Source organism: Pleurodeles waltl, chromosome 2_2, assembly GCF_031143425.1.
Source record: "Pleurodeles waltl isolate 20211129_DDA chromosome 2_2, aPleWal1.hap1.20221129, whole genome shotgun sequence".
Classification (NCBI taxonomy): domain Eukaryota; kingdom Metazoa; phylum Chordata; class Amphibia; order Caudata; family Salamandridae; genus Pleurodeles; species Pleurodeles waltl.
The window spans coordinates 885,201,436-885,489,793 of NC_090439.1; the positions used below are offsets into that span (position 1 = coordinate 885,201,436).

The 288,358-nt window shown below is 44.7% G+C and overlaps 1 protein-coding gene across 4 annotated transcripts; it reads right to left on the minus strand.

The window, feature by feature from the left end:
* Nucleotides 1–11,915: 11,915 nt before the first annotated feature.
* On the minus strand, nt 11,916–197,971 carry NCALD (neurocalcin delta). Of its 4 annotated transcripts, XM_069220570.1 has the most exons (5): nt 197,744–197,971; nt 140,560–140,703; nt 58,674–59,070; nt 44,926–45,031; nt 11,916–19,431 (listed from the first exon to the last, which is right to left on the minus strand). In XM_069220570.1, exons 3-5 carry the CDS (start codon nt 59,049–59,051, stop codon nt 19,334–19,336), a joined length of 582 nt encoding a protein of 193 aa, XP_069076671.1. In that variant the 5' UTR covers nt 59,052–59,070; nt 140,560–140,703; nt 197,744–197,971; the 3' UTR covers nt 11,916–19,333. The 4 variants fall into 4 exon arrangements, with proteins under 4 accessions (XP_069076671.1, XP_069076670.1, XP_069076672.1 ...); XM_069220569.1 differs by lacking the exon at nt 140,560–140,703 and having other exon boundaries at nt 197,744–197,953; XM_069220571.1 differs by lacking the exons at nt 140,560–140,703; nt 197,744–197,971 and adding an exon at nt 196,745–196,872.
* Between the last annotated feature and the right edge of the window lie 90,387 nt (nt 197,972–288,358).

Genomic DNA, 288,358 nt, shown 5'->3' on the forward strand with positions numbered 1-288,358 from the left:
GCAAGAAGACGTCTATTTGGCCCTCCCAAGATTAGGAGGGCATCATCAGCAAACATGGATAATTTATGAATATCTCGCTCAAAAACATAGGTCCTGGATATCTTGAGACTACCTAGCATGCCAATGGTTTGATGTAAATGGCAAACAGGAATAGAGACAAAGGCACCCATATCTGGTCTCCATCGTCAGCTGTTACATGCCTAATACTTGGCATTTGAGGACAACTCTAGCTGTAGGACTATGATGATTAGCTATTTCCCTTCATAGGGGACTTGGTAAATGTGTGGTCTTAAAGCCTTCAGGTCATATATATATATGCCAAGGGGTGGTTAACCAATGGAAGAACAAGACCATTTAATCACAAACAAAAAATGTTAAATCTGCCTTAAAGACAGAATGGGCTGGTCATCCCACCATTTGAAATATCGACCATTCAGTATTCCCGCTTACCTTAGAACTCCTCTGTGCTGTGACTCTAAGTCAGGAGTCTTCCAACTGGGGGGGGAGGGGGGTAGGGGGGAAGGAGGGATCAAGTGATCCCTGGGTGGGGGCGCAAGGCCCTGGACAAAAGAAGCCTTAAGTTAATAAAATGGCTTTATTTTAAACTGAAAAAATGAGCCGCAGTAAACCACTTTATAATGGGCCATCACTAGCATGTTTTGTCATTTATATGCAAGCTGGGTTGTTGATTGCATTTTTAAAACAGTAACCGAACTTAACTGCAATGCTTAGATAAGTGTAGACATATTTAAACATTGCCAATTTAATAGAATAAATGTGAAAAATCTGGATGATTTTTGTTTTCACTGGGGTGGGGGTGGGGAGGGGTCGCAGCATTAAAAAGTTTGAAGACCATTGTTCTAGGCCAAGGCCCTTTGTCGCTCAGTGATCCAACTCGGCCATAGAATCTTTGACTGACTTCTCCATGGAGGGATCTCTGAATGTCAGTTCAGCTTTAGCCCAGTCTGTGAAGTGAAATTTGTGTCATTGTGAATATAATTTCACAAGGGAAAATCCATCTGTAGCATGTGCCATAATTTCAAAGTTTGTCCATAATCAGCTTAAAAGAATATGCTTCTTTCAAGTGCGGCTACTTAAACATCTTAGGAGAGCTGACATGAGTAGCCTTGAAAAGAACTTTCCTCTTTATGTTTAGCTAGAACATCTCTTGGTTTCTGATCATGAATCTGCTTACCCTCTGGGACGTTGTCTAATTATTTTCCTCATTCGTGTGTCTTCCTTTCACTAAAAGTGGCAACTCGCTGCCTCCTACAAAGTTAGGTCTTATCTTTTAAATAAATAATTAAAAAAAAAAAAAAAAAAAAAACTAAATATAAGATAAGAGTATACTGGGCTCTCACTACACAGTAAATGAGTGCTGGTGCACCCTGTGGGCTACAGCATTGCCGCCAGCTCGATTACAAGCCGGAGACAATGCTGTGGCCTGCTTCCCGCTAGGCTGGCTGGCGGAAACTGAGGTTTCCGACCGTCGACCTAGCGGCGAAACTTAAAAACTCCAGCGGGGTGGTCGCCACAAAGGCAGCGGCTACCCTGTTGGGAGTTTGGAGGACGGGCTTTCCCGTCTGCAAAACTCTTAACTAAGCCCTTCGTTTTTCTTGACAAAAAAATATATGCATCACATTTATAATGCTATGATCTTTATGTAGCATGTATGAAAATATATTTAAAAGGTTAAAGATGGCCAGGCCTGGTGAATTGTTTCCTCTCTGTCATCATTCACATATTCTGGAACATCTGAGAGTTTTCAAAAGTAGGAAAACCATTTGATAATTGGCAGAAACACCATTATTACTTTCCTTTTTACAGAGCAAGTACTGCTTAGTAAAACGCTGTGGTTTCGATTGATATTCATAGTGGAGAAGCTACTTGGGGAGCCTTTTTATGAACTAGATGAGTGGTGGGGGCATTTGTTGGTCAGAGTTTTTGACAGTTAATGGACAGGGACCTTATTGCTCATGTTTTTCAGTGTTTGAAACAAAACTTAGATCCGATACTAAAAGATTTTAAAGACCAGGCATCAATAAACAGTGTTTGAAATTTCCATATCTAATAAAAAAAATAGTACTTAAGAAATTAACCCTGCCCTTGTAGGTTTCAACATATTGAGTGCTTTCTCCCACTATTATGTACATACATTTTCAAAAGAATATACCTAAAGGGGTGTTTCAAATGTCATGACACTCTCGGAAACTGTGGACACATGCTCTGGGTATGACCAAACCCAAATGTGTAATAGGGATATATTAAACTTTTAGCAGCTCATTTAGGATTTGTGCTACCATAGATAGGTTAAGCTGTGAATCAGCCACTGCAATCAGACTTTTTCTAAAGTAATGCTTTTTGAAATATTGTGTGTCTCAGCTTCTGACTGCTTAGGAATGCAATGAAAGTGTAGCAGCCTTAGGGTCACAATCAACTACAAAAACGAAATATTTAATGTATTGGAAAATGCAATTATCACTATAAAGGCTGACATGCTGAACTTAATGATATTTGGGGATATTTACATAATTATCTTCAAACAATTGAATAACTTAATAATATATTGTGTTTCTTTCCCTCTCAAGAGTTGATTGCGCAAGCTAATACTAGACCTTATGTAATTCTAATACTAGGTATCAAATGTCCTTCCTCTTTTGGTTTTCGTTTTTTTCTCTATCTTCAAGAAATGTACTTAAATTGTTACCCTATAGCTGACATGTTTATTTTTTAATGTATGTACATGTATTTTCCCAATTAAAAAAATTGCAATAAATTCTAGCACTTCAAATCCGCTACACACTTAAGATATCCTGCATAGTATTTTGTTATTTAATTTTTTTAATAGAAAGGAAAGAAGAATACGTTAAGAGTCCCCTGAATGGTATCATCCAGCTATTGATGGAGTAGTATGCGAGAAGAGTAAACGAGCAGCTTCTTTAGGGAAAATATGTTCTTACCATTTGAAAGGGAAAGTTCGAATTCAAAGAGATGCATGTAATGTCCTTATCACACACAACTGAGACCAAAGTGCAACCTGAGACTTGCTGCATGCACAGCATTTCAAGTAAGAATTTTGTTGATAACAAATGATGATGAAATTGACATACAATGTTATCAACATATAAAGGAGGTTGTACCTGCCTTCATTCAATTGCCTTGAGATGACACTGACAAAACTGCCACTCTAATTGATTTGGAAATGGAAATAATAACTAGTCCCCCAACTAACTTATGTTTGGTGACGATATTAATGGTGAATACACAGGAGCCTATTCACAAAGGCATTTTGGTCTATCCAAATTTCTACTACCGTAACACTTTATTATGCAGGGGTGTTGAATTTATTAAAATACCTACTCTCCTTGCCTATGGGACATGTTGTTTCATAAATCTACTTGTCCTGAAAAAATAACAACACAAAAACACTTGTCCCTTTGGTGCCATGTGGCAATAAATTATTACAGCAATCTCACAGAAGAGCTCTGATAATAGAGTCTCTGGTTATGTCAGGCCTCACACTATAGTAGGGCTTGAATTCAAGCAATTGCCTCATTTTGTCACCAATCCCCAGAACTACATACTGAGACGGGAGGTAGTGGTAAGTAATAACTCCCGGGTTGGAATGCACGTTTGAGTCTGCACAAGTCTACTAACTTGCATATTTTAGGGATTTTTTACAAGCCCTTCTCTAATCTGTTCCAGTACTGGGAAAGGTTGGAAATTTACTCCCGACAAGGGCAGAAGTAAAACTTCGTCCACGGTTGGGTTGGGGGAAAAAAGTGGGTGGAGGTAAAGTGAACTTGTAAATGCTCAACAGATTTTCGCATAATGAAATTTACACATGCATAGCTGCTCATGCTAAAATGAAGGTCATAAATGTTTTCTAGGAGTACCATTTCCTGACCTACTTTTGTAAATTATTGTGAAAGCTGTAAATCTGCACTAATGCAAGGGCATATACCAGGGGTGCATTTTTGTGACTATTTAAGAATTGCTTACCTAATTAGGCCTTGAGTTAATCGAGACCTATTGTTTTTATTTAAATTCTGTCTCTAGACTGGCTTCACTGAGTGATAGCATTTGCTCTTTCACAATGAGCATATTGGTACACAAAGTAGTTATGTTCAGTGCCAGGTACTACTAGAGCAATATGTGTTTTTGCAACAAAAACATGTTATGGATTTTGGCCAATGTTTGTTATAAAGGTGAGGGTCTGGAAGCTCCCAAAACAATACAGTTTTAGAAAAAACATGTCAAAACAAGACACTCAGACAAAACCAAAAGCCTGGCCACCAATGTCAGACCTATTGGTTTTGCAACTGATTGTTTATTTTCTGTTTCCCCATAATCGTGTTGGAACTGGTTGCGCTGATTTTTCATTATGTGTATTTTTGGGGAGTACTAGCATACATCAACACGTGTTAATAAATGATGCTTTAAAGAAGTGGTACTTAAAGTTTCACTGTAGTTTAACAAAACTTTTTTTCCTCATTGCATTTTTGAGAACATTTAATTTTAAACTAAAAACTCCTCAATATTGCTTTTAATCTTCTGCAAATACTTATATAATCAGAGAACATTCTGTGGGCATTATATAAAGCCTCACATTGCTAAACTTTGCAAATGTGCGCTCACATGTTTATACTAGGATCACTGTCAGTAGTGTACTCTGACCTTACCATACCTCCTTAAAGCCCTCACCCTAATAATAAAGGCTTTGCATTAATGAACCATAAATACATGTTCAAACAGCAGTAACATAAGGTCCCCAAAATTACCTTAACTGCGGACAATGTCCTTCCCTGATCCATAATGAGGTAATGTAAACTGGCACGTAAAGGGTTTTTTACTGCAGGGGGTTCGGCCTACTTGTCCAAAGGACAAAACAAATGTGAAAATCTGTTGTCCTTATCCCCAAACAATGTCCTGGGAGTGCACTATAGGAATTCCACATCCCTGATTACATATTGTTACCTTTGTAAACTTGCCCCAGAACATCTAAAGTGGGAATATTCAAGCAATATCCATATGCAATTAGTATAAACAGATAGCATTGTGGCCTGTTTGCACCTTTGGGGCTGATTTGGATCTCTGCAGTACTACTTACTATGCTCAAATGCTTTTTTGTGAATCAACACCATACTCTTCTTGCAGATTCTTCACCTTATGAGAACTCCGTCTAGATTCTGGCGCTGGCCATGACATTACGTGGGTAAGGTAAGCACCAATCGGCACGCTGGCATCAGTTCCTGAGATTCATTCTGTCCCCCATCAAGGTGAGCGGGGAAAAACTAAGAAAGGCATGACAGTGACAAATGCATCACATGACATGTTTGCATACCGTGGGATCTTATTCACCTTGGCCGCAGCACATCAGGGAGGAGAAAGGACCGGAATCAACAAGAAATGTTCAGGGAGAATTTAATTAAAAACCCAGTGAGCCTTTGTGGATTGTCCCAAAAACATTTAAGATCACACGGCCATGAGAATATTCAGGGAATAGGGTACTGCACCTTCTTTGCACTTTAACTAAAAAGGGAGCTGGATGTTTCAGGCAAATTCACAAAGGCATGCAAGAGTGTGTTAGATTAGCCTCATAGTTATACTTCCCAGATCCATGATGCTTTTGTGAATCATCCTTATTGTATCCACCTGAAATATCGTTACCGAACATATGCACCTTTTCTTCTAATGGATATATCTTCCTGTCAATTTCCCAACTTGCGAATGAGTCCCAAAGCAGTACCTCTGTGGGAGGTAGGATTGAGTAATACAGGTTATGGTTAGGAAATCATGCAACACTGCTCAGGCATCACTGTGTGCCTGACATGTGACACAGTAGTTCTTTGAAAAATCATGCAATGACCAGTATGTAGCTGCCCAGCAGATGTCAATAACCAGAACCCCAAAGACCCATTGTCACAGTCATGGACATGGGCGGAATGAACTCCAAAGTGTCTCTCTTGGCCAGGGCATAGCAGATCTTGACACAAAGGATGACCCAATGTGAAATAGTGGGTTGTCGCCCCTCTACCCTTTTTAGCTCCAGCAACGTTCACAACAAGCTGGCCATCAACTGTTCTCCCCTGTCATAGATGGATGATGTAATGAAACAACATATGTGGTATCGCGCCTATGCAGATGTTCCTCCTCCTTGGTTGGATATTAATCATGCAGACAAATGAAATAATCCAGAGCCACTATATACCCCTTAACTATAGCTACCACCAGCCCCTGCTGAGTAAAGCACAACGCAAATCAGAAGATGACACAAAGGCAAGATTTAAAGAGGTTAATGCCTCCTGACTCACACCGCTGACCGAAGGCAATGGACTAACAGGAACCGCTCAATCTCAATCAACTTGCAGCCAGTGTTTGGAGACTGGGGTGGAGGACCTGTGCAAGAGCATCTCCACTCGGTGCAGGGCAGGAAGGTGCAGCCAAATACTGACTGCCAATATAAACGCATAGCAGATTCTCATCAACCAGTCTATGAGCCAGCAGAATCAGCTGTGCTCAGGCCTCCTAGAACTTCCACAGTATTTCTGACAAAAGGAAGACTAGTGGATGTATGTACAGCACGTCCTATGAGTAGTTGAATGTGAATACATCCCCTAGAGAACCATTCATATGGAGGAGTCATCCAAAAAGAGGCTACTTCCTGTTCTGGGCCATAGCAAAAAGATCCATGAAAGGAAACCCCAACCTAAAGGGTGCAGTTCCTACTCCAGATCCTTAAGCAAGAGGCAACAGAGCATCTGCCAAGTTAACTGAGCCTGGTAAGTGAGCTGCTAGTGACAAGATTCCCCAACGGCACAACACTTCCACAGGCAAACTGCTTACCACCATATAGTCTATGACCCCACACTGCCTATTGCTTTTATGGATACTGGTAGTGTTGTCTGATAGGATGTGTGTGGCTTTTGAGATTTAACGGTGAAAAGCTTTTTATTAGAAACTGATCTTTAATCAGATGTGCAGCTAGACAGAATCCAACCAACCTTTTCTAGAACCTTTCCAAGCTATTTTTCATGCCAGAATGAGTACAGAGCTAGTCATAGTGTCTGCTTTGGATGATATACATAGATATGTGCCGCCTTTGGCGAAGCTCTTCCATCAACTTGGCATGCGATTTTACATTTCTGTCCATGGCACATGGCTTGTGTTCGGTTTCTCCTCTATGGGTACAAACCACATAAACTTCTGTACGATAGCCTAACCCTAATTTGCTGGTGAATGTCATAAAACTATTTGAAACTAAACCACAGCGAAACCAAAGTGCTCTTAACTTCTTCCAAAATCCAACTTCATGATCTTTTCTGGGCAATACCTGTGGGTAAATCTACGATGACAGCTTAAAAGGTTAAACAAAAATCTAGGCTGCTATATCAATTCAGAAAAGAAATCTGGAATCCTACATAGCCAAAGTTTGCTTTTTCATCTGAAACTTCTTAGTAAATGCTTGTCATTTCTAGACCCAGATCTGAGAACACTGGCTACCAATGGCAGGCCCACCTGCACCCAGAGCCAGGACCCTTGGTCCATCTCTCACCCATAGAATCCCAAGACACTACACCACCACAACCCTCTACCCTCCTCAACTCCGGATGACATAGAATATGCATCCTCCTGCACTGCCTGCCTCTTCTCCTGTACTACTTCCCACCTGCCCACCTTCTTGCCCCCACACCCTCCTCTCTTTCCAACACACACAACTGACAATCCACCACCCCGCCCCCCCCCCACACACACACACACACACCTCCCAACCTTCCCTGTTCTGACTTCTCCACAACACCTAGTCACTCATTAGATATGCCACCAAAGCCTGGGACCTCCTGCATTACCTCTCACTTGACCTGATCCTCCTGATCGAAACCTGGTTGATACCCGTTGTTGTCTCCAAACATCCACCATGGCAATCCTCCGAGTTACAAGACCATAAAACGGGTCAGGGCAGGCAGACCAAGAGGAGAGCTCCCCACCATCTTCAAAGGGGGCATCCGCTGCTCCCAAACATCTGCAGACACCAACTTCAGCATAGAACACCTGGCAATTAAACTATATAGCTGTAGTAAATCCATCCTGTGCAGCGCTCTCATCTACCAACCTCCCAGACGCTTCACCAATTTCAACAACGCCACTGCAGACTATGTAGCCCCTCTGGCGCTCCACTCCAGCTCCTTTATCCTCTTCTGTAACCTCAGCTACCCCCTGAAGGGCCTCATCAACCTAAACACAAACAACCTTCTGGAGGAACTGTCTACCCTTGGACTAACCTAGTGAGTGAATGACTCACCCACACCATCTGTCATCTCCTGGACCCCATCTTCATAACTTCAATTGAATCATGGTGGACAAGCCTACACTCCTCATCTGAATTGATTACACCCTCGTCCATTATCACCTACCCACTCCACACCATCACAGAGCTGCATCCACCAGATAAATCAGATGAAACTGGAATAAGATACCAGAAAACACTATACTCCTCTGAATTCGCAGTCCACCGGCCTCAAGACCACAAAAACCTTTCATGGTCCATCACCAACTTCAACACCTGGATGAGCTCTTGCACAGACACCCAAGACCACCTCTAGGACAATGCAGCAAGCAAGCTGGTGTACAGGAGAACTCAGACTTGTCAATCGCCACTTCAAACAACTCAAATACAGATGGAGACAGACACTACTAAAAGCATCTCAGATTTTCCCATCAGCACATCAGGTCTACCAAGTGTTCAGTTCTTGGCGATCGCATCAAAAACAGCACCAACATCGTCAAAGAAGTCTTTGCCATTATGAAGGATTTCACACCTGCAGCAAGGTCCACAAACATCACCCTCTTGCATCTAGTTCTCTGACTTTTTCAGCAGCAAGATGCTATCCCTTTTGAAGAATCCTTCAGCGGACTCCAAGATGCTGACAAACTACAGCTGAATCCACTTGCTGCCCTACCCTGCAAAGGTACATGATAAGATCACCGACATCCATCTCCTCGACCCCACTCGATCTGGATTCAGGCCAAACCTCAGCATCAATAACACCCTCATTGCCACTACATGTCATCCCACAGATCTGACAGAGGAGACACCGCAGCCCTCATCCTACTTGACCTATCTGCTACCTTTGACACCACCTCTCATCCTATCCTCATTAGATGACTTCACAAACCTGGCATGTAAGGACCCAGGCTCCGCTGGATGTGCTCCTTGCTCATGGACCAACCCAGTCATCTTGGTCCCCTACACCTCGTATTCTGCCAAACTCATCTGCTGAGTTCCCCAAGAATCATATCTCGGCCCCATACCTTTCAACACATACATAGCCTCACTGCCAAACATCATCCAAGCCAAAGGAATCTGCATTATCTCCTATGCTGACAACATCTAGCTCATCCTTCCCCCCTCCGACGGAACTCCTAGGACCCGGGCCAGCTTCACCACCTACTTGTCGGAAATAGCCCGATTTGAGGAAAAGCAAAATTTTTGAAGTTAACACAGACAAAATAGAAGTATTACTCTTTGGCAGAGACACCTCACTATCGAACTCCACCTGGTGGACAGCTGACCTCAGCCTTACACCCTGCCCAAATGCCCAGCCCAAGAACCTTGGAGCAGTAGTTGAAAATCGTCTCCCAATGACCACACCCTCAAACCCTCAAGAAAAACTTCAAGTGGCTCCCGATCAACACATGCAGAACTATCACCTCCGTCCTCATCACCAGCAAGATGTATTACGGCAATACAGTATACATCGATATCACCACCCGACTGGCCAGAAGACTTCAAACCATCCAAAACAATGCAGCTAAACTCACAAACAGATTTCTGTCCCATACACAAATTTGCCCACACCTCAAAAGATCTTCACTGGCTCCCCATTTACAAATACACAAATACCAAGCCCTACACAACTCAGGCACCGTCTACCTCTACAGCCACACCAACTTTCAGACACCTCTGATCAGCTGGACTCCTCCTTGCACACATACCCTGTGTACAAGGAGCCAGAGTTCGTGCTAATCACCTACCTCACTCTCCAAGACTGAAACAACCTTTCTTTCACCTAAGAGATACCACTTCAGTACTTGATTTATGCAGGAAACTGAAGATGTGGCTCTTTACCTAATCAGTCTTCTCAGACTCTGCTTATCAGTGCTAAGATACCCTCCAAGGCAAGTTGTGCACTCTATAAGTAACCATACCATACGGGGGCGGGGTGGAAGATGATGCTGTGAGGGTGAAAGGTCAGAGAGTTGTTAAGGTGGCAGAGCCCACATAGAATTATGGGGACTGGATCTGCGGCGGGCTAGATTCACTCCTTCGTTAAAAGACCAAGTACACTTGCTGTGGCATTTGAATGGGCTGAGATGGCCACCACTGCTGGAAGTGCACAGCACTGGATTAATAACAGTGTTACTGATACTTTTGGTGAAACTGCTGTGTAAGGTAGGCCAGGCCTAGGGTAGGTGGATGTGGTCCTGCTGTTCATGAAATGTTTCATGGAGGAATCTGCCTTCGCTCCAACTAGCTGCTTGTCTTCAAACAGCAAGAAAGGAATATTATTTACACAATTACAAGTGAAGTAATTGCACCTCAGATATTTCATAAAATGACAAAGATTCTTCGGATGTGTTTGCCTTGAAATAATGACCCTGATGTGACGTTTAACAAAATAATAACTGACAGGACGGTGTGCACACATGTAGAGCGAGAAATGAGCAAATGGATCTGAGGAACTTATGAAAGCATCTAGATGCATTCTTCTCCAGCCCATACATCTTTAAACTAGGAATTAGGGTGAAAATACACCTTTTCCTCAGGGAGTGCCATGTTACCATATTAAGGTAGCTCTGAAGTGGATGATGGGAAGCAAAAGGGGAGGGGTTGGGACTTCAATACAGAAATACATTCCTGTGACTGCTGCCCTCCCATCTGCACTGCTGTCAGAGAGGAACAACAATGGCAGGTGTTTGACCCGAAGGGCACCAGGCCAAGGGCGCTTCATAATACCTTGACTTGATAAAGAGCCCTGGTTCAAACTATGTAAATGTGTGAAACACCGAACTTGCACAGACAGTGACATTTACGGCTCGTGTCCATCTTTCAAGGTTGAAACAGTGGTAGATAGCTTCTAACTCTAGGGGGTCACTGTTCTCACGAACCCTTGGGTAGGTGTGAATAAGAAAAAGGTAACGCTGGAGATGGAAACGTACAAAAAAAAAAAAATAATAATAATAATCGACCAGCCCAAACTCCATTATCAAAACTCCAAAAGTCTTAGAATCTGCACTGAACACTGAAGTGTCTGCTAGCACTTTGCCCTGAACTTTTACCAAGCGGATTACTATTACTTAAATATGCATGCTGTGTATGGGCTACATCAAATGTTTACCTTCACTGGTCTTTAGATTATAAAGGCTTCTGGTTCCAGAATGATTATTTTGCATACTTCTGCTATGTAAATAGATATTAGATTAAAGTGTTATTCCATATGGAAATTCACAAGTTTACTTAGAAAACTTCATAGGCTACCAATTGTTAATCTAAGGCATGTTAACACCTGAGATTGTAAATGTAAGAACTAAGACCGGTTGGTTAATTTAGTTATGCATAATCAGGTCAAAAATAACTGCACTAATATGATGTTTAAAGGGAATTTTAAAAAAAACAGTGTAAAAAGAGAACGTATAGATAACTTGTTCGTCATTTTTTAAATGTTGGCTTTTATCTCAGTTGTAAAACTAGGTCTACGCACACTAAAGCTTTGTTGAACATTGGTTATGTTAAAAACTAAAACTAGGGGCAAAACCTCGCTCATAGCTCAAAATAAAAATCACAAAGTTACCCGGCCAAGCAACCGCAATTCATTATTGACACACAACAGACTATAGGAAAAACAGACAAATGCTGATAATAAAGATATATCTTTTATTTCACAAACAAAAAAATCACATTTGAATTAAGAATCGTGGCTGAGGGTACTGAATGAGGTTACAAATTCTTTGTGAATTCAGAGGAAGAAGACAATCTTTGCCATACAGTCCTCTCCCTGAAATGGTATTTAGCCACATCGATCTGGGTCCGCTCTTGTGGTTGAGTCCGGGCTGTGTAAAAAATGTGCTTCGAGTAGGCGAGTCCAAAGGTGACTGAGCAGAGGAACTAGAGGGCCTCAAAATGCCTAGTGAGGACCCCGCTGTTCAGCACAAAATTTGTGGAGGAAGGAACTCAAAATGAGCAGCAGGTAATTCTGAGACATCCTAAGATGTCCATATGTCAGACAAGTCTACAGGAGTGTGATATCCTGTCAGTGCAGGACCCCCTCAGTCAGAACAACAGTGATTCAGTACAGGCAAGCTTTATGTCCCTTTGATCAACACCACTAAAACAGGCATTGTGAGGGTACAAAAAAAAAAAAAAAAACACTTATACTAACCTAGTAAGATCCCGCCCGACCTGAAGCACACAATACTGACCACGAACCACTTACTGCACAAATCTTTTCCTCTGTACTATAAATCAGGGAAAGGTGCCCAGTGCCTTCACAAGCACGCGTTGAGAGCTACATTTTGTACAAAGAACATAATACTTCAGAGTTGGGTGCAATGAGAAATCCTCATAGGGAAAAAAAGCACCAAGTCACTAAACAGTTGACACTGAAAAATTGTCAAAGGCTAACACTGAAAAACAATATTTGTTCAACATTAAGTAACAACACCACAGTCAGAAGATGCATAATTTCCCTTCGCCCAACACTGCTCTTTTGTTTGGCACTGAAAAAGGAACAGCAGCAACAGGATCTTTAGCCGCATGGTATGGTTGAAGTTCATGACCAGGAAAGCCATTTCACACCCGTCAATACAACCTTTTCCAATGTGTCTGCTTGCCTGCTCCATTTACTGGGGCCAGGTACCAAAGAAAGAACACCTGACAGCATCAGTTGCAGGTTACTGATCCATTCCCATGCCTCCCACTTCAAATGTAGTTCCATGCTTCATAGCAGAAGGAAAACAGAGAGAAAAAGCACAAAAAGTACTGAATATTTTTGGGACATGGCAAATAGCCCAAAAGTATATCAGCACACATGCAAGCCTAGCCAAGCTCATGCAGCCCTGGACCAAGGCACACAAGAGGAGAAAAATTTGGATCTTTGAGATGAACACAAAAATGCAGAACTTCCAGCAATATTATGGTAAAACCAAGGGCCTACCTTAGCGAACATTTTTTTCTCTACTATATAGGTTGTTTATACAACAAAACAATATAATGTTGCCTATGATTAAATAATGTTTTGATTCTAGCAGCGAACAAGCATTTTGTGTTACAATTCTTAATGATAACATGTTATTTTAAAGATTTTATTTTTAACATCTTTAGACAATTCAGTTGTTACTTAAAAATGAAAACATGAAACTAATTATTCAGTGGTTAAAAAAAGAGAAATCAAGGTTGGTAAGACTTTCTTTGAATCAGCAGATGCAGTATGTACACGCATATTAAAAGACATAAATTACAAAATATTAGTTACTTTAGAAATACTCATTCTCTTAGGAATAATACTTAAGCAACACCAGTATAAGAAAAGATGCCCCCTTTTTAGAATTCACAAAATACCCAAGAGAGTAGCGACATTCCCCAATTACAAATCTTATAAAAAGGGCAGAAAAGATGGATAGTGTTTAATTGTGGACAATGCATGCACACTGGTCCTGGCCAACTGATCGTCACACGACTTGGCAGGACAGTCGCTGTGTGAACAGATGCAGGTACAAATAGGAGGTAACCAAGTGCTCATTTTCTGAGTTACAGAAAAAAATGCAGATTATGACCCACATGTCATGCATATTACAAACACATTATCTCTCTTCCGTACACTAAATTCCGACATGAAAATATACTTGAAAATACACTTCACAGCTCACATTTGCAGACCATCTTCATGCATTTATTAATAATCCCTGTAGGTTAGTCAACAGACCCTGTAAGGAAGGACAGTGCCAAGACATCCTAAACATTTTACTATGTCAATGCACTTAAACTGCTATTCATTGTACACCAAAGAAACACACCAAAGAAACAGAACATGCTCCTAATTATGAACTGTTTTCTAACTACGTGAGGTAACTTGTCAGTCTTATGTCGGCTATCAAGTCTATGATCCACCATTTTTTTTGTACTAAGTGCATACGGGTATATATTCCTTGGGCTAAAAAGGGCAGGATAAAATTCTAGTAATGCGTGGTTGCCCCCCCCCAAAAAAAAAAAACACACTTTTAAGTGAACTTGATTAAGAGATACAGAGACGATTGGGAAGCACTTTGTGAAAGAACCAGCCTCTACAGCACTAAGCAGCTAAAAAAGTCAGAATGGAGTCACAAGAGCCTCCTTTCCAAACCTTGCATTAAAATGACAGTAAACTTGAATGGTAAAATTAAACAGCTGTGCAGGAACTACTGACACGTAATACCACAGTTGACCTCACAATAATATTTTAACCAAGAAAATGGTTTGATTTCCATAATAAAAAATTAGCCTGACAAAGCACATATAAAAAAAATGTAGGATGAGATACTAAACATGCATGTGGTACAGTTGGAAACAAGCCGGGTGTTTCTTGTAGGGATCCTCTCCCTAAAGGACTAGACATCTACTTGAGTTGTTTTCCATTTCAAAGCCAATGGAAACACAGGGTAAAAGAGGGAATACAGCCCTTACAGAGATGGCTGTCGGCCAAAGGATTTGTATTAAATTGGTGAAGATGACCCAACAGTGTAAGTCGCTGAGAAAAGAAGACCATGTTACAAAGGCAATGATGACATACTCTGCCATTGTAGTCTTGTTGGACGTGAAGGTGAGTTATGCAGATTCCCTTACATTCTCTACGCCAAATATTCTTCTCTACATCTTTTATTTCTCCTACCTCATCACACACAGGCAGATTTCTTGGTTTCTTTGTGGAGTTTATGATACATTAAGGGTCTATTTTTACAAAACACACACGCCCTTTAATTCTATACCTAAACCTCACCAGTTGTCGTTTGATCATTTCATCTTTTCAATGATCCTTCCTTTTTCTAACATCCGTTTTCGTATAGCCATTGCATCTTCCTGCTGGTTCTCCTTTTGCCCTTGTAATGTTATTTTAAGTGTCAGTCTCCAGTACGTAGAATAGTAAGTTGTCGTTTGACTGAGCAAGGGCACGTACAGAGACGTGTGCGGTATCATAATGCAGGCCACCACACTTTCCATGGAACTAGACCAATGCCACAGGACAAAACAGTCAGAAGTGCAATTCACATTATGATGATGCTTGGGATTTCTCAAAGAAGGGTTCTCACAGCAGACTACAGACTAGAACTTTTTCTTTTACGACACAGGACACGCGATACATTAATGAACTCTTAATATTACGTCAACCACTTAAGTTAAACAGGGAAACTCGCATGTATAAAATTCTTTTTTCAAAGTAGTGACCAAAAGAAGTTTGCAATTATGAAATGGTGCACGGAAATAGTCAATTTCTTTGTGTAGCTTCTGGTGCAGCAATACATCATAAGCGTTTAATACAGCAAGTGGAAATATGAATTATTACATGTATGATTGTTTGCAATTATTCATGCAAAGATCGATCTGTGTGGCATACTTTGCCGGCATGTACGTTTGCATCATGGGAAGTGTATCTGTAACACATTAAGTTAACTGACTTCTGTCTACTTTTTCCATAGCTTCTTTCAGATGTATTTCTTTGTCCCCATTACGTGGCTCTCTGACCATTGTATAAGCAGACGGTTCTAGTTATTTTGATTGTTCGAAGGTAAGATGTAGCGAAAACCCATTGTACAGTGTGAAACTTCATGCAGCAGCTGGTGAGATAGTCTATGGCCTACAGTAGGCCAAAATGTAATGTGAAACATGCTGTACGGTACAGATGTGTGTCATGCACTGAAATCATATATATGACTCGGGCAAAGACCTAGCGTGCGCATTTTTTATGTGTTCGATGTTTTAAACAATCTCAAACAGGCAAGTATAGAAGCAGAAGAAATAATTGTGTGAATATGTGTTTTACTGTAGGTTGCACTACAATTGAATGGGGTAGAACGATTCGAAAAACGCAATGGACGCTGTAAAGATTAGAAAGATGGGTTGCAAAGATGATATATTCAACAGCAGCATTCTGAAATCAAGTCGGGTGTCAAAAAGCTGTACTGAACCCTTTTTTAATTTAAGTAAGCAGAGATAGTTTGTGTTATAAAGGCGGGTGGCTAGGGTGCCTGGAAGCCACGACACTCTTTTCCTACAAATACAGTATCCGAATTAAAGAGAAGAAAAGATTGGCATGGAAGATCTATTGGCGTCCGAGAAAAACTGTAATGGACCACATCAAATAACACCGGCAAAGTCCTGGCCTAAAAATGAACGCTGCAGTTCTTATACGTGCTGTCACCAAGGGATACCATGGCTGGTAGGGGGGCATTACTGTAGGCCAAGTCCGATGAGACACATAGGGCTATATGTTCCACTTCAGATGTGCTAGATAATTCTAGACTGAAGGAGAACTCTAACTGCCGAAATGCCAAAAAAAAACATAACTCCTAATCGTGCAAGCCAACTTAAAGTTATTTTTTGTGGAAGGTGCTGACGAACAGCTGCTTCAGGGCATGTTGTCATGAGCACGGAACTGTGTCCCTGCTCCTGAAGTGCCGCAGCTGTGGGAGATGGCTGAGGCCATCATGAGAGCACTGCCTCAATGGGAAACAGCCTAGATTTGCATGAGAGAATGGATACATTTCACATTTGTTAACAGAAGCTCCTCCGTAGTAAAGGTGCAGTCACTGTTCAATCATAGAATATGGGTGATCAAGCACACTCTCTTATACTATCACAACAAAGTTACATTTGCTGTGATGGCCATTTTGCAATCAGTTTTATCATGTCAAGTTCAGAAAATAGCTTGTACCCGACTGCATCCTGACAATTTCGTATCCTGCAATTTCTTTATGACAAAAAGTAGTAGTGTATACTGCCATGTATGATAGACTTTTGTTTTCTTCCTGTATGCAGTTCCAAAAGGGTGAGTTCAGAAAAGGTAATTGTTTACTTCAATTTTCACTTGGAACACAAAATACTCGCCATATTCTCTTCTTCGACATAGCATGGAATAGCTATGATGATTGACTACCCAGAAATAAGTCAGCCTTGTTTCCAAGTTGCGTGGCATTCTAATGGTCTCTACGAAGGACAACATTTGCCACTAACTTTGCCACAATGCATGTCCCAATGAAGATAGCTTTATTACAAGGTCCAGCATACATACCGACGGCCCTCACTTGCACACCCTGTACAGCATTTATGCATTATCGTCTTCTATGAACACAACCGTGTGCGTGCTCCAGTTTGGGAATATCCTCTCTGACACAGCCAACACCAACAGAGGCAAACTACTCAGCTTGCTGCCACGAAACGGTGATTGGGGGGTGTATCTAGCAAACATTACACTTTATTTTGCTCACTCACTGAAATAGGAGTCAGAAATGAGACAGCAGAGGCTATTGCTTTTTTCCTGGGGCAAGATCGTGTAAAAATATTTGCTGGTTTGAGACAAAAGGGACAGAAGCTTCCTGGGAATCTTCTGTGTCAATTCCCCCATGCTTCCCAAGAGAGTACTGGGAGAACATTTGGGAGCTCTGCATCACTCATTTGATTTTTATGCTGCCACAATGTCTTGCTCCTGTGTTTCTTCTCTCTAGACACACTGGACTCCACAAAATCCATTTACTGTAGAAATTCTCCAGGCTAAAACTCTATTCTCAACATGTGAGTAATGACGAATTGCAGGCAAGCTATCATCACTGTCCAATCAGAATCTTGCCTTTGTCTTTGTTCTTGAGGTACAATGTTCACTGTTATCACAACTGTCCCTCAGGCTGAAAGTAGAGATAACACATTTCATGAACATCCAGTGCAATGGAATTCAGAGGGCTAAGCATTGACAATACCAACTTATATTAGCAGGTGCACGCTCTGTTAAAAATCTTCCACTGATTCTTCCTTGGAACAGGAGCAATGATCACATCTCCGGTTACCTTTGTAGATGAATGACACACTGGTGTGTTGCTTCCCAGAAGACTACAAGAGATCTGCTTTCTCTTGTATGTGCTACGGTTATGCAATGTGCAAGTGAGGAGGATCATCTCCATTTCATATTACAACTAAGATTTTGTGCATTTGTGTGGTTTAGGCATCTCTAAAGTTCTCTAAGATGTCACTAAAAGGATTCCTCTATTCTGAAATATCTTCCTGTAGGTATTGTTCTCGGTAAGAGCAGTAAGCTCACTACTAGGAACACATACAGCGGCCGAATAAGTCAGTAACATTACCAGTTGTTAGATCTATGCACAGCTCGATGCCAATAACCTGGTGTGTTAGGCTTGCATTTAGTGCCTTCAAGGAAAGCTTGACTGGTAAGCATAATAGCACAAATAAGCATAAGCAACAGCAAGTTAATTCATCAACTAAGAACTGTTACAAGTGCAACAATGGTTTCAGAAAATATGCAGCAATATTCCCCATGCCCTCTTGTATGATGAAACCAGCAGCTTTGATGCAGGATACGGATCAGCATCATTTCCAAGAAGTTCACCTGCCCTAAACAACCAAAGTGTTTGTCGCTTTTCATATAATCCAGTCTTGTTCATCTACAATAACCTCCTTTGTTCCAAATGCGCACCTATTTTGCACTTTACGATTTAAATGTCATATTAAGGAACATAATTCCAGACAAAACATTTTAATTCTACTATAACTCATGAAGAGAGAAAAATGAAAAACTGATATAAATCACTGTTTAGGAAAGTAGAATGGCAATGTGTTAACAAATTCTCACTGTATACAACCACTTTACAATATGTCAGTTTGATGCAACTGATTCAAGCGGATGAATGTTCAGCCTGTAAGACTGCTCCTTAAGCCCTGCTGGAAGATCCCCTACTGGTATGAGGATTATTTTTAAGTAGTTACTTAAATCTGTCAGTTATTTTCAAGACTATAATTTATTTTTATCTCCATGCTGACGAGGTTTGAGTAATGACACCCACTGCTAACAATACATCTTTAAAACAGAGAATACAAAAATGTTCATTTAAAATAGGACGGTCAGTGTTCTTGACAAACTTAACAGCATTCCGCTTTCTTCTAATTTATTCACATCGAAAGAACCTAAAAGATGCCACAAAAAAAGGCATTTTTGGCCATACAGAGTAAACGCCACCATCCATGTTAGTTTGGCAAAAAAAAAAAAAAAAAGTACAATTCATCGAATCAATGGGTCTAGAACTGTCCGGCACTACTTGGATCGCACTGGAGGAGACGGACTATGGATGGATCACTCTTCGCCCCCTTGATGAACTCTTCGAGAGAAAGTTTTCCTGATGGGAGAAAAAAAGACACTGCATGAACAATGTGGCGTTTGAAAATGTTAGCAGCCTCATATGCAGGCACATTAGCATACCATGGTGCACAGATATATTATATTATAACACACTGGTGTGATATACATGGCTGGAGGTTTAGACCATGTGCCCTCCAAGCGCCTGGACCGCCTCCCCCCACCGTAGGACTGATAGTCACTTTCCACATTGCAGTGGCCACATAACATCACTTATTAAACTCAGTAAAATTCAGAAAATGAACCCGGGCCTCTTCGCCATACAGAGCAGCTCCACTTTCCAGTGGTGAAACGGAGCTGGAGTGTAGACTTCTGCACCATTTTTTAGTTTTGTTAAATTATTAGGACAAGTATTTAACTGGTATTCACGTGTCTTGTAGCATGCTTTGCTTGCTTGATCTCAGTTACAATTCCTTGTTGAGATGCTCTCCAGACCAAATAAAGATCAACTCCAGTGAGTGCTGGGGGGCGCTCAGCAGTCATTTCCGCCGCAGCACAAGGGAGAATCCCCGTTTCTAAAGCACGCCTATGGCTTATAAAACCCCAGACGGAGCAAAGCTATATAATCGTGATTAATATAAGGTATTAGCTGACTGATTATTTTTTTTTATGTATAATGACGGGCATCTTCTCGAATTGGAAAATCAATTTTAAAAAATCACAATTAACTTTTTGAAGCTGATGATCTTTGAAGGGATGGTATAATTTCGACCTCAATGAAGAAATAAACGGAGATTAAGGAGCAGCGCCCACCTTGGGACTCAGAAGAAATCATCCAAACACTGGCATGATTCCTTCCAAAAAGAGTACGTTACATTTACTCCCACACTCGGAGTAAGTGCAAAAGCCGAAGTGCTGGCAATCAAAGTCGACAGATCTGGCTCCGATAAACACTGGAGCAGTGAAACATCTCTCCACCACCAATGTCTGAATCACATTACATTTCCTGATCGATTGGTAACACTTGAAAATATAAAAGAAAATGTTAACACCATTCCAGCGTGCCAGTACTTTTCAATTCAGTGCTAACCAGGGATGACAACTAGTTGAATATGTGTCAGAAATTGGTTACAAGAATGTATTTCACATCCCTGCATGCAAATGATTAAATCCCTGAGTAAATTAAAATAGGAAAGGGAATGATTTAAAGGCACCACTCCAAAAATATGCTTAAGAAACTAAATGAAGGCTTCACGTGTGGCTTTTGTAAATAGCAAATGTAAGCAGTAATATAACATTTTCTGTGATTAAGTATAGGAACTGTTGTGAAACATTAGCACAAACTAAATGCAGGAGCCACTCCGCCTGCACAGTCTGATTCTGTGAGATCAAGGTCGGACACATCAATCATTACTTCAGGAAAGGGGTACAGCAGGTTAATAAGAACATTAGCCCACCGTGAGCTGCCTTCCATGGTAAAAAAAAACAAAACTCAAAGATTGCTTTAAAAGGAGAAATACGATCCTTGGCTTATCAGGCAATCATCCCACTGTAAGTATACTACACCTCCATTACAAAACAGTCCAGAAGAACACGAGCATCTAGAAATCCTTTGTTTCTATGGAGACTATGGTATGGTCTTTGGGTTGTGAACCCACCTCTGACTGAAGAATGGGGACATAGAATAAAATCACTGCAACCAGAGAAAATGACAGCCTGTACCACAGGAAGCAATACAATAGTATCACCCAAAGGCCCCAGCCCAGCTGCCCCAGCAGGCGTCCCTCTTGCAAATCTTGTGCAAGGTTTTAAGCAACACTCCAGAACTTCTGAGGTGGTGCCAGGGGAACCTACAAAGAACCATTAAGTATCCTCCTCAACGATAGGAGCACTGGCTTGGTAGCTAGTCTCATCTTTGAAGGGGGAAAAGTCTAAGGATGTTCATAAATTATGTTTTTGTTTTATTTTTCCCTGTGCCACCAGCACCCTGGCCTCTATACAGAGTGGAACGCTCAGGTAAACACGAGATGGCCATCTGCTGGTATATTAGAAGTCTAGGGTCGGGATCCCTGTCGCATCATTATTTGAGCACTTCATTTAGTAGTTGAGGGACCATCTAGCGAGTAAAGAATAGAACAAAGCAGCAATTTTCCTGAAACCAAACAATTTGTTTAGTTGGTACATGTTGTGAATAAACAAAGTAGATCCATTTAGAGCACCTTGTTGATCTCATTGCATTGTTTGTGATGCTCTCTTTAGGTCACTGTCGCATCACCTGTTCTATGAATGAATGTAAAACTCAGGTGAGCTACGGAGTGCCCAGGAATGGTGTTGCGTAAGTGTTGCACATACTTAAGCTGAATTCAAGAGGACACACATTCTGGCATTAGCTGTACTTTCTAAAAGTTAGCTTCAACTGAAATACGTGAATCAACGTGATTCAGTTATGAACTGATGGGAGAAGGCTGCTGTAAAGCAGAGAAGCCAGGATTGTGAACTTCTGGACTGACTGTACTTCTGCAAAGCGTAAAACACACAGAGCCTATCATCATTATCTGCTGGTGGAAAATAAGTAACTGAGATGTGGCAGCTACCTGTGCGATGATGGAGTCACGCCCCCACAAGGTGGCCACAGGTTTTTGCAATTAAGAACCCGCAGACAGGATTTCTAAGCAGCTCCTGTTGTCTGACACTGGTAGCGCAGGTGTATGTAAACAGACTAACGAGAGGGAATCAGTAGCATATGGAATGAATTTCATATTAGTTTTCCGAATATGCTGCCATCTTTTCTAAAATAATACACTGCGGGCATCTCTAGAAAGACACACTAATATCTAGCTCCGTTTACTACTGGGCTGCTTTCATGTTGCCATGTTCAACAACAGTTATTTGATGCTTTCGAAGGCAGAGACTGCTGACAGCCCTGTGCCCCTGTGTTACATATCGACGGGAGTCCGCAGAGAATACGAGAAAACCAAGATGTAAACAGTACGAGAGGGGCCTGTACAGCATCCACAGGGCGGGGGAGATTCTGCAGACGAGCACAGGAGAGCAGAGGAAAGCACGGCAGGTAAAGTGTTTATGCAGCATAGTTCATAGCGAGGGACAAGCAGTGAGCTGATTATGTTAGGCCTACATATCCAATACCCAACTCAATACAGCAAGGATGCCTTGTAAACAAATGCATAGGAAGCGGTGGACGAGGAACCAGCATAAGAGGCCACAGGGTACTGCAGCTTCACCTTGAAGACAAGAGATGCTTTGAAGGTCGAGAAGGGATGACTGACCAGTAGTAACGTTCTTTTTCTAATATCGTCTATCAGGCAGTCGGTGCAGCTCATGGAGAAGGGAGTCCCATGTTATGGGTCACACCTTTGAGAAATATTGGGTTAGAGAGAGTTGTTTCTGAAAACCAGGAGTCTCTAGGCACATAATATCTGTGCTGCTCCTTAGAAGTGGCGAGTTTCTAAGAGCCGGAAGGTGGTGATTCAGTCTACCAAGTAGGTGGTTTTGAAGATACATCTGACATCAAATGTCAATCCAACGAATGGAGAAGAAGACCAGATGTGATCAAAGTGGCAGGTGCCAGACATCAGGTGGGCTGCTGTATGGGGGGGAAGCTTCAAGAAGGCTAGTTGGACCTTGGGTATGCCATGTGATCATCATCCACTCAATCCTTATATAGAGAGAACTAGCTCTTAGTCTGGCAACTTGAAAATAGTCTCAGGGTGAAAGTGTTTTCTTTTTAACACGATGGAGTTTGGGGTTTAAAAAAATAAAATAAAAAAATATATATAAAAAGCAAAACTCAAGTATTTTACGCTAGCAGTAACAGTTTGGGGATGGAAAGTGCCTTTAGGGTGGTCAGAAAAATTGAGCCACTAGGTCATTTGCTGCTGAGAAGCAGGAACTGGTGTTTGGAGTGCTTAGCCATTGATGGTGTGGTGCCATCCAGAGTTTGTATTTTTTTTATGACTAACAAAAGCACAGTAGACATAATACAGCTTCAAATTGGCAAATTTGTAGTAGGTTTTAATCCAGTCTCAAAGCAGCTCCCCTTGTGGTCCCAGATATACACTCATCAAGTGGGTCCTATAAAGAAAACTTGGGAGCATTGGGGGGCAACACCAGGACAGGACAGGGAGTTGTACACTTTTTGGGAGTTGTTGTCCAGGAACAAGAGGAGAACCACTTCAGCACTTGTTCCTCAAAACCCAGGATTCATAACTGATAGTAATCTGTCTTGATACCTATCTGTCTTTGCATCTCCAGGTGTCTAAGGTGGTCTTCATTTGCGTCTAATTTCTGAAGAGTTTGAAACAGATTCTCTCCTTCATTCTTGACTTGTCTCACAAGCAAGCTGTCACTTCCATAGTCCAATCTAGTTTGGATTATGGACATGCCACCTGCCTGCCCCTCCTAAAGAGCCTCCTAAAGGGCCTGCAAGTAACACAAAATGTGGTGGTGCGTCTTATGACCAACTATTCCAGAAAGGCCCATATTACCCTCAGATTTTTTTAATCTGCACTGGCGGCCGATGGCCCAACCAATATATTTAAAGCCCTTTTGATAGTCCAGAAGGTAATCCATGACTTCACTCCTCTTTTCTTTTGGACAATGGGTCACGTATCATTCAACTGGGCAGTAGTTTCCTCAGGATAATGGCTGGAAGAAAGTGGGGTTCAAGATCAGAGATTATATTTCAAACTTTTTCCACAACCTCTTTAAACTTGGCAGATGGGTCAGCAAGTGGAACATTGCGGGTGGCATTAGTGGTGTGTTTGATAATGTTGAACTGTTGCTTAGATTGTTTCTCGTGCCTAAAACTTCAGTGAATGTCGCAGTAAATAAAATGTTGGAATCCATGACAAATACTGCTCATTCAACTTGACTAGTATAGTACTTGGCCATTTCCTTAAAAACTGAGGATTTCATTTCAGGCACACAAATGATGCAACAATTCCTTCCAGAAGCTTACAAGTAATTGCATTCCCTGAAGTATGGCCTCTGTTTAATTTTTATATTTATTAGTTGCACACCACAAAAAATTGTCTTGAGCCACTAGGAATCTAAAAAACATTCTTAAGATGTGATTGGTCCTACTCAGGAACTAACTTCAGGCCTGGGATGTCCTGCCAGATCGTGGAAGAGGCCTCTAGCCTTGTCCTGTCAGGAAAGAAATCCAATGCACATAAAGAACGGATCGGTCTGCCTAAGTACCAAGGGTATAGAAGTTACTCAAGTGAGCATAATACTCATATTTGTCTGAATCGCTGTCCAGCATCTGCAGCTTTCTTTGATAAATAATTTTTCCAACTTTTACTATTGCGAGTATGAGAGATCTTGTCAATGTTAAAACAGCAGTATCGCTCCACAACCCAGCCATTCATCCATCCAGTTACTTACGCAGTTAAAAAAACATATCAAACAGCGCAGACCAATCACTACCTGCGGCACCAACATCAGGTCTGACTAAAGATCACTAAAGCTGCTAACCTTAAGCTCAGTTACTCTCGGACATTGGACTCTGTACTGAGTCCGCGCGCTGTGAACGTCACTGCATGCCGGTGACGCAGGGTGGTGAAGGGGTTCCTTTTACCTGAACAGGTTTTTCTACCACATGGTTCCCTTGGTTTACTGGACACCTATTGACATCTAGGCAATGAAGTCTATTCAATGAGTGCAAGGACATGGATGAAGCTTCCACTGAAGGCCACAGTTTGCATTCCACTTTCAATCAATGTGCCCTGAGCCTGCCCCAGTAACGGGGCATTTAACTGGACATAACTTGTGAAACTTGGTAAATCAGTGAAACTTGGTAATCAGAGGTCGCTCTTGCCAATAGCCAAAGAAGCGCTCGGTGTATATTTTTGTATCTAGACAGAAATGCAGCCAATGGAAACAAGTATTTTGTAAACTTCTTGTATGCCCACCAGAGCCAATCAGAAGTGCTGCAAATTGGAAAAATGAACTTATCACTACAGATCTAAGAATTTTCTGTACTTCGCATGAACAAAGATGTGAAAATAAAAAAGTCGGTTTAATTAGGAAGCTATCCCTGCCATCCTGACATGTGACTGCCTCTATACCAGTCCCTCTAGCCTGACAAATAAATGGCTCTACCTCAGAACCACTGGCAGGTGCGTCACATGGCTCTGCCCCAGCCCGACCCACCCGACATATTCCAGGCCCGGCTCTGACCTGCTGGCCTACCATGCAACTGACCCTACAACAGCCGCCCCCCTGACACGCAAATAATCCCTGCATAGTCCTGTTGTGCTGTAAGGCTAAATAAACCGAGCAGCCCAAGGGTAGGACTGACGGACAGACAGACACGTACACAGCCCATGAGAGGACAGATATAGAAGCACAATGTGTGTGTTATTTTTTTTTTTTTTAATTGATGAAATGATCGTGCAATAGAAGTCTATACCGATCAATAAATCTTCAGCAAGACAGGATGCCACAAAGACGGCCATTGTCCGTCAGTCGCTTTGGTGACAGCACTTCTACTTGAAGTTTTGGACAAGATGGGGGGTGGGGGATGTGGGAAAGCCCTCTTAGCTATCAGTTGTTAAAGCGGTAAACAAGAAACAGATTTCACATTTGAAAAGATAAAACGGCGCGATGGTTTGGGGAGTTCGTATTGTAGGCAATTCAAAGCCCAAAATGCGCTGGGTGAAACGTGTCCTTTAACGATGGGAACAAAATCGGGTATAACCTACCCACAAATATATATTGCCAGAAAATACCGCGGAGGCTCGCCATCGTGTCACATAACAGAAGGCACAGTATGATTATCAGTATGTGTAGCCCGAGATTTAACGTATAAGCGGGATCCTGGAAGGATGACTCGGTGAGTTAAACGTTCGCATCACCCATCTGCTGTGACCCGCAGGTGGTGAATGGTAATTCTTGGAAGGGAGATGGTAACCCGTGTCTAACTACTCGGAGGGAGATCGAGTCACTGGTTCCAAACCTGGCATCCCCGCTTCAAGTTGCGTGACCCTCGGCACATCGTGTAACCGTGAGCCAATCACATCACCTCCCTGAGTCAGAGTCGTTTATTTGCCACAAAGGGAGAGGGGTACCCTCCAAACAAGCATTCATCTTCTCAGCAGTCTCTATGTAACCCCTCAGTCTCTCTGGAGTTACTGCGTTAACTCCTGAGAACCGAGGACCTAGCCGCATTTCCAGTGACAGCTCCGACTGCGCGCTGCGAGTTGTAAATGCGGTCTTAAGTATGTTAGGAACTTCAAAGAGGCCTGCTCATTAGGAGACACTGATGACCCCATAGCGCCCCCCACAATGAAGGATAAAGGACATCGGAGAGCAGCCCATTACAACAGCGCACACACACCCTTCCATTAAGCCTGTGGCAATAACAAACCCCGCTTCTGATAGGACGCTCAACGAGCAGCCCTCATGTAACTCATTACTGCCCGTCCGGTGCAATGATCTTCCTCCCGACCTCAAGTCACTGCCCCAGGGACCACATTAAGGTATTAGAAATAATGTATCAATCCCACTGGAAAAATGCTTTAGCATTATCAATACCCTCTGCATAATTATTCAATGTAATGTTCCTATAGATAGCAGTTTACAACAGATACAGGCAGGTAAACATCACTTGTAAGACGTACACTGTGAATAGTAATTAATTAATGGATATCTTCTAATACAAACTGGCAGAAGATATGGCAGGGCCTCTACGAGTAAGTCCAAGAGGGCCAAACAGGTTCTCAAACTGCTCACTATGTGAATTATTTCCATTCATATTCACGGAGATTAAACATCATGGGGGGGGATCCTGAAAATGTGGCATGTGCCTGCGCTTACAGGCCTACACTGGACAAATGTGAGAGCAGAGTGTTACAAAAAGGTTATTACTAAAGTACAAGTAAATTCCCCCTCCACAATTAAATGCAACTAAATAAAAAATAATGTGTACACAATATCCAGCACCAGGAAACAGTGGGAGATGGAGATGTGATGGGATGTACCCTCAAGGTCATAATTTTTGGTGATCCGGAGTCAGTTGGGGACATTTCTAGAGGGAGGTTTGGATAAGCAAATAAAGTCTAAAAGTTGTATTCAGAACGCACAAAATCCCATCAAGTTTCAATCAATCAATCAACCAACATTTGTAAAGCGCGCTACTCACCCGATAGGGTCTCAAGGCGCTGAAAAGGAGGGGGAAGGACTGCTACTGCTCGAATAACCAGGTCTTGAGGCGTTTCCTGAAGGTCAGGAGGTCCTGGGTCTGTCGTAGGTGAGTGGGGAGGTGTAGGAAGTTGGCTCTGTATGTGCTATTTCAAAGTAAGGAATAGCATGCACAGAGTCCAAGGGTTCCCCTTAGAGGTAAAATAGTGGTAAAAAGAGATAATACTAATGCTCTATTTTTGTGGTAGTGTGGTCGAGCAGTAGGCTTATCCAAGGAGTAGTGTTAAGCATTTGTTGTACATACACATAGACAATAAATGAGGTACACACACTCAGAGACAAATCCAGCCAATAGGTTTTGTTATAGAAAAAAATATCTTTTCTTAGTTTATTTTAAGAACCACAGGTTCAAATTTTACATGTAATAGCTCTTTTGAAAGGTATTGCAGGTAAGTACTCTAGGAACTTTGAATCATTACTTTAGCATGTATACATTTCACATAAAACACAATAAGCTGTTTTAAAAGTGGACACAGTGCAATTCTCACAGTTCCTGGGGGAGGTAAGTTATTGTTAGTTTCAACAGGTAAGTAAGGCACTTACAGGTTTCAGTTTTTGGTCCAAGGTAGCCCACCGTTGGGGGTTCAGAGCAACCCCAAAGTTATCACACCAGCAGCTCAGGGCCGGTCAGGTGCAAAGGTCAAAGAGGTGCCCAAAACACATAGGCTATAATGGAGAGAAGGGGGTGCCCCGGTTCCAGTCTGCCAGCAGGTAAGTACCCGCGTCTTCGGAGGGCAGACCAGGGGGGTTTTGTAGGGCACCGGGGGGGACACAAAGTAGCACAGAAAGTACACCCTCAGCAGCGCGGGGGCGGCCGGGTGCAGTGTGCAAACACGCGTCGGGTTTCCTTCAGTTTTCAATGGGAGACCAAGGGGTCTCTTCAGCGATGCAGGCAGGCAAGGGGGGGGGGGGGCTCCTCGGGGTAGCCACCACCTGGGCAAGGGAGAGGGCCTCCTGGGGGTCACTCCTGCACAGAAGTTCCGTTTCTTTAGGGGCTGGGGGCTGCGGGTGCAGGGTCTTTTCCAGCCGTCGGGAAATGGAGTTCAGACATTCGCGGTCAGGGGGAGCCTGGGGATTCCCTCTGCAGGTGTCGCTGTGGGGACTCAGGGGGGGCAACTTTGGTTACTCACAGTCGTAGAGTCGCCGGAGGGTCCTCCCTGAGTTGGTTGTTCTCCACCAGTCGAGTCGGGGTCGCCGGGTGCAGTGTTGCAAGACTCACGCTTCTTGCGGGGAGTTGCAGGGGTCTTTAAATCTGCTCCTTGTAACAAAGTTGCAGTTCTTTTGGAGCAGTGCCGCTGTCCTCGGTAGTTTCTTGTCTTTTTCGAAGCAGGACAGTCCTTGGAGGATTCAGAGGTCGCTGGTCCCTTGGAAAGCGTCGCTGGAGCAGGGTTCTTTGGAAGGCAGGAGACAGGCCGGTAAGTCTGGGGCCAAGGCAGTTGGTGTCTTCTGGTCTTCCTCTGCAGGGGTCTTTCAGCTCAGCAGTCCTTCTTCTTGTACAGGGAGTGCAGAATTATTAGGCAAATGAGTATTTTGACCACATCATCCTCTTTATGCATGTTGTCTTACTCCAAGCTGTATAGGCTCGAAAGCCTACTACCAATTAAGCATATTAGGTGATGTGCATCTCTGTAATGAGAACGGGTGTGGTCTAATGACATCAACACCCTATATCAGGTGTGCATAATTATTAGGCAACTTCCTTTCCTTTGGCAAAATGGGTCAAAAGAAGGACTTGACAGGCTCAGAAAAGTCAAAAATAGTGAGATATCTTGCAGAGGGATGCAGCACTCTTAAAATTGCAAAGCTTCTGAAGCGTGATCATCGAACAATCAAGCGTTTCATTCAAAATAGTCAACAGGGTCGCAAGAAGCGTGTGGAAAAACCAAGGCGCAAAATAACTTCCCAAGAACTGAGAAAAGTCAAGCGTGCAGCTGCCACAATGCCACTTGCCACCAGCTTGGCCATATTTCAGAGCTGCAACATCACTGGAGTGCCCAAAAGCACAAGGTGTGCAATACTCAGAGACATGGCCAAGGTAAGAAAGGCTGAAAGACGACCACCACTGAACAAGACACACAAGCTGAAACGTCAAGACTGGGCCAATAAATATCTCAAGACTGATTTTTCTAAGGTTTTATGTACTGATGAAATGAGAGTGAGTCTTGATGGGCCAGATGGATGGGCCCGTGGCTGGATTGGTAAAGGGCAGAGAGCTTCAGTCCGACTCAGACGCCAGCAAGGTGGAGGTGGAGTACTGGTTTGGGCTGGTATCATCAAAGATGAGCTTGTGGGGCCTTTTCGGGTTGAGGATGGAGTCAAGCTCAACTCCCAGTCCTACTGCCAGTTCCTGGAAGACACCTTCTTCAAGCAGTGGTACAGGAAGAAGTCTGCATCCTTCAAGAAAAACATGATTTTCATGCAGGACAATGCTCCATCACACGCGTCCAAGTACTCCACAGCGTGGCTGGCAAGAAAGGGTATAAAAGAAGGAAATCTAATGACATGGCCTCCTTGTTCACCTGATCTGAACCCCATTGAGAACCTGTGGTCCATCATCAAATGTGAGATTTACAAGGAGGGAAAACAGTACACCTCTCTGAACAGTGTCTGGGAGGCTGTGGTTGCTGCTGCACGCAATGTTGATGGTGAACAGATCAAAACACTGACAGAATCCATGGATGGCAGGCTTTTGAGTGTCCTTGCAAAGAAAGGTGGCTATATTGGTCACTGATTTGTTTTTGTTTTGTTTTTGAATGTCAGAAATGTATATTTGTGAATGTTGAGATGTTATATTGGTTTCACTGGTAATAATAAATAATTGAAATGGGTATATATTTTTTTTTGTTAAGTTGCCTAATAATTATGCACAGTAATAGTCACCTGCACACACAGATATCCCCCTAACATAGCTAAAACTAAAAACAAACTAAAAACTACTTCCAAAAATATTCAGCTTTGATATTAATGAGTTTTTTGGGTTCATTGAGAACATGGTTGTTGTTCAATAATAAAATTAATCCTCAAAAATACAACTTGCCTAATAATTCTGCACTCCCTGTAGTTGCAGGAATCTAAATCTTTAGGTTCAGGGAAGCCCTTAAATACTAAATTTAAGGGCGTGTTTAGGTCTGGGGGGTTAGTAGCCAATGGCTACTAGCCCTGAGGGTGGGTACACCCTCTTTGTGCCTCCTCCCAAGGGGAGGGGGTCACATCCCTAATCCTATTGGGGGAATCCTCCATCTGCAAGATGGAGGATTTCTAAAAGTTAGAGTCACCTCAGCTCAGGACACCTTAGGGGCTGTGCTGACTGGCCAGTGACTCCTCCTTGTTATTCTCATTATTTTCTCCGGCCTTGCCGCCAAAAGTGGGGGCCGGGGCCGGAGGGGCGGGCAACTCCACTAGCTGGAGTGTCCTGCGGTGCTGTGACAAAGGGGTGAGCCTTTGAGGCTCACCGCCAGGTGTTACAGCTCCTGCCTGGGGGAGGTGTTAGCATCTCCACCCAGTGCAGGCTTTGTTACTGGCCTCAGAGTGACAAAGGCACTCTCCCAATGGGGCCAGCAACCTGTCTCTAGTGTGGCAGGCTGCTGGAACCAGTCAGCCTACACAGATAGTCGGTTAAGTTTCAGGGGGCACCTCTAAGGTGCCCTCTGTGGTGTATTTTACAATAAAATGTACACTGGCATCAGTGTGCATTTATTGTGCTGAGAAGTTTGATACCAAACTTCCCAGTTTTCAGTGTAGCCATTATGGTGCTGTGGAGTTCGTGTTTGACAGACTCCCAGACCATATACTCTTATGGCTACCCTGCACTTACAATGTCTAAGGTTTTGCTTAGACACTGTAGGGGCACAGTGCTCATGCACTGGTGCCCTCACCTATGGTATAGTGCACCCTGCCTTAGGGCTGTAAGGCCTGCTAGAGGGGTGTCTTACCCATACTGCATAGGCAGTGAGAGGCTGGCATGGCACCCTGAGGGGAGTGCCATGTCGACTTACTCAGTTTGTTCTCACTAGCACACACAAGCTGGTAAGCAGTGTGTCTGTGCTGAGTGAGGGGTCTCTAGGGTGGCATAATACATGCTGCAGCCCTTAGAGACCTTCCCTGGCATCAGGGCCCTTGGTACCAGAGGTACCAGTTACAAGGGACTTATCTGGAGGCCAGGGTGTGTCAATTGTGGAATCAAAAAGTACAGGTTAGGGAAAGAACACTGGTGCTGGGGCCTGGTTAGCAGGCCTCAGCACACTTTCAATTCAAAACATAGCATCAGCAAAGGCAAAAAGTCAGGGGGTAACCATGCCAAGGAGGCATTTCCTTACACAACCCCCCCCCCCAAACGAAAGAGGATGAGACTAACCTTTCCCAAAAGAGTCTTCATTTTCTAAGTGGAAGAACCTGGAAAGGCCATCTGCATTGGCATGGGCAGTCCCAGGTCTGTGTTCCACTATAAAGTCCATTCCCTGTAGGGAGATGGACCACCTCAACAGTTTTGGATTTTCACCTTTCATTTGCATCAGCCATCTGAGAGGTCTGTGGTCAGTCTGAACTAGGAAGTGAGTACCAAAGAGGTATGGTCTCAGCTTCTTCAGGGACCAAACCACAGCAAAGGCCTCCCTCTCAATGGCACTCCAACGCTGCTCCCTGGGGAGTAACCTCCTGCTAATGAAAGCAACAGGCTGGTCAAGGCCATCATCATTTGTTTGGGACAAAACTGCCCCTATCCCATGTTCAGAGGCATCTGTTTGCACAATGAATTGCTTGGAGTAATCTGGAGTTTTTAGAACTGGTGCTGTGCACATAGCTTGTCTCAGGGTGTCAAAGGCCTGTTGGCACTCTACAGTCCAGTTTACTTTCTTGGGCATTTTCTTGGAGGTCAATTCTGTGAGGGCTGTCACTATTGATCCATATCCCTTCACAAACCTCCTATAGTACCCAGTCAAGCCAAGGAATGCCCTGACTTGAGTCTGGGTTTTTGGAGCTACCCAGTCCAGAATAGTCTGGATCTTGGGTTGGAGTGGCTGAACTTGGCCTCCACCTACAAGGTGTCCCAAGTAAACCACAGTTCCCTGCCCTATCTGGCATTTGGATGCCTTGATAGAGAGGCCTGCAGATTGCAGAGCCTTCAAACCCTTCTTCAGGTGGACCAGGTGATCCTGCCAGGTGGAGCTGAAGACAGCAATATCATCAAGATAAGCTGCACTAAAGGATTCCAGCCCAGCAAGGACTTGATTCACCAACCTTTGGAAGGTGGCAGGGGCATTCTTTAAACCAAAGGGCATAACAGTGAACTGATAATGCCCATCAGGTGTGGAGAATGCTGTCTTTTCTTTTGCTCCAGGGGCCATTCTGATTTGCCAGTACCCTGCTGTTAAGTCAAAGGTACTTAAGAATTTGGCAGCCCCTAATTTGTCTATGAGCTCATCAGCTCTAGGAATGGGATGGGCATCTGTCTTGGTGACAGAGTTGAGACCTCTGTAGTCCACACAAAACCTAATTTCTCTCTTTCCATCTTTGGTGTGAGGTTTGGGGACTAAGACCACTGGGCTAGCCCAGGGGCTGTCAGAGTGCTCTATTACTCCCAATTCCAGCATCTTGTGGACTTCCACCTTGATGCTTTCCTTAACTTGATCAGACTGTCTAAATATTTTGTTTTTGACAGGCATGCTGTCTCCTGTGTCCACATCATGGGTACACAGGTGTGTCTGACCAGGGGTTAGGGAAAAGAGTTCAGAAAACTGTTGCAGGACCTTCCTACAGTCAGCTTGCTGTTGGCCAGAGAGGGTGTCTGAGTAGATCACTCCATCCACTGAGCCATCTTTAGGGTCTGATGAGAGGAGATCAGGGAGAGGCTCACTCTCAGCTTCCTGGTCCTCATCTGTTACCATCAACAGATTTACATCAGCCCTGTCATGGAAGAGCTTAAGGCGGTTTACATGGATCACCCTCTTGGGGCTCCTGCTTGTGCCCAGGTCTACCAGGTAGGTGACCTGACTCTTCCTTTCTAGTACTGGGTAAGGGCCACTCCATTTGTACTGAAGTGCCCTGGGAGCCACAGGTTCCAGAACCCAGACTTTCTGCCCTGGTTGAAATTCAACCAGTGCAGCCTTTTGGTCATACCACAACTTCTGGAGTTGTTGGCTGGCCTCAAGGTTTTTACTTGCCTTTTCCATGTACTCTGCCATTCTTGAGCGAAGGCCAAGTACATAGTCCACTATGTCTTGTTTAGGCTCATGAAGAGGTCTCTCCCAGCCTTCTTTAACAAGAGCAAGTGGTCCCCTTACAGGGTGGCCAAATAGAAGTTCAAAGGGTGAGAATCCTACTCCCTTCTGAGGCACCTCTCTGTAAGCGAAAAGCAGACATGGCAGGAGGACATCCCATCTCCTTTTGAGTTTTTCTGGGAGCCCCATGATCATGCCCTTTAATGTCTTGTTGAATCTCTCAACAAGGCCATTAGTTTGTGGATGATATGGTGTAGTGAACTTATAAGTCACTCCACACTCATTCCACATGTGTTTTAGGTATGCTGACATGAAGTTGGTACCTCTGTCAGACACCACCTCCTTAGGGAAGCCCACTCTGGTAAAGATACCAATGAGGGCCTTGGCTACTGCAGGGGCAGTAGTCGACCTAAGGGGAATAGCTTCAGGATACCTAGTAGCATGATCCACTACTACTAGGATATACATATTTCCTGAGGCTGTGGGAGGTTCTAGTGGACCAACTATGTCCACACCCACTCTTTCAAAGGGGACCCCCACCACTGGAAGTGGAATGAGGGGGGCCTTTGGATGCCCACCTGTCTTACCACTGGCTTGACAGGTGGGGCAAGAGAGGCAAAACTCCTTAACCTTCTGGGACATATTGGGCCAGTAGAAGTGGTTGACTAACCTCTCCCACGTCTTGGTTTGTCCCAAATGCCCAGCAAGGGGAATATCATGGGCTAAGGTCAGAATAAACTCTCTGAAACCCTGAGGCACTACCACTCTCCTAGTGGCACCAGGTTTGGGATCTCTTGCCTCAGTGTACAGGAGTCCATCTTCCCAATAGACCCTATGTGTTCCATTTTTCTTGCCATTGGACTCTTCAGCAGCTTGCTGCCTAAGGCCTTCAAGAGAGGGACAGGTTTCTTGTCCCTTACACAACTCTTCCCTTGAGGGTCCCCCTGGGCCTAAGAGCTCAACCTGATAAGGTTCCAGTTCCATAGGCTCAGTTCCCTCAGAGGGCAGAACTTCTTCCTGAGAAGAGAGGTTCTCTTTTTGGTGTTGTGTTGCAGCTGGTTTCCCAGCTGACTTTCCTTTCCTCTTGGTAGGCTGGGCCATTCTTCCAGACTCCAGCTCTACTTTTTCACCCTGTGCCTTGCACTGTGCCCTAGTCTTGACACACACCAGTTCAGGGATACCCAGCATGGCTGCATGGGTTTTTAGTTCTACCTCAGCCCATGCCGAGGACTCCAGGTCGTTTCCAAGCAAACAGTCTACTGGGATATTTGAGGAGACCACCACCTGTTTCAGGCCATTGACCCCTCCCCTCTCTAAAGTTACCATTGCCATGGGATGTACTTTAGTTTGATTGTCAGCATTGGTGACTGGATAAGTTTGTCCAGTCAGGTATTGGCCAGGGGAAACCGGTTTCTCGGTCACCATGGTGACACTGGCACCTGTATCCCTCAGGCCCTCTACACTTGTCCCATTAATTAAGAGCTGCTGCCTGTATTTTTGCATGTTAGGGGGCCAGGCAGCCAGTGTGGCTAAATCCACCCCACCCTCAGAGACTAAGGTAGCTTCAGTGTGACACCTGATTTGCTCTGGGCACACTGTTGATCCCACTTGGAGACTGGCCATTCCAGTTTTAGCTGGATGGGAGTTAGAAGTGGTATCTTACTTGGGACAGGCCTTGTCTCCAGTTTGGTGTCCAGACGGACTACAGTTACGACACCAGGCCTTTTTGGGATCAAAGTTTTTACCCTTGTACCCAGAATTGTTTTGTGAAGAGGCTCTGGGCCCACCCTCCTGTGCAGGTTTTTGGGGGCCTGTAGAAGACTCTTTACTATCTTTGTTTTTGGCTGTCTCACCACCTTTCCCCTGGGGAGGTTTTGTGACCCATTTCTTTTGGTCACCCCCTGTGGAAGTTTTGGACACCCTAGTCTTGACCCAATGGTCCGCCTTCTTTCCCAATTCTTGGGAAGAAATTGGTCCTAGGTCCACCAGATGCTGATGCAGTTTATCATTGAAACAATTACTTAATAGGTGTTCTTTCACAAATAAATTGTACAGCCCATCATAATCATTTACACCATTGCCTTGAATCCAACCATCTAGTGTTTTTACTGAGTAGTCTACAAAGTCAACCCAGGTCTGGCTCGAGGATTTTTGAGCCCCCCTGAATCTAATCCTATACTCCTCAGTGGAGAATCCAAAGCCCTCAATCAGGGTACCCTTCATGAGGTCATAAGATTCTGCATCTTTTTTAGAGAGTGTGAGGAGTCTATCCCTACACTTTCCTGTGAACATTTCCCAAAGGAGAGCACCCCAGTGAGATTTGTTCACTTTTCTGGTTTCACAAGCCCTCTCAAAAGCTGTGAACCATTTGGTGATGTCATCACCATCTTCATATTTTGTTACAATCCCTTTGGTGATTTTCAACATGTCAGGAGAATCTCTGACCCTATTTATGTTGCTGCCACCATTGATGGGTCCTAGGCCCATCTCTTGTCTTTCCCTTTCTATGGCTAGGATCTGTTTTTCCAAAGCCAATCTTTTGGCCATCCGGGCTAACTGGATGTCCTCTTCACTGGAGTTATCCTCAGTGATTTCAGAGAGGCTGGACCCTCCTGTGAGGGAGCCAGCATCTCTGACTATTATTTTTGGAGTCAGGGCTTGAGAAGCCCTGTTCTCCCTAGATAGGACTGGTGGAGGGGATTCTTCCTCCAGTTCACTATCATCCTCCTCTGTGTTATCCACAGAGGGGTTGGCTCTATCATACTCTGCCAACAGCTCCTGGAGCTGTACTTTGGTAGGTCTGGAGCCCATTGTTATTTTTCTTATGTTACAGAGTGACCTTAGCTCTTTCATCTGGAGATGGAGGTAAGGTGTGGTGTCGAGTTCCACCACATTCATCTCTGTACTAGACATTATTCTTCTAAAAGTTGGAATGCTTTTAAGAATCTAAAACTAGTTCTAGAATCTAATTCAAACTTTTAAAAACTTTTAAACTCTAAAAGAAATGCTAACAGGGACTAACACAAGGCCCTAGCAGGACTTTAAAGAATTTAGAAAACTTTTCAAATTGCAAAAATCAATTTCTAATGACAATTTTGGAATTTGTCGTGTGATCAGGTATTGGCTGAGTAGTCCAGCAAATGCAAAGTCTTGTACCCCACCGCTGATCCACCAATGTAGGAAGTTGGCTCTGTATGTGCTATTTCAAAGTAAGGAATAGCATGCACAGAGTCCAAGGGTTCCCCTTAGAGGTAAAATAGTGGTAAAAAGAGATAATACTAATGCTCTATTTTTGTGGTAGTGTGGTCGAGCAGTAGGCTTATCCAAGGAGTAGTGTTAAGCATTTGTTGTACATACACAGACAATAAATGAGGTACACACACTCAGAGACAAATCCAGCCAATAGGTTTTGTTATAGAAAAAAATATATTTTCTTAGTTTATTTTAAGAACCACAGGTTCAAATTTTACATGTAATAGCTCTTTTGAAAGGTATTGCAGGTAAGTACTCTAGGAACTTTGAATCATTACTTTAGCATGTATACTTTTCACATAAAACACAATAAGCTGTTTTAAAAGTGGACACTTAGTGCAATTCTCACAGTTCCTGGGGGAGGTAAGTTATTGTTAGTTTCAACAGGTAAGTAAGGCACTTACAGGTTTCAGTTTTTGGTCCAAGGTAGCCCACCGTTGGGGGTTCAGAGCAACCCCAAAGTTATCACACCAGCAGCTCAGGGCCGGTCAGGTGCAAAGGTCAAAGAGGTGCCCAAAACACCTAGGCTATAATGGAGAGAAGGGGGTGCCCCGGTTCCAGTCTGCCAGCAGGTAAGTACCCGCGTCTTCGGAGGGCAGACCAGGGGGGTTTTGTAGGGCACCGGGGGGGACACAAAGTAGCACAGAAAGTACACCCTCAGCAGCGCGGGGCTGCCGGGTGCAGTGTGCAAACACGGGTCGGGTTTCCTTCAGTTTTCAATGGGAGACCAAGGGGTCTCTTCAGCGATGCAGGCAGGCAAGGGGGGGGGGGCTCCTCGGGGTAGCCACCACCTGGGCAAGGGAGAGGGCCTTCTGGGGGTCACTCCTGCACAGAAGTTCCGTTTCTTTAGGGGCTGGGGGCTGCGGGTGCAGGGTCTTTTCCAGCCGTCGGGAAATGGAGTTCAGACAGTCGCGGTCAGGGGGAGCCTGGGGATTCCCTCTGCAGGCGTCGCTGTGGGGCCTCAGGGGGGGCAACTTTGGTTACTCACAGTCGTAGAGTCGCCGGAGGGTCCTCCCTGAGTTGGTTGTTCTCCACCAGTCGAGTCGGGGTCGCCGGGTGCAGTGTTGCAAGTCTCACGCTTCTTGCGGGGAGTTGCAGGGGTCTTTAAATCTGCTCCTTGTAACGAAGTTGCAGTTCTTTTGGAGCAGTGCCGCTGTCCTCGGGAGTTTCTTGTCTTTTTCGAAGCAGGACAGTCCTCGGAGGATTCAGAGGTCGCTGGTCCCTTGGAAAGCGTCGCTGGAGCAGGGTTCTTTGGAAGGCAGGAGACAGGCCGGTAAGTCTGGGGCCAAGGCAGTTGGTGTCTTCTGGTCTTCCTCTGCAGGGGTCTTTCAGCTCAGCAGTCCTTCTTCTTGTAGTTGCAGGAATCTAAATCTTTAGGTTCAGGGAAGCCCTTTAATACTAAATATAGGGCGTGTTTAGGTCTGGGGGGTTAGTAGCCAATGGCTACTAGCCCTGAGGGTGGGTACACCCTCTTTGTGCCTCCTCCCAAGGGGAGGGGGCCACATCCCTAATCCTATTGGGGGAATCCTCCATCTGCAAGATGGAGGATTTCTAAAAGTTAGAGTCACCTCAGCTCAGGACACCTTAGGGGCTGTCCTGACTGGCCAGTGACTCCTCCTTGTTATTCTCATTATTTTCTCCGGCCTTGCCGCCAAAAGTGGGGGCCGGGGCCGGAGGGGCGGGCAACTCCACTAGCTGGAGTGTCCTGCGGTGCTGTGACAAAGGGGTGAGCCTTTGAGGCTCACCGCCAGGTGTTACAGCTCCTGCCTGGGGGAGGTGTTAGCATCTCCACCCAGTGCAGGCTTTGTTACTGGCCTCAGAGTGACAGAGGCACTCTCCCCATGGGGCCAGCAACATGTCTCTAGTGTGGCAGGCTGCTGGAACCAGTCAGCCTACACAGATAGTCTGTTAAGTTTCAGGGGGCACCTCTAAGGTGCCCTCTGTGGTGTATTTTACAATAAAATGTACACTGGCATCAGTGTGCATTTATTGTGCTGAGAAGTTTGATACCAAACTTCCCAGTTTTCAGTGTAGCCATTATGGTGCTGTGGAGTTCGTGTTTGACAGACTCCCAGACCATATACTCTTATGGCTACCCTGCACTTACAATGTCTAAGGTTTTGCTTAGACACTGTAGGGGCACAGTGCTCATGCACTGGTGCCCTCACCTATGGTATAGTGCACCCTGCCTTAGGGCTGTAAGGCCTGCTAGAGGGGTGTCTTACCCATACTGCATAGGCAGTGAGAGGCTGGCATGACACCCTGAGGGGAGTGCCATGTCGACTTACTCAGTTTGTTCTCACTAGCACACACAAGCTGGTAAGCAGTGTGTCTGTGCTGAGTGAGGGGTCTCTAGGGTGGCATAATACATGCTGCAGCCCTTAGAGACCTTCCCTGGCATCAGGGCCCTTGGTACCAGAGGTACCAGTTACAAGGGACTTATTTGGAGGCCAGGGTGTGTCAATTGTGGAATCAAAAAGTACAGGTTAGGGAAAGAACACTGGTGCTGGGGCCTGGTTAGCAGGCCTCAGCACACTTTCAATTCAAAACATAGCATCAGCAAAGGCAAAAAGTCAGGGGGTAACCATGCCAAGGAGGCATTTCCTTACAGGAGGGTGTTCCAGGTCTTGGCGGCGAGGTGAGAGAAGGATCTGCCGCCGGCTGTAGTTCGATGGATGCGAGGGACGGCGGCGAGGGCAAGGTTGGTGGAGCGGTGTTGGCGGGTGGGAGTGGGAAGTTTATTGAAGTTGTTTCAGGAATGTAGAAATTAATTGCACTCCAGATTTATTCATGTAACATGAGACTAGTCTATGCGCTTTGGCACTAACCCAAATGTTTTAAACTCTAAACGGATGACTCCATTTTTACAGAAACAACACCTCAGTATTAGGCCTCCTTTGCACATGGTTTGTATGCCAGCAACTCTAAAGTTTATGTGATATATCTGCACTTACCATTCACCAGATTTAAATATATTGAGAAACAAAGAATGGGTGAATCCCATTTGCCCTAGATTGAATCAGTCATTGTACAATTAATCAAATCCCCAATGCCCAAATGAATAAAACAATGGGTGGACTAAAAAGGCTGTTCTAAAATGGGCATCATTTGTTGTATGGCTAGTTTTTGTGAAAAACACAGTTGATATTATGCAGCTCAAGGCTGAATAGCAGAGATAATGTAAAATGCAAGATGGGAATACATACATATATTTATATATATTTATATATAAATATATGTATGTATTCCCATCTTGCATTTTACATTATCTCTTAGCTATATATATATATATATATATATATATATATATATATATATATATATATATATATATTTTAAGGGTGGGCAGTGAGCTCCAATCTTGCTGGTGGAGTTAACAGGGTTTTTGGCACTCCAGCTTGGTGCGCGGAGTTCGGACAAAAATACCGTTAGCCCGGCAGCGGAGTGGAGCTCACCGGTGTGTGTGCGCACTGCAGCCCACACAGCGCAAGCGCAGTCTGTGCTTGAGCTGAGTGGCCCATAACTGGGCTGCACTTTAAACTCAGCCCAATATGAAGATAACATTTGCCCTAGGACAGGCAAGGAGACCCTTAGCTAAGACTTGGCTTTCTGCCGGTCGGCGGCATGGAGCTGCTGCAAGCGGCTGCTTAGGAAGTGCACCGGCACCAGCTCTGGATCCAAGCCTCCCTCCTTTCACTGCCCTCAGCAGCAGGGGCCAGAGAGACATGCCACTGGTCACAGGGACCCTGAACCTAGCACGTAAGACCCTCGTTTTTTTTGCTTCCTCTTCTATGTGCACATGGGGTCTGGCACTGGGCATACCCACACCCCGGCAATGCAGTTTTTTCGTCAAAGGTTTTACTGCAAATTTTACATTGATATTAGCAATGATGCTATGAAAGATGACATGATTCCCGTCAATATGTGGGATAATTTGCAGTGCATGGTGAGGGTGCAAATTATAGTTACCTTAGGGCGCAAGTTATAGTTACTTGAGGTAACTAACTACAACTGGTGACTTTCTATGGTTTTGTACGTTTAAAACGTGAGCCTAACTACAACTTCCCTGTAGCCTTTGGTTTTTTTAAGTGAATTTCTATGGGGTTTTTTCAATTCTATTTTGTAACTAGAACGTCCCTGTAACCTTTGTTTTTTTCAACATATAGTAATTTTAATTACTATACTTTAAACCAACCACCGGCCCCAAGCCAAAACAATTAAAAGCACCCCAACCTGCACCGTGCACAGTCTTCACCTGTGCGCAGGTGAGTTGCCCACAAGACTTGGCATGGAGCCAGACCCGGAGGCAAAATCCTCCTAACCCAAAACCATGATGTGCACAGCGCTTGGCCATGCACGACGGGAGTTGGTCGCGGCTTCTGTGGGTGTGAGAATATGTGTGAGAAAGTGTATCTGGGGGTGAGAGTGGCTGTCAGATTGTCTGGCTGTGAAAATGCGTACATCAGTGTTTTACTGGGTGTGTCAATGTGTTTGTGGGTCTTTGAGTGGGGGCATCAGGGTGTCAGTGGGTCTGTGAGTGGGTGTGGGACGGTCTGAGTGGGTGTGTGATTGGGTGCATAGTTGTCCGATTGGGTGCTTGAGGTTCTGACATGGCTGTTAGTGAGTGCACGAGGGTGTGAGTGGGTGTGTGAGGGTTTGAGTGGGACTGTGAGTGGGTTCGTAAGTGTCTGAGTGGGTGTGTGAGTGGGAGAATTGATTAAAAGCGACAAAAAGAAAGTGAGAGGGAGAGAGATAGAGTTTTTAGGCTTTGAAGTCTGATATACTTAGAATGAGATATGTGTATCAAATAAAAAATGTATTTTTTTTTAAAATATATTTTTTATTTAAAAAAAAATATATATATATGGTAATGAGTCCAGCTGGACTTGAACCCCCGTAGCTCTGTGTGAATGTCTGTGACCTTCACATTGAGCTGTTTTTTTGTTTTTGTTTTTATTTTATTTTTAATCCCCGAGTCCAGCAGGACTTGAACCCCCATAGCTCAGTTTGAAGGTCTGTGACCTTCACATTGAGCTACGTTTTTTTTTGTTTGTTTTTTATCCCCTTATGGGCTATCTGGGACTGGGAGGCGCTCGCAGTATTGTGTGTGTGTGTGTGTGTGTGTGTATATGTATATATACACATATATATATATATATATATATATACACACACACACACACACACACACACACACACACACACACATATACATACAATTTAAAATAAATAAATAAAACACCCTTTACGGATTAACGTTTGCTGCAAATACAGGGATCCACTGCGAATTTGGAGCAAACATTTTTTTTTTTTTTATACTTTTTTGCCCAGGGCTGGGGGTCCCCTCTGGGACCCCAACAACAGAGCTAAGGGGTCAGGGTGTTCTTACCACCCTGCCCCTTTACTTTTTTTAAATCTTTTTTTGTGGGACTCGGCTGAAGCAGAGTCCCAAGATGGTTGCCAAAACTTCCTGGTTGAAGTGTTGGCAGCCAATCAGAGCTCTGCATTTTCCTGCACAGGCTGATTTTTATTCGCGAATCCGTCAAGCCTCTAGATATCTATATTTCATTTTCTTTTATTATTTCAAAAAGTACTGAATGGATTTACACCAAATAACAAAATGCGCTCTTTCTGGACCAAGAGCTACCTTCCAGCCAAATTTGTGTAATTCCGTCCAGGGGTTTGGGCTGTAGTGGTGTCTAAGATCCCTATGGGAATTCTAATGGGAAAAGCATGTTTTTGACCCCCCCCCCCCCTTTTCAGCCCCCATTTGACGGATCACCCCGAAATGTCCCATGGACAAGATTCACTTGAGCATTTTTTTTGGAATTTTTTTTGAAGATTTGTGAAACTGCGCCAAGGATATAGGCAAGTAAAAAAAATGCTTTTTCAATGGAAACATGGTCCTAACTATAACTACCTATTGGCGACCACCAGTAAGAGATATATTAAAAAAAGCTTACTCCTGCTGAATGTTATAAGGATACTGCAAGTCACTGAGGAGGTCCATGGCCTTTAGAGGAATGGGACCGAAGGCGGAGTTGCTTTATACGGTCCTGAAACTCTGGGGTTATTTGCAATATCCTTTGAACATACAGCAGAAGGTATATTATTCCTTATAATCCATGGTCACACCACTCCTCTACCCACAAACCTCCTACGTCCCTGGGGTCTAGCTCTTTCTTATGAAAGAGCTGGTATGGTTGCAGATGTGAATAGCAGAGTCTGCTGTGCAAATTAAATACAGCAAAAAGTAGTTGGCAATTTGCTGCAAAAATATATTAGAATCAGTTAAACGCAAGTCTGATAAAAAATGCTGCAGATCAGAATGTGTAAAAACATGCTGAGAAATTGTATCTTTCCCGTAATGGGCAACAGGTGCACAAAATAAACATGTTGCCATAAATATTTATTTTCTGATGATCACTCTTTTTTTCTTTTTTTCAGGAAAGGGGAAGCACTTGAACTCCAGCCGTAACTATGTTCTGTGACCTGACTTTCACCTTTGGCTGCTGGCTGTAGGCATTGTGACATCACAACTCAATTGTAATAAATGATTACAGTTTGCAGTAATTTCTTTGGAGATATCACCACGTTAGTGTGATCAGGAAATTAGAGATAGACAATAAAGATGCACTCACGATTGTGCATAATTCGGTTCAATAAAAATGTAAATATCTTGACTGAGCTCTTCTGCCCTCTTTTGAAGTATTTTCCTCAGTAGTACTGTTAACTTACCACTCCCAGAGGTTAATACAGGACTTGCTTTATGGCACAAGTTTCACAGCAAACAAATCAAACAGAGGAAGGAATATTTAAGTCACACTAATTAAGCCCAACCTATGGCTTTGGCCTTCTTTCGTAAGAATGGTCCAAGCATTGCCAGATAGTTATTATTGAAACTAGCACCGCTGTCTTACTCATTCACGTGCCATGGAGGTCATACGATCACTGAGCACAAAAGCCTGGATAGACTCAGGTCTATCCAGAAACTCTGACATTGACTTGGTCCTCATGTTTATACATTTTGCATCCATGAGCTACTACTTTGGCAAATCATTCCTCAGTGTACCTGTGTTTGACTGGCACCCACCATGCTGTTTAGGTCAAAGACCTGTGTTGCTTTTACCTTACTAAAGAGTAGGGCAAGATTGTTTACCTTCTTGGGCTATATACAATTATGCACAGAAAGTGTCTTAACAAGAAGCATTCCTTTACTCAACTATTCCAATAACTCTTCTTTCCTACCCTTTGTTTAATTAATGTTATATACAATACCACACATACCAACAGACACGGTTCAGATGGGCGACTCTGTTTTTAAAGGCAAACATTACTTGAATTTTGTTTTTTCCTGTCCAAATTTAATCCTGCTTCAATGCAAGTCAGTGGGGAAAACAATAACCCCTAATTAAGTTTTCAAAATCTTCCTTTTTCGGTCCAACGCAATATAAGGGACTGACCGATCACAATATCGGATTTTTGTTGTTGACTTTGATTTGATTGAGACTATATTTAGGGTGACTGGTAACTTGATTCTGCGAACCGCATAATTTCCAAAGACCAGCAGCACGTGTTGTCGCACAGTATAAGGCCCTTCGGAAAGGTCGACTGGTCATCTTTCAATTTGCTATTTCCCCTTTTGAGTGTTAAACAGTTGCTGTTAACATGCGTAAAAAATACAAAATAATGCAATAACACAGTCACAAAAATGTGCTGCACCATGCCGCATAATTTGCCTTTTCTTGACACATAATTTAGTCAACTCTGCTGTATAATCTGAATTTCCCGGGTCTCATAATTCCAGTGGCCCTGACTATATTGCAGTTGGTAAAAGACCGTACCATCTCGATTGGTATCCATTTGACGGAATATTTTTTCTGTTCTTTTTTCTGGCGTTGACTCATCTTCGGGCATTTTCATTACTGAAGAGACCATCTTGTAGATTGCCTGAGGGAACAAAAGAACATTAGTGACAGTGTGTGGCAGCTGCACCAGCAAGCAACAATTCTGCGAATTCTGTAAAAATACAATGAAACGCACGTCTCCCCTGACAGGGCTCTACAGCTCCTGCAGTGAAACCACGAATAATTATTAGCAGGCTGTTCTCTCATCATAAAGTACATTTTTGGAAACTTCAAAGTATGAGCCACACATCAATTTAAAGGAGCAATTTGTTGTCCTTGTACGTTGCCTACTTCTGTATAATGAAGGCTTCATTGGTCCAGACACCCAAGTAATGAAAGCTCAAGAGGTGTCTGTCCGCAGAACAGAAGCTGCCACAACCTTCAGCCCTGCCTGGACAGAAAGTAACAAGTAACGTTGCACACACTATCCGAAATAGGCCAATAATGCTCGTTAATACCTGAAATTGAAGACATAAGATTTTATATTGGAGACAACCCAGAAACACCCACCGGAATAAGCAGTGCATTCAAATAAAGATGTGCATGGTGGTGCTAAAGAAAGGAAACCAGAGAAGGAAAGATTAACAGGCTTTGGCAAAGCCAACTGGTTGTGCCTCTTAAACACAATTGTGAGCTGTTGGCTTTGCTAATGCTTGTTTCACTTGATAGCAAAGAAAAAAATAACACGATTACAGCTGTGGTGTGCACATGCGCTGTGACATGACAAATGCACGCTGTGGTGGTTTATTTATTTGTTCGTACAGTTTTATATAGCGTGAACCAGACACAAACGGGTGTCAAAGTACTTTACATAATAGGTACATAATGCCACAGCAGTCTGCAAGAAAGTTTTGCTTGCCAATTTCACAGAGAATGTAGAGCTGTTAACATGCGAACATACACAGAAAACAGATATAGCATAATTGCAGTACCAGTGAATTAACAAGACGATTCATAATAGTGGAGCTCCTTGAAGAAGATCTGTGTTCAGCATTAAGGACCACATTTATAAAAGGGTTTTACCCATTCTGTGTCTATGGGAAAATGCTTTAGTACATATGGCCCCAAATCACTAGTATTCTAGTTACATGCGAAGGTAATCTACGTCAAGATCTTGCAGGGCTTCGGAGAGAGGTAGTGTTTAGCATGGTGAATTCAGCTCAACTTTTGCTTTTTCTTGAAGTGAAACACAAACATGGCCGCTCTCCAGGGTGGGCTGCGTGGCCCGTTAGCAGTCTAGCCAACAAGTTAGTTACTCTTCTCAACCTGGCCACCTCCATGAGCAAAGCCTACGAGCTACACCTGCACCAGTCCTGAGCTCAGGGTCCCTGACCATCTGGTGCCACTGCTCCTCAAGGTGTCATCAAAACGATACAGTGAGTCAATGAAGGGCAGTCACTGCGCTGTGTTCAGCACAGGCCGCAAGCAGGACACTGGCGCTCGCACACCAACCAAGGCTCAGAGCGCAGGCATCTGCCTCCTCAGTGAAGGCCAGCAGAAGGAATCTGGGTCTTAAAGGCCCAATGGGTGGTTTGCCGACTTTCCTCATGACTGGGAGGGTGCTCTACAGAGTGATGTGGTTCACCAGACTCCATGACAAATGCTTAAGTGCCCCCACAGTGTTTAGTAGTAGCATGTTCCTGCCAAACGTGATGCAGAATCTCTGGCAAACCGGGCCACGTGCTCTCCTGAGGAGACTCCTCATCTTCCTCAGTAAGCCAGCAGTGGGGGGTGGGGGGAGAGGGATGGGCGAGCCATCAATGGGAATCTCTATCGGGAGCTCAATGGAGATGTTCCCACCCCACTGCCACCATCCTTGAACCATCTCAAAGAAAACACCATTCACAGACAGGAGTTTTTTTGCCCGCATGTGGAGTGATGTCACTAGCACAGGCACACAACACCGCACCCATTTCAAAAAGGGTTTCATTTGAGAAGACCACATTCCAATGGTATTTTCTCGAAGAACATGCTTTCCGAGAAGGCTGCTGATGCATACGAATGCATCGCGAACCAACCGGTGGCCCTTTTGGAATGAACTCCGACTTGAATTTATCTTTTAAAGATGACTGACGGCCGTTTTCGTACAACAGTTGTAAATAAAAGTGTGCGTGTGTGTGTGGGCAACAGAAAAAAAGTAGGCAGTAGGTTTGATCAAAAAGCTGGGGTGTTGGGATTTGGCTTACAGTTGTTACATTAGGATTTCTTGATACAACAAACTATTTCAGAGTATGTCAAACTGAACCCTCTCTTTCATGACTTCACCGTCACCCTTAATGCAGAGAATACGTTTTGGATCATGTTTGCAACTTTATCTTCGCCGTGGGTCTCGTACTCTATGTGGTGACTATGGCCCGAAGAGTTGATTTTATGACTAAGAGTTGCTTCCCTGATGTGCAGTTTGCTTTGAGGGCAGAACTCTGTAGTATCCTGGATTCTCCTGCATCTGAATATCTCTTTTTCGGAGACTCTAAGCCAGGAGTCCCGTCCAAGAGTACGCTATAGCATTGCAATATGCCCAGGTTAGTAAGCACTGTGCAAGGTCTCAAGAAAATGGGATAGCCAAAGAACCAAAGAACCGTGAAAAGGAGAGTGTCCTTGAAAACGGCATGAGAAGGGTATGGTCCTTTAGATTGACATGTTATACAGGAGATGTATAGTGCCCACAACATCCTACCACCAAAGGTGCATCTGTTAAACGCCGGGGTAATTCGTATTACTGTGCCGTCTGACCTTAAATCTTGCCACAGACTACATTTCCACAGCCTCGTTCAAATTATCTGGACCATCCTCATGACCAGCCCTACAGACAGAGGTGAAGATCCTGAGTTGAATCCTTCCCTCTACACAGAGCCACTGCAAACAAAGCAAAGTGGGAGAGATGTTGCCAATAGCCAGTATTAGCCACCAATCCAGCAGCACGATTGTGGTTTCCTGGGATTTTCTTTGTGGCTCCCAAGAACATTCTGCAACAATAGCGCAACAGTGAGCCAATGACGACTCTGGCGTTCAGTGCTCTGCCCTTGTGCTAGAAGAGGGCGGAGCTTTGCCAGATAGTGAATGCTGAAACTACACCTGCTGTTTCACCGAATCACACGCGCCTCTCAGGCTATTCGCTCACTGAGCGCAACAGCCAGTGGCCTCACTTTCGGAGATAACTTTACCTTAGTGTTCCCTGTCTTCGTGCTCTCATAATCCACTTCACAATACTCAAGGACTGGTTAGCTCTCAAAGCGTTACTGTCCGTATGCAACGGAAGCCATCTGCACTGCACCTTTTCTATGATCCCTTGGAGGAAAATAATGTTATTTTGATGTTACCAATAAATGGAAGCATCGGCCTTTGCTGTCTGAGAATATGTGAGCCCCCCACTTATAAATTAGTAAATTGTGCAATGGTTTAATTTATACATTGACCTTTGAGGAAACCCGCATGTAAGTTCCAAATGCAGTGACGTCACTAACACTGATCACTTAAGTAAATCTGTGCTCCAAAAAAGATCTAAATCTTTTAGATGGGACATCGGAGTTATTGCCTAGGCGATCCATCTATAGCTAATGATCAATGCTAGTGAAGGCGGCAAACAAGTCAGGCGGCGCCCTCAGTGATAAGTACCCTGGCCTGTTGATATCAGAAGTCACCCTCTCACATCCATCGGTGGTGACAGCCCCACCTTCCTCTTCACGCATCCTAGCCCAGACGTCTCTTATTGCTTTTTCTAGTGTACCAAATTGCTTTCACCCTATTTACAAAGTGATCTTAATTTAGCATTTCCAGTATTTCACTCTTTATGAAGAGCTGGCTCATTTCCTGGACTAACTCTAAAGTCTCAAAAATAACTCTCGGGTGCAGTTACCTGCAGAGGGGACTTTATCAGAGAAATACATTTTTGCCTCTTCAATGATATGCCTATGCTCTTACCAAATGCCATCCACTATATTCTTGTCATTTTGTAAATTGGACATACGGCCATTATATTAGTTATTAATTCTCCTCTATTTCGTGTTACTTTTCGGCACTAGTTAATTTATGCAATGAGTTATTTTTCTTTCCTTATATGCTCCTTCTCCCCCCAAAACGCTAAAGGATCACATGCCTTCCTACAGAAAGCATAAAAATCTGGGATTTCCATCATAGACCATGGGGGATTATTCTGATTTAAGGTCATTATCTCGGGATGGATATTATCATATTCCTCCACATCATCATCATCTGTTCTGGCGGTCAGGCTTCCAAGGCCTTCCACACACTTCAAAACAGCACTGAATAAGTGAACGATCATATCATGGAACCGGTTTCAATTTGACTTCTTTGTCATAGGTAGGTCTGGTCACCCCCTGTTTACTGATACACAAACCATTCCAAGATGGCCGCTAGTCCTGCTGCACGCACACTGACATCACGATGCATACATACATGCTGTGATACCACAATACATGCGCCGTAAGTCACAGACGCCAGTGTGGCTTTGTTTTATAACTTTACCATTCCAAGATGGCAGATACCCATTTCTGAAAGGCAGACTGAATTACAAACAAAACGTAAGCTTGCTAATGTAAATATAAAGGAGCAATTGGCACTGCAGCAGTCTGCAGCTGCTGGGCCCTCGGGAACAACAAGCGGGGACTGGCGAGGGTGCAATGACGAGACGTTGGGAGGGCAGAAGCCAATGGAAGAGGGGTGCCAAAGCGACAGAGAAACTGGTAGGGGACAGAAAGCAAAGAAGAAGTGGAGAGGAGTGAGAGCAAAGAAGGAATTCGCTGGGGGACAAAAAGCAACACATGAGCAGGCAGGGGTGGGAGAGCAATGGAGGAAATCGTGGGAGAGGGGTAACGTACAGCATAAAGGGGGGCAAAAATGTAAAACGAACAGGCACCCGAGGAAAAGAAATAAAACAACACAAGGACTCCAAGGGAGTACTTTAAGATAACGATGATGAACACTGGAAAGAAGCAACTCGTCTAACCAGAAACATGTCAAACGGCTGCACTCGGCGGAGGGACTCACAAGAGGAAGGGGGCCATTCACAGGTACACCAACTAATGATAAGCAATAAGCTGACCCAAAGCCCACTGCCAGTACTGGTACTGATCACATCACCGCCAACAGTGAGCAGGCCAGCCCTAAAAGGCTGTACCATGAAACCATAGACTGAAAATAAACCGTGGCCTTGCCCATCCGATGCCATGTTTAAAAATCTGATATTCAAAAGAATACAATAAATATAACACACACATATATATATATAAATATATATAGATAGATAGATAGATAGATAGACACAGAGCGAGAGAGAATATAGTTTACATATACTTACCGGTGAAAAAGTCAGCTAAACGTTTTGGAGTGTACATCTATCTGGTAAATTCAAAATGTATATTTTTGAAAACGTTAGGACAAAGCTCTCCCATCCTTCATAGCCAAAGGTATTTGTCTCACAATAGCATGATATGGATGAAGCTGAAATAAATGTCTGTAGGATCAGAGGGAACGACGGATGCTTTTATGGAAGCAGAGCGCCAGTCGCAGTTTTACAGTGGGGCGCGTCACGCTTGCAGAGCGTGACATCTAATAACGTGCACGACTCACAAGATAATATACATCATGCTGTTTCTACATTAATAGAAATAATGAGTTAACACCGAGCCTTCAATTGTATTATGCTAATAAAATAATTTTCATTTAAAAATCTAAAAGACGTGGGCAGTGGAATGAATGCGTGTCAGCGCGATCGCTCTGCACGTTTTCTGCTGCCGCAGGGCGCTGTGTGTGCAGCTTTCAAGCACTACTCCGCTGACGCCCGCTCCGGATTCATGAATGGCGGCTCCTGCAGCTGGGGCGGTCTCCATTCACAGGGGAACGCACGTGTAAACATGCAGCTGTCCAGCAGAGGGCAGGCCAGCAGCGCGGAACGAAGACACCGTCTGGCCAACGTTAATATAGCCTGCAGCTTGAACCGGAGCATGTTACTGCTCTGAGTTTCAATAATGCTAAAGAAACTGAGAGGCAACACCCAGACAATATTAACAGAGAGGCATTTTCATCAAGAAATGAATCCATACGACCAGAACTACAGACCGCAAGGTGGTACAGAAGGGTGCTGAGAAGTGCCGATGCTCTCGCTTACAAATGTAAGGTGTTTCGGCACTCGAGAACTGGGGCGCCCTCTGGTGCAGCAGGAGCAGTGGCACCGGCGCACAAAGTCTTGTAGGCCACCAAATCCTTATTATTGCTGTATGTCACAACCCAAACAGTAGTCAGATGGCCCATGGTACAGTGGCTACGCACCTATCCCACAGCACCTGCCACTGTAAGCTCGGGTTCAAGCCACAGAAGTGGAGGGTAAAGCCAGCGCGCGCTGGTAGAGGGGCCTCGTGAGGAAGTGATTACTTGTAATCACTACCGATGGGGCCTCCGCGATCTGCGTGCTTGCATGGAGTGTCCCAGCTCTTCTCTTGGTGCGGCGTCGAGGGGTGTGCACCCCACGGATCCATCTGGCACACGGTTTACTCATATTGGGGGTCAGGGAGTTAATGACCGTCCTGTATAGGAGTGACGGGGCCTCAGCGGTGATGCTTCACTCGAGGCATCACCGCTACATAACTGTAATAAATAGCTCGCCACGAATAAGCTGGCACTATAAGTGCCTTAATAGTGTTTGCCTACGAGTATATTACACGGACATTCCAAGTCAATAAGGAGTATCGTAAACATACAGAGTCAAGAGGCCGAAGCACACTTGTAGGGAGATGGTACTCCTCCGGTTGGGGTCGGCGGAGTACTTTACTGATGGCCCCCAGGGAACGTCCCACTGGAGCAGTAACAATACACAGTCAATTATGGCTTCGCCCCTGTTTGCGGGACCTGTCTGGATTCTGACGCTCAGCCGTCCGAGTCCGCTGCCGGAGGGTGGGTGGAGTAGGGTTGTACTCCTGGGGCAGGAGTGCGGCTGAAAGAGGAGAGGAAACAGTTCTAGGTACACATTTATATATGAATGTACATGGATTTATACAGCGCAAACCAAACTACAAAGCAGGAGAGCAGTAGGGTTGGGGCGGGGGCAAGGATTAAAAGGACGGATACAAGGTGGGAGATTACAGGAGACAGGAGGAGGGCGAGATCGGCAGTAACAGTCAGAGGGGACCGAGTCAGGGGAGCTCAGACAGAACTAGGGTTACAGCGGGAGTTGACGGGAGCACTCTCGGTTGTGTTTGGAAACGGAAGGCATCACATGTGAAGCTTAACCTGAGCAATGGACGCTTCTTGAGCCAACATTCCATTCAAGCAGGCCTCCTGGTTTTATAGCATCTGTAAAAGACATTTGCATCTGTATTTTATATAATCATCATTCACTCATGAAATGAAATCTGCTACTTTTACTTTCTCGTTTCTTAAAAATAACACCACAACTAACATTTTTCCATCTGAATCTGTGTATATGTTCATGAAGGAAGACAAAGATAGACTGAGTCACATCCATATCGGTTACTGATATAACATGAAATGTAAATGAGATCTGTGTATTAGAGATGGAAAATACATGCTGATAACGCCAAGCTGTGCCCAGCAGATAGCTGCCTTGACAGGGCATTGTAATTGTACTTATATAGCACTTACTACCCCTGACGAGGCATCTAAGCGCTTTTCAGCGAGTAGCATGCTACTCTGGAACCCAAAGGGATTAATGGTGGACTACTATGGGGAAATACGAGTATAGTATTAGTATAGGGAGGTATGAGTTCATTTGTGCAGAGGACATGCGAGTCTGTTAGTTGGATTGTAATACAACAATAGAAGGATAGAAGAGGAGATCATAGTAGTAAGATGAGGCTTGGGATGAGTAAAAAAGAGATGGAGGAGGGAAGAGTCTGTAGAAAGGGATTAGGGAGATCATAGTACTAAAATGAGCTTTGGGATGAGTCAAAAGGGAGATACACGAGGGAGAATTTAGTAGGGTTGTTCGGGAGATCATAGTAGTAAACTGAGGTTTGGGGTGCAACAGGAGGGGTAGAGGAGGGAGGAGTCTAGGAGAGGTTATTTTGGAGATGAAAGTAGTAGAATGAGGTTTGGGATGAGTCAGAGTGGGGATAGAGGACATAGGTATAGGGTGAGAGAGTAACGCATTGGAGAGAGTGATTTATTTACCTCTTTTTTCTCTTGTACAGTAGGAATTAAGTAATACAAATATAGATACATGATAAGGTAGAAAGGGAATATATGTGGAAGGAAAATAATATACTGATATTTAAAGTTGTATCGCAGAAACAGACTTTCAAGTGTTGCAGTATTTGAAGTTAATTTATTTGTGTACTTTTATAACACTAGCTTTCCTCAATAAGTCAACAGTGAAACGCTTGTAGATAAACAGTTAAGATAATATTGATCTATTGTGATAAAAAAAACAGAGATTCATACGCATCTAATCAACCAACTTGTATGGAAACTATGCAATGACCTATGCACATATTAGGACATTATTCACTTATGGATGCCTGCTCTCAGTGGTTGGACCAAAGAGGATTAGAAGTGTAGAGGGTTATACTGAGAAGGCGCAAGGTCATTTACTTGCTACTCCAGATTTGTCATAAACTATGGAGCCTATAGCTATGGCTTAAAGGACTCTGTGGAAGTCATTCCCATACTGTAGTTTACAACAAATACAATATATTTTGCTTGCCATAACTGCACACTAATCCACAACACTTTCAGTGTATTGTGGTCCAAACACTTCTAAAGCGCTACTTTTCAAATATTTCGCTTTTTTAGACCATCACTGGCTGATAGGCAAGCATATCATAGCATAAGCCTGATATTTTCTCTCAACACTGACATGAGAGCGCCCCTCTAATACCTTGCAACATTTTTTAAACCTGCGTATGTGTATCCTATGTCACTGTCAATTTTGACAGATCACCATAAGAAGCAACCAAAGCATGCGAGTAATAGTTTCACTAGGAAGCTCGGAGTAATGCATACCCATAAACAGCTTTCCCTAGTGTCAAATTGGACTGAAGCATATTTGAAATCAGAAAAAACAATGCCCGAGATCACCAAGGCAGTGAGTGGGTACTCACCTAATGTCTCCATCACTCCCAATGGCATAGCACCTTAGTCAAGGAAGCAGGTGTCACGATGCATGATCCATCGGTCACACTCATCGTTGTATATTGGGCATGCATTGAGACACACTCTTCTGAACTTGAAAAGTGTTCACATCTTCCACTGCAGAAGAGGTCCGCAGTCCATACAGAGTGTGGGTGCCACTTGGTGTGAGGCTTGGCAGCTGTGATGCTTTCAAATGTAAAACATGCAAGTGGAGTCAAGACAAACTACATTTCCCACTCGTCTGAGAGGACCTGCAGACTCAGCAATCACCTTGGATCGAGACAGTATGCATTCTTCGTGTTTAACTGAGCTCCTTGATTCACAATCCCATCCTTAGTTGGTGCAAGAAGAACCTTGTTGCTAGGAGACGAGAACTCATTGCACTTTCACCAAGCACTTGCAGAATTCAGAGAAGGATTCTGGCTAACTCCTGAGGTGAATGATTTAGACTTTGATTTGCACATTAGTACTGAAGTCATCCCACCCAGATTACCAAAACCTACTGCATTTTGTTCACAAGAGTGAATCCAACTTTTACGGAATGCTTACATTATTTAAATCGCGTATGGTAATAAAGAACTGCCAGTGGAAGGGAAATGCATGTTTCCTGCCAGGATTGAAGGCACAACAATAATGTGTATTCATCATATTAAAGCTGATGAATTATGTATATTGACAAGTACTCGGAGCACAGACTTGATTTACATTTCACTCATGGTGCACATCTTCAGAGGACATACTATTACAGTTCAGATTAATTCGTTTATCAATTCGAAAGGTGTATTCTATCTTTCATGTCTAGGAATTCATACAGTTTTCAACAACCATATAGATTGGCTTTTACATAGACTGTCACAAGGCATCTCATATGTCATGACAGAAATATTGAACTGTAACAGTACTAAAAGTTATTTCTTCTTGTAAATATCAACCTCTCTGCAATGCAGATTAAGCCCAGGCGCAAGAACAGGCAGAGTTTGGATATTTAGCGTCTGCATTTCTTTTTCTCCTGTTCCCTTGTCTGCTGCTGACCAGCATAATTATGCTAGTGGGTTCAGTAAAGTCAGGATGCTAGCATCGCTCGGATTAAAAGGATGGACCCAGCCGGACATCGGCAGAGACAAGGAAGCAGCCAACAGCACCACCCTGCCAGAATAATAAAATGTAAAACATAGTGGATGGGATATGTAGATCACTCCTGTGGATGGTGCACAGAGTGTTACCCCCACTGTAAAACGATGAAGAGAACAACTAACAGAGAGAGGGCTTGACAGAGGGCAGTTCACAAGAGGTGGTGCTGTGACAGTGAAAGTCCTGCACAAATGTCAGAACTGCTTTCTCACACTTCTATAAGATGCATTCGAGCCCATGAAGGCTTTCTCAAAGCTTCATTGCCTCTACAGTTAAGGTAAATCAGTAAAGCAGCCCGCCTTCCATCGAAGCACTCTTTAAACCCAGAAGAGCTTGAGCATTCCAGTTCCTGTAACAGAGAATGCCTTGTCTGTGACCTTGCAACACATCAAACTAGAGTAGAAGTTAGTTCTTCATTCAGATATGAAGCCAGACTGCAACCTGCACAGCGAGACCGCTTCTTTGCATGGATATCTGTGGAAGCCTAGTGATTCACACGGTTAGCTATGCTGCTTCTGCTCCATCCCTTAGCGCTTTTCACAAACATGAATGTGATATACTTATTAAAGTCCATCTCGATCACTAGAAATCACGTGTGGCCTCTTCCATGTTGAACCCTTTATAAATGACAGCAAACATCCTGCCCCTCTATCATCAGCCAGGCCACAGCCAAGAGCATTAAGAGGAGTCTTAGGATGAGGGGTTCCTCGGCAACCTGTTCTGTCAGCTTATCTGTACACAGAGTCCCTGCGAGAGCTGCTGGGAAATTCAATCTCTGTTGTTCATTAGCATATTTTGCTGTAAGGTCATCCTTGCACTGTTTGAGGATATTGAGCACTGTACGGCTCTTCCTCAAGCTCATAAATAAACACCTTGTTTCCAAAGAATGGCAAGGGCCGTTGTCAAAACACGACAGTAGCTGGAAATCTTTAAAGGCTCATCCCTAGTTCCATCTCAAGAGTACAGTGTACTCAACCAATGGCAACTGGGATTTCAGTCGGGTCTAGGGACTGAATCTACTCTTCAATTAGCCACTGAAGAGATCCGCGGGATTCAAGACAAGGAGATACAATAATATTCTAGTTAACTGCCTGGCCAATAAAGGGATGCATGGAAAGGTGATCTCTTGGTTCACATCCTTCCTGGCCATTTGTGCACAACTCCTGTCAATACCACCTTTACGGTCAGATCAGATGGCCATTCGATCCAGAGTCCTTCAAGACTCTTCCTTATCATCAGTGCTTTTTAACGCCTATGTATGTCATCTTTCTCAGGTTAGCAGATTCTCTGCATAGAGAACTCTACCTTAGGGGGAATGGTACATTCATAATCATTAGACTAGGTAAGCTAGTGCTGGCACATGCATTTACCCTGATTTTCTGGTTAATCTACAACGGTGGATGAGTCACAATTTCCTAAAACCTAGACCTGAGAAAATGGAAATTTTGCTTTTTGGTAACAAATACAGTGCTGCAACAATATGTTGTGGCCCTCAGAGCTGGGCTGAATACCTACTTCAGCTTCTCCTACTGAGGATCAAGATACTCAGCAAACCATCTGTCTTTCACACGAGCACTAAAATCATTTCTATTTTGTTAACTGTTGTCTTACGTTGTCCTCTATTGCTGCACTCTACCAGTTTTTACTGCCAGGAAACACTATGGGTATTAGAAAAAGTAACAAAATCCCATTCCTTCCTCCAAAAGAAGATCAAACATATTTCTCCCCTCAAAGATTTTAGAATAGTTTTACAAACATTTATTTTGTTATACTTGGGTCACCAGGTGGTCCTATAGATTCCATGTGATCATTTTACTCCTTCTATGAGTATAATGGAACTTGTAATACGGTGGACGGGATATCCGCCACGTTTGTGAAGGTGCATGCGATCCACCAAGGTCGTAATTAGGCCCTAAATCTCTGCACAAAAAAGTGAGTCTTTAAAAGTGAATCTTTCCTCGAGGAACCACCATTTTCTTGACAGGAAACTAATTTTTAACGTTTTTTAATAAAACTGATAAAAGGTGGTACCCACTTTAAGGGGTAGATGAACTCCAATCAAGCTTGGACAGAGTTTAGCCTAAATTCTCATCTACATTAAAGTGAGGGTGACCAACATGTGCCTTCTGCATTTTTTGTCTGAACCTGGGAAGATACTCAAAACAACCGTTGGGGCGAGAAAAGAATAACACGTCTACTGTCAAGTATTAATTTAACGCAGTAGTAATGGTAGCACTATTTATGTTAGGACATCTTTCATACTGTATTTGTATGTTCATTATTTGTTCATATCACATATTGATGCACATAAAGGGTCACACAGATCTCAGCCATGCACACTCATCAGCCGCTTCCACAAGGGTGCACGCTGGTAGCGGAAACTCATGGTAATGAGAAAAATACAAAGCAAGAGTGGCACATCCGTATTAATTGACCAAGTGAAACGAAAGCCCCTTCTATAACTCTAGAAGCACTGGAAAACACAGCAGACTAACTCCCCAACGCTTGCATGAACTCATCTGCACTTGTACAATATTGGCACTTTTGCTGAAGACGACAACATGATCCCAGAAGCCCTACAGCAATACTAGGGGTGCATATAATACATTTCAATCGGTTTTTGGTTTGTTATTGGTGTTTCCTAGTCATCTTGTGAAACGACTTATCTCGGAAGTTGGGCACACTGAAGCGCCTTTGACTTCCCTGGAGGATACTATAGGAAATAGATTGTTACCTTCATGTAGCAGGGTCCATGCAGGAACAAATTAATGGAGCGGAGTTAATAATGGTGTTATTAGAAGGAGTACGCTGTAGCTGGCACTCTCTTACTAAGCACAGAAATATTTAAAGATTATAGAATGAGAAACTGTACCATTAAATGGATATTAAAAAAAATCTTTCCTCTTAAACTTCCTTCTACTTCTTATATATTACATATGATCTTAAAATCTCTTACAGCCAAATGGCTGGAAACCAGTGCGACCCTCTGAACAGTGTAGAGTGACTATATTGATTGACAGAGTTAGTAACATCAGTGAATTAAAATCATTAAATTTCCTTAATGTTAAGTGGGGATAAAATGACAGTTCAGCAAGATATAATCAAAGCCGAGTGCCTTGAAAAGGTTGGTAGGGGTAGTACTCGAAGGTGTATGGAGAGAAAAAAAAGACTGTGTTGTGTGCCACAAGCACATATAGAGTGTGGCGTGGGAAAGGAGAGACAATAAGAAGTGTTAGGAGCGGGTGATACACGCCATTACAAAAATAATAATGTGAAGGAAATAATATACATAAAAACAAAACAAAATCTAAATTGAGTAACATAAAGAGATAAAATCATACAGCAATGTGTCCTTCCACAGTGAGTATTACCAGAGGCCAGAGTGTGTGACCTTGAACCACTCCCTGGTTGCTTCTAGAATAAAGGTAAATAAAAGGTGGAAAACATACCTGAACTATCTCCAGCATTTCTGATTTACTGATGTATCCATTTCCGTCCAGGTCATACATGCTGAACGCCCACTTCAGTTTCTGTTCCAGTTTACCTCTGGAGGTTACACTCAAAGCGATGATAAATTCTCTAAAATCGATTGTCCCATCTCCATTGGCATCAAACGTGCGGAATACATGTTCTGCAAACTTGGAAGCATCCCCGTAAGGGAAAAAGTTCCCATATATCTTTTTAAACTCCTCCATTGATAAATGTCCGCTTGGGCAATCTCTCAGGAATCCCTTGTACCACTCTTGGATTTCATGCTCTGTAAAGTCTGTGCTTTCCAATAAATCCTGCATAACCTCCGGGCGCAGTTTGCTGTTTTGTTTCCCCATCTTGTTCTCCGAATGTTAGCTGCAAGTAGACGAAAAGGAAGAGGAAAATTAACCAAATATGTCTTCATCTGAACCAACCTCAATACCCTGATATATATATATATATATATATATATATATATATATGACATACACAACTTATTTGAAGCATCTCCATGTCCTGCTACACACACACACACACATATATATATATATATATATATACACACACACTGAAGCATGTTCAAAGGTCTGATCTATATACATTTTTTTTTTTTTAAAGGTATAAAGTAAAAAAAAAACTAAAAAAAAAGCAACGTAACTTAATCACGTGATTATGATGCGTCTTGGAGTTTAAGGTAACCAGAAAAACATTTCGAACAGCCTGTGAAAAGGCTTGATTAAAAGAACAAATACATCCCAAATGTGAACTGAGGATGGACTGTTACATGGAAGTAACTCAAACGGTCATGTCTGCCCATTGCTTTTGGGTACTTGTAATTGGTTGCAAAATATAAATGCTGCCCCACAAGGCCAGACTTCAAAGAAAGACAGCACCGGACATGCTACCCGCACCAGCCTTGGAACAAGTCCATCTCTGTAGCTGCTTCTTTAAAAAAAAGATGGCAACAAGCAATGCACGTGCTCGTTTCAACTGCGATGTGAGAAGCTTTCAGCACTGTCCACAGTAACAGGTTGCACACAGGCGCTATGTCAGAGAAGGAAGGAACGAGAGGGGAGGCACCAAGAGCTGGAGCAGGAAGTGCCAAGCAATGAGCAGGGTCTGCAGTAACGTCCTAGGAAAATCCTCTGACACAGCCTTTATTCCTTTAAAAACTAACCACTTGGGTAAAAGGAAAACAAACAGTGGCAAGAAAAAACAAGCGTTTGCAATGCAATGGGTCTCGCGTTTGCTCGAGTTAGAGCTATTAGCGTTGTAAATTGCTCCCTGGACTTTTCTTGCTACATAAATTGAAAATGAAAACAGTTGACATAAGCAAGCCAATTCAAAGCGCCATGGCTGCCATGAGCGCGAAGGAGAGACACAAAAAGGAAAAAGATGTCGCTTGCAGTCAAACATATCAGCAAACTTGCAATTATCCATGTAACAGGTCGATAGTGACGGGGGTGCGTGGGCGTGGTTAAAAGCCCACAGATAGATTACAACACGTCAGAGCGTGCCCACATGGAACCCCTCAAATATGTGTGTGAAAATCACAATGATGATAAACAAACTGGTCTATAGAGCACTACACTTTCACTGGGAACAGTCTAACCGAGGTCTTGATTATCCAGTTCAGCATTATTGACATTTTAAAGGATAAAAGGCCAAGTCAGGGCAGCCAGAATTTGAATCTGTGACCTGTATAGTACTCTGAGATCCCTACTGAATGCATTTTGGTCCAGTGAGCTAACTAAACTGCTCGCTGAAGAAGAGAAGAAGGTGGGGACAGAGCTTGGTAAAAAGAAGAGGCGTTTGAAAAGCAGAGGCAGTCAGTCTCACCTGAATGCGAATGACTGTCACCCAACCCTCGTGCCACGATTAAGTGGCTTGCATCGCAATGAAATATGATCAGCTGCTTAGGTTTCCATTATACTATATGAGAGCTCTCACATGGTATGTAAAGTCTGGCAGGAATGTAGAGGTTAATCGTTAAGTAAATTATCAAGACTACTATATCTGTTTAAGACCTCAAGCCTACATTGTACTTCAAAGGAAATTACCGTTTGTTTAAACCACTAGTCTATTTTTAGAAACATACTTAGGGCCACATGTACTTAACTTTTTTTTTTGTTTGCAAATGGCCGGATTTGCAGAATTGGGCCATTTCCACCCCAAAAAAAAAAAAAGCATTTTCCTATGTACAAAACCCTATTCTGCGATTCGTTAAGCTATTACCGAATCGCAAAATGGGTTTACGACTCGCTATTGCGAAGGGGGTGTGCCAAGGGCTTCCCTTCCTAATAGCGACTCGCAGGGGGATGTCTGATTGCTTTGTGACTGAGAATACTGTCACAAAACAATCGAAGTTACAAATTTCAAATTAGTGGTAACCATTCACAAGCAGAAAGGTGTCCCCCAAGGGACTCCTTCCCCTTTTGTGATTCGGAGCGCCAACATCTAAAAATCAAAAGGAAAATTTTCAGTTTTTTTTTTGTAATACATCCTGTTTTTCTTTTAGGAAAACGGGTTGCATTATTATTATTATTTTTTTTTTTTTTAAACCTGCCCTATTTAAAAAGAAGTCACAGACATGGTGGTCTGCTGCCCCCACAGGCCAGCATACCTGTGAGTGCGGCCATTCCCACATGGGTCGCAAATTGTGACCTGCCTCATAAATATTAATGAGGAAGGTCCCTTGCGACCCCTTTGTGAAACGTAATAGTGTCTGAGACACTGTTGCACATCAGGTTTTGAGATTTGCAAACTGAGAGTTGCAAAACCTGATTTGTGCATGTGGCCCAAATACACTCTGATCATAAACAAACAAGTAGTTTTAAACAAACATTTCATTTAACATACAAATGTAATGTCTGTTTAAAAAGTACTTGTTTGCATGTGAATAACATTTTAATGAATACAATTTTAAGGAATAATTTTGCCGTATTTATTATTATTAATACATTCAAATATGAATTCATCTCTGCCTTTAGCAGGGAGGAGAAACCTCAAATTCTAATTTCCCCTCGCGCTGTTTTTTTTCGCCTGAAAACCTTTTTAACCTCTGTTTTTGCAAGTAGCGGGATTCCTTCGGCTTGCCTGCTCTTGCAGAGATCCTCCTTTTCCTCATTTCAGGACTTCTGGTTGGACCTCTCAGCCCCCGAACCCTGAGCTGCAGGCCATCCAGGCCGAGCAGACATGAGCTCCCTGGCCCGGCGAGGGCCGCGTCTCCGCCTTGCGCTGGCTCGCAGCAGAAGGGTTCCAGCCAGCTCTGGAGGCGTCTCTGTTTCCGGGTCTGTCTGGCAGCCAGCCGGACGGGTCACACTCCGACTTTTGTGAGAAGTTGGCCAGCATTCAACAGAGAGTCCGCTAAGTTGGTTGATGATAATTAAACCAAAAATCCAAGCTAACGCTGAACACCCAGCTACCTCGGTTTACGCAAGAGAGGGAGCCCGGTGAGGGGACAGACTGATCCGGAGCTCTGCTGCCTAAACACAAAACTTCATACAAATCAAGTTAGACAAGAGCAGCAGGGGCACCTTAAGAATTTTGGGGGCCCTGGACCAAGCGCATTTTCGGGACTCTGTGCGGGCCACCTTTGAACTTATGATGCAGTCTCAGCTCTTTGGCGCCCTCTTTCGCCAGGTCACGGACATCGCACAGGCACAAATTCTAAATGTGTTTAGATCGAATATTCGGGGACAGTGAAGTGTGTTGTCAATACTGTAACATTGCAGCAGCTCTCGACCATTACTGCAAATAATCTCTGCGACATACGCCAGGGCCTGTTTTAGTCTAAAGGAAACTTTTATGGATGCTGCATGAAACAAATATAACATTTCTTTAAATAATGGCTGTGATAGACGTCCACATCACGCAAAGTGGAAATATAAAACGTGTTCAAAAGAGGCATCATCCCACCTAAGGAAGAGCAGCAATCACATTCCTTCGACTCAGTCAGCCCTACGGAAGTCCATACTTCTACCTCTTCGCATCAAAAAAAGACCTCAAAAGTTCTTGAAAACCTCAGAGGGCCCGTCTTCTGCCAAGGGAATGGACTCAGTGTGTCTTCTCCAGCCTCGGTAACCCTACAGGGGGTTTGATCAGATAGGCCTTGCCCAACAGCAGATAAATAAAGACGAGGAGGACAAACGAGGCTAGGAACTAACGCTTCGCTGGGCAGCACCGTGTAAACAGAGGCATGCCCATGGTGCACTACTGATACCACTGTGAGGATAGTGATGGATTTCCCTACACTCGCTCCAGGCCAAGTGGTGAGGAGCTCCAGGGTCTTTCACTCCAAAATGTAGTGACGGGATGCTACATCAGGATCTCTCTCTGTGTCAATGGCCAGTGTGGACAAGATGGAGTCAGTGTATATACTCAGCAAACAAAACTGTGGGTTGGGGGGCTGGTGGGCCAGGAACCAAAAAGTGTTGAATCTGATCTTGCCTGACACTCAAAACAAAGGGAAAAGCACTTGAAATCCAGCAAATAATCACTTACAATGGCACACCGTGCAACAAATCAAAACTCTCAATGTTTAATCAGAGAATGGATTTGTGATAGTAATGGCGCTTGAGGCTCATACACAGTAAAATCCAGTCCGGTTGTCAGAGTACTCGCTATGCATACATACACAAGGGCCAAGGGCAATTTACGTACAGTTACATATGATTGTTCGTTGTTTTGTTAAAGTAAAAAAAAGACTAAGGATTGTGATAGGGTAAAAACTATTTTAGATTATTGTTTTACTGCTGTTCATTTGCCCCTATCTGTACATGACATCCTGCTGTGACTACATGTATGTGATTAACTACACCAGTTAGAACACTATGTGGGGCAGCTTTTAGGTCTGTCACCATCTAGGAGCTGATGCTTATATTAGTCTAGTGCTGAAACTAAGACAAGGGATTGTGACTGAACTTGGCCGACAAATCAGAATGAAAAGTAAAGTGAATTCAGACCATTTGCACTTCCATGGGATCTCTGTTCCTGAGAGGCGCAAATCTCCGACAAGGAATTGAGGGAAGCTTGCTCATAAAATCAACACTTTCTTAACTAGCTACGTGGCTTTTGAACGTGCACTTGCTGTCTCGGGGACTAACGGCCTTTGTCAATGTTCAGAAGGAATCTGCCTAAGCAGTTCAAGGGCTGTATTACGAAAAGGGTGCACTGTCCCTCTGTACGCGGAAGTCCTTAAATCCGAGCCCTACTACACTAAATGCACTGTTCCCAAAGCAGGTGCAAGCCCACACCTGGAGTGTGAAAAGCGCATTAATGAAAGGCAGGCCATCTGAAGCCACCAGTCTGCCTTTCTCTGTGTGTGGGGATCCAGTCTGAGGGGGCAGGCATCCCACCGCAGGCTGGTGCAGTGAGTGACTGCACTCACTTTCAGTGGGTATCGCGAGTTCTATGAATGCCAGTTCTCAGTCCCACTGGACATCCATGGAGGGAACATTGACTGTGTTCCACCTTCTAGCACGGTCAGTGAGCCCCCTGGCATATTCTGTGCAACTGCACAACTAATACGTTGCAATGGGACAAGCTTTGCTCATTTGCATTGGATCGTGCTCCGCCGCAATGGAAGAGCGCCCCCCAACATGGGGGGAGCGTGGACCCTTAGGGATCGGGGACGCTGGGGCCGAACCTCGCACTAGTTGTGCGCAGGCTAGACGCGCGAGCGGAAGTCCGACGCTTGGTGGACGGGGGCAGTGCCGGACCGGTTTGGGCCGCCGCGCACTGGTGGGGGGGCATAAAAGCGCCCCTCCCCCCCAGAAGGCTTCGTGCGCGGCGGCCCTGGTCGGACAGACCTGTCGGCGATTGGATCCTTGTGCGAAGAGCGAAAGGAAGGGAGCAGCATCACCAGGATTATTGCCGTGCACGCAGGATCAGGGAGCTGTAGCGCGGTGGCGAGGTCAAGTGCCCTTGAGGCAGCAGGCTATCCTTGTTCAGGGGTTCGAATCCAGCCCATGCCCGGAGGTGCCTGAGGACGGACAGGGGAGCGACCTTGTAGAAGTCGGGTGCATCAAATCGGACGCGTAGTTACAGGAGCAGGGGAGCGACCTCGTCAATCATTCGTGTGGGCAATTAAAGGAAAGCGAGGTGAGTGAGCGCACGGAGGCTAACTCCGTTGTTAGGAGGTTGTTCTGTGCGCGCTCTCACCTGCTAGGGGTTCACCCCAGGTCAATTAGTTAAAGGGTTTCTCCCTGTTTTTAATGGTTTAAAAATTTGGATGCCACGTGGGAGAGGGCTGTGGCGCTAGGGCTAAAGTGTTTGTGACAACAGATATTTATTCTCCTCCCAATTCTCTTCAACTTTGTGGTAAAGCGAAAGGGTGTCATATATCAATTGTTGAAGGTGCTTATTTGCAGGTATAATTGTGGTATTGGTAGGTTGGTAATTTTGTCACTAATTTGAACGTGTTTAATTGTGCATTGCGTGACAGTGTCTTAGGACTGTTATCCACTGTATTTTGCAAAAGTGCTGTTGGCATTGGGCTAACAGATTATTCCTTTTAGGTTAATTAATTTAGAAAGTTTTCTTACCACTGCTTACAACTTGTTTACCTAATATTGGCATTATGGCAGCTAATAGGGTGAGAGGAGGTAAGAGGAAGGGCACAGATCCTGATCTTGCCCAACTATTAAAATTGGTCCTAGCTAAGTTAGGGGGCGGGGATTCAGAAGGGGAGGCTGCTCCTTCAGATGGAGATGACGGTGAGGTAGGCGCTTCCCGCCCACGCCGTGCGAACGTAGCACCACCTGCAGCTTTTCCTCCAGTTAAGCGTAGGAATAAAAAACAGACTGGGGGGACGGTAGGCCAACAACCTACGCCTCAGGCAGTTCTTGCCCCCCCCTCCCCCTGTGATTGAGTTAGTCACAGTGGTGACCCCCAGCAGTGCAGTGGCTGCGACTTCTGAAGAAATTGCTGGGCATCACGCAGGGGTAGGGTCGCCTAGCACGGGTCCGGCAGGAGGCACGACCCCATGGGCTAGTGACCCATTGCAGAACACGGTACTTGAACTTAAGCGCCAGGTGGAGGCATTGGTAGCAGCGCGTAATGTTCCTTCATTGCAGGTGTCGACCTCAGGCCCCTGTGTCAGCCAGGCACCGGGCCCGCTGTCTCAGACTCCTCCAGGTGGAAAAGAACATGGTAAGGTCATAGAACAGGGTGTTAACACCATAGTAACACCGGCTCCAGCTGAAGTCACGGGTGCAGACACATTGCTATCTAGGCCGGGGAAGTTAGCTGCACATGTGGCTTCTGAAATCAAAGAGAAAATATGGAAAGGGGATTTTGTGGACATTTTTAGCCTGGTAAGGGTTAAGAGAAGGGAAATAGAATCAAAGGATAAAGATACTAAATCTTCATCATATACAGATAAAAAACCAAAGATAGAAGAGAATATTACAAATTGGTTATTCAGTTTTAATGTGTTTATGTCCGTCGTAATGGAAAAGAAGCCTGAAATTGGTCTGTCAATGATATTTTATGCAAACAAAATTTAAAAAGCTCACCATATGTACGGTGGGAACGCTTGGCTGGAGTATGACCGTGATTTCAGGTGGGCAAAGGTAGAGGATCCAACAATTGGTTGGGACCAGACTGAAGTAAATGCTTGGCTGGAGTGCGTGAACAACAAATTACCCAGAGAGCAGCCCTTTCGGGCACAGTATACAAGTGACAAAAAAGGGTCTTGCTGGGCGTTTAACAAGAAAGTATGTTCACGCCCCCCTGGGACGTGCAAATTCAGGCACTCCTGTGCATTTTGTGGGCACCCCTCTCAACCCGAATTTAAATGCCTTAAAAAAAGCAAAGGACAGAGCTAAGGAAGGGAGTAAATCCAGTACCTAGTTCTTCCTTGCCTTCTCCCATTCACTTAGAGGTTTTGTTGCCTTGGCTGAAGGTTTACCCAGTCAAGGCTTCAGCTGAACTACTGATTAAAGGTTTTTCGCAGGGTTTTAGAATTCCAGCATCCCAGCACCTTAGGTCATTGCAGAAATCTTATGTCTGCCGTGAAAAACCCCGGCGTGGTGGCTAGGAAAATTGCAAAAGAATGCGCTCTAGGGAGACTGGCTGGCCCCTTCACTTCCCCACCCACAGCTAATTTTGTCTGTTCCCCATTAGGAGTAGTACCCAAAAAAGAGCCGGGACAGTTCAGATTGATCCATAATCTATCAGCCCCACGCGGCGCCTCAGTGAATGAGGCGATAGACCCGACTCTATGTTCAGTGCGTTATGCTACCGTAGACCAGGCACTAGTGTTGCTGAGGGGTCTGGGGCGGGGTGTGCTCTTAGAAAAAACAGATATCGAAGCAGCTTTCCGGCTTTTGCCAGTTCACCTTGAAGATTACCATTTTTGGGGATTCCAATTTAATGGGGAGTATTTTTATGAAAAAAAGTATGCCCATGGGATGCAGTGTGTCCTGCAGTTATTTCGAACAGTTCAGTTCTGCTTTACTTTGCAATGGATTTTCACCAGGCGTACAAGTCATGCGAATGTAATACATTATTTGGATGATTTCCTAGTGTTGGGCCCTCCTGAGTCAAACAAATGCCTTTAGGCCCTGTAGTCTCTGACAACCATGTTCGGGGAATTCGGGGTCCCAATAGCCCAAGAAAAAACAGAAGGTCCCTCCACATGCATCACTTTCCTGGGCATAGAAATTGACACCATAGCTGGGGAGTGTCGCCTTCCTCTGGACAAGCTTCAAGTTTTTAAGGGGTCCATCAGAACTGTCTTATCCCATACCATGGTCACCCTGCACCAATTGCAAGTCCTGGTGGGTCAATTGAATTTCGCCCTGAGGATCATTCCCATGGCCCGCCCCTTTTCCAGATCCATAGCTAGGTCTATGGCAGGGTTGACCGAGAAACACCATCACAACAGACTGTCGGCTGAAGTAAGGGACGATTTGAGAGTGTGGGAAGCATTCCTACAAGACTTTAACGGGCGGTGATCTGGCCTCATCCCCCTGCCGACAGCCCTTCTCTTGGCCTATTTACGGACCCTGCAGGCAGTGTGGGCTTTGGGGCTATACTTGGTTCTGCATGGTGCCGGGCAGATTGGCAAACTGGTTGGGTAGAGTTGGGGCTCACCAAAAATATAGCATTCTTGGAATTATTTCCCATCATTGTAGCGGTTTCTGTTTGGGAGGACACATTGAGAAACAAAACAGTAGTATTTTGGTCAGACAACATGGCAGTCGTGGAGTCAATCAATAGACAAAAAGCTAGCTGCAGATGGGTGCTGAGACTACTTAAGTATCTGGTGCTGCAATGTTTGAAACTCAACATCACATTCCGGGCGAAACATGTTCCTGGGGTAAATAACAATGCGGCTGATGCCTTGTCTCGATCATTAATGCAGGATTTTCAGAGGTTCCACCCACAGGCGTCGGAGAGGATGACAGAGTTTCCAACATCACTGTGGAAGATTGGTGTCCCGCGCTGTCAGCCCTAGTAGGGGCTTCTTTGGCGACACAAACAAAGGGGGCATACGAAAGGGCCTTCTTGCATTATAGACTGTTTTTGAAATCAGTGAACTCCTCAGATTGGTTTTCATCCGAAGCAATCTGTGCCTTTTTGCAACATTTAAAAAGCAATGGTAAACCTGTCTCGTGCGCCAAGGCCAACTTGGCAGCCATCTGTTTTTTCGCCAAGCTAAGAGGGCAAGACTCTAAACTCAACGCCTTTATTATTAAGCAGGCACTGGTGGGGTGGTCAAGAGCGGAGGGCCCCAAAGTAGACTCCAAGCGGCCTATAACCCCTCAGGTATTAGAGAAATTGCTGGGTGCAGTTGCTGTAGTTTCTTCCTCCCCGTTTGAGACTGCCTTATTCACATCAGCTTTTTCGGTGGCCTTCTATGGGGCCTTCCGTATTGGGGAAATGTTAGGTACTTCCAAGAACGTCCATGCAGGGGGTCTCCAGTGGCCACATGTAATAATCAATTATAACTCCGCCACCATACTGCTGCGCAAATCAAAGACTGATCAGTTAGGAAAAGGGACGAGGATTGCTCTTCGGGCAGCGCAGGGGACTCTTATCTGTCCGGTTGCCAACCTAGATGCTTACCTAAAGGTGCGCCCTTTAGAAAAATCAACGGCGTTATTCATTCACTCAAATGGGGACTGTCTGTCGCGCTACCAATTTACAGAGGTAATGAAAATATCATTAAAGGCAGCAGGCATAGAGCCTCTAGGTTACTCCCCTCACTCGTTCAGGATTGGCGCGCCTACATTAGCTGCGGGGGCAGGCTTGCCCATCTCTGAAGTTAAGGCCATTGGCAGATGGTCGTCTAACTGTTATAAGCTTTACGTTAGGCCAGAGCTGGTCTAATTTGGAGTTTGTGTGCATCTTAATATTCTGTATCATTCCTCACACAATTTTCCCTTTATTGCAGTAGATGGCTCCGCGTGTGGTTTGGGTACTGGGGCATTCATTCGTTCGTCGGGCGGCGTACCGGTTGCAGCAGCTCCGTAAACCGAATCCGGCGACAAGCTTAGACATGGCCTTCAGGTGGTGCGGGGTTGGCGGCAAAGGAATTAAACAGCTACAGCAGCTGGTTGATTTGGCTCGCGGATGTGCAGGGCTCCAATCCCCGGACCTCAGCATCATTCACCTTGGGGGCAATGACCTGGTACATCTAGGTCGTAAAGCCCTCAGAGAGGCAATATTCTTAGAAATAACAAAGCTTGCTAAGCAATTTCCTAATGCAGCCATCGCCTGGTCTCACATGGTACCACGGAAAAGATGGGGCCCAGGAATCAAACCAAGAACAATCAATGTGTCAGTTAGGCGGCTTAACGCAGAGATGTCAAAGCTTTGCCCTGGTCCAGGCCGTTTGTGGAACATCCCACATAGACAATTGAAAGGACCTGAAATGTTTCATAGGGATTTGGTTCATTTAGCCGATGCAGGTACTGACCAATTCATGGCAGACATGTGGTTTTTCGCTAAGTGTTTGTTTTCTGGTGGGGGGGGGCATAGGACCCTGGGGCCCTGGTCGCCCTCGTGGCGCAGAAAGAGAGAATAAAGTAACCGGAAGCAACAGAGGGGACCCCAAGGGTGGGGCCCCGGTATAACAACAGAGATAGGATCCTGAAGTCCTGGACCAACCTGCGGATGGACACACCTGTTGGGGGTAGGGAGCCCAGATCACTGGGGTGGTCACGGGGCTCATGCCCTGGGCCGCCCTGGTACACCCCTTGGTTGATTGGTGTTTGGAGAGGGGGCGGAACCCTGAACATGGGGGCAAGGAACAGAGGAAGCAGGGATACCGCCCCCCCCCCAAGGATACAGGTGACGACCAGTCCCTGTGTGGTCCAATGGAGGTTCAGGACAGGAAGGGATCCTGTCAAAATAATCTATGGTTACAAAGTAGCGTCTATAACAGTATATATACATTAAAGTTTGCAGTGAAATGTTTTAGTTGAGTAATGTGCATATGATGACTTGCATAAATTGTGTTTATTAATTTTTATGAAAGTATATATGAAAATAAATACTTCTTTAATCAAACAAAACTGTCTTGTCGGTTGGTGTATGACCGGTGTTGGGGTAAGGGCCCTATGGTGGCCTCCGAGTCCTAATGAGTTTACGCCTCCACATGATCACGCTGAAGCACATCTTGTGCCAGAAGGCTTCACATTGTTATAGAAAGGGTTGTGCAAGCATGTGTGGTTCCTTCTGTAAACAAAAGAACTCCTGCGGCACAAACAGATGCACCCACTTGGTGCACCCGGGGGGTGCTTTATATAGTAGGCGTCGTGTTCTGATCCTCGCATGGCGCACTCTGCTACACTTTGCTCGCACACCCGGTGCCACACAACAACCCACTGCACCCCAATGCAACACCCCAGCCTATTTCTGAGGGGGTTGCTTGATACCTCCTGGCCAAAGGGCAACACAAGACTGGTTAGACTTTCACTAACGGTACACACAACAGTTTAATAGTACATAATGTTCAACTTTATTCTAATCCTTCAGTGATTCTGTACAGTAACTGTTGATTACTGGACCTTTACTGAATCATGCTGATTTTAACTGATCATAAGTTACTTAACTGCCATTTGTGGCATCATGAAGGCGCCGCTCACTCTGCAAACACACGGTGTGAAAAAGTGCCACAGTGCTCTACATCCCATGCCAAAAAATACAACTCCACACCAGCTTTGACTCACACCGACACACACTTCAAATGCATTCGTCTGAATAACCCCCACAAGTCCAATAAAGCCAGGGCAGGCCTCATTACTAGCAGCACATAGCAAACTGGCTTCTATTGTGGCAATGGAACACCAGTCCCTTCGCCTCACCAGACTGTACCCAACACACTCCACAACTGTTCCCTAGTGCGCACATTCCAGTTTAAGATAAGAATCATAAAACGCATCTTTATGCCGTGGGGCCTTGGCTTTCTGTGAAAAAAGAAGCACAAATTGAGACTTCAAGTCAGAGCTTCTTTAATTTGCACAAGTACGTTTTATCAACACCAAATCCATGGGTGGAGAAGTGTGGGCCCAAGGTGCTTTTAGTAAGGAGCAAAGAGGGATCAGGAGAGTACTATTTATAATGAAAACCCAATGTTCCAAACATTTAATAGGGTCTCCATATGATGGCCAATCTTTGAGAGTTAGTGATAACATTTTCGCTAGCTCCTGGAGGTGCTTGGATGAAGTGGAGACGACAAACTCTTCCACTGACAAAATTTCTGCAGAGAAAAGTGAAGATCTTTGATATTTTCACAACACTCTCTTTTGTCTGCGAGTCAGGGTGCTTCATACTAGATCGTGCCATCTTCCTGCAAAGTTGCAATACCGACACAACTCGACTCCGACACCACCGTTGCATGAAAGTTGGTCAACTATCCCTGAGCTCTCAGTAAGGGCAATGTCCTCTGGCTACTTGCCCAGCCTTTTCACACCATCTGAAACACAGAATACATTTAGGGTGCACACCATCAGGAACTCTGTGCCACTTTTATTGTTATTTGATCAGAACTTGAAAACCACGTGCAGAGGTGGCTAAAGAGTGGAGTTTGAGTTTTAGAAGATCGCTGGACATGGGATCAGCAGAGCAGCGAGCACCAGGGACCGTGTTCCACAGATCTGCTCCCTGGGCCAACAATTACTGGCCAAGGTCAACCTTTCTTGGAATCTAGCAGTGGGGCGTGTACTTGAGCTGAGCGTGAAGCGAGGTAGCAACAATTATAGTGCAGGTCCATGAATGGCCTTCGGGAAAAAAGCCGTGGTCAATGAATTTAACAATCTGCATAACTACCAGTCGAGGATGCCTTTTAGCAAAGACAGATGAAACCTTTTTTGGGAAGGGGATGTCTAAGAAGAACTTGTTAGGCAACAGGACACTGAGAATCTTAAACATATGGGTATTTGATTTCTGCATTAAAGTTACAGAAAATCATTCACTCATTACTGAGTAGGTAATAAATTCCAGCAAGTTAGCTCTGCTGCAGATTACAAATATCAAGGAAAGGTGATGAAGTGGTGTAACCCAACAGTCAATGAACTGCGGGCACATAGGTGGCATTTTATTACTCTTCCCTTTACTGTATGAGGGCAAAACCCTCCACGCGTTTAAGAAAGATTTTCAGAAGTAAAAACTTTAAGGCACTGGCCTCAGGTCTGAACTTGAGCAGCTCAACTTTGAAGATTCTATTCCCTACCATTTGGCAAAATAAACCAACATTGACAAGACAACCACTTGGGATTCATCACTCATACACAGGCACATTTGCTTGCATACAGGAAGGACAAATACACACATGATGAAACTGATCCATGGACAGAAGAAGACATCCACACAAAGGCGGACCAGGCACATAAGTACAAATACACGCATTGTCACACAGAGATGTGTACCAAGGTAGAAATTAAGACGAGGTAGTGAGAGGGGGGAAGAGTACATCTATGTGCCCAGCTAATAATTTGTCCATTCGTGTCAGGTGATGTTTTTATTTTTGCTCTTTTTTTGTCCATCCTGCTCTCCTCCCACTTTCTGTAGGTTTATCCGCTCTCTTCAGGATACTGGTTATGGTGCGGTAGGTGCTCGCTTCACATGCAGAAATCTTCTATACTTCCTACTCCCATCATTCTGAAAAGGTTCCACCTCTCTGCTTTACATTCGCCGTTCTGTGTTCCGAATTGAAATATCAAATGTAAAGGTGGGTAGCCCTGAAACTATGGTTCACGCAGAGCGGGTGGCGGAAAACTGCGACTGATGCTACTGCTCTCCCGGCCACCGCTCTCAACATGCTGACACACTGGGAAAGGAGAGGGAGACAGAAGTGCAGCAGGTTGGCAGAGGGAGATCACATAAGGAAGGGATGGAGGGGTCGTGCAAGTGGACAGGAAAGCCAAGGGCCAAGTCCTACCCCAGCACTATCCGCAGCCTGGCCTGCGGTTTACACTGATGACTAGTGCATACTGGCACACCTACTGCAGAAGGACTGCGCTGTGCTTGGGGAAGGGGACTTTGGAAGTGATGCACACCCTAAGATCAGGGCAGGTTGAGGTGGAAACCATGGACACATGCACAGGAGGAGAATGAGAGATCCACCAATGACACGGTAGCCATTCGTCGCCATTGGTCACAACTCATGGATGACTAGCCTGCTGTCACCGCTTGAAACCTTCTCACCTATTATCAAAGAACTGTTACAGATGCTAAAAGTGCTCTTCTGCTAGCTAAAAAGTAGACAGGGGACAGTGCTGTGGGACCACCTATGCAGGAGGGAAGATCGCCACACGCGTCTTAAACCATTTGTGTCCTGCCACGAGGAGGCAGACGTTCCAGTGGCTGGTATCAGGAACAGACTGGCTATAAGAATACGCTTCAACATATCCACACTTCTCAAGCAAGGCCACAGCTGAACGTCTGCTGAAATGGAGAATTAAGTAGTCTGAACCTAAATCTCTTCCTTTACAGTGTCTGCTCGAGGACTACAATTTTGTAACACTCAGTATGCTTCTGCCTAATAATTATCATCCAGAAGGGAAAAAGAGTCAGCCAGCATTGCACAATAGGACATCCTCTTCGACAGGGTGGGATCCAAGCTTTCATAGCATTCAAGTGTTCCACTAAGTGTAGGGCAGTTGCTATGTTTGTAAACACCAGTGTTAAAAGAGCAGCGGGGAAGTTGGCAGAACAGCCCAGTCATTCCTTGGCAGCATCTGACTTTCTTCAAGCCACATTCCTTCACAGAAGGCTTCAAAGAGGTCAGGCTCTTTCTAGAGACTTACTTGCTATCTGCAACAACTACCTGTGTGCCTTTTCCACGAAACAGCTACTGCGCAACACGGCAAAGCCATTTACAGGCGACAATAGGTCTACACGTCCTGTGGTACACGCTGTTAAATCTACAGTTATCTCACACTGCTCCCCTAACACTACACCACTTTCCCATCAGTTCGCTATTAAGATCAGGTCCATAATCTCTACTTCTGCATACTTTACTGTCCAATCTCTTAAATACCTAATTGTTAACTAGTCCTACAATAAGAGCTTCAGTAACACAGCCCCGGAGCTTGAAGAATCCCTCTGCCACTGCCACCAGATCTGTCTGATAGTGATAACCAGCATCAGAACAGAAGTACCTCTTAAGTAAAGCAGAAACTTGATACTCATTATGGACTTTTCAGTCTCTTCATCACCTATCCGGTTGCATTTCCTTGCATTTGCTCCCTATTGTGCTGCAAACTTTGAACAATCAAACTAGTTACGCTAAGCAGAATCTTGTGGCATATAGAACAAAGTAGTGTCTTTTGTGACTTGGCATAACCGAGGACGCATACAAGATGGAGGCTTTTCAATGCTTGCCATAGAGAAAAACCACACATTTTTCCTTCATTTATGAAAGCTTGCTGCAGAGAGCTTTAGTAGTCTGTTGCGGACAGCATTGCAATCAATACTTTAATATATATTCGGACTGGACCTCAGGTCAATCCCGGCTCATGCTTTCATAACCTTGTCTACTTCAATTCCTTGCTCGCATTTCAATGGCTTTCTTCTTTATTTTTGTGTTTGTCCCGCACCAGGAGGATTTAACGTTCATCAGGCTTTTTGAGTGGTTGAGTGTATTGTTCCACTGCCAACCTCAGACAACTATTTTTCTTTTTGTATGTTTGTCCAGCAGTTGTTGCAGGATGAGAGGGGAATTCATGTTCTGCTCCTCCCATCTCCTCATGCCCCAATGCTGAGCACTGCTGTGCTCTCTCGCACCTCCCCTGCTCTCATCACCCCCCACCCTCTTCTATCATTCTCTGACACCCCCAAGATCCTTAGTGCCCACTGCTATTAGCATTGCTACTGCTTATAAAATTGTGTTGCACGCTGGAAAAGTCAATAGTGGTGTGTGGCCATCTTGGAGTGCTATTTTCTATACTTACAAGATGGCCACGATCCGTGCCTTATCCCACCTCCATGGTTCCCCAATCGCTGTCTTACTCCTGCTTTCTTCCTTTACTGGTTTTCTCGCTCTAGCTTTGTGTTAAAGTCAGATGCTGATATATAAATCTCAGTTCCTAGAATGGAGTATGGATGTTCACCGACTGCAACCACAACCACCAAGTAAGCACTGCTCCCACTTCCACTTTACCACATAGAGGTATTAGTGCGTATGTAACCTGAAAAATACATAAATGACCTATTGCTTATCCTGCAACCAAGCACCCCTAGCTCATAGTCCAGTCATAATCAAAAGAGCTCAGCTGCACAAACACAGTCAATAATAATATTTAATGAATGGGAAATATGATATTAGATACAGTCCACCCGTTATAAGATGCAGTTCAGAGGCAGTCATCTAGATAATTTTAATATTTTTGTTGGAAACGTAAAAAAAAACAAATAAATAAATGTACCAAACATACGCTTATGTTTTTGGACATGGATGCTACATCAATTCAAATCACAATTCATAGGCTACCTTTGTGGAAATAAAACATATCCTCTACACACAGTTCATTACACTCAAAAGAGGATATACAAACTACATCTGGGACCCAAAAGAGAACATAAAGTGTTCAGTGGCACTAGGTTTGCAATCTAGTCCATTGGTTGTTAAACCCACTACCGACTCCCTAGTTCACCCATTAACTAGTGACATTCCTGTGATACTTTTTCATTAATCATAATGTATGGTTACATATACCTTGTAGATTTTTTTTCTGTGGATCAGGTTTTAAGAATTGATTTAAGAGGAGTTTTTATTGCTGATGCTGTACCAAGAGAGAACTAACTGGGTGTAAATGCTGCCACTGTCCAAAACAGCAACAATGACTAGTACATGAAGTTGTGCAGCTGCTTCTTAAAGACAGAAGGTCTCTAGACATAAAAAGGTCATGGATCTTCTGCACAAGGGAATACACTGTTCACTGACCACCACACGGTTTATGTGGGAGGGAAATAGACAGTTATGCTACGTGGAGATGGCAATATAAAACTAACCAGTGGTTAATGAGTTTGAGAATTGGAAGTCTTCCATCAATGAGACAGCAGTGTCAACAAAACACGTCTTGCCTGAAGTAGAGCTTCAAAAGATGTGACTCACCACCAGTCTGCAACCAACAGGCAGAGGTTGTGGCCTTCTCACAGAAAAGGACAAATCATGCTTGGATGCACTTTCTCTTCCAGGATAGGGGAGGACCTCTAGCCAGGTTTGTTAAGTGTCTGCCATAAGTCATTGCTGCAACAAGGAAACTTCTTCTGGTTGACTAAGAACCCAGATCAAGGCGGACCTTTACTGTTGATTGAAGCCGGAGATGCACATCCATCACCCCTAACAAGTGTTGCCCACAAACATACCGTAGCCATTTGAAAACAACTGCTCACCGCTGAAGCAGACAGCAAAAAAAAAAAAAAGAAAGAAAAAACACTAAAGCAAGTGCTTGCTGCAAGTCCCACCCACATAATGCAACGTGTATATTTAAGTTGCTACAATGTTGCTGAGGCAACTGGATATTTTCTAGGTCATTGAGAAAGACCAGATCTGTGGGTGCCAACTATGAAAATGCACCACATGGATGATGCAGCCGAACCCAGAATAAGCCACTACATGTCAGAGGACTCCATGCAGGCATTCATTTTTTTTTTTTTTTTTTTTTTTTTTTTTTTAAGTGTGAAGAACCCATAGAAAGTTAGGGTGGTGGTACACAAAGATAACATTATGGTAACACATATACTGTGTGAACCTTGGGTGAATGTAATTTCAACGTCTGTAAGTTTAATTTACTTGCCACTGAAGCACTGAATGGCAATGGCTGCTTAAACAAGGCAGCAGGCAAACAAAGCAGTTATAGTTAGAGCTCTCAAGTAACTATAACTCGCTCCTTCGCCATGCACATCTAATTACATTATTAATGAGCTCTTGTATGGCATCTTTGATATTATCACTGAAACATTTGCAATAAAATTACTGAAAAGAAAAAAGAGCATGGCAAGGGTGCGAGTTATAGTTACCTTAGGGGGCCAAATATCTGCTGAATTTCTATGGCTTTGTATGTGTAAATTGTTTTCAGTGAACACACACACACACACACACACACACACACACACACACGTGTCACCATGTAGCAATAAGCTGAAAGCATGCTCAGTCTTCTGGTGGAAAGCACAGATACTTAAGAGTGATTTTCAATGTTTGAAAGCAGAGTTGCAACAGCTGCAGGGAGGTGACTAAAAGTAATGGCGCTTGGGGGAAATCCCGGATGAGTTTGTAGCAAGTAAATGCTTTTGAAGGCATGCTAAAGGTCTGACTGAAACAAATCAGTGTTTACTTGACACCTCCAGGATTAGTCAGCGTTGTTTGAATTCAGGACAGGGCGCCAAGTGCTCAGAGTCCCTCCTCCTTGTTCCCTCAGCCCCAGTTGAACTTAATTCCATGATGCAGTCTGGTTGAGGGGATAAAAAGGCCTCGTACACTAAAATGCTTTTTAGTGCCAGAAGACATGATATACCTCCAACTGCATGACCGTGGAGGGACTGCACACCGGGATATGATTAGAATACTCAGTAGAACCTTACGGACGGACAATAGTCCCTGATCCTTTGGGTACTTGCTGCTACCTTAACATTGTTTTTTGCAGTTTTTGAGTGCTGCGGGAACTCTAGCAGCAGTATTGGAGCGCTTTGTCATTATATTACGCACATCATAAGTAAACAATCAACTTATCTCAGCAGTCGATCTCCTTTATAACTGCGGCCCGACTCTTTGAAATCCATACTTCACACTGACTGGAGAGCTGAGCAATGTATGCCGGCGGGAAAAGTGAAACTAAAACACCGTGCATCTCAGCTAATAAAAGCACTGCTCTCTTGCGGTTTATAAAAGTAAGCAGCATAACAGCAGTGCGAGGATTAGCTGGGACAGGTGACCACAGCGCTCCATCTGAGACTCACGGGGCTGTGTGTTGCTTTCCCAGCTCCCTGACAGCTATGTCTGGGAGGCATAAACTGCACACGTCGGGTTGGCCATAAGCAAAATACCGGCCAACCTGACATGCGCAGTTTAGTCAAACAGCCCTAGCTGCCAGTCAGCAATAAAGCTACATCTAGTGTCTGCTGGGAGAGGCGGATCCGTGTGGTGGCCTACGTACATAATGTATGTATGTTGTGATGCATCGCTGCATATAAGTACTGGTTGCAGCTAGGGAGTCAATAACCCTGCGCCCCTATATAGAAACCACTCGTTCAAAGAGCACAGCAAAAGTAGGTTGCAACTCCTGCAAGAGTTGGGGTGCTGCCTCTAGGTTGGCTGTGAAATATTAATGGGGGGGGGGGGGGGGGGGTTAAAAACAATATTTATCATGAGGGCACTTTGCATTTTTTAATCTTGTCTATTTCACAGCTTTGTCAGTTTACCAAAAAGTCCCACACAGCTCTGCCTTTTTAACTTTGACAGCTCCGTCAGGTTTTTGAAGATTGCTAAAGATAAAAGATATGTAGGTAAAACACCCCCCAAAAAAGTGGATTTTTGCGGCAGAAAAAAATGCAGTCATACACATTTTGGGCTGGATAACTCTCCCACAGGCATGCGTTTCACAATCAATGCTCAGCAACTTTCTCATGGGAAACAGATTGTGTGCAGCCTACAGAACGAAAAACGTACGTGTCTGATGCTGTGATGTACACAGAAGTAAAAGTGGTGTGTGTGTTTTTCTTTGGAAAACTCTACTCTACAGTGTCCATCTACCCTACTGCATCCAACCTTAAAGGGTCCTTAATATTATATTTAGTGGTGATAACATGACCATACAGGAGAGACTAGACACGAATAGGGCTGATCTGCAGAACGCGTGCCTCCATGACATGTCCCTTTTGTATATTCTTTGCATGTCTTTTCCTGGGGCTTAGATCGCAAACACTGACTTCATCTCAGCTGTCACACAGGTCTTCCTGCACGTGCACCGTCTTCGAAGCCCAGATCCAGCCCCTGCAGTACAAATGGAAGCGGACTGATGCCGTTCCCTTACTTCCATCGCAGTAATGTACTGAGACAGGGAAGTCTAATTGAGGATGTGAGTTACAACCTTAATCGATGTCACCGACAACCATAATTCAGGCCATTGCTCGTATATCAAAGAAGCGCTGTCACCCTTCACGTGTGCAGACCTCAGTTCCAAAGCACAATTAATGCCATTTTAATATGTTGGAGTATGTACCCATACATGCACCGATGCATAAAGAAACGTCACTTGTTAGCACACTCATAGCTGAAGGCTAGCAAACGTGTTCAATAGTAGATCTTTCAATGGACACATTCATTCAAGACGTTTCCCGAGTTGTGAGCTTTAGAGGTATTTGGCAGGCGCAGTCATCTTAAACACCTACATGAATGTCGACTCATTCCGGGGAAAGGGTCCAATGCAACGGTGCTTCGAAGGCAGAAGTAAAATAAACCTGAACTGATCGCCGCGGGCTGCAGGTTTCTGAAGATGAAACAAGTGCCTTGTAACTGGAGAAGCGCTGGTTCAGAGTGCACGGTACGGCAGGCGCACTTGTTGCACGAGAGCAAGGATACATCTGAGGTTTCAGTGCCGTGTGCCCCTGGCGCAAGCATCCTGGGGCGTGAAAGCACATCCTTAGCCAAGGGGCTAAAACCTATGGGGTCATTTAGAGCTTTAGGATAGTAGCTGGTCAAAACCATCCGGTGTGCTCTAGCCCCGGATCATCACCGACACATACAATACATGAGGAATACAATACGAAAATGCACCTACTTGGAATAAATACATGGTTGTCCCTGGTGCACCGTTTGCATCGGGCAGAAGAGGTGTGGGTTTAAAAAAAAAAAAATAGGACACTATAGTTTAGTCTAGCAATGAAAACCACCAGCCTTGTCGCTGATCCACTGGATTTCCATGCTCACGCCAATGCCAAGAGCGAGGAAAGAACCCTGCTCTCCTACCCAGGGGTCAGGAATCCAGAAGAAGAAATCCACTTCTGATACTGAGGCTCTTAATGATTTAAAAGAGGAATTAACGTCACAAAACCCAGGACCTCCTTAAAAATCAGCTTGCTTACACTGGATATTGCAAAGGAGAAAATACTTCAGAATCAATCAAATTAAAGTGGGGAAGAGAATTAAGTGTGTATTATGTAAGAGAACCTATAAAAAAGACCCAGCTTAGGCAAAAACATTGGGCTCTACAACTCGACTCACTTTTAGGGAAGGTACTTTTTTGTTTGTTCTCCCTCTACAGTTCTGGCTGTCGCCAACAGACCGATTTGTTTAATACACCACATATACTTAGAATCGGTTTTGGGTCTGCCCTTTGCCCATGATCGGAGACTGCTCTTGATTTAATCGCTAACTTCCATACTCGTGTGTTTGTACTCGCTATAATCATTTCACTCTCAGCGTTTTGACTGGATGAGATGTATCCTTTCATGGCTGACTGGAGGGGACACTTTCTTTTCCCTCCATCAATCCATGGCAGTGCATTCCTCTTCCTGGTCTCTTCCTCGCGCACTCGTTCCTCCTGACATCCTTTCCACACAGCTCTTTCCTTCTCCTTTTACAGTAGCCAGCCAGATGATTGAAGGGTTCATTGCGGGTCCCGTTATAATCTCCATTTTGGGGAAAGTTGGCATTTCCATCCGAGCAGGGAATAAAAAATGAGGCAAGTACCACTGAGTTAAGAAATAATGACACCTATTACTAAAGTACATATTCATATTAATGTACATTGTGCTGCAAACAAACGGCCAGTTATAACATCAAACTGCAACTAGACTAGTACATTGTCTACTAAGCATTGTGAGGGGAGTAATATAAGTTACTTGAAAAAGAATATATTAAAGTGATTGTTCATGAAATACATTGTGCATGAGGTCCCAACCATGCCTATTTTGAAGGGGTCAACCTCTTTCTGCAAATGGGCACAACCTACTGTGTCATCTTACCGCTGGCCCGAATGCAGCAGTGGAGGATGGCACACCAGTATTTCTTTCCAGCTCCACACCTTGGGGCTCAACTCTCTCAGAGGGCTTACTATAACCTAGTAGTAATGCGGAGTTACGGCCTGATTCTGCCGACCACTGCGTGGCAGAGTTTTTTCTCGTGAGAAGCTCACCAACAGTAGGTTGCCGAGTGCGACTAAGAATTGGCATCCCATAGCGTGATTTTCGGGTGCTAAGAGCGCACCGAGCACAATTTTCCCAATATGGGCGGTCACAGGCATATTTTGACCATTTGCGCTGGGAAAGCTGAAGCTCAGGTAGACAATCTACACGATCGGCAGTATAACTAACTCGAGCAGCAGCACCCTCTGGTGCGTCGCATTGTGCTGGTCACACCGATTTCTCAGCTCAGGATGAGCTTCGGGTGCTGAAAGCACAATGTGCCAATACCCGCCCGCTCGCATACCTCCACGGAATCTTGTGGAGTTTTTATGTAACTCCACGGAATTCCACAGAGTAAAACTCTGAGTTTCACCCAGGCTTACTGTGGAGAAGAAACAACCAAGCCAGAATCTTATTACTGGTTCACGCGTCACAGTAAATGACACAGCCACTTCTAGTTCATAAAGACGGTTACCTTTCACGTTCAATTAGAGCGGTCTGCTTTATGTCATAAATAAACTCAAACTTTTTAAAGAGTGACACATAAAAGTCAGAATCTACTGATTAATTTGTAATCATCTCTTGACCAAAGAATTGAGCGAGCAGTTTATATTTTCATACTTTACCCATACATGAAATTTGGCATAGGAAGAGTATAGATCTAAGGCCTGTCCGAACAGCAGCCAGGTTAGTGCACGACCTAGCCCAGCTCTGGCCACTCGGCTTCTGCCACTACAACAGTACACACGTCTCAACAAAGTGTGGCAGAGCCCAGCAGCTACCTGCACTGCCTGCCTCTTATCACCATGCCTGCAATGCTGCTGGGGGTGCCTACACAGTCACCTCCTCCAGTCTCGTGCGAGCCTCAGCAGTACTCCACCTTGGTGCCTCCACCCTCATAGGATGGCTTGACGGAACACTGCCCATGCCTTAAAACGTCCCTGCAGCTAAATGGGTGCTGTCCCAGGGCCCCAGCTGTTCGGGGGGGGGGGGGGGGGCATGGGCTGACAGAGTCTTGGCCTCACTGATGACCTTGAATAATGGTTCAACAAATTGTTTTAAATGAGGTTTTCCTTTAATTTATTTTCAACGTGGGTGATTTGTGCGAGTCTGTTACCGACAGTTTCTGTACAAATGTTGTATTGATATTTAATGCAACATCCATAAAAAAGTTTTTTGCACAAAACAGGACCTCACATAGCAAAAATAGAAGGGGTCACAGATATTATTTGCAATAATTCTAGTGAGCTGATGCTATGTTACAATATTGAAAACAAACGTCACTATATCTGAATAGTATATGTAAACAAATTCACACTTTGAACCAATGCATCTGTGCACGGTCAGTGACCTGGCCTTTGCGGGTGATACAAAGCAGCTTGAAAGTGCATCTTCTGGCAACGGGTAACCTGTGTAGTGCTCTCAAGGCAGGTGAGATGTGGGCTTGTGGCTTTATATGTAATAGTAGCCTGGCAGCAGAGTTCTGAATACATTTTAGTTTTTTCATATTCGATAGAGATGATCCATGGTAGAGGCCATTGGGATAATCCAGTTTGGATAGTACAAGCGAGATAGTAGCCTATATCTTGTGTGGAAATCAGAGGTAGGGGAAGATGCTTCTTAGAGTCTCCAAGGTGATGAAGCTTGTTCGTGCTAACTTGGAGTTCATGGTAATTCCAAGGTTTTTAACTTCCTCGAATAATTGAGGAACTGGTCCGAGATCATCAGGCCAGGCGCACAGTGGGTCATAATTTTTCCAGTCACCAAATATGAGTATTTCTGTTTTGGAGGCATTTAGTTTGAGATGGCTCCAAGTCATCCACTGATCAACGGCTCTGAAGCAACTGAAGATGTGTGCCTTTTCAATCTTTCTGGGGCATTCTAACTTAAGTAGTATGATTTAAGGGATGAAAGATCTAAATTTGAATCCTAAATTCAAAGCTGGTTCGAACAGGGGTCCCCAAAATATGTTTGACCCAGGGCCCCCAAAATCCTTAAGATATCCCTGTTCAGATGCTAACTGGATCACTAATGCTGCAGTCATGCAATAACAAAGTAACTTAACTCTTGATGAGCAAAACAGCTCATCCTTGCTAGTAATATAGCCTTTAAATTTATTACTAAAATGTGCATAGATTGTAATGCTGCCTGATAACTTCTTGGGACCGGTCTGTCTGTTTTCTTTCCCCCCCCCTATCCAAAACAAAGTGAATACGAGAGCAGTCCTCTGGCAGACACTGGGAAGCAGTCGTAGTGAGCAGCTCATTAAAAGCGAGTTAAGGAAAGACTTGCCATCCCTTGCCTGTGAGCTGTGGTGTCCCTGCACTGGCTGCACCACTGATAGCTACTCCCTTGACTGGCGCATGTGATTTCCCATCATTTCCTGTCAAAATGTGTTCGCGCTTATGGATTTCAATGTGGACTTGTAGCCAGTTCTTTCAGAACTCATTTGTACTCCTCCGGGTCTGATGGTCCAATGACTATAGATCTACTGCAAGAATCTGTGCTCATCCTCATGGTCACAGGTTCAAATCCATGCAGTCCATTTAGCCTTTTATCCTTCAGGGGTGAATAAAACGAGTACTACTGAGATGGGAAGCAATAAACATTGGCTATCCAACTGCAGAATCATTGCCTGCATTGTTACATGTGCTGAAATCTGTGCAATGATTTTACCTAGTGAGCCCTCCACTGAGTTAGAAGGATATCGAGGTTCATCTGTATGCTTGCAATGACACGTAAAGATATGAGAGGGTCGAGCATCAAATTCTCAACCTAGAGCGCATTTTCAAAGGTACCAAATATCTCGGGCATGTCACTTTAAATATTTGTTGGTCCAGTATCATGGTGCACAGAGCATTACCTTTTATGTTTCTGTGCTTCACGGCAGACTTCGGATGTTTGTAAGCACTGTAAATTACATTTGTTACTATCAGCGAATTTAATGGAACTCATCTTAGCAGAGCAGAAGGCTCTCTGGGCTAATGCCGTAGCAAGGATGCCCTGGGCCTTCGGGCAACCAACAAAAATAGGTCTCTTGATTGGGGTGTAGGCACCAATACACAGCCACAACCAGAGTTCAGTGGGCGTCTCAGGACTCTGGGCCCGTTGCTAGAGCATCTTCGGTACCACTTATCTGTAATCCCTGGATCGGGCCTTACCATGACTCCAATTATCACCCACAACCATAGTTCAGCATCACACATCTAAGTAACTAAACCATCCTTCATGAACATCTCTACCTTTTCTATTTTTTTCTCCAACAATGATCATTTACTACAAACGAGAAGGAAATTTTATAAATTCAACTCCATTTCAAAGCCAACAAGAAAATCAGCACTTCAATGCCACATGCTTTCAAATCCTTAATTCAATTTCTGAGATGCCAAAAAATCCAGTATAAGTAAAACACAGAGGCATAGGCCCCGAAATACACCACTTAATGAATAAACATCAAGTATCATCTGGAAAAATGAAAAAAGATCACCGCATTTTTGAAAGAGATAATCTGGAGGGAAGCAGTAAAGGCGGGATCCTGCTCACTGCAGCCCTCAGCAGAGCAAGAGAAACATTCAGCCTGCAATTCTCAGAACTTGCGCCATATTTAGTCAAGGTTGTTTATTGCCAAATACACATGCATGTTAGTATGGAGTAACTATACACAAGGAAAGGATACAACAGTCGGCCGCTGGTGGAGGCCCAAAAATATCAAGCAGTGCGTCATAAATAGTAATGCTATACATTTTGAGACTCATGTCCATTTTTAAGCAGACAGCTTGGACTTCACCCAGCAGCACACATTCTTCGGCATTCGTGAACATCTGGAGGAATGTTTAAAAGAGGCCACTCAACAAAAAAAGACATCTGATCTTCGTCACATATCTTTTTTTTTTTTTCTTCTTTGTGCTTTCATATTGCTAGAGATAATTTTCCAGAATATATTTATTCATATTGCTTTTACTTTATCAAAACACAGCTTTCCATGTCACTGATCCCAGTTCGGCCGTTTCAAATAAATCTCCGCTCCAGGGAAACAGGAAGGAAACAGTTGGGAATGCACATTAAACAAAGCACATCTCGTAGTCAGATAAATGTATAAAACCAAACAAGGCAAGAGTATCCCCCAACTCGAGCCTCCCATCCTACCCGGAGAGAAAGTGGCGCCAGGCTGCGTGATGAGGAAGCACGGAACCGCCACATCTACCGCTGCGACACCATCAATACACCACCCGGCGCTATATATGCAGTAGCACTGAGTGGACTGATCTTTCCTAATCAGACTTTAAACCAGGCAAAGGGAGGAGCCAAGTTACAGGCTTGCAGTATTGCCTTTAACAGAGGTAGAAAAACGTTCTAGGCACATTAAATCCACACACAAAACTGGACGACACATAATTAGACCCTCCCCAACTGCAGCAGTGGTTTCTCCTTGGGAGTTGGGGGGGGGGGGGAGGGGGGTTTGAGCAGAGAGCAGTGCCCCCCAACCCCCCCCCCGCCTTCACTAAGAGCAGCGTTAAACGTGAATACTAAAATGTCAATGAAATGATTTTAATACCATTTTATTTTTCACGAGACGCCCTCACAACAGTACACCCTGCCCCGCAGCCAGGAGAAATTAGGGTCGTGTCCATCTTTGAAGTGAGGAGCAGAACAGCGCTGGCAGATACTGCAAAGTACGCATGTTCATTTGGCTGGCAGACTTGCGCCAGCCAAACTTGACTTGTGCACTTTCAAGCCCTCCACCCGGCTGCCTTGGAGAGCTGGGGGGAGACCAAGCACAGGCCTTAAGAGCCTGAAAGAGCATCTGGCCAGCCCACTCCTACAAATCCTGGTGCTGCTCTCATGCTGGTTGCTAGCATGAGAGCAGCGCCAGGATTGCTTAGGGAAGTTTCTCTCCCACTCATGCTGGTCAGAGATTGTCAAGGACACAGAGGACGACACAGCCCAGGTAAGTACATTTATTTTTAATTTTAATATAATGCATGTGAGTGCTTCAATTGTGCATGCTTTTGTTATGTTTGTTTACTGTTTTCACTGTTTTCTGATGCAGTGGGGCACTTCGCTCGTCCCATCAATTTCATATATTGCCAACTGCTGCTGCCCAACTCGTAAGTGTTGCTGAAAGGCCAGAAAGGCTGATGAAGGAGCCATCACAAATTAGGTAAGAAAGATGCTTGACCGACCTTGAACGTGCTATTTCGGATCCATCAGCATTATCAGGAAGCCTCCTGAATTTGGTCAGGTGTTGTAGTTTTCCTACAGCACGTCTGTCAATTACTTGATCAGCTCTGTCAGTACTCTGTCTGCTTGTGGCTTAGTAGTGGTATAGATAAAGAATACAAAGTCCTGTCTCTCTGTAGGACATGTGCTCTGTTCGGCTATGCAGCTTGATGTAGGGTAGAACACAAATCACTGTTCAAGGAGTTTTAGGAGTGTGCAACATCCTTTGACTGCTGTATGACACAGATATGACCTGGCGACCTGCAATGCTGTGCGAGCACCTTACATTTGCTTCATCTAGGATTGATTAAAGAGGGGCTTGATTGACAATGAACTACATTTCATAATGACCTTGGCTCTGTGGCAGTCATTCTCGACAGTAAGAGGAGTCCATGGCTGCTTTGATTCATGGAAATATGGTTTCTTTAACAGGATGGCAGCGAGAAATGCCATGATGTAGGAAAAGAACTGAGCAGAGTTGCTTTTCTTCCTAATAAGTAGCAGGGCAGATGTTGGATTAATTTTCAGGTCTGGCCTAGAGACAGCCGGAGCTTTTTTGTCAGCCTCACATAATCAAAAACTGTCATTCACAATTTGCTTTCTGCCACCACAACATACAGTATGGCGCAAATGATCAGCCCACTCAGTCACTGGCTCTCTCATGCCAGCATTTTGCCCGATTACTGTGCGCATCCACTTAAAAAGAAATACATTTAATGCCAGGGCTGGTCAATACTTTATTACACCAATGCATTTGTCTTTCCGTTTTTTTTTCCTTTCTACAGTGTCAGGCGTGCATGTTTAAACTGTTTTCAGGTTACGGTGATGCTCATCCCATAGTATCTGCTCCTTGGGCCAATAAGAATCTTTACTTTGTGATGAGCATTTAAACTAACAAGCATTTGAAATGCAACGGGTCTCGCGTTTGCTCATGTTAGAGCTGATAGCGTTGTAAACTCCTAACCTGACTTTTCACCTATCGGCAAATGTGCATTTATGTACGTAACCCAAAAAAGTGCAATTAACTATGTAATGCGCTCGACTTCTGCCAAGCGAAATCGCGCTAGTAAATTAGAGAAAAAGTAGTCCACGAGCCGGACAGAAAACAGCGAGCCTCGCATGTTTTCTGTACTTGGTCGATGCGCTCGAAGAGGGCTAGCCACCAGAAAAGGCAGGACGTATGCATGCCTTTGACTAATGAAAGCAAGCAGATTTTAATAGGCAAGCCCACGAACCAATGAAAAACACTGACGTGACGTCGACAGGGCTCCAAGCCCTTTTCTAAACACTAAAGCGCCTTGCTGCGATACGCATGCGCAAGCGCATGCAACGCAGGCTCGACCCTAAAAAGGGTTTCTCTACCTGTTCTAATGTTTCTCTACCTGTCCTATGTCTGCCAAGAAGGTCCCATAGAATTATTTTAAAAATATACGAAAAGTTGAACTTATTTTTAAATTTACATTTCTTTCTGCAAACACTGGACTGCCACACTTACCTGGTGGCGTGTTTTCCTTTTTCCTTCTTTTTAGATTTATGTCATATCCTATAGGTAAAAAAAAACACGAAACATCGTAACGGCATGCCAAGGCTAGAACTTTTCCAATGCTTACTGCATCATGGGGTTGAATTTGTATTCTGTTGAAAAGCATTGGTAACTTGCCCAGCTCCTCCAAAGCAATTGATAGCATTTAAGACCTGTGCTTGTGATCCTGCGATGATCTACTTTCATTTTATTATTTTTGTCCATTAACTTGTTTGTCATTCCATTCACACAGTCAGTCAATGCAGACTACATCATGGGATAAACAGGTTTGCTTTCCAAACAAACACTACTTCCAACGTAACAGAAAGTCACACCATCATAAACCTGCATTGTGGTCTTGCATGTATTATTTGACATAAATTCAGGAACTGAGGCCTTTTGATACCATTTATTCCTAGACTCATGGTAGAAATGAGGGTGGCCATTAACAGCAGCGCTTGATAGGTCCAGCCTACTAGACAGTTCATGCTCTGTCTGTTGCAAGTCATACTGTGGCTAAACAAGAATAAAGATGGGCTTGGAGCCCACCCATTGCTTACAATTGCTTCCCATTAGTTGGTTTTCAGGGCCCTCAAGGTCTTTGCTTGTTATTCATGTCCTAGCGTGTCAGGCTTGTTGTTGCCTTTACCTTCTCCCCATTCCCCCTCCCCCCCTCCAATGAAGCATTGCCTCTTTCCCATCACTACGACTGGCTGGCATCTCTGCGTGCTCTTCAAGCACCACTTTTTTGTGCTAAGCACTTCATCAGAGTGCATGCCTGTTTGAGCTGTAGCCCTCCTGTACTTCTATGCCCCTGCACTGTGTTGCTCTCTCACCCTATTGTTTATCTCTGCCCTCCTCCGGGCTGCGCTTGCCCATATACATCTCCCCACTGACCCCCCCCATGCCCTCCTCATTGCTCCTCACTCCCCCCCCCCCCCAAACCATGCCCCCCACCCCTGGCCTGCACCCTCCCCTCTCCCAGCCGTACCTTCCTCTACCCGTGCCCTCCGTGTAGCTTTCTGGCTCCTCCTAACCTCCCTGTATTGCTTTCACATTCCCTTGCCCTTCCTTGTGTTGATTCTGTCCCTGCTGGTTCTGTTACATACCCTTCTATTTTAAGTGTTTTTTTGTTTTTTTTTTAATTACCAAGCCAACTCAAACTGGTACCTAAAAAGAAAAAAAACGCCAGACATTTTGTAGAAATGTGCATGTGCAGTGCACATGCCTACAAAATGACGAGGTAACCACATAAAAAAAATCAAAAAAATCTATATATAAACTTTAGCCCAGATGCACAACATTGGCGATGATGCTGTGCAGTGTGACTAAGAAGAGTTATCAAAGCAAATAGGTCCTAAAGGGAACATCTACTGGTTTTGGCAATGTTTCCTACTTTAATGCCTTTAGCAAGGTCTAGTTAGGGCAGGGCCACTGGAATTGTGTGATTCAGCAGCCACAGCATATTTCGCATAATTAAGCATCTGCCACATTTTCCATGTAATCTATCGTCTACTGCATAATATGCAGATTTGAACAAAACAAACTTCGTTGCTACACAGTGAAAGACTCTTTGCAAACCTTGACTGGTCACATTTTTGTTGCATATGGGTATGTTTGGGTGTTAAACTGGTACTAATTAGGTGCAACCTATGCCCAGAAAGGTTTAACAAGTGTAAAATTAAAAAATAATGGAGTAATACCATCAAAAAATGTGCAACATTGTACCGCATAATCCTTTTCGTGACGCGTAATTTAGTCAACCCTGACGCATACTTCAAGTATTTAATAAGAACACAAGTAAGAGAAGCCGCTCGCATTGTGATTTTCAGTTGTGCAATTACATTTATAAGACGTGACACTCTTTATCAAGTTTACTAGAGAGGCACAGAATAGAGCCTTTTGCCCGTTTGACTTCCGTCTCCAGGTCACGCCAGGAGCGCCGGCCCCTCAGTCTAGCAGTAAATAGCACAGGCGGGCTCACCGGAAGGGCACGGTCGCTCGTCGGATGTTTTCAATGGCAACCCGGCGCATAACAGGAAGTGCTTCGACGCTGTAACCCTCGGTGCTCGTGCTTGGCTGTACTAAGCACACAATACCATTTGTGATCACACTAAGGCACGGCCGAGTCAGTCGTTCCTCGTCTAGAAAGTGTGGTACCTCAAGGTTGGTTTGGCGCCCATTGGCCGGTTTCCTCCATTTAATTTTCCATGTATAGCAGCAAGTCACCTCACAGAGGGAACATTACTAGCTAAACAAAGTAGAAAAAAGGCGCACAGCTACAAGGCCATGAAAAATTATTAATTTAATTTCGACTGACTTAATGGCATGAATACGTAATGTTTAACAAGAGATGGGTATCAGGTGTCTTAATGCAAGTGGGACTCCTAGCAGGTTTCCCCTAGTAAAGAATTACCCAGCTACAAAAACATCACGGTATTCTAGAAAGATTTTGGATCATACTGGCCACATCACTGACAACCAATGGCTTACTAGTTATTTTCAATAACCCTCTAACCCAAAATATAAATGTCATACTATTCTCTTATGCAATTTGTTTCCTTCAAAGAGATTGAATATAAAAGCTGTGAGAAAGCCAACAGGTCTGGCGTCGGCTGTTTTTTGTTACGGTGTGACAAAAAATAATTCAAAGGTTGACCATCTTTGTTTGCACATGCACGGCTGGCCATTATTCAAAGGTTTTTAACCCCACTAGAAGATGGGTGCTGCCTGAAAATCACATTTAGGGTGCAGTTTACTGCAAGTGGCAGCAAAGTCCACCTCGTAGCAGCAGCTTTTCTGGTCCTGGGCTTTAACAAGTGATTATTTCCAGGTGTTATTCGTAGTGGTTCAATGGACCTGTGTATTAGGCAAGTTGTAGTCTTGGTTCAGATTTATGGGATCAAAGCCAGGAATTGAAGAGAAGGTATCCCCATAAACAGAGTTATATGGAAATCCTACATATGGCACCAATGAACACCCGAAATTGTCTATAAGTATTATAAATTCCTGATGATGCAGGGCCCAAGGGTCCAGGGCCAGGTTTGACATATATGCTCACTCTCCAAGAACAACACGCTCCAAAGTTAGCTCTGCTAGATGTTTCAATCAACAGGACCAAACAGGACTTTTGGTTGAAGGGTGTTGCAGCTGGCAAGAACTGAGCAAACTCGATAGACCGTATCTGCCTTCAACGTCTATTTCTTAGTACAAGAAAAGCAATATCGCAGACTATTTTGTGTAGGTTTTAGTAGGCTTAAAGAGTTAATCAATTATTGTGTAAAATCAAGTTGACAGGTATAGCATTACCGAGCATAAAATTAGGAATCTGTTTGTATACAACACTGTGTACCACATCTCTTCCATTTCTAAACGCTGTAAACAACAGATGCTACTCTTACCCAACAAGATGGAAAACCTACCCAGCCCTGCGTGATTCGAACTTTTGAAATGATGATCACTGCATGTTTCACTAGGCATTTAGGCATCGTGTTACAATTGGCACTTGAAACCACAACTAGCTCCTATCACCTTTAAAGCTTCAGTTTTCAGAAAAATATCTAAGGACAACATGGGCTAAAGCCTCAAAACTATTTAAAAGGTAATTTAACACCTTGTCACACTGCATTAATCAAAATCGAGCACTGAATGCCTCCCAAATTAGCTTATGAATTGTACACAGCAACAAAATAATCACCAAATATTATGAAAGTGCTCAGATGCCACGGAGCAAAGATCAGCACAGAACATTTGCTTTTTTGGCATCTACATAATCTGCAGAGCTCACAAAACTCACAAGTATCAAATGTTGATCAAATCAGTGCATATCACCTACTACGCTTCCGGACTGCTAACTTATTACTCCCAAAATAAACAAATCATAAAAAATGTTCATACCTCAAAACTAAAACGTAGGGTCCAATTCTAAAAAAAACCACACACAAGTCATCTAGAAGCACAAAAATTCTGTTTTTCTCAGATTTTCGCATACTAAACCTGTTGCGTAACACAAGAAAATAGTAACTTTACAAATGCTATAATGTTACTACTTCTTAAAAGGCAACAAAAAACCCTACAGCTGCACTTAAAAATGCAAAAATATGGGAAACCCAGGATCTTGACTCTCAGAATAGATTTTCACCCACAGATTGGGTTTACTCCTGCGAATAAATAATGTGCTCGTTTTGCGGAATGGTCGTTTGTGCAAATCTCCAGCCATAAACTGGAAAGGAGGCGTTCTTCAGTGGTTCCCCCGAAATAGGTTTGTGATTACTCACAAACTTGTTAGTCTTAGATTTCTCACAAATGTAAATAGGTTCTTTCCCATCCTTTAACGATACTGCTGAAAAAAAAATAAGTCAATTTCCAAAATGCAAAAGAAAGAGATACAACTCCATATTTCTTGTGGATATTATGAAAAGGCTTTTGCTACAGTGAAAATGTTCCCCCCGCCCCCAATGGAGGAAAAAACTTTACCACATTTCCACCGTACGTACAGCTACTGAACATTCAAAAGGCCCAATAAACTCTTTGGGAGCAGACAATGGCACAACAAGTATGATTCTTCATAGATATCAAGCATATCTGAGTCCTGGATATTTATCTGAACTGCACGAGTTGTGAGAAGTTTCTGCTTTAATTACTTCATTGGATTGATAGATCTAAATTGAACAAAAGGTGACAATAAGGGGACCTTGTGGGAAGGTGGGAGGTCAGGGAATGGAAAGGAAGTGGGAAACGATGTGGTAAGGACTGAGGATGCAGCTAACGGTTTTAGTCGAATGGGAAAAAAAACAAATGTCAAAATAACAACTGCTGGAAATAAGTTAAATTATAGCTGGCATTACCAACGTTACCCCATTACGGCATATCCCATAATTTCAGGGAGAAATTTTAACAAGACATACTGCTCTGGTAAATGTTGACGACAAAACTACAAATTCTAAACTGAGCGGCAGTCTGCTGAAGGAAAGCGGCAGTTTCTTTAATGTTGGTGGTCAGCAAACGTTTCCCGAATCATTTACCTGAAAGGACCGTTAGCTTCAAACCCTAAAGCAGGCGGAGATCAACTCGAAATGACATTCTCAGGCTGAATTTTTACCAGAACTGACTTACTGGGTGACTTTTGTGAGTGAGAGATGCATTTCACATAATCCTGCGTAGTCCTGGCCAGGTTCTCGTAACTACGCTACAGCAAACTGCACATGCTTGGCACAGCCCTACTTATTTTCAGTTAAATACAATTATTGAAATATGCAGTCCACGTAATATCAGCGGCAAACCATAATGGCAGCTTCCGGGCAGCCTGTACTCATGGCGTTAAAAGTGCCCAGACCTGGTAGTAATCAAAACCGGACACTAGCAAGCCCTCTATTCATGTCCTTTACTGACAAACTCTAATCCAAATTCTAAACAGTAAATAAAAAAGCACATTAAGGCAACCTATGTCAGCGATTTACCTCCTAGTTATATTTCCCATTTTAGTTATTGTTGCTTTCCCTAAGAGTGTTAGCTGTTTACAGGTTGCTGTGTTTCTACAGTTCTTCTTGTGTAGCCTATTATGCTTGTATAGTGAATACTTTGAACTGAGTTGTCTTGAAGTGTTTATAACAGGCCGCAAGTGACAGCTCTGGGGCGGACTCCGAAGGCAGGGTGAGTTTCTTACAGTACTGTCAGAGAGGTGTTTGGAAAACATGGTCATCCAATCCTTGGCCTCGCTACAAAGCATAGAGCAACATTCATGTATTCCAATTGCGATACTGTACAAATGTGTATGAAGGAGGTACACAGCTGTCAAAATATTGACAAGGTGAAAGTAAAAGAAAATGCAGTGCATAGTGTGTTTGGGCGTAGTGAAGAGAAGAAAATGCAAGAAGTGCTTTAAGGAGATAGTGAAAAGTGAGCTGGAGAGGAAAGAGATGAAGTGTAAGATAACCACATGGTCAAGATGTGGAGAGAAAAATGCATACATATCTAACATGGCCTGGACATAGCAGGAGTGACTGAGACACTCCGAGGACAACTACCCCTTCAACAGGCTTCAGTAATGTTTAATTCATAGACTCTCAATTTCAGAAAGGAAACAGTTTCCATATTATTTACAACTAAGTCATTGCTGTTACTAGGTTACCTTAAAAAGCTAACACCCATTTACAAAGCAACTGTCCTGTCTGGGTTTAGTATATGTCAGTTGTGCTGACTCTAGATAAGAGAAAGCTCAGAGAGGAACCAAAATAACGGCCAGGTAGCACACTCTGGAAAGCACAGAAATTTAGCCGTTACAAATGAGGTCTCTAGTTTGCAGTCAGTTTAAACCCTGTCGAAGTAGGGACCCTCACTCTAGTCAGGGCAAAGGAGTCACACAGCTATGAGAAACCCTGCTCACTCCCTTGGTAGCTTGGCACGAGCAGTCAGGATTGTCTCAGAGGCAATGTGTAAAGTATTTGTTCCCACACACACAGTAACACAGTGAAAACACTACAAATTGACACCACACCAGTTTAGAGGAAGCATTTGCAATGCATTGAGTGTTGCATTTGCTGGAATTAGAGCTATTGGTGCTGTAAATTCATAAATGGGGTTTTCTTGCCACATACATTAGTCAACGCTGCCTCATAATTTGGTCTTTTCCTGCCACATAATTCCAGTGGCCCTACATATAACTAAATCACTTCCATTTACCGTCTTCATCTATCTGTACCCAAAAATGGAAATGTTGCCATTTAGCATCCTAATTTTATTCTGCCATGCTAATTTCAATAGAATACTACTTTCACCACCACACCATCAGAGTTTCTGGCTGGCTAACAAGTCCCAAAACAAGACTGTCACGGAGGAGTAACCTGATAAACTAGAAAGATCACTCAAACAATCATAGTGTATGTAATAAGGATGTTAAGTTGGCCTGAGTCATGGTCATTACTGCAAAAAAGGAGAGATGACTAAACATATACAATTATCATGTAAACCAAATAAAAACCTTTATCAGAAATAAATGTTTCGCATTAGACTGTAATGTTCAGAACAACCCCTAGAGGACACCACAATGAAAACAGCATTTTTAAGAAACAATGTCATGTTACCCTAGAGTTAGCCCCTAGAGTGCATAACCTCATGAAAAGAAAATGACTGAAAGCATTGCAGTGTAACCATATATTTAGCCTATAGAAAGCGTAGTGCATTACACATTTTCAGGGCTAGCAGGCCTACTGCAATGATATTACAAGCAAGACACTTAAAACACAAACTACTCTCAGCTGTAAAACAAAGGTTTCAGCCATGAGAGAGTTTAAAAAAACATTGAATGGAGGGAGGGGTTAACATTTTGGGGGCCCCACAAACCTAGCGTTAGGCTGAGTTATGAGCATAAAGGTTTGTTTAAAAAAAAGTCCTCCAAAGCATTATGGGATGACTGAGTGCGACAAATATTGTAGTATGTTGACTGTAATGCTCAGAACAGCCCCTAGAGGATACCACAATAAAAATATCATTTGTAAGAAACATGGTCATGTAACCATATAATTAACCCCTAGAGGGCATAACCACTTGAAAACAGAATAGCATAAAGTAATGTTGTGCAACCATATATTTAGCCTCTAGAGGACGTAGTGACTTACACATTTTCAGGCTTAGCAGGCCTACTGCAATATTAGGACCCTTAGAACCCAAACTACTCCAAGATGGAAAAGGTCCAGCCATAGGAGAGCTTAAAAAGGGACTGAATGGTGAGAGGGGTTATTATTTTGGGGTCCCCACTAACCTAGAGTCGGGACCCAGAGAGGACCTAAACAGAAAGAGTGTGTCATGCTGAACCTTTTGGTGGTGCTCCCAATGTCCTAGGACCACCACAGGCCGATTTTTGGGCAAAAATGTTTTGAAAAAGATCGCTTGCAAAGCATTATGGGGTGACTTTTTCCAAGTGCAGTGAATATTGTAGTATCGGCTCTGCCGCTGTACCGGGAGAGCTGCGTTGCAGATTTCTGTGTTTTTCAGTAAGCATTTACTAATTATAAGTGTTTTGGGGAAAGCTATGGAGCATGAAGGGGAGAGCCTAAAGAAATGAGACTGATTAGGTAACAATGTGAACAATGTGACCAGCGCTCCAATACTGCCGATGGAGTGTGCACTGTTGGCACTGTGAGGGCCATGGCTTCCAGGGAGCACGAAGGGGAGAAACAAAAGAAAAAAATATTTCAACCACGCTGAAATATATCGGCAATCATGCAATTATCCATGTAACAGGGTCAGTCTGCAAGGCAGTACCAGAAGCATCCCAAGGTGGGACAAATGTAAATCAATTACCAATGAAATCAAGATATTTTTGAAAGGCAAGCCCACAAATTAATTTAAGTGATGGGCATGAGGTGAGTGCGATTAAAAGCCCACAATACTTAGATAAATATTGGTTATTTTTGGGTTGAGTGCGAAAGTGCATTCACCTGTTCTAAGTAAAACAAGATCAAAACAAGAAAAGTCCAACATGCACAGACAAAGATATGACTTTTTAAAGATTAAATCCCAATAAAGTCCTTAGAAACACAAAAGCTCCAACTGGTGCTATCACGGCTTCGTGACGGAGTCGTTCTCATCAGTCCGATGCCACTTGCGAGGGAGTGCGGCGCCAGTCACTGAGTACCACAGACCCCAGGTACAGTACCTTAGAAACGAGTCAAAGACGTGGCACGGAGTCGGGGAGATGAGGTGTCACTGGAGCTGGCACAGCGTCGGTTCTGTACTGCTGCGCAGGAGGTGAGGCATCAGTTCCTTACTGCTATGCAGCGGAGGTGAGGCATCGGTTCCATACAGAGGCAGCGGAGGTGAGGTACAGTTGGTGGTGAGGCACTGGTTCCTTACGATCGGGCAGGGTCGATGAGTCCAATGGGTCAAGATGCAACAAGAAGACTTTGCAGTGTTGCAGTCACACCACAGAGTCACAGCAGAGTCGGCTGTCACAAACGTTGGTGACCCGGCACTCAGGATTCACAATGTTTCAGGGCTTCAGAGGCACTGCGGCAGCAGTGTACTTGCGTCGTCGGTCACAGTCGGTGCACTTCAGTGGGTACCACAGTTTCCAGTGCAAGCAGCGTCGGGGAGAGGAGCCGGTTCTGGGGTTGTCCAGAGTCGATGTGCCAGGTTCTTCTTGTTTTTCTGCCAGACTTCACTCTCAAGGGCCCAGGAGCGAGAGTGGGCACCTCTTGGCAAGTCAGGGTCATCAGCAAGAGAACCCAGAGGCTGGCAGGTGAAGTCTTTGATGTCCAAGAGACTTCTTAACTGGAGGCAAGCTCAGTCCAAAAACCCGGACAAACTTCACAGGAAGGATACACAGCAAAGTCCAATCTTTGTCCTCTCTAAAGCAGCAACTGCAGGTTAATCCAGCAAAGCACACACAGCAAAGGGGGCAGTACTCTTCCTCACAGCTCTTCTCCTCGGCAGACTCTCCTCTTGATCCAGAAGTGTCCTAAAAGTCTGGGGTTTTGGGTCCAATAGTTATACTCCATTTCTGCCTTTGAAGTAGGCAAACTTCAACAGAAAGTTGTTGTAGTGCACAAGACCCTACCTTTCTTGCCCCAGTCCCAGACACACTATAGGGGAGACTGCATTGTGCAAGTACAGACACAGCCCTCTTCAGGTGGAAGTATTCGCTCCTCCCACCACTCTAACCCAGGAAGACCCATCAGGATATGCAGGATACACCTCAGCTACCTTTGTGTGATGGTCTAGAGTAAATCCACAACCAGCCCAACTGTCACCCTGACCCGGGCGTATACTCCACAGCAAGGCTGAGGCACAGAATGGTTAGGCCACAAAATGCCCACTTTCTAAAAGTGGCATTCTCAAACGTGCAATTTAAAAACCACCTTCACTAAAAGAGGTATTAATAAATTGTGAGTTCAGAGATTCCAAACTCCATATCTCCATCTGCTTCCAATTGGAAATTATACTTAAGAGATATTTCAAGGCAATCCCCTTTTAAATCTATGGGAGAGATAGGCCTTGCCATAGTCAAAACCGAATTTGGCAGCATTTCCCTATGAGGACATGTAAAACAATCTAGTAAATGTCCTACCTTTTAAATACACTGCACACTGCCCATGGGGCTACCTTGGGCCTACCTTAGGGATGCCGTACATGTACTGAAAGGGAAGGTTTGGGCCTGGCAAGTGAGTGCACTTGCCAGGTCGACGTGGCAGTTTAAAACTGCACACACACAGTGCAATGGAAGGTCTGAGACATGTTTACAGGGCTTCTCATGTGGGTGGCACAATCAGTGCTGCAGCCCCACTAGTAGCATTTGATTTACAGGTCCTGGGAACACATGGTTCACTATACTAGGGACTTATTAGAAATGGATATATGCCAATCATGGACAGCCAACCATAATCACAATTTACACAGAGAGCATACGCACTTTAGCACTGGTCAGCAGTGGTAATATGCCCAGAGTCCTAGAACCAACAAAAGGAGGGTCAGAAAAATAGGAGGCCAAAAGCAAAATGTCTGGGGATAAACCTGCAAAAAGGGCCAGGTCCAACATTAGCCAATATGTTTAAGGTACACCCTTCACTACATAGGCTAGGCCCCTTTAGGCCCCCTGCCTCCCCCCTCACCTCCCCCCCCCCCCCCCCCACCCCCCCCACACACACACACACACACTTTTTTAATCCAACTTAAACCCTTGGCTCTAATGCATGCCAAGACTATGCCAACACCACTGTGGATTGGGCCATGTCTGGGGGTTCACATCACTTCTATAAGCAGCAATGGCTGTACAGAAGAGGGACACTGAACTACCTCACCCCCTTGCACTGACTACCCAGCTGAACTGCTGTACTAAACACTTACAATTAAAAGGATCTTAACTGTTTCCTGTTAAACACTCTATCCCAGTCAAAAGAAAAGGATACACCAAGAGGGGATTTTCAAAATAGTATCAGTTTGTGGTTCTAATGTGTAGAACTCAAACAATGGACCAAACATACATCCAGCAAAAACAATTCACGTTCACAATCCCAAAAACTAAAACAAGTTCGGCTACTTCTAACCCAAAGGTGTGCACGTTTTGAGCGGTGTTTGCTACACGTGACTCACGACGAGCTACCGGCTCACCCGTTTATAAATACACATTTCTTCTTTGTGAGGCAATGAAAGGGCACTCTAAAAATAAACAGCACATTCTCCTTAGTGTGTCGCAACAAAAACAGCTTTCACAACCCTTCATTCGAGTTACAGTTTTGTAGCCTTCAAGGTAAATCCATCCTTCCTGCGAACTGAGCATACTGGATAAGCAGGTACAATGTCTACTTACTGTTGTGACGGGGAGAGGCTCGTGTGCTGCTTACACCCTGCAGGGTATTCAAGAAGAAGCCTTTCAGATCTGAGGGACTTGGGCCCATATTTATACTTTTTTTGTGCTGCATTTGCATCATTTTTTGACGCAAAAGTGGCGTAAACTTACAAAACACAATTATATTTTGTAAATTTGCGCCGCTTTTGCATCAAAAAGGGATGCAAGTGCGGCGCAAAAAAAGTATAAATATGGGCCTTGGTTTAAAAAACACAGTAATGCACGCCTAGTTATGATAAAATAACCACACATGAAATAAACATCAACGTTGTACAGATACTTTTGCTAGCAAGCACTGGCAAAGGTTAGATGTTTGCCTTGCATTTGCAGTCCGGACTAAAAGGTTTTAAAAAGGTTGCAGCAGTGAAAATATGAAACAGAAAACTATTAATTTTTAATATAAAATACACCAAGGATGTAAATAATTCATTCAATCTGCGAGGTTTTTGAAATGTAAAATAGTTCCTCATGCATTGCAATGCAAACACTCCATAGGAGGAATGATACATGAGAAAGCCAACAGATGAGGTGAGATGGTAAAGCTCAAGTAGGGAGAAGCTAAAACCGATTACATGTATAAAATCACTACTTAGAAAATAGCCCTTTTCATATAAGTACATTGTATACAATAATAGATAAATCAAGCTCTTTCAGCATTTCATGAGATATATATATATATATAGATATATATATATATAGATATATATATATATATATATAGATAGATATATATATAGATAGATAGATAGATATATATATAGATAGATAGATAGATAGATAGATAGATAGATAGATAGATAGATAGATAGATATCTTTGAGGTCCCAGAGCCCTTCCAGTGAATGCACGGAGTACAGTGAGATGGCAGCAGGAAGTACAGGTTGGACAAATGTGTGGGGGTAGAATAGTAACCAGGTCATCAAGAATTTCTTTAGCAGCCAAGGCAGGACTTGTGATCTTGAGGTCTCTGCTATAAAGCTGCCCAGAGAACCTCTTTATATTACTAGGTACCCTAGTGGTTGCAAATATGCACACAGCAATAATGTGCATCTCAGGAGTCACACATCCCCATAGAGAGATACACTGTAGAGTTTGCACGGACACCAATGTGGAATTGCAGTCCAAATGAATTTATGTGCAGAACAGTTCAACACTCAATGGGCCGATGCAGGGGGGGGGGGCTTTGCTGGCAGCAGAAGTACACGAGGACCCTGCATCAGGTCTCACCGGCCCAGTTTTGCAAGGGGATGCAGTCTCTCACCTGTGTCCCAACCAGCACCCTCCGAGTCTTTCAGGTCCGTCATCTTCTCCATTATTGACCACTCTTGTGAGTTGCTTCAGTCCAACACATCTTCCCCAATGTAGATATGCTCATTTGCACCTTCATGCAAATTGAAAGGGGAACACAGCTAATTTAAGCGTATATATATGTTGTAAAGATCCACAAGCAAGTCACTTAATGGTCTCGTCGGACCACACTCTAAAGTGAAAATGTGTTTGAAAGACAAAGCTCTGCCAAAAAGCGGATGCAAGTAGAGCTCAAACAGGAAACTGTGGTGTAGCCGTCAGGTGCCCGGTCAGGTTTTGACCAGGAGTCATGAGTAAGAAGGTGGAAACCATCTCGTATGTCGCTCACAAGCAGTAGTTCAGAGTGGCAGGGCATGTTTGCCATGGGGAAGTGTTATAATGGAGGTCACACCAAGACTTGCTAGGCATTCAAAGCTCGACTGAACCTCTGCAAGTTGTCAACAGCTTCCTCTCCTCTAGTACTTTATCAAACTGTCTCAAATCTGCCTATTCTTCGCATGAAAAAATATTCACCTGGATCTCTATCACTAGTAAATCATTAGCCTATTGTATTTAAGCAAAACTTGGCAAAAGTGATAGCGATTCAAACTCACACAGACTCTTAAAATTGCCTGAACTTTTATGGATACAGCCTACATCCTAGATGCAGTCTACAAACCGTCTGTCTAGCGAGTTGATCCATTTGACAGCGCACACCACACACTCTGCTCTCTTTACGTGGGTGACGTCCGCTGTTATCTGAGGCTCCTACTTTCTATTCTTCTCACCAGTGATGGGTCTAAAATTGAATTTTCCAGATCCTCTCTTCACCCAGCCATTCCTAGTGCTTCTCAGGGTGTCAGAATTTCTTCCATTCTGTTCAATAAACATTGAGCCCTTGGGTGCCCTGCTGTCCACCACGTCATAATTTAAGAATGCCACCTAGCGCCATCACAGTGTGCCACCAGAGTCTAACATTCATTGCTTTGGGTCCTGGCTCTGCCTCAGTCAGTTCTCAATGTTATCGATGTACCTCAAAGTCAATCTCTCAGGTGACACAATTGTTCTACATGGCTGTACTCACAAAGCAGAAACCTGGCTATTTGACATTAACTTGGAAGGACTTGTGACCCTCTCATACATTGCAAGGACACCAGTTGGGCCCATCAAAGCTATTTTTCAGGTTCTAATATTATCATAAATAGACAATGAAAATAACTTGTTAAATAGTGTTCTGGATTCCAGTGCAATCCCCCGAAAAGCCATTCTCCTCCCTGCTGCTCACTGATATCAGCAAAAAATAAAATCTAACCAGCAACATTAGCCTCATTATTAAAGGCTTGCAAACGCTCCTCCTGCCGCAATGGATCAAATTAAAAATATACAGCATAGATGATAAAGCATTCAAATCTTTTACACCAGATTTCGTTAAGAGAAACTTCACTATTTTGAAAGGGGACATTTCTAACCTCAGTCTTTGCTCTGACGAACTTGAAATCCAGAGGTCCCACAAGACAGGACTCAGAAAAACGGCCATCTCTGTCAACAAACCCAAGTTCCAAATGCCTTCCACCTGAAACAGTCTGCCTTTCTGTACCCAAATACAGATTGTTGTTTCACCCATAACCTGCACTAGCTCATTATGAACTCCATCATGCCAATCCTCAAGCATGACTGCAGATTCCTGCAACTACATCATCTCTCCCCATCGGGCCTTTGTTGGTCCATTTGTAACTCAGCAGTGAAAATGAGATTACAAAAATAGGGGATTAAGTTATCCCGGTCCACTGAGTCATTGTTATATGAGCCGCTGTACTGTGAGTGGGAAAGGTCGGGATAAATGCTGACGTGCATGTACATCCAATTTCCTGACTTGTATAATTGAATATGAAGTGTACTATCGCAGGGCGAGTTTAAAGGCCCACTTTGGCTTCAACATGGCAGATAGTAATGTCTACAGACGAGCTAACCAAACACAATAGGTGGGGTTCCATCCTGTGAGTATGATTATCTGTCAGTGTGGTGTTGGGTGGAATAATCACCACCATTTGGGCACGCTTTGGCCTACTCTAAGCAATCCCTGCCAGCAATGCATTTGGTTGAGATGCCAGTGCAGGGATGTACATGAACAGCTGCTTGGGGAAGGTCTGATGTTTGGGTATGGTGTTTGCATCTCCACTGGAAGACTCACCTCAATGGAGAGAGGTTTCTGTGGTGGTATCCGTCACCTCGGATTGCAGAGTAGGTCCTGCTCTTTTTTAATATTGTTCTTAATCTGTTGATCAAATTACACCCAAAAATAATATATAATTATCCAGATACTTTGGGGCTCAAACAGAAAAGATGTCGGAATTTCATTTTCTTCTTTGCTTTCTGAGAGGATTCAGACCTCTGATCGTAGTAGGACATGGCAACAAAATCCAGCCTTGGAGTAAATCCTCCAATCTTTTGTTCAGAAGTGTATGAAATTAAGTGCTGGGTACAGGTCTAAGTGATGGTAAGGCCAATTTGGTACGTTTCTGACAGACTCTCGGCATTCAGGAAAGCAAGGATCCATGTCCTCCACTGAGCTATGGAGCTAAAACCTACATCCAAAGTAAACAGGTTACGAGTTCCTTGAGGCTTGTTGTGAAGTGAAGCCCATTCAAATAATTTCCAGAATTGTTTTGAAAAGGAAATATCACCAGGATGCCGATACTGCAGTACACGAGGTAGGTGCAACAGATACCTCCAGGCTCTGTGGTAAAATCAAACTACTGCATCTTAAAATACAGTGTTTTACAGGATCCTTCTCAAATAACCAATTATTGATTTGTTCAGTCAAAATATAAGAACTCAGACACAAAAACGAAAAATAAACTCAACACATATCCATGTATTTGTTTCTTTTTAAGTTCAATTCTTTTTTTTTTTAAATGTCACATTTAGCTAAAAACACTACTGCAATTCGAGCGGAAAGCCATTCTTCATTAGGGTATTGACAGAGGATAGTTACATCTTGACAAACTTGAAAGTGAGGTAGAAAGGACCAACACCAGTCTGTGAACAGAGAAATTGACTGAAACATAATGCAAGAAAGCTAAAGGCTAGAGAAAAGTTTAATTACAATTGCCCATAGGCAGCCAGGGTACTCGAGCATGTGCATTACCCACACATCTGTCTGTTCATCTAGCCATGAAGCAACTTGCAAAAGAACAATCTTCTAGGTAGTTTTATTTGGAGATAACTACATAGCTATTCTAGTTTAAAGAAGAAAAATGGCAATTGTCTGTGTAGCACATTTTATTTTTATGTTGCCTACGCACTAACCATACCTCTCCTATGCGCTATGATGAAAACATTTGTGCTGCTCCAGTAAACAAGAGGTGTTCTCTCTCATTGCATCACCGTGGAGAGATGGGTGACCCAGGATTGCAACTTATCCGTGCCAGTGTAAATAAATACCAAAGAGGTTATATTTGGCTGGTGTGGGGGCAGGGGTAGGGTCGATAGGGTTGATTGAGGGTGCACACGTTCGCTCACAATTTTAATTTTTGTTAAACTGAATGGGCCCCCACCATCAAAGTTCCTCAGGGATGTTCTGTTAGATAACATCCAGAAATCATAAGCAGTGTGCATTATTGCACTTAGTTTGGCTGAACTTAAACTATTACCATTAGGACTGTTGACTTATAAATAGAAGCAGGAGATTTTAACTAGGGAAGCTCCTTTCCAGGAAAAGAAATGCCGTTAAACTACATTATTCATTTCATAAAGTGCATCAAATATTAGTGCTGAGTGAACCCCGTTAGGTTGGTTTCAATTTTTTCTTTGACGAGGACTGCTGTACTGCAGTGTGAGTGAAACGACGGCTGCACTTTCCTCAAGAAAACTAGACACTAAATGTAAAGCTGGCCCTGAAGATGGCTTACAAAGCGGAAAGGTTTTAGCGATGCCCTTCAAGGACTCTACATGGCACTTCGTATGATTCAGCACGGTTTGGTTACTGGAATCACTTTGTAATGCAAAGACCTGTGGCGCAGGCGGAGTTTCTTTGACCTACATCCTACATCCAGCAACATCACCTTCAGCCGACCAGCCCTTTAGCGCCGCTCGTGGCCAGTCCTTGGAGACGGGTTCCCTTTTACAAAACTGGGCCTGTGAATTTATACCGAGTAACTTTACCATTGACCCCGTGGAGTCTCTTCAACTTTACCACTTCTTGGTACCCTCTCCCGATGCCTAGTGGAGTCCCACCACTTGGTCAGTGTAGCGCTAAACACCAATACTGAGTTCCCACCGGGTCACCTCGCTAACAGCTTTACCATACACAAGATGGGGGACCGTGTGTGCGGGTCTTTTAAATTCCTCACATCCACCTGATCATCCCTGTGACAATCCTCTCCCCCATGCGGCACGTGCATGGCACAGCTTGTAGGATCTACTTACCATTGCCTACGTCAGCAGTGCTGCCAGTTTCCCTGAGGAAGAACTTAGACTTACTCAATATTCCGTCACACCCATGCCAGCCAACAGCCAGCTAGGCGTCTCACAAGGGCAGAAGCGCTTACGTGGATCTGGTATCTCACCAAAAATCCTAAAATTATAGGCTCTGCTCCCCACCCCAGAGAGTTACTGCTTTAAGGCGTGGCTGTTAAGGTTTACGCTTGATAGCAATAGCTTTGAACCTCTCCAATACAAACCATGATATGTCCCGGCTAGCACCTTAAAACCTAGAACTACCCCGAGAACGTTCTGAAAAAAGTCCTGCACACCCCACCTATTCACCTTCTAGACTCCTTTCTCAATCGACCCTCGCATATTGTACTTTGAAATCACAGATGCTGACGTCTGTGGAGGGGCTCACATGAGGAGCACAGACTGAGCATCAATATTCTAATGCACTGACACACAGTGACACTCTCCACACGAGACAAACACATGAGAGGAGATGATGGCATGGACCCAAGTAGTAGCATCCCTGGGTCGCACCTGCACACTGCCGCCTTCTGGCTGCGCCGCTTGCAGGTAGTTCAGAGTGTTTGCGCATGTCAGTGAGCACTTCACATCCATGAAGCCGGAGGTGTATTAACTTCCAGGGGAAATGCCACCTATTTCAAAAGGTGGCTTGCCAAGAGCCAAGCCGCAACAGCCATGCACCCCTCCCCTTGCCCTCTCTACCACCCCCTCATTACCTACCTCTTTCATACCTCTTGTGAGAGCGGACGGACAATCCCGTGGAGGGACGTGCAGCTTAATGAGCCCAGCAGACAAGTCACCATGTTTGCATTTCAAGCACCTTGCACAAAACCCCTGGAGAGCAATGTATGCGCATCCTTCCTCCAAGAAACAATATCACTTGTCAGCTGCCACTGTTTCACTGTGGAGCGACCAGGCGCACACCCAACCCCACCCGTTCCTACCAAAATTACTGAAACATTTAACACACATTCATCATTATCTGTCATTTTTAATATCTGCAGATTTAAGGGACTAGAGTAAAAATAGAATAATGATACACCTGCTCTTTTATTCTTTTTAATGACTGTTTCCATGGCTACCACCTTTAATACTGTTATTCTACAGACACTGCTGTAGCAAGAGGAAGAGCCCAGTTACAACTCAAGGCTACAGCCCAGGCGCCCGGCTTTTAAAGCAAGAAAGGGCGAGCGAAGGGCAGAGAGGGAAACGGAGGGAGAAAAACAGGTCATGAAGAGAGAAGTTTATGGAGGAAAGAGAAGGAAAGCTAGTGAAGGAGGCGGAGATTAAAGGAGGAGGGGGGAGAGAGGACAGAAAATTAGGTACTCCTTTATGCTAAAGTGTCAGCCATTAATCTCAAGAAAAAGTATGGACGTGTGTGGCGACTGCTGCACGGCATTCTGGGGCGAAACTGACGGGAGACTGACGACATCCTTTCAGACGCACCCTGCCCATCTCTCGAGGGTCCAAGCCCTGTAGGCATCTGTTATCCCGAGATGTGCAGAGCTGTGAAGGCCCAACACACTCTTTGTTCATCCACCAGAGCTTTGGGAATCTCACTGAAGCCTCATCTACCAAGAGCAAGGATTCTGAAGAGAGTGAAAGGTGCACACTTCAGTTGATCTTAAACCACTATTTTACGTGGTTAAAGTTTAACAACGTATCCATGACCTGAGTCCCAACCCTGTTCATTAGAATGTGGTGGGCATTTTAATGAGAAACGTTCCGAGCATCGTTTCACGTTGCATACAATGAAACTGGAGTTCACATCTAGCAGAGTTCATACCCTGATTGCCACCGCCACCCTACACCCTCCATTTTAGAGAATACACAAATGTCAAACATACAAACAACACATGGGCAAACCGGTCTTCACAGCACATAATGACGGCCTTCATATTTAGGGTCGAGCCTGTGTTGCATGCGCTCGCGCATGCGTATCGCAGCGAGACGCTTTAGTTATTAGAAAAGGGCTCAGAGCCCTGTCGACGTCACGTCAGTGTGTTTCATTGGTTCGTGGGCTTGCCTAGTAAAATCTGCTTACTTTCATTAGTGGAAGGCATGCACACGTCATGCCTTTTCCGGTGGTTAGGCCTCCTCAAGCGCAGCGACCAAGTACAGAAAACATGCGAGGCTCGCTGTTTTCTGTCGGATCGCGGACTACTTTTTCTCTATTTTCCTAGCGCGATTTCGCTTGGCAGAAGTCGAGCGCTTACACATTTCACTTTTTTACGAATATAAAAGCACTTTTGCCGATAGATGAAAAGTCGGGTTAGGAGTTTACAACGCGATCAGCTCTAACATGAGCAAACGCGAGACCCGTTGCATTGCAAATGCTTGTTACTTTTGTAACGACCAGGTCCCAGAGGGACAGAAAGTCATCCACATAATTTGGAACACGGAACAGAAAAACAACTTGTATGTGAAAACAAGGACGCCAAAAATATTGAACAACATAGAGGTAATTCGAAAAATGTGTTTTGGTCAACATTTTTGTAGTTTAGTTTTTTCTTGCTCTGAATTTTTGACTGGCGCACATTTTTTGATCCCACCGCCCTTTGTGGTATCCCCAAGTTTGCTTTAGGCTCCTGTAATTGAAATGTCTTGTTCTTACGGGAGCAACTAGGCTGGAGAAACATTGCTCATCATGCAGGATTATTTTCTGCTCTTAACAATTAGTACAGACATGCATATGTCCGTTCAAGGTGAGCTTTCACAATAGGATTATGTCACCTCTGTGAAACATGAGTTTACACAATTCCATCTCAAATCAAATGTTCAATGTTTCCACTCGAAATTAATTTGCCCCATTTCTTCTCAAATTAAATTTTCTTCATTTCTTCTCAGAACTAATTTGCATAATTTGTACTAATCATAACCATCATAACTCAAAATCTCTAAATCTGGTCTCAACCGTACTACCACACCATACTGTTTTATGGCTAGCACCCAACGTTTCCTATGTTCTCTGATGCAATAAAACAGTTTTCTATTACAGAAGCTGCTGCCTCGTAAAGCTGATCTTCACTACATCAAATTCTTAAAATACATTTTGTTAAAAACTTTATTTTGACAAAAAAGATGTTTTGCCACATTTTCAAATTCAATTTCCATCGCTGCAAAAAAAACAACAAAAAAAACGGAAAAGGCAATGCATGCTGCTGGTACACACGAGATATAGCAGTCCCGTTGATAAGTGCAGACACTACCCATCATAGGAGTACCAGCTCTGCTGCCAAGATCTGTACAGTCCATTACACTCATAGCAACACTACTGCTAACGGCTGCTACTGTCCTTTGTAGGACGAATAGCCCCGCTAGCAAGAGCGGATGCTGGACCATTACAAATATGGCAGTCTTGCTAGGGGGTATCAGTATTAATGTAGTGGTGAGATGGTGCGCTCCATTTCACCCAAGGCCTTCCTCATTACGATGTATTAGCCCCACCATTATCGCCAACTATTTCACTCATTCAGTAGTGAGGTCTCAGGGGAGCCACAGAGTTACTGTTGCAATGGAAGCACTAAATGTACACAACTTATTCTCTGCTAGACCAGGGTATAGGGATATGCAAGCCCAATCTTGATAAAAAGCCCTCAGTCAGTCGATAGGTAAGGGTTAATTGCCATTAGGCAGCGCCTGACTAAATGTACTGCACTAGACCATGCTCAATCCGATATATTTTTAATTTTTCATCACTTCACATTATGTGCAGATGGCATGGATTCAAAAGATGCAATCTGTCTCGATAAATTAAAGTTGAAGAGTCAAGTACAAACATAATGCTCAACAGCAAAAAAAAGGAGGCGAGAACATTTGTTACTAAACCATAAAACTTGTGGGCTAAATGCTTCTCTGAAAAGCCAGGATAGAAAATATGAAAGCTTATTTAAAAGCACTAATGGTCAGAGAAGACTGAGCGGACACCCAAATGGACTTTATTCTGAATGGAAATTGAAGACCTGAAGGGTGTGTTTTTAGGTCGGAGTTGGCAGTGAAGCCGTCTGCCAGACCCACTGCTTACAGGATGCATACAGGGGCTCTGAGCCTGCCTCTGGCAAACACCGGCTTATCTGGATTATTCTCTTTCAGCCGATGGATTCAGGTATGCTCAATCTTAGATCAGTCGAGAGGAGTGTTTCTCTCTCATGTTTTTGGGCTGCTTGATGCAACATTTCACCTCCCAGGGAATTAATGCATTCAAAACACGGGGGACTATTTTACACTGAAAAACTACACTCAACAATTATCATTTTTCTCATATCAATTTTTTGTTTATCTCTTACATGCTCTGAATGCAGAAAGCATCAACTACGCATACATACTACCATCAATATAAAAATAAAAATACCACCATTAACTATAACCACCAATATCAGCACCAGTACTACCACCAATAACATCACTGGTACCACCAGCATAGACCCATTACATCATTTGCAGAACCACTAGTAATATCACACCACCAAAACTACTACCACCATCAGCACCACCACCACTACCAATAACCACAATAGTACCGCAAATACCGTTAACCCCAATACGACACCAACCAACCACAATAACAACATTATTAGCAATACTACATAAGCCTCATCATTAATACCACACCACTACCACCGCCGCCGCCGCCGCCGCCACCACCACCACCACCACCCACCACCACGCACTGGGTAAGCCATCACAATCCGGCATTAACAAGCGCTTTCATGGAAACACCAGTTCAGGATGGTTGGGTTTGCATGCATGATCACACTGAATTTAGACTTAAGGTTTTTGCTGGTCTGTTTATTTATTTTTTAGCCAACGGTGTATTGCATACAATGGCTGTATGACTGCCCACAGAAGGAAAAACTACAACTCACATAGTGCTAAGCTCAGATGACTGAAAGTTCACATGTGCTGAAGGTGTCACCTGTGACATGGAGCACTATGCTTTACATTTAGTTTGACAGCAGCAATAATATTTCAGTTCTTAGTGAGACCCTAAGTGAGGCAAAACTGCTCTATTTACTTAACTTATTTACAGGTGTTTCCTGAGCGCCAAATGCCACTCAATACCGCTTTAGAGCACTAAGAAGGAAACCAGAACGGGGGCGAGAGGAGTTAGGTGGAGGTGGCACGGGGTTGCATTCATGACGCAATGAACGAGGCATCATTTTACAGCTAGGGTGGTCACAATCCTTTTCCTGTTTATTAGGTCACGAGCCTCTCCTCCCCAGAGTATTTGTGGCACTCCTGCCAATCAAAGCAGAAATCTAACCTGACCGCGTAAGCTCGCAGCTGGACAAGGCTGTATGTTGGGTCGAGAAGGACTGACCAATGAGGGACCTCCTCAATTTTATTCACAATGGTGTTGGTAACAGTTCATTCATGGTCTCCTGTCCTCCTGGGCCCAGGGTGCAGTCTCGAAACATGTTTTAATTAATATTTTTACTGTTGGACTAGTAGACAAGGCAAACGGAGTGTCCAGGCCACATATCATCCCTAGTTATTACACCCAATGACTTAAATCAGCATCATCATTTACCGTTCCTTTCTTACCTCCCCAGATCGGTGAGGAAAGGGAACAAAGTGAAGAAAAAAAACATCTATAGTGTTAGGTGTAAAACTTACTTATCATTGCTAGGATTTGATAAGAATCATTTCATTTTACACAGATCCACATAACGATTGCTTCGTATAAGAGCAATAAGGGGTCTGTGGTTGCAATGTCCGAGGGCATCAACAAGGTGGCATTCCACGTTGATAGCCTATAATGGGTTTCCAAACAGCACTAAATTCGGCCCTCTTGTTTCTTAAATTAGCTCCATAGAATTCTTTTGTGAAAGGTGTTGGAGTTACCTCTTGCCTGTCAAGTGTCTCAGGCTGCTTGCCAGTGAACAGTGGTAGAGCAAGTTGCTGAGGTAACGCAGGACTCATCAATATACTTTTGGGTTTACAGCACATTTTAAGGTTTACTACTTGGTCCATTGGTTAACCAAGCAGAGACATAAATGCCAGTGTTACAAGCTGCTAGCTTTTGTGTTAGTCACAGTTTCAGTGTCGAAGTCTATACACACACCGATGCAGTAGGCTGGGCACAAAAACAGGGCACTTACTAGGACCACTTTATGATGGAACTTGTGCATGGAGATGGGTGCCTAGCATTGTAGGGCACACCACACTCAAGTTGGTCTCAGAAAGGTTACTCAGGAATAGTTGCTGGTTTATCCTCACCTTACCAAAAAGTAATACTCGATTTGTGATCACTTAAGGCACAAGATACTTTGCTTCATTAATCTTTGGCTAATGCAGGTAGAGAAGTCGGAGTGGGAGCATCCCAGGCCACTGAACAGATGAAATATATGATTTGTGCAGAATCCATGTAAATCTGAAAAGGCATCCTGCAACACTTGAAATAAGGAAATTTGCACATTAAGTAGCACTAGCTCCCTCAGAAGCCATTTCCTAGGGTTTTGATGAACAGGCCTAACATTGCTGTTGTGTGATCCCCCTTGTACGAAAGAAGCAATAGACAAAATGTTTGCCCCACTAACACGCATGTACCAGAGAAGGTGAAGAATGTCAGAGTCTACAGTGTTGGGTGTGTGGTATTGTTAGCCGGAACATTAGGAATGCCATCTGATCATCATCCACCACCATGACATAGGGAAAGATTTGTTTAAATGGGGCGGTTTCCAGTATCCAGGTTGCCTTCCAAGGATTTCAGCTTGACACGAATTCCGAAATAGGTAACTAGCTGGCTGGATAAGAAACATCTGTTCTTTTTCTTTTTCTGGGTAGTAAAGGCATGACAAACCGCTCTTAGGCGCCTGGAACCATGTCATGCACGAGGGGTCGGTTATGTATCTCGCAGAGCCTACGGTGCTCAAGCAAATAAGAAAAATCATTAAAGATCCACTGTGCACATTTCTTGCTTAAAAGTACGATCTTCTGCAGAAGCGCAGATAGTGAAAATACTGGAGATCAGCTACAGACCTCCAATGTGTGACTGGGATCTCTCTTCCTGCGTGCAGGGCGTGGCTGAGACGATGCGGATTTTCAGGTTTTTCTTTCAGCTTTGAGCTCTTTGCCTGCTTAAATTTGAAAAACATTCTGGAGATTCGTGCATTTTACGCAGATTGGGATTTGTCTCTACTGATGACGTCATAATGTACCTGTCGTAATATTTAATGTGGGTCCTGTTCAAAAAGATCGGTGTTGAAGTGAAGCAGTCAAATTTGTGCAAAAATGATTAAGTTTGTGGAATGGTACAACCCAACTCTTCATTTGGTCTGGTAGACTTGTACTAAGTCTTCTACTGCCATATGATCTTTTCAAAGCATTACAGCTTTTATTAATTAATTAGGATAAGCAGCATATAGGCCTGTCCTGAACACGGTTAATTGAAGTGTTTATTCCAGGTGTTCAAAAACTACATTCCTGTTAATGGCTCTTAGGGCAGGGTCCTGCCCAGAACCACCACTTGAGTGTGCCCTCACCCTAACTCCAGTAGTAATACAATCAGTAACATTGGCAGGACATCTGGTGGCAATGAAAAGTAGGGCGCTAAACCTAGGAAAAGTAAATGGTGTAAAGAAATAAGCCTTGAAGTCTCGTAAAAATTATAATAAAGCAAGGCCTTTTTTCAACCAGGTCTCAAACTAGCGAGAAACAAGGGTGCCTTCAATAAAAACATGAATAGCCTTTGCCAGTCCCAACACAGAAAGTTAAAGTAATAGAAGTTCGAAATACATCATTTTTAGATTCAAATGAACAAGAAGTTTAAACGTGTTCCTGGTTACGGTATATCATCCAAAGAAAATGTGGGGCTTTGCAGAAAAGTGTCCTGGAAGGTACAGATACAGTGAAGGTGGACACTTGTGAGCCCTCCGATAAGTGGGGCTGTAGAAGAAAAGGTATTTTCTTGTGTATGATGAAAGGTTTAGGTGCCAGATGGATGCAGGAGAAGAAAGTGTTCCACATTTCCAGAGCCTCTAATGTTTACTTATGTGTTTGGATATAAATACACCCTGCCCCCACCTAGGAGTAGGATCTGAGAGCAGTCCTTCTGTGCAATGTCCCTTCAGGGAGTTTAAGGGACAAAATGGCATCAGTTACATGAATCAGCAGTGGGTCAGGCCTCTTGCTCGCAGATTGAAAAAGCAAAGGCCAAATTAGTTGTAGGTTGCACAAGTTTAGTAAGCGACCGCATTAGGATTTATTGTGGCTGAGTGGTGTGAGCAAGCTGTTACGTCAATTTAGATTATGCAAAAACTCTCTGAACAAGTATCCAAAACAGTAAATGTCCACCTTCAAGCACTACAGATCACTAAAATCTGGCTTACTGACAGCTCTTTAATCACCCAGACTTGTTGGTCTCTGACTCACCAAAAATAGCATTGTTTTGTAAAGAGCGGGGTTGGGGTTGTCCAGGTGAAGGCTTTCTATTCTGCACCCCCCAACCCCCCCCCCCAAAAAAAAAAGCATGGTGTGACCAGGCACATGCAAGTTTTCATCCACTGAGAATGTATCTATAGGCTGGCCAATCACTGACCTGAAATTGTTTTCATCTTAGTGAAGGGGCAAAAGCTCATAAATTGAGATTTTAGTGCAAGAACAGATTCAGCCGTGGATTGTGCCGCACAGACATTTCACCATGCTCGATAATGTGGTTTTGAACAGTTCACAGAGGGCCACAATTCTGAAAATGTTACTGTGATGACACCATGTAGTATTGGTCTCAGCAGTACAACTCGGGTCATGGGCTGACCACTCAGCTATGCTGTTTACACTGCCGAATACAGGCCAATAACAAAGAAGAAAGACATACACTTCTAGTACCCCCACGGCTGATGCATAATATGAAGTTACCTACACCCAATGTGTATCAGGCTCACTTCACAAGCCAACAATCCATCACCTTCATAACTGCCTAGAGGGGACGAAATGGCAGATATTGGTCAATTACTTGAAGCATAAGCCATCAAAACTGGAAGTCTTTCTGACAAACTCCACATACTCTCTTTGGCAGTTCATCACCCGGTGTTCCTCCTTAGGAACCCATCTGCCGCGAGATGGCAGCTGCCTAATGTTGCACCCCAGCTCTCTAGTAGACAATAGTTCGTCCGGCCATCCTGGTTGATGCTGGATTCAGTACACGCTGAAACTATTACAAACTTGGTTGCCATTTTCGACTTACAAAATGACAAGTCACGTATGTTAATCCAAATTATCAGTTGCCGCATGCATGCATTTCTGCAGACAGTCAACACACTGTAGTATGAGCTCTGTCTTTGCCCAGTTTAATTTCATTCCACCTAGGATGCCCTGAAGGTCAGGAAAGGTCTTCTTAAACCCGCCTGTTCCATAAGGTATTATACAACGCCATATTTATAGCTAAAGAGAATCATGAGGCATACATACAATTTACGTTTAAACATAACAGACATCTTTAACATGACTGTGTATTAAAAATCAAAATACAGCACCAAATCCAAAACAAGCATTTACAATGTAATGGGTCCATTCCTAACTAGACTTTTCTTGCCACAAATTTTGAAAATGAAAAGTAAAAAAGTTGACAGAAGCAAGTCAGTATAAAGCATCAGGGCCGCCGTGAGTGTTATTGGCTCCCTGTGTGAATGTCCAGAAAGGATTGTGGCTGGGATGAAAGGCAAACCAAAACCGGAGGAGGGACCATCAGACGCTGTAATAGGAGGAAGCGCGACGCAGTGTGAAGGCCAACAAAAATTTTCACTTAGTGAAATCACCTGGGAGGGAACTCAGCACACAAAGGAGGGACATTTCACAAAATGCACCAATAAAAATGAAGCATTCGAAATAAGCACAACAAGGAATGAATAGCAAGAGTGGTGGTGGTTAAAAGCCCACAGAGAGATTACAACAGGCCACAGCGCTTCCACGGTCAACCTAAACATGATGCAGCCTATGCTACAAAGCTTTATTGTACTCTACATTGAACAGTAAGGGCTGTCAGATCATCTAATAGGACGGGAGCACACAATCCGACACTGGCAAGCACCTACATTTCAGAAACAAAGTGCCTGCATAAGAATGAGGATAAAACATGATTACTCTGATAATCGCTACCACGTTTACTACAAATAGTCGGGATATTGTTAACTAACGTCATCAAGGATGAAGCACCCAGAATGGTATGTCATCCTCCCATCCAACATCTGGAAGAGGGACCTTTCACACATGTTTGTATGGTACAGCAGCAAAATGAATTGCCTCTAGCCTTCTTGCCGTACTGAATACACGTCTATTAACAGGAACGTTTAAGTGTCTTCCAGAGATGCCCCAGCTTGGCCTTGGTGTTAATATCCCCTTACAGAGAGATCCATACTCGGGCTCTAATACTGCAAACCTGTGGTTCCCTTCCCTGTGTGGAAGGGTCATCAAAAAGCATCCGACTGCCTGATTAAACGCACACCAGACATTGAAAACTCTACGAAGACATTTTCAAGATTTCTAAACGGGGTACCAAAAACTTCAGAGGTCCAGCCAATTACAACGTGTTTCATTGATGAACTTACTGTTATCATTTACATTAAATAAAAAATAATAAAAATCTGCAATACGTTAAATTTCAGATTTCCCTTTTATTGTTCCAAAGCTATTCCGTATGCCCATTTGTTCACATTACACTATTACTTTCATTCATCTTTCTTACACAAATTTATGGTGTTGACTCCTTTTCAAATCATCAAACTTAAACAAATGCTTAATGTCCATCACGTGCCAGTAAACTATATTTTGATAAGGTTTACTGTTGGAGAACCACCAGCCCAAGTCGCTTTCACCCCTTACTGACTAACTCCAGCAATATTCTCTTATTCTGAATTCTTTAACAACTTGACAGTCATTTCCTCTTGGTTTGACAATCAAGTCCAAACTGCGAGCCCAAAGGCCATCTAGAACTCTTGTGAGCACTACAATGGCACTGATATATGGATGCAGATGCCTTCTCTCCGATCAGGCCACAGTCGCTCGATGCCTTACTTCAACCCAACCAAACACTGTGCTCTTCCACCGCACAACACCTTGCGCCACGAACACCCTCTACAAATCAGAAGTACAGTAAAAGTACCTGGCTTAAACCATAAAACTCAGCAATTCAGGAATCTATGGACTGATAAAAAAATAAAAAAAATCTCCAGAGGAGCCATGGCTCTGAGATGCCACAATATAGAAGGCTAGAATATGACCTAGACCTGCTGTTATACATGTTCTGCCTTCTCTGAAGTAACTAAGAAGGCCCCAAAATGTTTCATGCCACTTACCCTTTAAAGAAGAACTTAATAACAACACTTACCCAGCTATCCCATTTCCCTTTAATCCTTACATATGTTATTATGGTTTACACGAACAAACACATGTACATACACGAGTGTGAACCAGATGATTAGCATGTTATTATGTGTGTTACCTTATTACCTGGAGTGCTTGCCTTTTTTCCAGCTTGGCCGGGTGGAGGTCACAAAACAAAATACTATTTCTTTGAAAGCTTTTTTTGTGTCCTAATCTTGCCCCCAGTATTGGCATCCACACTAATACTCCTTGCGACTTACCCGACGAACACAGATGATCTCACTTCTCAGTTCATGGCCATCACCCTGACATTATTTTTATTCAATTTACCATTGCTAGAGAGACTTAGGGGCCAACAGCACATTCAATGGTTCTCAATAATTTACACAAAAAACACATACAAGGATGGAAGGTCTGGCAAAGAGGTTGTGATGACCTTGCACGGTGTCTAGTAAAGGTGTGCAACTGAGACCATCTATACAGACTGGAAGGCGCCAATATTCTAAACACATTCTCCCAACATACGCTACATTGAGCCCATCAGTAATACTGGCCATAAATCTTTAGGTTTGGATTTTAGCAAAACAGCTGTAGCAGCACAGAGAACACAAAAACAGACCACGAAAAAGCTCACTTTTCATCCAGAGCTTTAAGTTCAACATTTCTAAACAAGACTGAAAAGCACTTGAGAAGATGAATTGTGAGGGCTCTCAGTTTACTGGATGATCAAGGAAAATAAAAAGCCAAAGCAGAAAAGTGTACTTTGACACACAACGTTCCCTACATTATCTAAAAAGATAACAGTGAATGCTTTGGGTCTACTTACATACAGGATACTTACATACAGGACTGCCACATCAACAAAATCTCCTCTATACTACCTATCGAAGCATCCTGTGCCACAGATCTGCTGCTTGGGATGACATCACCCAGGTCGCTTCACCCTGAAGCCAGGGCTGGCGCTACTTAGAGGTGAAGTAAGGCTGCAGCTACACGGTTCCACCCATAGGTGGCATCAGAGTAGTACAAGGTCCAGAAAAGGCCCATTCCAGTCTGTCGTCAGTGCTCCAAGAGGAAACATTCTATTTAACGCAGAGCACTGAAAATCCTCGCACAATTCCATTCTGAAGTCTAAGTTGTCCTTTCTACCAGAGCTTTACACTCTTTGGGGAGGCAGCTGCTCAACTCTCACACCTGCATGGAGTCACAGAGAAAACTAATTGTTAAATCATGCAAATACAAACCTCTAAACATGATACCCCCGTAAATGTTTCCAAGTGACCAATGGATGAATGGACCATTGTTGTTCACAGTAAGCAAAGAATAGCAAAAGGGGATACAGGTATTATGGAAACAAATAGGGTTTAAGTTATTTTCAGAAAATTGTCAGGCATCTGATGAAAGAAGTCGCGAGAGGAGGGAGATTCAAACTTTGGCAGTAATGAATGGGACAGTCCAATCACCTCTTCTGGGCTTAAAATGTTGAGGAATGGTCAAACGACTGGCAGAGATGAAATGAAGTATTCGGGTGGAGGAGGTACACAGAGAGGGAAGAGCGAAAGGAGATGGAGAGGGGGGCTTTATGATAGGCAAAGAGCTTTGAAAGTGCATCTCTTGGAGATGTGCAGCCAAAGAAAGGCTTTGAGAAGACCAGAAATTCGACATATTCGGTTCAGGCCAAGGATTAGGCATGTGGTATTTTTACAGCTGTGATGCAACACATGACACATACAGCTCATGCACAAGATACGCCACCTCAAAAAATCTTCACAGAACCACAATGACCTTGCAAATGCCTCTAAATCTTTTGGTTAGTATTTTAAGTAGTTGGTACAGCATAGACACTGCTCTAAGTAGTGGCAGGAAGTGATTTGCTTTGATGCCTGTGCTTATATAAATAAATATTTAAAAAAATTCTCTGGTTTCTCCTCTCCCTTCAAAAACAAGCATTTGCAGTGCAATAGGTGTCATTGACTTGAGTTGGAGCTATTAGCATTGTAAAGTTATAACTGGACTTCATTTGCCACATTAATTAGTCAACCCTGCCACATATTTTGGTCCTTTCTGCCACATAATTCCAGTGGCCCTGTAAATAACTAATGGGCTGGTAGGCCTTGTGGAATATTTTTTCAAACAAGGACCTTAAAACACAAACTACTCAAAGGTGCAAAACAAAAGTTCCAGCCATAAAAGAGTTTACAAATACACTGAATGGCGGGAAGGGTTATTACAGGGTACCCACTAACTTAGTGTGGGGAACCAGACATGATCTAGTCAGAAAGAGCATGTTGTGGTGAACACATTCTGAAGGTGGTTCCATTGTTCTAGGACCACCATAGACTGAGTTATGAGCAAAAATGTTTTGTAAAGGGAATGCCCTGCAAAGCATTATGGGGCGAGTTTCAGAGTTCCTTGAATATTGCAGTATGTGGACTACAATGCTCAGAACAGCCCCTAGAGGACATCACAATAAAAATAGCATTTCTAAGAAACATGGTCATGTAACCATACAGTCAGCCCCTACAGGGCAAAACCACATGAAACAGAATGGCAGAAAATATTGCAGTGCGAGCATATATTTATGCCCCTAGAGGATGTAGTGCATTACACCTTTTCAGGGCTGGCAGGCCTACTGCAACAATATTACAACCAAGGCCCTTAAAACATTAACTACTTTCAGTTGTAAAACTGAAGTTCCAGCCATGAGAGAGCTTAAAAAGACAGTGAATGGTGGGAGGTGTTATAATTGTGGTTCCCCACTGACCTAATTTGGGAACCCAGACATGGCCAAGACAGAAAGAGTGCATCATGCTGAACTTTTTGATGGTGGTCCCATTGTCCTTGGGCCACCACAGACTGAGTAATGGGCAAAAATGTTTTGTACAAGAATGCTTGTAAAGCATTAAGGGGCAAGGTTCCCAGAGTGCAGTGAATATTGTAGTATGTAGTATTGTAGTATATTGTAGTATCAGCTCTCTAGCTGTGTCGGTAGAGCCGGTTTGTGGTTGGGGTTGTCTTGAAATGACAACCACAGGAGAATTTTTTCTCTGTGGGAAACCAATCAGAACACTGATTTTCGATTCTAACTTGGAAGAGGCTCTCTTATTTATTGAATAATTTTCTTATTAAAATTTTAGATTTGTTAACATCAACTGATCTGATCTGTCAATTCTCCAGCATTAAAATAGCACAGATATACAAAAGTACACCAAACCAAAGAGAATAAACACTTCCTGAGTAAAGTTATATACTAAGATGACAATTTTGGTGTAATCTGTTCAGTGGTTTGGGCTGTTAGCACAACCAAAATTTCCTATGGGAGTGGCATGCAAAACTTATTTTTTTCCACACCGCAGCCACCCCTTAACTTTCCCCCCACCATGGATTTGCAAAAAATAAATATATATATATTTTTTAATGGCATGCTGGACCTTAGGTGATTGCGTCAAATGATACTAAAATTTGATGCAGCACGGTCAATGTGGCAGGTTATTTGAAGACCTACAACTCAGCATGTAATGCTCCATAGCGGGCGGACTATCTTTGGCCAACACAAATCTGACGAACCAGCCTATTGGAAGCTAGGACTCCTTCCAGCCTTACACCTATCCAGGCAGGCGGAGCTCCTGGCCACCTGGTTTCATGTGATGGATGAAGTAACGACACTTTAGTAGGCTTTATTACTGTATGTGTTTGGGGAAAATGCCAATTACTTTGACTTTGGAACAATTCTAACAACCATAATGTTTTCCAGAGTCAGGCCATTATGCTTTTAAAGCGAAAGCAGCAAAAACAAATAAGGATATTAGGCATTAAAGTAAACAAGTGAAAAAGAGGCATTTGAGCATCTCTTACAGCTAACGTATGTAAATGGGTAAAAAAAAAGAAGTGAGAAAAAATACTTTGAAAGCACCTGCATACACTGAAAGACTGCGTTGTAACGAGTTTCCAGAACCCTGTAGCTGCTCCGTTTACACAGGAGTGACAGAATGTAATTTACGAGACGCAGGGGCACATTCCACTGGGGCATTCCCAGGCTCCTGTGCCACATTACGGCAGAGGAATCCTCAGCAGCCCAGCTGCCCGGAGTAGGGCATTCTATTTCCAATGACCATGTGTCTCCCATCTGAGCCACAGAACATCCCTGCATTCAATGTAAGCGAGGTCACACACAGGGCCACAGGCCCTCGGAGAATGAAATATGAGCTCCTGCCTCTTTCCTCTGCACTTACAAGGAACTGGTTTTATTTTATTTTAAGGAAACCGATTAAGAAGCACGCGCTCTGTGGGCTACAATTGACAATGATCTATAGAGAAAGAAATTGCAATTCTAGGTATAACGGAAGAAATGAGCATTTCTGCGGAGACAGATAAGATTAGTCTTTTTTTTCTGCAAAAATCGCAGGCCTTCGTGAACATTGCTGGAGCACTCCAGGCAACACCATCATAACTCGACATCCTGGATGAGAAATCGCGCAGCAGAGAGCGCCAGGTCGTTAGCGGATTGACTGTCTCTCCCAAGAAGCCTTTTCAAATGTCTCCGCTCCCTCCTGGTCCACTTATCAAAGAAATACAAGGACACCGCCTGGTGGTTAGCAGCCTTTATAGAAAATCAAAATAAGTATAGAAATGAATAAAAAAATATACAAAAACATCCGATTCGAAATTGCATCAGTAAGGGCTTTCCTTTACCTACTAAGCCCTCTCCCAAAAACCGCCTATACGTGTGTATACAAAACAACAACATAAGTCATCGGACACTTCAGGGTTTAAAGTTCTACATTTGTGAATAAAATGTAAGGTCATGTACGAAATTACTTCATAAACTGCTTTAAAAGGCCCTGAATGCAGCGTGCGTGAATTTGCCCGTGCAGTCTGCGATCTCCAGCACCACCCACATGTCCCAGAAAACCCCAGCTATCGTCTTGTGGTGGGGAGGGGGGTCAAAAATAGGTAAGAGTAAGACATTAAAGACTAATAAGGCGGGAGTTGCCACCTAACCCAGCTCCACTCGGTCATTCAGATCTCCTTAAATGCCAACGAGCAATGAAAGACCACCAAGCAGAAGCTACTGAGGTAGTGGAAACATAGGCTCAAGCATAGCGCCAAGAAACGTCCGAGCGCACACAGAGAGCTTCATATATGGCTTGACACACAAGATAACTCTTCAAGTCAAGGTGCTTCGAAAGGCAGTGTGGCCGAACTGACGACAAATTATACAGGAGATGCTCAGTGAGTAATGCTTCACCAGCAGGCCGCAAAGCCACCTTACAGATCACCCGCAAGAGTGCAGGCTTCCGAACAATCACTAACAGCCTTAGATCGGGCGGAATCACCTCGATCTTGAAGATCATAGCACTTTGGATTTCCCAGCACTCGTAAACAGGAAATGATCGAGATGGCATCAGTAGGCCATGGATAGGGCGGTAGAGGTGGGTGCAACTGTTATCCGTGCCAAGTGAGGTGGGGCAGGCACCCAAGACTGGGTCCAATTTTGATTCCTTTGGCAGAAAATTAGTTATTACAACCGAGAAGACGAGCTGACAAAACGGACAGTTGTGGCCCGTCCTTTAGGGCTGAGGGGCCACGCCCCCCCACCTTTTGCCCTCCATGAAGAGTGTCCGTCAGGCTGAACAAAGGTCAGCCTGACAGACACTCTCCATGTTCAGCTCAGGCAGCCAGGAGCAGACATGCGCGACTTGTGCAGACTCCTGGCTGCCTGAGCGGAACTTTGCTGGGCTGAGGAGATCACAGCTCCTATGGGCGTGACCTCCTCAGCCCAGCAAAGGTGCCGCTAGGCACTCCCCTGGGTGACGAGGAAAGCGTCACCAATTGACACTCTCCCTGGGCGCTTCAATTTAAGCCCTGAAGTGCGCAGGGCAAGTGTCAATCAGTGACACTTCGTCACAGAGTGGGGTGGGGTCAGCAGTCTCACTGACCCCATCCCAATCTGTGACGAGGCTGGGACTGCTGCCTTCCCTCATTGGCTGACCAAAGGTCAGCCAATGAGGGAAGGCAGCAGTCCTAACCCTCCTGGGACCTGGGAGGCCGAAGGTAAGTGTGTGTGTGTGTATGTGTGTGTGTGATGTTTCAAATTGAATGTTTGGTGCATGCGTGCATGTTTGAATGGTATGAATGTTGTGAATGGATGTGCGTGCGTGCAAGAATGAGTGTGTGTGATATTTTAAAATGTATGTTTGGTGCGTGTGTGCATGTTTGAATGGTATGACTGTTGTTAATGGATGTGCGTGCATGCGTGTCTGTGTGTGAAAGAATGAGTGTGTGTGTGCCCCGCCCCCCTCCCTCCTAAAGCTGCCGTCCGCCACTGAAAACGGACCACGCAAGACTCGATAGAGACCGGTGGGAAATGATGGGACGCGTACTGCTTGAAAACGATTACAGCTTGAAGAAAAGCAAAGAGACCACCAGCCACAAAAAAGGCGCAAAGAAAAACAGAAAGGCAACAGGATTTTGCAAAGTAAAGGACTAAGGGTTGTTAGACCAAGATCACGTCGTCTTTGCTTTCTGGAGATACACATCTGAACCGATAGAGAGGTACTAGTAAAATTCCTGGATAAGAGAAGGGACTAGGGGGCAGGCAAATAACTAACACATCAGGAGCTTTTAAGAATGTCTATAGATTTCCAAGAGAAGAAAAAGTTCAGATGAAATATGTCCAGTTAAGTTGTTTAGTGGTTTAGAGAGGGAAGGGGAGGTCATTTGTGATATGAAAGGCCCAGAACAGGTGCTAGCAGGCTTGCTAGGGTGATTGGTGGGCACAGCCTCAGAACTTATTTACATGCTGGTTGGTGTTACATTGGGTTTTTGGACCAGAAAAAATAGTAAAGAAACAGGAGTTTTTGGAAATGGCATTGGAGAAGCTTTTACTATCAAATATTGTGTAAGAAAGTGAATTATTTATTTGGATGGATGGTAATCCACCACAAATAATAAAGTCACCAACTTGTGAGGTCTAACACAATGTTTCAATAAATGAAGACTGAGCTCAACCCCTCACAGCTATGGCACAGAGCAGACAGGCTTAACTTGGAGAAAACGCATACAGCATTTAAAAGTAACAAAAATAGCTAAACAGTTAAATGTACAATGTAATAAAAATCCACCATCAATTTATAATAATAGAGAACAATTAAAAAACAAAATTACATCAAAATGACCAAAATCCATTAAGGGGAACCGGAGATATGAATTTTTTAAGTTTTAAGAAAGTACTGTTTGCATGTGACCAGTACCTCGCCATGATTAGAGGCCCACTGCAATGGAATGCAGGTCAGATACGACAAGCAGGTTTGTCCCAGTCAAAGTTTTTACCTTCTGACTTAGTCTCTGGAATGGAAGTGAGAATCCCCCAGTAAGACAAGGCAGCAGGCTGCATGTGGCAAAGTCCCTTCAAATTCAGATAGGCACTGAGTGACGTCCAACTGAAGCTGTTGGTTTTTGTAGGAAAAGTTCAGAGAGCAAAACAAAAATAAATAAATCACACATTAAGTACAGGAAAGTCCTCTTGTTAGCCGTATACTTTTGCCATCTTCACCTGATCAAGATTTCTACCTTCAAACTTAGTCTCTTTTTTGGAATCCTCCACTGGGGCAGTAGGCCGTATCCAGGAAGGTCTTTCAGATGGTGGATAGGCTTGCCACAAGGGCCCGCTGAACTGGAATTTATGGCAGTGAAAAACTCAAAATTGGAAAAACCTGATTTTCCTGCCCAGTGAAGTTGTGTCTTGGGAGGATTGACTTGGGTGGTCAGTCCTGGTCCTCCAGAGGTCTAAAAGACCATTAAAAAATATATATATTTTTTTCCAAGGTCTAACTTTTCAGAGATAACAGGAGACATCCAGCTGGGCACAACTTAGGGCTTCCAATACCTCAGGGATGCAATAAGGGTTTAGGGCCCACTTCAATAGAAGCAACCATCAGGGTCGAGTGCAGGTCCAATTCTAACTGGTCCACTGTTTTCTTCAGACAACGGCCTTTTGAAGCTTCTGTTGTCCCTTTAGAGACAATGGAGGTCAGCCAACTGAGCCTTAGAGTCCACTTGTTTGTCCTTGTACAAGGGGGAACAGATCCAACCCTTCAGGTTTCCGACAGCAGACTCCGTCCTCGCCTGTTCTTCTGCAGGTCCTTAGAGTACTCAGTTGAGCTCTGGGTGAGGTGCCAGCTTTACTGGATTCACTAGCTAATTGGTGAGGTGAGTCCAGGACACTCTAATGGGGAAAAGTTCACAGAGGCAACCTTTCCCACTTTTACAGCAATCCTGTTAGACTTTATTGCAAACTACTGTTAAGTATACCATTCAAATAGAAATCCGAGATGAAACAGATCTTCTGCACCTGAAGGGAGCCTGTGGACTAGCAATGACTGTTTAGGAATGGAGGATGCTGCTCTTCCTCAGCTTCACCAAACTGATTTTGAGATCAGCTCCCACTCACACCGGATTGGAGTCCAGTTTGCTACAGAAAGCATAAAGACCAAAGACTTCCTTCCTCAGGCTTCCCCTTACACTTGACCTTGAATGGTCAGGTTTCATCCTGGTTTCTTTGAAATAAAAAACAATAATCCTGAGCCCTTCCAGTTGCTACTCTTGGGAGTCCCCCAGGTAATCAAGTCACCAGGCCTCAGCCATTGTCTCTGCACTAGGAGTAGCCTTCACCTCACATTAAGCGCAAGCACTGGCAGGGGCAGCTATTGGGAGGCTAATGCAAATTAAGAATGGCAGGAAAAGGGTAATTTTATAAAAGTTACTTTTCCTATATACTTATTAAAACTCCAACTTCAAGATAAACTTGAATTTTAAATAAGTATTAAAAATAGAGGTTGAAGCATTTTTCTAGCTTGTCCCAGCACCGGCAAAATAATACACTAATCATCACTCTAGTTTTCCTCATAGGGCAGCCAGAGCCTTCCACAGTGAAAATGCCTTTTGGGGGCCTTGTCACCTGAGTAACATGGTGACATAAAATTTCTACATGTCTGACTTTTATATATTAGGCACCTTACCTTATAGGCTACAATGCCTTTGTAAGGAAGATTTATTAATATTTAAAAATAAGATTTATCCCCTGTCAAAATAGCCATTTCAATAGGTCAAGCTGCAGTTTCAAAATGCAGCAGTCAGGCTACATCGACACGCCTGAACTCCTTGTCACATTAGTGGATGGCACAATAAGTGCTGTAGTGCACAGGTGGCATTTAAGTTTCCATGCCAGGAGGGTAGTTTCTACACCATATACTATGGCCTAACAGGAGAGTTAAATATGCCAATAATGTAGTATCTAATTTCCACATGTTTTAGGGGTCAGAGCACATACACTGGGCTCTGGATGGCGGTATCATTGGGTGCAGAGACTAAAGACCAGCAATTCAATTCAGTAAAAAAAATGTGGGTGACCATACAAAAGAGGCATTTTCTCACAAATGGACAGTTTGTTTTTGTTTGCTTTATAACACAAGAGACAACTTTTGCAGCGTGAATGGGTAGCTGTAATATAAAATAACAAATGTATTAATTTTTCATTTAGTTGCATTTGTTTGCAAGGCCCGCATTATCTTATTTTGAGTTGCATCCCATCCCCATAATAAAAACAACCTTTTGTCGATGGTGCCTGCCTTCACCGGGCCCCTGCATTCACAAATAATTCTGATGTCACAAGGCAGAAGCATGCAGCCACCTAGGACCAGAAATCATTGTTGAGAAAACAAACTTAAACAACCTAACCTATTCAACCTGGGCTTCATTATTAAGCAATATGGTTCTCCCTCAAAGGGTTCCTGTGCTCTTCTGACCACGGGAACACCCTGGGGCAGTTCCCCTGTATAGGGAAGCATTTTGAAGGGACCTCTTTTCGCTTTTCTGTTTAACATAACCTCTATGGAGACATTCTAAGGCAATGGAGAGCATTTTCTCTCTTGCTCTCCATAACCTCTCCGCATACCTCTGAAGACCATCCACACGGTCTTTCCCTCTCACGCTACATATCTTCCCAGGGGATGGTCTTTGTCTCACCCTTTCTCTTTGCTGCATCCTCCAACCACCTCAACAATTCCACAGAATGGAAATAGATGTACTCTTCTAACTTTGCCCCAGCCCTATTAGTATAAATACTGGGAGGTTATGCACATTTATTTTTCTTTCAGCAAACAGAAAATCCTTCCTCGAAGAAATACTTCTGAGTCGGCTTGAAGTAAAGCTTTTATCAACTTTTTAATGAGAAGTACTTTATAACACCAAAGGGATAGTTTTTCTCAAAGCATTGTAAGATCAGAAATTAATATGAGCAATGAAAACATGTTCACAGAAATATAATCATCGTCCATCAGTGCTGGACCATTACTCTGATACGGATTAAAGTCCATGATAACAGAAGTTTGTCGGTGTATCACTAGGATGCCAAAGAGTTGTGGGAGATTCGTATAATGGATTCCATGTGCTGTAGTTGATCCCTGCACTCAGTTCTGGTCGGTCGTTTCCCTGTAACAGGACATTAAAGCTGTGTTTTTGTCCTCACAAATGGATCTGTTTATCATTACAATAGTTGGTGACTATAGGGCAAACTAAGTTTCACTATGTTCCACTGGAACGCGACTGTATGCAGAAATCCAAAGAAATTACCCAACCGCACAGAAAAAAATGCGCTGGGAGCACAGCAAGGGGGCTACACACAGCTGAACACTCATTGAAGTGACAGAAACCAGCCGGGCAGTGTGTGGTAGAGAGTGGGCGACACGAACAGCAAGGAGAAGAGCTAACAGCACCATGCACCCCACGGCAGCAAGATGATGATGACTGGCAGAGAAGGAAGGAGCCGTGGTACTGGAAGGTGTGACGTCTCCACGCTGTGCCACGCAACGTGCAGCCATTTTGAAAGCAGGCTGCCAAAGAAAAAGGCAGCATCGTCCAAGAAATGTGGTCACTCAAGAGAGTGATGTCAGCAAGTAATGTCACACGATGGGTAGCCATTTTGGGAAGTAACTCGAGGCACAGTATTGCTCAAAGAGCAGAAGCGACTGTATTAGAACTGTGAAGAGGAGCGCACGTAACATTTTTGATGCACATCATATTTGAAGACTGACTGATGCTGATGCCTATAAGAGTCTAGAATTAATTACATTTAGGTAATCAAATGTTAAAGGCATATGGTGGTGCACACATATCTAGTGACAGGAACGTCAGGAAGCACATAGCGCATAGAAATCAGTTAGTATCTCTATTCTTGTACGTGCAAACATTGGCGGTTTGCATACCACAAGGAACAGCAAGTGGTAGCAGGTCTGTATTAAGGGAGGATTGGAGCTGAAAGGATGATTGGGTTAGTAGATATTTACGATGACCAGTACTTCAGTAAGCCCGCAGAGTCTGAATCCACCACTATAATTCTTGGAAACACCAGGAGATCTGCCAGTTAGGTAGGGTCCTTGGAATGACGCCATTTAACATATACCATGACCTCTGGGAGCAAAAGGCATCGAAATGAAAGAATATTTGTTGTTACACGGTTTGCGTTGTAGGGTCGAACAATTTATAAATATCTTCCATCAGGATTTGGAAGCATATGAAGTAACTGAAGCGGGTGGAAAAAGTTGACTTTCAGCCCAGCGTAAACCGGTTCCCAGCAAAGAAGGTGATGTGTATATCACGTGGTGAGTTGGGAAAGTTTGCTTAAGTGTCAGAGTGTGGAGCAAGCCAGGGTCAGTGCTGTAAGTGGACAGAAGGTGGAGCAGTTAATGGTTGAGATGGGTGACAAACTATCTGGGTCGGCCTGGATGGCTTCTGCATTTCATGGAAATATCTACATCGTCTTCAAAAAGGAATGAAGGGCAGATATTTTTCCAGATGACGTACCTGTAGGTGCACCTAGTATGGTGGAATATGAAAGAAGTCTAAAAAGAGTACTGGGAGTCATAAAGGAAAGGAGCGTGCGGAACATCTGGAGCTTGTTATGTTGAAACAAGGGACTTAACCAATAAGAGCAACAGTGGATGTGCCCTGTCCGCAGAACAAGAAGCAATTAGTCTTTTTTTAAGGCAGGTGTGAATTCTACACAAACATATTGGCTAACCTTGCATCAGAAACAGAATGTCTGAAGCAGTTATTGGGGAGAAACAATGTTCCAGAGGAAGGAGGAGTGTAATGAGCTTAGGGGTAGAGATTACACAAGGCAGTGAAGGTGCACAAGCAAACATGCTGCCACTGTGCAGAAAAATATTCAAGTGCGACATATGGGAAAGATTTTGTAAAAGGAAGGGCTGAAGAATCAGACCTGCTTTTTCATCTAAACCACTGAAATATAATTTCAATGTGGAATACTTTGCAGCACACAAAAACATCACAGCAGGTTGTCCATCAAGGTTACCCGTTGGTGAAGGGGGAGACGGAGAGGCCTATGAATGAAGGCAATGATGAGTATTAATGCACGTGTGGGGGTGAAGATTGGCGTGATCAGGAATAAAGAGTGCTGAGAAGCTAAGAAGTGTGATGAACGTATGAAAGAAGCCACAGAGATGGTGGTAGAAGGGTGGCCAGAAGAAAGAAATGTGGAGGGACACGTGCAGCACTTTGTAAAATTGTTTACAGGAACCAACTACTAAAAAGAGCATTATGATGCAATAGGACAAGTTTGCCACGCCACAATAATCACGTGAAAAAGTTGTGACATTTGGACACGAATGTCATTTGGGTCATACACTCACTCCAAGAGAGTGTGGAAGAATGCTGGTGGTCTCTAGGGACACAGGCATTGTCGGGTATGTGGATGGGTGGAATATTTGTACAACCAGTGATGCCAGTGGAACCCTGGGAAAACTGGAAAAAGTTGCCCACGGACTTTGGGGGACCCTTCAACAATCCTGAGCGGTATTAAAGATTTGCCACAGATGTGGTTGACTATTTAAGCCAGTGGGTAGAAATCAAGTTTGTTGCAGAACAAAGCTAAGTGTAGGTCTAAGTTTTTTTGGAGGATGTATTTGCTAGAGCAGGTATTACTGTTGTAAGTGGATCGGGAAATTTGTAAGGAAGCTGGACAAGACAGAGATGCATTTTATCGCACCATCTCCAGGCTAATGGTTAGTTGATAGAGTCATTTAAATGTTGGTGGAGTGAATGCAGTAAACGCTGGTGAAGAGCAAAAAATGTAGCTGGCTGTTGTGGGCTCACGGGACAGGACTACTCATCATTCTACCACTCGGTTGTTATTTTTAGAGAAAAGGGAAAGAAACACCCCATGGCTGTCGGTCTACTGTAGATGAAGTGGTGGCTGGATAGGGCCAAGGACACTGGGGGCATGGTTTATGAGATTAGGGCGACTATCAGTGATACCTGGGACAGGTACAAAAAGTACTTTGATGAAAAGTAAGTGATACTCAAGGTGTGGGATTGAGTCCGAATTAAAAATACGGTGTACATTCCTAAAAGAGGTCACAAATACGGACAAATGGCGTGTATTGTTACCTACTTCACTAGTTAACCCGATACCAGAATCATTGTGTGTGTCTTGTACACAACTCTGCAGGAGTGCCGATAAGCAGGGACACTGCAATTATGTGAGTGTACGGCTGCGGCGATTTTTGCATAATTTCAGGTTTGCCACATAGTCCATCATCTGCCACATAATCTGCAGATTTTAACAAAAAAAAATGTTTCTAGCTCAAACAATTCAAAAGTTACTAAAAGTGCAGCAACACGAGTTGCCGCGCAGTGAAAGGCCCTTTGCGAAACTGGGCTGGTCACCTTTTTGTTGCTTATTGCTATGTTTGGGTATTAAAATGTTACTGAGGTGCAACCAATGCCCAGACATTATCGAGTTTTAAAATGTTGATATAATGAATTAATATTTTAACAAATTGTGCCGCATTAAGCCGCATAATTTGCCTTTTCTTGTCGCATAATTTATCAAACCCTGCTGCATAACTTGACCCTCTCATGCTGCATAATTCCAGTGGTTCAGCCGATAAGAGACATCACAGGTTTGCTCTTTTTGGCAGGTTTTGCCCTTCCCTTTATCACAAAATATTGATAATTAAGTTATGAGAAGAGCTATGCTGGCAAACATCCTTTGAAGCAGTAAAAAAAAAAACAAAAAAAAAACTGATCCTATGTTACTAACATTATTGCATCATTTACACCCTCAAAACCTTCACACACAAAAAGGCAGTAGTACGTCGAGGGGGGCCGGTCAGCGAGCGCTATCCGCCTTACTGCGATCGGTGCGGAGCACACTACACAAGCACCTTTTGTGGGTGGGCGCACTTAGGCCCTGATTCTAAGCTTGGCGGGCGGCGGTAGAAGACCGCCAGAAGACCGTACCGCGGTCAAAAGACCGCGGCGGTCATTCTGGGTTTCCCACTGGGCTGGCGGGCGACCGCCAAAAGTCCGCCCGCCAGCCCAGCGGGAAACACCCTTCCCACGAGGAAGCTGGCTCAGAGTGGGAAGGTGCGACGGGTGCAGTTGCACCCGTCGCGAATTTCAGTGTCTGCAAAGCAGACACTGAAATTCTTTGTGGGGCCCTCTTACGGGGGCCCCTGCAGTGCCCATGCCATTGGCATGGGCACTGCATGGGCCCCCAGGGGCCCCACGACACCCCATACCGCCATCCTGTTCCTGGCGGGCGAACCGCCAGGAACAGGATGGCGGTATGGGGTGTCAGAATCCCCATGGCGGCGCAGCAAGCTGCGCCGCCATGGCGGATTCCCATGGGCAGCGGAAAGTCGGCGGTACACCGCCGGCTTTCCGCTTCTGGCCGCGGCTGTACCGCCGCGGTCAGAATGCCCGGCGGAGCACCGCCAGCCTGTTGGCGGTGCTACCGCCAACCTCCGCCATGGCGGTATTTACCGCCAGGGTCAGAATGACCCCCTTAATCTGTAAGGGTGGGTGCATTTTTTTAAGCACCCACTCTGACGTCAGCTCCTTCTGCCGCTGTGTTTGACTCTTTCAGAGGGATGAATGGCTTACAACACAGCTGTGATCTCACAGCCTTCTCTCCTTGCGTAGACCCTGCTGACAAGGTGCTGCGGGGTAATCCTCCGATGGGAGGTGGGTTTGAATATGTGACGCGTAATTAAAAACGTGCAAGAGACGGCGCGCTTAAGTGAGGCTATTTCTGACCCTTACTAATAGGAGACTAAATTCAGAAGTGAGCTATGTTGCGCACATTTCCTTTCTTCACTACATAAGAATTCCAGTGTTCCATCCATTTTTACAGATTTACAGATAAAGACAAACAGAAAACCAATTCTTCCCGTGGGTTTTTATTTTTGAATATTAAAATAATGGGAATTTTTTTTTTGGTTTACTATTCTGTCACCCATAAATGCAGAGTGAATACACTACAGACTGGCACGAAGACACTTGAAAAGAATAAAGTTTTCCTAATTGAGTTAAAAAAGCTGCAGAGGTGCACGTGTGTAGTTGAATGCTAGTATGAATTTATCGTAGGATTACACAGGATAAATGGAAACATTTAGTGATTAAGCACATTAAGCGTCCAGGTATCAGTGTACATCTATTCGGTTAAATAAATATATTTGTTGCAGTTTCATTCTCTCACACATTCAAAAATAAATAATTCACTTAGATAAATGAGCAAATAAGGATAAACACGGACGGAAATGTAAAAAAAATAAAAAATAAAAATAAAAAAAAACTGCATAAAACCAGAACCCACACCAACAGGTACACAGTGCCTACAGGCATGCACAGTGGTGTTCAGGCCCTGTGAAGGAAGGTCTTATAGCCAACTCTGGAAGCAACAGAACAGGACACTAACCAAGGCTTTGGCAATGGACTAATGTGAAATTTGACATTGTGAACATAGGTAAATATGCAAAAATCAACTATATAGTATGATGTTCACTACTGACTCAATTACATGGTCTCACTTATGGTGAATTACGTACAAGTCACACAAAATGCACTTTGGGTCATCTTGAGTGAACATTAAAAGCGAAGGCATCCCTCACATTCAATTGTCAAACAGAATAGTGGCAAGGGGACTAGTTTGTCTCTCACAATACATTTTCTGCTCAAAACAGTCCTGTGCACCTCCATAGTAGTAGCTGACATTTCGCTTAATTTGAGCTAAGCAAAATTGTGAAAATTACATGTGTGGTGCAAAATTTCACATGGCTCTAGTTCCCACCGACTGCTCCAACTCTTTATAGATTTGGTGATTGAACTATGGTATGGTAGCTCATGCTACAATAAAAAAAAAGTGCTCCATCAAAGGCTCTGCTGCTCCTTGAAGCTCAGCCTTAGCTCCTTCTGCGCTACAAACAAGCACAAACAATAGGTAAAAACATTGATAATGTCAAAATACTGTCAAGTAACCTTCTTTAATTGATTGCAATTACATTATTGTACCACTACAATCCAAAGAGAGCTAATTTGTCAAGTAAAATGGAAGCGTCCGTCTGCATCCAGATATCACTATGCAAAACTTGGGAGAGCTGGAAATTCAGACTCACATATAACATCAGAAGAACACTGCTCTGAGAACAAGCAATGGGGGTTGGGGACCACTGCATGAGCCCAGTATCGGGCCCCATATAGTAGGCGATGGCCAAGCTACATATCACATGGAAGACCATTATCTGACACATTTGTTCTTGAAACCACTTATAACATGCAGCAGAGAGATCATGGGTAGATATATTTTTGTACGGCAAAAGAGGTCTCAATCTGCCCCGTGTACACATCTCATCAAGTTCTTTCTTCTGCGTTCTGGTCATAATGCACCAATTAAAAAGATGCAGCCCGGCAAGGAGGAAAAAGTCTTGTGGACTAATTCAAAAAGTGATAAATAATTCATCAAGCATTAATGGAGAGGGCTGAACCAAAAACACGTGGATGAAAGGGGCAGAACAAAAGCTACTTTTTAATGTGTGTGTTCGTCATAAGAACTCAATGAGTAAAGAAGAGTCTAGCCAGACCTAAAACAAGGTAAGGTGAACTCGCACCGGTCATGCCCATCTGGAGCTCCCCGAGTAATTCCGGAAAAGGTTCTTCTCTGTTACTGAGTTGCAGAACAACAACATCGTAGGACGAAACTAAGTAGCTGGCCGAAAGAGCCTTGCTGTTTCTAACTGGACATCAAATATTACACTTTGTTTCTCGAAGTATTGCAATATTGTAACCATCTTCTTTCTTACTCTGAAGCACTGGGTGGTGCAACCTAGCCGACTACTGTAAGAATCCTTTAACCAAATAACACCAGAGGGGAACACGTTGCATTACAAGGCGTTTCAATGTGCAGGAAGTGTCCTCGAAAATACTTTTTTTTTAAAAACCTGTGTACGGACATGTTGGTAGGCTGGAGCTTAGATGTCATGAACCCTTTTTTGGAGGAGCTTTCGGACCAGGCTAGAATCTATGTGCGTGTGATGTCACCAGGATGTGCTAAAGCCACTGGTTATAAACAGGAAATGCAGCAATGCGCATCTCTGCTACAGTGAGGCCTGTGAGGCTTCCCGTCATGCAAGACTCCTGAGACCGGTCTACCTGTGAGCTCTGGCTGGATACAGACACGCTATATAGCGCCGATACTACTTTGGCGCCTAGAAGTGTTCTTAGATGAACCACAGGCTATGTTGCCAGATTTAAGAGCACTCTGTAGCCCAAATCCAACCAAAATGTAGCCCAATATTGCTACTTTAAGGAGGGAAGGGCAGGAACAGCTTCAATCAGGCAGTAAATTGAGATTTGTGGCCAGACCGTCTTACACAGGTGGTGATCACAATATGTCTGCTCTTGCTAACTGCTTACTTTCTCTCAGAGTCCTCTCAGGTGGAGCCGTACCCTTCAGCATTGCGAGGTGCTATGGTTTAAACAAAGGAAACGGTCCCTTAGACCGCTATTCGGGTAATACAATACAGAAATTATGAAGGATCAATGGGCCCCTCAGGGTTTTGAACCTGCTGCACCAACGGTAGTACCGCACTCACTTTCTCTTCCCTGTAGTACTTAGTCACGATCAGTTGGCCAACAGCCTGTAACTCATTCCAGCAAACTGAACTTCACCTTCAGTTTTAAGGCTTGCAAAAACTGAATTGGCAGTAACATTTGGCGCAGTTGAAGGCACTATTGTAGCCCATTTACTTGAGCAGTAGTTACCTGACTCAAGGACACATTTATTTATTTATTTAATGCACAGGGCGATCAAGTGATTTGCCCAGAATCACAGTATGTTGAGCCAATGCCGAGACTGAGACCTAGTTCCCCAGTTGTAAGTCGGCAGCTCTGGTGTAGTTTAAACAAACTTGACAACCTAAATTGGAAACGTAACAACCTGATGTTTATTTACATGGGCTCGGTTACCCTTTTCCGACCTGTGAAATTGTCTAACAAACTGATGGATGCATAGCTCAATTAATAGCATGAGAAATCACAGGTTCAAGTGACCACAAATTTGAGGATTTTAAATGGCGTCATAACGAGATGCGCTATCTGCCGCTCTGTATAAAAAAAGTTTATCATTATCAAACTCACATTGTTCATAGAAGCTTCTGAAAATGCAGATAAGGAAGGGAGGCAGGGTAGCTGAAATGGATGTGACAAAACTGAACTTTTCACGTGGTTCGGTCACACTTCCTATAGGGCAGCTCCGAGCTCACAGCCAGCACTGATAAAAGACTGATCCATTTACCAACAAATTTCTATTCCAATATGTTAAAAATAATACAAAGTAAATTATAACATAGCCCACAATTTGGCAACCCGAACAAACCAATGTTTTCCCACACAACTGGAAAAACGTAGCCCAATTGTGCATCATGTAGCCCAATCTGGCACTGCTTCCCCTGCACAGTGATCGGGCTGTAGTGCAGAGCAGAGAAAGATGGATGGATAATTTGCATCCAGCCTAAAAAACTGAGGAAGGTAATCAGTTTTGTCTATTTACTTCCATGATGACGCTGTCACCCTGCTCACCCACAGCAGGTGGGTGTAGCTTCAAGGGGATGAAGGAGATGTTTCGGGTGTTACACCCCCTAATAAATGTATTGTTTAATAAATAGGTGGGTACAGGAGCTTTATGTCAGGTATTGTGAAGAGTGTCAGATGTTTGCTGGACTTTTCAAATACTCTTTCATACAAAAGCACACTCTCCCCTCTGTTCTGAATTATTTTACAAAATACCCTGTTCTAATGCACAGTTTTTCCTTTCCTCTGACCCTTCAGGACCCCTCATGCGCGGCTTCTCAGGTAACATTTAACATGCTATGCTAGCGGGATTGTCTGAAAACCTGAAGCGCCCCCCCCCCCCTCAGTCTTACTGACCAAGTTACGCCCCCCCATCCGCAGACTCGAGACTACCACAGCTAAATATTTGGGTCTCGTCCTTTTCTACAGTAACGCTTTTGTGGTCGCAGTGTAAACTGTTGGGAACCATGGTGTGCGTATAATGTAGGTACCCCCATCTTTCCAGCTTCCGTCTGAAGCTGCCCCAGTAGAATATGCTAGTAGAAGAAGGACATCTGTACGGTGTCCATATATTTCACAAATATGGAGAAAATATGCTATACGTTCTCATGATGATATGCATTGTGCAATTCTAGTTCAAACACGATTCCATACCATACGCCCATCTGTATGGCGAGTGGGGGCAGAACCAAGCCATGCCGGTGCGATGTACTCCTGAGGCATAGATCCGTTGCTGCCGCGCACATGCTCCGGTCCATATCAAGGCACTGTAACACTCACAAAATCAGGGGGTGCATAGTGATTTCAAGTGCGGACCTGACCCTGTGGCACAGTGTGTGGCTGGGCATTTCACTCTACAGCTGTTTAACGTGTTGATCTGATCCTATGGCACAGTATGAATGAGGCTGTGCAGGTCAGTGTACAGGTTTTCAATCATTGATGGGATCCTATGGCATAGTAATTGGCGGAGCAGTTCAGTATACAGGTTTTTAAGATGCTGAACTAATCCTATGGCATAGCATGTGGCTGCACAGTTCAGTGTACCATTTTTTTTTAAGCGTTGATCTGATCCTAGGGCAAGGTACGTGGCTGCACACTTTAGTGTACAACTTTTTGCACCATTGACGTAATCCTATGGCACAGTATGTGACAGCACAGTTCAGTGGACAGAGCCTGAAGCAGACGAGACTTTAAAGGTAGAGTTGTGTATCAGCGGCATATTGGTGAACCTTCGTGCTGTTATCTGGGAGCAGGTTACGCAGCGGCTCCAGCTGAAGACGATACGAGACCGTATGGAACCCTGAACGGGCTCCATTTCAACAAACTGGTGGTGGTTAGAAGTGCAGGAGGCGAACCATAAAAGGACATTGCGGTGAGTCCCATTTATGACCGCAGAGTGCATAGGAGAGCGAGACTGACTGTCGCGAAGGCAGCCGAGAGGTCCAGCAATATCAGGAGGCAGGGGTCCTCTCCATCTGAGGTCCACAGAGCACAGTCTACGATGTCCAAGGTGGCCGTCTCAGTGCTGTTGCTGATAAGAAGCCAGGCTGGCAGGCGTGCAGGAGATGGCTGCACTGATGTGATCTTGGATTTGAACATAGGCTGCTTTTTCAGGGATACTGCCGATGAACGGCATGTGAGTGATAGGCTGATAGTCGGCTCAAGAGCGAGTTTCTTTGGGCACGAGAGCATCTGGCTAGACATGATAGCTTCTGGTAAGAGGCCTTCGGAGAGGGAAACTTTACAGTGATAAGTAGGGGTAAGAGAGCTTCTCCAGAGAGAGCCTTGATGAAGAAGAGCAAATGGTAAGCCATCATCTTTATAAGAAGTTGCTTTGAGGATGTTGAGTATATCAGCTAGCTCTGGGAGAGATCGTGCTTCGAAGGCTGACCATTGGGGGAGTCTACAGGAAGCGGTGGATGTGAGAGATGAAGCAGGATTGGTATTATCAATGTACAGTCGGTTCTTCTGAATTTTATTTTTACTGAAGAAGAGGTTAATGGTTGGTGTATGAGTCCAGCGCTAGAGTTAAATCCACAGCATGAAACATTATATAGTGTGGGCTTGTAAAATTGTGTCACAGTCCTACAAAGAAGTTCTTGCCCCCACTGCGGGCCATCTAAAGGTGAAGCCAGACGCACACTCTCCCATGCCTATGAGAATCCAAGTTTACACAAAAGCACTTTTACATAAAAGTATTCCCAAAATTGTGAAAGACCCAAACATAATAGTCTGGTTGCAGCCAAACCCCAACCATATGATGTTCATTGGCCAAAAGTTAGAAGAAGGGTCACAGCTATAAACAGTACAGTAGATGCAGCAGACGCTGGGCCCAAGGTTTCGGGGGGGGGGGGGGGGGGGGCTGCACCCTATTTATGGCTGTGATATACTGCAGATCCACGGTGCTATGGGCCCATTTTATTTCCTTTCACTGCGGCCTATGCACTTCCTCCTTACATATACACAAGCATGCTCAGACCTGTAATATATCCTAGCAGCACACTACCACCTTCTATATAAGCATCTAGAACAAAGCCCTCTCTCGAAACACATGCTCTTTCAATACACATAACACAGCCAGCGGTCATACATGGAAGTAGCTTCCTTCATGCAGTCATAGCACACATACTCTGGATTCATAAACCCCACAACGATGTTACACTGTGCAAAATCCTTCTTTCCTGATTCACAAATATTGTAAAATTCTACCACATACACAGTACACAAACATTCTTTTCAGGTTTCTGTATGCAGTGTTCTTCAATTCCCACAATGTGTCCATGCACTATAGGACCCCCATTTATTGTACATACACCTTACACTGGTCAATTCCTACTCAAATGCAGTGCAATTCCGCAGTACACACATATCACACTGTCTCATTTAAAACCATGCACACACTTATGCAGCACATGACCATGGCGCAACAAACCCTTACATAACACTACCACATTCTATATAAATGTGCAGCAAAGAGTCTTACGCACACACACAATACACATGCTGCTGCCATGCACACAGGAAGCATGCACCACCTTCCATACACACAAAAACACTCTTTGTTCAATATGCACAAGCACAGCATTCCCTGCCAGTCTGCCTTGCAGTAAACTACCCCTTCTACATAAACGTTCATGGAGCAGTCTCCTTCCGTCTATAGCCTTGTAAAGCAGCATGCAAGTCCTCTACTGTAACATGGGAAGCTCAACTCTCCCTTCCACGTGCACCAGTAGCAGCACACATTCCTGCTATAACCACAATTGCAGCACACTATTTTTCATTTGTGCTGAAGCCGACAGACCTTCACCATAGCACACATACAAGCACGGTACCATATTGTTACAAATGCAATACACAGTCGCATATGCAGATAAAGGACACTGCCCTACCCAAAGCTCAAACGTAGCACAGTACCCCTTCCTGCTGTACGCCTGCACAACACTACACTTTTCAACATGGAGGCACAGGGAGGGGCCCATCTTGGAATAGTGTTTGTCATACTATAACAAAAATCACTGAAAGGTGGTCGCTTGATGTATGCTTATGCATGGTGGCCATCTTGCAAGTATGGTTTTACGAAAATTATTCCAAGATGATCACTTGCAAGTCTGCACAAATGCAGGTGGAAGGATTTCCATTTTTGGAATGCTCTGCCATCCGGTATGCCAAAAGCAAACAAGCACCAGCAAAGGCAGTAAGTGTGCGCCTGCATATTAAAGACGAGGCCTGCTGGCTTTGCAAAAGCTTGTTTTCAACAGGTTCCGATGTTGGGCCTCCAATGATGGAGGATTATTGCCAATACCAGAAAACAGCAAACTCAGGCTCTTCGGGATCTGTTGCCAGGCAAAGCAAAGCCCGTGGGGGGTGGGGGGGGGGGGTATATTATTTCCATCACCCATATGTAACGTATGTGAAACCACATAAAAAATGTTGTGTGTGTAACTACATTGTAAACATCTGTAATATTAGAACAATCATTTCTGGATACAAGGGACTGCCTCACTGAACAATAAACAGGACAGAATTCACCCCCAGCACATGTGCGCAGGGATACCCCGCTCTCCATCAATGGGATCTCCCAGTGCGTCACCGTGGGTTCTCTACAATAAATCCCTTTCCGCAGACTGGTACTTGGGATGTTCCTGTGTGGAAAGGGAATCCAGAAAGCATACTACTCCGTCGGCGTGTTCACGAGCCAACCTCGAAACGACTACCACCACTTGATAACCACAAGGGTCACAAAAGGAGTTAAACACCCACTTTCGGACGCTTACTGTTCCCTGGCGCTCACAGGTACGAATCCCGAAGTAGCCGACGTAAACCTTAATCCTTGGCAGGTCAACCAACTATCGTTTAGCTCGTCAATACAACCCCAGCCGTGTACAGGTCTGCGAAACAGCAGACTCTGGGAGCAAGCGCTATACTAAAAGGCGCTATGGTGAACGGTTGCGGACACAGAGCTGTGGCGTGTCACAGACCCCTCCATCGGAGTCACAAGTTACACACAGGATTGTAGTCAGCAGAAGTAATGGGAAAAGCTGTAAACTACACTTAAAGGTATAACGGGGCTTGGGGCCATCAATCTGGTCATGACAATGTTTTATTTTATAACACTCTTCTACATGCCTTAATGATATTTTTGGCATATTCGGGAGTCCGCTTGAGCCATTATCAACTTATTGGAGAACATTCCATTCCCGGATGCTTATTTCTCAACGACGAATAAATAATATTTCAAAGCGGGATAGAAGGAACTCTGTATTGACGTCGTGTTTAATTCTGTGTGTATTGCCTGTTTTATAGGTGTATGCTTTCGGGTAATGAGTCAATGGAGTGCTCATAAAACGTGAATGAGTGAGGCGGCGCTGCCGCTCCGCTCCCCCCGGAGTGCTCGCCTTGCATTATTCAAGAGGCCCGACCATGCACATGCGCTGTTCTGCGCGCCCGGTGCCTGCCCAGGGAGGAGTTGTCCTGCTGCCCACGATCACACGGGTCAGTGACTTACAGAGGATCAGACCCCTGACGGGTAGGCGGGGGGCCCTCCGCCCCCAGCACGTCACCGAGCCTCGCAGCGGCGGATTTTCTCTCCCTCAGAAATAGGTCACCAAATTTACTGGTACAGTGGCTTAAGCCAAAAGCGCATTAACTATGCAACCGATGGCAGGAATTTGAACTCATTCTGTCATTACAGTGAAATTACAAACCTTGATTTCCTAGGCGCAGGGAAGCGACAGTTCGGGGCTGCTACGAGGAGCTGCACATCAGGTCGCGTTCTCCCACTGAGCAGCGCGTGTACTTTGGCCTGCGTTGATCTCAAATGTGGCTCAGAAGTGCTTCTTATCCAAAGGCTGAAAGCATAATAATGTAAAATGTATTCACAGTTATGCATTATGGATCGTGACCTCGATTCATATTAAATGGACATGCCTTGGATCTGAAACAGAACACAAAACAAGCATTTGCAATGCAATGGGTCTCGCATTTGCTCGAGTTAGAGCTATTAGCGTTGTAAACTCCTAACCGGACTTTTCTTGCCACGTAAATTGAAAATGAAACGTAAAACAGTTGACAACCAGCTGGCTCAAAGCGTCAGGGCCGCCATGAGCGTGAAGGAGAGACACAAAAAATAGTTTGCTCGCAGTCAAACATATAGGCAAATGTGCAATTAATTACCCATGCAACTGGGTCCATGCCAAGGTAACCAAACCGCCCAAGGAGGGACGAACGGAAAGCATTTACCAATGATGACAAAGGACTTTTGAAGGGCAAGCCCATAAACCAGCGATAGTGATGGGCGTGGTTAAAACCCCAACCTGGAAGAGCATGAACTAGGAAGATGAACTAGGACCCTGTAAGCCCCACTATTTCTGTCCTTCACCAACTGTGTCACACCAGAGCCGCACGTAAGCGTCTCCAGTGCTCCACTCGGTCACATGGGGGCAAAGCGACAGGGCAATCCCTGTTTATTACCGTCAGTGGCCCACTGCCCAAGATAGCATTTCATTCCAGTTGAATAGCCGAGTTATCACCTGTTATATCTTATATCAAGTGTATTATTGGTCATGGTCCAGGAAACACTGTCAAGCAAAGGATTCTATCTCGTATACATTAGGTGGCGCTGCAGGGACCAGAAGTCGCACCTCTTGCGGAGGTTTCTAACATTCTCCTGAGAACACCGACAACTTTTTCCATCCGAGTGGGAACACTGCTAAAAACTCCAAGAGGGCGATCCTATCAAGCAAAGATTTCAACCGAGGTTTTTCTCTTTGTTTCTAGAGAACTAACCAGGCTGCGAAAGGCATTGGTACCCTGGACAATAGCAAAAAAGCACACACTTGGAGCGCATATTCAGTGCTCATAAATGTCAGAGTCGTTCGAACTTCACGAAATGCAAATGGGTGCGTTTCACTATTGGTCTATTCACCTAAATCTAGGCCACAAAAACTGTGCAGAAGTAAACTTCTCCACATACGAGGCAGTTTGAAGTAAATCCAGATTCTGTCCTCTGGACAAAAAAAGCGTAACTGATCAGGGTAATGACTGGAAAGCAGTGAGTCCAGGGGCCAATCACAGACTGCTCATGGCCACCTGAGCAAGAGGCAGAACTGAGGCAGAACTAAGATCACACACGCCAAACATTTACTTTTGTGGTCTTCGAGTCCAACGCCACATATATGACGATTTTCTTACGGTAAACAAGAGAATGTGGCTCCTTCAGAGAAATTTTCAAAGCAAGACCATCTCAAACTGTGCTTTCCTACATTAGTTTCGGCCACATAAATGAAAGACCAGCACCATGAACTGTTTCAATGACTACCTGAAAATACCCCCACGCCAGCGCGAGACACTCCTTATGCCACCCATGGACGAGAACCCAAATCATCTATTTAACCAGGAGAACTTCCCTCCAATCACAATCAATTCACTCAAGCGGAGGGTCTCAAAAGTATCAGATGCAGTAACTCGAAACTGGCAGATGGCAGACGACCTGCATTCCTGCACATGCCAGGCCCTGTCCACACCCTGCACCAGCGACTGCCACCCTCTTGGGAATATAACATTACACAAGATCTGCAAAGCAGCGCCCTTGGAGGTCCGTGCGGACCATCAACACACCCTGCTCGGAATGCGAGGTCCAGGCAGATATATGAGGGGCCGTCCTCATTTAGCTTTCTATTTTTATTTAAGTGTACCCTTATTCCTCTCCCCGCGTCTGGCGGCCATGACAGGACAGCTAGCAGAATTCGCGAGCAGGTCTCTGTCCCGTCAAACAATTTGCATGTGCCTTTAGGGAATAGAAATAGACCAGACATCCTGCCTGAATAAGGTCACTCGATGTAACATTAGGCAGAACGAGAGTAAAACAAGAATTGGCAAAGTCAATAGGTGCAGCTTTGGCAAGACATGCAATAGTTGTGATATATTTTTTTTTTTTTAAATACAACAAAAAATAAAGAAGAGAGTGGTTCAGCAGCCGAGGCACACCGGTCCCGGCACCAAAGTACACTCCTTTAAGTTAACTGTGCACATGTGAGCAGGCCAAATGCCATCAGTCACAGTGCATGACTGCCAGCAGATGAAGTGGGCGGACTCTCTACCCCATGCTGTGGGAGATAGGAGAAAAATACTGAATGACACCTGTACAGGTCGACGGATGAAGAGGGCAGACCAAATGCCTCTGAATGTACATGTATATGATTTTTTCCCAGGATGTTTTGAAAAACAAGGTTGAAGGATCAACTGAAGTCATCTTTAGCCCAGAGCTACAAAACAAATGAAGGACACGCTGATGCCCAAAATGCAACAGTGCCAAGTTGTAGAGCAAAATAACCATACACAGAGCATGCGCTGCCAGCCACAAGCACTGCGAAGCGCCCCCTTTTAAATTGGGGCAGAATATAAATCCGGAGACCCTCACGCTGCTTTCCACAGGCAAAGAGAAACAACCAACTTCTGTTATAGAGCTGGACATCCACAGATCTCCCCCACACCCCAGACTGCTGTCCACAGGCAGAGAAAAACAACCAACTTCTTTTATAGAGCTAGACATCCACAGATCTCCAGGCTGCTGTCCACAGGCAGAGAAAAACAACCAACTTATTTTATAGAGCTAGACGTCCACAGATCTCCAGGCTGCTGTCCACAGGCAGAGAAAAACAACCAACTTCTTTTATAGAGCTAGACGTCCACAGAGCCCCAAGGCTGCTGTCCACAGGCAGAGGGAAACAACCAACTTCTTTTATAGAGCTAGACATCCACAGATCTCCAGGCTGCTGTCCACAGGCAGAGAGAAACAATCAATCAACTTCTATAAAGAACAGAATATCCACATCAAATCACACCGTGCTGTGCACAATATAGACACTCGTTATGCATCTAAACTGGAGCACAGCATCTATAGATCCTATGCATTCAGCCACAGCCACAAATAGCAATCCACTTCTATAACAGACCCGAACATCCACAGTCCCCATCACTGCCAGCCACTGACAAAGAAGCAATCCGCTTCTACACAGGAGAGGACATCCACGGACCCCATGCCGCTGGCATCAGGCGAGAAAAGCAATCACTTCTATAATGGGGTAGAACTTTCACAGACCCCCACGCTACGGTCCACAGCAGACAGGCAAGATCACTTCTATAATAGAGGGGGCATCCACAGTCCCCATACTGCAGGCCACAAAGCAGCAAGTTGCTCCTACACAGCAGAGAACATCCACAGACTCCATGCTGCTGGCATCAGGCAGAGAGAAGCAATCACTTCTATAATGGGGTAGAACTTCAACAGACCCCCACGCTACGGTCCACAGCAGACAGGAACGATCACTCCTATAACAGAGAGGACATCCACAGACCTCATGCTGCTGTCCACAGCAGTCAGAAACAGGGGACATCCACAGACCCCAATGGTGCTGTCTGCAGGCAGAGACAATCAATCACTTCTATAATGGGGCAGAGCATCCACAGACCCCTACACTGCTGTCAATAGCAGACATAAACAACCACTTCTATAATAGGGAGGACATCCACAGACCTCACGCTGCCAGCCACGGGCACAGTGAAGTAATCCGTTCATAACCTGGAGCAAAATACACTTCACAGACCCCTTTCTGCTGTCTAGAAACATACTGAATGAATCCATTTCTAAACCGGACACATTTCACGGGACGCACCTTCCTCTGGGTCCCTGTACCCCGGAACGAGTTGCCTCCAAGATTCAGCAGTTTCACAAAGCCCCCTTCCAGGGATTTCCTGTGTCTTTATCGAACACGACACTGAGCATTATCTCCCCCTTTCAGTGTTTGCAGTCTGAATGTTTTCTGATCCCCTCACTGCACACCTTGTGGCAGGTGGAGAGGGGGCATTCCTGTGAGGTTCGTATCTGTTCTGAGAGGCCCTTAGGTGCATCTCGGAGGTCTGTGCCCGGAAGCATCAAACTAGAGTTTAGTGGTACCTTCCTTTTTCCACGCCCCATCTATGTAAAGTGCTTTTAAGCAGCGGTCTAAGTGCATTAAAAAAAAAATAATAATAATAAGTATGGGAACTGTGATCCTGGGGGCAAAGGGGGTCAGGGGGGCTGAGCCGTGACTGGTGGCGTGATCAAAGGCGTGGCTAAAAAAAAAACTATTTTGTTGGTCTTTCACCTTTAGATATCTGCAAATTAAAATAACACACTCTTAAATAAAAAAATAAATGCAAGTTAAACTAATCAGTGAGAAGTGCACTATTTTATATTAAACCTCTCTTGGTTACTGTGATCACTGATCATATTTGTTTATGTAACAGAGCCACATAATTGCATTCTGGTTGGTGGTAGCAGAAAACAGTGACTTGTGTGTTTTTAGTGTTATGAGGTCCCGGTCCATGACTGAAAGCACTATGAATATGTAAGTCATCAATTTAAACTTGCATTATACAGTATGAGAAAGGAGAACACGATATGCTAAAAATAAAAAAATGTAGGTATAAGACTGAAAAAAAGGTCTTGCAAAATATAGTTTTTAATAATGGACTGACCCAGTATAAACATTTTTTGTAATTGTCTTTTTAAAGTATGCACTCCACAGGCCAGTGGGTAACACCCTTGCAATAACCATCAGAACGAATATATAGATTTGCCTATACAGAGCTTCAAAGGAACTCCATCAATTAAAGTAAACACCGACTCCCCAGCAGCCTTACATTTGCAGATTAATTCCACACATTTACATTTCTTTTAGGCAGCAGCCCCTCTGGCAACAAGGCTTGTTCAGTGTTTAGCTGTGTCTCTCTCCTTCGACTTCACAGCACTGGAAACTCCCATCCACTTCAGCTGAGGCGTCTCAACTTCAGGAGCTAACCGTCCAGGGGTGGCTGCCTTTAAAGAGAAGTAGGGGACTGTCTTTGTCTAATTAAAAAAGTAATGGCACGCCGTGCCCCTCCGATCCCGCCCACATCGACCTCTGCTTTTAAGCGGCTTCGGAGCGCCATCAGCACTTTACAAATACTATGATTAAAATAATATACAATGGAACTGTATAAATTCTTACACAGATCTACCATTACAAGAAACGACTGTCATTAACAAAATGATGTTTATGTACCTGACCCAGGCTTAAAGTATGTGCATCCAAGTGAGCAATTTTCATCAATAAACCCAAAAACATTAGGCTGACTAACATCAAACAGGCACGAAATAACAAGAACCACCCTGATGTGCAAATAAAAGCGATGTGCAGACAGTTTTGAAATAAAAAGTGCATCCTCAACCAGGGTTTTCAGAACTTATGGTCCTGAACACTGGCCTGCGCTGGTGCTACATTAAGATACAGGCAAGATGCCTGAGAACGCCGCCACAAATAGCCACAAGAGGGTGCCACATTAAAAAATAAATAAAATAGGCAAAGCCAATAGTTTTGGGTTTAATATGCTAACACATACAACAGGAATAGAGAAGCGCAAGACAAGGCAGATGAAGCCAGCAGAGCGGAGTCTGGTTGTAAAGTAGTTCCTTAAGTGGTTAAATTCAAGCACTGATGTGGAGGGGGAACGATACACACAAAGAGTCAGTAGTATTAGGTGAGAGAGTAATACTACACTGGGCTGAGCCAAGACGTGATTGACAATGCCTCAAGCCAATGGCTCAAGGAGACAGACAGAAAAAAAAAGGCAGGGCTTGAAAGGAGAGGACCCAAAGGCTAATCAATGTATGTTATTAGCAACACATCCGTTTATCAGCTACCCAGACACAAAAATGGTCTCAAATGTGTTCTTGCTGTGAGGGGAAACGGGAAGCACCAAAATGATAAAACAATATTTTGCTCGCAGCGCTGTAAACGCTAGCACCAAAGCTGCCCGAAGGGGGCAGTTACTAACCACTGAATGGCATCCTCTTGGATTGAGCGCCATCTACTCCTGCCTGAAGCACCGGCCTGCCCCTTCTCCCACTTTTCTCTGTACCTGCGGGGCAGAGTCACACATGCGTCCATGACACAAGGCAGACGCTGAATAGAAGTGTCACAGGGGCTGTGGGTGGGTGGAGGCAAGCGTTTGTACAACAGCGCTTGGAAGAATTCTTCGGATAGCCACTGTGTTCTGTTTAGGATTTTCACTTACGTCCATTTTGTCAGCCTGTGAGCTACCATGCCCAACCTTCTAACCCCAAAACTCCTTTCCCCTGTTCTCTTTTAATCATTCGGTCCTCCATGAATACTTTAAATATGCAGCCTCCTCTAGAAATCTAGGACAGCCTCCACATTTTCCCAGTTCATAATATTTTTTAGGTTTTGCTACATAAAGCTTTATCTACCTAAGGACCACATCATCACAAGCGAAGCTGAACAGCTATTACCAAACACTTCTAACAAAAAGTCAAACCAATTGGCTTTGCCAATGCTCCTTTAATTTTCGATTTTTAAATAAATGCATTGTTCAGGCTATCAGTGGAAAGTAGCCCACATGCTTCTATAAGCAGCTACTAAAAAGATATCTTTAAATGGGACTAAAAAAGTAACTTTAAGAACTATACATTAAAAATTAGCTCAGAATAGGAGTCTATCTAATCAATGACACAGTAGGAGGGAGGAATGAGATGGCAGAACTCGCACTGAAATGCTGCAGATGATGGTGCTGGCAATACCCGGATCCACCAACAGTTTCTGGAAGACCTGAAATTGAAAGCTTCAATTTTTTGGGAAAATGTATTTGAAAATAAGCGAACAATCCCACCAAGCCAACAGTTTTTGCAGGTTCTCATATCTTCTCACCTACACTAAACAGTACTCCACTTGTTGTCATCTAAGGAGAACACAGTTAACCTTGAACCATAATGAGCTGTTGTTTTGGTTTGTGCAGCGCACAATATAATACACTCCTGCTCTACTGGAATGACTAAATGCGCTAACACTGCAAGAGCTCATGCCTTATCCCCTGAATTTAATCCAGCTGCCAATTCAGGACAGTTCACTGATATGAACTCTCCCTAACAGTACTGGTTTACACCTTTGGGCCATGTCTGCATATATATATGTGCAAGTTAAATCTTAATTCTTCCTCCTCGCACCCAGGGTAGATTTGGGAACAAGTAGCAGCATTTAAGCACCTTATGCTGTCTTCTTGTGGAGGCAAATTTTCTGGTCTAGTTCCCAAATTTACCCTAATGTTTGCCCTAACATTCCCCATCCAAATTCTGTTTTATTCTTACAAAACCGGGCCTGAATGAACCCTTCCCAATGACTGCTTGCCCCATCACCATTCTTTGGTGTATTATGTGGACACGAGATAGTCTGCCAATTCGTGCATTGAGGGTAGAGTTTACATAACATGACTTTGAGACATTGATAAAGTACCAGGGTACCAAAGCATCACCAATGATTGTGAACGTCATAGCCTGCTGAAAGACCAAATGATTGGTAAACACTGATAAACACTATATGAATACAACAAACACAGTACGAATACAGACTAAGGCATCACATGTGAGGAAGTGCTCGGTAATATCCACTTACTGATGAACCTTAATATATTATACACATTTCATCAATCAGCTGCGTTTGAAAAACTGCCTAAAAAAGAATGCGTTCGCCACAAATTATGCAGTGTCCTAAAAGAAAGAGCAGACCCAAAACAGACAGACCCATCCTACTTACTCTTTGCAAAACAAGTATAGCAGTAAACAAATCAGCAAAACCCCGCCCTGGAGAATTCGCAAGAAATTTCACTGAAACCAGTCAAAACAGGTTGAAGACGTGTAAAAGTGCAACCTCTAGTAAAAACAGCCAAATCAAAAGCAATTCCCTCAGTGGAAGAATCGCAAACCTCTACAATGTGCAGAAAGAAATGGTAAAACTGGCAACGTATTTTGGGCCCAAGATCTGAATAAGAGTAGAAAAAGGACCAACTATATATATATCAGGTGTGGGCACAACAGACGCCGAGTATCATTCAATAAGTGAGATAATGCTGCATTTTTAGGGTAATTTAGCTGAGGAAACACTAGGTGTATCCTGATAAGGTTCCTGCTGACAGGCTAGTTCAAGTTTCACTCCAAACAACTGCAACCCATCAATATCGGTCGGTCCAGGCCTGCTCTGCATTTCACCAGGCGAACCACAGCTTTTGGCACTCTTGGACAAAAGTTTCATTACCCACAGTCCCAACCCCTCGCCACCATTTACGTTCTCAAAGTACTGCAGTCTAGACTTTGAGGATTTCCTGTCAGTGTGCACACTGTCCTACACTGACCTTCCACAGGACCACGTTCAGACAACGCCAATAAAAAATCCATTGGTGCCATATTTAAAACAAGCATTGGTATATCCTACCTTTGACATTGCCAGTGCTATCTAGCCAAGCTGTACAGCGTCCTTGATACTGTGCAGCATGGTTAAAAAAATAAAATACAAAAATTAAAAAACCTTTGATGCGGCCAGTAGCTGCATTTTGAAGGCATGTGGATCAAGCATGCGCGCTTAAAATTGAGGCAGTGTTTTTTTTTCTTTAATAAAGATACCAATCTGAGTTGGATTGGTAACTAAAAATGAAGAAAAAAAAAATGTGCAAAGGTGTGTGTGTGTATTTAAAAAAAAAATTTTTTAAAGCCTGGTGGGGGAAAATACACGTGGATTTAGAAGAAATGGGAGGCGGAAGCAACCTGGAGAGAGTGGGTGGGGGGCAGAAGCAAAACCGAGGGCACAGATGGTGAAGCAACACGGGCAGAAGGGTGGAAGCAACATGGAGGGCGCGGGTGGCAGGCAGAGGCAACATGGAGGGTGTGCAGGTGGGGTGAGACAATAAGGATGGTGTGGGTCAGAAGCAACAGAGAGAGCACAGGCCAAGATGAAACTAAAACAGAGTGTGCAGGTGGGAGAAAAGTAAACAGGCAAGAAAGCAACGTGGAGCCGGTAGGGACAAGTTAAAGAGCAAGGAACTTGGAGCATGGGTGGGGGGGGAAGACGTACGTGGGGGAGACAGCTGGAAAATATACGCCCTGTCGTGGAGTGCTTAAAAAACAAAATAGCAGTGCTAGTAAAGCGAGTAGTGGAAAGACACAAGTAATGAATCCATGCTCCAGGGGAGGGACAAGCACAAAAAGAGGAAGGGTATCCCACAGAAGCTGATGAATAAGCGAGCAAATGAGTGACAATAAAGCAAACCAATGGTAAGCAATGGACGTAGTCCAATCTCACTGCAAGCAGCAATACATCTCGCAACAGACAGAACATGCACAGTGTAGAAGGCGAGACCCAGAAACGCAGATCCTTCCAACAATATACCAGGGTACTCTTGTGGAAAATTGTGTATCATGCTCTTTGGGATTCAAAAATCCAGAATAATCCGCAGCGTAATCTGTGGCTATTGTTTGCATCACTGTACTTGCCACAACTCCACTGTTTACACTAAATATTGCTAATTTTCGCTCTGGAAGCTTCAAACGCAGGTAGCATTAACAGCATTATCCATCTGCAGAAGGTTGTCGGGGGCACACATTCGTCAAACATCGTTAACCTCTTCTGTGCCTTGGACGAGATGATCTCGTCCAAGGCTACAGTTCCCCTGTGCCTTGGACGAGATCATCTCGTCCTAGGCACAGGGGAACTTGGGGGCGCGCTAGCGCGCCCCCCGTGCACCCCCCTCCCCCCCAGGCGGGGATGGAAGGGGAAGACCTTCCCCTTCCACCCCCGCCCCCCCCACGGCAATCCGATGACTTCAGCGCGCGCACAGCGCGCTGACGTCATCTAGTGTTGCCGGGCACGCTGGAAGCCATTTGCTTCCAGCGCGTCTACCGAGGAGGACACGGAAGGTGAGTCCTCTTCGTTTTTGGGGGTCGGGGTGGTGGAAACAGACACGGGGGGAAAGGAAAGGGTTTTTCCTTTCCCCCGGTGCCTGTTTTCATTAGATTCCTGCTCCACGATCGCGGGCTCACTAGCCACCAGGGATTTATTTTTGTCAATATTTTGGGGGCGACCCCCTGGGCAAGGGTCGCCCCCCCCCGGGGGCAATTATTTTTAGTATTTCGCCCCCCCCTGGGGGCAGATCCGCCGTTTTTTCGGCGGATCTGCCCCCAGGGGGGGGCGAAAACCAGTAGACACCAGGGATACTGTTATTTTGGCAAAATTTTGGGGGTGACCCCTTGGGCAAGGGTCACCCCCCCCCCGGGGGCAATTTTTTTTTGTATTTCGCCCCCCCCTGGGGGCAGATCTGCCGATTTTTCGGCGGATCTGCCCCCAGGGGGGGGGCGAAAACCACTAGACACCAGGGATATAGTATTTTATGTTTATTTTGGGGACGACCCCCTTGGGCAAGGGTCGCCCCACCCCGGGGGCAATTTTTTTTTGTATTTCGCCCCCCCCCCCCCTGGGGCAGATCTGCCGAATTTTCGGCGGATCTGCCCCCGGGGGGGCGAAAACCACTAGACACCAGGGATTTTATATTTTGGGGGCGACCCCTTGGGCCAGGGTGGCCCCCCCGGGGAATTTTTATTTGTATTTAGCCCCCCCCCCCCCCCGGGGGGCAGATCCGCTGATTTTTTGGCAGATCTGCCCCCGAGGGGGGTTGAAAACCACTAGACACCAGGGATTTATTTTTATTGTAAAGTTTTTTTTGGGGGGCGACCCTTTGGGCAAGGGGCGTCCCACTGGGGGACACATTTTTTAGTATTTGCCCCCCCCCCCACCCCCCCCGGGGGCAGATTGCCAATTTTTGGGCTGATCTGCCGCCGGGGGGGGGGGGGGGGGGGCGGGGGGGCAAAATCCACTAGACACCAGGGATTTTGTTTTTGTTGTTTATTTTGAGGGCAACCCCTTGGGCAAGGGTCTCTACCCTGGGGAGTTTTTTTTTTTCTGTTTCGGCCCCCCGATGGCAGACCAGTCATTTTTTGGACGATCTGGCCCCGGGGGGGTGGAAGCACACTAGGCGCCAGGGATTGTGTGGTGTGTGTGTGTAATTTTGTAGGCCCATCTGCCCCCAAGGAGGGCAGAAACCACCAATACGGCAGGGATTTTTTTGTTTTGTGCTGGGGGTGCCCCCTTTGGGAAGGGTTGCCCCCTAAAAGGGGGCACAGAGGTGTTGCCCATTTCGGCTAATTTTTTTACGCCCATCTACCCCCGAGGGGGGGGGGGGCAGGATCCACTTAGGTACCAGGGACAACTTCTAAGTTCTTGGTGGTGGGGTGTTTGTCAACAGGCAAAGTATTTGTATTTGTGATTATAACAATTTATTTCTTCTTTTTCTTCTAGTTCAACGCTTTTGCTTCCTTTGCTGTGGATCTTAGCGGTTTTGCCAGTAGTTGTCCAGTGGTTTGCATAGCTGCATGTTTTAGGTAAGTGAAAGCAATTTACTCCAAAGGAGTATTGTTGACATGCATGAATGACATGTTTGTAGGTGGTGTACTAAATGCAGTATTGTGTGTTTGACATTGTCCTTAGATTTGAGCACAGTGATGTTTGTGTTGTCATATGTCTAATTTGCTTTTTTCTTTTTTCTTTTTAGTGGGATATCATTGGTGATTGCTGTGTCTGTGCAGAGTAGTTGCTTGGTGAGTAGCTATTTCAGGCAACTGAGTGGTATAGTTTTTTGTAGTACATAACTCTTTGTGATAAAGCTACACTTTGTTTATTACTTATTTTAGTGCTAGTTGTTGTTGGCAATCCATTTGTTGTTAGGATCATGGCTAGCCGCAAAGTGACCGCTCAGCAGGTTGTTCGCATGCTCTTTGAGTCGTCTTCAGACCATGATTACGACACTGACTCTGCATCTGAGGCAGAGGAGGAAGCAGGAGATTCTGGAAGTGAGTTTTCTGTCCAAGAGTATTCTTCTGATGAGGAAGCTACTCTCAGTGCAGATGAAGGGCCTGAGTTAGAGGAGGACATTGATGTGCCAAGAGTGCAGCAGCCTGGGGCTGAAGGGTTTCCCATTAGAAGACCTGACACCTGGATTGCCCCAAACATGGAGCAGCCACAGTTACCTGCATTTACTAGTCTCCCAGGGTGTAGAGTTAATACGGAAAACTTTCTGCCTGTCCATTTCTTTCACTTGTTTATGGACGATGTATTTTTGGAAGAGATTGTGGAGCAGACAAATGTGTATGCAGAGCAATTTTTGCGGGACAACGCTGCCAGACTTAAGCCTCAGTCTAGAGCTACTCATTGGGTTCCCACATATCTGGAAGAGATGAAAAGGTTTTTAGGTTTGTCTTTTTTGATGGGGTTGATAAGGAAGCCGTCACTGGCTTCTTATTGGTCTACTAGTCCCTTGATGGCAACTGCTATATTTCCTGCAACTATGACACGTAATCGGTATTTGCTTCTTCTTCGTATGCTGCATTTTGTAGACAATGCTTTAGCCTTGCCACGAGATCACCCTGATTGTGACCGCCTTTTTAAGATTCGGCCTGTCCTTGATCATTTTGTGGATCGGTTTTCAGAGGTCTATGTTCCAGGCAAAGAGATAAGTGTGGACGAGTCTTTGGTCCTTTTCAAGGGGCGTTTAGTTTTTAAGCAGTACATCCCTAGTAAGAGGGCACGGTATGGGATTAAATTGTATCTGCTGTCAGAAAGCAGTACAGGATATGTTTATAATTTCCGGGTCTACACTGGTAGGGATTCCAGTATTGACCCTCCTGGTTGTCCGGCCACTTTTGGAGTTAGCGAAAAAATTGTGTGGGAACTTGCTAGACGGCTGTTTAACAAAGGTCACCATTTGTACGTAGATAATTTCTACACTGGAGTGCAGTTGTTCAAGGAGTTGTTTAGGGTGGACACTGTTGCTTGTGGCACAATCCGTTCTAACCGCAAAGGCTATCCAAGGGAGCTTGTCTGTAAAAAACTTGAGAGGGGACAGTGCAGTGCCTTGCGGAATAATGAGCTGTTAGCTATGAAATTTTCAGACAGGAGGGATGTTTACATGCTATCGACCATCCATGATGAGAGTACTTCCCCTGTGGCTGTTTGGGGTCAGGTTGCGGAAGTGCGCAAACCTGCGTGCATTTTGGACTACAATAGGCACATGGGTGGTGTTGATAGAGTAGATCAGAGGTTGGAACCTTACACTGCTCTTCGTAAGTCGTATGTGTGGTATAAAAAGTTGGCCCTACATTTATTTCATTTGGCAACTTTTAATGCCTTTATTGTATACAAGGATTGTTCACCTGAGTCAAGGATGACTTTTGTTAAATTTCAGGAGTCGGTGATAGAAAGCCTTATTGTGGTGGAACCGGCAAGAGTTCCTAGAGTAGAAGTGGTGGAGGATGTGGCTAGATTGAAAGATCGGCACTTTCCAGATCACATTCCTCCCACTCCCAAAAAAGACATGCCCACAAAGAAATGTAGAGTATGTGCCCGGAGATCAATCCGGAGGGAGAGCCGGATGTACTGCCCCGAATGCCCTTCAAAGCCTGGGCTGTGTGTGCCCAGCTGTTTTAGAAGTTACCACACAAGGAAAAACTTTTGGGAAATACCGTGAGCGTAAGCTGTCTGTTTTATATTTTCATATGTTTCACGGTTGGCATCTGTCGTGTATTTAGTTTGAGGTTTTGTGTTTGTAGTTTTGTGCCTATTTTATAATTAGTAGTTTATTTGTTGTTTATAAATAAAAAAAAGTGATTGCGGTGTGGGTGGGGTGGCGCTTGGCTGGCGGTGTGCGTGGGGTGGCGCTTGGCTGGCGGTGTGCGTGGGGTGGCGCTTGGCTGGCGATGTGCGTGGGGTGGCGCTTGGCTGGCGATGTGCGTGGGGTGGCGCTTGGCTGGCGGTGTGCGTGGGGTGGCGCTTGGCTGGCGGTGTGCGTGGGGTGGCGCTTGGCTGGCGGTGTCAGCCAAACGGCAGTCCACACTCCCATCAGCTGGTGTGATTCTTGTATCAGGCATGTGGCGTATGTAAGTGATGGGCCCTTGAGTGGCGCGGTCTGTCGATGTGAGTGTTGTAATGTGCTGGGCCCGTGGCTGGCGGTGTGAATGGTCTTGTGCGTGTCATGTATGAAAGGTGTGTGAATGGACTGTAAAGCGGTTGGTGCCTTGTCGCGGCTTTACAGCTCACGAGCTGTGAGTCATTGGTTCACTTTTTTGCCTTTCAGTTATTAGCAGTGCATTTCATTTTTGTGAAATCTCTTGTTAATAAAATTTGATCCACTGAACCATCACTCACCCTCGTGCCAAATCCAACCAGTATGTGTTGTAAAAAATGACAAAACCTGCTCCGCTGTAATCAGGCGTCGCAGCACACCTGTGACACGCTAGGTGCCTCGGGTGGGACCCCGATGATGAAGCATGTCACCAACTTGGTTGGTGGGTGAGGGGTCTTCTTCACATAACCTAAGTGTTTCTTTTCACTATTTTAGTGTTTGGCACATCACGGACGTATGTGCACACATCAAAATGATATATTGCAAAAATACCTATCCCTTCTATCTCTTCAGGTTTTGGGCCTTATTCTGTTGCAGGCACCTGGCCCACCCACACAAGTGAGGTATCATTTTTATCGGGAGACTTGGGGGAATGCTGGGTGGAAGGAAATTTGTGGCTCCTCTCAGATTCCAGAACTTTCTGCCACAGAAATGAGAGGAAAAAGTGTTTTTTTGGCCAAATTTTGAGGTTTGCAAAGGATTCTGGGTAACAGAACCTGGTCCGAGCCCCGCAAGTCACCCCTCCTTGGATTCCCCTAGGTCTCTAGTTTTCAGAAATGCACAGGTTTGGTAGGTTTCCCTAGGTGCCCGCTGAGCTACAGGCCAAAATCCACAGGTAGGCACTGTTTTCTTCCAAAATTTTGGTTGTGTCCACGTTGCGCTTTGGGGCGTTTCCTGTCGCGGCCGCTAGGCCTACCCACGCAAGTGAGGTATCATTTTTATCGGGAGACGTGGGGGAACGCTGGGTGGAAGGAAATTTGTGGCTCCTCTCAGATTCCAGAACTTTCTGCCACAGAAATGTGAGGAACATGTGTTTTTTTAGCCAAATTTTGAGGTTTGCAAAGGATTCTGGGTAACAGAACCTGGTCCGAGCCACACAAGTCACCCCTCCTTGGATTCCCCTAGGTCTCTAGTTTTCAGAAATGCACAGGTTTGGTAGGTTTCCCTAGGTGGCGGCTGAGCTAGAGGCCAAAATCTACAGGTAGTCACTTTGCTAAAAACAGCTCTGTTTTCTGTGATATGTCCACGTTGTGTTTTGGGGCATATCCTGTCGCGGGCGCTAGGCCTACCCACACAAGTGAGGTATCATTTTTATCGGGAGACCTGGGGGAACGCTGGGTGGAAGGAAATTTGTGGCTCCTCTCAGATTCCAGAACTTTCTGCCACAGAAATGTGAGGAACATGTGTTTTTTTAGCCAAATTTTGAGGTTTGCAAAGGATTCTGGGTAACAGAACCTGGTCCGAGCCACACAAGTCACCCTTCCTTGGATTCCCCTAGGTCTCTAGTTTTCAGAAATGCACAGGTTTGGTAGGTTTCCCTAGGTGGCGGCTGAGCTAGAGGCCAAAATCTACAGGTAGTCACTTTGCTAAAAACAGCTCTGTTTTCTGTGATATGTCCACGTTGTGTTTTGGGGCATATCCTGTCGCGGGCGCTAGGCCTACCCACACAAGTGAGGTATCATTTTTATCGGGAGACCTGGGGGAACGCTGGGTGGAAGGAAATTTGTGGCTCCTCTCAGATTCCAGAACTTTCTGCCACAGAAATGTGAGGAACATGTGTTTTTTTAGCCAAATTTTGAGGTTTGCAAAGGATTCTGGGTAACAGAACCTGGTCCGAGCCACACAAGTCACCCCTCCTTGGATTCCCCTAGGTCTCTAGTTTTCAGAAATGCACAGGTTTGGTAGGTTTCCCTAGGTGGCGGCTGAGCTAGAGGCCAAAATCTACAGGTAGTCACTTTGCTAAAAACAGCTCTGTTTTCTGTGATATGTCCACGTTGTGTTTTGGGGCATATCCTGTCGCGGGCGCTAGGCCTACCCACACAAGTGAGGTATCATTTTTATCGGGAGACCTGGGGGAACGCTGGGTGGAAGGAAATTTGTGGCTCCTCTCAGATTCCAGAACTTTCTGCCACAGAAATGTGAGGAACATGTGTTTTTTTAGCCAAATTTTGAGGTTTGCAAAGGATTCTGGGTAACAGAACCTGGTCCGAGCCACACAAGTCACCCTTCCTTGGATTCCCCTAGGTCTCTAGTTTTCAGAAATGCACAGGTTTGGTAGGTTTCCCTAGGTGGCGGCTGAGCTAGAGGCCAAAATCTACAGGTAGTCACTTTGCTAAAAACAGCTCTGTTTTCTGTGATATGTCCACGTTGTGTTTTGGGGCATATCCTGTCGCGGGCGCTAGGCCTACCCACACAAGTGAGGTATCATTTTTATCGGGAGACCTGGGGGAACGCTGGGTGGAAGGAAATTTGTGGCTCCTCTCAGATTCCAGAACTTTCTGCCACAGAAATGTGAGGAACATGTGTTTTTTTAGCCAAATTTTGAGGTTTGCAAAGGATTCTGGGTAACAGAACCTGGTCCGAGCCACACAAGTCACCCCTCCTTGGATTCCCCTAGGTCTCTAGTTTTCAGAAATGCACAGGTTTGGTAGGTTTCCCTAGGTGGCGGCTGAGCTAGAGGCCAAAATCTACAGGTAGTCACTTTGCTAAAAACAGCTCTGTTTTCTGTGATATGTCCACGTTGTGTTTTGGGGCATATCCTGTCGCGGGCGCTAGGCCTACCCACACAAGTGAGGTATCATTTTTATCGGGAGACGTGGGGGAACGCTGGGTGGAAGGAAATTTCTGGCTCCTCTCAGATTCCAGAACTTTCTGCCACAGAAATGTGAGGAACATGTGTTTTTTTAGCCAAATTTTGAGGTTTGCAAAGGATTCTGGGTAACAGAACCTGGTCCGAGCCACACAAGTCACCCCTCCTTGGATTCCCCTAGGTCTCTAGTTTTCAGAAATGCACAGGTTTGGTAGGTTTCCCTAGGTGGCGGCTGAGCTAGAGGCCAAAATCTACAGGTAGTCACTTTGCTAAAAACAGCTCTGTTTTCTGTGATGTGTCCACGTTGTGTTTTGGGGCATATCCTGTCGCGGGCGCTAGGCCTACCCACACAAGTGAGGTATCATTTTTATCGGGAGACGTGGGGGAACGCTGGGTGGAAGGAAATTTGTGGCTCCTCTCAGATTCCAGAACTTTCTGCCACAGAAATGGGAGGAACATGTGTTTTTTTAGCCAAATTTTGAGGTTTGCAAAGGATTCTGGGTAACAGAACCTGGTCCGAGCCACACAAGTCACCCCTCCTTGGATTCCCCTAGGTCTCTAGTTTTCAGAAATGCACAGGTTTGGTAGGTTTCCCTAGGTGGCGGCTGAGCTAGAGGCCAAAATCTACAGGTAGTCACTTTGCTAAAAACAGCTCTGTTTTCTGTGATGTGTCCACGTTGTGTTTTGGGGCATATGCTGTCGCGGGCGCTAGGCCTACCCACACAAGTGAGGTATCATTTTTATCGGGAGACTTGGGGGAACATAGAAAAGCAAAACAAGTGTTATTGCCCCTTGTCTTTCTCTACATTTATTCCTTCCAAATATAGGGGTGTGTGTAAAAAAGACATCTATTTGAGAAATTCCATGTAATTCACGTGCTACTATGGTCACCCCGGAATTCAGAGATGTGCAAATAACCACTGCTCCTCAACACCTTATCTTGTGCCCTTTTTGGAAATGCAAAGGTTTTCTTGATAGCTATTTTTTACTCCTTATATTTCAGCAAATGAATTACTGTATACCCGGTATAGAATGAAAACGCACTGCAGGGTGCAGCTCATTTATTGGCTCTGGGTTCCTCGGGTTCTTGATGAACCTACAAACCCTATATATCCCCGCAACCAGAGGAGTCCAGCAGACGTAACGGTATATTGCTTTCGATAATCTGACATTGCAGGGAAAAGTTACAGAGTAAAAAGTAGAGAAAAATTGATGTTTTTTTCACCTCAATTTCAATATTTTTCTTTTTCAGCTGTTATTTTCTGTAGGAAACCCTTGTAGGATCTACACAAATGACCCCTTGCTGAATTCAGAATTTTGTCTACTTTTCAGAAATGTTTAGGTTTCTGGGATCCAGCATTGGTTTCATGACCATTCCTGTCACTGACTGGAAGGAGGCTGAAAGCACAAAAAATTGCACAAATGGGGTATGCCCCAGTAAAATGCCAAAATTGTGTTGAAAAATTGGGTTTTCTGATTCAAGTCTGCCTGTTCCTGAAAGCTGGGAAGCTGCTGAGTTTAGCACCGCAAACCCTTTGTTGATGCCATTTTCAGGGGAAAAACCACAAGCCTTCTTATGCAGCCCCTTTTTCCAATTTTTTTGAAAAAAACGAAATTTTCACTGTATTTTGGCCAATTTCTTGGCCTCCTTCAGGGGAACCCACAAAGTCTGGGTACCTTTAGAATCCCTAGGATGTTGGAAAAAAAGGACGCAAATTTGGCTTGGTTAGCTTATGTGGACAAAAAGTTATGAGGGCCTAAGCGCGAACTGCCCCAAATAGGCAAAAAAAGGCCTGGCACAGGAGGGGGAAAAGGCCTGGCAGCGAAGGGGTTAAGGTGTTAAAGCAGCGGCCAATCGGTGGGTATTTTAAGGCCATGCGTAAAAGGACTTTCTGGAGGAAAACAAAGGCAGGTAATATGGCTTAAGAGCTCAGGAGCGCCTCGGCTGACAAAGAGCAGCTCGCTGGGCCGCCTGCGCCCTGGTTACAGTACTGCCCGCTAATGTCTTTCCAGCAGAGCCAAGTTTGCTTAATGTATTTAGAGCACGGATTCCTCCCTGGCAGTCCGGGGCACGGGGAGGGCAAATAAAGCAGACCCATTATGTACTTAGACTCCCAGACTAATAGGAACCCTCCCAGCAGCGCCCGTCACCTCCGAGGTAGTGCAAGTGGAGCTTTCGCACACACATCTGAAGATGTGCTCACAATTTCTGCTTTTTTAATTTTATTGAACTTGCATTTTATCAGTGTTCTCGTATAATCTCCCTTCCAAACTGGACAATAAAACTTAACACAAAGCCCTATTAACTGCAGAGGGAATCTGTTCTAGAGTCAAAATGAAATCTTGTTCCTTTATAACCAGCCTCTTGCCTTCTTTATCATAGTCCTCTGCATTCATTCGGCAAGGATTTGGAAAAATGAGGACTTAAAAAAATAATTAAAAAAAGGAACTTTAATATTTCTTACCAGCAGGAGCAGATTAAAAGAGAATGCAGTCAAAGTTAGTCACCCAGGCTGGTGCATTTTCAGTTTCCAGTTTCCCAGGTCAAAGTCTAATCCTCTGTCTCTGTAACATGGCTGGCTTTTTTAGGTCTGGTTTTGACAGCCGATTGCTTTGAAAGACAGGGATTTGGGTCCCCTCTTTTCAACTACCAGCTTTCTTCAGTCAGTCTCTTTTAGCCATTGGTTGGAGACTTTGCCAATCACTTCTTGTCTGAGCCCAGTGTACTATTCATCTTCCACCTAATCCTGTTGGCTATTTGGGCACATCCTACCTCCACTCAAATGCTTGTACTGAGCTGCTCAAGGGACTACTTTACGACGATAGCCCGGTCTGCTGGCTTTAATGTATGTACACTGCATGCTTTAGCGCATTAAACTCAGATCTTACGGCTCTGCCAATGCTTGTTGTTCTCTGGAACTTTAAAGACAGAGCAGGCCTTCCCATGGAACTTTAGGCTGGTAGGAGCAAAGAGTTAAACTGAAGCATGCCAGCCTTGCCACAGTAGCGTGGGGCACCATCCCCCGCATTTTCGGGCCACCGGTGACACGCATGCTGCATGCCTTAGAAAGCAGATGTTGTGGCAGCACCACAGACCATTTATAAACACTCCCACCCAACCTCTGCACAGGACAAGGTACGGAGAACAAGGAGTGTCAGGAGTCTAAGACGTTGGGCAGTCGCAGTGCAAGCTTAAAGCAGGCGCCAGAAATCTACTGGACAGGCAGGAAAGCTGCAAAGAATGAGGAGAGGTTGGAGGCAGCAAACAGCAGGCGCTGCAGGTCAAAGAGCCTCTGGATTTGATGGAGATCTGAGACCTAATACAGGCCGCTTCAGACACAGAGCGGCAGCTTCATGGTACACAACAACATATCCCAGCCTCAGCTCGCCACACCAGCCTGGATGCTGCCGGCATCATACAGAGAGGGGTGGTGGTAGGGGTCAGCATTGGGAGAGAACGCGAGGGGTGAATAGGGTGGCCGAAGCCTAGACCTTAAAGTTGTTTTATTGCTCATAATTCTAACTGCCCCATGCTTCCATTATGTAACTAAATGTTTTTAAAAGAACACATACACACATTATTATGCAATAGTTCTGATTGGAAGAATGCTTTGAGTGTATCAGAGTTCCAAACCTTCTACAGCCTCCTGGACTAACCTGCCTGCTCCCCGTGGAGTGCTGTGCACCAGGGAGCAGCTTGATTATGTAACTGCAGTGCAATACTATCCAAAGCCCAGGACACCAGTGGTAATCAACAGCACGTACAACATATAAACAAGCTCACCATCTTTCGTGGTTCCTGGCACACTCGTGGCCAGGACACCACCGGACTGCAGACTAAATGTAAACAAGTAAAAACAAGGCCCAGGGTCATGTTACATCTATCCACCCAGGATCTGGAACAACATCTTGCTGCTGGAGGTTTAAAAGCGATTGGTTACCAAGCAGATGTCGCTTTTAGTTAAGCGGTCACTGTGGGAAGCCACCGCATGACTAACGTACCATAATCGTTCAAGAAATGTTGGTAACACCAATAGTGAGCATGTACTTTTCACAAGCCAGATTCCAATGCGTCTCTTCTGCCAATCTTGCAAGCGTTTTGGTAACAAACGATACATTTTGATCGCATTAGCAGGGATAACAAACATAGAATTCAATATAAACATAGTGCCTATAAGGTTTTAAATCAGAAATTCTTCCTTCACTTTTTCAGGCATAAAAAGAAAGGATGTCCATGGTTTACGGGCTTATATATAACCTAAGCAATTTTGCATCTGGCACATACCATTTCTAGCAGTGAGCTATAGCCTTCTCAAAGAAGTAACGAGCACAAAGCCTTTAAAAACAAGGACAAATATCCTAAAGATGGGGAGGAGTGACACAAAAAAATGGCATTATACATTGGGCGGGAGGGACGTGTGAGTTCAGTCCTATTCGAACAGTAGTGGAGAGCAACGTTGTGCATTATCCTCTACTGTGGATGAAAAAAATCTGTCCTACAGTTTCAAATGTAAAGGTCCCTCTTGACCTACAAAGGACTAAACCAGCAACTGCCCAAAGAAAATAGTCGAACTGAGGCGACCCTGCACAGCGCCTGTATACATTGTTTCTTCAAATCTAGACCTGAATATCAAACCAAGATCCAGCTTTCAAGACATATTTCCCCTAATTAAACACTATTTCGACCCTACAACGAGCGCTACAATTTCCCCTCAAGCCGGCGCACAGGGTGCCTCCGTGTGTCACCAGGTACAGGCATTCTTCACACCGGCACTCACTGAAAAGACTGCCACACGGTGAGTCGGAGATAGAGTGAGGGCTGGTTTCCAGCTCGTGTGTGAAGCCTCACAATGTCCTAAACAACAGCCAAAGCGCAATGGAGGTGGAGCCTTTGTGCTGCTGTGGGGGGGACATGTGTCTTCTGAGCAAAGCCCTGCACTCTTCACAGGCCACACAAGCACCAGGACCCACCGTCCTCGTTTGGTGAACATCAGTCCACAGCTTGCAAGTCTCTTACTCCCACTAAATTGAAGGAAACACATTTGTCAGATTCCCTCAAAATAATAATTACAAAAAAAAAAACAACAACAAAAAAAAAAAACGGATAGGATTTTAGAAATGTCAGCACAAGCAACACAGATGATATCAAATAAAGTAAGTCAGGGAAAATATTACAAATGTGAGCTTTCAGGATAAAACCTAGAATGCAGGAGTTAGCTGCATATGTGGGGGTGGAAGTCTAGAAGAAAGTGGTGTCCTTATGTGTCAGCCTTAATCTGTGCTAATTTATACCACGAACATGGGCATAGCGCCTCGGCTGCTCCTCAGTCCACCCTTTAGTCGCTTACTGTAGCTACCTACGACCGGGGATGCCATGTGCTGCTCCCTTCCTGGTTACTCCTGGGTGGACCCCAACAAGAAAAGTTCAAATGTGCCGCATTTCCAACACTTTAGGGCGACGGGCATGTACAAGAAGGGCATGCCTGCCATGATCCCAACTCGTGGCTTCCCACATTTGTCTTGTGTGAGCAGGGGCCCAAAGAACCAAGACAAAATGGCTGACATGAGAAGCCCAGCTGCAAGTAACCAGCACACACCCGTGGATTCCCTTCTCTCACTCTAGAGTCTGAAAGAGGATTTACTGCGGCTGATTTACTACTCTGTACGACTGTCAACTCACTTTGGAAACCTCAACACAGACTTAGGTCATTTATAAGGGCTGCCTATATCTAGTGCATGCCAGGGGCTGTCTATAGCTTCTGTATGCCGTTCAGCATCAGGAACAGGCACTGGCAATGCGAAAAAGACAGTGAAAGCCTTTCAAAACTGAGACTTATTGGCTTAGCCAAATCTCCTTTTAAATTTTACCTCTTGCATTCCCTTTGCCACCTGCAATCATTTCAGTGTCCTTCTCCAGAATCATCTGAGTCACATCCTCATCCTTTTTGGCCTTTATCTCTTCTCCTAACCTACTTGTGCCAATCAGCAGCTGACGGTATGTAAAGTCCCCTTGAGCGATGGTACGTGAGTACAGGTAAGGACAAGATGAATGGTATTCAGTATTGTGTCAGGCAGGTTTCATTTCTGTAAGCATTCTGCTATGGATTTCCTGACACCAAGTATGAAAAGCAACTATTTATTTTCCTGTTGATAATCTATTTAGAATGATGTCATTGGGGTACTTCCAAGTGACGAAACATGTTGGCTTGCTAGAACAACCTCCACGAGAAAGTTTTGTTAATAAAAAGAACTTTTCTGATGAACGATGAAGACTCTTTGAGGCTGTGTCTGGGAGAGCTCACAACTGCAACTGAAGCCTGGGAACTTCTTTGCTAACTTGAGAAGCATATTAGTGGTTGGTTTCTCCCTTTGCTGAGCACTTTTTTCACAGGATATTAGAGACTCATTGGACGTTTTTGAATGTGGACAGGATTGCGTTAACGCTACTTTACCCACCTAAAAAAAAAAAGAATACTTCTCCAGCGAGCAAGAAGCAATCCCAACCGTGACAAAGTAGCTCAGGAATTTCTAGTATCAGTCCTTCTGGAAGGCCTTGCCAAAGTTTTTTTGAGCCAGTGGGCAATGCAAACAGTGCAGCGTGGATACAAGGCTGAGATTCCATTTCCCACCATGCCCCACGGCTAATCCCTCCACTCACCCCAACTGCGTGGGCAAGAATGGCAGCAAAATGACCGGCACTGAGAAAGGAATCGAGAGACTTCTGTGCAAAAAGACGATAAGAACAGTTCATCTGGGAGAGCAAGTTTCTATTCTATTATTAGCCCTGAAAGTTTTAATGAGGGCTCCAGTAATTGCTGGACCTTAAGACCGTGAAAGTTTATGTACAGAATGTAAAGATCAAAATAGAAATCCTATGGACGATAATCATCAATCCCAGGGAGATCTTTGAAATCCCGGACACTTCAGGAAAGCCAAGCCGGAGGGCTGTCCCAAGCACCTGTGGTTCAAGGCTTTCACTTCCAACTCCGTCCGCCTCCATTCTGTCACAAGACACAACAATACAAGTTTGCAGTATCACAGCTCTAGTGGCGAGTAATGCTTTGCTGAACAAAAAATGAAATTCAATTTATCTTATGCAGACAATATACCTCTTTAAGCCACTTCCTATTGAAACGGATTTTCAAGATCCTCCATCAATTTAGATTCTTGCTCACATCATAGTTGGATCCTCACACAAGCCAAAATGTCCAAATGTCCAGATCGCATGTGCCAGAGCTGTTTGTTTCAGCCAGAGGAGAAGCCGGTCAGGCCCACAGATCATGCCTTCCATTTTGAAAACAAGCAGGCTTCGGCCAGAATATGACAATAAGAGGCTTCTATTTTTTTCTTTGTAATTTTTGCACCACGAGTTCGACTTCACAATGTGTGTCAAACAGGTAACTAATACATAGAGCACAGGAATTTAAGGTGACGGTTCCAATAGAGAACCCTATGATGGGTCCTTTGCAATGGCAGCTGTGCATTCCAACCTGGCAAATATTTTCTTACATGTTAAAAATTCTTCGTTGAAATTATATTATCTTCTAACAAAACATTTACAAACCTGGCACTGTGTCACAAGTGTAGATTATTATTACAGTCTACAGTATAGTAGAACTCCATCAACAGTAGTCACACCAGTTTATTTTTTTTGCAGTTTTATATTGCATAAACACGGCCTAATGGCATTAGAACGCTTTACATGAGAAGCAGATGTTTTACATGTTACATGAGAACCAGGCATTATGCATTTTTTGCATGGGGAGGTTAAGTGCTCAGAATCACAGTATGTTGAGGCAAGACTGAGATTAACACTTGGTTTCACAGTTCCAAAGTAGGCAGCGTAAGGCGCTAGGCCACACCTCCTTTGCCAGTCTGGGGACGGAAGAGTCTACGGTCACCGGCACAGCAACGCCATTGTGGCAAATACTACTGTAACCGCTGTACCTTTAACAGAGGGTTGCTAGCACAGCCAGAGCTACTTACTCTGGAGTATTAACCGTGAGGGTCACTAAAGGAACATGGCACAGCAACACTGACGTTGTAGTCCTTTTCCTGCTTCTCTCTGGCCCTCTGCCTAGTCCTTCTTCAACAGATGGGGTGACCCCATTACTGATGGCTGTTCATGATGGTGTGAGGTCAGCTTCCTCCTGCTTGGTTATCAAATATTCATAAAACACATCCCGGTCCTACATCAAACGATTAGATGATCTTGTTCTCTAGCTGCGTTTCCTGTTCGGCCCATTCATTCGGTATCACAGCGAGGGATAAGGTTACATTTCCATGTCTTTGGTATTCATCCTTTAGTCTAAAACAGGGGTAATTAAGTAAGTCAGTGCTGGGGGAAGCTTCCTGCTCACGTCTGCACCCCTTTCACCCTCTCAATGTCGAGCCTAGAGATCTGCTGGGGGTCTTGTCTCTTTACACCAAAAGGATGCCATCACCCTGCAATGTCGCCACATGACAAGAGCTAGCCCTATCAATGTTGAGTTTGCAGCCTTTCGGATATATGGCATTGTGTTGGTCTGTGCTGCATTGCAGCAGTTGTAAAGCCTTTCTGATGACTCAACGGGCAGCAGGGCACTCCAGGCTGCAGGCCATTTTAATTTCATAATTTCTACTTGCCGCAATTAGGGGTCTTCCTGAGACACAGTAGATTAATTTAAATCTTATTTCGAGACATTTGCTTAGTGCTCTCACATGCCCTGGCCAAAAGCTTTGGGCTCTGAGGAGATCCCTCCAACCCCGGTCACCATGACGAAGACACAAGAAGGGGGAGTAACAAGCCCCTCACAGAGAGGATACTGGCGGCTGGCCACATCACAACTAGCTGCACTGTGGAGGAAACTTTTACTTCATCAGGTCTTCTTGCTTCCTCCAGCGGTGGTACACTCCTCGCATCCCCATTCTCGCTAGAACAAAGCGTAGAGGTTTCCTTTCCAACCTGGAGATCAGTGAACCTACTGCTTGCAAGAGACAACAAAGAGATAATCCTCGCGGTCTGGGAAAGAACACTACTACCAGAGTATATGCCTGGGCGAGTGACCAGGGTCTAATGCCAATCCCTGGGAAAGGTGGAAGCACTTCATGTCTTTAATAATTAGGCTTAATAATGTCTTTAATAATTAGATTTCTAGCAGGAGCACATCATTTTATCAACTCTAAAGAGGTCGTGTTCTGGGTGGGGAAATATCTTTAATGGAGGACTAGGCCCAGGTTGCCTCCCAAGGCACCAGGGTTTTGCTCACATGTATGTTTTTTTTTTTTTGTAATTCCATATAGTGCGTATTCGATTAGAAGGTACATGAGCACCAGTTAAGTTACACAAGGACACATTCATTTTTGGTAGCAAGGGGAGATTGAGTGATTTGCCCAGAATCACAGGGTATTGAACCGACACAGTGACTTCGGACCCTGTGCCCCAGCTGCAATGTCGGCAGCTCTGGCCATTACGCCACAACCTCTCCCAGGTATGTCCTCACACCACACAAACAGACGGCAATGGTGCACCCCAAATTCTGAACCAGACTACAATAAATGTCAATACAATACTTATTCTACCAAGAGAGGGTACATAGACACACATCCTGCACAGTGAAAATAAATCTGAGGTATAGCTAATGAAATAGTTCTGTCTACAGTTATCAAAACATGCTTTTTTCACCCAATACTCACTAAAGAAAATACACTAATTTATACTCGTAGGGAAAAAAACTGCTCCATTCGAAAGTCGTCACCCAATATTATTGCAAGAAAATCCTTTAGGAAGCAAACACTTCTCAGCAGGGTAGCAGCTATTATCGTCCCTGCAATCTGAAAATCCTTCCCTAATTTGATTTTAATAAATCAGTGAAAGAAAAAGCAGGTCACTAATGTTGTTTACAAGAACAATTTTAGCAGCGCTGTCAAACCTTGAACAATATTAGCTGCTAGCAAAAATCAGATAATAAAATTAATTAGCGGAGCACAGCAAGTTATGAGCCTCGAGTCGAGGTAATTTGGCAATGCAGACGGCTTAATAGGAAGATCTCGGCAAATGTCACAAGCTGAAATGAAATCAAATGGGAGAAAACAGCGCAGAAACGAGGCAGATGGAAACGCAGCCCTACTGCAGATCAGATCTGATCGCCTTCCCAGTAACAAGTCACATGTTCAAGCAGTGCACTGCCACAGGCAATAAAATGCACAATTCAATTATGCTGCAAACACTGCATATTCGGTGTATATTCGGAGAAGAGCTGTTACTCAGAACAGATCCAACTTTTCTGGCCCTTTAAAAGTAGGAATAGATCACTCAATAGAAAATAAAATTAAAATACATGTGTGATAACTTCATTTCTAAGTCATGGTTTGTTCTCATGAGATAAGTTAGCGCACCTACCCATAGTCTCTCCTTAGGGCTCGCATTGTGTGGTCTTTATAGAAGAATTAACTGTTTTCATATGAAATAAAGAAATATAGCATTCTTGCATGAATATGTGATGGAACAACTAGGTCCTAACCAACTACTTGCCTAAACAACTACTGCTAAACAACTACTGCTAAACAACTAAAAAGGCTCTACAACGAAGTACTAAACAACTACTGTCTAAACAATGATTTTGCTTGAATAAAGATGGCCTGAACACCAAATTTTAAAGGTAAGTTTTTCTTTTTTTTATGGTTTATTAGTTGTTTAGAATATAAATTCATTGAGGAGGAGGAGGGTGGGAGACAGCAGGGAAGAGGGTGGGAAGGGGTTTCGAAGAAACTGACAGCAAGAAGGAGGGTGGTGAGGTATACTGAAGCAACGGACAGAACAGCAAGGAGGAGTACCAAAAGAACAGACAGCTGGGGAAGGGCAGGGTCTAGCCATACAATGGACAGCAGGGTGGAGGGGAGAAGTCGGCATGCGCAAACAAAGACAACGGCATGCGGCGGGAATAAGTGTTTGATAAGATATAAAAAAAAAAATTAAAGTACCTTCAGTGTGGTAGCCAGAGGAAGGACACTGGCCAAGAGCCAATGGCAAGTGACGGGAAAGAGTTATTGGTTCCGAGACAACACAATGGCATGGACAGCAAAGAAGAGAGCAGGAAATAAAACGTGCTGGCAAATCAGAAGCACACAAATTAGAAAGACGGTGGACTAAGCAAATGGTAAGTTCAGGTAAGTAAGGGGTGGGTTCTAAGACCCTTTTAAGTTGTTTTTTTATTTGTTTATTTTTTAAATCAACAAAAGATTTTGGAAGCACAGTGTGCAAGCGCACGCTTGCGGGCGAAACCTGAAAATTACTATCCACCTGGCAAACTCCACTTAATACAACTATATTCCTATCACATTTGCTCTCTTTCTGTCATTCAAATGGTGAAAAAAATTGTATCCATTTCATTCTGCTTATCTATTAATAACTTACATTTTAAATAGTGCTGCATACTGCACTTGTGCCATTTCTAAGAATAAAAAAAAAACAACCAAATTATTAAACTCATTAAACTCAATTTAATGGTACCAAGTTAACAGACCTCACAAGAATGGAAGTCTGCAATGACTGTCATCTGGTCGTCCATCTATTCGGATAACCATCTGGTCGCCGTGGTCACGATGCATGTGCTCATCTTTCCCCCACCTATCCTTCCCTGGCTTTAGCGTTGATATACCATCCCCCGTTTCCGGTCTGCCACTTTTTCAGTCAGACGGGCCCAGTCTCCCTCTTCACAAAAACGTCACACAATGTCCCCGGGAGGACAGAGTCTTTGGTCTCCCACTATTTTTTTTTTTTTTTAACTTTAAAAAAATCCTGTGGATATTTTCTCACTTGTGTCGTCAGGTTACTTCTATGTGATTTTTCTGGTCTTCTTTTCTTTCCTTGTAGAAATCTGACACCGGGTACATTCTTCTCGGCTAGCAACTATTATTGTCTGGCACTGAGCAATTAAATCTGAGAAGACTCGGTGCTTCACAGTTGTGAGGTGAATTATGGAGAAGGTATTTTTGGCAGAATTGGACACCTCTATGTTCAAAAGTGTCCAGCTTTTAGAAAACTAGAATGTGCTTCAACAAAGTAGTGCAGGTACCCACACATCGGACAAACGCTCACCACTCCGAAAACGTCTTAAACTAATTTATTGTACCAAAAATAGTGTTTATTAAATGTGGGGTGTACTTTCGTTCCTTTTGCAAATACAATTCACACAACCTTTTGTTTAAATTCTTTTTTAAAATAGTTCCGCACGGTTCCACAAAATCATGCATTTTGTTGGAAATAAATGAACAGAAAGAACTTATGCCAAACAAAACCAAATAAAATCTCCGTGCATCTTTCACGAAAATTATGCAGCGCAGGTTTTAATAAGTGCAAAAACTTCAACATCGTCTAATTAAATTTAATAAGGGACACACTCGGACATTAAGAACTGAAGGATGCTTACAGCTGGTTTACTATAAAGGCTGTATCTCAAAGTCTCGCGGGAGACGGGGCATTGAGTAGGAGAGATTACTAAGGCCTTCCTATGTTAAATACATCAGATTTCTTGATTTAATGGTTAAAACAGTGCTGCAGGGACCATGTTTGAAATAGCAGCGAGCAGCCTGGCCTACAGTAACGTGACCGAACAGCAAAGAGAAGTTGATGAAAAAAGGAATGTGTTTCTCTATTCTTGACTAGAAGCTGAAGTAGCACTTCTTTCTGCAGGTGTCATTTTTATTTTAGTCCCATTACTCAATTCGTCTTCTTACCCGGAACGCACTTTAACAGCTACAGTCTGGGATTACTTATTCTGCTGCAGTTCACAATACTAATGGTGACCAGTAAATGAAAGACTTTCCAGTCGCAATCCACCCAATGCCACCAGCTCACATGATAAACCAAAACCCACACTAAAGTCCAAGCAGATGGCAATGCATTAAATGGGCAGAAGAACCAGTCACAAACTGAGCAAGCTGCAATACAATTCACCACCCTGAAAAGCAACCAGTATTGTCAACGAGACCCTGCTGTGGCAATGGTCAGTTCTTTTCAATGTAATAGAAAACACTATGTACACCACCACACGTGGCCCAGAACATACTTTACAGTGCACCAGCAACACTCCCAAAACTGGGCAGATTGGTTTGCTATAAAGAAGAAAACCCACAAGCCCAGCCTATGAGTCCTTTCAATACACTCAGATACACACCAGAAGAAACGGCCACCAACCACATACACAATAGAAACACTACACCAAGCCTCCTTTCCACCATTTTGTCTGGACGACAATTATTGTATAATTAGACATCCCTGAAGTTAGCTGCATTGTATTGTAAACATTTATTCACATGGCCAATACATTTCTTTCAAGTACCTCTTTCCACATTTTTCAGTTGATGGGCAAGATGAAAGTGGACTTTAATGTGACTAGATTTTCTTTAGACACTTGCAGTTAAGTATTGTTTTTAAGGAACTTGAGATGCTGCACGTTGGTTGGATACCGTATGGAAGATTATTTTCTGTTGCATCTTTCTTCAACAGGTCCATGCCAGTCCTTAAATACCAGACACAATGGTAGTGTTCCAAATGACTAAGGCATGTGCATTGATTTCTTCATTCTAGTCTATTAGGTTAATTCCACAAATGTTGTTTCTTATCACGCGGATCAACCAAAAAGGCCATCTTTTAGGAGACCTCACTTACATTCCTCCTGGGTAGAACCTGTTAATGATGTTTCCCATGTGTAAACTTCACATGAGAACACATAACATACTTTATTTTAATTGCAAGTAGTTCCAAATATTTCAATTGTTCAGTCCATATTTTTTTAGTTCTGTAAAAGAACATATCCACCAACCAGGGAATGACGAGCATTCCTCACTGTATCCTACTTTCCTATATCCATTTTCTCCAAGATTCCTGCAAGAGTAATCCAACACTCAAATAAAGTTGGTATTTTCTCCAGATTTTCCATTTGCCAGAAGATTTACAATTTGTTGAGGCATGAAGAATTTAAAATAATGTTTAAATTTTAACATTATGAAGATCCCTTTATTCTGTTCTTTTCAAAGTTTGAACTGTGGGTGTAATTACTGAATAAACTGTATAATTTGCAGAACCTAGCAAATTAAATGTTTTGCCACGAGTGGTAGATGATATGCAGAATTTCAAAAACAAGCATCATGTTACTCTGATCGAGTTTTGCTCAGAACCCCAACGAAAGTTCATTATACTAGTCATTTTTCACCCTTAACATGGTCAATCCAGTAAAAGGTAAGCTTCTTGTCCTCTTACCCAATCTTTCATCAACAAGCACCACCAAGAAGGGTACCAAACATCTCTCTTTGATTGAGGAGATGTGGTTGGGTTGTAAAATCTATTGTGGTACCATTTACCAGACGGACCCCATTAAATCCTCAAATGCCTTATCTAAATTAGCCTAAATCATGCCTTTTTACCTTTCAGGTAACCTATGACTCCAGGATTAGATTTTTCACATCAATATAATTTGACATGCAGTCAGAAGAGCTCAACGGGATTATTACAGTTCATTTCAACTCAAAAGAAACCTTTATTTAAAACTCAGTATATGCAAAATGCTGAAGAAAGACTCACACCTCACCTAAACCAACAAGCTTGTGCTATACTAGTGTCAATAGTTGCTGGATGTTTTCTAGCGTGATGAAAAATATGGGTAAAGATCACCTGCCAAATTAAATCATACTGTGAATAATACTTATTATCCCTTGTAGAGGCATACTTATTAAATTCCCATGGACCTAAATTGGTCAAACAGTTTTAGGCTTACGCTTCGTGTAGTTAATGTGATATTCAAATAATATGAAATGCCTCCACATGTCAATGAGAGTAAGCTAGGTTCTTTTGTGCGTAGCTCAGAGTATGCCATTAGCATGACATAATAGTGCTCGCTACAATCTTAGGATGTATGGACAGACACCTTTGAGTTTTTCATAGCAGACTGGGGTCTATTTTAACTTGTGATGGTGTGTCCCTAGTATTGTGTTCTATTCTATCTCTCCACTGCCAGAGCAGCATCGAAGCATCGCAACTATTGCGGGAACTGGATTGGCGCATCACATACTGAACTGCTGCTTCGCCCTGGGAACCACCGATACGGTACCAATGCATCAATGCCACTGCGTGAAGAAGATGAACGCATCGCCTCTATAGAGTGGAGAAACCCGGTGCATCGCATCTGAACTGCTGCACTTCAGAACTGATGCTTCGCTCACAGACCAGATGTATCGCCACAGTGGAGTGAAGGAATCTAGCGCAACACCTCGCCTGCTTGGGGATCAACGACACAGCTCGCTGTTGCGATCAAGATCAAGATACTTTTGCGCCAGGGCCTACACAGGTCCTGTATCCTGCCTGCACTCCATCACAGTCAGCCTGAAACCTTGCCTTTCTCCCGTTCCAGCACGACCAATTTACTCTTTAAGCAGTACTTGCTTCTAAGAGCTATATTTTGCATTTAATCTTAAAAAAAAATTAAAAAATTATATATATATCAACTGCTACTGAATAGCTTTTTGTAGTTTTAGCTTGATCTTTAAAAAAAAAAAAAAAAATCAATTTTTCTAACCTGGTGTGGGGTTTATTTGTGGTGTTTTTAATGTATTATTGTTTAAGTATTGCACAAATACTTTACACGTTGCCTCTCAAGTTAAGCCTGACTGCTCTGTGCCAACCTACCCGGGTTTGAGCACAGGATACTTTAGGGTGTGTTGTGACTTACCTTGACTAGGATTGGACAAGGTGCCTACCACTGTCAATTAGAGACCCAATTTTTAACAAATGTCCACAGGTGGAACAAAGTCACCATGATGAATGAAAAATGCTAAGGCATGTCTCCCTTTGTCTTAATTTTCCACCAGTTGTAAGAGGTGAGGGGGCAAGTCAGTGAATTGGAGCATAGGCACTTATTAGTTTGAAAATTCCCAAAGTCCCAAAACATCTGATCACCCAAAAACCCACACCGCAAAGGTGAACTGGGATTCCAACTTTGAGAAATTATGATTGTACAGTGCCAAAGAACTGTTTGTTCCAAAGTCAAAGTACAGTATCCAGTTAATGGGCCTGATGTGGTCAGTGATGATAGGGCATAGGACACAATTCAATAGAAGGCCACTTTCTGCTTGAACTGGACGACAAAAATCACTGCTCTACAAAGAGGAATTATTGGTGTTTGAAAAAGGCTATGACCCACAGCAATCCTCAATTTACCAGAAAATCTACTTTCATCATTACACAAGGACCCATAACTAATGTAGAATTAATTTACACGCTACTGCTTCCAGCAATCCAAGTTACATTACATTTCTGCCTTTCACACTTCAAAATGGAAGATCTACTGCCCTCTTTCTCACCACATTCTCACAGCTGGCCATAAATGACCTGTAGCAGCAGGACTTGTTATGCACAACAAATCCATGTCCTCCCAACTTCACTCAAATCACCGATACATTGGCAAAACCAGGCCAAGCCATCAGAACTAATGAAAGCTAGAGAAGACATCTATTGCTCTATCAATCACATTTTCCTACCACAAAATAATATTGGGCAATGTATTATTCCAGTTCTAAATCACACCCCTAAAAATGGTGCAGAATTTGGACATAACCATGCACCTTTGACCAAAGATCCATGGTCCTGACAAAGGACTGCCATTCATTTTTACTACCATCTCCATGAGACTAATTTGCAGGCTGATTGCTCATGCAGGGGATCCATTTGTATACATTGATACCGATGGAGAGCTGGGATTTTCGAATGTGCCTTCACAGCCTGATAGAGCAGAGGCTGTCTAATCAGCACTCAGCCAATACAAGGCCTGCTTTGGATGAAGATCATTTGTCGTACTTTAAAAACCACAACCTGCCATCTCCTTTGCTGATACTCATTTGTGCCTGTTCCTTCTGATGAGCTGAATACAAGAAGCTGTTGAAACAAGCAATTTTAAAATGGGTCTAAAAAAAAAAAACTAACAAAAAAAAAAAGTCTTAATGAGACTATTACAACTGCTCATAACATCATGTTTCGGACACAAGAAAATGCAGAAACATGCTGGCCTAAGGTTTCCTTAGTGTACATTTCAGTAGAGTGGGGTTAGTTAACATCAAGGGCAGCAAATGGATGGTTGAGCTTGTGAATCCCTGAAGTGCAGTGGTTATGACCTATGGGATGCTCTTCATTCACATGGACTCGTGCTAGAAGGCCAGCCTGCACCCCACATGAAAGCAAGAGCCACGTACAGCCTATTAAGGACAATAAGACTCAGGTGTGATTTTACTATGTTCTCCTCTTGTTACAAGGACCTATCACAACAAAGCATGCTGTTGCAAAACAACTGAAAAACAGATGGGCAAAGGCATGGGTTACATTGTAGCCGGTTATCATTCATCCCAAAACGTGCTGCTTTGATGCTGTATTGGGCATTGAATGAACAAACTGGCACAACAATGTCTGAGGAGATTACATAGTGAAATGCAAGCCACAGCAAAACAGATGCCCGTTTCACAAACACCATGGAATGATCGACAGCACCAACCGCAGGCCTAACTGTTGAAAGAATAATGTTGCAAATAGCCTTACATCTACCTTGCCACCGATACCAAGCAATCTCCTGCCTCCCCGTCTTGCCTCCACCATACCACTGGTTTGTCCTCTCCTGCTCTGCCCACTGTTGTTTCTAAGTAACACGCATGTTCACATTCTGGTGCCTCTCTTCTAGCTTTAGTGCATCCTCCTTTCTGGCCCTTCTTCGCTCTGTGCCTCCACTCCATATTTCTGTCTCCATTTACTTCCCAATCGCCTCACGGAGTGCAAAATCGAAATAGTATAGGGAAGGATGGTTGTGGTTCTGGCACAGTCACCAACAATGCCCTTCGGAAACGTCCCTATGTCGTTAGTACTTACTACAACCTGACAAAAAAAAAAAAACACTATAGAATTTGCAAACCTATCAGTTGCCAGCAAAGATCTTTGCATTACCTTTGGAAGTATGACAGTATCAGTGATCAAAGCCACACTGCAAGATCTTTTTATTCTTTGACAATCACATGGTTTCCTACTTTTAGATGTGCCATGCCAGTGGAGGATTATGTCTTCTACCAACAATTTTCCAGAACTCCAATAGTTAGGTTTCTTGTAAGTTGATGTGAGGTCCACTGGTGTACAAGGATACATTGAATCAACTGCAAGTCCCTGCTGTGAACTTCCAATGACCACGAATCATGTAATCTCTGTCACGCCTTGAGGTTTGCCTGCTATTGGTCAAAATTTCGAAAGAGATAGAAAGCTTTTCAATGCTTATACGGATTTCAGGACTTCAATGTAAGAAACATTACTGAAAGCAGGAATTACCACACAGAAGCAAAGGGCAGCTGCTGAGTCCCTCCGAAGGGCCGAAAAGATGAACTAGATGTGCAGATTACCACAGAGCATGACGTAGAAACCCAGGTTGATGGGTGTCCTGAGAAGAAGGGAAAGAGGCACGGTTATGCACAGGAGCATCGCTTGGTTTCATTTATTTTTTAAAAAGGAACCCAGGGCAAAATCCAAGGTAAGAAGGCGTATCAATTGAGACTCCAATGGGAGAACAACACAGAAGAGGAACACCATTAGGATCTTCGTCCGGTCTCATCAATACTGAAAAAGATTATTTTTCAAACAAAATAGGTTTTCACAAGGGTGGGCAAGCTCAATGACCAGAGAGATTGTGGTAAAATTAATATGAATGCTGAGCCTTTTCTCACTGTGGTAAAAATTGTGAGTTTAAGCTTTTTGATCAACCAATAATGTAATGACAAAGAGTGAATGCACACCCGATTACACATCATAACCAAATCAAATCAAATGTGAACCAGAGAGCCCTTACCCGGGTGGTAGTCCATACTTGGCAGGAAGAGCCCTTGTTTTAGGATCCTACTGCTACCTTCGACTGGCGTGACATAGTGGGGATGGCACCACAGCCCGTAGCGGTGGCAACAAAGCGAGAGGTCCGGTTGTCAGAATTAGGCCAGGCCTACCTGGCAGCGACTGGAAAGCAGTTCACAAAGCAGTGATTCATTGGAGCTGCCGGGTGAAGCACAGGCAGGCAACGCCACACTGCCACAAGATGTGCTCTGCTCTCGGCTATAGTGATCAGAAATGGAAGAGGCGACATTTATGGGTGGTAAATATCTATTAATACAACATTTCACAGTGCGATTCCCACGTTTATGGTATTTTAGGCCCCTTTAGGCATGGTTCACTTCTTGGTAACGCATTACATGCTGGGAAAAGAGGTCGCAAGTATGAAGAGAATAACTAGACGCTGCGAGAACCCGAACTACATATGGGGGAATATTCTTCCAGGTCAGTTAAGCCGAACGTATGACAAAGAAAACAACATAAGAAGGCTTCTCCTCATTCCCATCAGATGTCACACAGCTTTGGCTAACCCCACTTCCATCCTCAGGGTGTGCACTTCACAGCTCCTAAGCCATTACTGTCACATATTTAATTCCAACAGTCTCACAAATTAGGAAAGAAAGACAATAGTATAGTATTTTATAGCAAATTATCAGCCTGAGATACAAAAACTAACGACTGAAAAGCTGTAGCAGGTGCAAGCTTCCAGCAATGCAACATTTTTTTTCGTTTTCATCTAGACAGCCCAGGCGCTCCCTCTGATAGATATGCTGTTTAAGTGGAGTGACCATACAAACCGCCCATAGCTTACCATTTGTTAGCTTCAGCCTCGCTATCATTTCGTTCGTCCCAGTTTATCACGGAATGTGGGCGTCATGTCCTCTTATTGTGTCTGGCCCATCCCTGGAGCATGGACTGAGTAACTGTGTCCATCCACAGCTCCCATTTTGGGAGTTATTTTTTATTTGTGTTCAAGCATTCCATAGGTTGCTTCTTTTCCCTCCAGCCCACCTACCCTGTACTCTACGCCACTGCACTCTACTCTGCATCACTATATGCCACTGCACTCTACCCTGCACAACTCTGCTCTTCTATGCACCACTCTACTTGTCTCCGTATCACTCTACGCCACTGCACTCTACTCTGCATCACTCTATGCCTCTGCACTCTACCCTGCACCACTCTACCCTATGCAATTCTGCTCTTCTATGCACCACTCTACTTGTCTCCGTGCCACTCTATGCCACTGCACTCTACTCTGCATCACTCTATGCCTCTGCACTCTACCCTGCACCACTCTACCCTATGCAACTCTGCTCTTCTATGCACCACTCTACTTGTCTCCGTGCCACTCTATGCCACTGCACTCTACTCTGCATCAACTCTAAGCTGCTGCACGCTAGACCACGCCGCTCTATTCTAGTCTGCACCACTGCACTCTACTCTAGGCCACTGCACTCTACTCTATTCTACACCATTGCACTCTATTCCACTACATGCCAATCCCACTGTATACCACTCCACACACTGCCACACTATGCCACACTACACTTACTCCACTTTCACCCCTCTACTCCACTATGCCACTCCACACCACTGTACTCGACATTAATCCACTCTACTCCACTGTCTGCAACTCCATGCTAGCCCATACCACTGTATGCCAGTCCACACAATATGGCTGCAAGACATCAACATACCCAACAGCTCTTTAAGTAAGCAAACTCTATTGGACTTGCCAATGCTTGTTTGTAGCGCAAACTGCTACCCACAACGTACAATCCTCTCTCACCTTGGAAAGATAAGAAAGGCACTATGCTCTCTGACCATCATCCTCGACAGCCAACCGAACATGTTCAACTGGTTCTGTCTGTGAGACAAAGGACTTCAGAGCTACGGGGACATCTCTGGAGACCAAAAGTTTGCCTCAGCCGATTATTCTCACTTGAACAACAATAGAAGGCTTCCCTGCCTCAGAAACAAGTCGTTCTAGTAAGAGTTTTCTACCAATTAGACAGTGTGCCCCGCTGGGTTAGCTTCTTCAATGGCCATTACCTGCGCTCCAGATACCACCAGCAAGGCGCACGGCAAGATGGCCGACAAGTGACAGGCACACTGACAAACCGAATCCCACGCATCACCTTAAAACATGCATAAAGCTATAAACAGCTGCCAAGTCCATGTTGAAGGGATTTTAAAACCAGAACCCTCCCCGCCATGCACCAATCCCCGCAACTTCATAAAAAGAAAGAAAACAGAAATGGGCCATTTCACTCCCACGTCCAAAGTCAGATGGAACCAAACACTAACTCCCGTTCGATGTGTGCCCCGTGAGCTTTCACGGAGCTGAATAATCTATACAACGTGCGCAAAGGCACAACGGGAACCAGCATGCGAGAACAGTTCCGTGGAGCAGAAATGCAGGCATCACTTCTGAGCGGTATAAGGCACTTGTTGCATCCCAGGGAAGTCTGTGCTGGCCATCTGTGGTCACTCAATGTATGTTTGCTAGAGCCATCAGCAAAGCAAACCCCCCTCAGCATCATGTTAAATCCACATTTCGGAGAAGACAAAGGAAAGTAATTAACTCTATTCAATCAGGACGTGTGCTGCTGTAAAATGCCTGCTGCATGAAACAGGCTGTCAGCAGCAATTACTCTGTGGCCAGCACTTAGCAGCCAAGCAGTAGAAGTACATGACAACTACCGACGACCACACAGGGGGAGGGAGTAACATGTATCCCACGACTACTTTCCAGTCTAACAAGTTGTGGCTTTAAAGCCACCGAATACACCGCTCGTCCATAATAAGGTAAACTCCCAAGTAACTAACAGCAGCCTAAACAGGCAGTCTGCACTACAAGTTAAGGACCACGTCCTTATTTGTAGAGTGAGTGGAATTACCAGTAGTAGGATAACGATTGTACCCTGCAGAAATTAATTCAGGGGTGGAGAGAATGTTTAAGGAGGGGAAGGGGGTTGGAAGTCCCTTTACGAACAAGCATTCTTAATGCAACGGGTCTCGCATTTGTTCGAGTTAGAGCTATGAGCGTTGTAAAGCAAAAAAAAAAAAGAAAGAGCGCGATCGCGCTATGTAAATTGCAGCACGAACGTGCTGCGTGGAAAACAAACATATAAAGTAGTCCGGACCCCAGGCTGAAAACATCAAGCCTCGTATGTTTTTGGTAGTTTACCGGTGCTGTGTAGGTGGGCTAAACACCGGAAAAGGCATGACGTATGCATGCCTTTCATAAATGAAAGCAAGCGGATTTTAAAAGGCAAGCCCTCGAACCAATGTAAGTGACTGACGTGGCATGGGCGTGGTTTGAAGCCCAAAGAGATATTACAGAATGGGACGGAGCGCTTTGTGCTTGCCCATAAAAAAGGGCAAAACATGGGTAATGTGGCCTGTTGTTAAAATGTTAAAAACTGATTTCTAGTATTATGATTCCTTTTCATATTGAAACGTGGAATGGGAAGCATCTAACACACGTGGTAAATATGTCACCCTGGGGTAATGCAAGAATACCAGCGCACAGCGGCAGGTATCTGTTTGCAGTATTACACACTGAGTAACACCGAAAGCGTCTGAGCAAAGATGTGGAGGCCTACTTCCGGATCACAGACATGGACAGTGAACATGAAGTGAAACTGCCCATTGACCTGTTACATAAGCGGATGTCAAATGATAACACGAGGCAAGAGAGTAGTACGACAGGAAAAGGCACTGTGTCAGTGTTAATAGTTTGCAAAGTTATCACAAACTCTGGGTCAAGTTCTAAACCTCAAAACCTAAACCTTTCTGCAAGCCAGCTACTCAGGCACCTACACAACTGAACAGAGCAGCAGTAAACAGATGCCACTACTTTCGTAATGACTACATTTATGTAGCATACCAACTGATAGCTCCGACCTGAGAGCAACACCATTTTGGGGTGATTATCTTCCTTCTTTCTGCATTCTTCATGAAAAGAACTAAAATAAACACTGCCTCTACTTGAAAGTAAGTCAGGTCACTTTAGGTCGAAGCCTACCAGAGAGAGCAGCTGTGTGATTGCTAAAGACTTCTTGGGGACATGCTGAAGGTTGACCAAAGAATGCATTTCACCCACTGCTAACCACTGGCTCTGTGATTTGTAACTCACATGAGCTTGCTTTTTGCTGGCTTTGTTTCTTTTAGGCTGTCAAGCATGTCCTTGTCCTTTCCCGTGCAGCAGACCCTGTTTACTGTATTCTTTCACAAGGGTTCGCTTTCTGTAAACAGGCTTTTAAATTTTGTTCTTATCTTGTCATTTTCGCTGTGCATTCAAAGACAGAGGTCAAAAGACAGGCTCCATCTTCTGAGGGAGCATTTTCAATTATTTCAAATGCAAAACAATAAACAGACATAAAAAATAATAGCAATTGTAATGGGAGCCTTCTAAATTCTATTGAGGATACTCGTAGTCCATGCTAGATTTTTTTTATGCACTTGCACTGCTCCCACAGATCAATCTGACAATACTAACCTAATTTTTAGCATCCAATTTCAAATTCCTTCACATTTACAGAACATTCTAAAATGCTCAATTTTACAATTGCTTTTTTATTTATATACACTTTATTAATCTGTTAATATTATTTCATTTTTAAGCAGTCGTGGACCAAACCCCCTGAGTAGCCCCTGAGTACGCTTTGGACCACAGATTAAGACCCACTGTCCTAGAGCAAATGAAATTGCCTCTCTCTCGCTCTTCAAATTCGCCCAGAAACATCCCCAGTGCATAAACTGCCAGGTGGCAATGCAAACAAGCATTTGCAATGCAATGGGTCTCGCGTTTGCTCGAGTTAGACTAGTAGCGTTGTAAATTACTACAGTAAACCGCCTGATCCGGCTGAACCCACTTCTGAAAATGACCCTGTTAGAGTAATTGGTGTAGTTTCTGGCTTTGGTACTGGCTCTTCCCCCCACTCCATCCCTGCAATCTGTTCTGTGGCTTCCCCAGCGCACATGAGACTAATTTGGTGGAATGTGGCTGGTTTAGCCAGCAAACTGGGCACACAAGATTGGATAACTTACATTGAGTCCGGGGATGTTTGCATGTTCCAAGAGACTTGGGCAAGGGAAGATTACAACCATCAAGGTTACGAGTCATTTTCCATCTCGGCTAGGTGGGAGGGTAAGGGCCGCCCCTCTGGTGGACTCACAACTTGGGTGGCTTCCCACCTAGGATGTCAGGCTTCACGCCTACCGGTGCCATCAGATGATATCCTAGTGGTTTTATTAGCCTGGCCGAACCTAGCGAAACTTACCCTGATAAATATTTACTCCAGGCCAGTGGGAGCTTCGCGTGAATCCCCCACTATAGAGGAGCTCTCAGTATATTTAGCGGAAATGCCAAGAGATATCCCTTACATAGTGGGAGGGGATTTAAATTCCCATTTCGAGCCGCTGGTCGGTCTCGTAGAGGGATTTCCCATGGAAGAAGAGTTCAGGTGGTCAGTACCCTCTGTTGTAGCACCTTCCCCAAAGGCATGGACGCCTGTGGCTTTGCAGATTACTGCTCTCACCCTAAAGCATGGAATTAGAGCCTGCAATGGACGTATTAAGTCTGATGTACCAAGCAAAACCACGTACAACAGAGTGGGAAGTGAGTCCCGCTTGGACTATGCTCTTGTACAGATAGTGAACTGGTCTTCTATCCTGGACTTTAGGGTGGTGGAGAGACTGGATAGTGACCATAACGCCCTTGAACTCGATCTTAGCCATCCTGGGCCAAAGGCCTCCATAACAACCATGGGGGAGTCCAAACCTGAACTACTATTAGACAATAACAGGAGAAGAATCAGGTGGGATAAACTAGCTACGAGCCAAGTGAAACTTTCGAAGCTCTACGCAGGTTTAATCCCCATTTTGGAAAAAGTGGGAGAGCTAGCCAACGATGTGGGCAATATATTCCACCATGAGAAATTATATCAGGCTCATGAGGACCTTATAAAGGGAGCGGCCTCTGAGCTTTTTATCAGGGTCCAGAATCAGAAGAGGATCCAACAACATAACTCCTTATGGTACAATGCAGTCTGCAGGAAGGCAAAGGGAGAACTCCTCAGATGCATCAAGGAGGGAACAGATAGAGAGAAGCTGCGAGAAAGTAGACGGGCTTATAAAAAACTGGTCATCCATGCTAAAACCGAATGGGAGGAGAACCAGTGGGAGGAGCTTACCACTTCCCTCGCAACAAGAGACCACCGAATGTTTTGGAGAGTAGTAAACGGGGGGTCGGGGAACCTCCATTCGGCAATAGAACCAAATATTGCAGCAGGGGTGTGGCAGGCACATTTCCAGTCTCTCTACAGTTCCGAGCAGGGAGAAACTAAGATTGATTTCGGTACTGGACTGGTAGAGTATGGCGGGGATTTGATAACAGTGGGGGAGGTGAAGGTAGCACTAATGGGACTTAAAGCTGGAAAGGCGCCAGGATTGGACGGCCTGCCCGGGGACCTGTTCAAGCAGGAGCCCGGTGTTTGGGCCCCCTATCTGGCTGCAGTGTTTAATGGAGTTTTGTGTGGCATGGAAATTCCGAGTACTTGGATGGGGGCAGAGGTGGTTCCTATATTTAAAAAGGGCTCGCCCCTGCTCCCAGCCAACTACAGACCAATCAGTCTAATTGACGTGTCACAGAAGCTGTTTGGCAGGATACTGCTGAATCGGCTTCAGGACTGGGTGGAAGAAATGGGTGCCCTCAGTCCGTATCAGGCGGGATTTAGAAAGGGAGTTTCTACAGTGGACCAGGTTTTTCGTCTGAACGTTATCTATTGGAGGGCAGCAATATTGGAAGGGGGTAGTTTATACACTATATTTGTGGACCTGAGGGCTGCGTTCGACCTCGTGCCCAGAGGGAAACTCTGGAGTGTTCTGGCTGAGATGGGGGTCCCCCCAGACATCCTGATAATTTTAAAGAGATTGCACCATAATAACTATGCCCGGGTCAGGTGCGGGAAACACGGGGAATTAACGGACAGATTCCCCGTTGACAGGGGGGTTAGACAGGGCTGTGTATTGGCACCGACCCTGTTCTGCCTCTTCGTCAACGGGGTAATCGCCCATCTCAATGGAACTGAATACACTGATGCCCCAAAATTGAATGGCAGCAGGGTGCCTGCAATTATGTTTGCAGATGACACCCTGCTGCTGTCCAAAACCCCCATGGGGATACAGAGGATCCTTGATTCTTTTGTGGCTTTTTGCACAGATAGGGGGTTGGAAATCAATGCTAATAAAACCAAGTTTATGGTTATGAACCCAACCCCAAGATCACGCCCGAACCCCTTTCTGGGAGCTTCACGTTTAGAGAGAGTCTCCACCTTTGAATATCTAGGTGTAACGTTGAATGAAACCATGTCCTGGGGAACTCACCAGACTAGGGTTAATCTTAAATTAGTGCAGACCACTGGCGGCATTGCTCGGTTGATGAGAAGCTCCACATATCGACCGCTGGGGCCGCTTATCCAGATATACAAGGCACAGGCTAGAGGAGCTCTGATGTACGGGGCGGAACTGTGGGGTCACACAGCTTCCTGCAGTTTGTCTATAACTGAGAACAACTTCATTAGACAGATAGTAGCACTCCCATCCAGTACTCCGCTCCTCCCCCTGAGGATGGATCTGGGTCTGAGACCAATAGCAGATGAATTAGGTCTCAGACCCATAGTCTTCTGGCGAAGGCTATGGAGCACCGAAGAACTCTCTTCTTATAGGGCGGAACTGAGGGAGTTTTTAACCCACCCTAAAGCTCTACAGATCCCGTGGATAAAATATATAAAAAAGTCCTGTATGGGATTGGGCCTCCCTGACCTGTGGTCGGATCCAGCTAACGCCTCACTAAGGATCCCACGAAGAGCTTTGGTCAGTGCTTACCACGAGCAGAAATTAGCTATGGCCCTAGACTGCAAGAACGAGGGGTCATTAACATCTGTATTCGCGCAAAGCAAGGACTCATACCGCCTGGAGAGGGTTCTGGATGCTATGTCTCCTGTGCTGGCCAGGAAGCTATTTCTCCAATGGAGATATGGCACATTGCCTCTGCGATCTTACACCTGCTCCTGGTCAACACTGCCATCTACCAAGCTATGTCCGACATGTGGGGGAGCAGAGGAAAGCGATCTGCATGTGGTCTTGTTTTGTCCAACTTACAAGGCCGCCAGGAAATATTGGCTCCTACCACTTATTAGAAACCTTGGTTTTAGGGAGTACCTTCCGGTGTACAGAATTTTAAAAACTGATGTTTCAGGTCCAATTGTGTTTGCACTAGCCAAATTCCTTACCAATGTCTGGCATATTCGTACCCGTATTTTAAAGTTGCAGGCTCCTATCTAATTTTAAGTTTTTATTTTAATTGTATGGTCTTTTATCTGATGTGTTTCCTGTTTACTTTTCCTTGATGGTTTTACATGTTCATATGTGTGTTTTTTGTGTACATCTTTTATGGCCAAATTGGCCGAAATAAAGATTAAAATAATAACTACTTTGACTTTTCTTGCCACATAAATTGAAAATCAAAAGTAAAATAGTTTACATAAGTGAGCCGATTCAAAGCGCCATGGATGGAGCATGAGTGCGAAGGAGAGGCACAAAAGGAAAAATAAGTTTGCTCACAGTCAAAAGTATTGGCAAAGGGCAATTCTCCATGTAACAGGGTCGATGGTCAATGTGGTAACAAAACTGCCCCAAGGAGGGACAAAGGTAAAGCATTTACCAATGATAACAAAGGATTTTTGAAAGGCAAGCCCACAAACTAGTGATAGGGGTGCGGTGGGCATGGGTAAAAGCTCACAGATCGATTACAACAGACCAGAGTGCTTGCGCGCCTGCCCTAAAAGAGACAATCCCTTCAAACATATTTAAAAAAAAATTAAAAACAGACCCTCAAGTGCTTCAGGGCTGGACTGTGAACTGTACCATCCCCATGGAATTAAGGGCGGCAGAGCTAGAGAATGCCAGGAGAGCAGCCAAAAGAAAACCTGTGGGTGTGCCAGCACAAAGAACCTGTGAGAAGCCCGAGGGCTACAGAATATAATGATAATAGCGTCCGTTTTTCCATCTATATGCACTGTAAATAACAGAGGCAGGAATGTACATGGAGTGGTACGGCCCGTGGGGATCTCATTTCATGGGATAAAGAGGTATTATTGCATGACCTCAACTTCATCTGGTGGTAGAAATGTGCATACACATTACATGGCCATCAGCATAGAACTGTCTTTCGAGCACATACAAAATAAAGAAAGAACATTTAGAGATGTTAAAAACCAGGATCTGAAAAATTAAGATATGTTATTAGCCGCATTTAATGGCATTCAAATGAATAAAATTTTAAGAAGCAACGATAAGCTGGCTCTAAGAGATTCAAATGTGTGTCCTAAAGAACAAAACAGGTGTCCACAGTTAACTCCCCGCTCTGTGCTGGCAGAAAAAAGTGGAAAAGTGAAGTACCACATTTTATTTATATTCAGGAGCACCAATGTTTCTTTGTTTACTGTTCTAACACATTTAACGTTGCACCTACTGCTCAAGGCTCTGTTGCCAGTACTAAAAAAACAACAACAAAAAAACAAAAACAAAAAAGGAGAAGTTCTGTCTTTGGTGTCCTAGAAACAACTAATTTATGCAGCAATAAAACCCACCTGGCAGAGCTGAACTTTTTCACAGAAATTTTAAATTGCAATGCATGTCGTTTAACTCTTATATTCTGTGGATTTCTTCTTTGTTATGGTCTGGCTTGACTAATCACCAGGAGATGGGCTTTGCTCCACCCACATGTTGGGAGCCAGGAGTTGTGTGCTTCCACAAAAAAATGCATGTCCTCCACATAGCTGTGATCATTTGTTTATTTATCCAGCTGCTTGAACATTCAGGAGCACATGCATACCTCTGTAATACCATCAAAGTGCCATAGGCAACTAGGTAATTTATAGTCCCCTTTCCCCATCTCCAACAGGAGCATAGATGGGAGGAGAGCAGTCATTAACCAACATGGATTTCTAGATCTGGCTCGACAATGCAACTGTCACATGGCCTTTTAATCTACACCAATATTATTCTAAAGTTGCTGCTTTCACAAAAATACATATCCAGCCTCATGCTAGCCACTTACTAGGCTTCACATTACCAGACACCATTACTTTAAAATCAGACCTAGTGGCATTGCCAATGCTTGTTTTTTTTCTTTATTTAATAGTCAGTTTGCAGAATTGCATGATCCTTCTTTTAAAGTATGTGAAACGGAGGTCTACATGTTTATGAGTTTCCTTCCAATCGTATGATATAACGTGCAAACGTGCTGCACTATTCAACTGACAATGTTGATAGCATGTTATTGGCTTAGGGCTGCACATTGACAAGTGGTCAATGGCCCTTGACTGAAGGACCTAACAATCTATAGTTATAATTTTTGTCCTAAATTTTCCATCAAGTGTGACCTTATAAAACAGGTCATTGAACACTGGTCAATGACAGAGGTAGTAGAAATGATACATGCAAAGCAAGGCTCTTGGGAGTCTCGCATCATCTGATGAAGAGTTATTATTACGTAGCCTCATTTTCTTCTGGTGGTACAAATGGGTACACACATGAAGCGGTCCTAGGAAAACCCAGAATTGTCTTGAGCATACTAAAGTGAGAATAAACATTTACAGATATAAAAAATCAGGATGAGAAAGATTAAGATATGTTAGATGCAATATCGGATGAATTTGATCCCTCCAGTTTTCATCAAAAGTTGGCGCCTACAGTTAAAGCCACTATATTACATTATTAAAAGCCAAGCACTAGTATTGATATGGCTTGCAACAGCAGAGTGGCCAGCCATCATGTATCTAAACTGCTTCTGAGTAAGAACCCTGTTCACAACACTTTTAGTTAAACGGAGAATTTACAGCTTTGCTGGTTGATAAAGGGCACAAGATCTAGCTAGAGCGAGCAATATCATTTTTACTTGTCATTTGCCTGCCATATGATCGATGAGTCGAAGTCAGAATGACAAATATAGTCTTGTCAGCTACTACAACTTAAGGGCATGTTACAATTGCAATTATTGACAACATTCCAACCTACAGCAATGCGTTAACAAAAAATGTGAATTGACATCTTAAACAGAAAATTGAAATAACAGTCCCATAACTAGTTGTACACACATTAAAGGTACCTTCTGTCCGGTCTCTTTACACCAGCCAATATGGTAACATGTTGCTTTCACATAAGGCATACTGCAAGGTTGCTAGCTAGACCATCAAATTACCAGTTTCCCCACTGCGTATCAATACAATGCTCCTTCAGACCTTCATGCAAGCGAGCAACAAAGGAGAGACCTTCCACCGTTCTTATGGAAACATGAAAAAAAGAGAAAGACCACTGATCCCTACTGAGTTAAGGAGACATTTAATCATGCTCCTCATGATATTGGGATACAAGGGAAGCAACCTTAGAGCAAACTCCTCAACCGTGTCCATGAGTAGCTTCCACGGGTTCCCACTGATGGTGGCCACTTCTTGAGGTGAACCTCGATGCCCAGGCCCTCGCATGCTGATGCACCGATTACAGCTTGGTTCTCCCACTCACCCTGTGTTACAGGCCCTGTTAAACCACGTATCCATCCCAACACAAAGAAATGTCTAACTTACAAATCATCAACAATCCATTTCTGTAACAACCTGGCGGACAACTTACTAAAGAAAGACCTATCACGCCAATAATTCAGTTATTCACATAACGAATATTTCTAGTTTTGGGTCACACACCACCACCATCTGCTTTGAACGTTAAAAGTAGCAATTGTGTTTGTAACTGTAACGTGGGTGTGTAGGGTCTTGTTTGCACTTCTCTTCTAGGCTGGGTGTGGTTGTTATTCTGTGGCCTGTGCACCCAATTATGTGTTCTGCTTCTTGTTGGTATTGCTCTTACTGTGTAATTAACTTGTGTACTTTGGAGTAAATATTGTTTGCATGCAAGGCTTCTTCGGTGTTTTTCATTTACAAGGACTCAGCTGCTAACCTCCATGTTTGAGGTCCTTCAGAAATTAACAGATCACTCAGTTTTATACTTTTCAGACCCAGTGTGAGCAAACTTAAAAAATATTTTACTCCCTGTGTGCGCAAATGCTGAATGAATTACATTTATTTTGCCCCCAAAGGAGATAAAATAACTCCTATATTAACAATAACACACAGTATGTGCATTACATGCTAACCTGCAATCAATCATATTAATAATAATACTTCATGTTAATAAAGTGCTACGGCCTCTGTTGCATGCAGTCACTGCTGAGGCACCATACACAAAGTCATCTTTGAACCTTCTTAGTTTAGAACTACTTGAGTATTTCATTTTTTAGGGCATCTACTTATGCAAATAACAACAAACGATAAAGATGCTGTTTTTATATGGTTGGAAAAAGGTTATCACTTGCGAAGTAATCATAATGCAGTAATCACAACACAACCGAAAGTAGTCGGCAAATCAGCTGTCCATTCCACTTTAACACAAGTCTGTCATTCATGCAGGACCTAAGAACATCATCTTCATAACCACCATATCCAAACAGCAATGGACTTCATACGCCTGTGTTGATAAATATCTATAATTTGATTATGTGTATATTCTAGATATATATAGTTCTTTAAGAAATGTGTATAGTTACCATTAAATAATAAAATATACAAATACTCTTTAAGCCTGTTTAACAAATGTCTATTTACTCATGGTTAAATGTATATATGTGTGTGTGCATGCATGTATATGTGTATATTTTTCTATGCTTATATGTTCTTAGGTCATTGTATAGTTCCATAGCAAATGTTATCTTAACTATTTTATCAGCAAGCATATCACTATTGAAAAATTGAGGAACGATAAATGAATGTTAGAAAGGTGTGCTTCTAAATTAACATCAAATAATGCAACTCTTGAAAGTCTGTTTATACAATACATCTTTACATCTCATATTATACCCATTCTTATATTCCTTACATATATCCCCTTACTATGTATTTACATATCTATTTATTACCCCAGCCCTACTGTGCTAGTGAGAGAAAAAATAAAACGAAAAATGTTTCAAAAATTAAAAAATAGCACAAAAAAAAGAAAATAATATGTACTCTCTCGTAAGCTTTACTCTGTCTCCCCATCATCCTATGTCTCTATCAATCTATCCTCCATCCCCACACCGACTCATCGCAAACCCATGCTACTACCTTGAGCTCAAAAATAACCCTGCCTAAGCTCTTCCCATCTCTACCGCATCTAGCTCACCCCAAACCTGTTTACTACCATGATCTCCCAAACAACCCTACTAAATTCTCCCTCATTTATCTCATTTTTGATTCATCCAAAACCACTTCTACTACTATGATTCCCTAACCTCTTTCCACAGTCTCTTCCCTCCTCTATCTCTCCTTTACTCATCGCATACCTCATCCTATTACTATAAGCTCCCAATTAACGCTTCTGGATTCTGCCCTCCTCTATCCCTCCATTACTCTAGTCAATCCAACTCACAAACTCACATATCAGAGGCTCAAATTAACTCAAAATAATACTAAAACTGTACTCATATTTTCCTGTGCTAATCCACCACTAATTCCTCTTGGGTTCCGGAGAAGCATGCTACTCGCCAAAAAGCGCTTTGACGCCTCGTCGGGGGTAGTAAGCGCTATATAAATACTATTGCAATCCACAAAAACATGCATTGGTTAGGCAATAAAACTAGAAACTATTTGGAACCAAAAAATAAAAGTTTGCGTTTTCTGAAATTAATATAAATAGTTTCAGATTTTAATGAAAAAAGTGGGAAAGAAATGGAAGAAAAGTGAAGAGGAAGGGTAAGGGTGCAACTCCGTTTTAAAGTTGTGTAAGTGAGGGAACAAAAATGGAGACAAGACCATAACTATTAATCATAGGGTGAAAGGGAGATGAGGCAAAACATGCGAGCCTCTGTCACTCCTAAGGGTGGGTTAAATTCCTGTGCCTACAAGCGGGCCAACCTTGTAAAGGAGTAGGTCCTGGACAGTAGGAGTAGGTCCAGAGCCCCAACACTGCCCAAAGACCCTACCCATGGACGGGAGATACCAACTCAGATCCGATGCAGACCAACACTCAGCGGCACAGTGAGTGAGTGTGCACCAACAAAACGGATGTGCAAAGCGAATATACCACCACAGTACAGCATACTGTGAGAGAATGTTCCAATGAATGAAAACTTGGCCCAATTCCGGAAGAGATCTCTTCCATTGGTTGCCCATGATCCCATGCCAATGATGTGTACACACCCATTAAGCTGTACTTAAACCATTGCTTTTTTAACTAAACTCATTGTGTAATTTGAATATGGGCTTGTCCCTTCACAATTGCATCTCCTTTTCATAACAAAATTAATGATCTGCTTTCCCTCTGCCTCGCTCCAGATGATTTGCCACAGTTGTCAGTGTTTCCAAAGCGCCCCTGTGTGATTAACAGATCAGGTGGCCTGGGTTTGTCTGCAGATACTGATTAGTTATTTTCAAAGGCACAGGAAGATTTTGTGTGCTAAGATCAGAAAAACAATAAAAAGGATTGCATTTGATTGAGAAGCAGAAATTAGAACTTCCCAGTACTGCAGCACTCAAATCTTTTGGTATATGTTGTGAGAAAGATTTAGGGCTTGTGGGACATTTACTGAAGTTAGAGGCTGCTCTCTTATTAGGAACAGAAGTTTCACGGAGGGCAGCAGCCAGGGCCACTGGCATTATGTGATTCCGCGTCTACGTCGTTTCCGCATAATTATGGATATGCTATTTTTGCCACATAATCTACCATCTACTGCTTAAATTCTGGAGATTAACAAAAACATGTTTCTAGCTCAAAAGGATCAAAAGTTACTAAAAATGTGGTGATATGTTTCAGCACTATGCAAGGCCCTTAGCAAAGGTTATCTGGTTATGTTTCAGTTGTTCATTGCTGTATTTAGTTGTTAAACTAATACTAAGCAGATGGAATACTTGCAGACAGTTACACCTTGTGTACAAAGTACAAAATAATGTATTACTATCACAAAATGTGTTGCATTACACCACTTAATTGACCTTTTCTTTCTGCATAATCTAGTCAACACGGTTGCATAATTTGGTCCTCTCCTGATGCATATAACTCCAGTGGCCCTGGTAATAGCTAAATCAGCTCCGACCTATTCAGAGTGACGTCACGCTTTAAGCCTTAGACTTAGACATGCTCATGAGGTCACTCTCAGACTTGGAGTAAAGATCTTCCGATGTATATAGTCAGTACACACTTACCCACGTGATTCTTTCACGGCTGGTAGAACACAATGTTACCAGATTTTCTGGGCGTCCACCAGGTTAGTGTAAAGATAGTGAACCTCTATGGCAGTTGTTTACATTGTGTGTAATTATCCTCAAAACGTGTTAAAGTTCAAGCACTCCTGGGCCAACTTTGTATGTCCCTGGTCAATAGGAAACAATGTAAGTAGGGTTGAGTCATGGCAGTGGCGTAGCGTGGGTTGTCAGCACCCGGGGCAAGGCAAGTAATTTGCGCCCCCTAACCCGGGGCAAGGCAAGTAATTTGCACCCCCTAACCTGTGGATTTAGTCTCTTCCAAGATGTTGCGCCCGGCCCCCCCTGCACCCCCCACGCTACGCCACTGAGTCATGGTACTGACACCTACACGTAGAAAAGTACTGGGTTTATTTATCTTTGCCCAATAGCATTTCAGCCTGTTTTTACTGCCCAGAAACTTGCACGAATGGCATTAGAAAACCAGTCAGTCAACAGATCTGTGTGAAAATATATGTTGTGGTGTTCACTATTTTGATGGGTGCCCAAATAAAGACAGCGCTGTGGCAACCAAGCTTTGCACCGGTCTGCTGGGATGCGCTCGGAAACACCCAGCCATACTCATAGCTTGTAAATGCTACAGAACGAGGACTCTGCAGTTGTAAAAGCTCCAATCCTATGTTGTGTCACTGCCCTCCCTACTCTATTCAGCGCAGTCACCCAGTCAGCATTATCCAGCGTCACCACGTCCACCGCTCCACAATGCGCTGCGCCGAGGAGCTCTGGCGCTCAATACACAGCATGGCCTAAGCTCAGATGGGCAACACAAGGCTGTCTGACACGGAGGGTTTCGCAGTCCGAACCCACCAAACCAGAAGCATGGTCTTGTAATGCACCAGGAATGAGAGGATTTAAATATGCCTTGCACTTCACATTGCCACTAGCGCCATTCAAAAGTGGTGTGAGAAGCCATTCAAAGTAAAATATTTGCTGTAACCTTATGAAAAAAAAAGAAGAAAAAAAAAAAAAAAATCAAAAGCACCCCCCCCCCTCCAAAGCAAGAGGACCAAATACTATTGTGCTGAAAACTGGGCAGTTTACCTCAAAAATCAATGCAGAGCAAATGCAAGGCGGGGTCAATCACTTGCTGCATATTCCAAGCCAAAACTAAAACTTTGGAGTACTGCAAAGGGGAAAAATTGGAATCTGAACCAGACCAGGGTATGTACGCATTACAAGCAGTGTACAAGACACGCTGCTTGCGACTACATGAACCATATTACAATAACTGGACGTTCTGGTGTGCAGTTTCAGGTCTATGCAATGGAAATGTTCCCAGCTTAAACCGATTTTGCTCCAACGAGGGCTTCCGAATTGGAACTGGAATGAGATGGCCAAGACAGCAATGGGTGACGTGGCCGAATATCAAAAACAGGCTGCAGATTGCCATAGATTTAGGTCACCGTACTCATTATCCTCAGATACCGGAATCCTGCGTCTCAAGGGAATGTTCATTTCTTCTTCGTCTGCCTCCTTTCTGTCAGAAAATGACTTCCTGGCAGCAGATGTCCCAGTCTTTAATACCTGCATGTTTGTGGAAGAAGCTTTTCAGTGACATTGTCTATGCGCCAACACGTGCCGTGCCACGTGCAGAGATGTCCAAAATGGCCACCGCCCACAAGGGGTCCCAAGGTGAGAGGTCTCACTGACATAGCAGAACCGCTTTCTAAGACTGAGCGCGAGCCAAGTGTTAGCTCTTGCCTCCATACCGCTCCAGGCAAGATGGTGGCCGGTCCCACGCCTCGCTCTCAGCACCACGAAGGTGGTTGCTACCGTACGCGGAGGGAGTCAAAAGGTTTATTTAACGCGTTTTCCGCCCCGGCAAGCGCTCGCCCCAGCAGGTTGCCGTCACACTGCAGCAACCCCAACTGAGAGCAACAGATTCTTTGACCCTTCCTAAATCCATGTGACCCAACTCCCCCGCCATCACTTGGACAATGAATGGCCTTCTCCAGGACTCTGGGAGACAATAGAAGGGACTCCCTACACATGGCAAATGAGATCTGAGCTGTTTAAAATAATTGATTTATGATGAAACCAAATGCACGGAAAGAGAACTGCCTTTGAATCTGCCTTATAGTTGTGTTTCTACCACTCATGAAGCATCAGTATGGCCATCGTGCACGACACAAAACACTTCCCATGTAGGCCATGCGATGACCCGACATCCTTCCAAACAAGCACAACCAACGGTGTAGCACACTACTCGCCCGCCACAGTACTTTTGCGCCCCATCAGGCGTATGAAGTGCCACACAACTACAACAATACCATAACATACACCGATTCTGAGGCGTTCACTGGCCGTAGTGTACAGCATACAAACCAGTGGCACTACACTTACTGCACACTACTGCCACGGATGCAGGGCTTGGGAAATTCAGTGATGCTACATCAAAGAACTGAGCTGAATGCACTCTGCTAGCAAGAGTGCAGCGGAAAGTAATGGAAAGAAATAACAGTTGAAAAAGTTCTGCCACCATTGTTACTGCGAGGGATTTCTCATATTTGCAAGATCCTAAATATTGCACAGGTGGTGTACACTGGCAATGTTACCACATAATGATACAGCCAGAAACGTAATAGAAGACTCCTATTGGGAAAACAAATAGTGTAAACTGTACCAGCTGTCATTGTGCATGTTCTTTTAACCCATGTTTTATAGTTTTCGACTCGCTACCACCACTAGCGAAGAGTGGAATGCCAAACCTAATTCAAAACGGGAAGAAAAAAAATTGCATTATAGTGGTTTAATGCTCCCCGCACGGAAACCGATAAAGGCATGGTACAAAAAGTCAAAATCATTTCAGGTTGTGCTTCGACAACATCAACAGCGTCACTGGGGCGTTACCGATGCAGCTCCTCAGGGGCGCCGATGCATGACTGGAAGCGCGACTAATAACACCCGCCCCCCCTCCCCTCCCCCCCTCCCCTCTCCCCCCCCCAGGCTGCACTCCGGCCTAAACCGACCACCAGGCGCTTTATTCTCAACCGTAATAACTCTTCTGTCGGGCAAGACATTCACTCTCCGAGGGCTACATAGTTCCATAAGAAATTCCAATGAGGTCATCTACTGGAACCCTGGTCCCTGTGCCAACCACCCTTCCCTCCCCCAGCGGTGACAGGGCTGTGGTAGCTTCCAAGGGCTGTGGTAGCTTCCAACGGCTGAAGGAAGCCAGACCACCACCACGACTAACGTAAAACGTGAGAATTACGCAGCTATATTACACAAAAGCGGATTGTGGTTACTCTAGGCAAGCTACGTAGAGTAGTAACACTTTTACATTTCTGTAGGTGCCATGAGAAGGGCATATTACATTAAACTCATATGTGAATCCATCCTCGAGCAGATATTCTACGCCTGCAAACATCGTTTGCAGTATATCCACGAATAACTCCGAGCCACGGGCTCAGAAGTGAGGACGTGGTCCCAGCCACACAAAACCACTGCTGCAATATGCCCAACCTACACAGACACACATGCATGCCATTGCATGCCACTGAGGCCATAACTCCACAGTCAAGTACCGGCTATGACTGCAAAAGAGAAACTTCTCCAGGGGTTCAGCTGGCACGCATCAACCACAACAGACACGCAACGCACCCGACTAAGACACCGGTATTAAGATTTCACAGCAAGAAATGCACAGCGGTATAAAGTGTGCCGCTAAGCCATGAGCACTACAACGCAGGTGCACATATTAGTGTTGTAAGTGCACCAACACAGGTTACCATCTTCAATACTTCCGCGCGGGGGTATTCCTTAAACTTATATAAACGTCGCATGAAATCAAGCCAGTGTTGTATTTGTTATTATTATTATTTTTTCCCGGGGGGTGGGGTTAACTACATGCTTCTGTGTGCGCTCTGGCACCGGGACGCATCATCGGCCTATGGGGTTACATACAAGCACCCCTTTCATTCACCCCAAGGAGTAAAGCGGGAGCACTGACGTGTGGTAAACAGTCAACTGGGTGGCTTGGCACGGAGCTGCGGCACGCGGGCATCCACCCGAAGGCGTTAACGCTTTCCCACAGCTGCTCATGGGAAAGGCGCAGCCACCCCCCCCCCCCCCCCACCTTTCTAACCCCCCAAGCTGCTGTGAGCTCCAGCCCCTTCCCTGCTGTACCCCAAACTCCTGTTGTAAACGGTCTAAACCTTTACTCCCCCATCGCCGCCCTATTGCGTTGTAGCTGGGTCCACACCATATATCCCGCGTGTGTACAGAGCGTGTTACCAGTTACTTTGACCCAGGAGAGCGATACTGTGGAAAATAATAACAAAAAAATGTTCCATTAAAATACACTGAACGAGACAAGCTCATTTGCTCTTAATTCTCCGTGCCTTAAAAATAAAAACAAAAACAACATCAGAAGCAATGAAAAGGCTGGGAGCAGGGCTCTGAATGCCGGTTACTCGTGACACGACCATCTGCAGGCGGCCTGGTTTTTAACCAGTTTTATACATGCACTCTCACTTGCAACACTTTTGCAGAAAACAGTAGCCAATTAGACAGCAGACTGCACTCCGAGCGCCGGAAACCGCGGGAGGCAGCTATATTCATCTTTAACTTTTGCGTCTGGGGGGGTGAGGAGGGCTCTGCGCACTAATCCATGCGTGTGAAATCTCTGTGGATGTGGCCGGGAGGGAGGAGGCTTGGAGTGGGCGTCACCTCTCCTCTCGCCTGCTGCTCGTCCTACACTCCAGACCTCGCTTTATTTTGTGACATAAAAAGTGCACGAAATCTTAACGGGTCCTCCCTTGAGAACCTCCCTTTCTGAAACTCGAGACCCCTGCGCCCGTGGGAGTTACTGCCGCTTCTGGGACAGCCGTCCGCACCCCGAGCTGATGCACCAGGACACAAAAAGAGAAAGTTAAATAATGGCCATAAATGGTGTGTGTCGTATACCAAGCACCATTTGCAAACCTTCCAAGGCTTAAAAGGATAAATGAAAACATTACTTTGGGCTGGAGACAGTGATTTCTTACTGCAGCCAGCTGAAACAGATAGACTGGACGGAACCAGCGAAAAGTGGCATCACGTTCACGGACAGGCAGGGGTGTCCCAGGCTGCTGATAATGTGTGCCCCGCGAACGTCCCCTCTCGGCAGAGCTCCCGCTACTAGAAAGGGGCGTGGCGCGGGCTGATGGACGCACTAGAAGTGACAAGGAACTTCCTATGTGCGAGGGCGGGAACTGCCTGTTCCCAAATATTTGTTTGGAACTGAGCTGCGTAACACTTGTGTCGTTATCAACTGGGATTACGAATCAAAGTGGATTTACGTCATGGAGGTACCTGAAACAGGTTATATGCGCGCGCACACCGTATTGTAAGCGGACACACAACTACTTCCCTGAGGGATCTGAAAATGGTGATGGCAATCAATCACACAGGAAATCGCAAACAGTAAACATCAAAAACGTCGTTGCACTCTCTCCCACACACTCACCACAGGGCTAGCTCAACATGCTTTCCACACAGGAACATCACGGGCAGCTGACACGCAACGTGGACATCACCCCACATCACAGACACCTAGCAAAATCCCATCACATAAAAAGTATGCACATAAGATGCAGGCAGAACTGGAATAACCCACACCTCTGTGCCATGGAGGTGTCAATCAAACACACACAACTTCCTTAGACGTTTGAGGATAAAGCCAAACACAGAGGAGGTGCTAAAGCACCGTCAGTAAGTCGGACCGAGGTTCCATGTCAATCAATCCCCACACGCCGATCTCCCTCCAGACCGGCGAGGACAGGAAACAAATACACCGCATGCAACAAGAGTGATCTGTGCACCTGCGTGTGCACACAGGGGCGTGGAGACTACACCTCCGGTGACCCCCTTCCACGCACGCACGCACTCACTCACTCCCCGGTGCTGAGCCGCACATGGGGCTGTGCGCGGTTTGCACCCACTGGAGGGAAACGTGAAGTGCGCAGCTCCACCCTCACCTGGCCGTCGGTGTGCAATCAAGGCGGGCTCTAGTAGTCCATTCTCCCGGCACTCCGTGGAATCAGCGGCGGCGGAGGACGGGGAGAACCAGGCGCATCCAACTCCAGCATCAGACGCTCGCTCCTGCCTCCGGGGCCGTGCCTGCCCGCGCGGGGACCCGCCTCCGCCTGACGTCAAAGTCCGGGTCACGTGCAGCATGAAAGCCGAGAGAGCATTGGTTGTCTTAGCAACGCCGACAGGCCTCGGAAATCATTCTCCAGCGGCGCCCGTCACCCTGTGTGCCTGCGAGTGCGGCTCAGGCACGACGCAGCCCCGGCACCAGCCTGGGAGTGACTGCTGCCCGTCACAGGCTAACCCCCTCAGTGCAGCAGGAGACTCCAGGAGCTCCAGGGGGATCTTCCCGGCGAGGGATGAATCCCACAGGTGCCGATATCGACTCGATTGTTCCAAAATAAATCTAACATCTAAAATCTTTCACCGAGTACGGCGGCGTGGCCTTATAGCGGTGAATAGAATACATCATTTATCTATCGCGTCATCTGTGAAACCAAATAGAAGGCTGAAGTGGTTTTAAGCGATAAACGAGGTTATGATTAAATAGAACTTCTAAAGCATTTTATGTAACAATGTTGTCAGATGTGTAAAATCAACCAACATTTCTCTCATTAATTTATTCCTCTTCCAATGCTCTTTAAACGCCGTGTACAATACGCATTAATTCTGACACGTAATTTCACGTGTTTTTTTAATCCTCGTATACGTGCGATTCATTTTTGCAACAATTATTAGCATAATTACTGTATGGAGAATCGAATATTTACTTCTTGCCGTCGTCATAGATGGAGTTATCGCTATGACTTGTTTTTGTCTCTTTCTCACCCAACTTTCAGTTGTTGCCCCCACCTTCAACATGGTATATTACCGAGAGTTGCAGAGCACGCTTTCACCCAGGATGGTATCCTAGCAGAAAAAGGATATCCTGGCAAGATCCACAAGAGAACACTCCTTAACTAATTACAAAAAATAAAGCTCTTCCTTTCATCCCGTGGTAGACCCAATGTCAGTCAATGAAGCTGGCTTATCATAATCATAATCTTCCACATTTAAACGAGATCATTTTTTCCCCCAATACACTTTGACTGATTGCTTCGAGAAATACTCACACACCATTCCATGACGAAGTGTAAAAACAGTAGTCTTGTTAACTTAAGTACAACTTTAGCATAACATCAACTTACTCAGTAGCTCAATTCTCCATGTGTATCATTCACCCCCAATTCTCCATACCCAGCCCTCATTTTTCAACTGTCATTCACTGCCTTCCTTTCATTCCCTTAGTCTCTCTGTCACTCACCCCACCAAGCATCCTCCAAATGCAGCCTCCTTTGTTCTAAAGATCCACACACTGTCTTCCCCTCCCATGTGCTCCCCTCCTTCCCTGCCTCCGAGGGGAGGATAACCTGAAAACCGTAACTTCAAAACGGTCATAGCAACAAACCGGCAACACTGCAGATCAAATGTTATGGCCTCTCTAATTCGAGCCACTGCACCTCTCTCCATCTCCCACCCTTTCAGAATCCTCCCCCAAATCTCACCAATCCCCAATACAACTTGCCATAGAAAGAAATCACAGCCAGCTACCCTGATATCGTTTTAGGAGATAGATACTTGTTAATCAAAGACAGAATAAAACTAATTACTCTTTCTTCCTGCCGCCTTGTTCCTGAGCTGGCTGCATCTGCAAACTCCTCTCAAAACTCCTAAACTCCCTCCATGCCAACTGATATCTTCTCTTCGAATCTGGTAATTACTTTCCTGCCAGTCCAGTCACTCTCACTCTCTCCATGACCAAATGTTGTGCGGAAGCTGCGTCTTCCTGTTTCTCGCTCCTGGTGCCAGCTGTTGAAACCTCTGCCACTGTGAACGAGATAATCAATCAATCAGTAAATTTTTAGAGCGCGCTACTCACCCGAGAGGGTCTCAAGGCGCTGGAGAGAGGGTGGGGGAGTTACTGCTGCTCGAAAAGCCATGTCTTGAGGAGTTTCCTGAAGGCGAGATGGTCCTGGGTAGTTCTTAGGTGTGCGGGGAGGGAGTTCCATGCTTTGGCTGCCAGGTAGGTGAATGATCTTCCTCCGGCGGTGGTTCTGCGGATCCGTGGGACGGTGGCGAGAACGAGGCTGGCTGAGCGGAGCTGACGGGTGGGCGTGTAGAACGAGAGGCGGCTGTTGAGGTATTCGGGGCCCATGTTGTGGAGTGCTTTGTGTGCGTGGGTGAGGAGCCTGAAGGTGATCCTCTTGTTGACGGGGAGCCAGTGCAGGTGTTTCAGGTGGGCGGATATGTGGCTGTGGCGAAGGATGTCGAGGATGAGGCGTGCAAAGGCATTCTGTATGCGTTGTAAACGTTTCTGAAGCTTTGCGGTGGTACCTGTGTATAGGGTGTTTCCGTAGTCCAGTCGGCTTGTGACGAGGGCATGGGTAACCATCTTTCTGGTTTCGGTGGGGAAGATTTTTCAGAGCATGCGTAGGGTGTTGAAGCATGATGACGAGACGGCATTGACTTGCTTGGTCAATGTGAGGAGGGGGTCCAGGATGAATCAGAGGTTGCATGCGTGATCCGAGGGGGTTGGTGCGGTGCCTAGCGCCATGGGCCACCAGGAGTCGTTCCAGGCGGATGGGGATTGTCCGAGGATGAGGACCTCCGTCTTGTCTGAGTTCAGTTTTAGGCGGCTGAGCTTCATCCATTCCGCAACGTCTTTCATACCTTCCTGTAGGTTGGTTTTGGCAGTGGTTGGATCTTTGGTGAGGGAGAGTATCAGCTGGGGGTCGTCGGCGTAGGAGATGATGTTGATGTTGTGTTTGCGTGCAATGTCGGTGAGGGGGCTCATGTAGATATTGAAGAGGGTTGGGCTGAGCGAGGATCCTTGGGGTACGCCGCAGATGATCTCGATGGGTTCTGAGCGGAAGGGGGGAAGGTGGACTCTCTGGGTTCTGTCGGAGAGGAATGAGATGATCCAGTCTAGGGCCTGTCCTAGGATTCCAGTAGTGCAGAGGCCGGTTATTAGGGTGCGATGGCAAACGGTGTCGAAGGCAGCCAAGAGGTCCAGGAGGATGAGGACGGTTGTTTCTCCGTTGTCCATCAGAGTCCTGATGTCGTCAGTGACTGCGATGATGGCGGTTTCTGTGCTGTGGTTGGCTCGAAATCCAGATTGGGAAGGATCGAGCGAGTTGGTAGCCTCGAGAAAAGCGGTCAGCTGCTTATTGACGGTCTTCTCGATGACCTTGGCCGGTAAGGGAAGAAGAGAGATTGGGCGGAAGTTCTTCAGGTCATTGGGGTCTGCCGTGGGTTTTTTCAGGACGGCGTTGATTTCTGCATGTTTACAGCTCTCGGGGAAGGTGGCTGATGCAAACAAGCTGTTGATGATGTTCCGGAGATGGGGGGCGATGACGGAGTCGGCTTTGTTGAAGATGTGATGGGGGCAAGGGTCCGAGGGGGAGACGGAGTGGATGGTGTTCATGATGCTTCTGGTCTCTTCTGAGCCGATAGGGGTCCAGGAGCTGAGTGTAGTGGTGGGGGCTGCTGATTCGGTGGCAAGGGGCGGGGTCTGGGGTTCGAAGCTGTCGTTAGATCTGCAATCTTTCGGTGGAAGAATGTAGCAAGGGAGTTGCAGAGTTCTTGTGAGCATGTGATGTCGTTGGAGCTGGCGCTGGGGTGGGAGAGCTCTTTGACGATGTTGAAGAGTTCCTTGCTGTTGTGGGTGTTGTTGTCTAGTCACTCTTTGAATGATGTCCTTTTGGTGGAGCGGATCAGCTGGTGGTGTTCACAGGTGCCGATCTTGAGGGCTGTCATGTTTTCTGTGGTTCGTTCCCTGCGCCAGGTTTTTTCGAGGGTTCGGCAGGATTTCTTAGATTCTTTGAGGGCGTCCATGAACCATGGGGGTTTCCTGATGCTGGTCCCGCCTGTTTTTTTTTTAAGTGGTGCGATGTTTTCGGCACAGTTGGTGATCCACTGTGTGAGGCTGTGGGCTGCATTGTTGGCGTCAGTGATGTTGGCTGGTGGGTTTTGGTTCAGTATTGAGAGGAGCTGCTCTGTGGAGATTTTGCTCCAGTGTCTGCGGGGGATTTGTTGTGTGCGATGGTGGTGAGTCTCCCGTTTGAAGATGAAGTGGACGCATCTGTGGTCGGTCCAGTGTAGTCCGGAGGAGTGGCTGAAGGAGACGTGGTTGCTGGCGGAGAAGATGGGGTCGAGTGTGTGGCCGGCGGTGTGGGTGAGGGTGCTCACCAGTTTCTTGAGTCCGAGGTTGGCGAGGTTGTCGAGCAGGGTGGCGGTGTTGTTGTCGTTGTTTTTCTCCAGATGGAAGTTCAGGTCCCCGGGGAGGATGTATTCTGGTGAGGCTAGGGCGTGCAGGCTGATGAAGTCTGCGATGGTTTCGCTGAATTGGGCACGTGGGCCCGGGGGTCTGTAGACGAGTGTTTCTCTGAGGGTGGTTTTGGGGTCGGTGTGGATCTGGAAGTGTACGTGTTCGGCGGCGAGGGGTGTGTCTTCGGTGGTGGTCGTGATGTTGATGGTGTTCCTGTAGATGATGGTGATTCCTCCTCCGGTTTGGTTGACGCGGTCCTTCCGGGCGATCTTGTAGCTGTCGGGGATGGCTATGATGATGTCTGGGGCCGAGGAGGCGTTCATCCAGGTTTCTGTGATGAAGGCGACGTCTGGTGCTGTTGTGTCCAGGAGGTCCCATAGTTCGATGGCGTGCTTGTGGACGGAGCGTGTGTTGAGGAGGATGCACTTGAGGTGGTTGTTGTTGCGAGGGCCGGTGGGTGGTCTGCAGGTTCAGAGGAATGTGTATTTGCAGGCTTGACAGGTGAAGGGTCCATGGGTTTGTTTAGGGCTGGCTTGGTAGCAGGTGGCTTTTCGTCCGGTGTTGAGGGCGTTGAGGGAGGCGGTGTCGTATCTTAGTCGGGTGCTTTGAGTGCGGTGGGGGCCAGGGGTTCTGGCGCTGGGCTCGGTCCAGGCATGGACGGGCGCAGACGGGCTTGCCTTTGGCGAGGCCGCACAGCGGCCGCCATAAGAAGGAAGGGGGCAGGAGGGGTCAGCTGGGAGGCGGGATGCGGGAGGCGGGAGGGAGGTCAGCAAATGGGAGCAGGGGGGGCGGGGCCGCACGGGTGGCAGCGGCGGGAAAGAAGCGCAAGGGAAAATAAATCAAAAAAGGAAAACGCCAATAGAGGAGGAAAAAAACGCTAGAACAACGTGGCAGGGGCTTGGGCAGGCGGAGCTGCAGCGGCGGGGAAGCAACCTACCCAAGGATAAGGAGTCTGCTATATCATTGTTCACCTTTGGCACAAGCCTTGCCCGGAAAACAATGTTCAGCCAAAGCATTTCAATATAAACTTCTGCAATAAGGGCAGCACCCTGAGGTTACAAGCTTTCTGTCTCTTCCCCAGCTCCACCACAGTCATGTTGTCTACATGCAAGATCGTTCTGTTAGCCAACTCCCCTCCCACACCACCAACGTCACCACCAAGGTAAAGTTCTCAAAGAATGCAATGCTTTTCTCCTGCCTCAATCAATGTTCAGGCCACTGTTCCACACACCATCCCCTACCCAGAGTAGGCCAAAGCAGTCGCCCCAGCCGCATCAGAAAACATTTGGACCTGCCAAATCATGTTACCTTCCAAGAACAACATGGACACGCCACTGAAATCCTTAAAGAAAGTTCTCTAAATGCACAAATCTGCAACAACAGCCAATGAAATCCTCACTCTGTGATTAGGCAAACAAGCCCCAGACACAGCCAAACAAGTTGTCTGCAAAACATCCTACCACCTTTCAACACCCTGCATGCAAAATTCAAGAAACCCAGCAGCTTTTGTTTCTTCCTCAACTCCAAATGTCTTCCTCGACCACCTTATCCAGAAACTGTCAGATCTCCCTGACCTTGCCCTGTGGCAAGTGCGCCACCAGTTCCTGGGTATCCAACTCAATTCCCAGAAAAGTAAAAACCGTGCTAGGCCCTTCAGTCTTCTCTGGTGCCAAAAGGACACGAAATTCATTCATCAATTCTTAAAACTTTTGCAAGCCTCTCAGGCACTCCCCTGATTTCTTACGTCCCACAAACAAAATATTCATCCAAGTGAGACACCTGTCTGTGACCACTTCTTTTTGAAGAAACCTACTGCAAGAAACTACTGAAAGCCTCATATAATGCACAGGATATCACAAAGCCCACGGGCAGGAACCTATCCATATTGATAGCCCCATCAAATTGAACGCTGAACAAGGGTAAATCTGCCGGGTGAATAGGCAAGGGCCAAAAAGCAGATTTGATGTCACATTTTGCTAACTCAGCCCCACTCCCACACAGGTGCACCAAATGCACTGCATGATCCACCAAGGCAGCATACACAACTCTCATGACTTCAGTGACATTGAAACCATTCATGGAATACCCCTCCTCTTCAGGCCAAGACAAGTGATTTATCATCCTGAACTCCCTCTCTGGCTTCTTGGGCACCAACCCCGGAAGGGGGGGGGTGATTAAATCCGACATAGGCCAGTCATGGAAGTGGTCTACCACCCTCTCCTCAGCCACCTTTTTCCCTCACTTAGCCACCACCACCTGCAAAGCCTTAGCTGGCTGCAAATTGTCTGCCCATATGCACCTCTGTGGCCCTTCGTAACCAAAGCAAAAATCCTTTGTAAAACCCCACTCCAGCCTCAAAGCCGCTTCTGTGTCTGGGTATAACTGCAGCCATGGGACCAGATTCTCGACCCTAGGTGGCGTAGGAGCCCTTGTGGCCAGGTAGGGCCTGATGCCCCCTACCCCTGGGTGCCCTCCATTGTTCCGTGGGGGGTGGCCAATATGAAACACTGGGTGATGGGTTGCCGGCTCCCACACTTAGAACACTCATGCTTGACTTCCAAAGCTGTCTGGAGCAGAAACTCTTATTAAAGATGCAGCATTCCCCAAACTTGATCCTGCACTTGTTTGAGTAAACCCCTAACTGAGTCAGTCAGTGCTGAAAAGACCAGTAAGTGACCGGATGGCCACTTGCTGTGTGTGTTGTAGCTGGTGGGCGAATGGAAGACATCCACTGTAACCACAGTTCTGAATCTGCATCCCCCAAGGCTTTTCTGGGTTTGAACTGACTCTGGCCCTAATTGCCTCATCATAGCTAAGCTATGCATATACCCCAAAATGCATGTGTGCTTTCTGGATGTTATCTATGTGTTTAAAAAGGGCTATCACCCGATCCAGCTGTTTTCCACAGTACATATTGGCGTAGATTGAGAAAGCTGACATCCAGTTCTTCATGTGATGGGCACCTGGGCCGTTGGGCCAGTTCCCATTCCTCCTTTTTGGACCCTTCCTTCGCAGGAATATCCCTATGTAGCAACTTAAATACATCAACATATTCCTGCTTCCAGATCCTGTTTTTTTGTCTTGTCTGATATATGTGACCCCAGGGTTTTGCCAAACCCACATATGGGAGATTTTGTCTATGATCTGTCCTATCCTTGCCCTCCTTCCCGTCCTTGTACACCACTGAAGTGTCGTCCTGCGTCCATGACTCCTTACCTGTCTTCTTGCCTGACTTCCTTTGCTGTGCTCCGACAACTGCACAGAAAGCATTTACTTCACAGATTCCCCTGGTCCGTTGATCACCCCATCACCCACACCCATAAATTGGTAGACCTTTACGACACCTGCTGTATATCCTTTGGCCCAAACTGATCACCAGTCCTTCATACCTTTATGCAGTCTGCCACTCTCACCTGTCTCCTTGCGGGGTCCCCCGTCAATTCTTGTCAGCCGACCTCTAGTGTTTTCTCCATCTGCACTTGACCTCTGCAAAATACCAAGAGCACCCCTGTGGCCGTGGTTGACTTCACCTGGTGAGACCCTTATTCCTCTCCATCATCATCTCTCAACTTACCTCCTCCCGGCCATCACCATCTGTCTCATAGTCAAGCACCAACTCAACCGCTCTTTCCACTCGTAGATCCCCACACGTCCACTCACGCTGCCCCGTGCAAGGGCAGATCCTGTACACATGGGTTTTGGTGTGGCGTGGGCGCTAAGTGTGACCAAGGTGTGGGGAGGGCTACCAGAGACCCTTCCTTCTGTTCAGGCTGACTTCAGGGGCTGTGACACATCTCATTGGTTTTGCAACCTCCAGGGCCTCCTTTACCTTTGGCCCCATGAGTCTTCTCAGCTCTCGCTGTCCCCTCTGCACCATCACCCATATCTGGCACCCAAAGCCTATGAACCCCGCCTGCCCTAGCCTCCCCCGAACCTGCTATCCCTTCTGGCTCCCGAATTGCATGATGCTGACGATCTTATCAAAGTGGCCTGGTCCAACACCACTTCCCTCTCCTGGCACAACTGCTCCCAGTGCTCCTCAGTGTCTCGCAGGATCCTCCACTGCTCACAGATCTTCACCTCAATATCAACACCCTGCCAGTGAGACAGGTGACCCTGTCCCAGCTCTACCAGACCTGCTAGCGTTCCACCACCCCTTCTGGGCTAGCCTGTCCTATCATGCCCATGCTGCAGCACCCCTCTCAAACCTGGGACACCCCTCTTTTTTTCTTTCATGACCCAGTGCCTCCAGACTTCCTTGGGGCTTCTTCCTGTTCTCCTTTGCTGCCCTGAGACATACCACATTGAGCCTCAGCCGCAGCCTCTCCCTTTCCATATTTACCAAGCCTACCGTGCCTGAAATGCCTTCCGGTGCCGAAACACTCGATGCAAGCCCTGTCCCCCTGCCCTCTTCAAAGTGCCTCACCTCACTCAAGGCCACATGGGTCCCAGCGATCCCAGCTGCCCTCGCCAAACCATGCCTTCTACGCAAGGCTCTCTTACTGCCGCCACAGGCGGCATCAATGGTTTTGCTGCCCCCTACTCCTCCTCCCCCATTAATGTCCACAAGGTGGTGAGCAGGCCGCAACGGCCGCAGTCACACTGCCTGATGGCACATACACTGGGTGGACCATGTCGACCCAAGCCTGCTCGAGTACCCCAGGCTTGATAGAATCATCGTATCCGCTGCCTAGAGAATGTGCAGGGCCGCCCTTCCTGCTTTGCATTTGTCCATCCCGCCACACTCAATAAAACCTCCCTATTCTGCCCAAAGGTGAAGGAGTTGAAAGGCTGGCCCTTCACCTTTCTTCCCTATAAATACTTTTCCTAACCCCGCCCTCTCCTCTATAAATAATGCCTCTCCTGTCCTGCTCCATCCCACGAAGTAGCCCGGGGGGAGACTAGCTTCCCCTGATGCTCCCTCAGGGTTCTTTCGTTAAACACAGCTATCTTTATCAGTTAGCTACTTTTGAAACCAGGTTGTGAAGGCTGATAAAAAAAAATAAGCACTGACAAAGCCACAAAGCCTTACGTTTGTGCCAACCCATGTAAAGGTATACATTTACATGCCATTTGCTCCCCTAAATGCAAAAATTTAGTTTATCACATGAAAGCCTCCCTAATTTCATTTGCCAGCGCTGGAAAAAGTAAGCAACGTTTATTTTTAAGATATTATCTTATACAAACAGAAACACTTTAAAATGTTATATCATTTTTAAAACACAATGATATCCAAGTGTTTTTGTTGCAAATCACATTTAGACTGTGTACAAATAAAGAAAAAAAAGACAATACACAATAATCAATATTGATTGCGACTCGCAACGCGATGCAAGTTCATTTGCGACCGCAAAAGCGGTCGCAAATGAACTCGCAGTTACCATCCACTTGAAGTGGATGGTAACTCATTCGCAAACGGGAAGGGGTCCCCAGGGGACCCCTTCCCCTTTGTGAATGTACACAAAAATATTTTTTCAGAGCAGGCAGTGGTCCTATGGACCACTGCCTGCTCTGAAAAAATCAGAAACTGAAGGTTTTGGTTTTTTTTCCCAAGTGCAGCTCGTTTTCCTTTAAGGAAAACGGGCTGCAGAAGGAAAAAAAAAACTGCTTTATGAAAAAGCAGTCACACACATGGTGGTCTGCTGTCTCCAGCAGGCCACCATCCCCGTGAGTGCCCAGACTCGCAATGGGGTCGCAAACTGCGACCCACCTCATTAATATTAATGAGGTGGGTCTTTGCGACCCCATTGCGAGTCGCAGAAGGTGTCTGAGACACCTTTCTGCATAGGAAATTGCGAGTTGCAAGTCGCAATTTCCAACGTACCTACATCTGGCCCTTTGTTGCTTAAACCATTCTGTGACTCTGCCTGCTTGTGTATTTCCTTGTGTGGGTCAGACTGACAGTTGGGCTGTTTGTGAATCTCCACTAGATAGTGACACAAAGGGAGCTGGGGTGTAGCCTGTAGATCGCGACAGGCCATCTGGGCTAGAGTGGAGGGAGGAGTGGTCACTTACACCTGAAATGGTTCTGCCGGCCCTTACACAATGCAGTCTCGAACCCTCTGGTGTGAGCCTGGAGCCAGGCCTGGGCAAGACAGGATCTTGTCAACGACAGAGACTTTCCTTTGAAGTTTGCCAAACTTCAAAGGCAGAAAACAGTAAAGGACCCAAACCCCCAGATTTTTAGAATACTTCTGGAACCAAGAGGAACCTCTGCCGAGGAGAAGAGCTGAAGAGATGGAGGAGGAGTATTGCCTTTTGCTGTGTGTGCTTTGCTGGGTTGGCCTGCAGTTACTGCTTCTGCCTGAGAGAGGACAAAGACTTTTTTTTGCTGTGTATCCTGCTTGTGAAGTTACTCGAAGGGCTTATCTGAGCTGGCCCCCTGTTCTGAAGTCTCAGGGCCATCAAAAACTTCCTCTACCAGCACCTGGATCTGCTGAGACCCCTACTGTGCCAAGTGGTTCCTAATGCGGTGCCTGGGCCCTTGAATGGAGAAGCTGGTGAAAAACCTAGAAGAACCGAGTGCACTGGCTTCTGATGACCCAAGACTGACGCCGCTGCCGGATCCTGTGACGCCACCTGCAACTGAAGCCGTGGTCCTCGCTGGAGTCTGACGACCCGCAGGCCCAACGTTGCCACAGCCTCGCAGAAGTCCACAACTCCGTGAGTCCCAAAGTGCAGTGTCACTGATGTCCGTGACACCCGACTTTGTCACACCACACCGTGACCACTGGATATCGACCCTGCGGGAAGTGCGCTGATCCAGTGCTTCGCACTGACGCTGCCTCACAGCAAGGACCCAACACCTCGCACCGACGCCCGCGCTCCTTTGCTCTGCAGCACCGAAACCGACACCGCACTAAATCCAGTGACGCCTCGATCCCCAACTCCGTGCACCAGCTTGTTTGCTCATTGTCACAAGGTACTGCACCTGGGGGTCCGTATGACTCCGTGACCGGTGCCATTAGCGTCGGTTTGTTGGGAACAACTCTGTCACAACACCGTGATATCACCAATTTGAAGCATTTGTGTTTCTAAGTGCTATATCGAAGTTTAATCTTTAAAAAATCATAACTTTGCTTGTGTATGTTGTATGTTTGTCATTTTGGTCGTGTTTTACTCAGATAAATATTGGGTGTTTTTCATACCTGGTGTTGAGTCCTTTTGTGGTGTTTTCATTGTGTTTCTGTGTGTGACTGTACAAATACTTTAACATTGCCTCTGAGATAAGCCTGACTGCTTATGCCAAGCTACCAAGGGGGTGAGCATGGGTTATCCTAGGTGTGTATCTCCATTACCCTGACTAGAGTGACGATCCCTGCTTGGACAGAGTGGAAACTGACTGCCAACCAGAGACCCAATTTCTAACAATTATATATACACAACAATCTCTAAATAAACAATTCTACCTTTGAGGCTGAGTAATCTCCATACTGGGTTACTTCCTGTGCCGAATTGAAGAATTTGATTCTGCAGGCATTTATTGGAAATTTAGAATAGACAAGAAGTAGCAAAAAATAGTATTTTCTTTATGAAAGTATATACGAGATAAGGAGTTAAATGTGGCAAACAACATAAAGAATTGAGAGGGTCATTCTGACCCTGGCGGCCGGTGGCCGCCAGGGCCACCGACCACGGGAGCACCGCCAACAGGCTGGCGGTGCTCCAACGAGCATTCTGACCGCGGCGGTTCAGCCGCGGTCAGAAGCGGAAAGTCAGCGGTCTCCCGCTGACTTTCCGCTGCTCGTGTGAATCCTCCATGGCTGCGGAGCGCGCTCCGCAGCCATGAGGATTCCGACCCCCCCCTACCGCCATCCTGTTCATGGCGAGAAAGCCGCCATGAACAGGATGGCGGTAGGGGGGGTCGCGGGGCCCCTGCCGTGCCCATGCCAATGGCATGGGCACGGCAGGGGCCCCCGTAAGAGGGCCCCGCAAAGTATTTCAGTGTCTGCCTTGCAGACACTGAAATACGCGACGGGTGCCACAGCACCCGTCGCACCTTCCCACTCCGCCGGCTCGATTACGAGCCGGCATCCTCGTGGGAAGGTCGTTTTCCCCTGGGCTGGCGGGCGGTTTTTCAGCAACCGCCCGCCAGCCCAGGGGAAAACTTGTAATACCCGCCGCGGTCTTTTGACCGCGGCGCGGTATTTTGGAGGGCGGCATCCTGGCGGGCGGCCTCCGCCGCCCGCCAGGGTCATAATGAGGCCCATAGTGTCCTTTGCAAATGTAAAAGATACTCATAGAGTCCAAACAAAGCATTTTCTGGAAGGTAGAATGCTAAGCACAGTGCTTAATGTATAAGAAAAATATGTGCTGGTGCCCATATATTTTTCTATGAGGCATCCACCCCTTTTTGCTACTGAAATGGCCTACCTCCACCAAGAGCCATTAATTCATAGGGGCCTCTATATATTCTGACCAAAGTGGTACTTTGGTTGTGGCTAACTTCAGAACATTTTCAGTCGCAATATATAAATTTTAATGGGAGAATGTGGCTCTATTTGCATGATCACCCCACATTTAACCTGGTATTGCTAGTTTTTTTTAACTCTGCACACGAGAGCACTGCTGTCCAGGCACCACTTTATGTGCTCTTATCTCTAAACATGGTAACATTGTATGACCCCCAATTGACATATTTTACTTTAACCTAACTTTAAAGTTATAGTATATGTGGTTGGCGTGCAAACTTAAACATCACATGTGGACTGCACCACTTATTGTGCCATTCACTATAATGACAAAGAAAACATGGTTTCTGGCCTGTCTGTGTATTCTGACTCCTGTACATTTACAAACTGGATACAACTTGTGAAAGTAACCCTTTCAGACAGATAAGAATCCTACTTTTAATATTAAACAAGTCACATCTAATTGGCTCAGAAGCCCACAATGGTGGGCGTCTAGCAGTGCTTAAATTGTAAAAAAAATAGGTTCCAGGGCTCTCATCAGGAGGCTACTGCAGTTTGCACCACACATTGCCCCTTTCATGCTGCCAATGATATTAACAACACAACTGCTAACCTTCACACTCCTAAAATGTGACAATTCAGACCATTCCAGGCCCCAAAGCTTTAGGAATGGCTTGGGCAGCAGGTAATAGTCATTTTTATGTATACTGAATTCATAATTAACTGTTATTGTGGGCATCTGTAAATTAGCAAGACAGCTTCACCTTGTGGCAGACTGGCACAAGCGACCAGTTCAAATTAAGCACTGGCATCTAGTATTTAAAAGTAGTACATGCAAAAACTTAATGGTGGCATGTAAAATCATCAACTGATCCCCCAAAGTTATTTTCGCTGTTGAGGCTGTAGCTGTGCTATAAGAAACCGTAGTGGTCAGATAAAATAATATCTGATAACTTTGAATTGAGATAAGCCACAGCGGCAAATAAACCACTAATTTGAAATATTCATTAAAATCCAATAAATTGGTGAAGGCTGATTTTTAGTAAATATATAGCAAAAGTCACTTTTTAAAACTATACTTTACCTTTCTGAATCTTCATTCTGGTAATTAGCACTAGCCAGCAGCTGGACCCATCCCACTCTGTGACGAGGTGTCACTGATTGACACTCGCCCAGGGCGCTTCAGGGCTTAAACCTGCAGCGCCCAGATCGAAGTCAATGGGTTCTCTCATCACCTGGGGGATGGCCTTGAGGCACCTTTTCTGAGCCGAGGAGGTCACGCCCACAGGAGCTGTGACCTCTTCAGCCCAGCAAAGTTCAGCTTAGGTAGCCAGGAGTCTGCGCAAATCGCGCATGTCTGCTCTTGGCTGCCTGACCTGAACGTGAAGAGTGTCTGTCAGGCTGACCTTTGTTCAGCCTGACCAGCACTCTTCATGAGGGGCAAAAGGTGGGGGGGCGTGGCCCCTCCACCTTAAAGGACGTGCCGCGCCTGCCTTAGCCATAGCTCATCAGAATACTCTTTGGACCTGTGGAAGAACAGAGGAGGACTGGATCTGCTGTTTGAGACCTGTGTAAAGATCTGTAAGGCTGGACCTGCTCTCACCTTCTAACCAGGACTAAGAAGTGGACTCCACAGGACAGTTGGCTGACCTCTTCTGTGACTGCACAACAACAAGCTGTAAGAGGTCTTTTTTCTTAAGTTTCCAGTTGACCAGTAGCAACTGAATTTGAACTGGACTCTGCTGGGGCCTCTGCTGGAGTCTGTACTACCAACTGTGTGCTATTCCTCCTGTCCTTGGAGCCTTACAATTGTCCAAGAGGAGCTGCTCCAGAAACTCTGAAAAGTTGGGACTCAGAACATTTTTAGACTTCCAAGACCACTGGATCGGCAGTGAGACCTTGCAGCAAAGGTGTTCGATTTCAATGGAACTTTGTCAGATACATCTTCAGGCTTCCATGGAGGATTTTGAGTTCAATAAAAAAAGACTGAGAGCCTTATTATGAGTTTGGCAGTTTGACCTCCAGACTACCATGTTTGCAGTTGTAAAAACACCGACGCACCAGCGGTCTCTAGCATGTCATATTATGATGTATGCAGGCAGAAGCCGCAAAAAAGGCAGACCGGCAGCAGCATGGTGGTCTGCTATGTAGGCGGTCAGACATCCAGCATCATCAGCACAGCGGCAAACCGCAAAGCCTATTACAGTCGCTGTAGTGGTCCCCTTGCGGCGGCAAGGCAACATCGGCTGAATGCCACAGTACGCACTCAGCAATGCAACAGACATGTGCCTATTGGATGAATACAAAAACAACACAGCTGACACACATTGGCCCAGTGTACACACCTGCAAAGCACACTATAAAACACACACACCTTCCTAGACCACATCTTTGCATTTCCACTGGACTCCATTTTCTCACTTTTCCATAGTTTAGGCACCCTATAATTTTTTTTCACCATCCCATTTAAGACCCTGCACACTCTATTGTCATCCACTCCCTCTTGCACGTCCCTTATTAAATAAGTCCCTGTCACCCACTTTAATTGCCCACTATGTCATGTTCCAAAAATCCCCATTTTTGCGAAGATGAATTGAGAGTCATGGTGGATGAAATCATATGAGTAGAACCACAATTGTTTGGAGCCCAAGTCCAGCATACTCCTCTCAGCAGGAAAATGGAAATGTGGCAAAAGATAGTCGACAGAGCGAATGTTGTAGCACCACCCTGCACAGAAACAAGGACATTAGGAAGAAGTGGAATGACCTGAGGGGCAAGTCTGTTTTCTGGTCTCCAGGCAGCAGCTGGAGGCCAACAAGGCTGGTGGTGGCCCTCCCAGTGCCCCATTAATACCCTTTCCCTGGCAGGAGAAGGTCTTGGCCATCCTGCATCCTGAAGGCTTGACAGGAATTCCTGGGGCAGTGGACTCTGGTAAGTTACAATACAAAAAACTGTTGCAAAACTACAATGTCTTGCATGCTCACAGCTCAGCTTATGCCACTGTCTTGTTCATGTACTTAACCAACTTTCAAAACTCAGAGTATCTGAGATGTAACACTTCAAATGTGTATTGTTGGACCCAACATTACAGCTACGAAGGCCCATCACATGCCATAAGTCGAAATGGTTCTTGTAAGTCTTACAATATCTAAACAACATCCCAGGACTCATGGTATAGCTCAACATGTAAATGTATGCTCAAACCTAAATGCAGTCTGCCTACAGATATGTAACAGCCACAATTTGTCTGGTGTGTGACTGTAGTAGAGGAAGTAACATGAAAGCTAAGGCCAGGAGGCCTGGTTTCCGGAATTCCAACCACCAGCCCACTGTTCACGTGCCAAAATACCCCTGTTTGTTAATTCTCAATTAAGTGTTCTCACCTGGGAAGATACCATTTGTCAAGTGTGTATAGTAGAGAGAGTGACCTGAGTGCAACTCCCTGAAGGCCTTAAGTCTGTAACTACAACCACCAGCCCAGTGTTCACTTGTCCAAGTACCCCTTTTTGGTAACTCTCAATTGAAGTACCCACCTGTGACTGAGCAATATACAGATCATGCTCAACTCAGAGATGTTTTTGTCTACTTAGCTCTATCTTGACCTGCTACCCAGGATTAAACTATTGAGGAGAGGAATGACACCTTACCAAATGTGTACACCAAGTGCTCCTAAGGCCTTACGATGCATCACCAGATTGATAGCGGCAGCAAACACATTGGCACAGCACTGCACACATGATGACTGCAGTTACATATACAACAAACTTCTCTGTTTGCCTGTATCTCACACAACTAGGCCTCCAAATGGTCAAAAGCACATGTTGCATCTACACTGTGTTTGTCTACCTAGCTCTATCTTGACCTGCTACCCAGGATTAAACTATTGAGGACAGGAATGACAACTTACCAAATGTGTATACCAAGTGTTCCTAAGGCCTTCCGATGCATCACAAGATTGATAGCGGCAGCAAACACATTGGCACAGCACTTCACACATGATGGCTGCAGTTACATATACAACAAACTTCTCTGTTTGCCTGTATCTCACTCAACTAGGCCTCCAAATGGTCAAAAGCACATGTTGCATCTACACTGTGTTGGCTTCACTGTTGGTAAAATGTAATTTACAGTCCACCATCCAAAGTGCAACTGATCTGCACATCTCATGAGCTGCTTGAGTTCAATAGTCTAGGCAGACTCTGCATGTCATATCAAATACTCCAATACCATGGTAACATGGCACAAAAGGCTAATCTACAACTTACGAATGTCCAAGATCTCTGCTTACTGTAACACAAAACGTTTGGAGCTAGATGTCACACTTCAACCAGTAACAATGTACTTCCTTTGTCAACAGGTCGAGCTGCCACACAGAGGCCACCCAACAGACTCACACTACTGCACCCTGGATAAAGCCCTCAGTGATGATGACACTCCTGGACCTGTGGACATAGAGGATGGTCCTGGCCCATCTGGGCATTACCTCCCAGGCCTGTAACATCAACACCCCAGGCAACAATGTGCCCCCCCCCCAACCTGTATACCTAGCACAGCTTCCACCATCTTGTGCCCTTGTCCTGGATCCTGAGGTGCAACTTGACACTCCTGGCACCGAGGGTCCAGGGCTCAGCTGTAGAAGGCACCTGGTGGCAAGGGCACAGGCACGTGGGGGTAAGATGCATGCGAGGGATGCTGTGGGCCGGCGTAGTGAGGCCTCTGGGGCTGCTGTCAGCCAGGACACCATCAGCCATATCTTGGGGGTCTATTAGAAGTCCCAAGGCGTGGTAGGCCAGGTGTTGACTGAACTCCAGGATATTAAACAGCTGCAGAGAAAGATGATAGACAAAATGGATGTCCACAATGACACCATGGGTACCCTAACAGCGGTGCTGAGGGAAATGAACACCACCCTGAGTAGAGCTTTCCTCCCACCAGCTACCTCTTCCTGTGTGGAAATTACATCACAGCCAAGTACATCTGTGGCACCCACAGAAAGGGAGGCCCTGCCAGAGGCACAGTCAGCCTTAGACATTCCCCCCTTCACAAATATGGACATACAGCAAAGAATTCAGGAGGTGCGGATGGTAAGACACCCACCATTGCCAGCAAGTGACCTTTTACATAATGTCCTCCTTTGTGTGCCACACACTCACTCTGTTGACGGATCCTAAGCCACTTTCCATTTCCTGTGGGAGGATTGCTCTGGATTTTGGGCTTTTAATGGTGTGGCATTTACTCCAATGATTTCATCCACCATGACTGACCCCTTCACTTCACTTTTATTTTCATTTATGCACAAATTTTAATTTTATGTATGTGCACTGAAATAAATACGCTTGTCACCAACTCATTGTCTGCTCTCTTTACTTTCACATTTAGCTACGTAGATATGCAAAACCATGTGAACCATGCGTTACAGATACAAGCTACTTGTGTAAGCAGGGATATATAGTATGTATACATTGTCCTCCTCAGGAGTACAACCATTACATGCCAACACATAATTACAAGTGTCTTGGTGCAGAAGAGATCTTGTTACATTGTTCAGAACATAGGCTGTCAAGATGTCAGTAACTATGAAAGTGAGACATCACTAAAGCAGACTGTGTAGACCAAAAAATATAATAGTACAAACACCCAAAACATTGTAGTAATGGACATATCAAACAGTGTTCTGTTACATAGGTAAAAAAGTGAATATGTTGATGTTATCAGCTAGAGTCAGATCACCTATCTCTCAAAAGGAAGCGCACCTCATGGGATGCAATACCCAGACAGATGGCAGTACGACAGTACATGACCAAAGGTTCATTACAATCCAGTGCTTGTGTATCTGGTTGTATGACATAATTATCGTTGCTGTGCCACAGGCACTTTGGCCAACAATGGTCAAACACATCAACAGTTACACACAGTTTATACCTCACGACTGTTCAGCCATTGTGAAGGGGGACTGGCATGAAAGTGTCCTACCAAAACATTTTCACTCACTGTATGTTGGGACACATGATGCATCATGGCCACCACACTACAATGAACAAGTCCAATAGAGTCTTCAGCACTTCCCTCCGATCACTATGTTAGCTGTCCTGCCACAGGTCATCGACACCCAAAGTCTGTGATGCACATTCCCAGGGAAAATCCATATCCACTTCATATGTTCCCACAGCACGATGTACCTGTTAATGTCACATCTCTGAAATGCCCAAATGAAGATCTCATGGTGAAGGTCCCTGAACAAAGAACACAAAAGCATAAACATGACTTTACACATGGCACATGCCACATAGCAAGCATCTGAACAATGTAATTCATAAAAATCAGGCACAAATAAAGCAACAACGTCAAAACGTGATTGTGTCAGAAGCTTGCTCATCAGACATCCTTTTGCTTATTCAATCCTTCAATCTAGGAGTCCTGAAGTCACTAAGTTATTTAACATCAATCCACAATAATTTTTTTGTCAATGTTCCGTCCCGTTATACAGTTATAAATCAGCAGCGGGTCATCATCAGGACTGAAAATCTCTCTATTTGGGTAGACCCTAGAAACAAATAATATTTCTGTTTTTATTATTTTAAAAAGTTTATCTCTAGAAAATCTTAATTTAAAAAAAACGATTTCTTGTATATTTTTGATAGAAATGCGAAACTATCAATAATGGACTCAATACCTTAGAGGATTGGAGACAAGCCTCTACAATTTAATTACATTAATTTCCATTTGTGACTACTTTTGTGATTAAACCTAAAGATTATAGTGGACGATTTGGTACAGAAATAAAATATGAATTAATTTAAGGATACCGGATTGAATACATGTGGTTCCTGTGTTTGAGAAATGTAATTTGCAGTGCAAGTAAAGGCATATACTTCCTCCTTTTTTTGACCAGAAGTTATTCTTAAAGTTTGAGAGGACTTTGGCAGATACAGCCTGCAGCCTTGCCCCTCTTTGCCCCTCTGTAGGAATTTAACTTACATTCTAAAGATTGAGGGCATTGTTTCGAGTGTGGCCGTCAGAGGACTGCCACACTGGTGGTGACAGTCGGACCGCCGGATTCCAGGCGGTCCGACCCCCACATAGTAACCCTGGCGAGTGGACCTGCCTAAAGACAGCCGTAACCACCAGGAACATCATTCCCGAAGGGCTGACGGCAGTCTGAGTTGTACTCAGCCGTGTGCTGATTACAACTCAGCTTTCCACCAGCCTTTCCATGGTGTGGCGCCACCATGGAAAGGCTGGTAGAAAGACAGTGCCAGAGTCCACAGGGGGGGCCTGCAATGCCCTTGCCCACGGCTGGGGCAGTGCAACATCCCGCCTGCCCAGCACCATCAGAATGCCCACTGTCTCCTTCTAGACAGTGCACATTCCGATGGTGCTGGTGTGCTACGTTATTGGCCGTGGCTCCCTTAAAGGAACCAAGACCAATATCATAGCACTGTTCTCACCGGTCAGCACAGCTGGAACATTGTAATATGCTTGGGGGACCCCACCACGTAACGGTAGAATCCTCCCTGAGAGTTTGGCAGTCGGCTCATCCGACCCTCTAACTCATAATGAGGCCATAAGTCACAAAGTGAAATCTTTGACCTAGGAAAATCTGCTTGGTGTATTTGACCCACTCTCCATTACGATTGGTATGAAATCGTGCCTAGGTTCCAATCAATTCTCAAACACTGACTATGGATTGTACTTTACTTTTCTGCACCATAATTTCCATTAGAAGGATAAATATTTCACTAGCAAGTTTACGACCAAAGTGGAGAAAGGTATCTGCCACAAAACCAATAGCAAGAAGTCATTCAACTGTAACATTGATAAATAGTAGAAGTTTTTTTAATGTCTCCTATTTCAAAATGTACATCAGAAACATTCTCATACGGTACCACTGTTAGCCCTGCCATCCTTGGTGTGGTCCTTCCTTAACCTTTTGCCTCCAGATCTCCTGCATTGTGCTGTTTTAAACTGTTGTTTTGACTTGGCGAAATAAACCTTTTGTTAGGCCCAAACCTTCCTTTTTAATACCAGGGTAGACTCTGGACAGCTCACAGTGCAGGGTGCCATGTATTTAAAAAGTGGGACAGGTAATTTTAAGTTTTACATATCCCAGGAGTGAAAAACTCTTTAGTTCCCTTTTCACTACTGCAAGGCCGACCTCTCCCGTAAGCTAACATTGGAGTTAGCTTATTACATTTAATAAGCTGTAATTTCCAATTGGAAGGAGGTAACCAGTTCATGTTTGGTGTCTTTGAACTTGAAATGAGAAATCCTAAATTATGGTGAAATCGGATTTTAAATTAGAAATTTGAAAATGCCACTTTTAGAATGTTGATATAAAAAAAGGGTAACCCGATATGCCCTTGTGGGCTAGGGTATTAACATTGTCAATGTACTAAGCCCGACTAACGCGGAAGCCTCCATTTGAGATTTGCCAATACTCTTAAATTAAATCAAATCCGGGTCTAATTATATGCTATATAGAATCACCACAGTAATTGCTTGAACCTCACATTTGAAATTTCCTTCATGTGGAATAGTTCTCTGTTCTGACAAGATCTCTACAAGTGCTATGGGGTCTTCATGTTTTCATGCAATCAGGTTTGCCCTGAAAATGTTCTTGTGGATCAGCTCAATCTGAGGCAGAAACATCAACGCTTAACCCACCTTTCCTTGAAAAAGTATTTTTACGTAAGTATTGATGTTTTGTTACGGACATCATTGCGATATTCAGGAAATGGGCACTCAGTACACTGCCATTTGTCTTGAAACTGTGCTGTAATCATATATCTTTGTATCATAACAGACAATGTTGATGTACTAGAAATGCTATTGATTGAACACCTTTAATATGCATTTATGATTTATGGTTATTCCCATAAGCTATTCCTAATTCAAAATGTCACAAGATACACCTATGTGTCATTATTTATTCCTGTCATTCATTGTGAATCAAGTTTGTGAATTCCAAAATAACTTGGTTTATGTTAAACTACTTATAATGCAAGTAAGATGTCATCAGGTTGTAACATTATACTCAATTGAATTCATGTAAATGTTTCACTTCCAACAAGATCCCTTGTAGGTACCTTTACCTCTTACACCTTTAGAATGTTGGCATTTTCCGGCCTTAGCTATTTGATGCCTTCAGGCTGTCTCTGGGTCATGTAACTGGGTGGAGTTGACAGTTGGGCTTTGTGAATTTCTTCTAGACAGCCACTCACAAAGGTGAGCTTCGGTGTGCCTGGATGGACGATCACTGGCATGATGAGAGGGTGGAGCTCGGCACAGCCCCACTTACACTTGAATAGGCTGTGTCCTGTCTCCACAGAAAGGGCTACCTAACCCCTGTAGTTAGTTTGTAGCCAGGGATAGGAAGGCATGACACCTGTGCACTTCAAAGGCCTGCCTCTAGAAGCATTTCCCTACTTCAAAGGCACAATTGGGTATAAATACTGGACCTCCCACACCAACTTTTCAGTATATTTCTAGACCTGTGGATGCTCTGTGAGGAAGAAGGACTACTGTGCTGTTGAAAGGACTGCCACTATGATTGAATGCTGCTCTGTAGGAGAACTGCTAACCTGCTGTGCTGACCTGCTTCCCTCTTAGCCTGGCTGAGAAAAGAACTGGACCTGCATTTCTTGAACCAAGAACCCCCAAGTGACTCCAAGGGCTAGTTGGCTGGCCTCCTGATCTGGAGCAGCAGGCTTCCAATAACCTTCAACCTGCACCTGGACTCTGCCATCTGTGAGTCTATCCTGCCAAGTGGTGCCACCATGTCCTGGGCCCTAAGGTGCTCTGTCAGACTCCATTGATCCAGCAGAACCAATGCATCTCCTCTGCTGCAGGGCGCAACCCCGAGCAGAACCAACTGATGCTGCATGGATTGGACATGTCATAAAGCCTTGCATTGCCTCTGTAGTGGCTTTGAATCACCACTGCACAACGCATCCTCGGCGCAGGCTTTCACATCCATTGTCGACAGACAGTCTGGATGACAATGCCAGACTATGCATGGCAGTTTCACAGCTCCTTGGAGCTGATGCATCGTCTTGACTGCGCGACACAGACTCAATGCCGTACTTTGCATCATAAGCCCTTGTTGACAGGATCCTCAATGATGCAGGACTTTGCATCACAACCTTACCGAACCTCGGAACAGATCACTTCAGCTGTGCAACACATCTTTGACCCAGATCCTCGCAACACTCTACCAACCAGTATTTAAGGTACTTTGCTCAGCGGGCTTAACTGGGTCCCTTTAGCCAGCTCGCGCTCCAGTGCAGCCAGCCTGAACTTGTGACTTTGGAGCTTTGTGCTTTTAGTGCTATTTGCACCCTAAATGATAAAATTGTATAACTCCAGTTCTAGTGATTGAATTGTTCTCATTTTATTTCTTAAAGAAACGGATCTCTATTTTTCTAACCTGGTGTTTGATCATTTTTGTGTGGTGTTTTCACTTTGTTACTGTTTGAAGGGTTGCACATATACCTTACACATTGCCTCTAAGCGAAACCTGACTGCTCTTTGCCAAGCTACTAGAAGGTTGAGCACAGGTTAATTTAGGGATATCTTGTGTTAGGCACTAACAAGGATTGTGGTTGCTGCTTGACCAGGACTCACACCCCAGTCAACCAAAAACCCAATTTCGTACATTGTTGATCAGTGGTGAGGATTAGAAATTGTGTTTATGCAATCCCTTACAGCAATTTGGAGTACACTACCATCCCATATATAAGACCAGTTCAAGTTTAAATTCTCATTGATTGGCTTCTTTTTGTTTTCCAAATTCTCCTTTTGACTGTTGCATCTGAAAAGTAAAAAAAATAAAATGTTCTACAGTAAATTAAACATTATAACCTACACCAAAAGACAACACTATATAAAGCATGTAAATAAAATATATTCTACACAATGGTTTGTTTTGCAAACTATAAGAAAATATTTTTTATCTTAGATATTATTTCCCATGGTATTTTAGACATCACAATATTTTTGACATAATTTTATGTCCAGTGATATTATTGTTTTGATATTAAGGTCAAACTCCACTTGATATAACATGCGCCACAGTCTAGGTTAAAAAGACTTCCTTTTCCATCACAGGATTATTGTTTGCAAATGTAACAGCCTCTATTCTTAGAAAAATGTAAATAAATGTTCAGGAAATAGCTTGCAATTTGTTTCCATCAATGACATGACTGTTTTTAAATGCTGGCTTGTATTGTAAATGTCCTTCAGTACAAATCCATAGGAAAGAAATGTTTTGGCAAGCAAATTTGAGATTCATGGAGGAAGGTCCTGACTGAAGAACATAATATCACGATCACCTGGCAAAGATGTTGTTGGCTATGAGGGATGTTATACCCAGACATCCAAGATGGTAGTGACTTTTTTACGAATGTACAAGGATTTATGGCCTACAGTTAATTGTATTTCACTGTCCGAATGCTGCCACATGGCACATTCCTCTTGCTTGTGTTGCCTTTTGTCCAAACAGTGCTGACACTTCACTATGACTGCCTGCCATTCCTTTGCTAAAAGAAACTCAGCGGAAGAGGTTTTGGAGTATCACTACACTTTGTTCATCTAGAACTGCACAATTCAACACCCCATCATGCTGCCACACATTGGAGATGCTGAGGAAGATTTTCCAATGGCTCCCAAGCAAGACTAGAAAAACTGCCACTCACACCCTAGTCACTAGCTAGTTAACACTCTCTATGTCTGGATCATCAAACAACTCAATAGAAGACTACAAAACATCCACAACCTGTCAGCCAGACTTATCTTCAACCTTACACACAGAACTCACACCACATCACACCACACCTTAGAGAGCTCCTTTGACTCTGGATGCCCAAACGTGCTCATTTCAAATTTCTAGCACACACTTTCAGGGCACTACACAACTTCAGCCCCATCTACCTGAACAGTCACATCTCCTTCCACCAATCATGCAGACTCCTCCGCTCTGCAGGACTCATACTCACATGCATCCCATGCATACACATAACCAGATCAAGAGGATGATGATGTGCATTCTGTTACATTGCTCCTAAAGAGTGGAATGGCCTCTCACTCCACATCAGAGACTCCTTCTGTCTTCTTGAATTCTGCAAGAAGCTGAAGACCCGGCTTTTAGATCTAACTATCCTACCTTAGGCAGGGTTAAGTGCACACACCTGCTCAGCACCCGGATACCCTCACAGGTGATAGTGTCCTTTACAAATTGCAAAACCAAACATAACATAACATAATATAGCATAACATAATATATTATAACATGCTGTAAGCAATGGGTCCAGCTCCACTGCCACACTCAAGACCTTTCAGCTCTATTGAGGTTCGGTGTCTGTTATGTGATGGTGGTCACTTTGGACTTTGCCTGTTGGTGCTGCCCTTTCTGATGTTGACTTCAATGTAAGCAGACAATATGCCAATCTGCACAACACATTTACCACATACCCCATGACTGTGTTATAGGTTGATCCAAAATATAAAGACTATGACAATTAAGCTAAAGGTTGAACAGGGATGACTGATTGCCCACTCTATGCATGTTGTCATGTGGGCCGATTAAAAATATGAATGACACCACAACACCTGGAGAAGGCTGACCCAAAGCACCTCTCAATGGTATTTTTTATGCATTGTTTATTATGTATTAATCCCTTTGGTGCCTAAGACGTAACCGTTACGTCCTTGGCTACAGCTCTGCTGTGCCCAGGATGTAACCATTATGTCCTTCACCCTGGACCATGGGGGAGCGCTAGCGTTCCCCTGTGGACCTCCCACCCCCTCTCCTGGGCAGGGATGGAAGGGGAATCGCTTCCCCTTCCACCACCAACCCCCACCCCGTGACGTCTGATGACGTCAGCGCACCATCGCACATTGGCCTCATCAGAGGTCACCCCATCGCATGGGAAACTGATATGTTTCTCCTTGAACGGGGGAAGGGGACAGGTCAGAGAGGCATCAAAGGAAGGGAAAGGGTTTTCCTTTACTTTAATGTCTTTCTGAGCATTCCTGCAGAGCAATCGTGCTGCAGGAATGCCACTAGACACCAGGGAGTTTTTGTTTATTTTGAAAGTGACATGAGGGGAGCGGCCCCTTGGGCAAGGGTTGCTCTCCAAGGGGGGCACTTTTTAAGACCTTTTCTGCCCCCCTTGGGGGCACATCAGCCTATGTTAATTAGGCCCATCTGCCTCCAAGGGGAGCAGAAACCTTTAGGCATCAGGGATCTTTTTTTTTTTCCCAGGAGGGGAGTAGCCCCTTAGGCAAAGGTCGCTCCCCTGGGGGGCAATTTTATTTTAGGCCATTTCTGCCCCCCTTTGAGTGCAGATTGGCCTATTTTAATTATACTGATGTGCCCCCAAGGGGGGCAGAAACCACTAGGCACCAGGGATCTTTTTTGTAAATTTTCATTACAGATGGGGAGCAACCCCATAGGCAAGGGAGGCTCCCCTGGGAACAATTTTATTTTAGGCCATATCTGCCTACCTTGGGGGCAGATTGGCTTATTTTTATTAGGCCCATCTTCTCCCAAGGGGGGGCAGAAAGCCCACTAGACACCAGGGAAGATTATTTTTTTTTAAAAGAGGGTGGGGGTATGGCCATACCCCCACCCCAAATAAGTGAGGACAAAGTTGTTCTGCCCACCAGTGGGAAGATGGGGCAATTAACCCTGATCCACTCCCTGGGGGGGGGGGGGCAGAAATCCTACTAGAAGCCATGGAATAAAAAAAAAATAGTTTTCAGAAATGTCTGTGTTTGGTAGGTTTCCCTAGATGACTGCTGAGTCCAGGACAAAAACACAGCCTCCTCACCTGCAAAAACAGGTAGTTTTGCAATTGATAATTTTGATGTGTCCATGTAGTGTTTTGGGGCATTTCCTGTCGAGGGCACTAGGCCTACCCATACAAGTGAGATCATTTTTATCGGAGGATGTGGGGGAATTCTGGGTAGAAGGAAGTTTGTGGTTGCCCTCAGATTCCAGAACTTCACAGCCCCGAAATGTGAGTAAAAAGTGCAAAATTTTGAGGTTTGCAAAGGATTCTGGGTAACAGAACATGGTGAGAGTGCCACACGTTAACCCATCCTGGGTTCCCGTAGGTGTCTACTTTTCAGAAATACCCAGATTTGCTAGGTTTCCCTAGGTGCCGGATGAGCTAGAGGCCAAAATCCACAGCTAGGCACTTTGCAAAAAACAGGTCAGCTTCATAAGAAAAATATGATGTGTCCATGTTGTGTTTTGGACCCTTCCCTGTCACGGGCACTTGGCCTACCCACACAAATGAGGTACCATTATTATCAGGAGACTTGGGGGAATGCTGGGTGGAAAGAAATGTGTGGCTCTTCTCAGATTACAGAACTTTGCAGCACTGAAATGTGAGGAAAAAGTGTTTTTTTGCCACATTTTGAGGTTTGCAAAGGATTCTGGGTAACAGAACCTGGTGAGAGCGCCACAAGATACCCCGTTTTGGATTCCCCTAGGTGTCTAGTTTTAAGAAAAGCACAGGTTTGGTAGGTTTTCCTAGGTTCCGGCTGAGCTAAAGACCAAAATCCATAGCTAGGCACTTTCCAAAAAACATATCAGTTTTCAATGTAAAAATGTGATGTGTCCATGTAGCAGTTTAGGGCATTTCCTGTCCTGGGCACTATGCCTACCAACACAAGTGAGGTAGCATTTCTACTGGGAGACCTAGGGAAATGCTGGGTGGAAGGTAATGTGTGACTCCTCTCAGATTCCAGAACTTTGCAGCACCGAAATGTGAGGAAAAAGTGTTTTTTACACACATTTTGAGGTTTGCAAAGGATTCTGGTTGCCAGAACCTGGTGATAGCCCCACAAGTCACCCCATTCTGAATTTCCCTAGGTGTCTACTTTTAAAAAATGCACAGGTTTGCTAGGTTTCCGTGGGTGCTGGGTAAGCTAGAGGCCAAAATCCACAGCTAGACATTTTTAAAAAAACACGTCAGATTTCAATGTTAATGTGATGTGCCCATGTTGCGTTTCCTGTCGCGGGCACTAGGCCTACCCACACAAGTGAGGTACAATTTTTATCGGGAGACTTGGGGCAACACAGAATAGAAGAACAAGTGTTATTACCCCTTGTCTTTCTCTTCATTTTGTCCTTCCAAATGAAAGACAGTGTATAAAAAAGAAGTCTATCTGAGAAATCCCCTGTTATTCACATGCTAGTATGGAGACCCCGGAATTCAGAGATGTGCAAATGACCACTGCTTCTCAATACCTTATCTTGTGCCCATTTTGTAAATACAAAGGTTTCCTTGATACCTATTTTTCATTCTATATATTTCACCAAATGAATTGCTGTATACCCAGTATACAATGAAAACCCACTGCAAGGTGCAGCTCAGTTATTGGCTCTGGGTACCTAGGGTTCTTGATAAACCTACAAGCCCTTTATATCCCTGTAACCAGAAGAGTCCAGCAGATGTAACGGTATACTTCTTTGAAAACTCTGCCATAGCTGGAAAAAGATATAGAAGAAAACATGGACAGAAAGGGCTCTTTTTTAACCTCAAATTTGATATTTTTTTATTTTAGCTGTTACTTTCTGTAGGAAAACCTTGAAGGATCTACACAATTGACCCCTTGCTGAACTCAGAATTTTGTTTACTTTTTAGAAATGTTTAGCTATCCGAGATCACACCCATTTCTGTCACTAACTGGAAGGAGGCTGAAAGTACAAGTAATAGTAAAAATGGGGTATGTACCAGTAAAATGCCAAAATTGTGTTGGAAAAAATGTGGTTTTCTGATTCAAGTCTGCCTGTTCCTGAAAGCTGGGAAGATGGTGATTTTAGCGCCACAAACCCTTTGTTGATGCCATTTTCAGGGAAAAAATACATGCTTTCTTTTGCAGCACTTTTTTCCAATTTGTCTGAAAAAAACTACATTTCAGCTGTATTTTGGCTAATTTCTTGGTCTTCTCCAGGGGAACCCACAAACTCTGGGTACCTTTAGAATCCCTAGGATGTTGGAAAAAAAGGACGCAAATCTGGCATGGATAACTTATGTGGACAAAAAGTTATGAGGGCCTAAGCACCAACTACCCTAAATAGCCAAAAAAGGCCCAGCACTGGAGGGAGAAAAGGCCTGGCAACGAAGGGCTTAATTTCAAAAGGCCAGACAGGTGGCTAATTTCGCCATGTTAGACCTAAGACAGATCAAGATATGGAGACTATAGACAGAAAGAAAGATTTGCAATTTTGAGCCAGATGTACGACACATGTTTGCATGTCTCAACGGTCCAAATCGGTATTTCAGGCCCTTAAGAAATGCAATCTGGGCTTTTCTAATGTAGAAGGCCATTTAAGGAATCACAAATCGCGATTTCTACCCTGTAGAAATCGAGATTTGCGATTCCCGGTTAGGAAATGCAAATAGGGAGGTGCAATTTAAAAAAAGCACTCAAAAATTGCAATACAGCACACACATGCCCCTTAGGCATATGTGTGCTCTACAGGTGCACCCCTATTTTTGAGGGAGCACCAAGGGGGGGGTGGGTCATTTTCCAATTCCCATTCCTGGTTTTGCATTTCCTAAATTGTGATTTCTTAATAAGAAATTGCTAATTAGGAAATGCAAAACCAGCCCATTGACTAAAAGCAGTGGAATTTCTTAATACCGATTTCCTAATAGCAAGTCCTACTTTGTAGGAATCACTATTATGAAATCAGTATCTTTGTACACAGCATTTTGCATTTCTTAAATGGCGATTTCTATGAAGTCACTATTTAAGAAATGCATAATTGCAGCTTTGTACATCTGGCCCATACACTTTCATTAAAATATTGGGCCAGGTGTAGTGAAATGCAATTTTGCATTTCCTGAATGGCGATTTCAGAGAAATCGCTATTTAGGAAATGCAAAATGCTTAGTACAGAGATATGGATTTCCTAATAGTGATTCTTACAAAGTAGGAATCGCTATTAGGAAATCGCATAGAAAGAATCCCATTGCATTTGTGTCAATGGGCCGGTTTTGCATTTCCTATTAGGAAATCACTATTTGGGCAATGCAAAACCAACGATGGCAATGGGAAAATGGCCCCCTTGGTGCACCCCAAAAATTGTGGTGCACATGTAGGGCAAACAAGGGACATGCGTGTGCTCTATTACAACTTAAAAAAACATTTTGGGGTGTTTGTTTTTAAATTGCACATGGTTACCTTCAAGTCGATCGTAAATGCATTTCCTAAAAGCCCAAGTTGCATTTCACAAATGCTTTGTACATTAGAATAGGAATCACAAATAGGTAATCCCTATTTGCAATTTCCTTATGGGGATGGCAAAGTGTGATTTTGCAGGGTAGAAGATGCAATTTGCGATTACCTATAGGCCTTTGTACATCAGAAAAGTCCGTTTTGCATTTTTTAATGGCCTGAAGTACCGATTTGAACCATTAAGAAATGCAAAAGGGCTTTATACATCTGGACCATTGAGAGAAGAGCATCCATTCTCATCCATTAGAATGTAGTCTGCAATTGCTTCTACTTCATCATTGTGCAATAACTTTTACTGCACAATTCTGTTTTTTATATCTGACATTGAGCACGTGTAACTGCCAGAGGAGGTGGAATAATGGGAGTGTGAATTGACAATGCTGTTACCTCAATGTTCTTGGACTGTTACTGACCGTGGAACTGGTCACTAGTGCTAATTATTGTCCCTTACCTTCATAAGAGGCTTCTGGTTCAGGCCCCTATACTGGTTGAGTGCCCAAAAATATATTGACTGTCTAAACAGATAGTATTGCTATGTTGATGCATTATTTGAGTCTGTAAAGCACACCAAGGTGCAATATATAATGCCATATAGCACAACTGAATCCATAAAACAAGAAGTCTGTTTTCTACACACTTATGAAAATGCATCAATTGCCATTTCTTGCTTGGAAGAAAGTGTCCAGGCAGATGACAATTCTAACATTGTTGCTGTAGAGTCACAATGCTGGGTTCTGTCATGAATTCCAGGCATTTAACACACTTGATAAGTGGGAACTAACAGCACTTTTGAGTGCATATGAAAAGGAATATGCTTGAAGGTGGGCTCTCTTTCTCCTATTTCTTATTCTATTAGGTTTCTGATTCCTAATACTGGAGGTTAGTCACCTGGTGAATCTGATCATAACTGCATTTTGGTTAGCATCTAGTGAAAACGTTTATCCAAACAGTCAAGATTAAGGAGGCTATGAGTCAGGAAATTAAATCTCTACAACTTAATGTGTGTGAATATAACCTCCTTCTATCAATCTCTGTGCTTTTCATGGCATGGACATTCACCCACCAGAACCTTTGAACATGATAAAACTAGGGGATGTTTCTTTCCTTAACCAAGAGGAAGACAAGTGTTGTACCTCCAAGAGTCTATTCTGTGGTGGAGAACAATCAATTTATTCAGATTTTCTACAGGATCATAAATATGAAGTTCTAAACTTGGTGCCCATCTTGAGGTTAGGATTTGTCCTATCCAACATTTTAAATCCACAATCAACAAGGTATAGACCAAAGTATGAGTTGCAGGACATATGGATCAGAGGAAGGAGTGCTCTACAACATAAGGTGCTCGTGCATCTCCTGTACAATTCCTGGCCTACCAATAATTTCTGTATTCAACAGGCACACTGAAAAAAGCTGTAATGACATTTAAGGGTTGTTTTACGTAATGCAATTTTCAAGTTTAAAAGCTGTGTGGAAGGTTATCAAAGAGCAAGGCTGGGTATCTCCCACCCCACTCCCTAAGACATTTTGGGGCATTCATGATTGAGAAATTTAAGATAGATCAATGCAGTCTTCACCTCTACATACTTATGTGTTTGAGTATGTACAGTCAAGTCAAGTTGAATCATCAGTTTATAAAACCATAAAAACACACATTAAAACTAATTACATACAATATCATGAAAATCAATAACAGTTGCCGCTATAAAGCCTAAAACAATCAAAATGAGATATACTATGATTCTAAATTAATCCATTCCAAACAAATTAAGCATTACCTTATTTGCACAGCATGTAGAACAAGATATACCACTGCACTATAAACATCTTCTAATTTTATCAAATATGTCAGTGCTGGTTTGAAAGTGGTAAAATTCATGTTTAGAAATAAAAGTTGTAAACGTTTTGAATACTATAAAATTTGCAAACTAATATAAAGTGAGTAATGGATTGTTTACATTGTCTTGGCGTTCCTTCACAAGGACATGGAAGCTTAACCTTATTCTACTGTCTCATCTTCGGAAATGCCACCTTATGGTGAGCTAAACCTAGGCAGAATTGTATAAGTGAATATCCATTAAATATATTTGGAACGATTAAAACATAAGGTTGGATGCCAATCAAGTAAACTTAGGAGAAAGAATCCATAAGTGTATCTATACGTGAATCAACATACTTTCTTTCTTGTCTAATGGTAGTAAGCAATGCCTTAAGTTCCTTTTTAGAATAATAATTTTATCTCCCTTAGGGATTTCAAAAGCTCATGGTTTTCCAATTTATTTAAAAGTGTTTTAATATTATTTTTTATTTCAAGAATTTTTTTATTGGAGAGATTTATCATCAAACACTACAGTATGATTTAGAAAATGTGACAAATGCAAACTTGTTGTGCGGTTAGCTAATATTTCAAACTGAAAATAAGAAGCGATGGCTATCATACAATAATGAGAAACATTTGTACAGCTGTGTGAATCTAATTCAACGTTCCAACACAAGATGATAGGAAATAGATATTGAGCCCCAAATAGAGTAGAAAGAGAGGGAAAAAGCAAGAGAGTACAAAAAGGGAGAGGAGGGGAAGGAGTTAAATGAAGAGTCGTGGGCAGGCGTAACTCAAGGGGGGCTTAATTTTTTGGAGGTACACTTTAGACCACAATAAGCATGAAGAGTTGTTGTTAAAATCGTCACTGTGGAAACTGTTGTCAGAGCTTCTAATAAAGCATACCCATTTCCACCATGTGTGGCATGAGATGCTGTTACAATTTTTCCAATTGAAAGGATGGTTTTAATAACGATAAAGAGCAGAATATCAATCAAGAAGTGGTTCCAATTGTTTAGAGAATCTAATAATGGGACATCTGATCCTGCCATGGTTCCTTGGAGAATAATTAGGTGATTTAGGGTGAGTTTGATATCAAACATATTGTTCAGACATTTTCTGGTTTCTTTCCAGAGAGGATGAACATGTTTGCATGAAAATAGTAAGTGGTCACGCTCACCACATGGAAAAAGAGTTTTAGTATAATAAGACAAAGGGATCATGATAGCATAATCTAAATTACGCCCATTTTGTAAAAATCTCTTTAGTGAAGGCTTTTCTGGCTTTGTCCGTGCCACGTGGCAGAGGAGAGCAGGCTTAACTTATAAAGCATCACTGACACAATATTGTGGTTAAAAATATTGCTGACAAAAATATTGTGTCTAAAACACTGTTTAACACAGTATTGTGGTCCTATATCTATAATGGTATGTACAAAAATATCAGAATGAAACATATTGTTGATACTAATATCGTCCGAAAATGGACAAAATGTGGATTGTTTTTATATAAAGTTTAAGTAGTAAATCTTACATATTTAAATATATAATTTTAATATAATGTAAATGAAATATATTCCAGTAAGTGTAACAATAGTTCTTACTATATATAAATATATGGTTCAAGAAAAACACACATATTATATATATATATATATATATATATATATATATATATATATATATATATATATATATAATATGTGTGTATATATATATATATATATATATATATATCCAACAGAAAGTGTTGCCCAGATGAACAAATACTCCACATGCCACTAAGGCAAGGTACCGCGGTTCATGATATAAAACAGCATGTTTATTTATCATTATGGCACCAATATCCTGACACGTTTCGGAGCCTCCGCTCCTTGCTCATAGGTTCAAACACTCTCCGTATACAATCGATAACATTTAAGAACACAGTTTTAAACTACGGTAGTTAACACAATTGACGGACTACCAAATGATCTTTCGCTTTACAGAAAAGCGTCGGCCATATTGAAACATTCAATGTTAAATATTTGTGCAAGAAATCTACATACTTATTAATCTAAATTAAACTAAACGTGCATAATGACACATATTCCCATCTTATTTTTCTCAATAATCATTCATTAATCCAATTTGAAAAAAAAAAAAACTGTATCACAATAGAACTAAAAAACATACATTCCTTATGTATCTAATTCAATACTCCTAAACTGTATTTAATATACCATCTTGAAATTAAAATCTAACTATAGCAAAATAAAAGAAAAAGAAAAAGAAGAATAGTAAATAAATACGTGCTGTACGCTCATTTCACTATATCCAATGCATGTAAGATCCTTAGATGATCAAAAAGACATAATAACTCCCCTGTATTCAAATATTTTCATTACAGCTTCATCTTCACAACAGCACCTGCAATAAGATATACACAAAAAACATACTAAATTAAAATCTAACTGAAAAAATACATCTAATACCTATAAACATCTTATAAAACACCCATGTTAACAAAATAACTCATTTTTAACACCTGAGAAATTTGTCTGAATGCACTGAACTCAACCCAAGTGTACGATAATTCTTCATCCAAATTTAATCCTCCTGGTTTGATGGTTCTATACTTTACAATGAGTCTTGATTCCAATCTCCTCAATTCCTGTTCCCAGTTTCCTCCTCTTACATGAACCGGAATACTGTCTAATACACAACATTTTACTAAATTGATATTCTTTATTTTACACTGTAGTATTTGTTCATATTTTACATTCATTCATTAATATGAAAATATATATCTCTACATATTGATACAAATACAGGTAAAATATCATTAAAACGAATACAATGTAAATACATATTTATATTAATTATATATATATATATGTACATATATATATATATATATATATATAACATACATACACAATAAATATACAAGTATAAAAAAGTGAATGAGAAAAATATATTAATTAATGTAAACAATAAATGAAATATTAAACATTGAAAAATTCAAAGAACACATTTACAAATTTAGAAATAAACAAATAATGTAAAATATTTTTTAAAATTCTATAAACTCTGTTTAACCACCATTATGAAAACGATTCCCACTCTAGTGTATGCAACAGTCCAGAAAATGTTGAACTTCAGAGAGGTTAAGTTTACTATTCTCACTCTAAACAGAACAACAATAGGGAAAGCACTGGGCTTCAAAGGGGTACAATTCCACTCCAGTCACTGCAACAGTAGGGCAAGTGTTAGACTTTAGAGGGGTAAAATATACTATTCCAACTTGATTCTGTGTAACAGTAGGGAAAGCGTTGGATTTCAGGGGGGTTAAATTTATCATTGCCACTCCGGTCTGTTCAACAGTAGGGAAAGTGTTGCATTTCTGAGGGGTGAAATGTACTATTCCCATTTTAGTCAGCTCAAGAGAATGAAAAGTGTTGGATGTTGGAGGGATAAAATTTACTATGTCAGCTCCAGCCCGTAAAATATTAGGGAAAGAGTTGGATTTTGGAGGAGCGAGATTTACTACTCCCACTCCAAACAGGGCAACAGTCAGTAAAGTGTTGAATTTGCAGAGATTACGTTTACTATTGCTTCTACAGTCTAAATAAGAGTAGGGAAAGTACTTTACTAAAAACACATTACATTTGCAAGTAACACCATGAATGTAGAAAACATATTCAACTCTTAATATAAAATTACTACACATCTTGGGCACAGTGACAGTGAAGTGTACACAAGATTGTTTCACACAGCAGTAGTACCACAGCAAAATAAATATCTCCCAATACAGCTGACACCCTCACATTGCACACATGCTATAGACTGTCATCAGATCCAACAAACATATGTATGGATGTGTCATGGATCACAAACACCCCTCCCATTAAACATTTCTATAATGGACCCACACATCCACACACGTTGCAACACAATGGGAGGACAATGGGATGCACAATAGTCAGAAAGACAAATATCCAAAGCTCACTATGCAAACAAAACCTGCACAATAGGAGTGGGGCATCAGGATCACGCAGGGAAGGATGATGCACTGGGACACATATCACTTTGCACGCCTACCTAAAACAACATTTGCACAGGAGCTAGCCCTACATGTATCTCAGGGACAAACAATAGTAGAGCCAAGTGACATGCCCATCTGCAGAATGTGGAAGTGCAAGTAAAGACAGCAAGTACATTTGAAACAGCATGGGACATACACCTAGATGAAGCAGCTGCAAGGTGCACACATCAAAATAGACACATGCACAGTTAAATGCAAAGGAAGCTAGCACAATTAAACAACCTCTCTGTATGCACAAAGAAAACTCAAGCTGCCCCACATGAGACAAATCTACAATCCATATCAGGGGGATAAGTGTACCACCATACATGCTGACATTAGACCACCACAATGAAATAATTACCATACCAAACATGACACAATGCAGTGACACCACAGTTGCCTTAACAAATACATATCCACACAGGCAACATTTGCCCTTGTCCTGGGTGACACCAGCACGGCCAACAAAATCACATATTGCAAACAACAGTACATGGATCAGCAAGCAAGCTGAAACACACACAACTGGAGGCCGACAACACTAATTATTCAGGAACAACAAAAATAGGACGAATGTGCGCCCAGCAATACACCTACTGGGGTTTAATCAATGCAAAATGCATAAAAACAACGCCCATTGGACAGTCCAAGTAATGTCCATGCACATGATTGTGCCCACACTTAACTCCAGTCACTGCCAGAGAACCTCCACAGGAAGAGGCATCAAGTGGGCAGGCAGGCACCTCAGGGATCATCTTTGGGGGGCGTATTTGGGATGAGTGGGTTTGGGAGGGTAGGACTGTATCTGAGGAGGGCTGGGCTTCTTCTTTGGGGAGGGGTATGGGTGCTTGCAGGGGGGCAGGTGTGACAGGGAGGACTGAGGTGTGGAAGGGATGGGTTGGGATGTGGGTGGGGGCCTCTTGGGTTGGGGGGTTGTAAGTAACAGGAGAAAGGGCAAGGTCGAAAAGGAAAATCTCATTTGGAACACGGGGATGGTCATCAGAAGGTATTGGGGATTTGGAGGTTGAGTGATTGTCTGCTGTATGGGTGTGGATGTCTTGGGTGTGTGCGTGTGGGAGGTATGCATATGTTTGGGTGGTGTCTGTTGCGTGTGTGAGTGTGGGTATTTGCGTGTCTTGGAGGCTGGGAGGTGAAGGTGCTGGGTCATATGGGAGTGGTGGATGTTTGTGTGTCTGTTGGGGTGGTGTCTGTGGGTATGGTGGATGTGGTAGAAGTCTGTGTCTGGGGTGGTGTCTGCAGGTACAGTGGATTGTTGTGTGTTTGTTGAAGTGGTCTCTGACTATGAGGGTGTGGTGGATGTGTCACTGGCTGTTGTGATGGTGATTGGGTATGCTGGATGTGGTGTGTGGTTCTGTGGAGGTGGTGGTGTCTGGGGAAGTGGTGGCTGATGTCGTGTTTGTGGGTGTATGTTGACTGCCTGCATGCCGGTGTGTCTTGTGGTGTTAGTGTTTATGTGTGCTGCTTGTGTGTTGAGGTGGGTGTGTGCCGATGTATCTGTGTGCTTGGGAAAGGCAGGGGAATGGGGATTTGGATTGGGAAGAGGGAGGTGGAGGTGGAGGGGGGAGAATGGGGAGGGGTGACTAGCTGCCATCAGTGAGGAGGTCAGAGCCTGAAAGGACCTCTTTAAGCCAGACATGGCACTATAAATGCCTTCCAGGAAAGCATTGGCCTGATGAAGTTGGCTGGCCAACCCTGGATGGCGTTCGCAAAGGCAGTCTGACCCACAGAGATGTTCCTCAGGAGATGAATGGCCTCTTCACTCTGGGCTGCAGGGGTAACAGGGCCTGGGGCGGAGGTGCCTACAGCAAAGGAGATGCCCACCCTCTTGGATGAGCAGACACGGCCAACTGGGTGGGGAGCAACAGGGAGGATGGTGATAGAACTGGGGGTGGTGGACAACAATGGGTCTGCCACCACTAAGGAGTGGCCACTGGAGATTGGATCCAATGATGAGGATGTAGATCCGGTCTCCTCCGTGACACTCCCCTCACACTCTGGGCCACTGGGATGATGCTGCAAATAGAAAGAGTAAAACGGTCATCACATGTTTCTGATCACACCTGAACAACAGCTCTGATTAGGAAACATTACCACAATGTCAATTAGGCCCCAGCAACAAACTCCGCCAAAGTGGCCCCTACATGTACCATACCATATGCATGCATGCCATCTGAACTGTCAAAAGTTACCCATAGAAAAATCAGGACCTCAGACAACTCTAATTGCATGGATGAAGTAGTGCAATCACAGTAACCATTCAGCAAGTAGGAGACCATATCACCTTCAATGCTTTGCCTCAGGGAGCATACCTCAGTTACCTGTTGTCGTACAGTAGTAGGCCAATGCCAAAGTCATTCTCGCGGACCCCACACAAGGTCATGCAGAAATGTTTTGTCATATACACAAAAACACAGCAATAAGAAATGATGCTCCCAGAACATGCTGCGTTGCTGACAACGGTAAAGTAGCCTGGAGAAGGTGACATGGAATTACTCATGTCCCACTGGAATCATATCAACATTGCACACTTCATACTCGTCTTGTCCCTAACTGCTACTGCAGTTGTACATGCCAAATGACATGCAATGACAGTTAATGGTATGTGTCAGCCAACAATCAATGGTGACACACCCCTGTCTGTGGCACCCTATGAAATGTACCCCCATTGCAAATGTGCTATTCCACACACAGGTTGGCATGCAGATATATGTGTGGGAATACAGGAAATCATACCATTAACACATGTAGACTATGCATCAAACAGCAGTGTACACATTTTGTCAAAAAAAAACAAGGAATGTTTGCAACAGTGATGGTACACAAATTATGTCAATGGACATTCCCCACTTATAAAGGGAAAGTACTGATCTGTAGCTGCACTCAAAAAACAGTGTATGCTTTGTCACATATATGATGGTCATCTTCACATTACAGACAGTAGTGAGGCACCAACACCCGTCACAAACTGAAGACAAGTAGCCTCTGGGCGGCAGATGCCAACATACTCATTTGCCCAGACACATGGCTGAGGACAGTGATCCATCCCTTATTTCCTTTCATTTGGCATGTAACACTGAGAAGTAGAGGTCTGTTGCATAGAATTGACACCAACTACAACAACGAATATTACTTGATTGTTTAACGTACACAGCCATGTGTTGTCCCTGGAGAGAAAATTTTTGTGGATTGTACACAGTTGTGTCCTATGTCCCTGCATCAATAGGCAAGGCACATCAGTATGTACCACATTACATATCTACACAAACAGTCACTCATCTCCTGTGTCACACATGGCTCATCCCTAATTGTCAGGGTGAGATGCCAGAACCAAACACATTAACTTGGCAATGTGACAGGCAGGAATATGCCCTGTACCCACTTCCTTGTGGCTGCTGTGCTCTTCTCAAATGCCCATCAAGGTCTGGGTACGCCACCGCCAGAATGCAAGGCATTAACTGGTCATGGTCTGACATGCGCCCCACCCACATTGGGAGGACAGCCCCAGGTGCCCCTCCTCAATCTTCCAGGTCCAGCGTCTCAAGTCCTTCCTCCTCTTGCGACATTGTGTGTTCCGCAGGATGTGGACCCTCAATGTCTGCACCTTCCGGGCGATGGCTCTCTATATCTCCTTCTTCTGATGATCATTTACCTGTATGGATGCAGGAGACATATCAAGAGATTACAGTCACAATTTTGGCACACGTGGTTGAGTCACACACATATCAGAAACACCAAGCTAGAAAGTTTCAGTTTGTCACACACCACAAGTGTGAAGCACACAAGCCAATAAGTACAGGACATTTGTATCCCTCTGCAGACTAACCCACTACCCCTGTTCAGGGCCTCCAATGATTAAACAAGCCTACACACATCAGGTAGCCCATGTGTCAGCAACATTTACTTTGATTTGAGCCACAATGAAACACTACACACCAATGTGGCTTCTGAACGGTAAACACATTCACACTCTGTGAGATTGGCTCACTGCCTAGAGTCCCTACAGGCAACTTCCATAGTACAGACCTCACCATTAAGGGGCTGGCATGGTGGGTCCAGAAAGTGTATTACTTGTGCATGTTTGGACATGTGGCCTAATAAATACAGACTCATGCCACTTCAGATGGTGGGTTCTGAGGTATGTACTTGTACCACAGAACACTCTTTGGACATCCGTGGCTATACTACAGAGATGGCATCCAACGAAGGTATCCATTGCACAATTTCTGCTATGTGACCAAGCTACTGACTCACATATTGTAGCCTCACAGGAATCAACACACTGTCTGCACTGTGGGACTGTCATTAGTGCAATAAGGCTTTATAGGACAAATATGGCTTATGTGAAGGTGCCAACAAAGCTGTGGGAGTAAGGGACCTGTCATGAGTCCAAAACACATATTGACAGTGATGCAAAATGCACATGGACTACTTCTGGGATGTACATCCGTACCCATTCCTAATCTAGTCAATGGGCTGAGGCATTCAGGGTAAGTTTTGCCTCTAGAGCATCATTTTGTCCACATGTTAGGATCTGCTGATGTACAGAAACTGGCCACAGTGCCACAGTTGCATAGTCATAGTGACTTTTCTACATCCTGAACTAGGTCCCATACTGGAAGATACAACTGACAGGCCCTGGTCTCTGCAGGCTGAGCAGACAGAACCTACATGCCCCTCACATTTTAATCACTTCCATGCATGACAGTACATCATGTGGCCATCAGCAATTAGGCATGTGGTTTGCGTGGCAACCTGAAGGGCAGACTGAGCCAGGATATGGATTCCAGTCAACAGTTTTGCAAGGCCAGATGTGGGTTGACAAATCTGTAGTACTATACACATTGGTAACACGTTTCTCAAATGACTCATACAAAATGCATTCACAGCTCATGCTGTCATTCACATACATGTTGTCCAACATTTACAGCAATCATGAAGAATGAGATGTCATTGTATGGCGGGAAAGTCTCCTTACATAGTTATGTGCATCCAACACAAGGAGGATATAGGACCCAAAAAACCTCACACAACACAATGTGACTGAACTTAATATATAGTACTGGCCATTAATACCTGCACAATGTACATTGATGCCACACAGAGTGTAGCAACAGGCACATAAGAACTCTAACTGGCACACAGGGGCACATTGTAGCCTGTGAGGAGGGAAAAGATGGTGTTGAATAGAGTCAATTGTGCAAATGAGGTACTTACCTGCTCCTCTGTGAGCCATAGAGCTGTCCTTACAGGGGAAGAACCTCAATAACAATCCTCTCCAGCTCCTCTGGAGAGAAGGCAGGGACCTATCAACTGCTGGATGTGGCATGATTGCTCCCAGAGGCATCAAACAGCAGCTCAGGTAATGTAGGTGTTGCTGGCAGCAGTTTACGGAGTTAAGTGAGTGAATGTGCAGAACATGGTGGTCACGTCCGCCATGTACACAGTTATTACCACTGGTGGACACAGCCATTGGGCCGCGACGGCCACAGGCAACAATGTTACCCTATGGCTGTGTCCGCCACGGTTCGAACTGCCTACCGCCCAGATGACTTCCACCAGCGATCGCGGGCGGTTCCTAATGTCCAGTGGAGTAGGTCAGGCTTCCATCACTTTGGAGGCATGAAGTACCGTATTTGGGTTTGTAAACTGCACCAGACCTACAATTTATGTGTTGTAGCTTCACAAACATCCTTATTCTGTCTTGTCATGTAGGTCCTTCTACACAACCACAAGTGCAGTGTGTTGAAGGGCACAGATTGCATTTGACGGCAGTGCATGTTCCACCACCAGCGACGGTCTTTTTGCCGGTCGAAAAATACAGTCACATCTCTAGGGACAAATGTATAGCACATCTTTGAGTTGTGTCCAAATCCCTGTTGTGAACACATGTGTTGCCAACCATGGGGGTCACATGTGACCCTTGTGTAGTTGCCAGCTCTGATACTGGGTGTCATGTCTATCCAGTCAGAAATGGTTTGTCACATGATGTTATTGGCATGCATCATGTATGCTGTTGTGGACACAGTAACCAGTGTTACAAATCATGTCTTGTCACACACAGGTACCCTTGGAGAGCGAGGATGCCACAACCTCTTGTCTACCTTCCACTGCCAGACCTTCAGACCACAGAGCAACAGCATATAATTATGTTATATCACCTGGATAGACAAACAATAGTGGACTTATGCCGTCAGATGAAGCCAGATCTGAAGCCAGCTATTCGTTATCCAACCTGCATACCACCCATTGTACAGGCCATGTTAGCATTGCACTTCTTAGCCGCAGGGTCCTTCCAACAAACAGTGGCTATATCTGCTGGTATGTCCCAACCTATGTTCAGTCTGGTGTTGAAGGATTTTCTCTCAGCAATGTTGAAATACATTGACAAATATAGCAGGTTCACCTGACGCAATGATTTAGCCAATGTGAATGCAGATTTTTATGGTTTTGCCCACGTCCCACATGTGGTGGGTCCATTAATGGCACACATGTTGGCTTGGTGCCACTGCAGGCTACTGAACAAGTCTATAGCAACAGAAAGAACTTCCATTCCTTAAACGTGCATGTTGTCTGTTCGGCAGATTTCTACATCTCACAGGTGTGTCCCTGTTATCCAGGATCCGCCCATGATTTCTTCATAATGTGGAACAACACCATACCCCAGCTGATGTCACAACTGAACCCAGAGAGAGCCTGGCTGGTTGGTAAGTAACGTCTGTCCTGATTGTGTGTGTGCAATGTCACGTGCTACAATCATGAAGTGAGTAACTCATTGTTGCACTTATGTCCCATTCCTTAACAGTAGACTCAGCATATCCAAACCGTCCTTTGTTGTTGAGGCCACTGAGGAATCCAATTACTTCAGGGGAAATCTGCATCAAAGGGGCCAATGGAGAACACGGAGGCCAGTAAAGGAGGCTTTTGGGCTCCTGGAGGCAAGATTATGTTGTCTGGACAAGATTGGTGGACCCCTCCTCTACTCACCCGGGAAAGTGTGTCAGATCACTGTGGCATGCTGCATGCTCCACAACATCACCCTGTGGAGGAATAGCCCATACATCCCAGAGGAGGGGGAGCTGGTAATGCCACTGGGTGAGACTCCTGAAATGCCAAGTGAGGATGACAGTGGTGAAGAGGAAGGAGCTGACTTGTGAAAGATCTCATCCACAGCTACTTCTCATGAGTTTAGGTATGTAATGTTGAATTACTTTGGTGTGGTGTGTGATAAGACTCAAGCTGCTGACATCAACCACTTTAATGTTTGCCTATTCTACAGCCCAATGTCTGCCAAATCTCTTCCTTCTGTGGACTGGGGGTCTGTACCTGTAAACTTGTTCATTTACTTAATATAAGTCACTCATCTTGATTTCCAATAGTCCAGACATATTGACAGCCTATGTGCCCTACACTGTAATAGAAATCTTGGTTTGACCATTCATTTATATGTATATATTGGTGTGTAATGGTTGTAATCCTGAGCTGGACACTGTGTACCTGTAACATATCCCTGCTTGCATAAGTAGCTTGTAACTTCCTTGTATGCTTCACATGATCTTTAGTTGAGGAAGAACCTCAAGACCTGGCTCTTTGACTGAGCAGCACACCTACTTTCAGTGCCTTGAGACCCTATTGGTGATTAGCCGTGCTTTACAAATCCGTGATTGATCGACTGATTGATTGGTCTTACATCTCTTCATAGCTAAATGTGAAATTTAAGCAAGGAGACAATGAGTTTGTGATGGGTGAATTTATTACAATGCTAATGCAGCATATAAATATGGGACAAAAAGAAACAAAAATGTAAAGTGAAGGTGTCAGTCATGGTGAATGGAATCATTGGAGTAGATGCCACACCATTGGTAGTCCAAAGTCCAGAGAGCTCCTCCCATTTGAACTGCTGGCTGGTTCAGGATCAGTCAACAGAGTGAATGTGTGGCACACAAAGGAGGTTCTTTAGGAAGAAGTCACTTGTGGCAGTGGTAGGTGTCTTGTCATCCCCACCTACCTGGTTTCTTTGCTGGACATCCCTGCTTGGGGCGGGGGGGGGGTCTGCTGCTACAGAGGCAGGGGTGTCTGGAGCTGGTTTTTCCTCTGGCTGGGCCTCCCTTACAGTGGCTGGTACTGATGTTGATGTGTCTGGTGTTGAGGAGCAAAAGGAAAGGGTAGATTGTTGTTGAAAAGCCTTGCTCAGTGTGGTATGTATGTCCCTCAGCACCTCTGTTAGGGAGGCCATGTTGCTATTGTGGGCCTCTATCTTTTCCCACATGTCTCTGTGCACGTCCCTCTGAAGCTGCTTGATTTCCCAGAGTTTGGTTAACACCTGGCCCATCATGCCTTGGGAATCCTGATAGGCCCCCAAGACGTGGCTGATGGTGTCCAGCCTAAGAGCAGCCCCAGTGGCATCACCCTCCTTGCCCATATCCTCCCTCCCATGCATCCTACCCACGAGGGCATGTGCCCTTGCCACAGTGTGCTCTATCCAACTTGTCTCTGGACCCTCATTGTCCGAAGTGTTACACTGCAACTCAGGATCCAGGACAGGAGGGCACATGATGGTGGACACTTTGCTAGGTACACAGGTTGGGGGGCAAATGGTTGCCTATGATGTTGAGGCAACAGGGCAGGGAGGTGAAGTTGTGGGCACAGTGAGACTCAATATTGCTGTCTTACCAGGTTGCCCAGATGTTTCAGTACCGTCCTCCACCTCCAGACATTGAGGAGTGTCTTCTTCACTGAAGGCTTCATCCTGAGGGGTAGTGGCAGTCTATTCTGTGACCTCTGTGTGCCCAGTGGCACTTCAACCTGTTGTGGTAACACATACAATGTTACTGGTTATGTTGCGACATCTACCTCCAACGTTTTAGAGTTACAGTAAGCAGAGAATTTGTACAAAGTTAAGTTGCAGTTAATCCTATTGTGGCAAGTAGCCATGATATTGGTTGTATAGACATGATGTGTGAAGCATGGAGATTCATTTTGACTCAAGCAGCTGCTGAAAGGTGCAGATCATTTGCACTTGGCAGGGTGGCCTGAAAATGACATCTTGCCACCAGTGCAGGCAAAACAGTGGGTAGGCAAGATATTGCTTTGGCCATTTGGAGGCCTAGTTGAGTGTGATGCAGGGAAACCCAGTACTTTGTTTTATATGTGACTGAAGTCATCATGTGCACAGTGCAATGTTTCTGCTGCCAATACCAATCTGGTGATGCATCTTGGGGCCTTATGAATACTTGTTATACACACACTGGGTAAGATGTAATTCTTGTCCTCAAATATTTCATCTTGGGTTAGCATGTCAAGAAGAAGCTATGTTGACAGAGATGCCTCTGATTTGGGCATGACCTGTGCTTGACCACTCCACTTGAGTATACTTCATTTGAGAGTTGACAAACAAGGGTATTTAGACAAGTGGTCACTGTGCTGGTGGTTGGAGTTGGAGTAACAGGGTCTATTTGGTTTTGCAGTCAGGTCACTCCCTCTACTTCCCAACACTTATCAAAAGGTATCCTCCAATGTGAGTACATATCAATGGAGAGTTAGGGAACTGGGGTCTTTTAACAAGTGAACACTGATCTGGTGTTTGTTGTTACAGACAAAAGGCCTCCTGGGAGTTGCAGTCATGACACTCCCTGTACTACACACACTATACAAATGGTATCCTCCCAAGTGAGAACATTTCAATTGAGAGATTACAAAAAGGGTCTTTGGACAAGAGAACACTGTGCTGGTGTTTGGAATTACAGAAACAGTGCCTCCGGGGAGTTTCAGTCAGGTCACTTCCTGTACTACACACACTATAGAAATGTTGGGTATTACATATCTGTATGTAGACTGCATTTAGGTTTGGGCGAACATTTACCTGTTGAGACATAGCATGAGTCCTTGGATTATTATTGTATACTAAAAGACTAATCGGCCCCATTTGGACATAAGGCATGTGATGGACCTTTTTAGCTGTGATGTTGGGTCGAATGATACACATTGTGAGTGTTAAAACTCAGATACTCTTGGTATTGAACAATGGTGGTGTACCTGAACAAGACAGTGGCAAAAGGTGAGCCGTAAGCAGTGGCGGCCGGCAGCTTTGGGAGGGGGGAGGGCGGGGCACACTCACAAACACACACACACTCACAAACACACATTCACACACACACACACAGACTCATTCTTTCACAGACATGCATGCACGCACGCTCATCCATTAACAACACTCATTCCATTCAAACATGCATGCACGCACCAAACATTCATTTTCCAAGATCACACACATTCATTCTTTCATGCACGCACGCATATCCATTAACAACACTCATTCCATTCAAACATGCACGCACGCACCAAACATTCATTTTACAAGATCACACACATTCATTCTTTCACACACGCACGCACGCACTTCCATAAACAACACTCATAACACTCAAACATGCATGCGCGCACCAAACATTCAATGTAAAACATAACACACATACATACACACACACACTTACCTTTAGCCTCCAGGTCCCAGGAGGGTTGGGACTGCTGCCTTCCCTCACTGGCTGACCTTAGGTCAGCCAGTGTGGGAAGGCAGCAGTCCCAGCCTCGTCACAGAGTGGGATGGGGTCAGTGAGACTGCTGATCCCACCCCACTCTGTGACGAAGTGTCACTGATTGACACTCGCCCTGGGCACTTCAGGGCTTAAACCTGAAGCGCCCAGGGAGAGTGTCAATGGGTGACGCTTTCCTCGTCACCCAGGGGAGGGCCTCGAGGCACCTTTGCTGGACCGAGGAGGTCACGCCCATAGGGGTTGGGATCTCCTCAGCCCAGCAAAGTTCAGCTCAGGCAGCCAGGAGTCTGCGCAAATCGCGCATGTCTGCTCCTGGCTGCCTGACCTGAACATGAAGAGTGTCTGTCAGGCTGACCTTTGTTCAGCCTGACAGACACTCTTCATGGGGTGGGGGGCGTGGCCCCTCCGCCCTAAAGGACGGGCCGCCACTGGCCGTAAGCATGCACGACATAGCATTTTTGTGACAGTTTTTGTGTTGCGACTTACCAGACTGCACTCCCCCAGGTATTCCTGTCAAGCCCTCAGATGCAGGATGGCAAACACCTTCTCCTCCCAGGGAAAGAGATGTAACGGGGCACTGGGATGGGTACCACCAGTCTTCTTGGCCTACATCTGGTGCCTGGAGTCCAGGGGAACAGGCCTTGTCCCTCAGTTTGTTCCACCTCTTCCTGATGACCTCCTTTGTGCACAGGGTGGTGCCTACAGCATTCACTCTATCGACAACCCTTTCCCACATTTCATTTTTCCTACTGAGAGGAGTGTGCTGGACTTGTGCTCCAAACAATTGTGGCTATACTCTTGTGATTTGATCCACCATGAAACTCATCTTCTGAAACCAGGATTTTTAGAACATGACATGATGTAAAGAAATAAATGGGTGATTTACTAAACAGGGAAAGTATAAAAGGGTGTGAATGGACAAAAGTGTGTGCAGGCTGTTCTATGGGATAGTGAAAAAAGGGGTTCCTCATCTCTGAAGTCTACAGAAAATAAGGTGCTAGGGCTTTTGTATTTTGCGTTGGAAATGCAAAGAACTGTGGTCTGTGAAGGGTTGTTTTTGTAGCGTCTTTTGCAGGTGTGTCCACTTGGTGTCAGCTGTGTTGTTTTCAAATGCATGCAATGTCCACTAGACTGTTACTTTGCTGTCTGTGAACTGCTGTGGCTTGGGCCTCCATTGGCCGACTGCCGTGAAGGGACTGCCATGGTGACTGTGCGATTGTAATATGCTTGGTGGTTGGCCGTGGTGCTGATGGCACTGGAGGCCGGACCGCCTATTTCCAAACCACCGCACTGTTGGCACTGTGCCATTTTTGCTTGGCGGTCAGTGGTGTGTAACTCATAATAGGGCGGTCTGAAAGACCACTGGCATGGTGGTCTTTTCAGGACCGCCAACATGGCGGTCTGGCGGTCCGACTGCCAAACTCATAATGAGGCCCTTATTCTCTTGTCTTTGAACTATCGTATTAGAGCCACAGCTCCATAGGTCAGCCCTATATAAAGCCTCATCCTGACATTTACAATTATATATAACATAATAATTTCACTCAGAGCCTCATTTACAAGTGGCCTGCATTGCCAGATCGTCACCTTTTATGATGCTCCTGTGGCGCAGGCCTCTCAATCATATCTATGAGGCAATGCAAATCCACCCTGTGTGGCTTTGCATAGTTATGGAGTAAGGTAAGCCAACCAAAAGCACTGCGTTGCCTCACTCTACGTCAAGGAGGAGTTCCATGGGCATTGTGTTAGGTTTTCCCATGCAATACTCATGGGTTCTGACAAATTCTCAGATTTAGAAGAATCTTTAAATCTGGAAATGTGTCAAAACTATGCACCTCTCCGTTTGTTCCTCTTTCTACGTGTGCTACTGCAGAAAAACACCTCCATTGATTGTTTTTGTGGAGGAAGGGACACCTTCCTATACAAAAACAATTGCGCCAATAACACAGACTCCCTTGCACCCTTGTGCAAGGGTGCCTGCGTTGACGCTAGGCACCAATTTGTGCTCCTGCGCAGGCAGAAAGGACAGGAATGCGCCGTATTTCTTTGACACAACACATTTCTGCCCTTTCCTTTTGACATAGGGCAGTGCAGTAAGAAGCCTTGTGGCACTGTCCTGTGCCAAACAGTTGTAAATGAGGCCATCAGTCTCTTGCACTTACTCTTTCCCTGACTCAATCATTTGCATTCTCTCACTCACTCTTACTCACTTACATTTACTCACTCACACACGATCCCACATGCAAACATAAAAGCTCACACATACACACACTCAGACAAATTCATTCTCACCCACATATACACAATATGCATTTAAAGCCATTTTATTTTTCTTAGCTTACACATCAGTGATGTTCCTCCACTTTTTACTACATTAATTGTGAATAATAAGCTATTATCCACTATTAGTGTAATAAAAATGAGCAGAAAATGCAGTTGGAGTCAGTCCCCGGAAATGTGCTCCTGGCACTGATTTTGCAACCTCTTAGGCCAGGGGTCGCAAAGGCAGTACCAGGGATCACAAAGGGCAAGCCAGAGGTCGCAGCTGCGACCCCTGGTTACCCCTAAATGACGTCCATGCCCTGCCTTGTGTTCATTTTTACCCCAAAAGGTGAGGTACATTGTCCACTGTGGCCATATTGAACCCTTGCAGCCAGATTTGAATACATACAGCAATAGTACTAGATCTTCTGGCATGCCTCATCCTTTTAGGGTCTGCCATAACTTGTTATGGTTAACCAAGTCAAAGGCAATACTCAAATCCATGAAACACAAATGGCGGAATCCAGAATTCACTTCTGTGTATTTCCTCACTATCAAATTAAGATTTAATGCTTGTTCAACTGTGCCCAAGCCCTTTCTAAAACCATATTGGGATTTGTTAAAATATAGTGCTCTTCTAACTAAAGAGCCATCCTCTCTACAACAGCTTATCTAAGGATTCCAGAAGTGATATGGGCAGTAACACGATGGATTGTCCTTGTTACCCTTTTAAAAATTGGAATAATAACAGTCTCCGGCCATGTAGAGGAGAGAAACATTTTTATAAACGTCCACAGGGACACCATCCAGGCTTGTCACTTCCCTTGCCAACCCCTATCTAGAGCTGTTAACTCTTTCTTAAAGGTAAAAGTGACTCTAAGTTCTGGATTTGGTGATTCATTAATTGATAAAATGCTATCTTCTTTTAGGGGAGTAAATACTGATGTAAAATGATTAATCCAATCCAGGGCTGAAATCAAAGAGGCCCATTTATAATTTTCCAGAACAAATATATGTGGTTAGTTTCTGTTGCTTGCAGCAGATTAGCCCAGGCTTTTCCCTGTTGTTGTTTTTTCTTGTGGGCAAGAGCATGCTTATATTATGCCCTAAAACTATGAGTCTCTGCCCTGTCCATTGGCTTTGTGTGAAGAGGAATTTTGAAATTCCCATGGGCATTTGTACACACATTATCAAACCATGCCTTAACTTTTCTTTTCCTCTCCGGGCATGGTTTTACTAGAAGGGCGTCAATAGTTTTTGAGATATTTATTTATGCTTGTATTATAGTAGTATGTTCTACGGTGTGATACAGACATCTCATAACATCCTGTTTATATTAATTAATTATAGAGGCAGTAAATTGCTAAGGATTTACACCTGACTTTTTCATTCTCATCCCTTTAGGTTCCACATTCTGGATTATCTTGATAGATGACTTTAAACATAGAAGGACCTTAATTGTTAGGATCAGCAGCTTATGATCACTAACAGAGTTACTTTCAACATGGATATTACAAATATTTATTATTGGATCACAAGAACTTACAATGTGATCAATTATCGAATCAGCCCCTTTGCCAACAAATGTGGGAAGGAGAGTTAACTCATGATTGCTACTTTGATCTGTTGGCCTCAGGTTATAATGTTAAAACTTTCACCATAAGTGCTATGCAGAAAATGAGTTAATGCATCGCGCGCTGTATTAAATACTTCACATACTTCCTTTGGTTTAAAGGGACATGTACCATTATTAAAGTCTCCTGCCCATATAGTAAGAGGATTCTTTGTCTCGAAGTGTACAAAGAGGTGTACATTTTTTCTCAAAGCTATCAAATCCTCAGCTTGTATATTATCAAATATATTATTATAAACCTTTAGAAGCAATAAATTGGGATTTTCTATTACCTCCAAATAAAACAAATTAATAAAAAAGAGATTCTGTCAATAATTTGGTTATTAGCAAAGGAAATGTGGTTGAAACCAAGACAGCAAGTCCACCCTTTTCTCTTCCTTCCACTGATGGAGTAGCTAGAGTAACCACCAATGTGAAACCCTCAATGAAAAATGGGTCTGTCATAAAGTTTCCTAAAGATGTGTGGAAGGTTATCAAAGACCAATGCTAGGTATCTCCCATCCCACTCCTGAGAACACTCTGGAGCAATCCTGTTAAGCAGTCTTCATCTGTACATTCTTAGGTTTTTGAGTAGGTACTGATTTCCCTAGCATAAAAGACAAATTAATAAGTTTAACACTAAAAGAACAAGAAGAGATCCCAAAAATAGCTGCAAGATATGTGAATCCCATCATCAGGTTAGACCACAAAAGTAGTATAAATTATATCTACTCATTTAAAAATATATGTGTATATCAGTCCTTAATTTGAGCTGGTGGTTTCTGGTGTTACAGTTTCAGTGTTTGACCAAGAAACGCTGAAACTATAAAACCCTGCCATAGGAAATAATGGAGATAGAGACCTACAATAAAACCCGATAGAAAGTAATGTTAAATGAAATTAACATATTTCAAATAATTACAGGGCACAGCCTGAACACCCACATAAGTGAGCTGCCCCTGCCTGCCACTGGCACTGTGGAGGGTCGGGCATAGTAGGCCCTTCCTTGTAGTGCTGGACTTACTATTCTTTCTTTTTGGCAGTAGGAACTTACACTTGTAAATTTGCCGCCACCCCATTTTTTCATGGGGTTGAGGCCTGTAAGACTACACTTTTAAATAACTTTACACTTGGATTTTGTGAAGAGACAAATGTGGTTAAATTAATCAATAGCGTAAGAGTAAATTACACATGTAAATTACTCAGAAGTGTAAGTTACCTTTATGAATAGTCCTGTGTATGTATCAGATATGCTAGTAGTGCATTCTGGACATATCAAACATCCACAGTTTGTGTTGTTCAGAGCACTGATGCACAACTTTCTAAGAGAGATAGGACATAAAATTGCAGACTTCAGCTCTCCCTCAGAGCACTCTATGTGAGAGATTTAGGCCCAATCCCAGGCCATGCATTATGCTTACAATGTTATTTACAGTGCAGGAATGCCAACTGGGCCCTTCAGTGTCAATCGCACTGTAAGTGCAGACCTGCCAACTAAATCGAAAATCATACGGTGTGAGAAGGTAGGAGGATTTGGAGGGCGGGGCTTCATGCTGAGAAGCACGTAAGAGGCACTTGTGCCCCCACCCCAACCGCAAACCCTCTCCTAAAAAAAAAACTTGCACAGGCTGTTGCTGATGTCCTGAGGTGTTTTCATATTCCCACTCCCTTAATGGATGTCAGCAGTTCAAAGCCTCAACAACAATCTGAAAATCCATTGTTTACAGTGGGTTATCAGCCCGACTTCCCTGCAACCGTGTGATAACAGCTCCTCACTGGGTGACAATTTGATGGGAGTAAATATTGTGTGTCACATGGTGGCACCGTGTGAGTTGGCAGGTCTGTAAGTGTGGCAATTGGCCTTCCATGTGGTAAGAAATGGACTCAGAAGCATCAGGAGAGATGGTAGCAGTTTCACTCATTGTGAGTGAGACCCACACAATTGGATGTTGGATTGTTGTGTCAGTCAGAGCAGGGTAAAATTCACAACTGGCCAGAACCTGAAGTACAAATGTGACTCTGTTTAGGGCACTACTTTGCTAGGAACAACGTTTGGGTTATGCAGAGGCTTTAGGAAGCTGTCCCAACATAGGGGACACCAACCCTTTCAGCTGATGGATGTAGCTGATTTGGACAACTCCTACGCCAAGCTCTAGTGGGGTTCTGGTGTTATTTTATTTGATTTATAACTATTAAGGTCTGTTTAGTTTTTGAATGATGACAATTCTTCATCATTGATATTAAAGGTTGTGAGATATCACTTCTTGTTTTTTCATCAAAGATCCAAATTAGCTCTCATTTGAATATTCAAAAAACTGGGAGCTCTGTTGGAGGGAGGCTAGCAGGAATGTCAAAATTAACTTTGAGCAAATTTACATAAAACGTCATTTCCTGGTTCACGTTAGGTTCACAAGTGATGTCAGGATGGCTCACTTAGACAAAAAAAACACGAAATGGGTTTGTTTCTAGAGGAAACACATTTAACAAACATTTGCAATGCAGTGAGTCTCGCGTTTGCTCGAGTTAGAGCTCTTAACGTTGTAAATTCCTAACTGGACTTTTCTTGCCACTTAAATTGAAAATGAAAAGTAAAACAGTTGACATAAGCAAGCAGATTCAAAGCACCATGGCCACCATGAGCATGAGCGCGAAGGAGAGACACAAAAAGAAAAAGTTCGCTCGCAGTCAGACCTATCGGCAAACGTGCAATTATCCATGTAACAGGGTCCCTGTCCAAGGCAAAACCGCCCAGAGGAGGGACAAACGTAAATCATTTACCAATGATTCTTGAAAATCAAACCTACGAAAAAGTGACAGCCATGGGTGCGGTGGTCGTGGTTAAAAGTCCACAGATAGAGTATAGCAGGTCAGAGCGCTTGCATGCTCGACCTAAAAATGTGTCACCCGCGTTTCTCCTTTGCCAATGCCCCCTCCACACACACTTTTTCCAGTCGAAATTTACAAAACCAACTTCTGATGATTTGCAAACATAGTACATATGGAAAATCTAGAAACTTGCAGCGCGCTTAGTTCGATGTAGTTTAAACGCTAGCAATTGGATACACTCTATGAAGTTTACATGCAAAGCCTGCTAGAGCAGACCTCAATGAAACAAAATAACCGAGAAATACACAGGTGCGGTAACACTGCAACAGCAGCCGAGACAAAATGACTCTGGTAGCTGAAGGTAAATATTTTGACTCATCAAAGGAATCTCAAAACAAAGAAGTGAATAATAAACTTCCAAGAGCTTCTGGTGCTTAGCACACATTCACTTGTTTTAGATTTGTGTGGTTGTTCTAGATGTCTTTAGGAACACGGGGGTTACTGCTTAGAAAGCGTTTATTAAACTGACAATTTCTATTAGCCTGCATATGTGTTTCAGGACGCCCTTGTTATCAGTTTCATGCTAAATGGGAACATTCACCTAAACTACTGCAGGAAACGAACCTATCACGGTAACAATCTTCAATACTTCGAATAAGGAGCTCCTTGTCCTAGTCCTATACCTATCAGCACCGTCGAACGCCCAGTAATACAGAAGGTAATCCTTCTTCTCTTTTCATGACTACTCTTGAAGCCCCTCCCTGGCCTATGCCAATTCAAGCCTTAACAAGCCAGTTTTAGAAGGTGGACCAATTGACTGCCCTATATATTTCCTGTAGTGACATACCACCTGACTCTGCCCAGGATGTGGCTACTGCCCTGGTCGATTTCTCTTGCAAACCTTCTGGGACACCGCACCCACTGAAACATACCCCTGAAAGATGGTGCTGTTACCTATCTACTCGCAGAAGCTTAGCTAGCTTCTTTTCTTCACTTGCTAACCCTTGAGCTCCAAAAAAACACTGGAAGAACAATACTCCTTCATCCAGGATAAATACACCATCAAAGCCCTCTTGCTGTCCAATGACTCAAGAACCTCCAATTCTGCTCCCTTATCTACCTTTGGCAGAAGAATTTCCCTTGCACATCAAAACTGCTTCTCGACCTTAGGTCTGAACGTAGGATCAGATCTCAACACTGTTCTATCTGGAAGGAATTTCAGAGATGGGGAATTATTAACAAATTCACCTAACTCACCCAATCCTTTGGCTAATGTTATCACAGTGCTAAAAACACATTTGCACAGACCCAGACAATGTCTGCAGACTCCCAACAATTTAAATGGTTTATCCTATAAGACCTTAAGAACCACAGTTAAATCTCATGTAGCTGTGACAAAATGGACTACCGGTATTTTTAACTTAAAACTTTTCTAAAGGTTAAAAACCAAAGGAATAATGCTCTCTGTAACAGTGCTCGCTGCATACCAGTGCTCTCTGCATCCTTTAACCTCTGTCCACTGTGCTGACAGCTTCAAAGGGGAGAAATCTAACCTGAAGCCATTGTGCAAAAAATCAAAATTAAAGATTTAGGTGGTCATTACAACCCTGGCAGACGGTGTTAAAGCAGCGGAAATACAGCAAACAGTCCGGAGGACAAAAAAAGGGAATAATGACCCTGGCGGAAACCGCCAACAAAGACAGCCACTTTAACACTTCGCCCGCCACGGCGGTACAGACAAGCAGCACGGCGGTCACTGCCAACAGACAGGAGGAAGACAATGTACCGCCCACACTATTACAACCCGCCAATCCGCCACCTTTTCCGGGGCGGATTCACCGTGGATAAAAACACGGCAGAAACAGCTTTTGCTATGGGAAAACGCTCACCTTAACATATCCCACGAGGAACGAGAAATCCATGGAGCCGGAACTCCAAATACTCCCTGCCCTTGTGTTTCTGCTCTTCTATGACCAACAGCTATGTAGGCGCCGCAGACAACGGTGAGTACTGCACCTACGACATGGGGGAGGGGGAAGGCAAAAGTTAGGGGGACACACACCAAACACCCCCACCCTCGCATATCACAAAATACACACCAATGCATTCACAAAAATCACAGTAACAACCCACAATCCCCCCGGAAGAATGATTACACAAAGCGAAAATCGGTCAAACAATGTAATGTGCCAATATAGATGTCATACAAAAATATACAGATATATATTTGAAAATCAGTCATAATTATATACAAGACGAGAAGTAGTGCAGATATGTACATAACAATGTCCGTGCACCATCAGTCCAAAAATACATGGGCGAGGCCAACAAACGATACCTGACCACAATCGGAGAGAACACTGCCGGGGCATCAGATAGAAATTCTACAGGCACCTCAGGGGGAAAGGAAGGGGGGGCACCTCAGCCGGATGACTGCAAAGCCAGATCCACAACGGGGCTCCATGCCCATTCATGCCCTCCTGGGGAGTGAAAAGCCACAGTCTCTCAAGTCTCTACTGTGGGTGGTTTGCCCACTGTGCCATCCTGGGGAGTGCAAAGCCACAGTCTCTCAAGTCTATACAGTAGGTGGTTTGCCCACTGTGCCATCCTGGGGAGTGCAAAGCCACAGTCTCTCAAGTCTATACAGTGGGTGGTTTGCCCACTGTGCCATCCTGGGGAGTGCAAAGCCACAGTCTCTCAAGTCTATACAGTGGGTGGTTTGCCCACTGTGCCATCCTGGGGAGTGCAAAGCCACAGTCTCTCAAGTTGATGCAGGTCTCTACTGGTACTGGGGGGGACTGGTGCCCAGACTGGATGAGTCTCCCCGTGAAAAGTCGTGTCCTGTCACTGTCCCAGCTGCACATGGGATAAGGATGCCTGATGTGGCGGGCCATTCATTCCTACCCGGTGCATTGCCCTGTTCAGCGGTGCTTTGACATGGCGGTCTTTGCCCTGTTCAGCGGTGCTTTGACATGGCGGTCTTTGCCCTGTTCAGCTGTGCATTGACATGGCGGTCTTTGCCCTGTTCAGCGGTGCTTTGACATGGCGGTCTTTGCCTTGTTCAGCTGTGCTTTGCCATGGCGGTCTGTGCCCTGTTCAGCGGTGCATTGACATGGCGGTCTTTGCCCTGTTCAGCGGTGCTTTGCCATGGCGGTCTGTGCCCTGTTCAGCGGTGCATTGACATGGCGGTCTTTGCCCTGTTCAGCGGTGCTTTGCCATGGCGGTTCAGGACAGTTCAGCAGTGCTTTGCCATGGCGGTTCAGGACAGTTCAGCGGTGCTTTGCCATGGCGGTCTTTGCCCTGTTCAGCGGTGCTTTGCCATGGCGGTTCAGGACAGTTCAGCGGTGCTTTGCCATGGTGGTTCAGGACAGTTCAGCGGTGCTTTGCCATGGCGGTCTGTGCCCTGTTCAGCGGTGCATTGACATGGCGGTCTTTGCCCTGTTCAGCGGTGCATTGACATGGCGGTCTTTGCCCTGTTCAGCGGTGCTTTGCCATGGCGGTTCAGGACAGTTCAGCGGTGTGCTTTGCCATGGCGGTCTGTGCCCTGTTCAGTAGTGCATTGACATGGCGGTCTTTGCCCTGTTCAGCAGTGCTTTGCCATGGCGGTTCAGGACAGTTCAGCAGTGCTTTGACATGGCGGTCTTTGCCCTGTTCAGCGGTGCTTTGCCATGGCCGTTCAGGACAGTTCAGCGGTGCTTTGCCATGGCGGTCTGTGCCCTGTTCAGCGGTGCATTGACATGGCGGTCTTTGCCCTGTTCAGCGGTGCTTTGCCATGGCGGTTCAGGACAGTTCAGCGGTGCTTTGCCAAGGACATTGGTGTGTGGCATGACGTTTCATCATTGCCCAGCGGGGCTGTGGCAGCCGGACCCCTCCAGGGCACTGACTCCGGTGGTGGCAGTGGTCTCCTGACCAGTGACGATACTTGGGCCCTCCTGGGTTGTGACTCTGGTGGTGGTCTCTGGGCCAGTGATGATAGTGGGGCCCTCCTGGGCACTGACTCCGGCGGTGGTGGTGGTCTCCTGACCAGTGACGATACTTGGGCCCTCCTGGGCTGTGACTCTGGTGGTGGTCTCTGGACCAGTGACGATAGTGGGGCCCTCCTGGGCACTGACTCCGGCGGTGGCAGTGGTCTCCTGACCAGTGACGATACTTGGGCCCTCCTGGGCTGTGACTCTGGCGGTGGTCTCCTGACCAGTGGCGATACTTGGGCCCTCCTGGGCTGTGACTCTGGCGGTGGTCTCCTGACCAGTGACGATAGTGGGGCCCTCCTGGGCTGTGACTCTGGCGGTGGTCTCCTGACCAGTGACGATACTTGGGCCCTCCTCGGCTGTGACTCTGGCGGTGGTCTCCTGACCAGTGACGATACTTGGGCCCTCCTGGGCTGTGACTCTGGCGGTGGTCTCCTGACCAGTGACAATACTTGGGCCCTCCTGGGCACTGACTCCGGCGGTGGTCTCCTGACCAGTGACGATAGTGGGGCCCTCCTGGGCTGTGACTCTGGCGGTGGTCTCCTGACCAGTGACGATAGTGGGGCCCTCCTGGGCACTGACTCCGGCGGTGGCGGTGGTCTCCTGACCAGTGACGATACTTGGGCCCTCCCGGGCTGTGACTCTGGCGGTGGTCTCCTGACCAGTGACAATACTTGGGCCCTCCTGTGCACTGACTCCGGCGGTGGCGGTGGTCTCCTGACCAGTGACGATACTTGGGCCCTCCTGGGCTGTGACTCTGGTGGTGGTCTCCTGACCAGTGACGATACTTGGGCCCTCCTGGGCTGTGACTCTGGCGGTGGTCTCCTGACCAGTGACGATAGTGGGGCCCTCCTGGGCTGTGACTATGGCGGTGGTCTCTGGACCAGTAACGACGGTGCTGGTGGTTGTGTCTTGACCGCCGGAAATGATGGTGCCCTTCTCCACCGTGACACTCACAACAGGCTGGGCAGACTTCCTCTGGCCCTTCCCCACCTTTGGTGGAGTCACAGCTGACTCTCCAATCCCCTTGGAACCCATGTCAGTTGTTTTCCCACCTGGAGTCTTAACAAGGTCCCGTCGTCCACTCTCCAATTTTATTGTCTTTACAGGGGGTGGGCTGCCAGTGCCTTGGCTCCGGGTCCTACTGCCTGCCCTGGTGGCCGGTGCACTCCAAAAACCTTGAACAGGCACCACTGGTATTGGAGGCTTTTTGGCTGAGGCGCTACGACGGGACTGATGAATTGGAGGGGGTGGGGTGGGGGCAAAAAGGTCAACTTTACAGAGGGACAGTTTCTGACGAACACTGGGATGGGTAGCTGGAGGGGGTCTGGGAGTGGAGGAAGAGGAGGTGGTTGTCGGAGGTGTCACTTTAGGTGTTTTGGGTGCAGGTGCAAGTACTGGAGGCTGTCGTGAGGTGGATGGATGTTGGGTGAGTGATTGCCAGCGTTTGTGTACTTTGGGAGGGGGCGTCACAGACACACTGGGAGAGGACACAGGGGACGTGTAAATGGCAGTGGAGGTGGTGAGTGCAGGTGAGCGGGGTGTGGTGCTGGGTGTACTGGTGCGAGTCCTAGTGGCTGTAGATGTAGTGCATGCAGGTGAGAGTGTAGACGACACTGGGAGGGAGGAGGGAGAAGAGGAGGAGGGGGACACAGTGGAGGCAGTGGATGTTGCTGTGTCTGTATGTGGGTGAGGCTTGCGTTAGTGCTTGTGGTGTGTGTGGTGCCTATGTTTGCTGGAGCTACTTGGGTGTGTTGACTTGTGTGCATGCTGGTCTGTAGGTGTGCTTGGGATGGGCTGGGGTACAGGAGATTGGGTCTGGGTGGAGGAAGGTGGAGGGGGGAGGCTAGACACAGGGAAAATTGCTGCCATCAGTGCTGAGGCCAAAGATTGCAGGGTTCGCTGAAGGACAGCCTGACCAGAATGAATGCCCTCCAGGAATGCATTACTGTGTTGCAACTCTCGTTCTACACCCTGGATGGCATTCACAATGGTAAACTGCCCAACAGTGAGTGACCTGTGGAGGTCAATGGCCTCCTCACTGAGGGCAGCAGGGGTGACTGGGGCAGGGCCTGAGGTGCCTGGGGCGAAGGTGATGCCCACCCTCCTGGGTGAGCGGGCATGGGGCGAATGCTGAGGGGCTGCTGGGAGGGCGGTGCTGGTAGGGGAGGTGGCAGCTGTACCTGTAGAGGTGGGGGGCACAGATGGTGCCGCCACCACAAGGGAGCTCCCATCGTCGAACGAGTCCTTGTCGCTGCTTGGTGATCCGGTGGCCGACGTGAAGCTCCCCTCGCCCTCTGTCCCACTGGTGCATTCAGAGTCTGTGGTGTGGCCCTCCATGGCCATGTGGGATGCAGCTCCCTCGTGCTCCGGTGCCACTGTACCTCCGCCTGTTGATGCTGATGTACAAAAGGACAGGGAGAGTAGACAAAGGGGGGAGACAGCCTTTGTCTAGCATGGCATACCGCTACTGTTGGCGGACAAGACAAACGCAGGTGCCCCCTGCATTACACCGTGCTCCTGCCCTCTGCACATGCAATTTCTGGGATATGGCCTATATGGCAATGGTGGACATCGGCGCACATGGATGCCACGGGGGCAACTATACCTCGACTTGGCACTCTGCTGAGGTGGGATAGAGTGCCACATGGGCTACATTACGGAGGAGCCTTGCCTACCTAACTCGCCCTGGCCTAGGGACACCCACAGCCCACCTCCCCCACCCAGACACCTCCACTTCACGCAAAGTCCGCAGAATGAGGTTGTACTCACCACCTTGTGTCTGCTGTGATGCCCTAAAGCGCCCATCCAACTCCGGGTAGGCCACCGCCAGGATCCGGAACATCAGGGGGGTCATGGTGCGACGGGCACCCCTCCCACGTTGGGAGGCCATCCCCAGCTGAGCCTCCGCCGTCTTCTTGCTGCAGCGGCGAATGTCCTGCCATCTCTTACGGCAGTGGGTGCCCCATCTCTGGTGGGCCCCCAGGGTCCGGACCTCCTTGGCGATGGCATGCCAAATGTCCCTCTCTGGTGGGCGCTGACCTACATGACATGCACAAGGAAAGAGGAACAGTCATCACCAACTGCACCGTTGTTGTGAGTGGCCCCCTCCCTACTCTGGCCATGTGGCCCATTCATTCCCATGCATTAATGTTCTATGGACTCTGCCCCCTTCCCTCTTCCAACCAGCCCTCTCCACCCAGGCCTAGCCCATACAACGTGCTGCCTGTGTACTAACCTGTTGGTCTGGAGGACCGTAGAGTAGCGTGTACTGGGGGAGGACCCCGTCTACCAGTTTCTCCAACTCCTGTGCAGTGAAGGCAGGGGCCCTTTCCCCAGACGCAGCAGCCATCGTCGCTTCCAGACCGAGGTCACAGCAGCACTTGCAGTGTAGGTCCTCTCCTGTCGAAGGTCAGGTATGTAGTGATTAAACAGATAGAAAATGGCGGTGACGTCCGCGGCGGTGACGTCCGCGGCGGTGCGCATCATCACCGCCGGCGCACCTGTTCATTGGCTCCTGGGACCCATAGGGTCCAATGTTAACCAATGCAGCATTGCGCCGCGGTCTACGACCGCCTACCGTGACGGTGTGTAACGCCAGCGCAGTTACCCCACAATCCCATTGTCCCAGTTTAGAGGTCAGGCAGCCGCCATTTCAGGGGCCCACATGGCTTAATTTCATACTGCGTCACACATAGCTAGGCCTACACTCAACACACATACAGGAAGGGTTATGTGAGTGGTGTAGTCTTGTGTGTGACTGTGGGTACATACCTGGAGGACTAATGACTGGTTCTTTGCTGTTGTCCTTCGTAGGCACCGTCTGCTGGGACATATGAGAAGATGGCAGAATCCTCTGGTGGACCTGTTGACAATGGAAGAGCGACATGTCATCGTAACCTACCGGTTTGACCGTGCCACAATCCAGGAACTATGTACCCAGTTGGAGCCAGACCTGATGTCACCAATCCGCCATCCGACTGGAATCCCCCCTGACCCGCAGGTGCTGTCAGTGCTCCATTTCCTTGCAAGTGGGTCTTTTCAGACAACAGTGGCCATGGCATCAGGGATGTCCCAGCCTATGTTCTCCAACGTGCTGTCCAGAGTGTTGTCTGCCCTGCTGAAACACGTAAGGAGATACATCATTTTCCCTGAGGTGGAGGATTTGCCTACAGTGAAAGGTGACTTCTATGCCCTTGGACATATCCCCAACGTCATAGGTGCTATTGATGGGACCCATGTAGCGGTGGTCCCCCCCCCCACAGGAGTGAACAGGTGTACAAGAACAGGAAGAGTTATCATTCCATGAATGTACAGATGGTATGTTTGGCCGACCAGTACATCTCCCAGGTAAATGCTATGTTCCCTGGCTCAGTGCATGACGCCTACATCCTGCAGAATAGCAGCATCCCTGATATGATGGGTCAACTCCAGAGGCACCGTGTATGGCTTTTGGGGGACTCTGGTTACCCCAAACTTTCGTGGCTATTGACCCCAGTGAGGAATTCCAGGACCAGGGCAGAGGAACGCTACAATGAGGCCCATGGGTGGACTAGGAGGGTGATCGAACGCACCTTCGGCCTCCTGAAGGCCAGGTTCAGGTGCCTCCATATGACAGGTGGATCCCTATTCTACTCACCGAAGAAGGTGTGCGACATCATCATCGCCTGCTCCATGCTCCATAATTTGACATTGCGACGCCAGGTGCCTTTTCTGCAGGAGGATGATCCAGATGACGGTGTTGTAGCAGCTGTGGAGCCTGTGGAGCCTGTGGACAGTGATGAGGATGAAGCTGATGAAGAAGACAACGACAACAGGGAGTCAGTCATACAGCAATATTTCCAGTGAGACACAGGTGAGAACATTTTCATTTTTAGCATTACATTAACTTTCACACGTCTACCTCTATCCTGTTTTTCGATTTAAGTCAACATTTGGTAACTGAGTTGTACCCTTCCATTACGGTTTCACAGGTGTGGTTACCTACGTGTCAACTGCTTGCATCCTTCAAGGGCTTGTGATGTGTGACATAGGTATGTTAGCTTTAGAATGGTACACCCATTATGACACTGTCATTGATAATACATTTTTACTAAATCACAGACTGACTCCAGATTGTTTTGTGTTTCAAGGGTGTTTATTGAAGTGCTCAGAAATGGGAGGGGGTTGTAAAAGGAGGATGGGTGATGGTGGAGGAATGTCCATGGCAGAGTCTAGTCTATTAGTCTCACAGGTGCACTGCCCATCTGGGCATAGGAAGAGGAGCTGGGGCAGTTAAAGTATGGACAGGGTAACAAAGTGGGATAGTGGGAGGACAATCAGGGTGGTGTCATTTCCTGGCGGGGGTCTTGCCATCTTGCTCTGTCCTGTTCCTGGATCTCAGGGACCGCTTGCGTGGTGGTTGTCCGTCTGCAGGGGGTGGGGTGCTGGTGTGGTGGTCCTGTGGCGGGGGGTCCTGTCCACTAGCGCCGGCGGAGGTGGTGGGCATTTCATCGTCCTGGCTAGTGTCAGGGGCCCCTTGGAGTGCCACGGTGTCCCTCAAGGTCTGCTGTATGTCCTTCAGCACCCCTACAATGGTGCCCAGGGCGGAGCTGATGGTCCTGAGCTCCTCCCTGAACCCCAAATACAGTTTGTCCCGCAGGCGTAGGGTCTCCTGCAACTTGGCCAGAACCGTCGCCATCGTCTCCTGGGAGTGGTGGTATGCTCCCATGATGGAGGAGAGGGCCTCGTGGAGAGTGGGTTCCCTTGGCCTGTCTGCCCCCTGTCGCACAGCAGCCCTCCCAGTTCCCCTGTGCTCCTGTGCCTCCGTCCCCTGGACCATGTGCCCACTACCACTGCCCCCAGGTCCCTGTTGTTGTTGGTGTGGTGGGTTAGCCTGGGTGCCCTGTAGTGGTGGACACACCGCTGATTGACTTGTCCTGGGTAGGGAGGTTTGGGCCCGCTGGGTGGGTGCTGTGCTGGTGTTACCAGAGGGTGGAAGGTCGGTGTTGGGCTGTGCCTATGCAAGGGGAACCGACTGTCCCAAGGCCCACGATGGTCCGGGCTGGTCATCAGGATCCAGTAGGGCAGAGCTGCTCTCGTCACTGTGGGCCTCTTCTGGGGGTGGAGTGGTGTTGTCTGGACCTTCTGGTGTGGTGATGGTCCTTTGGGTTCCTGCAGGGGCATAAGAGCATGATTATTGCATGTGTGTGTGTAATGGTGTGCAATGGGTGGGTGTTTGTGTACCCCAGTGCATGCATTCCTGTGTGTGAGTTTGTGTGGTGATGGTTGGGGGGTGTTCTGGGTATGTGCAGTGGGCATGCTTTAGTGAGGGGTGTCCATGCTTAGTTGTGTCATGCAGGGCTTGGTGTTGGGATGGGTGGTTTGTGTCATGGGTAGATTAGTGAGGAGTTGTAGTGATAGGGGAGGGGGTGAGGGAGGGGGTGTGTGATAGCATGCAGGTAGGGTGGGGGATATGATAGTTAAGATTTGACTTACCAGTGTCCCATCCTCCACCGACTCCTGCGAGGCCCTCAGGATGCAAGATGGTCAAGACTTGCTCCTCCCATGTTGTTAGTTGTGGGGGAGGAGGTGGGGGTCCGCCACCAGTCCGCTGTACCGCGATGTTGTGCCTGGAGACCGTTGAACGCACCTTCCCCCGTAGGTCGTTCCACCTCTTCCTGATGTCCTCCCTATTTCTTGGGTGCTGTCCCACGGTGTTCACCCTGTCCACTATTCTGCGCCATAACTCCATCTTCCTCGCTATTGATGTGTGCTGTACCTGTGAGCCAAATAGCTGTGGCTCTACCCGGATGATTTCCTCCACCATGACCCTGAGCTCCTCCTCGGAGAAGCGGGGGTGGCTTTGGCGTACCATGGGATGGTGTGGGTGATATGTGGGGTGGTGTATGTGGTGATGAGTGTGGTGAGTGTAGTGGTGTGTGGTGTTTTGTGCGTGGATGTTGTGTGGGTGATGGTGTTGTGTGCCTCTGTGTAGTGGGGTTGTCTATTCTGTGCTCTCTCTCTGTCGCCTTCGTGTCTAATTTTTGTTCGTAGGGGTTTGTGGGTGATGTGGGTGTGTGTTTTATATTGTGTTTGGTGTGTGGGAGTGTTGTTTGTATGTGTATCAGGTGTGTGTATTTTGAATTGTCCAATGTGGCGGTGTTTTGGAGATGTGTGTGTATTTTGAGCGCGGCGGTGTGTACCGCCAATGGAATACCGCGGTTGAAAGACCGCCGCGTGGATTCGTGGGTCGTAATAGCATGGGCGTGTTTCTGTTGGCGTGGAGGTGGAGGATTTGTTTCCGACAGTTTATCACTGACCGTTGGTGTGGCGGTGTTGTGTGGGTGTCTGAATTTCGGCGGATTCCAAGATGTGTGTCATAATAGCTGTGGCAGAATGCCGCCGCCGCGGTGTATTGGCGGTCTTCAGCACGGCGGTAAGCACCTTTTACCGCCAATGTTGTAATGACCCCCTTAGTCACAAGACCCAGCATCCACTCCCTTTATCTGGGACTAACTGTCATAATGTTTCCAATGCCTTGCATACACTACAAGAGTTGAAAGCTTCCTACAGGCCTGGATATCAATAACTACCTTCTTTGAACACCCTAAGCTCTATAAAGCTTGTTGTTCATTCACCAGGCCATGAGAGGTAAGTCTTCAACTGTGCTAGCGACAAAGATGGAGACTGAAAAGGTGATGGCTGAAGAGGGAGCTGAAGATATTGCTTCCTCTGCTACCCGGTTGAGCAACCAAAACTAAGGCCATCTGGGCCAAAACAAAGTCATCGGAATTACATGAATTTGCTCACTCTGAACCTCCTGCAAAACCCTTGGAAGGAGCGGTATTGAGGTAAACACAAAAAGCCCTAATGGCCATTGAAATTACATTATGTCTACTGCCCATGGATTCTGAAGCCATGTCTATGAGAAAAATTAGGTCAAAGGGCAGTGATTGGAGAGGCAAAGCGGTCCAACCAACACCTACCAAACTCCAGCAATAACAACTGAAAAACCTCCTGTTCAGATGATGATACTAAGGTTAGCAGAATGTAGCTCAGTTTGTCCGCCTGAGCATTCTCCATCCCTGGAATATACATGGCTCTTAAATCCAAGAGGTGACCATCCACCCAGGTGAAAATCTCCATGGCCCCCTTTGCCTGTGTTCCTCAAGCCCCTGTCTGTTCAGATACACTTTCGCCACTTGGTTGTCAGTCCTTACCAAGATTCAATGCCTTCACTATGCGGGACGACTACAGCAACACAGAAAGATGATGGAAAGAAGGCTTAATATTGTCAAACATTCACCCCCAGTCACATATCTGGGTTAAATCCATCATTGTATTTCTCACCATGCCACTTCAGTTTGGTCCCAGCCATATACAAATGTGTCTGGACCCTGCTCTTCATGGGAACAGTCCAGCCCAAACTGCCAGGCCAGGCACTCCCTGGACCGGAAATAAGCATTCTGGGACCAATTATGAGGCTATCACCCCTCTTCATCTGGGCTAGCTTGAATCTGGTGGCATAGCAAGCATAGGACCAACGTCTGGGCATACCTTTCCCAATTAGGGCAACAATTGTAAAAAGAACAGATGAGTGATGGAATGCTGAACAATGTCAAATATTGTATTCACCCCTGGTCACAGATCTGGGCCGAAATACTCCCTATGGCTCCTTCTGTGTACCCCTTCCAGCATTGCCTGCTTCTTTATTAGATCCTGTGGCACAGAATGTTCAAAAAATAAAGTTTTGAGGGTTGATTTGAAAACTGTATGCAATACCCCACTCTTAGTACCTCCAATACTCATTGGACCGATACCGCTCACACCAATTCTGGATAAATATCCCTTAGCCAAGCTCCTATTGCCTTGCCCAATTTGTAGTCAGAATTTACCAGCCTGCAGATTGTGACTGCAGTTGGCATTTTGAGAAGAGTGCAGCTCATGAGCTTGGGCTTTGCCATAAAAGGGACGTTTCTTCTTCCACAAAGTATGCCCTAGTTTCCTCTGAAAAAAATGATTTCTTTGCAGGGGACTCAAAAAGGAAAACATATATCCTCTTCTCTGCTCATTTTTTAACCATCTCATCGAGTTCGGTATCAAATTGTTATCCAGAAAATGAAGGTAACGAATCAAAGATCTTTTGACTTCTACCTTTCACAGTTAAGCCACAACAACCATCTACTGGATAACAAAGCCCCTGATGCGATTGAAGTTGCTCACAAGGAGTAAAAACTAGGCTTGGGCAGAGTTCGTGGATTCACGCTATGCAGAACTCTGCAGAGTGGAAAAAAAACTCTGCAGCGCTTCGCAGAGTTCTGTGGTTGGGCAGAGTTTTTTCCATCACGCCCGATCGCAATGCCTTTTACATCAAATGCAATGCGAAGTACGTTCTTGCGTTCAAAATCACGCTCGAATGGCACCATGTGGTTCGCATGGGCGCAGCCATCTCGTTTTTCTTACTCTGTTCATGGTACTGGGCCTGTTTTTTTAATCCTTCTATATCTGTTCAATCATCAGCCCTCCTCCTTAATCTACCCCACATTTTTTATTATTGCATTAGCACATGTTTTTGTGCCTCTGTATTTTATGGTTCTTTCCTTTTTTTTGTGTTTTTGTGAATTTTTTGTATTTTTGTTTATTTTACTTCTTCCTTCCTCCCTTCCTTCCCTCCTTCCTTCCTTCCATTCCTTCTCCTGTTTCGTTTTCTTTACCACACCCACCGAAATTGCAGAGCAGGGTGGCAAGCCGAGAAGCAGCTGTGCCAGACCACCCCGCCGAGCAGGAGGAGGAGGCGCCAAGCACCAGCACCACTGTTGAGGGCTCTCTCATCCCGGTAAGTCCTATTATTTGTTAATATTATTTCCTTAACTTTTACCTCTGCCCTCTATTATACTGCTTTTAATGTTGCCTTGTTTATTTTGTTTATACTGTCACCTTTTTTTCTAACTCCCCATATCCAATGTTTGTTTAATTCCTGTTATCCATTCCCTGCATTATATTTTTTGTCTGTCTTTCAGTGACTGTTATTATTCTACCTCTTCATTGTGCTTCAGTGATTTTGAGTTATCATCATCATAGGCTATAGCTCTGTCCCTCCATTAGGAGAATTTTTTGATTGGCTTGACTACCTGGCTTTTCTAACATTGTGAACCAACAAAATGCCCAGAGTGATATTTTTGATAGAAGATACTGCAGTTCTAACCGAACTGTAGTGATGTATTGCAGTTGCATTTGTTTGACTTAAAAAAAAAAGAATGGGAGGCATATCTGGCATTTAAAAAATGTATAATGTTTTTTTTCACCACACTGACCACCAGTGGCGTCGACTCCAGTCCAGCTGCAGGAGGAGAGTCAGTTGGAGGGGGAGAAGCGGCAGCAGGGACGGGTGGTGGTAAGTCACATTGCGTGCTTTTTGACAAGTACTATTATACTCACTAGCTACAAGGGTGTCGTGGTGATCGTGAACCCTCCGCTTTACCAGCTACATCGGTGGTTGAGTTATGGCCCCTTCTATATGCAACTCAGCAAAAGCTCACGTAATGTATGCTAAAAATGATGGCTTGATGGAAAAGGACAGAAGGTCAAAACAAAGGATGGGTGAAATGAGAGAAAGAAAAGGATGCATGGGTTGGTGAAACGATGAGTGGGTGAGTATTGGGTAAATGGATGGATGTGTGAAAGGCTGATTGAAAGAAAAGGTGGATACTGAAAGGATAGATAATGGATTAGACATTTTGGTGAAAGACTGGATGAGAGACAGTAAAGCTTAAGTCATGGTGGCTGTTGGTGAATATATTAGGAAGAATGATAGGATAATTGAATAATTGCTTGAATGAATAAACATGAGAGCTCTTCTGGAGAGGGGCATGCTGCTCACCTAGTTTGCTTACTTTGTTTTATGGTTATCAAAGCTATGGTTCAAAGTAAGGGGTGGGGGTATTTTAATTTGTATTCTAATCCTTTGACTCACTGTATGTGCTAAGCGAGAAAGATATGTATCCTACCTATCATCATTCATCAACCCCCTCCCTGCCAATGGCATTTTGACACCCATGACCAAAGAAGTGCAGTATGGTTCAATTTGTGACTGCAGTGTTGGCTGTGCAATGTGCATCTGCTTCTATTAATGCAGCATTTACAAAGTTTTCAATGAATTGCAAACTGAACACACACAATGAGCTTTATTTCGTCCACTCAGTCACCTCTTAGTACTTCACTCCTTTATTCTTTCCTAAGTTCTTTCGTCCCAGCCTACCAAAAACATTGAAAAATCCATTTTTGACATGTGCCACATTTTTATGGCTGTGTGAACTGTTTCCAACATGTATTTCATGGTTTCCCCCTAACAGATTTATTTTAAGCCTCTTCATATTTTTCCCTTTAGACTTTAATCAATAAGTGGCTGAATAGGCCAAAGATTAGGCACATGATAAATCGATGATCAGTGACACCCCTCTATTCTATAGCAAAAGCTCTACCTACCATCCTAATCCCTATGCCTTAGCCTGCGTTAGAGTAAGTCAAGGTTCCTTTCCTTACTGCAAAGCAAATTAATTTGTTGGAAATAATGTGTCGTGGTGGGCAAGGCCAGTGAGTAAAGAGTGACTAGTAAGTGCCTGATTTAATTTCAAGTTTGGCATAAGGGATAGTCTGTGAGGAACGTGCCAAAAACAATCTATATAACCTATTCCTTTCCTTGTAGTGCAGTGCAGTGTTTTTCACATTGTCTACTTTATGGCAGACAGGATAATATATCCACATGTAAGGCCCTCCACTTTTGAAATCATTTGGAACGTTTCCTTAATTTAGATGTAAAATTAGTGACCAGAGGTTTAAAAAATGAGTCAATAAAATTAGATAAAGGCTCTGTAGCCGACCTAATTGTGGATACTATAGGTCTAAGAGGTGAGTCTATTATTCTTTTATGTGTTTTAGGAACTCCATTGATAACAGGAAGTTTGGGATTTTTTACCTGAAGGAATTCCGATTCTGATCAGAAATATATCCATGTTGGATCCCCCATTCACAAATGGCTTGAATCTTAGAACAGGTAGATTTAGTGGGGCTAATTTTGACCATTAGATAATGATCTTCAATGCACAGCATAATTCGCATTTTTTGTTTATATTGATCAGTATCCAACAAGACTATGCCTCTGTCCTTATCACTCATTTTTGAAACCTCTGGTCACTCATTTTACATCATATATTAAGGACACATCCCAAACAATTTCAAAAGTGGAGGGCCTTAGGTTTAATCCCAACTGGGACTGGCTGGTGATGATGGATTTTGAAGCACCGTATACCAGCATCCCCCAAGAGGGAGCCTATGAATCTTTAAAGAGGGTGTTGGAGGATGATTCCTCTAATATCCCTGTAAGCTTTATTTTGTAGTGCTTAAGAATGGTCTTACAAGAAAACTTCTTTGAGTTTGATGGTGCCATTTACAAACAGATCACTGGGGTAAGTATGGGAGCTGCTTGTGCCCAGAGTGTGGCGAATATTTATGTGGGCCAATTTGAAAGAAAGTTCATATATAAGGAAGTTGCCCCTTATTTTAAAAACACCAAACATTGGGCCCGCTACATAGATTATATATTTTTTCATCTGGGAAGGGGAGTTGGAATATCTTTATGAATTTGTAGAACGGCTTAACCTATGTGATGACAATCTCAAATTTACTCCAAACATCAGTAAAAAAAAAATGGAATGTTTGGACATTCTGATTTATAGAGTGGACAGCTCCAAGTGTCATTGTATACCAAACCTACGGCACGTAACACTTTGCTTCATTTTCAAAGCTTCCATCCCAGATGCCAACGCCAAGGCGTCCCCTTCAGTCAGTTTCTGAGAATACGCAGAAACTATAGCAACATGGCTGAATGTGAGAAACATGGCAAGGATCTCAAAGAAAAGTTTCTCAGAATAGGATGCCCCAAAAGGCTGATCTGGGATTCATACAAAAGAGAGAAATATTACAATTGAGACATTCTTCTTGAGGACTGATTTAAGACTAAGCAACAAAGGTAGTGTGTGTTATTAGGCAATCTAATATTAACAACAAAATTAGAGGCATTATAAACACAATTGAACATCTTTAATAGAAATGAGGGCGAGTCTGCTCTTCCTATCCACATGTTTGCATTCAAAAGAAATTCTAATTTGAGAGATAAATTAGTCAGGGCTAGACCCATACAATAGAACACATTTATTCAGAAAACCATTGAGGGAACAAACCCTATTTTAGGGAAACATCGATGTGGACAATGTCACACATGAATACAAGTGATTGTTTCTGACCACTTTGTATATAATAAGAAAACTATTTGTAGTCAATGACGAATTGCCAGAGTAACAATGTAATATATTGTATCATTTGCCCTTGTACCTTAGGATACATAATTTAGACAGGGAGACAATCTAAAATCTGATTCAGTGAGCATAAATCAGCTATCAGAAATCTGAGATTACAAGTTCTGTTGGTTTCCCATTGCTTGGAGTTGAAACATACAGGGCGCAACCTTAAGTTGGAAAAGATTGTTCCATCCACCTCTGGAGATACAGACACAAATAGAAGAAAAAGAGAGGTTTTTTGAATCTACTATCTGGATACTGTATGTACAGGACTGAACGAAATGATACCATGGGAAAATGCTTTCTAATCAAGGACTTTCTAGCTCTCTCCACTTGTCTTATACCCTCTCTTATTTCTTGTGAGATTAGGTTGGTGTCATGAGATTTAAGGATTTGTTTTGTGTTGTGTCCTTCTATCCATTAAAGATGGATATTACTAAGGTATTTTAATACACTCTTCTGTAGAGTGAAAGGTTTTTTCAGAGATTTTGAGGTTTCCTTATACTGTTGCTCTGAAGTGCCTTCTTAGCTCTTCTGTGCAGTGTCACAATAGTATTTTTTAGATTCTATGACCTTTTTTCTGTTATATGCCCAGCAATATCAAGAGGTTTGATGTTTATATTTTCTCCCTCTTTTGGTGCAGCCTGGGGAAAACATTTTTTTAGATATTAGTGAGCCAAAGAAGTTACTCTTGTTTCCTCTGCTCATTCAATCCTGTTATGCACCCCCTGAGGTGTGTTTTTATATTTAGCAAAGGATCGTCCAAGTTATCCTTTGATAGGAGGTATATGACTGTTGGCATTATGCATAAGGCCTGGATTTGTACCTTTGAGTTAGAGGAAGGAAAGATTTTGGAGTCACTGCTCTGGAATGTGAGTTTAAAAAAAAATCTTTTGACTCTGTTTTGAGTATGTCTAAGAACTTAGTTGGACTATTACTTATTTGTAAGTTATCCATTTAACCAACACAGTGTTTTTGATTGCCCTACGTTTAGTGGTATCCTGAATAGATAACTGTGGGTTTTATGTCTATTTATTTTTTTCTGGAGCCATTTAGACATCGTTCGGCCGGCATACTATGTGGTGATTAGCACTGAATACAATTTAATTCCTTAGCGCAGCAGTTGATTTGTGAATAAGCCTCGGAGCCTGTTAGAGCTGTTTTTTATGCAATTTATTTATTTTACCAACATGGCCACTTTATTCACGAAATGTTTGAAACTAGTTCATTTATTTATTCTACCAACAATGCTGCTATATTCGTACGGTGTTTAGAACCAGCTTCAGTAAACAATTGAGAGTTATCTCTCTAGTTGCTTTTTTAAATTGAGTCTGGATAGGCATTTCCGGCCACCACGTGTGTGTGTGACAATTTGCTTTAAATACTGCGAGGCAATTTCAGCATTGGAGCGAATGTGGGCCACCCTAAGGGGGATTTTGTTTAGAAGAGGGCATTCTGCCTATGGTGGTGAGTTAAAATGTGATTTTCTGCTGGTAGATACAGCCTTTCATGTGGAAAAGGGTTTCTGCATGTATGTGCTGTGCACTAAGGACTGTCTTTGACGTTCATATTCTTTAACATGAGCTAATCGTGGAGCAATTAAGCCATGGGATATATTTCTTTGAATTGAGTCTAGAACTGGTCCTCTGTCATTTTATACAACATTTTAAAGTAGGAGAGGGCTTTTCTTCTTATACAATATGTATTAAGGTCTGTTTTTGGCGTGTATATTTTGTAACATGAGTAAAATGCAGAGTAATTAAATTGCTGGACATATTGTTTTTTGCATTGTAGTTTGCTATACTGAAATATGCCTTGCTGTAGAGCTTCTTGGGTGCTGTGCATTTTGTGGAAAGTGACATTCACACTATATGACTAGCACTCTGTGTAAATAAAGCCCAGTTCCTTCTGCAAAGGCAATTTGAGGTACATTTGCAACAGTCCTTCTTCTCCTGATTGAGAGAAAGGTTTAGGGAGTGTGGACTTTTCCCTCCCTGAACCTTTTTTTATAGCTGTGATTTTCTGTCTTATGTTTTATGGAGTCAATCTTTATTTATTTATTTATAATCTTTTGCATGACACGTGGTGTTAGATATAGGGGACTTACGGCCATATGTACGAAAGCTTTTTCCCATTGACACAGAATGGGTAAAATCCTTTCGTACATCTGGCCCTTAGATACAGGTTTTTTTTTAGCATGGAATTTGGACTTTGAACTATAGAGGGTGGCAGTGTTTGGTGTACGTTTCATTTTGTTTATTTAAATCACTTGAGGTTTATAGCATGCACACTTTGGTGATTAGGAGTTTGGGTAAATAGGGGTGTATTTTCTTTAATTAGCGATATAATGATCAAGTAATTTTTTATTTTTTATAGGTATATAATTTCTTTGATTACAGATTGTGGAAGATAGGACCATGGTCTCCCTGTAGTGCTGTTTTTAAGCAAAGTATTGTGCATTGGACGTGTGCCCTGAGGAAGGTGGGTGACCGAATGGTCACCTGTCACCGAAACACATGTTGGCACAACACTTGGATTTGACTAAATTTCTCATTTTTCCCCTCTTGGAACTTTGCATATTATGAATTGAAATGTTTTACTTCTGTGATTTAATGGATTTGTCTATCGGATTACATAAAGATGTACCTAGCAGACTACAACTATCTTTGTGAAACTGGAATGATATTGTAGTTTTGAAGAACTGAAACATGTAAATCATGTAATATATCTGGGTGCAATTTTTCTTTTGGGGGACATTTACATTTGTAAGGTCAGACTGTTTTTTTGATTCCTGTTTTGTAGCAGTGAGTTAGGTGTGTGAGTGGTATGAAATTTATGTTTTGATGAGTTTTTTTAGGGAGAAGTATAGTGAGGTCCTACAGCTAGATATTATATTATGAATGACGATCAATGAATATAATTAAGCATATTACCAATTAAATAATAGCTTTTTGTGATCATAAGCACTGTTTTCCTGACCTCATTCTTCTAATAATTTTTAGGGATTCCTTCTAGGAACCAGTTTGGGAGGTGGGTTGTTCTCTTGCTTTTGTACATTATTTATTATTCAGATGCCTCTTGAAGTCAGGGTAGAAACTAAGTGAAAGGAATTTGTAGAAGACCAGGGCCATTGAAATTAGAGATAGGTAATTCAGCTGACCCAGATGCAGCCAGTAGCAAAGTGCCCGAAGCGCACCATTCATTTGGCATAATACCTTTCACCATAGTACATAATGCCTTACTCATAAATGAGAGGTAATTTATGTTTATTTTTCCACTAAAAGTGTCTGTTTAGTTACTAGAAAAGTCTTTAAAAGAAAACAAATCGAATCACTGTTTTTTTAATCTGGAGTTATTCTGCCTTAATTCTTTTCTACCACACAGTTAGTGCTTCTTATGTGAAGCATGTGTAGGTAAACAAATAAAATTGGCCCTGTGACTCTCTTAATTATAATCACATCGAATTCCAATGTCCTTATAGAACCAGCAATGTACTGCTACTGTGCCACGCACTTTGAAAGAAGTGTTTGCTCAGCGCGTGGTTTAAAATTTGTTTTTATATTTTTGTTTTTCTCAATATAGTAAACTCCTGCTGGTTGACCAGCACCACCCACCAGGCAGGAGATAGCGACCTGTCTACGGCGGCAGAGACTGGAGACTATAGAGGCCGAATACTGGCGGCTGGTGGGCCTGGAAGATGAAGAGGTGGAAATAGCTGCCTCTGACCCGGGACCTAGTTCAGTAGCACACCAGCCCCGGCCTCCAGCATCCAAGCCATTACATCGTTGGTGCCAGCGCCAGCTGTCAATGGCTCTGACTGCAGCTCTGCTGCCCCCTCCCGCTCTGAAAGGGCATTACTCCATCGTATCCTGCAACGGATGGACCATATGGAGAGCCGGCTCACCAGGATCAAACAGAGCCTGGACCAGCTCCATACCCAAATAGGCAATGCCCCCTCCGGAGCCCTTTTTTACATTTTTTGTTTTGGTGGGAGGGACGGGTTGAGGGTGGAGAGGGTGGGAAGGGAGTTGGGACCGGGTTTCAATTTGGACGTTCGTTGGAGTTTTGGGGATGGGGCTATTTGTTTGGGGGGGCTGTTGTGGGTCAAAAGGGTGGGTTTCTTGTTTGTTAAAAATAAAAGGCGGTACTTCTTTACTTCATATTTTCTCACATGTTTAATTTGGTGTTTTAGTTTGCACTGCTGTCTTTTAATATAGCCTGTTTTCTAAATCTGCTAAAAAAGTGTATGTCATTACTAATACCCTTGCTCTCCTGCCCTATGTAACTATATAGACCACTAGGGGATGATTGCCACTGCCTATTTTGCCTGCAAAAACCTACACACAAACATCTTCAGTAGAAGTTAACTAAACATGTTCACTTTAATCCATTGTTCTTCTTTTACCTGAATAGATGAAGTGAGGGCTGATGTTTCATTATTACTACAGCAGGGTTTTCCCAAGGTGGCATTGTTAGCAATGGGAAGCTAGTATTTAAAAACTAAACTTGGGAATTACAATCCTTGAGCCAGGAGAAGTGGGTTTAGAGTCAGGAGTGATTGGAAAGGGTAAGAGTTTATGCAACACACAACACAAGGCCTTAATCCTGATGTTGATGGGGCCAGTGTGGCATATTGCTCAGGGAATAGAAGGTCATGCAGTGAGTTAATGGCACTTTTACCACATCTGCCCTAGCAAATGTGAGATCCATTTGTGGTGTAAAATTAAGTCACACTTCAATAAATCACACAGCCCCGGGGAAGAGGGTTAGGGGCTCAATGAATGGATGGGAAGGGGGATTTGGGGAAAGGTGTGACAAAGAGAAACATTACACAAAGGAAACCACAACAGTATTCATTGGGGCACTGAGCAGCACTCCATCATCAATCTGCTGTGTTAGGAAATGATGAAGGGATAAATATGACACATGTTGGACCTGGCCCTTTTTGCAGTGTCATCCCCAAACTGTTTGCCTTCCTCCTTCTGTTTTTCTGACCTCTTTTTTGTTGGTTCTAGGACTCTGGGCACGTTATCACTGCTGATCAGTACTAAAGTGCATGTGCTCTCCCCTGTAAACTTGGTATGATTGTCTTACACCTGACTGGCACATTTAATTTACCTGTACGTCTCTTGTACAGTGGTATCCCTTATACCCAGGGCCTGTAAATTAAATGCTACCAGTGGGTCTGCAGCACAGCTTGCACCACCCACAGAGTTGTAGCCTTTCAGACCTGTCTCAGGCCTGCCATCGCAGGGCCTGTGTGTGCAGTTTCCTGCCACAGTGGCTTGGCATCTAAATTTACTTGCCAGGCATGGAACTCCCCTTTTACTACATATAAGGTAGGCCCTAGGTAGCCCTATGGACAGGATGCTGTGTAGTAAGAGGTGGGGCATGTGCCTTATTATGTGGCATGTCCTGGTAGTGACAAACAGCCTATGTGGTTTCTCAATGCTGTGAGTGCTGCCTCTCTTAAGGTTGCATTAGGAAATGTCCTTGCATATGTCTAAGTGGTATTTTCTGATATATGATGAGCACCGTCGGCATGTTTGGTATAGTGGAATGTAGTAAGAAATGCTGCTTATTGGTGTAAGTGGATTCTTTATTAGCGTTGTAGAAATGCCACTTTTAAAAGTGGGCATTTCTCTGTGCTTATGACTCTTGTGCTTTGCAGTCTGACTCCAATCCACGTCTGGGGAAGAGTGACAGCTGGGCTTTGTGCACACTTTCTAGCCAGCCATCACACAGGGAGGATAGATGTGTAATAGGAGTACATCTGCATACTGAGTGGTCTTCTTGAGGTGGCAGAGGTAGAGGTGGGGTGCACTTACATTTGAATAGGCTGTGTCCTGCCCTGACATTAAGGGCTCGTTTAGCCCCTACTGATGTCTGGAGCCAGTATGGAGGAGAAGGGTCATTCCTGGAACTGGTTAGAGCTGGTTGGAACCTTCTCCCAACTTCTAGAAGCTGGGCAAAATGAGTATAAGTTTAGGGGTTGTTCCCCATGTTTTTCTGGACACTGATCGACACTGCATGGATTTAGCACCAGATGCTGCTGGAGGGGCTTGCCAGGAAACTGCCATTGAGATTACCATGTTGCTGTGCTGACATGTGACCTGCCAGGTCACAATAAGGACAGCCACTGGACTCCAAGGACCCTGATGTGCTGACCTGCTGCTTGCCCATCTGGTGACCTAACAGTTGTCCCCAAGGACCTGGTGGTGTGCCCCATTCTCCCACTTTTTCTGCACTGGGAGAGCACTGTCTCACGGTCCAGTATGGGTGACAGGGAGAGCTGTTTCCCAGGAGAGTGCATGCTGAGCACGTTCTGGCGACTGTGGCCAAAGCGGAGTGCCTCATAGCGCATGTTGAGCACCCTTGGGACAGCGTGTGAAATTTTCATTGTGGACACCCAGGCCTGGGTGGGGGAACCATGATGTGCAACCATTCCTAAGTCGAGAACCTTAGGAGGCACCCTGCCACTACGCATGGCATTGCAGCCACATGTTGAAGGCCCCCCTTGTGAAGCCCCACCCAAGGGAAGCTACCAAAGTGTCCAGGGAGTGGAGTTGCTGAGCGCTCGGAGTGGTGCCCGCTCGCGAAGAGCAGAGGCTCTCCTGGGGCCAGCTGATTTCCCCACAGAGGACAAAGAGGGAGGATCTCTCTTAATGCTGCCTCAAGTTCTACCCGCCGCCCAGGACAGGGCAGGACTTCCAGGCATGGACGGTTGACTGAAAGGTTTGCTGGGCACTCAGCTTTATGCGGGGTGGGACCACAAGAGGTCTCCCCGCTCTTGAGAAGGGCACACATAGGTTGTTCTTCACTCCCCCACCACAGAAGAATTACGTGGGATCGTGGGGGGCCTTGCTTGTTTTGGGCCGAGATCAGTGAACGTGACGGAAACTTAACCGAGGGCCCCATCTAGCTGGGGGTCATTTTGCAGCCCTAATGTAACTGGAGCACAGGAGCTACTGGTCCCAACATAGTGGACAGAGATCCACTAGATAGGTTACTAAAGGAGCTCAGGTGCACAATTACCCTCTCATAATCAGCCTTGTTGGTGATTACCATGTGACCTGTATTGGGTGCTTGTGTTCCGTTTTGCCCTCAGTGTTGCTACTGCATTATTTATTCAAACCTGACCTATGGTATATGTCATGATGCCATGGTTGGAATTGCTGGGTCTGTCTAGTATACAGTGGGAGGGTGGGTAATGTTTTATATGACCTATGCACTATTTGCAATATGGGAATGTTTCTCTTTATGTGCATTTGTAATGATGATGACCTGACAACTGCTTGTTTAGTCGGGTGTTACTGATTTATATGATGATCTGATAATTGCTTGCTTAGCAGAGTATTACTGGTTTCATGTCACTTTGGTCTATGATGTTTTGTGTTTATGTAATACAGTTTATTTTTATATAACTTATTGTGAAGACTCTTTTGTAGTGTATTTATTGTGTCACTGGGTTGTGTGTGTTGTGCAAACTCTTTACACATTGCCTCTGGGATAAGCCTGACTGATCGTGCCAAGCTACCAAGAGAGTGAGCAGGGATTATCTTATGTGTGTAGCTCCCTTGCCCTGACTAGAGTGGGTGAGTGCTTCTTGGCTGAGGTGTATACCCAAGCCAACCAGAAACCCCATTTGTAACAACATAGTTCAGTTAAATGCATTGCAAACAGCCCTTCTGTCCCAAAGAGACCCAAGATAGTACAACTCTAAATGTTATGTCTCTAGGTTTGAAAAATACCAATTATGGAGGATTGCCCACTCAGTTCCAAAAATTATGATTGTTAAAAGGACAATAATACTGTATTTCCAAATTGGGTGGTGCATCTCCATTCTTCTTGGAATGTCCATCACTCTTGGCTGAACCTGTCTCCTAGGTAAGCTGGAGTGTTGAGCTTTCACCAAGATTCATGCAGGAGAGGACTAGGAGAAGGCCTGTGTATTGAAAAGCAGTAACTGTATTATAGAATAAAAGATAAGGACAAAAGGAAGCAAGGTAAGCTTCATGAGAAGTCAGAAGTGTACCTAGGAGACTCAGAGCAAAAACATAAAGAGGAGTTTCATGTTTGAGCCAGCAATGTAGCGAACACACACTCAGCATGTCACAACCTACTCGTAATCTGTGTCTGTGACCCACAGGAAGAGTGGCAGGCTTCTTGTTCTTGTAAGTTCTGCCTTGGCCCAAATAGGGGCGACCCTTTCTGGTAGCCACGGTGCTGTTGACAGAGGGAACACCAAAGGCAGTCCATGCCCTCCAGAAGGAGTCCCCGAGGGAAAAAAAAACAAAAGGGAAAAAAACCTCAACAAGAGGGAACAAACAAGAGTAAAAAGAAAATCAAAACAAAAGAAAATATGACCAGGAAAAAGCTGGAACAAAATCAGAGTTTCAATAGCAGATGCAGACAAACAGGAGCGAAGATCACCACCAACCAGGAAGTGTTGCAGCGCAAAGAGAACAGGAATCACACACCTTATATACCCTAGGAACAGGAAGTGACCGACAGGAAGTAAAAAGGTGCCATCTAGAATTGGGATCCAGTGTTAGAATGTTATAGAAAAAATACCCTGGTGAATAGGGAACCAGTGCATACAGGGAAAAAAAGAAGCATGCTGGGAAAAGAGACAGAGACATGGGAAAGGTAGGAAGTATATAAGGAGCTTTAAACAACGGCGACAGGAAAGAAAAGAAGAAAGAAAAGAGGTGAGTGGGGAGAAGCAGGACCTACTGGGGAAGCGCCGCACTGGAGAGAAAACGAAGCCCCATGGCCAATTTGGGGCCTCGACAAACATATGCAAGGCTCGGGTGCAGCCCGTCCTGCTGCTGCGTGCCGCGTGCCGCGTCCCGAGCCGAACCTTCGGCTCGCAGAGCGGCACGCGACGCAACAGTAGGTCCCCCCCCCCCCCCGGAACCCCTGGTTTGTGTGGAAACAAGTGGAAAAAATGACGAATCAGAAGAGGGGCGTGAACTGAAGAGGCATCCTCCCAAGAACATTCACTAAGAGGATAGCCCTTCCAATGAATCAAATACTGAAGACGGTTCCGGAATATACGAGAGTCACATATGTCCTGTACTTCATATTCCGGTTCATCATCTACCAACAAAGGAGGAGGACAAGTATAATGGCGAGAAAAAGGATCAGGTACATAGGGTTTCAACTGGGAGACATGAAAGACTGGATGGATTTTCAAAGTTCGAGGTAAACGGAGACGGAAAGTGACAGGATTGATTTTCTGTAGAATACAAAAGGGTCCATAGTACTGAGGTTTGAAATTGTTTTGGGAGAGACGTAGAGCCAACATTTTTGAAGATAACCAGACCTTATCTTGGATGTGGTATACCGGAGCCTCACTACGTTTCTTATCAGCCAATCTTTTCATATATCTTTTAGTGCCTAATGAATTAGCTTGAATCAGTCTTTGAATCCCTTGTAGTTGTTTGGAAAGAGAGGTGAAAGCGGGAAGAGTAGAGGACGTCTTAGGAGTGGTAGGAAAAGAGGTTGAGTGGAATCTGTGTGAACAGAAAAAAGGAGTGATCTTGGAGGCACTATGGACGGTATTATTGAATGAAAATTCTGCAAGTGAAAGATAAATGCTCCAGTTACTTTGAGTAGAGTTACAGAAACAACGCAGATATTGCTCAAGTCCCTGGTTGAGACGTTTGGTTTGCACATTGGTTTGAGGATGAAATCCCGATGATAATGCCACATTGATATTTAGGATCTTACAGAAGTGTCTCCAGAACCATGAAATGTACTGAGGTCCCCTGTCAGACACAATATTTTGGAGAAGACCACGGAGGCAAAAAATATGTTGAATGAATATCTGACTTAATTCTTGTGAGGTGGGTAATTTCTTTAAGGCGGAAAAATGGGCCATCTTAGTAAAGGAATCTATTGTTACCATTATAACCCGGTTTCCAGCTGATGGAGGTAATGAACACATAAAGTCAGTTTATATTGTGTGCCAAGGAGTTGGTGGAACTGGTAACGGTTAAAGTAGTCCTGTCGGCCTTGTACGGGGTACCTTACTTTGAGCACAAATAGGACAAGATTTCACATATCGTTCAGAGTCTTGTTTCAACGTAGGCCACCAGAAGGAACGAAGAAGTAATTCTTGTGTGGCTTTAATACCTTGATGGCCAGCTACTGGGGAATCATAACACATCTGAAGTGCCTTTTCCTGCATTTTCTTAGAAGGGAGAAATAAGGTGTCATTGTGATAGTAGTATCCTCTATGTTGATGTATTTTAGAACGCAGATCCTTTAGCTCTTGTTCTGGAAGGGTGGAATATTCAGATTGTACTTACTCTAGGAATGACTGAACTACACCTATGATCTTGTCAGGTTCAAGTAGATATGGTGACTGGGTATGAACACTTTCGGGATAGCGGCGAGATAGGGCATCGGCCAGAATGTTTTGAGATCCTGGGATATACGTAACATAAAAATCATACTGACTGAAGAAAAAGGCCCAACGAGCCTGGCGACTATTTCAGCACTGAAAATCACGTAGGTATTGCAGATTTCGATGGTCTGTTCTCACTTCAAAAGGTTCCTTAGAACCCATGAAAAATTGCCTCCACTCTTGGCATGCAGTTTTTAGAGCCAAAAGTTCCCTTTCCAGTACCGAATAATGTTGTTTGGACTCAGAGAGTGCATGCGATAGGTAAAAGATGGGATGTTCTAAACCATCATCGTCTTGTTGTTGTAATAACACTGCCCCAACAGCTCTTTCAGAGGCATCCGTTACAACAATAACTTGTTAACTAGTGTCTGGATGTCTCAATATGGGTGCTTGGGTGAAAGCCAGTTTTAAGGTTTGAAAGGCTGCCTCCGCTGTGTCTGTTCAGATGAATCCATTTAGCAGATTCTGTTTTTTAAGAGTTTGTGAAATTTGACTGGTTCGGTAAGGGAATACATTCTCCCAAAAGGAACAATTGCTCTGGGTTCCAGAGGGATGGCACAATCATAGTCTCTGAGTGGAGGTAATATAGGTAGAGATGGTTATTGAAATACAGTACATCTTGGAATTCCAAATATTGGCTTGGTATCTCTTGGACTGTATTTATGGAAAGCCCTAAACTAGGTTCCGATCTTTTTGGGAGACCAATATGTATCTGAAGCATAACAATGATCGTGACAGAACTGAGAAGACAAAGAGATGGTCCTGGTTTCCCAGTTAACATGCGGATTGTGTTTTATGAACTATGGAATTCCTTAGATTATGGAATGATTGGCAGAGGAGATTAAATCAAAGGAGATACTTTCTTGATGTTTCCCAAACTGTAAACCCAAACCTGGTGGTGGATGTTACAGGGCTGGAGGATATTAAAGAGCCATCAACGGTATGCACTTGTTCAGGAACTTATTTTGGCAGCGTTGGAATTTGTAGTGTTTTAGCCCAAGTCATGTCCACATATATGCCACTAGCTCCACAATCTAATAATGCCAGGGCTCTTTCTTCTCCTCCATCAGATAATCAGATAACTGCAGGATAACAGGTAACATAAATAATATAGTGGCATTTTCTTTGGAAGAACTGATGGAAGGTATAGCAGATAATCCAGTCCCCTCCCTTCTCACAGAGGACTGGAAGCAGCGTTTTCTGAAGATTTCATAGGACGAATTGGACAGGTACGAAGTAAATGACCAGCAGCTCCACAATAAAGACACAATCCTATTCGTCATCTTTCTTCCCGTTCGCTGGTAGAAAGGAGGCCTCGATTAGTATCTACCTGCATAGGTTCTGCTTCAGGCTCTCTGGATATGGGTCGAGGTTCTTCAGGACGATGTACAAAAACTCGTGAGGTACTTGACTGGGAAGGTCCTCGACTCTTTCTTTTCTCCAAACAACGTTCTTGGAGACGATATTCAATAGAAAGGGCTAAATCCATCAGGCCTCGAAGATCTTCTACTCTGGAAGAGTTTACTAATTCGTCCTTGATTTCTTCTCACAACCCGCTACGAAACAGAGTTACCAGAGTACGCTCGACCCAAGTTGTCTCAGCCGCTAATTGTCTGAAGGGTGTGATGTATTGTAGAACATCCTGAGTGCCTTGTTGAATATCGTAGAATGCTTCCTCGGCTGATGCTTCTAATCCCAGACGTTCAAACATCTGCTCGAATCTGTCTACGAAGGCGGAATAGTCAGACAACACCGGGTCGTTGGAGGCTACTATCGGGGTCGCCCAGGCCAAGGCAGGGCCTGATAATGCACTGATGAGATAACCCACCTTCGTCTTAAAGCAAAGTAGACTGTCAGTGCATCCAGAAATTCCTGCAACTTATGGGGATCTCCTGAAATCCAAGGAGTAGTAGTAGAGACAGTAGGAACATCAGTACTTCGGGAGGCCAAGGCTTGTCATAAGGCCACTGTAGGAAGTTGGCTCTGTATGTGCTATTTCAAAGTAAGGAATAGCATGCACAGAGTCCAAGGGTTCCCCTTAGAGGTAAGATAGTGGCAAAAAGAGATAATACTAATGCTCTATTTTGTGGTAGTGTGGTCGAGCAGTAGGCTTATCCAAGGAGTAGTGTTAAGCATTTGTTGTACATACACATAGACAATAAATGAGGTACACACACTCAGAGACAAATCCAGCCAATAGGTTTTTGTATAGAAAAATATCTTTTCTTAGTTTATTTTAAGAACCACAGGTTCAAATTCTACATGTAATATCTCATTCGAAAGGTATTGCAGGTAAGTACTTTAGGAACTTTAAAGCATAAAAATTGCATGTATACTTTACAAGTTATTGACAAATAGCTGTTTTAAAAGTGGACACAGTGCAATTTTCACAGTTCCTAGGGGAGGTAAGTTTTGGTTAGTTTTACCAGGTAAGTAAGACACTTACAGGGTTCAGTTCTTGGTCCAAGGTAGCCCACCGTTGGGGGTTCAGAGCAACCCCAAAGTCACCACACCAGCAGCTCAGGGCCGGTCAGGTGCAGAGTTCAAAGTGGTGCCCAAAACACATAGGCTAGAATGGAGAGAAGGGGGTGCCCCGGTTCCGGTCTGCTTGCAGGTAAGTACCCGCGTCTTCGGAGGGCAGACCAGAGGGGTTTTGTAGGGCACCGGGGGGGACACAAGCCCACACAGAAATTTCACCCTCAGCGGCGCGGGGGCGGCCGGGTGCAGTGTAGAAACAGGCGTCGGGTTCGCAATGTTAGTCTATGAGAGATCTCGGGATCTCTTCAGCGCTGCAGGCAGGCAAGGGGGGGGTTCCTCGGGGAAACCTCCACTTGGGCAAGGGAGAGGGACTCCTGGGGGTCACTTCTCCAGTGAAAGTCCGGTCCTTCAGGTCCTGGGGGCTGCGGGTGCAGGGTCTCTCCCAGGCGTCGGGACTTTGGATTCAAAGAGTCGCGATCAGGGGAAGCCTCGGGATTCCCTCTGCAGGCGGCGCTGTGGGGGCTCAGGGGGGACAGGTTTTGGTACTCACAGTATCAGAGTAGTCCTGGGGTCCCTCCTGAGGTGTCGGATCTCCACCAGCCGAGTCGGGGTCGCCGGGTGCAGTGTTGCAAGTCTCACGCTTCTTGCGGGGAGCTTGCAGGGTTCTTTCAAAGCTGCTGGAAACAAAGTTGCAGCCTTTCTTGGAGCAGGTCCGCTGTCCTCGGGAGTTTCTTGTCTTTTCGAAGCAGGGGCAGTCCTCAGAGGATGTCGAGGTCGCTGGTCCCTTTGGAAGGCGTCGCTGGAGCAGGATCTTTGGAAGGCAGGAGACAGGCCGGTGAGTTTCTGGAGCCAAGGCAGTTGTCGTCTTCTGGTCTTCCGCTGCAGGGGTTTTCAGCTAGGCAGTCCTTCTTCTTGTAGTTGCAGGAATCTAATTTTCTAGGGTTCAGGGTAGCCCTTAAATACTAAAGTTAAGGGCGTGTTTAGGTCTGGGGGGTTAGTAGCCAATGGCTACTAGCCCTGAGGGTGGGTACACCCTCTTTGTGCCTCCTCCCAAGGGGAGGGGGTCACAATCCTAACCCTATTGGGGGAATCCTCCATCTGCAAGATGGAGGATTTCTAAAAGTTAGAGTCACCTCAGCTCAGGACACCTTAGGGGCTGTCCTGACTGGCCAGTGACTCCTCCTTGTTTTTCTCATTATTTTCTCCGGCCTTGCCGCCAAAAGTGGGGCCTGGCCGGAGGGGGCGGGCAACTCCACTAGCTGGAGTGTCCTGCTGGGTTGGCACAAAGGAGGTGAGCCTTTGAGGCTCACCGCCAGGTGTGACAATTCCTTCCTGGGGGAGGTGTTAGCATCTCCACCCAGTGCAGGCTTTGTTACTGGCCTCAGAGTGACAAAGGCACTCTCCCCATGGGGCCAGCAACATGTCTCGGTTTGTGGCAGGCTGCTAAAACTAGTCAGCCTACACAGATAGTCGGTTAAGTTTCAGGGGGCACCTCTAAGGTGCCCTCTGTGGTGTATTTTACAATAAAATGTACACTGGCATCAGTGTGCATTTATTGTGCTGAGAAGTTTGATACCAAACTTCCCAGTTTTCAGTGTAGCCATTATGGTGCTGTGGAGTTCGTGTTTGACAGACTCCCAGACCATATACTCTTATGGCTACCCTGCACTTACAATGTCTAAGGTTTTGTTTAGACACTGTAGGGGTACCATGCTCATGCACTGGTACCCTCACCTATGGTATAGTGCACCCTGCCTTAGGGCTGTAAGGCCTGCTAGAGGGGTGTCTTACCTATACTGCATAGGCAGTGAGAGGCTGGCATGGCACCCTGAGGGGAGTGCCATGTCGACTTACTCGTTTTGTCCTCACTAGCACACACAAGCTGGCAAGCAGTGTGTCTGTGCTGAGTGAGAGGTCTCCAGGGTGGCATAAGACATGCTGCAGCCCTTAGAGACCTTCCTTGGCATCAGGGCCCTTGGTACTAGAAGTACCAGTTACCAGGGACTTATCTGAATGCCAGGGTGTGCCAATTGTGGATACAATGGTACATTTTAGGTGAAGGAACACTGGTGCTGGGGCCTGGTTAGCAGGGTCCCAGCACTCTTCTCAGTCAAGTCAGCATCAGTATCAGGCAAAAAGTGGGGGGTAACTGCAACAGGGAGCCATTTCTTTACACAAGCCCCCCCCAGCCCACAGGCCAGGAGACTCAGCCCAAGCTGGGAGAGTCTTCCTAGTCTGTCAGGCGAGGAAGAGTAGGAGAAATAGGCTGGTTAGTTGCAGGGCCTACTCTGCCTTACATCCTTCTGTTCAGGTCATTCCCTTTGGGGAACTGACCTACTTCCACAGTGATAGGACCTAGTCTGAATTGCCTCTTGTCTGCCTCTTCAATGTCTCCACCCATTCTTTCTATTTTGGTCTTAGAGGTATCCACCTCTGCTAACCTTATCTTGGCCAGGGTTACCCCTAGCTTACCCAGAGAGGTTACCCAGAGCTGGAGTAACCCCACCATGACCAATAGGGTCAGGGGGCCTAACTTGCTATTTGGCATGGGGTCAGACCACCATGCTAAGGATAGTGCAGCCATAAAGGCTAACACCCAGCAGAGGCCACTGACAGCTGTCAGTGCCCAGAACCACACCTTTAGCTCTTCACCTAAAAGGGAAGGGGCTAAGTTACAGGCCTCTTTGGGTTCAGGTTGCCTGTCTGCTGTATTAGAGTGGGGGGTTACCACATCTTGTAGTAAACACCCTTTTTCCACTCTTTCTTCTGTTAGCTGAGGAGCCACCCACTCAGGTTTAACAGTTGCCTGACTAGCCAGGACTTCTTGTGGGTCAGGTTGGACTTTATCAGGGCCATTTTTGGAGTTCTCCCCTACTGGAGCAGAATCTCCTTGGCTTGCTGTAACCTTGGCTAAAGGTTGTCCACCCTTCCTACTCTGTTTTCTTTTCTTCTTCTTCTGGGGCCTGCTTGCATTTACTGCAGAGGCAGGACTTCCAGAATCCTTGGGAGAGGACTGGCACTGGACCAGTTCCTCTCTTGGGCTCTGACTAACCTCTGGGTAGTCATTTCCAAGGAGACAATCAAGGGGGAGGTCTGTACTGACTACTACCCTTCTCCAGCTAAGAGTGCCACCCACTTCTATGGGCACTAAAGCCACAGGCCTCTTAGTGACCCTGTCTAGGCTAACTCTTACCCTGGCCGTCTCACCTGGGATGTACTGGTTTGAGAGCACCAGCCTGTCATGCACAATAGTGTGACTGGCACAAGTGTCTCTCAGGGCAGTGGTTGGGATTCCATTCACCAGTAGGTGGTGGAAGTGTCTACTTCCCTCTGGAATCTCCAACTCACCTGTTGGGCCCTGTTTCCAGTTGAAGGCTAGGAAGACCTCCTCATCTGAGGAGTCATCTCCCATGGCTACACTGGTTACCCCAGGAATTTTGTTCTGGGGTTTGTTTTTGGGACAAGAAGTGTCCTTGGTGTGGTGCCCAGACTGTTTACAGTTGTGGCACCAGGCCTTAGTGGCATCCCAGTTCTTACCCTGGTACCCACCTTTGTTTTGGGTTGTGTCTTGGGGCCCACCCACCTGTTCTGGTTTTTGGGGGCCTACAGAGGACTCTTTTTCTTTGTTTCTAGTGTCACCCACTTTCTCCTGGGGAGTTTTTGTAACCCCTTTCTTTTGGTCACCCCCAGTGGAAGTTTTGGTTACCCTAGTCTTGACCCAGTGGTCTGCCTTCTTTCCCAATTCTTGGGGAGAAATTGGACCTAGGTCTACCAGATACTGATGCAACTTTTCATTGAAGCAGTTACTTAAAATGTGTTCTTTCATAAACAAATTATAAAGCCCAACATAGTCACACACTTCATTTCCAGTTAACCAACCATCTAGTGTTTTTACTGAGTAGTCTACAAAATCAACCCAGGTCTGGCTCGAGGATTTTTGAGCCCCCCTGAATCTAATTCTATACTCCTCAGTGGAGAATCCAAAGCCCTCAATCAGGGTACCCTTCATGAGGTCATAAGATTCTGCATCTTTTCCAGAGAGTGTGAGGAGTCTATCCCTACACTTTCCAGTGAACATTTCCCAAAGGAGAGCACCCCAGTGAGATCTGTTCACTTTTCTGGTTACACAAGCCCTCTCAAAAGCTGTGAACCATTTGGTGATGTCATCACCATCTTCATATTTTGTTACAATCCCTTTGGGGATTTTTAGGATGTCAGGAGAATCTCTGACCCTATTTAAGTTGCTGCCACCATTGATGGGACCTAGGCCCATCTCTTTTCTTTCCCTTTCTATGGCTAGGAGCTGCTTTTCCAAAGCCAATCTTTTGACCATCCTGGCTAACAGGGGGTCATCTTCACTGAGAGCATCCTCAGTGATTTCAGAAATGTGGGACCCTCCTGTGAGGGACTCACTATTTCTGACTAACACAGTTGGAGACAGGACTTGAGGGGTCCTGTTCTCCCTATTTAGGACTGGAGGAGGGACATTGGCCTCCAAGTCACTAATTTCTTCCTCTGTGAGGTCCTCATCAGAGGGGTTGGCTTTTTCAAACTCTGCCAACAGCTCCTGGAGCTGAATTTTGGTAGGTCTGGAGCCAATGGTTATTTTTTTTATATTACAGAGAGACCTTAGCTCCCTCATCTTAAGATGGAGGTAAGGTGTGGTGTCGAGTTCCACCACATTCATCTCTGTATCAGACATTATTTTGCTAAGAGTTGGAAGACTTTTTAAAGAATCTAAGACTGTTTCTAGAATCTAATTTCAAACCTTTAACAAACTTTTAAACTCTAAAAGACAATGCTAAACAGGGACTTAACACACAAGGCCCTAGCAGGACTTTTAAGAATTTAGAAAAATTTTAAATTGCAAAAATGAATTTCTAATGACAATTTTGGAATTTGTCGTGTGATCAGGTATTGGCTGAGTAGTCCAGCAAATGCAAAGTCTTGTACCCCACCGCTGATCCACCAATGTAGGAAGTTGGCTCTGTATGTGCTATTTCAAAGTAAGGAATAGCATGCACAGAGTCCAAGGGTTCCCCTTAGAGGTAAGATAGTGGCAAAAAGAGATAATACTAATGCTCTATTTTGTGGTAGTGTGGTCGAGCAGTAGGCTTATCCAAGGAGTAGTGTTAAGCATTTGTTGTACATACACATAGACAATAAATGAGGTACACACACTCAGAGACAAATCCAGCCAATAGGTTTTTGTATAGAAAAATATCTTTTCTTAGTTTATTTTAAGAACCACAGGTTCAAATTCTACATGTAATATCTCATTCGAAAGGTATTGCAGGTAAGTACTTTAGGAACTTTAAAGCATAAAAATTGCATGTATACTTTACAAGTTATTGACAAATAGCTGTTTTAAAAGTGGACACAGTGCAATTTTCACAGTTCCTAGGGGAGGTAAGTTTTGGTTAGTTTTACCAGGTAAGTAAGACACTTACAGGGTTCAGTTCTTGGTCCAAGGTAGCCCACCGTTGGGGGTTCAGAGCAACCCCAAAGTCACCACACCAGCAGCTCAGGGCCGGTCAGGTGCAGAGTTCAAAGTGGTGCCCAAAACACATAGGCTAGAATGGAGAGAAGGGGGTGCCCCGGTTCCGGTCTGCTTGCAGGTAAGTACCCGCGTCTTCGGAGGGCAGACCAGAGGGGTTTTGTAGGGCACCGGGGGGGACACAAGCCCACACAGAAATTTCACCCTCAGCGGCGCGGGGGCGGCCGGGTGCAGTGTAGAAACAGGCGTCGGGTTCGCAATGTTAGTCTATGAGAGATCTCGGGATCTCTTCAGCGCTGCAGGCAGGCAAGGGGGGGGTTCCTCGGGGAAACCTCCACTTGGGCAAGGGAGAGGGACTCCTGGGGGTCACTTCTCCAGTGAAAGTCCGGTCCTTCAGGTCCTGGGGGCTGCGGGTGCAGGGTCTCTCCCAGGCGTCGGGACTTTGGATTCAAAGAGTCGCGATCAGGGGAAGCCTCGGGATTCCCTCTGCAGGCGGCGCTGTGGGGGCTCAGGGGGGACAGGTTTTGGTACTCACAGTATCAGAGTAGTCCTGGGGTCCCTCCTGAGGTGTCGGATCTCCACCAGCCGAGTCGGGGTCGCCGGGTGCAGTGTTGCAAGTCTCACGCTTCTTGCGGGGAGCTTGCAGGGTTCTTTCAAAGCTGCTGGAAACAAAGTTGCAGCCTTTCTTGGAGCAGGTCCGCTGTCCTCGGGAGTTTCTTGTCTTTTCGAAGCAGGGGCAGTCCTCAGAGGATGTTGAGGTCGCTGGTCCCTTTGGAAGGCGTCGCTGGAGCAGGATCTTTGGAAGGCAGGAGACAGGCCGTGAGTTTCTGGAGCCAAGGCAGTTGTCGTCTTCTGGTCTTCCGCTGCAGGGGTTTTCAGCTAGGCAGTCCTTCTTCTTGTAGTTGCAGGAATCTAATTTTCTAGGGTTCAGGGTAGCCCTTAAATACTAAATTTAAGGGCGTGTTTAGGTCTGGGGGGTTAGTAGCCAATGGCTACTAGCCCTGAGGGTGGGTACACCCTCTTTGTGCCTCCTCCCAAGGGGAGGGGGTCACAATCCTAACCCTATTGGGGGAATCCTCCATCTGCAAGATGGAGGATTTCTAAAAGTTAGAGTCACCTCAGCTCAGGACACCTTAGGGGCTGTCCTGACTGGCCAGTGACTCCTCCTTGTTTTTCTCATTATTTTCTCCGGCCTTGCCGCCAAAAGTGGGGCCTGGCCGGAGGGGGCGGGCAACTCCACTAGCTGGAGTGTCCTGCTGGGTTGGCACAAAGGAGGTGAGCCTTTGAGGCTCACCGCCAGGTGTGACAATTCCTTCCTGGGGGAGGTGTTAGCATCTCCACCCAGTGCAGGCTTTGTTACTGGCCTCAGAGTGACAAAGGCACTCTCCCCATGGGGCCAGCAACATGTCTCGGTTTGTGGCAGGCTGCTAAAACTAGTCAGCCTACACAGATAGTCGGTTAAGTTTCAGGGGGCACCTCTAAGGTGCCCTCTGTGGTGTATTTTACAATAAAATGTACACTGGCATCAGTGTGCATTTATTGTGCTGAGAAGTTTGATACCAAACTTCCCAGTTTTCAGTGTAGCCATTATGGTGCTGTGGAGTTCGTGTTTGACAGACTCCCAGACCATATACTCTTATGGCTACCCTGCACTTACAATGTCTAAGGTTTTGTTTAGACACTGTAGGGGTACCATGCTCATGCACTGGTACCCTCACCTATGGTATAGTGCACCCTGCCTTAG

Excerpts from the sequence above, each read along its gene's own strand:
- NCALD (XM_069220570.1), bottom strand. The coding sequence starts at position 59,051 with ATGGGGAAACAAAACAGCAAACTGCGCCCGGAGGTTATGCAGGATTTA. Across the intron at positions 45,032-58,673 it reads AAATGCTGGAGATAGTTCAG|GCAATCTACAAGATGGTCTC; the intron begins GTATGTTTTCCA and ends TTGTTCCCTCAG. Across the intron at positions 19,432-44,925 it reads AATGGATACCAATCGAGATG|GAAAACTTTCTCTCGAAGAG; the intron begins GTACGGTCTTTT and ends TTCTCCCATCAG.